The 261,208-nt window shown below is 41.6% G+C and overlaps 1 protein-coding gene across 1 annotated transcript; it reads right to left on the bottom strand.

The window, feature by feature from the left end:
* Positions 1 to 23,842: 23,842 nt before the first annotated feature.
* On the bottom strand, positions 23,843 to 179,983 carry ANKFN1 (ankyrin repeat and fibronectin type III domain containing 1). The gene is made up of 18 exons (XM_035026784.1): positions 179,876 to 179,983; positions 164,923 to 165,124; positions 162,010 to 162,220; positions 148,882 to 149,076; positions 147,001 to 147,114; positions 94,746 to 94,843; positions 92,062 to 92,152; positions 86,596 to 86,703; positions 78,263 to 78,362; positions 77,818 to 77,950; positions 77,227 to 77,343; positions 70,500 to 70,715; positions 61,231 to 61,397; positions 58,451 to 58,601; positions 56,751 to 56,919; positions 47,020 to 47,186; positions 39,970 to 40,183; positions 23,843 to 24,639 (listed from the first exon to the last, which is right to left on the bottom strand). The coding sequence occupies exons 2-18, from the start codon at positions 165,106 to 165,108 to the stop codon at positions 23,843 to 23,845; spliced, it is 3,234 nt and encodes a 1,077-aa protein (XP_034882675.1). The 5' UTR covers positions 165,109 to 165,124; positions 179,876 to 179,983.
* Positions 179,984 to 261,208: the final 81,225 nt, after the last annotated feature.

A 261,208-nucleotide genomic window follows, 5' to 3' on the forward strand; every position in this document is an offset into this window, starting at 1 on the left:
TTTCTTTCTTTCTTTCTTTCTTTCTTTCTTTCTTTCTTTCTTTCTTTTCTTTCTCCTTCCTTCCTTCCTTCTTTCCCTCTCTCTCTCTCTTTCTTTTTTCCCCTTTCCTTCTTTCTTTCTGACTTAACACAATTAAGAAACTTCTTAACTGAAGTATAGTTGACATATCATATTAGTTTCAGGTATAACAGACAGTGGTTTGACGATTCTATATATGTCCACCCCGATAAGTGTAGTCACCACACAACATGATTACAGTATCACTGACTCTATTTCCTAAGCTATATTTTTCATCCCTGTGACTTACGAATTCTACAATTGGAAGTATGGACCTTTTATTCTCTTCCTGACTTTTTTTTTTAAGAGGAGTTGTAGGTTCACAGCAAAATTGAGAGGAAGGTACAGAGATGCCCCAAATCCCCCTGCCCCCACACATATACATAGACTCCTTATTATCAGTACCCTCCAGGTAGTATTTTTATCCTCGTTTTCACAGATGAGGAAACTAAGGCACAAAGACGTTCAGTAACTTACCTAAAGTCACACTGTTGGTGGTCTGAACCCCAACATTCTGGTTCCCAGATCCACACTGCTAATCCCCACTTTGCATAAGATGCACTTAGCTGATGACACTGAGCCAGGTTATGTGGAACTGCGTGGGTCTCCCCAATGGACCTGCCATGGTGTTGTCTGGCTATTTGCATGCTGTCTGGTGATGCCCTGACAGATTGTAGGATCCTGGAGGATATTTCCACTTCAGGGTCCCTCAAGGGGCCTGCATGCTGTGCCTGGCACACAGAAGGGGCTCAAGAAATGCTTGTTGGCCTGAGAACAGGTAGGTGCTACATTGGGTGGTGCTGACTATAAGGGTGAAGTAGACATTCAGAGAAGATGGAGCGCCATGAGGGACAGAGAGGCTGCAGAAAGGTCTGTGGAAGAGAAAGGAAGCGAGGTAGACCTTGGAAATTTCAATAGAGAGAGGGCTGAAGAAAGGACACTCAGGGTGGGAAAACCACACAGGCAAAGCACAGAGGTGGGAAGGAGAATAGTGTGGCAGGTGCTCATAGGGAGAGCTGGTCAACTTGGTGCCTGGAGCCTGGAGCCCACCCTCTCCGCAGGTGCTCATAGGGAGAGCACCTGCTCTCCCTCATAGTGTGGCAGGTGCTCATAGGGAGAGCACTCGAACTTGGTACAGCTGGCCATCACCTGGGCTGGTGGATGTTGGAGGGGAGCATGAGCAAGGCAGTGTTTTCAGGAGCCCAGGGGGCCAGTATGGCCCAGTGGTTAAATGCTTGGAGTCTTGGGGTCAAAGCCTAATTCAGCCATCTCCCAGGTGTGGGACCTTGTGCCAGTCACTGGGCATAAGTACCTCTCCGGGTGCTGCAAGAATGAAATCAGATCACGTGTGCATAGTGCCTAATGTTGTCTTATAGTCAACGGTGTCAACTGCCATTATTTATCCAAAGCCTTGAAGCAGAGGATGGACTGGAGTGGAGACAGATTGAGCAAGGGGTGAGTTTGAAGGCCATGCCAATCACAACAGCAACAATAATAAATTCTGATATTTATGGAGTTTTGCTCTCAGGCTCCTCATCACAGAACCACCCCGGGAGGTGAGTGATTGTCCTGAGATTGCCCTCTGGCTTCCAGGCCAGTGGACTCTTCCCCACCACATCCTCCTGATGAGGTTTAGGATGTGAACGAGTTGGGATTTTACTGGTGGAAACATCCCCAGGTTATACATTGGGGGTGTCAAATAAGTGTCCTAACTTTCTGGAGGCCTCTTTCAATTCCAGTCTTTTGAGAAACACATAAGCCTGCCCACCCCCCGCCCCCTGAGAGATACTGCCAAGGCCACTTGCCCTTTCCCTACATAGAATGACCATCTTGTTTATTCTCATGAAATGAGAAACATTGTGCCATGCTTAACTTTCTGTAAGTTTCTTTTATATTTTGTTGTCATTTACAAACAAATTTTTAATTCCTTAATTTCTATGACTAGAAGGTAAGCTCCATGAGCTCAGGGGCTTTGTCTTATTCACCATTATATCCTCTTCACCTAGAATAGTGCCTGGCACATAGTAGGGACTCAAGAAACATTTGTTGAGTGAATGAATATACTTCTCCAGACTACACACATATCCCTGGGGATTCTGATTTTCTGACACAGACCCAGAAAATGGTAGCAAGTATTATTATTATCATCATAAACTTGCTCATTTCCCTGCAGCCTTCATTCAACAACTAGACTGTGCATTCTTTACACTCAGTGTCTTGGGGTCTTTAGGATCTTTATTTCTTCTGAATTTTGTAAGTGGCATTGCATGGAGTAGGTGCTCCGTCAATGCCAAGAGACTGACTTGTCGGTGTGGTGTTTGTGTGTGCATGCGTGTACGCACTCGTGGATGTATATGCGCAGGTGGACACGGGTGTGGTTTCCACACCAGCCCGCCTTCCGTGGAGCCAGAGGATGTTTGCTGAAGTTAGTCAGAGTGGCTGGGACTCAGGACTCTTGAGTTCTCTTCCTATGATTCATGGGCATTCTGGGGAAGTCTATGAAGCCCGTAAACTGTGGTGAAAGCTGGTATTTAAAAAAAGAGGATGACTTCGTTCCTCGTTCCCTTTTGTACATTTTTCCACTAGCACACAAGCTCTTCCAGGAAACTTTGGATCTTCGACCATCTTTATAACAAGTCATTTTATTATTATTTGTTCTTTTTTTTTTCATAAGTTGTCTACTAACTAGGTATTTGTTCATAATATTTCACTGATTCCTTGATTCATTCGTTGTTTTGACTCTCACATACTCTGTCCCTACTGTGTGCCAGGCGCTGACCAGCACTGCAGACGCAAGACACGCTTTTGCCCCTGAGTTGCTCTTGGGGTGGGGAGACCACCAAGGGCCCCGGAGCAGAGACCTGGTAGAGAGGTGTGTGAGGGTGGGGGAGGAGGAAGTTCAGGGGTTCAGGGAAGATTTCCAGAGGTGGAGCACTCTCTCAGTGAGAGCTTATAAGGTGCCAGGGATCATGCTAAGCACGTTGCAGACATTATCTCATTCACTCCTCACTGATTTATGAAGTAAGTGCTATAATCCCTGTTTTTGTGTGACCTTGGATGAATTACTTCACTTCTCTAAGACTCAATTTCCTCATCTGTAAAATGGGATTTGTAAAACCTCAGAGACTTGTGGTGGGGATTGCATGCTTAAAAACATATGTAAGGCACTAAGCAACATGCTAAGTTGGTGTTACTCAGTGGGCTCATAAATGTGACCTACTGCTACCATCACAACAAGGAGATGAAGTCTGGAGAGGGTGAATGACTTGCCCAGGTTCCCAGAGAGTATCAGAAGTAGGATTTGGATCCTACGCTCACGAGGACAGGCCATACCACCTTGTATACCTGCTTGGGAATTTGGAATGGTTTTGGGAAGTTTGTCCCAGATGGAAACATGTGTTATTGAAAGATTTTCAGCAGAGGGTGGCCAGTTCATAGTTCCTACTCTGTAACCCCATTACTTACCTGGTCAACCTCTAAAATGGACATGGTCCCACCACCTTCCTTGGTTTCCAAACATGGTAGCTCTTGTTCTAAAATCTCCCCTTTCTTATCAGTTATCGGGCGATTATCTAGAATGGAAACCATGAAGCCAACAGAGGACCGAGGAGTCTCACTATGGAGCTTCTGGGTGGCAAGTAACAAAAAGAAGTCATTCCTATAGGAGGAGTCAGGGAGGAAAAGAAAAGAGAAGAGGAGAAAAGAAAAAAAAAATCCATTTCTGGCTCTGGCCCTGCTGACTGAAATAATTTTCATCCTCTGTACAGAGTCACCACCCAGTTCTTCCTGGAACCACCTCCCGGGGCAGTTGTAAGGGGCCCTGATAAAGGTTTATGTAGTTTGCTTGCTTTCTCCAAGCCTTTGAAGACCAACAGAGGAGGTAATGTTTATGGGTGGTTGGTTAACCCTACAGCTCTCTGGGGTCTCCTTCTGTGACCCCTGGGCTGATTCTAGAGGCGGAAGGCAGCAGGCCATGGCTGCCCCATCTGGGGAACTGGCTGTCTAAAGGCCAGGGTTGGAGAGAATGTCAGACCCAGTAGTTCTGGAGGCTTTGCTTACCACAACAGCGTCATCACAGCAGAACGCCCCCACCATCTTCGGAATAGAACCAATTCATCCCACAGGGGAGTGAATTCTAGAAAATGAGCGTTAGGAGGAAAAAAGAGGTTGGGGGTGATGCTTGTAAGGTTGGGTTGAGCAAGACGTGAATAGATTTAGCTCTGAAATTGCTAATTCTGGTCAGGTGAAGGCAGACTTGTCCAGGGTTCTTTGGTGTGAGGGACGTTTAGGAGGGCAGGTATATATTTAAGAAGTAAATGAATCTCTGCTTTATTTTTTTAAACTCTAATATTTTCCTGGCACTGCTGGTTAGAATTACTTGTCTGGGTGTCCTGAACTCCATTTCTGAGCCCCAGCTGAAAACCGTGGTCAGCTGGCGGGAAGTAGACACCTTGGAGCTCTGAAATATTTGGTATGCCTTTCCGACCTTATTAAAAAACAAATCCGTTTTTTTTTTTTTTTTCACATGTTCCTCCACATCCTAGGGTAGCTACTGAAAGAACATTGGAAAAACATGTCTTTTTGGAGTTAGGTTGGTCAACAGTTCCGGGGAGGAGAGGGCTTCAGTTCTCCAGCTCCTACAGGAGACTCTGTGGACTTATAGCCCCAAGTCTGCCATTTCTGTTCAGGAGCCCAGGGACTAGCCGTAGGTCTCATTAGGTTCTTCTTCTGAGTAACAGTGGCATTCATTTGAGACGTGAAGCTCAGAAATGTTTATCCATGTATTAATTCCTTGGTTCATTTTTTTAGTCCGCGAAGTGGCCTCGAGGTCCTCAATCAATGTGCAAGTCATCTCTAAGACCTCAACTGACCCATGACATTCTATGAAGGGTGGTCGCCTCTCACTTTTTATGTCCAGAGAAACTGAGGCACTGTGAGATTGAATAATCGGACCACACAACATTTCTGACTCTTCTATTTCTCCGGGTTGCTTTCCCCAGAATCTAGAGTATGAGAATCAAACTTGGAAACCAGAAAGACCTGAGTTCCAATTACGTGTCTTCTACTTACCTCAGGTGAGGACTTGGGCAAGTTCACGCCTCAGTTTTTGTTCATCTGTGGAATGTAGAGCCAAGCAACAATAACAACATCGCCAGGGGCGTCGTGAGAATGACACCGGACAAGGTGTTCAGAGCCCTGTACGAACGGGTTCTCCTTGAGAAGATGAATACTGGCATTATTAGGACAAAGCTAAGCCTTTGCTTTGGTCCTGGAGCCTGAAAGGGGTGCTTCACGTTCACAGAGGGCTTAACCGGCCTTTCAAAGGTGTAGGTCCTGCCTGGGTTGCTGTGCCGGGCAGAGGTGGTCCTGAGAGCAGCCAGCTTCGGTTTCTCCACCAGGAGGTAGAAATATTTAACATAACAAGGTGACCTCATCAGGGGCATACCAGATGCTATCATCCATAAACAGCCATTTATTCAAGCCGAGCAGGCCCCACATGCCACAGGTACGCTGGGGAAAGAGAGATTGAATTGTTCAGGTCTGCAGGAGTGGAGGGTGAACAGAAAGGCAACACAACCCTTACTCATAACTTCCAATTGCTGCTATTTTTTTTTTTTTTGAAGCAGGCTAAACAGGTTTTCCATGGAAAGGTGTGGAACAGACCCAAAGCAGGACAATGACAAAATTTCCTTTTTCATAGAACCATCTTCCTCCTGCCAGTCACCAAACTCTCTCCCCATCTCAACCCACCCCGCCCCCCACCGCACAGTTCAGCACCCGTCGCTGCTTCGGCTTCCCATCCCTGAAAAAATGTGTAAGGCACAAATCAGGCCGACTCAACTGCATAAAGGCACTCTCTTCCCAAATGAGCAAAAATATTCCCACTTAAAAATGTATATAAAATGTTTATGAAATGAGGGAGGAGATTCAGAAGTTATTGTAGGAGCTCGCCAAAGGCATTGCCAAATATATGTTAGAGCACCTCTGATGGTTTTCTCCGGAATTGCCATCTAAAAATATGTAGACATGTCCTTGCTCCCTCCCGGGGAAAGCCCCCTCCTACCCACCGCCAAGCCCAGCTGCACGCACACACAAGAACCCACCTATATATACATGCACACTCTGACCAAGGACTCCAGCAAAACACGGAGCTGTTCTTTACAGGCCAGGAAGCTTGTTGTTTTAGTCTGTTGTTTTCATTTTGGTGCACCTGCACCCCTAGCCTAAGCCCCCCGCCACACTGCCCCTGCCTTGGCCAACAACACCGGGATGTGTGTTTCTGAATAAGCCATGCATTATTCGATTTGGTTTCCTCAGGAATTTGGTAGGAAAACTCTGGGTCCCAGTGAATTGGGCTTAATTGGATCCTTCAGGACTTGAGCGTGTTTCACCTGCCTTGTGTTTGTTCTCTGGGACTCCCTAGGCACCATCAGTCCCGTCCTCTCCTCCTTGCCCCCCAGAAGCTGCATGCATGGTGCTGCCGAGGTCTCTCTCCTTAGCGGGAACTGGGCAGTGAGCTGGGTATGTGGGTGGTAAGGACGGCCCGGGCTGCCCGACATTCTGGTGGCTAAAGGGTGGGCGGAGAGGGTGGGCTCCAGGCTCCAGATTGATGAAGAGCTATTCCATGTATTTGACGTCCAGCCGCTATGGAATTCTATTTGCAAATGCTAAGTGACCTAGTCAGTATGGTACAAATTATCAGTAGCAGCAGGGGGACTGTTGGTTGCTGCCACGGGGCTTTGAAGAGGTTATTGTGCTCTTGGTGCAATCCAGGACTGATGATGTCTGAAATCCAATTTCCATTTGGTGGATCTCTGAATCATGGCAGAGATGGCATTGTAAAAACAAAGCGATAGTTTCTTCCTGATGGGGACAAGCCAGTGGAGACCCAAATAAGGCCCAGAGGAAAATCATCCCCCAGTTGCCTGGACATAGTATGAAGGTGACCTTACTTTCTTAGCCCGAGAAGGGGAGTAAAGGTCAGGAAATCAACAGCGGCTGCCTGGAATATGAAGAATAAAGATGAGAAAGGAAGAATTTGTAACCATCACCTTTACAGTATCCCTGAGAGGTGGTGGTCCCTCTGGTCCCTCTGGTTCAACAGAAAACTCTGGTTCAACAGAAAACTCACTGCTTCAACTTCAGGTGGCACGTTCATTCCCTCTTAGACAATGGTGATAATTTGAATTTTTTTTCTGTTAAGATCAACTGTTAAGTTGATCTCCTTGCCAGATTGATATTTTGCTCGTTATATTAGTTATCTATTGCTGCATAACAAACTACTCCCAAATGTAGCAGCTTAAAGACAGCAGACATTTCTTATCTTACAGAGTTTTTGAGGGTCAGGAATTTGGGAAAGGCTTAGCTGGCTGTTTCTGGCTCAGAGTATTTCACGAAGTTGAAGTCAAGCCGGCAGGCAGGGCTGCAGTCCTCTGAGTTAACTGGGGGTTGGAAGGTTGACGTGCAAGATGGCTCCATCTCATGGCTATTGGTAGAAGGTCTTCGTTGCCGGCTGTTGCCAGGTAGACCTCTCCGTAGGGCTGCTTGCGTGTCCTCAGGGCATGGCAGCTGGCTTCCCCCACAGCAAGTGACCCGGGAGAAAGAGAGAGAGAGAGAGGCAGAACCCACAACGCATTTCATGACCCAGTCTCAGAAGTCACACATTGTCTCTTCTGCCTCATCCTAGTCAAAGTGGGTCTCTATGCCCAGCCCACATCCCAGGTGAAGGAGATTAGGCTCCACCTTTTAGAGGGAAGAGTAGAGAGAAGCATTTGCGGACATATTTAGAAACCACCAGACTCATAGTTCTTCTAAATGATACTGTAGAAAATCAGCTTATTTAATTATTACCGTAGTCCTCCAGATATTTGACTGCAGAGATATCTTAACCCCCACCCGCCGGACGCCAGCTAGATCTCCTCAATTCCTTTGACTATTCCGTCCACGACTTGGTATAGATCTTTCCATTATCCTTGTATAGTGTGCCAATGAAGCAGAAAAATGGCACCTCGGATTGGGCATAAGATTCAAAATACTAATACAGAAGACTATGTAATCCTTAGAGCTCATTAACCCATGCTTATGCAGTGCCTGGTGCGTAGTAGGTACTCCATTAATGTTTGCTATTGAAAGAATGAATAAGTAGACGACTAGATGGATAGACTTATTTCCATTCAAATACCCGGAGCCTGCATTAGTTTACCTTTCTTTGGTCTTTTTTTTTTTTTTAAGATTTATTTATTTATTTAAGAGAGAGAAAGAGAGAGGGCACAGGGAAGAGCAGAGGGAGAGGGAGAGAGAAAATCCTCAAGCCGACTCCCTGCTGAGTGTAGAGCCCAACACGGGGCTTGATCCCACCACCCTGAGACCGTGACCCAAGCGGAAATCAAGAGTGGGTCGCTCAACCGACTGAGCCACCAGGTGCCCCTGGTCTTTTTGTTTTTAAGCAGCTTTTTATACTTTTGCCTATTGAGCTTATTAAATAAAATGCCTAAGTCAACTCTTTTATGGTCCTTTACCCAGCTAAGATTCTCCCATTCTGTTCTTGGTTTTTTGACCTGGATGTGACACTTGAATCCCTATGAAATGACATCTGCTGGTCAAGGTCATTCTGAATCATGAGTCCATCACTTAGTTTGCTATGTCACCTGGATTTCTCTCTTCTAGATTTGTGGTGCAAAAATGTAATCTAGGTGTTGTACATACATGTAATTGATTAATTATTGCCCCATCAGGCTACCGAGTTATTTCATCTGTGTGTATCTGCTCTGCCACCAGGGCTCCTGATTTCCTGTCTCTCTCTCTCTCTCTCTCTCTCACTGAGCTCTGCATGCAATCAGCACTCCCCAAATGGCAAACCACCCATAACTAACTTGTTCTAACTGCACTTAAATCCAAGCCATCCTCCACAGATGTGGCTCTGTCTCTTGGTAAAGACCTTTAGAAAGGGAGATTCCACTGCTCCCACAGTTCCCCATTTCCAGAGGCCACCATCTGGAGGTTAGGGAGAAAAGAGTGGGGAGAATGATGTATTGGCAGAATAATTGGGGTGGAAAGGATTTATTCTTGGCCTTTTAATCAGGGACCAAAGTCTTTTTTGGGTACGAGTGGGTGGAGGGAGATGTGGGGGTGGGGAGGATGGGTCTCAACTGAAGTTGGAATATCCGGCAGAGGTGGCCATTTTGAAAATCAATGTAGAGTGTAGAGAGTGAGGTTGTTCCAAACAGATGTCGGTGTCTGGGGCCAGTGAAGAGAGTGCATTTGGATGAACTCAGAGACGTAAGGGGAGGGACTTGAGTTCTTTTTGTTCAAATCGGACTTGGCAAAATTCTGCTCTTAGTTTATTTTTTATCTTGATCTACTTTATTATTGTTTTAAATTGCAGAAATAATATGTGCTTTTTATCAAGTCAAATAATCCAGAAGTGTGCAAAAATGCTAATAATCTCCCCCTTCCCTATTCCAGCCCAAACTCTGAAGTTACAACCTGTGTTTGTTTCCATATTTATTTCTATGAGTATCTGTATAGTACGTGTATGCATTGATGGGATTAAAAAATCACTTATAGCAGGCGGGATCATAAAATACATTTTATCATTTCACCCTTTTTCCCCCTTTTACTTTTTTTTAATTAAAGATTTTATTTATTTATTTATTTATTTATTTATTTATTTATTTATTTATTTATTTGAGAGTGAGCGAGAGAGAAACAGCATGAGAGGGGAGAGGGTCAGAGGGAGAAACAGGCTCCCCAGTGAGCAGGGAGCCCAATGCGGAACTTGATCCCAGCACCCTGGGATCATGACCTGAGCTGAAGGCAGTCGCTTAACCAACTGAGCCACCCAGGTGCCCTCCCCTTTTACTTTCTTCCTTCCTTCTCAACCCACCATGGAGCCTTCCAGGTCAGTGTAAATGGCTCTTACTCATCCTTTATAATAGTGCTATAAATGCAGCATAATTTGTCCAACTGTCTATTCGTGGGTGCTCCGAGTGTTCCCAGGTAGTTTTGTCATAACTGGCAAGGCTGCAATAAAGCATTTTGTACACACACCCTTACCTACTGGTGCTTTTGTCTCCATTAGATAGATTTCCCAAAGTGGGATATTGGTTACTTGGTAGCATGTTTTACATTCTTTTGTGCTGGTTATTGGTATGATAAAAAATCAACTGTCCTCTCTCCCTTAAATCAACTCTCTAGTCCACTATTCTACTTTGTTTAAGCAGTAGCTGATTTCCCAAGGTGGCAAAGTGGCTGAAGTAAAACCCAGAAAATGTATCCATTCACTGTTCATATGGGGAGGTAGGGTGGGCTAATCTATAGGGACCCAGTTTTGAAGTTGGTCTATGTGTGTTGGTGAGTATGTGTGTAAATGTGTGTCTGTGTGTGTGAATTGACTCAGCTGAAATGCAAGGAGTAACCATGTTTAGGTATCATTCCATGTTAAATCAAATAAATTGATTGCACTGCTGAGGTGTGATATAGTATAGAGAGATAGGATTTAAAGTCAGAAGACCGGGGTCTGAATTTCCTGGTTCTCTACCAACTGACTATGTTCTTTTAGACTTGGTGTCTTTGGAAGAAAAATGGGCACCATCACAGTGCCCACCTTACAGTTTGTGAGAATTAAAAGAGAAATCACATTGTAAACCATACAGCTTTCCAAATGTGCTTTAAATTTAATGCAAGAAAAACACTTTAAAGGAAGATGCTGTTCTTTTTTAACAAAGAGCAAACAAACAGATACGCACAGTCAGAAAGAGACTACTAGGACCTTATGCTGGAGGGGTCTTCAGAAACCCAGGAGGGCAAATCCCAATGGCACCCATTAGAGAGGGGCTGGCTGGGTCGAGTGGAAGATTCCAGAGGCTTACAATCAAGGGTGTATTTTAAAACAGCCACACACAAAAATCTGCTCAAGAATTTTCTGCACTTGAGGACCCAAAGATTCCCTGACTGACGAGGATTACTTTCTTTCGGAGAGCTGTCTGGTTTTGGCATTGGGTGTAAAGATTCTTTCTGATAGACTGAAGCTGTTGGCTGCAGTCCTTTCCTGAGGAGCCCTTGGATACTTCTCAGGTGTTTTCTTCTTCCCTCAAGGCAACCTGCTCAGTAGTGTGCCTGGGACCGTCTCGGTTTTAAAGAGGGAAGTCCAGTGTCCTTAATCCTGGGCACAGTGGATAGGCTTGCTCCTTCCCAGATCACTTGCTCTGGGGGAAACCAGCTGCCATGCCCCTTGAGGGCACTCAAGCAACCCTATGGAGAGATATGGGGTGAGAAACTGAGGTTTCCTACGTCGTGACGGCTTCCCTCGAATGGCTAAAACTGTTGAAAGAAAAGAAGGTATGTCATGACCATGAAGGTTGCCCCCATGCCTTGCTTTCTGGGAATTCTTCTTCTTCTTCTTTTTTTTAACTTGAGTACAGTTGACATACAATATTACATCAGTTTCAGGTATACAACAGTGATCTGACAAGTTTATACATTATACATCGCCATACTCACCACAAGTGTAACGACCACCTGTCATGATACAATGCGTTACAATATCATGGACTATATATCTTTATGCTGTGCCTCTTATTCCCGTGACTTATTCATTCTACAGTTGTTATCTTCCACTCCCCTTCGCCCATTTTGCCAATCCCCCTAAGGGTTATTGATTCTTTCAGGCTGTGGTTCTCAAACTTTGCTATCATGGAATATTGCTGTTCTGTGAACTGGAAGGAGGAGTGTTTCCACTAGAATTGGATAACAGCTACTTTGTCCAGTTAGCAGAAAAGAACCAATTAAGATGGCAATAGAATTTTCTTAATTTTCAGACCTCCGTCCAAATCAAACTTATCTCTTATCTCTTATCACTTGGCTACAACTTTATGATTTTCTGATATATAATAAATTTATATTTTAAATGGTAATTTTATATATGGGTATCATAGGGATACATACTCTAAAGTGTTGTGACTCCCAGTGGACTTCGTGATGTAGAGTAAACTTTAGGGACATTTTTAAAGGGATTATCTTGATGGAATGTTATGTACAGACCCTTCAGAAAGTGGGGGTCACATGCCTCAGTTTTTCTAGGGATGCTCCTGGTTGGCCAATGTCCCAGAGTCTGTCCATTTAGTGCCTACCGTCACTATCAAAAGTGTTCTGGTTTGAGTGATAAATTACATTTCCACCCTAGTTCTGGGGGACCTGGTAGGAAGAAATTTATTTTGTTTTGTTTTTGACTAACATTTGCTAGATACATGCCAGGCATGGGTTTGACCACTTTCTACACATTTTTCTCATTTAACCCTTACGACCGTTAGTAGATGCTCTTAAGCAATAAAGAACCAAAGTCCCAGAAAGATGAATCTGCCCACGTTCACTAAGCTACTAGGTGACGGGGTCGGAATTAGAACCCATGCCTGGCAAACTCCACAGCCTGTGTGCTTAGCTGACATATACCCGTCTTCATCCTTCCTTGTTTGTGGCCTGAGATATTGGATTTGATTCCCAGCTGCCTAAAGTCCTCGAGAATTCCAAGGAAGTAGACACAACCTCAAGTGGCCAGTGGGGCTTCCTTCTGGGGAAACTGTGTTGCGTGGGTAGGAAAACGAGGTGTCATTGAGTATTGCAGATAACTCCAAGGGACGCCCTGTCCGTCCCGCATTAGTAGAGCCTCCTGTTTACAGGCATGCTGAGACTTTTTTTTTTTCCCCAATTAAAGTATAACAAATTTGCTAAGACTTTGTCCCACACAGCCCTGCCAGTCGGGCGTTTGGGGCGGGCGGGCGGCGGTGGTGGCTAAAATGAAGACGTGTGAGTGCGGCGGCCTGCGCTGGGGTGAGGAGAGAAAAGAGCAGATCTGTGGGCGTCCCAGCAGCCTGCTGTTCTCCCTCTGCTGTGGCCTGTTCTGGGACTGAGGGCCAAAGTAGCCTTGGAATTGCTTAGACCTGCCTCTGTGCCTTTAGCTGTCCGGGTAAAAACATCACCTCTCTGGAGGCCTGTGTTGGAGCACAAACCCACGTATTGTCTGGCCCCTGGCAGGCTGGTCGGTGGAGGGGACACTCTAAGAGCTCTATTTTAATCTTTTGGAACTGGGCCAGGGTAGGAATTCAGCTGCCAGCCCCAGGCTCCCCACCCCCATGCTCTCGCCCCAGCCCCCATACCGCGACCCCCTCCTCCTGGTTTCATTTGCTCTGACCTCCCATCATGAGAGGTGCTGGTGTTCTTTTTTTCCCTCCCTTTCTCTCTTTTAAACTACCAGGCTCTTTCATTGATTTGACCTCCCAAAGTGAGGCAGACCAGGGCTCCTCAGTGGGCTACTTGGGGCTCAGAGCTGGCACGAGGCCAACCCTTGAATCCTGAGATTTACCTCCAGATGTGTGTGCCTCTGTGCTTGTGCGAACTGGTGTGTTTGTGTTGTGTGTGTGTGTGGGGGGGGGGCGGATACGAGTGTGTTGGTGTGTCTATATGTGTTTTTTGTATCTCTAGGACTTTTCTCTCCATGTGAAGAAAATGTACGGCGTAGAAAAACCGAGGGGAGAAGAGGATGGAGGGGAGAGGAAAGGGTGGTCCAAGTCCATACACCTCCTCTTTTCCCTCTCCCGACAATATGCCCCTGGCTCTGAGCCAGATAATTTCAGTTGTCCCTCCAGCTGGGTCTTCTTGTCCCTCCCTTGAGTCACTTGGGTCTGATTCTTTGGATAGGAATGAGTCTTGTAGAGACACCACGTGGTAGAATAGGCACGGGACTCTGAATCCCAATCCCAGCTCTGCCACTTGCTGGTTGTGGGATATTGGGCGTGTTTCCCTTCCTTTGAGCCTCAGTTTCCCAATTTGTGCAACGTGGATGATAATGCTACCAACTTCCACAGAAAGTAGAAGATTATAAAGGCACTCAAAAGATGACCCGTAATGTTAACTCCTTTCCTGCCTACCTACCCTTAGCCAGGAACAAGCCCAAAAGGCAGCCGTGGGGCTTGGCCCCTGACCTCAGTGAAGAAGCCCCCAGCTGAGAAGGAGGAGCTGTGTTCTTCCTGAAAGGGCAGGAGGGGGCAGAGGGTGTGGACCTCTCTCTCCCACCCGGAATCTCCCATTTTCTCTCACCCCCATCCTTTCGGCCTCTGCCAGTGATGTACATTTTCCCCTCTGCACCGGCCTCCCAAACTGACTCATTACCTCGACAGGGTAGCAACTTCCAAAACAAAACTTTTTCAACCAAGGAAAATATAACTATGGGGAGGAAAACATTTCAGTATCAGGCCTCCTGGGACCCAAGGAAATGTACTGAATGTTTGTCAGGGAATGATGCTGCCCTGACTTCATGGACTTCACTGAGAGCACGGGGAGAACAATGCCTGGCACTTGGCTCCAGCCAGACCAACATGGCCCAAGGGAGGGCCAAGCTCAAGTTGCCCCAAACTCAAAAGAGTAGAATGTGTGTCCAATATTGTGCCTTGAAGCAGGCCCCACGGCAGTTTGATGAACATCCTACATAAAGGGAGACCCCATGCTCTGTCCTCTGCCAATCTCTCATCTTCCCTTCTACCCTCAAAGAGATGCCCTTTGCAGGCCTGCTGTCTGGCAAAAGGTCTGCTTGTTTCACTCTTGGATTCTGGGAAATGGCTAATGGAGTACATTCCATACTTAATAATAGTGCCCCCTGGAGTTGTGCAATGCTTTGGTCCCTTCTGGGCCACTCCAGGGAAGGGATCTTAGGGTAGTGATTGGGCAGGATCTAAGAGAACAGCTGGACAGTGGTGCTGATGCCAAGTCAGGGTGCCAGGGAAGGGCCAAGAGATAATCCAGACCCCATCCACTGTGATTCCACAATGGCCTGGACAGCCAAGGGCACAGGAAGTGAAATAGATGGGACTGTTTTCTGAGAGAGACTGGGGTCAGAGTGAGGCAGAAGGAGGAATTGTTGGGGGGTGATGGTATCGGGAAGGGATGCTGAGCACAGATCCCTCAGTTACTTTCTCTCTCCACTTTCCTTTGGCTACGGTGGACTCCACACCACCCACCTGCCACGACCCACCCTCCCCAATGACCAGTGATAGCACAAAACACATCACAGAACAGAAATGCTCTGAGAAGAATCTCTACTCATCCCTGATAGGTACTCAGTGTGACTATTTTAGATTCATGGAATTTCAAAGCTGGAAAAGATCCTATTCATTCGATAGATGTCTTCATTTGTAAGTTCCGAGAGGAAAAGTGTCTTGCTTGTGGTCACGGAGTACCTGACTTGGAGCTAGAACACGGGCCTCACAGGAAAGGGTCTCTGTGCTTTATTGTCATTATCTGTGATGTCCCTCGCATGTCTGTCTATGAAAGGGGTCTGTTCCAGAGAGAGAGAGACAGAGAGCAAGCGAGCAAGAGAGAGAGAGAGAGAGAGCAAGCGAGCAAGAGAGAGAGAGCGCTTCCACTGGCCAATCTGGGCATTGTTTTTCCTTTACCATAGCTCTTAAGTCAATGGCATATGGCATCCTGGAACGTCAGGAGTCCGGGGCCCTAGAGCTCACTTTACTGAGCCTCAAGCCTCTTATTTGTAAAACAGAGATAAAAGTGCTTGCTCTGATCACTTCACAGGGCTGTTTGTCAAGCTCAAACAGGATGGTGCTTGGGAAAGTGTTTTATAAACATATAGAACATTGCAGTTATCAAAAGCTTGATGGGGAAAATGGTGTATGCACAAGTTGGCTTTATTGGGCACAGGGACCAGACTTTTGAAGGTTTTCTGGGTCCAGAAACCTCAGCAGGTGCGGCTGGGATAGGGTATGTGCACGTCAGTCTCCTCACTGCTCGGTCACCGGGCGCGCTACGGCGACACTTGGGTAAGTGCTGGCTGGAACAGTCTGGAAGTGCATGCTGCACCACACGTAAAGAGTGGGTTTTGCCCCAGGCCCTTCACTTCCTTCTGCTTGGGGGCTGACCTCAGTCAGAGCGTTCTGGAGATGGTGTGGGGGGCGGCTGGTGGATCTTCTCACGAAGTACTAAAGAAATACTTCTGAGGCACCCTGAACGGACAAACTGAGCTTTATCTGAGCCATTTCAGAGAGGAGCCTCAGGCTGGCAGGCAGTTGGAAAGTCCTTCGAGTCCATGTCTTTACGGAGCAATTAAGCAATGTGTGGGAATTAACATGACTTTAAGTGACATCTTCCTCAGTTTATCACCCTTTCACGGGTGTTTGTGCCAGGAGCTATGAAATGTGTGGAGGACCTGATGGCCGAAAAAGGGAGGCTGTTGCCTTTGACTTAGAGCATCTGATCTAGGGGAGCGTATGCCTGGTGCCTAACTTCCTCTCGTCTGTATCTAATACCAGCATCAGTCCCTTCTGTGGCCTATAACTTAATGCAGTAACTGCCAGAACTACGACAGAATGAGAAGCATTATTATTGCTGTTATTATTATTGACAGAACAAGGAGCATCATGCAAATGTGAGAATACCACAGGCTACTTGAAGAGGAAATGCATTTTCACAGTCAAGAAATTATTATGAAGATCTCACTTACTTGACAGATAATATTGGTTAAGAGAATTTCCTTAGGAGTTTGGTTTTTTTTTTTTCTCCTGTCACTGTAAATTGATAAGAAACTCCTGGTTTAAACTTGCTTACTTCCCTAGCATACTTTTAAAAATTATTATTAGAGAGAAGGAGGAGTTATTTCTCATTGGCAGATGGAAATACTGGGTGGCTTATCAAAAGGCAGATCATTTGGTGAAGGCACACTTCTTACCCAGCAGCTTGAATCGGAAAGGCCTCCCCCTTCTGTCCCTCCCCCAGTACCTCCCCAGGAGTGTTCATAGAAGAAAGAGGATATTAAAGAGCAATGTCATCTGTTTGGTTTGAAAAAGAAGGTAAACTTTTATTCAAAGACAGAATTAGGAAAAGAAAGTAATGGTTTGCTTAGAAAGATGACAATTTACATAGGGAAAACAGCACATTTGGCCAGGACAACAAAACAGCCCTCTGAGGCTGTCAGGAAAGCCGACCACAAACATGCCAATAAAGAATTGAATTTGTGTGTGTGTGTGTGTGCATGCGCACGCACACACACGCGTTGCGTGTGTGCTTAAAAGAATTTTGTAAAACAGCCTAAGACAAAAACATGGTCTAAAGCAGCGTATTTCCTGTCCTTGGGTATTCGGGAGAACCTTTGTGCAGGTTCCAGAGATAGATGTAATCTCTTTGTAGTGTTCTCAAAAACAGAAGAAATCTCAAATCTCAACTAGAGGGAGTAGGGGTAAGGGAGGAGCTTTGTGAGTGTGGAAATAAAGGGATAGAGAAATAGGACAGCACATGCAGAAATGCACTGAAGACATTTAAACATGCATGCAGTGGAGGAAGGAGCAAGGTTAAGGTGTCCAAGCTCCTGGGTGCAACTTGGTGAGAATATTTGCCATGGTGGCCCACTGCTGTATTTTCAATACGTGGCAACAACTAATTATGCAAGAGAAATAACGCAATTGATCCATCAAGGGCCAACTGGTCAGATATTTCTGATAATTGTTAAAACAATGTCCCGAATAATAACTCTTCCAAAGTTTCAGTGAGAAGATTTTAAAAGCTCAGGCTGAAAAATGTGCGTCTTCACTGAGACTTGGAAAAACCAGCAGGTAAGCCAATTGCCGACAATTCTATTCGTTTATTATTTAATTGACATTTCTCCACACTGAAGACAGAGGGCTTGGAAACTGTCCTTGAAATAGCAAAAGATCTTATGACGAATCAAAAATATTTTTCACTTCTTCTCCCATGAACTATATTTCAACAACATCAGATTAGATATAAAGTACATTAGTATTCTTTAATGCTTATGAAATAAAGTCATTTCCTCTGCTAGCTAAGATTTCTTCTGTTGACAGTTTTTCTTCCAAATACAATTAGGCAGGTAGGAAATTATCAAAAATACTTGCCATTAGAAAAATTATCTTAATTCTTAACTCCTGACCTCTTCTTATAAACTGGGAGGTTGAAGAGGCATGCGTTTTACCAGTATTGTTTATGATTGAGTGTACTGGCTATTTACAATATCCATTTAAAATGTTCAAATAGTTTGCAAAAGTACATACTACAAAATATTATTGTTTCAAGAGTGGAGGTCACATTTAATACACCATACATGATTCATCTGTACATTTACAGAGGTTTAAAGCACACAAAATTGTGCAGATAATGTACCGAAGTCTAAACTTTTACATACACTCAGTTGCATACATAGCAACAAGATATAGTTTTGAACAAATAACCAATAATCAGCCAAATCACTATATACACATCAGGCAGGAAGCAATTAAACACTGCCTAATAGAATGTCACTTAAATTACTTTTTCTATGAAACATCTCTCTCCCACTACACACACACACACACACACACTTCTTTAATTCTTTTTCCATCACAAATGTTAAACTGATGCTTGTGGGCGCCTGGGTGGCTCAGATGGTTAAGCGTCTGCCTTCGGTTCAGGTCATGATCCCGGGGTCCTGGGATCGAGCCCCACATTGGGCTCCTGGCTCAGCAGGGAGCCTGCTTCTCCCTCTCCCTCTGCCTCTCTCCCTGCTCATGCTCTCTCTCTCTCTCTCTCTCTGTATCTCTGTGTCTAATGAATAAATAAAATCTTAAAAAAACCCCACAAAACCTGATGCTTGTGACCACATACATGGGATATCCCCGAACATCCAATTGGTCACAGGGCAAGAAGCAATACAGCAACTCAGACTGACTTAACCCAACAATTTGCCAGACTTGGTTTTTATAAATCAGCTACTGGATAGTGGTTACTGTGAAAGCATATTCAGACTTTCACATCATGGACTGAAGGAAGAGGACCAAAGAGCATTAACTAATAGCTTGATAACATTTGCCACTAAGTTAAATATTGGCAAAAAAAAAAAAAAAGGATGTTATCTGGAGGGGAAGGACCCTAGGGTAATACTTAAAACAACCACAACAAACCTCCTTCTTTTATCAAAATAGAATTATTTTCATCGTCTATCTATCTGGTTGTTAAACAAAACCAACTGTCTTTTTGAATGACCATTTTACAAATTCATTAATAATGGAAGTAGAAGAAAAAACTGAAAACAACAAATACAACCCACTGGGTACAGATGTGGTGGAAAAACCAGAGACCCGAAATATGGCAAAATCAGTGCTTCATAAACAGTCAATGGATTTTTCTAAAAATACTTTTTGCTAATGGCAAAGTTCAACACCTCAGAAAAACTCTGAATTAGGATCTTAGAATAAGTTTCCAAGCTGTGCAACATAGTTTCAAATACACTACCCTTGTTGTTTGTAAGGCCGCATTGAAGTTGAGCTTAACAGTCGTAAGCCATGTGTTTGAACATCTTATGAGAGGTGACCAGCAAAGAAACAAGTTTTTCCCTTGTTCCCTCTACTACCTGTGAAGAGGTTATCATTGCTTTCCAAATAGCTCCCTTACATTTTTCCTTCAAGGTATGACCAGGAAAAAAAAAAGTTCAGGTTTGCGTCACTGAATCATCTGGGAAAATATTTCGACTTTATAAAGTGACTTGCAACTCTCTGAGAGTGTTGTCTTGTTAACCTGTAACTATCCTCTCTAACTGGTATGCTATAATTCAATAAACAAATACACCAAGAGATGGACACTTTCTGCTCTGGTTCTGCTACATACAAACTTGAGAGTACTGTAGGGTAATGCGATCATCTTTCCAACAGTATCAATTTTAAGAAGCCAGTGACTTCTGTGTGCTGTTGACAGAACTAGGGAACTTAAATCCACGAGAGACCCCTTAACAGCTTGAGTTGATAGTTCTCCAAGAGAAAGGGAGTACATCTTGGGTAGAGCATGAAGAACAAGGGGGAGGCCAAGGAGTTAGGATTTTCTGGTATGCCTCTTTGTCTAAAATTGCTGTCTTCAAGGGAAGAGCTGAGCGCTCACCAGAGTGCACCTTTGTGTGGCAGGATAACAATGAATGAGAGGCCAGTCCTCTTTCCCACTTGTCTGGCACGATCTCTTGGCAAGGATAAGGTAGGTGTTTGCCAGGTGGCTCCCAGACAAGGTCTTTTTAGGAGAGTACAACAAGGCATCAGTCATTGCTTTTCATAAAGTGCTTTGGGATCCTTCAGGAATGGGGGCTGGAGGAATATTATTACTAACCGGCTTCAACTTTCAAACCAAATGGAACCATTTTATCCAGTGTAATTATTGCTTTGAGCATTAGTGAATGTTCTTAAAATGGACTGGGTCTCATCTTTGAGTACCCACTTCTTAAAATACCCATTCCCTAGAGTAAATGTTTTTAATTACTGTCTCCCAGTTCCTCTCCAATTAAGAGAATGTGACAGCTTTGTAAATGGTTGCCAAGCGTATACATTGGTGACTTGTGTTTTCTAGGCTGTCTTTCTTTATGAACAGCCGGCAAGAGTGAAGTCAATGATGTCTAGTCCAACATGCCCTATGGCAGCCTGGCTGAGGAGACAGGCTTTTGCGTCTTCTGAAACATCAATGAGGAGATGTACAGTGATGATGGCTACACTCTGTGAGCTCCTTCTGGCCCAGGAATGTGTTTCATTCTTGATTCTTTTGTTTTTCCATGGGACTTAGAATAGAGACAGACATATGGGAGGGCTTTGGTCATTGATTTTTGAGGGTTTTCACAAATGATGAGAGCTGGATAATACAATTGAGAGTTAAGTATGGTAGAAAAATTAGGGGACAGGAGAGTTTCCTCCAGAGGCTCCCAGACTGGACTTAAAAAGAAAGAAAGAAAAAAAAAAAGACAAAAGTCCATCATATCCCAAACAAAACAAAACAAAACCATCAAGATAAAATAAAACAAACAAGCAAACAAACAAAAAAATCCTCAGAAGTTGTAAAGTCTCCGTAAGGAGAGGCCTGGACATACAAATAAAGGATTGTGAATTAGAGAACATAATTGTCTCTCACAGGAATCTATTAATTTAAACAAGGCTCACACAGGTGGAGGGTACCTACTTGAACAAATGGCTAATTACTGAGGACATAACATCCACTTCTATATAGGAATATTGCTAGGAAAATGCATTTTCAAGTTGACTCATTGTGCCCATTGAAATCGAATGTGCAGTATTCATTTCATGGGTGTGCATCTCTTTTCCTCATAGAAGGTGAAAAAAATAACCTGTGTTCTCAATATCAATTAGTGGGTTTGGGTTTAATGCAATTTTACTTCATGAGTCATTATTTGGTCCAATGTGCCAGGACTTACTGATCAAATGAGGGGCCAGAAGGGTGGGTCAGTCTCTGCTTTTGCTGCCTGTTGAATGCCTCCCATCTAATTCACAGTCGCAAGCTTCCTTCCATGATCAGAAATGTCATGATCAGAGAATCACTTGGTTTCTTAGTTTCTGACGATTCCAGCTTTCAACATATATGATCTGTCCCATAATTAGAAATAAGCAGAAACTGAGTGCAGATGACTCTCTCATTTTTGTTATTAAAGGGGAGTCATATGGGGCGCCTGGGTGGCTCAGTTGGTTAAGCGACTGCCTTCGGCTCAGGTCATGATCCTGGAGTCCCGGGATCGAGTCCCGCATCGGGCTCCCTGCTCGTCAGGGAGTCTGCTTCTCCCTCTGACCCTCCTCCCTCTCATGCTCTATCTCATTCTCTCTCTCAAATAAATAAATAAAATCTTTAAAAAAAAATAAAGGGGAGTCATATGGTGTGTAATTTTAAATGACATTTCTCTCAAATTTGCTTTTTAATTAACTTAGCTTAGATTTCGATTATGTGAAATTTGTATTTCCTGGCAACAAGGAGCTCTGTGATAATGGAAATCTGTTAGGTAAAGGTTGAGAAAAGGAGTTGAATTTGGAATTAAAAGATAATCTGCAAACTAGGTAAGTAGCCTATAGGTAATTAAAATTTGACTATCGGTATGTACTGATTCCCAATGGGCCAGCCTACTGTAAAGGGAATGGTTCTGGGTTCTGACCCTAACTCTGAGACTAAACCAGCTCTGCGACCTTGAGCAAGTCACTTAACCTCTCTCGACTTTCATTGTCTCATCTGTAAACACAAGGACTTAGATTAATTTTATGGTCCTTTCTAGTTCTAACACTCCATATACATAGAATTCACTCAGAACAGAAGAAAACTGCATCCTTGCAGTCATGGAAAAGGAGCCACAGTGATTCTGCTCAAGATTCTTTTTGTGTGTATATGTGTGTGTGTGTTGGGGGGGGGGTTCACTGAGTATAAAATCTCTTAAAAAAATAAAGATTGAGCTCTGGGCCTTAGTTTTCTAATGACCATAGGCCATGGGCCAAATCTGTACCTTTCCGCCAGGGTAATTATTTATGTTTAAATCAAATGTTTTAAAAATGGAAGGGATCGGAATAACATTGTGAACAGGGGACTTTGTATGAACTCCCATGAGGAGGAATGGTAGAACTGTGAGGACAGGGGTAGGGCCCATAAAGAGCAATATTTAACCAAAATGCCTGTGAAGCAGAAAAGGACCATTTAGAGTATCAGTAAACTGAATGAATCTTGGCTCCAGGAAATGAGAGAAGACTCAGGCCTTTTTTGAATATGCAGTGTGTGATTTCTCTTTGATTTGCGTCTCTCGTTTGTGAGAAGGGCAGGTGGGAGGCATTGAGACCAAAGCATGAATTTCAGGTGTCTCAAAGCATAGCCTTGGAGCCATTGACAGGGACTTCTAAGGAAAGATTTTCCCTGAGGCCCATGGTTCAGCTGATCTCAGGGCAAAAACTGGATTTGGAAGGGGTAAATTGACAAGCGGAAGCCAGCAACCCAAGTCCTGGACAATCTGTCCCGTGACCTGTGATGTAAAGGTGAGTAGATGTGCCAGCGTGGCTGCAGAGACTCCATCAACTGCAGGGCCATCTCTGAAGGGCACTTTCTTGTTCAATGACATTCCAACACCTAAGAGTCTGAGCAGATCCACTATCGTTTTACTTACTTATCTTAGGATTGTAGAAGAAATGCATTTTTGCTCATCGCTCTCTTCCCCCTTCTTGTCTTGTTTCTAACCTAGGTTTTCATTTAATTCAGCTATGTCCCTGCACCCGGAATAATATAAGGCCCACTTCCATGCTTGAATGGGAGCTGAGTGTGTAGAATGGGCTGCTTTGTGCCCTATTTTACCTTTGCAAGACAAAGCTAGAAGCAAAGCATCCTCTACTTTTGCTTCTGGTGGTTACCACACAGCACTAAATGAATATATCAGTGCTGATGGATAAATTTGATTTGGTGACCAGTTGAGAACCCTGTACTTTGGAATGACTTGGTTTAGCTGACTGGGAACCTAGAACAAGTCCACGTGACCTTGTGCCCTCAAGATACAACCTGGGCTTCTTTCCCTTAAACTCTTATAAAGGTTTGCAATGGAAGGAAAAACAATGCTCATCTTATTTTCATCTGTAAAACTCCTCCCCATCAATCACAAATTCATGAAAAAGCCCCAAACCCGGAGGTCAGATTACAGAGCCAGCTGCAGAACTGAGGGTGGCTCTTTAGGTAGCCCTGCCTCAGGCACGGGTGCCCCCCAGCAGGTCGGCACGTTTACACCGTTGTGTCTAGGACTCCATGTTGACACAAAAGCTCTTCTTCTATGCCCTGAAATGGGAACAACACTGGCAACTCTCACCTCCACCCAACTCTTTTCTAGAAAAGAGGGCCTTGAACCTGTAACTTTTGGAGTTTTAACATTCAAACCACTTGAAAAGGGATGGGGACGCAGTGGGGGCGGGCTGGAGGGTGATGGAAAATGCAGGGACGTGCGGAGAAACAGGAACTCTCCCTAAAGCATGCTGCTGAGTATTTCTGACACCGGAGGGGTGGTCGGACCCTCGGGGCGCATCCCCGGGCCCGTGGGGCTGGGCAGGCCAGAGTGGCCTCCGGGGGGCGGGCTCGAGGCAGCCCAGGGCTTTGCGTCCGCCAGGGCCGCGGAGTAGGGCTCCACGTAGATGCGGCGTACCGCAGGCCGCGGGTCCTGGAGGCAGCTCTTCGCCTCCTCGGGGAGGCTCGTGGTGTGGGCTAGAACCAGGCTCCGGGGCCCATCGGGGGCTGGGCCCAGCCGCTCCGTCTCCGCGGGCTCCTGGGCCAGGCCGCAGGCCCGGGAGGGGTGCTGCGTGTAAACGCCCTCAGACAGCGACAGCGACTGCGTCTGGCTGCGCATGCGCAGCCAGCGGTGGTGGCGGCTGAAGCCGCCGTAGTGCTGGTGCTTGGCTGGCTTCCGCTTTCCCAGGAAGCCCAGCGGCGGCCACGCGCCCGGCGCCATCTTGGCGTGGTTCTTGGACGCGAAGCCGGTGAGTGTCAGGCTGTGGAGGACCTCGGCGCACGAGTGGTCAGGATCGGGCCCCGGGACTCGGCCCCGGGGGTCCTGGCCCGGCCCCAGAGGACTCTTCATGTCATGCACCTGCAGGACGTCGGGGGCGCTGCCACTTAGGCCACTGAGCGCTTGCTGGGCGATGTCGTGTGATGACAGGTACACCAGATCCAGGTCTCGGGGGCTCAGAGCATCACTGGAGTCATAGTCGCTGTCGGTGGGAAGGAAGACTTCCGAGCAGCCTTCTTCATCAGAGCAGGGCTGTGAATCTGCAAAGCCAGGGACCCGGGTTAGAAAAGAGAGAAACTCCAAAAAGTTGAAAATAGAGCTACCATATGATCCAGCAATTGCACTACTGGGTATTTACCCCAAAGATACAAAAGTAGGGATCCGAAGGGGTATGTGCACCCCGATGTTTATAGCAGCAATGTCCACAATAGCCAAACTGTGGAAAGAGCCAAGATGTCCATCGACAGATGAATGGATAAAGAAGAGGTGGTATATATGTACAATGGAATATTATGCAGCCATCAAAAGGAATGAGATCTTGCCATTTGCAACGACGTGGATGGAACTGGAGGGTATTATGTTGAGTGAAATAAGTCAACCAGAGAAAGACATGTATCATATGACCTCACTGATATGAGGAATTCTTAATCTAAGGAAACAAACTGAGGGTTGCTGGAGTGGGGGTGGGGTGGGAGGGATGGGGTGACTGGGTGATAGACACTGGGGAGGGTATGTGCTCTGGTAAGCGCTGTGAATTGTGCAAGACTGTTGAATCTCAAATCTGTACCTCTGAAACAAATAATGCAATATATGTTAAGAAAAAAAAAAGAAGAAGGTAGCAGGAGGGGAAGAATGAAGGGGGGGAAATCGGAGGGTAGACGAACCATGAGCGACGATGGACTCTGAAAAACAAACAGGGTTCTAGAGGGGAGGGAGGTGGGAGGATGGGTCAGCCTGGTGATGGGTATTGAGGAGGGCACGTTCTGCATGGAGCACTGGGTGTTATGCACAAACAATGAATCATGGAACACTTCATCTAAAACTAATGATGTAATGTATGGGGATTAACATAAGAATAAAAAAATTAAAAAAAAAAAAAGAAAAGAGAGAAACTCTTAGCTGGGGCCTGCTTCATGGAGGTAAGATCCGTGTGGTTGAGCTCTCCCCACCCTTCTGCCTAGAAGGGCCCTGTGCTTCATTTGACGGTCTCTGTACCTCTTGACGGTAGTCATTGTTTTTGAACAAGGGGCCCCATGTTTTGGTTTTGCACAGGGTCCTGTAAATTATGTAGTGGGCCCTGTGCTTAGCTTAAGGGAAAGGAAGGAGAGGGACTTAGACAGGTCCAACCTGGACAATGGCAGAGGGGAATGTGTCCTCATTCCCCATGTGCACTTTTATTATTGGCTGGGCATGTGTAGAGAGGATGAAACAGGAAAGAAAGCTGAATGTTATTCATTTATTCATTTCCTATCCTTATTTCAGAGATGATTTTTGCATTCAGTAAAGTAGCAAGAACTTAAAAGTGGGAGGGAAGAAGAGGTGTCACTATGGGGACTGAAGTCAGGTTAACTGGGTTTCAGAGCCTAGCTATCCTCCACCTACTTGTTCTGTGATCTTGGGAGAGTTACTTAAGTTCTTTGAGCTTTAGTTTTCTTATCTGTAAACTGGGGATGATAGTAGAACTTCTTACCTAGGATGACTGTAAAATAGAAATTGATTATGTTTATAAACATTTACCCCAGTTGTCAGGTGTTTAAAAAGAAAAAAAAAAAAGCAAAAGTAAGGCCAAAGAAAAAACAAAAACAGAAGTAAGATGAGAGGCAAAAATAAGCCTCAAAGTGCATATTATAGTGACCATAAATGAGCCACAAGTTTAGTTCTATAGATATTTGTCATTTAATGCACTAGTTGTTTATCTTTTTCTCCCTCTCAGTCAGGTTGTGCATTTTCGTGGGTCAAGGACTGTCTTAAAAATCCTTTGAATTTCCCACAGAACTCAGCCCAAGGTAGGTACTTGGTAAATATATGCTAATTTTGAAAGCATGTATTTATTTGAAAACATGCAAGTGCTCTTAAAAATTGCTGGGGGCGCCTGGGTGGCACAGTCGTTTAAGAGGTCGACTCTTGGTTTCAACTGAGGCCGTGATACTGGGTTTGTGAGATGGAGCCCAGTGTAGGAGTCCGTGCTCAGCACTAAGTTTGCTCCAGAGTCTCTCTCCCTCTGCCCCTCCGGCTCATGCTCTCTCTCTCACTTTCTCAAATAAATGAAATAAATAAAAAAGAAAATGAAAAATTGCTAATCTACAAATCAGGCAATCTCAATTAAAAAAAAAATCTCTGTAGGATTTTTAAGTGGAATTTAGTAAACTTATGTTTAAAGTCATCTGGAAGAGAAAATTTATGAGAACAGCCAACTTTTTTTTTTAAAGATACAATAGGGAGGAGCCTGATTTACCAGATATCAAAAAATACTACAGTTTTTTAAAAAAGATTTTATTTATTTATTTGACAGAGAGGTGGGGAGAGAGAGAACAAGCAGGGGGAGTGGCAGAGGGAGAGGGAGAAGCAGGCTCTTCACTAAGCAGGGAGCCCAGTGTGGGGCTTAATCCCAGGACCCTGAGACTATAACCTGAGCGGAAGGCAGATGCTTAAGCGAGTGAGCTACCCGGGCGCCTCCAAAAAATACTACGGAGATTTGATAACTAAAACTTTATAGTATTGGTGTACAAATGGACAGATGGATCTGTAGAACAGAAAAGTCAAGTCTACAAATAGTGGTAATTCTGTGTGATAACATATGGTAAAGATAACATTTCAAAATAGGGGAGTGAATAGATTATTCAGGATATGGTGTTGGGACAATTGGTTATCCCTTTAGCAAAATAATTAGAGAAAATCCTACCTCATGGTAGGATTATTATTTATCTTTATATAAATATTGTGTAGCTTAAATGTGACAGGCAAGCCCTACAAGTAACAGAAGACAATGTGTTTGTAATTTTAGGGTGGCACAGTCTTTGTAAGCAAGACAAAATCCTAGAAGTCAGAGAAGTGACAAATTTGACTGCATCACAGTTTAATACTTTGTAAACCAAATGATACTATAAACAAAATAAAAAGGTAAGTGATAGATTGGAAGAAAACAGTAATACTATGTACAACAAAAGATTAATAACCAGAATATATAAATAACTTCTATAAATCCATAAGAAGACAAGCTAAATGGGCAGATGATAATCAGTTTTTCAAAGAATAATTAATACAAATGGCCAATAAACATAATAAAGATGTTCAGCTTAGACAGACTACAGTTACTTATTAGGTGGTGATTAGGGAAATGCAAGTTGAAACAACAAGACATGTTTTTGCCCATCAGAATGGCTAAAAATAAAAAGAGTGATAATCTCATGTGTTGGTGATGTGTGGGGAATCAGGGACACTCATAGAATGAAGCTGGGAATATAAACTCGCACAGCTCTTCAGATAGTGTTTTGGTAGACTATATTAAAAATGCACATATCATTTGTCCCAGCAAGTCCTTTTATAGATATCGGTGTTTGAGAAATTGTCACTCTGTGTACATGGAAGCATTTACAAGTTGTTTACCACAGTGTGATTTATAATAGCGAAAATGAGAAAGAATCTTGTGGCTGAGACTGTGTGAAAGGAAGACTTAGAGGCACCAAATTATTAAGAAAAGAAAAATCACTGGAGAAAAGAAAAAATAGCTTACTTGTGAAGTTCTGCAAGGGAGTCCAAATTCAGGACTGGCTTGCTGATTGAAAAATACAACAGGTATTTAAAGTAAAAACCCACAGGATTACAAGGTCATAGTTACATCGTTCATGGTGGAAAATCAGACATGATTATCATAAGAATATTGTAGACTTCAGCGAAAATTTTTGTTTTGTTAGGGAGTTAGTAATTTATACAAACAGGATTAAGGTTTCTTCTATTTTAGGAAGTAGAACCAGATGTAATCTTTTTTTTTTTTGCTTGTTTGTTTATTTCAGGGTCAGGGCGTGAAGTGCTTCTTTTCTTAATCTTTTTCCTGACTATGGAAGGTGATGTGTGCGCTTTCATTGGCAGGGCAAGATTTCAGGTTTGTTCTCTCACTGCTGGCTGCTACCCAGTATTTATTATCTGTTTTTGGTTACAAATCTTAAATTTTCTTTGAGACAGCAATGCACTCCTGTAAAGGATTTTTTCAGCTTCCCTTGCAGCTAGATATGGCCATATAACTAAGTTCTGGCCAATGAGTTAGAACTGAAAGTACTATATGAAACTTCTGGAAGGCTACATAAGGGGAGCTGGCTTATCTTGGAGGCAGGCCACTTTGTTTTTTTCTCTTCCCTTTCAGTTGCCTTTAACAAGATGTGTTGGCTAGGCACATGAGGCAACCTTGGAAAAAAAGCCATATGCTAGGGTGTTGGAGCTGAAAAATGGAGCATGGAGTCTGAGGACCATGGAGTCCACATACCAACAATGAATTGTCTGCCTCTGGGCCGCTTTCACACGAGAGAAGGTATCTTGTGTTCATGACACTCTTATTTGGGTTTTCTGTGACATGGATGCAAACTTAATCCTAACTCATGCACATCGAATGTCTATTATTAGGAGGATGGCTTAAAAATTTGGGCACATCTGTGTTATGGAATATTGTCCAGCAGCTACAAAGAATGAGATCAACCCATATATTGTTCTTTAAATAATGTTTACTGAAAAGGACTGCCTTTTCTACTTTTCTGAGGTCTACTCTTCTATTGAAGGTTTCCCCCAAACCCAGCCTTCTTTAAGAAACATTCCCCAACTATCCCAGAAAAAATTTCTCACTTGTCTGCATTTCTCTAACACTTCTTGCTTCTATTATCCTTTGGCACTTAGCCTGTATAGACTTACATTATTAGTTGTCTTTTTTAATGCAAATATAACATCCTGGATTCCTGGTTAGATCAGAGCCCTCTTAGGGCAAATATATTTAATTCATCCATTCATTCAACAGTGCAGATTCTGTTTTGCTTGAGCTCCTGCTCCTAACGAAGCACTGTACTTGATGCCCAAGTAAATATAAAATTAATAAGAAATGATCTGTCTCCAGGGAGTTTACTGTTCTAATGGAACGATAGGGCATGTGTGCATCTATGAGACTAGAAGAACAGACATTTTGTAAGAGGGGTTTAGCAAATATGATGCAGGTTTATAGGAAAGAGATCACATTTCATTGGGGCAGAATTGATAAGATACTCTATCATCTCTTACTTATTTATTCCCTCATTCATCTCTATTCTCTAAGTTATTTTATTTCTTCATCCACTTTCAAAAACTGTTTTAGGCAGCTATTAATAATTGATATAAATGATATAAATAAATGATAAGAGGATTAGAAATTAAATAAAGGTTAAATAAATAAATAAAGGTTAAATAAAGAAGAAACAGTACAAGTAGTCCTATTTGACTGTAATATGGGAACAGGAAAGGAATTTTGGGAAAATGAGGCTACAAAAGTAAGATGCCAGCGATTGCACTCTAAATTTAAAGAATTTATCCTAGGAAAATTAAGGCTATTTTCATACAGGACTTGTGCATGAAGGTTCATAGCAATTTTATTAGTATTAGCCACAAACCAGAAGCTACCCAAATGTCCTTCAGTGGATGAATTGTTAAACAAACTGTGTTATATCCATACTATGGAGTACTACTTATCAATAAAAATAAAGAATTCCATTTATGTAACATTCATGACATAATTACAGAGATGAAGAATAGATAGTAGTAGCAAGGGTAGAGATGGGCAGGATGAGTAAGGCAATAAAGGGGGAACAGAGGGAGTTTTGTGGTGATGGTACAGTTGAGTATTTTGGTAATGGTGGTGATTACCCAAGGCTACACATATGATACAACTGCATAGAGCTATACAAGTGAGTCTGAGTGCTTGTGTGCATGTGCATGCACACGCATACACACATGCACACACAAGTGTATACATAACTAGTGAAATCTGGATAAGCTCTGTGGATTGTACCAGCTTCTCAGCTGTGATATTGTATAAGAGCTGTGTAAGTTGTTGACGTTGGGGAGGTTGGGGGAAGGGTACATGGGAATTCCTGTACATTTCTTTGCAACCTACTGTTTCTCTAATTATTTCAAAATAAATGTTTGTTAAAAAGGGAATTTAATTTTTTAAAAGGTAGGGCAGAGCCAGAAGAGAGTAGTGAATCCTGGATAAAGAGTTTGTACCTAATTTTGTACCCAATGGGTAGCTACTGAAGAATTTTGAAAAAGTAATTGACGAGTTGAGAGCTGTGATTTAGGATAATTCTGTAGCAGGTAGGATGTAAGATGAACTGGATGAGGAGGAAACAGACAGCAGGGAGGCCAACCAGGAGGTTGAGGTCCAGGCTGTGTTTCTTTTAAATATTTATCTTTTTCAGGTTGTAGGGCTGTGCAAGAGCCGTGGTTATGTGGAGGAAAATAGAAATCCGGGAAAGTTACTCATTCAAAGATGTTTACTAAGCACCTGTTTTGTGCTAGGCAGATAGGGTATCTGCTTTTAAGCAGCTCATAGAGAGTGGATTAAAATAAATTAAGTCAAAAAATAAAAAAGATTAATTTCAGATAGTGCAAAGTTCTATGAAGAAAATGAAACTGGGTTTCAGGTAGAGAGTGACTTGGGACGAAGGTTCTTTTGCTAATGTAGCCAGGGGAGGAATCCCTGTAGAGAAGCGAGTCTAGGTGAGACTTTGAGGATCAGAAGGAACCAGCTATGTGAAAGTTTGAGGGAAGAGTGTCCCAGACAACTTGGAGAAGTGAGTGTCAAGCCCTGAAGTGACTAGCGGGTTTCAGGGCTTAGTGTCTGAATGGTGGTATCTGCATTAAACTGGAGGGGTTAAATGCAGCAGGGTTAAGCAGTGGATTGGGGCTGGATTGGGCAGTGGAAGAGGTGGTAAATTTAATTTGGGACAGACTGAGCTTGAGAGGTTGGCCAAGATATCCTGGAGGAGATGGAATGAGAGCCTGGTGGGTTGCAAGGCTGAGGGAAGATATTTGTGGGTAGAGAAGAAGGCACTACCGGAGATGGAACTGTTGAAGATCTAAGAGGGGTAGGCTGATGGACGTAACAAGAAGGGGTGATCACTTGTGAGCACCAGTGCTGGCATTGGTTTTTAGTGAAAAAGATCAGAAGGGCATGAGGTAGGGAAGAAGATAGATATCAAGAGATTTTCATGTTTGAAGAAGAGAATTGGATAAAGGCTTGGGCTGAAGGACTTGAATAATCTTAAAACAAGTTTTAGACAGCACTTTTCCTCATCTTTTGTGAGAAAAACTGGGCAGTGCAAGTAGCAGGGTCTCAGAACTATGGGTTGTTTTTGATGATGGCAGCAACAGGTGTCAATGTGATGAGGAAGAGAGGTTAACTGAAGATTTGAAATTGGGCTGGAAGTAAGATCCAAAGAATTGACTTTAGTTGAGCTTCTCTATCTGATCAGTGTTGTCTATTCAGCTGTCCACATGCACTCGTGTCCATGCTAGTAATAACAATACCTGGCATTTTCTTAGTGCTTACTGTGGGCTAGCCATTATGCTAAGTAGTCTAGGTCCTTTATCCTATTTAATGCTTAAAACAATTCCCATTGTGCAGATAAGAGTATTAAATCTTAGGCTTATTAAATTTTCTAATTCATACATAGCTGATAAGTAGCAGGATAGGAGCTCACATGCAGATTTGTCTCGCCCCAAAGACCTGCCATACTGCTATTCACTTTAGCATTTTCATGGCTTTCCATGGAAGGTTCCTGAGGGCTGGGACCTAGTTCATCTAATCTACTTTGTGTGGGACCCACACAGAGTTGTATTAATTAAACACTTAGTAAGCGCTTTTTTTTTTTTTTTTTAAGTTCATCTATTTTTATTTTTTTTTAATTTTTCTTTTCTTTTTTTTTTATTCTTATGTTAATCCCCATACATTTAGTAAGCACTTCTTGATGTTGCTGCTGCTAGAGAAACAGGTTAGGTTTTGTATTCGTTTCCTATGGCTGCTACAGCAAACCACCACATACTGGGGGGCCTAAAACTATAGAAATGTATTCTCTCACGGCTCTGGAAGCCAGAAGCCTGAAATCGAGGTCTCAGTAGGGCTGCACTCCCTCTGGAGACTCTGGGGAAGAGTACTTTCTTGCCACTTCCAGCTTCTGGTGGCTGTTGGCATTGCCGCTATCTGCTTCTGTCTTCACATGGACTCTTCTGTCTCTGATAAGGACACTTGTCATTGGATTTAGGGGTCACCCTGATAATCCAGGATGATCTCGTCATAAGATCCTTAATTACGTCTGCAAATAAGGTCACATTCACAGGTTATGGGGACTAGGACACGGACATATCATTTTAGGGTCGCCATTCAATCCACTAGAAGTCTGATAGTAAAAATGACTGTAACTACAAGCAACTGCTGAGGAGTTTGTGGCACTTTCTTCCTCTTTCCAGCCCACAGTCAGGTCAAGCACTCTGCAAGAGCAGTTTGCACTTGGACCTCTCAGCATACAAATAGTGAGCATTTATTGTTTTCAGGGGCCTAGGGAGTATATGAAGGTGTGCCCCATGTCTGACCTTCTGATTTTCAATGGGGAATCACATTTTAAGACTCCCAGGAAGTACCTGTGCTGATTTCCCCAGATACATTTAGTTGCTTAGTTCTCTTGCCTCTTACGGCATTTTATTTATATCTCTGTTATTGCATTTATTGAGGTTTATTACAAGCTATTCATTTGCATGTTCATCTCCATTATTGAACCATGAACTCCAGAGGGCATGCACTATGTCTTGTTTATCTCTGTCTAGTAAATGTTGAAGAAGTCAGTCAGAGAAGGAATCGATCAGTGAAGGAGTCAAGCAAAGGGGCATGCAGAATCTTCTGTTTCCCAGATCATCTAATCTGAACATGGATAGTAGACCATAAGGACCTCCTAACAAGACTGCGACTTAATCATCATTGTGTTATTAGCCTCTTGTGCTGTTTCTCTGGTGCATACAAAGCTCTCAGTAAAGTATGTTGAATTGATTGAAACTAAAACAAATACTGAAATCTGGGAGCGTAAAGAGTTGTGAGATTTGATTGCCTCTTAAAAACAATACTGAGAGCAGCCTGGAAGGAGCTAATTTCCTTAATCTGCCATAGAAATTCCTGAAAACAATCACCTAAATCATTTTGCTTTATATTTGGTGATGCTTGACTTAAGAATCAGCCTAATTGTAGGCGAAAGAACAACTGTCTTAAAATCAAATAAACCTGGGCTGAAGTCCTCTCTTGCTTCTTACTGTGTATATGATCTTGAGCAAATCACTTTGCACCTCTGAACCTTTCTTCCTCTATGGCATGTAGGTAATTAAGATGCCTGTCTCCATAGGTGCTGTGGTGATTAAATCAGGTTGTTAGAAATACTTCAAGTGCCATTCTACCCTTAAATATTTAGAGAGTAACTAGAAAATGTACTGCGAGGTGACTCATTAAAATACAAACCAGTAATCAGATAAACTTCAAGATTTTGCTGTGAGAATACTGTTGATAAGAAAGGAGAATAATCATCTCTTGCATGGCGTCTTGTGCTGGTGATGATCTAGTTCAGTCTGTATTTCCCAGCCTAGATTTAACAGTGAATTAGTAAATGATATACCTTCTTTACCATAACTCCTAAGAGCAAGGGAGGTAGGAGATAAATTAAAAGAAGAGCTGGTTATAACTGTCATAACCCAAGGACAGGCAAATGGGCGTGGGTATGGAGGGGTAAATATTATCTTGTAGGTTCATGGACCCACAGTTGGGAAACACTGTTCTAGTGGGAACCTAAATATTTGACTTCCATGGTGGTTGTATTATTTATTATGAGACTTAGTGGAACCTATTGCTTAGAGTGGGATACCCCTCCCAGAACAAGCTGGGAAAATCTCCAGGATGCCAGCCAGGGCACTGAGGAGTTTCCAGGGACTGAGGCCGCTGCCACTCCCTCCCTTCCTGGAAAAGAATGCGAAGTGCAGCTTCCATCCCCAGATCCAGGCCATATGCTCCATTAAGCATGGTGGCACCTTGCCTAGTTGTTATTTTAATAAACCTGGTTGTGCTCCTCAATTTCCCTTAGAAGGCCCACTGGGCAGGCTAGCAGTGGTAGAGCCTTGCGTTTCCCCTCTGACTGACCCAGGAGCTGTTTGATGAAAGTTCTGCCCATAGTATTAGTGCTGGCTTAGGAAGCTTGGCTTTCTTGCTATTGTAATGGGTGTTGCAACTCCTGGTCTCTGTGGATCAGGCCAACAACAGCTGAGTAGAGTTGATGTGGATTTTGAGGGCGTTATGTGGAGGTGACATTTCAGAAAAGAATAATTGATTTAAAGCTATTGATTTTCTCTTAAAGGCAGGGGGCATGGCAGGACAGAAAGACAGTAATAATAAGCAGTATTTGCCCTAAAAAAATCTATCTTCACCTTTTTAATGTACCACTGTCCAAATTTGTATTTTTTGTGTGCTTCACTCTATTTCCAGTGTGTTTAAGTAGAATTTAAATAATTTTTAAATGAAGAATTAAATCTCTCATCAGGCCTTGGGTAGAACCTCAGGGGTTTGTTCACCTTCTGATTTCCCAAGAGAAATAACATCTTCAGATTCCTGTTGATTTTTTTTTTTTTTTGAACTGTTTATTTTATACTATAGTGTTTTTAACATCATCTGGGAAGAGGTTACCAGGAAGATTTACATTTGGAAGATCAGGATAATATTCAGATGCATCTGAAGGAAACAAGCCCCCCCCCCGCCCCCCCGTTGCCTCACCCATGCGTCACTAGGAGAAATAGCAGTATCGGAAAACAAAATTGCTGCTGCCTGTGACCACTATCCCCACAGAAAAGGAGTGGGAGAGAAAATACCCATGCGATGGACCAAATCGTTCCACCCCAAGCCTTGAGTTGCCTTTTCTAGGAGCCAACTTTCCCCCTTGGGTCCTTGGGAGATGCTTAATTTTAATTGACTCAGAGGAGTTCTACTTTGTGTTTGAAAATCACACGGAAATGGGAAGTTAAGTTAAAGAGTTCCATTCCTCCTCCCCTGCCCCTCAACACATGTAGACCCACACAGACAAATCCAAGGTACTCAACAGCCTTAAAACAGAATCTTGGGCTGGCAGTTTTGTGATAGGCTCCTCAGAAGTTAGGTGAACCCTACCCACACAGAATGGAATTGTATTGCAAACTCTGCTCTATGAGCAACTCACTAGGGATGTTCCTCTAAACTGTTTTTTTTTCCTCTTCATAAATGGTTTCCAAATAAAAGTGGCCACACTAGTGCAGAGGAGAGAGTATGCAGGAGCAGATTTCATTGCTCTGAAATGCTTTTGCTTTTGTGAGGGGGTCAGACCACTAAATGTTTCTACCCAGTTTCCCTGTCACTGGGTTCCGTTTTTCATTTGCTTCCCTAACCGTCTTTGTGTTTCACAGCCCATGGAATCTTGGCTTCAGAGAAATAAATGGACCCAAGAGAGAGTTATATTTTAAGGAACAGAATGATGATTGCTCACATTTAGATTAATAATAAAATCTAAACGTAACTGGCCAGATCCTCTCAGTAGAGAGTGTGTGTAACCCATCATCTGGCCAGTATGAGAGTCTGGCACTTCTGTGGCACAGGAGAGGCCACCCTCATACAGCCAAGGGGACCTCCTTAGGACCCTGTGGCCAAGAGAACATTAAATGCTGGGAAAGTTCTGCGAGCAGAGAGGGCAGTTAAGGGCTACGAAGGTGGAAGGAGAATTGAAGAGTTGGTTGTAGACTTATGTAAATTGCGGAACAACAGAGGGAATATCTATCCCGCCTTTAAAAAAAATGCCCTTTCAACCCTAGACCTCTCTAGCTACTGCCCTCCCTCATTCTTCTCTTTCACCGCCAAGATTCTGAAGAGTGTATCCTTACCGGTTCCCTTCCTTTACCTCCCATTTACTCCCTGATCTACTTCTGTTTGGTTTCTATCTCCTTCCCCTCACAAACTGCTATCATCCAGATTACAAATGACTTCCTTGTTGAAAAGAAAACAAACAAAAAACCCAATAGAAACTTTTCAGTTTTATTTAACTTCTCACCATCATTTGACCTGCTTTAATTTCTGTGACACTATTCTCTTGTTTTTTATCTTCTCCTTCTGATTGTTGTTTCTTGGTCTAAGAAGTCTTGCTGTCCATTCCACAGGGATCTTTCCAGACTCTCCTCTCCTTACTCTAACTTCTCTCTCTAGGGAATCCCAAGCATATTTGTAGCTATATCATTCATACATCAGTAATTCTTAAATCCATATTATTAGTCCAGTTTTGTTTCCTGAGCTCCAGACCCCATAATCCTTTTTCTCTCTTGAGTGTTTCTTTTTGTGTGGAATGTCCTAAACTAATTTAAATTCAACATGCCCAACCACCCAAGCTTGTTTCTCCTCTGGTCTAACCTTTTTTTGGTAAATGGCATCATGATATTCAAAGACACTTAAGCCAGAAAACTTGGTATCCCTCTGTTACTAGCTTCGTAGTTGATCTCCCTGCTTCCAATATTGTCCCACGGTGGTCTCTTCATACAACAGCCAGATTTGATTTTAAAGAGTAATTCAGATCATACCAGTCCTTGCTTAAAAGTTTCCAATAGCTTTCCATCACAAGTAGAATAAAATCCAAACTACTTACCTTGGCCCTGCCTGATCTAGCCCCTGCCTTTCTCTCTACCCTCTCTCTCACCACTGGCCCCTTTATTCGCTCTGCTCCAGTGACTTTGGCTTTCTTTTCATCCCTCACCCACTTCAGGGCCTATTGCTGTTTTATTGCCTGGAATATTCCAACTCCAGATCTTTGCATTACTGGCTCCTTTTTCTGTGGTTGGTTCAAATGTAACCTTCACAGATAGGTCTCTGCTCATCATCCTAGTGAATTCAGCATTCTCCCCGCTCATCTTGATTCCTGTTTTATAATATACGTTGGAATTTTCACTATATGAAATTATCTTGTTTATGTTTTCATTGTTACTTTTTCTAGAATGTAAGCTCTATGGAAGTGGAAATTTTGTTTTATCACTATATCCCTGTTACTTCAAGGAGTACCTGGAACACAGTGGATAACCAATAAATATATATATATATTTTAATGAAAAGAGAAAAAGGCTGAACAGTGTCTTTGGATCCTGAGTTCAACCAGACTGCTTACAGTTCCCTGAACTACAATGCAGTTGCACACTTTGCTTCCTTTGCCTATAATACTCTCCCCTTTCCTCTTTTTTTGGCTCAACTCCTGCTTATTCTTTAGTACTTTGTCACCCCCTCCAGGAAGCTCTCTTTGATCTCACGAACCTATGGTTAAACATCCAGAAGACTCCATTAGCACCATATACATATCCTCATCGTAGCACATATGTAATTACCATGACATTTTGTGTCATGGCAGGGATGGTATTTTATTCGAATGCCCAGCTCAGTGGGAATCTACAAAAATACACTTGAGAAATTCTACTCAAAGGATTCTTTAAAAAAAGTGTTTGGTAGGTCATAGAATAGTAATGTAAATTAGCTGTCTCTCAAGTTCTTCCATTTGCCAAGTGTTGGTTTTTAGACATTGAGGTTTGTAAAATATAGGAGCATATATAAACTTACTTACAGAAAAGGTTCATATCTCCACTACAGTTTTCTTTTCTTTTTTTAAAAGATTTTATTTACTTATTTGAGAGAGAGAGAAAGAGAGAGCATGAGTGGGGGTGAGGGTAGGGGAGCGGGTGATGGGCAGAGGGAGAGGGAGAAGCAGGCTAGCAGGCTCCAGGGAGCCTGTTGCGAGGCCCCATCCCAGGACTCCGAGATTATGACCTGAGCCAAAGGCAGACATTTAACTGACTGAGCCACCCAGGCGCCACCCACTAAAGTTTTCTATAAGAGTAATAACACTAAATATGATACCTACAATTTATTGTCCATTATATGCCATGTATCTCTGACATACACTGTCTTAACCACAAGTAACTTTTAAAGGTGTAGATATTAATTTTATTTTCTGTACATGGAAGCTGAGACTCAAATGTAGTAAGCTGTTCAAGCTCATATGAGTAGTAAAAGAGAGCTGTGATTTTTTTTTGTTTTTTGTTTTTTTGTGGGTTTTGTTTTGTTTTGTTTTTCACTATAGGAAACAAACTGAGGGTTGCTGGAGGGGAGGTGGGTGTGGGTGTGGGCTAACTAGGTGATGGGCATTAAGGAGGGTATGTGATATGACGAGCACTGGGTGTTATATGCAACTGATGAATTATTGAACACTGCATCTGAAACTAATGATGTACTATATGTTGGCTAACTGAATTTAAATAATAGTAATAACAAAAACAAAAGCTGTGATTTGAATCCAGGTCTCTGATTTCTTAGTCCGACATCTTTCTGCTACACCATGCTGCCCCCTATGGGACAAGCCCATATTTCAGAGCTGTTTATTAAAAATATTAATTATTATTAATGTAAAGCCTACAGAATTGGAGCTCTTACAAGCTATAGAATCAAGAAAGATGCTTTGAATGCCGTTAATTTAATTGGCTAGAAAATGGCACTAGTCTCAACGTGTCCTTGGCAAGAGCATTATATTGCCTTTGAGTAGTATGCTTTCTCTCTGTTTCTAAGCCAAAAAGTCCTTTGTAGAAATCTGTGTTAACCGAGCCATGTTTTTGTTCTTAGCACTTCCATGTAAACTCAAACTCAATTCCCAAGAGTAGAGGTGATGTGCTGGGCATCTCCACAGCTTATCTGTAAGTTGTCTCCTGCTTGTTATATCCATGATGAGGCCAACCTACTCATTTAGCCTCAGGGTCAGGATGCTAGTTTATCCAAGGTTTTTTTTTAAAGATTTTTATTTATTTAACACAGAGAGAGCACAAGTAGGCAGAGCAGCAGACAGAGGGAGAGGGAGAAGCAGGCTCTCCGCCGAGCAGGGAGCCCGATGCGGGGCTCGATCCCAGGACCCTGGGATCATGACCTGAGCCAAAGGCAGCCGCTTAACGACTGAGCCACCCAGGCGCCCCTATCCAAGGTTTCTTGCTTTCCCATTTTTCACCCCAGGACAGTGGTGCTATGTTGGGTGAGAAGTTTGCCCTGAATTCGTACCCAGGCTAGGATCTGCTTTCTGCCTCTTTCCTGTTAGTCTGCCTCTTTCCTGTCAGTCTCTATTTACTAGAGACTGGGCCTGTTCTCCTTCCTTACTTGGTTTTGGTCAGATTCCCTTGGCTTACTTGGCCCTCGCTTGGCACTCCATCAGTCCCCATTCTGCATTTCTGAAGCCCCCTCATTGCTCTCTGTCCTTTTGTATCTTGGAAACTCAGGCTAGAACTGGACTAAAGATTCTCCAATCCTAGATGGAGTTGATCTCAGGTTATTGCTCTAATTTCCTGTCCCTCTGCTGTTCTGATTTTATTCCCTCTATGCTTTTAGACTCTTACCATTATGCATTATTTCCTCTTGCTTGCTGTGAACAGTGCCTCAGCATAGAAGAGCTTCATCAGTGGAGACAGGACCAAGAATCTGGTGACTGAAACATAGATCTTTAGATCTTATTGCTTACCACTCACTGCCTTTCTTCTGTGCATCTCTGGGGATGGGGATGGGGATGGAAGACAGTCTATATGTGATGATGTAGAGTTGATCTTCTTGAGGTTCTGCTCATCTGAAGGGTCTATCAGCTTTGTGATGGGTAAGCCACAAACTGGTTGTTTGTATCTTGCATACTGTAGAGCATCCATGATCCATCTCATTTCACGCCAAACTTCATCTATTTGCTTTGGAATGAAATGATAAAAGACTTTAAGTTTATCAAACAGGTATTGAAAATGGTTAAGTTTACCTGAGAGTCCAAGATGATACATTTTCCACTGTACTGGTTTTGAGTAAAATATTTTCAACATAAGCTTGCTAAGCCAGAAAATACCTCTTCTTATAATCTCTTGTGCCTTGTGTATTTTTACCTGAGAGGCTATATCATTTAGTGCAAATAGTGGAAGACCTGAATTCCAGCTGCCCCCCCACCCTTTTAGCTCTGTAATAACCTTTGGCATGTCACTTGGCCTCTTTGAGCCTCAGTTTGTGAATGTGGACAAAACCCTCCCCTTTTATACCTCACAGGCCTCCTATGATGATTGGGTGAAATGCTGAATTTGACAGTGCTTTGTAAAACTGCAGGGTACATTTCTCACGCATATGAAGTGTAACTGATTCTCAGCATAAAATGAAATATTCCTCATTAGGATATTGTGAGGCAGAGATATGATAAAGTCTAAATTTCAGAATACTTGAAGAAAGAAATGTAACTTTAGTTCTTCTATGTGAACTTGAAAAGCAAAGCATTACTGGAATATTTTGCTAAGCAGAGATTCTTGGACCTATTTTAATAGAAAAGAGATAACTTTATATATTAAAGTTTTTACTTTCTTACATATAAAATAAGTGCTTCTAAAGTACAAAATAGCTTAATAGCTTATTCCTAAGTAATTAAAATAACCTTAAATATTTAGGGTACCTCATTCTATATTGTTATCATTTTGGTTTCTGGGTTACCGAAGTGATTTTAACAATATTTTCATTATAAAGTGCAATAGTCATTTCTCTGAAGTGTATTAGTGTAAAAGTCACTCATATTTTTGTGTCTACCTCTGTGGATGACAGATATTCTCCCAGATCTTACTAGATACTGGCCATTAACTTGCTGGTTTTTCTGACTCTCCAAGGAGGGGCTGTTAGTTATACTGTATTTTTTTTCATGGGACCCTGGAGCTTGTGATAGGCTTTGCATCTAATTTCACTTGGCGGCTTCAGCAAGCCATTAACTTCTTTGGGACCATTTTACTCAACTGTAAAAAGAGGAGGTTGGATTAGATGATGTCTAAGGTTCCTTTCAGTTCTGACACTTTATGATTTATATTTGAAGAACATTTGGAAAGTTGGTGGCATTCAGCTTCCAGGTAGAAGGTGTCCATTGTATGAATACTGCAAGGTTAAAGTCTGATTATAGAAGTTTTAAAGATAAAGGACTGCCCAGTGTTCTATTTTGTTTTCAAAACACCTTCTTTGGGCCTTAATCTGTACTTAATAGTAGTCTTTAAAGAATGGTCACAAACAAACACAGAGTAGAGTCTGAAACTGTGACAGTCTGCCATGTTCGGAGTGACACGCAAGCTAGAGTGAACTAGTGTGGTCAAGAGCCATTTTCCATTGCTTTCTAGTTCTGGATTTGGCAGAGTATTCAGGGCTGGTAATAAAAGCATCTGATTGAGCTTTAGCCTTTATTAGACAGTGAGTTGGGCAGGACATTCAACAGTGGGCAGGTTGTGAGGATGCACTGAGTACTGTAGAGGGAGAAATCTGAAGTTCAGGGGGTAAAGCCAAAGTGGGAATCCCAGAGGAGACTCAGGCAAGTTTTTTTGATGGGATGCTCTCTCAGCTGGCTTTTACTGGTCCTACCTCATGTAGCACTCTGGTCTCAAAGTTATTTTAAAGGCACTACATGACTGTGGACAGCTTTTAGAGTGCTTTCCAAGGACAGGGATTGTGCTTTTCTTTCTTGCGCTCTTGCCTGTGCCAAGAGTAGCTACTCAGTAATGATTGCTTAGCGAATGAATGGATGGATGGATGGTTACCTAATTCTTTCGATCTCTACCCTCCCACAGAGTTATTGTGAGTATTAATGTGAGTAGCTGAGTGCACTATATAAACAAACATTGTTATAAAGTTTTCAGTTGTTACAGTGAAATCATGATTATTGTATGAGGCTGAATGTGGCCTCCCCAGATATGTCCATGTCCTAATTGCTGGAACTTGTGAATATTTTTTTTAAGGATGTTTATTTATTTAGTTATTTAAGAGAGAGTAAGAGCAAGAGAGCTCACAGAGGGAGAGGGAGAAGCAGACTCGCCGCTGAGCAGGGAGAGCCTGAGGCGGGGCTCGATCCCAGGGCCCCGAGATCATGACCCGAGCCACGTGCAGACGCTTAAGTGATTGAGCCCCCCGGGTGCCCTGGAACTTGTGAATATTGCCGTATATGATAAATGAGTAAATATTACCTTGTCTGGCAAAAGATGTGATTAAGTTAAGGATTTTGAGAAGGAAGTTTATCTTGGATTATTTGGGTGGACCCTAATTCAATAACAGATGTCCTCATAAAGACATTCTTATAAGAGAGGCAGAGGGAGACCGGCAGACAGAAGAGAAGGCAGTGTGACCACAGAGGCAGAGATCGAAGTGATGTGGCCACAAGTCAAGGAATGCCAGCAGCCACCAGAAACTGGCAGAAGCAGAGAGCAGATTTTCCCCTGGAGCCTCCAGAGGGAGTATGGCCTGACCAATACTTGATTGCAGATTTTCAGTCCCCAGAACTGTGAAAGAATACATTTCTTGTTGTTTTAAGTCACCCAGTTTGTGGTAATTTGTTTCAGCAGCCCTAAGAAACCAATACAATTGTTAATAATAATCTACTTAATTCTCTTTGGATAAGATTATTTCAGCCTTACTGCTGAGGATGGACAGTGAGATTTAGTGTATACATTTTAAAATTATGTGTATAAACAATGTTTACTTCTTATTTTTTCTCTGTGATGAAGTGAAGAAGTATTAGCTGAATAAAAGTTTAAAACATTTGTACAGGGAGGCCTGTGGACTGAGTTTAACAGACTTAGCTAAAGGGATGCCCGGGGGGTTCAGTCAGTTAAGCAGCTGCCTTTGGCTCGGGCCATGATCCCAGGGTCCTGGGATTGAGTCCCACGTTGGGCTCCTTGATCAGCAGGGAGCCTGCTTCTCCCTCTCTCTCCCTCTGCTTGTGCTCTCTGTCAAATAAATGAAATCTTTAAAAAAAAACAAAAACAAAACCAAAACAGACTTAGCTAAGTAGCCCTAAAAAAAGTACAATTTTCACCCATTTTACCTTATACTGTTGATCTAAAAATAACTGACAACATAATCCCCCTGATTTTAAGGTCCAAATTCAGCTTCTAAAGACTTGCTGACACGTTTTTAAAAAGAAAGACCATGAACTCCCTAGGTCTGTTGGTTGAAAGTTCTGTATCCATTTCTCACCCTGCCCTTTAAAATTTTTGGTTTTCATCCCATAAATTACACTCTTTCTCTGTACTCAGGCAAGATAATATTTTTATTAAAATGTAAAGGTGATTGGTTTTCTCACAGCACAGTTACAAGGTGCTTGAGGGGATGATAGATTGGCTATATTTAATGAGCTGTGTTTCTATTACAGCTTAGGAGCATTTGAAGCATTACAGTATATAAATTATAGCCTAATTGCCCTTTAGGCTTTAGCAGCTCAAAATATGCCAAGCTCCAAGTCTCTACACTTTGACATTTCTGCTGTGTGTGCTGTCTATAAAACCTGTATACCTTATCTATGATTTTCTACACCTCCCCTGGTCCAGGCCCTCCCTTATTCTGGCTGCACTCCTTGGCTTCTTTTCCTCACTGTATTTACATAGACTCCCTTGCTCTTTACAATGTTTGGTTTGTGTAGTGACTTCAACACTGTCTTAGATCTGGAATCATACAAATGCTCTCACGGCTGGCGGTTGCCTCTGCAGGTTATGGTGTGTGGTGGGCTGAGCTGTGAATGCCAAGGGGTGAGTGGCTGCAGCTGGTTTTCATTCTGAGTGAGAGAGAGATTGAGAAGCCCAACACAGATAAGGGGAGAAATGATATTGCATTATCTCTAGTCAGTGAAGTTATTTATCCATGTTGGATGGAGCAAAGCAGTCCACTGAAGGCTGTGGGTACAGGGAGATGGTCAGGGTTTACCCAGCTAAGAAGTGATTTTTTGAACCCTTTGGGAATTGGCTTTTATCCAAGTCTATGTGTACCTGGCTGGCTGGAAGGAGAGTATGTAGAAGGGGCTCTCAAGTTACCTGCTTTGGGAGACCAGAGCAGGCTGGAACTTTGAGGAATTGCTGGGCTGGCTTGCCTTTATCCAGCCCACTTAATGGTGTGATGAAAGGGAAGAGAGAAAAAGGCAGTGGAGCCCTAGGCTAGGTAAAAAAGAAGGGAGGGGGCAAGGAGTAAGAATGGGAGTAAGGGAGTAAGAATGGAGCCAGGAACTCCTGAGGGGTATGAGACTGAAAAAGACTGAAGAAAGTCAGCTTTCTCACTGGATGGCCATACTGGATTCAGGGGAAGGCCTAAGTGGAATAAAGCAGAAACAGAACCTAAGGCATGGTTAGAGAAGTGCTTCTCTAAAAATTATTTATGGATGTTAAAGATGTCATGAAATATTAGAGCCACCCAGGTCCTTCAAAGTCATCTAGTCCAAACCTTTCATTTTATATATGAGAAAATTGGGGCCCTGGAGGTCAAATGAATTGTCCATTACTCCAAGGTCTGTCAATAGAACTCAGGACTAAAAATGTATGCTGATTGATTTCTCATCATTGTTCTCTTTCTAATGCTCCAACTGCCCATTATATTGGGTACAAAAGATAAGCCAGTCTTTCATATTCTCTTGCCTCATTTTTCCCTTTCCCACCCCTTCCCCATATCGACGTTCCACTTTTACCAGAAATGAAATAAGTGCCGTGAATGTCTGAATTTTTAAATACCACATTCTCAGGTCAAGAGAGCAATTAATTTCTTAAGAGGTTTATTTCTTTAGTCTGAGAGATCATCTAAGATGTCTCATTTACAGAGTGGGAGAAGTAGGGTAAGATTTGTTTGCTCACTACTTTGCAGGTATATTATAATATCTTCTTCCTGAGTACTAAGTAAATTCCATATCTTATATATCCATGTTTCAGAGCGTTTTTCCTCCTTATTAATGAATGAATAAATGAATACATAATTTACTGCATATTTACTATGTGCAGGCAGTTGTTGAATTCTCAGTAACACTATGAGCTAGTAGTACTATTACCTTCCCTATTTTACAGGTTAGGAGGTTGGGATTTATTTTATTTTTATTTTTTTTAAAGATTTTATTTATTTGTCAGAGAGAGAGAGAGCACAAGGAGGGGGAGCGGCAGGCTCCCCATTGAGCAAGGAGCCCAACGCAGGACTCAATTGCAGGATGCCGGGATGCCTGAGCCGAAGGCAGACGCTTAACTGACTGAGCCACCCAGGCATCCCAGGAGGTTGGGATTAAGAGAAATTTATATGCTCAAAGCTCAAAGCATTCCTTGCCTAGATGATTGTAATAGCTTCATCTTTGATTTCCCTGCTTTTGGTCTTCTCTTTAAATCCAGGAATGATATGCAAATTATCTAGTGAATGTAGCCAATGAGAATGAGTGCTTACTATAAACAACCAGTATGGCCATACCACTGCAAAGGACTATCCCCCAGCTTGAATCTATGCGAAATAGCTATGAGGGGCTATAACTTACTTTCTTTAAGACTTTGGCCAGGTCCCTATTGCCTACAGAATAAAGTACAAATTTCTTACCATAGCCTTTAATAAAGCCCTTGTGATCTGATCTCATTGCTACTTTCATTCTTGCCTGCTTTCTCACTACCTTCACTTAATTTATGCCCCAACCAATCTTGACTACTCATCATTCCCCAAATACGGACTGTTTTTCTGCTCTTTCTGCCTTATCTGTTTATACTTTTTCTTTGAATGCCCCCCAATCTATTTTTCCTTACTATATAGTCTAATTTATCCCTCTGTGCCGAGCTTGGATATCAGTTACATCCTCTATGGCAACTTTTCTTATACCCACATATGTAAGTAAATTTTTACTCCTTTGTGTTGACACAAATTTTTTTTTTTTGGGGGGGTACTTCTCTTTTGGCACCTAACTCATTTTACAAATAGTATTTATACACATTTCTTGTCTATCCTACTGGATTTTAAACTCTTTATGGTCAGGGACTGTATCTAATTCAACTTTGTACGTCTCTTTCAGTGCCTGACATCTGGGTATTCAACAAATGTTTACCAAATTGAAGTGAATATATACCATAGTGATATTTATCATGGGCTATTGCTGTTATATTCATTTTGTGAGTTGGGTAATACAGGCAGAAAGATCATAAGATTTGTCCAAGGGACTGAGAGGCAATTTCAGATGATATCCAAATTGTCTTGATGACTAGTCAGTGCCCCTGTCACAAGAATCTGAGGTGCCATCTTAAGGCTTTTCTAGATAAGACCATAGATAGGGAACACATTTTCCAGCCCCTGTAGCCACACATTAAAATGTCAGCTCTGCCAGAAAGGAGTCTAAAACATGAGGACTCTTAAGTCCAACTGGATTTGGGTTAACATAACTCTGGGATATTGAGTTAATTAATACAACTTTTCTTTCTGTTAGAATTATCAGTGGGCTACCAGGTAATAATAGATTACTAGTTCTTCTGGCAGGGATTTTTCTCTCCAATATGGGAAGCCACTGCTACCTACCATAGTGACTGATACAAGTCTTAGTAATGCTGTGATTTATATGTAGCTTTTTCTTAAGCCTTTGTTTAAAAACTCATGTCTTCCTGACCTCCACATTTTAACCAAATCAACAGGCTACTTGCATGCTGTGGTATTTCAGTAAACCCAGATTGCTTTTCTTTCTCATGCTTGTTTCTCATCCCCTCCACTCTATCCCTTCTTCCTTCATTCTACCTCAGAAGAAACAAACTATTACCTGAATGTAATCTAAAACTTGCTGGTGTCTTTGTTTGGCAGCTGCAACCTCGCTGTCTGAGATCGCTTCCCTCAGGGACTGTTGGGTATTCAGAGAATCCAGCTCCACCACAGCAGAAAGGCGGCAATACAGACTAATAAATTTCTCCCTGTAGCTGCAAAAATGAACTGGAAAATGGACAAGCAAAATAAAACATGTTAAGATCTGGTATCAAAATAGAGAAATTCATACCTCAGAGAAAACAAGTTGAATGAAAACATGATTTATTAATCCTATCAGTGGAAAATATTAAGCCATAAATAAATTATAAATGTGCTCTTTAGGGGCCAGTTGTCTGGCTTTAGTCAGACAGTATTCCCTTTTAAGGTTTACCAAGTCCTGGTAAGGTATGGGGAAGTGGGCTTGGCTCAAGCTGCAGTTATGTTCAGCTCCTAAAGTTGAGGCTGTGTGTGTGTGTGTATATATATATATATATATATATATAGTGAGAAAAAAAAATATATGTATATATATATATATATATAGTGAGAAAATAAGTTTGCTTATCACTTTAAGAAAAAAGTCAAGTAGCAGTTTGAAACCTAGTTTTGGTTTCCATGTCTGATTTCCAGTGTGTATCTTACGTGCTTCTTTTCAAGGCCAGAAATCCCAGAAGATACAAGACATACTTTTCTCGGGATGTCTTTTGTCTGGCTGGAAAACTTCCCTCAGGACCTGGTAGGATGGGTTTTGATCCTTGTCCTGCCTCTCTGCTCCTCAGCTGCTCTGGAAGGATGATGGAGCTGATACCTCAACGGACCATTTTTGTCTTTGGCAGACTTGGCCTTCCTCTCTCAAAAGATAATGGGCCGGAGGCCAGAGGGAATAGTCTAACCTTCTTCTGTGTCATGGAGGACGGAGAGAGGAGTGTGGGACTCAGCCTCATGCAGGTACTCAGAGGTGATCAGATTTTCTGTACTTCTCTATCTGGCTCTGATCACTTAGCTAAAACATCAGATTCCAGTGGGATGAGGAAAGCATCCTGAATCGGACTAGTGTAGTACCAGTCTCTTCCTGGCCATTGTTAAATTTGCAGACTCACTTTCCAGGAACCTCATTTACTCTGTGTGTCTCTAACTATATCAGTGTGTTCCATGCTTTGGAAACAGGGCTCTTGTAACTCCACAAGTCTGTGGAAACATTTTTATTCTGGCCTCTTTAGTGAAGAATTCTAGGAAGAATATCTAATTACTGCCCTCAGGCCTCTTTGCTGTTGATTCCTGAGACCCAGAAACGGCTATTTAGGGAAGCTAAAACCACACTGCCTCAAAATGGGGCATCTTGTTATCTCTACACCTCAGTGAGGATGCCCTACTTCTGTGCATATTGAGAGATTTCTGGGCACCCTACAAGTCCCGTCTTAACCACTGCCTACTTCCTTGCTTCATTTTCTCTTAGCTAAGATGAATCTGTGGTGTGGGTAAGGGTAACCTCCATTTGTGTTTCCTCATATGGAAATGGAAGAGAAGAATGGGGTGAGGGCTTCTGTGGCTCATCCTTATTTCAGTTGTGCATCATTTCAAGGAGATGTTTCTCAATTCTAGGATTGATTTTTCTCTCTGGTGTCAGATCTATCCTTCCACTTCCTCTACTCTAGCACTTCTTTGCCTGACACACAGAAGAACTGATTTCATGTAGCCTCTCAGTAAACAACAACTATGGAGCTCCTCCCAAACCATCTACTTTGCATGCTATTTCCCTGCTTAAAGACCTCTACAGAGCTCCTTCTTGACTTCAGGACAAAGTCAAACCTCTTATCACCAGAAGGAAAGTGTCTTGTGAATTTGAATATATCTTAAATCATGCAACCACCCTTCACCCTCCACTCAAATTAATTCTAAGCTTTGGTCAGGCTGAACTTACTACAAGTCCTGTTACACTTCCATGCTTTTACACATGCCTTTTTCTAGTCCTCAAACACCCGTGTCTACCAGTATCTTTAGGTCATACCATTTTCTTCAGGTGAGCTGCTTCTGATACTCGAAGTTTCAGTCTCAGTGCCTCCTTCTCAGCAAATCTTCACTCACACCTCTTCCTCTGCAGCCCAGTCACTTTTGCTCTTTTGTGCTCTTAGAGCACTTGTTTCTAAATGTATCAAGACACTTACCCTGCTTTACCGGAATTATGTGTTTACTTGACTGCCTTGGTATTAGGTTGTGATTTCTCTGAGGGCAGAACCATGTCTATTTTTATTTCCTAAAAACCTGGAACATTATAGCTTCTCAATTAATGTTTATTGAACATCTCAATTAATGAAAAAAAATGCATGCCCTGGTCTGAAGAGGCCAGACCCTTCCTCCAAAGTCTCCTCTTTCCCTCCATCCTCTCTTTTCTCTCTGTGCTCTTGGTTTTCCTGTTTTGAAAGGTGTATTTCAGGTCTGTGATATTTACTGGCAGCTCTACAGGAAAGAGTCACCATTACTTTGTAGCTTACTCTTGACCCTTGTAACTCCCTGAATGTGTCTTTATGCCTTTCAAGGAGGGATTATATCCTGTTAGCACTTGACAGATGTCCTCTCTTTGCTGGAGAGTGAGGAGAGTGAAGTGTCTCATAGTCTGCCTTTCCAAACCAAGTTGGGGGGGTGGGGAAGAAAAGAAAGAAAAAAATCAGCTTTTTCCCTTCTTTCTAAAATATGAAGATAGGGAGATTAGGAAGAGGCACTAAAGAATTTCTTTAAAAGAAACACTATCATTCCCATCTGAATTCTAAAACGCCAGGGTGTCCACAACTTTCTCTTGTTGTGTCTCCTTGTGGTAGACGCCTTGGATCAGTGGGTGGTCTCAGAGCGCCCACACTCCCCCCCCCCTTGCCACTCACCACAGTGAGCTATAAGGACCTTTCAACTACAACGCTTCACTTTCCCGCGCTAGTGGTTTTTATCCAGAGCCTTTAATGTTACTTTAACAAATGTTACTTTAACATAGTCTTTTGTGGTTTAGCAATGATACATTTGGTAGCCATCACAGAGGAGGGGAGGACAGACTGGAAGCTTCTAATTTTTTTTTCTAATGTGAATCACATGCATTTAACAGACAAAATGGTATAAGGGTACAACAATGCATTATCTGGACCATATGATTTGTTAGTAATTTTACACAAAGGCTAATTTTCTGCGGTATTTTTTCTCCCTCTCTTTTCTATAGGAGATAGTGACAGACTAAAATGCATTTGACACCAACACTAGAAGTTGGATTAGGAGTAGAGTAGAAAGTATTTGGGTTTAGGTATCAGACAGAATTGGGTTTGAATCCTAGTTCTGCCAGTTACTACCTGTGTGGCACTGGGCATATAACCTCTGGGAGACTCAATTTTCCCACATCTAAGATGGATAGTAATGCCTACTTAGGATTAAAACGTATCATATATATACGTGCCCAGCACAGCATGTGGCATATACCAGAAACAAAATGAAAAACTTTTTCACACCTTTACCCTAACCCCTCAGAAAGAATGAGGCATTCAGAGTTAGAAAATTGGAACAGGGTTGAGATTAGAATATTCTTCCTAAGGTCTTTACATTAATAAAATCCTAATCAGTCTGGGTCATGGAGCCTAGTTTGGCAGCTAAAAATATCAATAAGATTACCCCCTGTGGTCAGTTTAGTTCCAGGATTCTTTGCCAATGTGTCAGAAGGAACCTGGGCACAAGATGCCCCTCTAAAGATTCCTGGTAGTGAATGAGTTGACAGTTGGAATTCAGAAGTGGTATCCTAAATCATGAAAAATGGGCCTTAGGAATGAGGGTTGAGACTGTGCCATTTCTTGTAAGCCTGTGGCCTGGATTCCATTAGGCTCAATGCCTGGATATCCCACAGGCACCTCAAAACTCATCATTTGTCAAACTGAACTCATCATTTCTCGCCTCCCCCCAAACCTGTTCTTTCCCTCATCTTTCCTATTTTGGTAGATGGCAACATTATCCATCTCAGCACCCTATTCAGACTCCCTGGCTCCTCCATCTTGCTCTTCAACCACATTAAATCAGTCACAAAGTTCTATTGATTTTTAACTCCTCAGTTCCTCTTGCTTCTACTTTCTCTTCTACACCCCTACTGTGGCAGTCTTGGTTCCAGTTCTTATCACTGCCACCTGGACCACTCTCTCAGCTGTCTCATTGCGTCTAGTCTCAGCAACCCCCACTTTGGCTCTCCTGCAGTCCATCTTCCATAGAGCTGCTAAAACCCACTAAGACCATATTATTCCTTTTAAACAAATCTTTTCATGACTCCCCATTGCCTACATGATAAAGTCTAGCCTCTTTAGGATGGCATAGGTAGCCCTTTGTGATTCTGACCTTTTTAATTTTTAGTTTCATCTCCTATCACTCTTCTCAGATGCCATAAGCATCTGTCACAATGAGCTACTAGGAGTGTATTTAATTGGGCTGCATTTCCTCAGGTCTCCTAGCTTTTGTGCATGATGCTCCTTCTGCTTAAAATGATTTTCCTTTTTAGCTCTGCCTTTTCTTTCCTTTTCTGAATGTTTCTTTCTAATTCAAGATCTAGCTCAAATATTTTCTCTTTAAGGAAGAATTAGATGTCTTTCCTTTGAAATTCAGCAGCCTACCTATTACAGCAGGGCTTTCATTATATTGGGACTTTTGGTATAGATTTCTCTATCTTCTACTGGATTCTAGGCTTCTGGTGGGCATATTATGTCTTATTAACATCTGTATGTCCAGCCCCAGGACAGTACTTGGCATACAGTGGCAACTCAGCAAATGTTTGTTGAATGAAATATGCAGCCAAGCACTTAAGTATGAAATATATACCAGGCTTCAAACTGTTTTAAAAAAATACCCCAGTTTTATAATCTCTCTAGTCCAATCAGTATGAATCATAGAACCAAGGAAATCAATAAAATCAACTTCTTATCATAGGCCCGCTGTCAATTGTGACTCCCCATAGGATCAGGAAGGGCAACCTCTCCAGTGCAAGCTAGGCAAATCCTCAAGAGGCCACATCACTGGACAGAGTTTCTAAAGGCTCATGGTACTGCTTTTCTTTTTGTTCCTGGGAACAGTTTAAATAGTGACCCTTGTTGGTTCCCAGGCATGTGCTTGATTACTACGGCAGTGGAGTGCTATCCTGCTCCTATCCAAAGGATGGGTTAGGGGGAGTGTCAGCCCTCAGGCTGTGGAGGGGGCATGGGTTTGAAATGTACCACTTTACCTCAGCTCAACCCTGCTCACGGAGATCTCCCATCTATATGACAGTCCTCCTTTCCCCTACAGTAATCCGGTGAGGGAATAGCCTATGGGTTTGCCCCAGCCAACTCTTTACTCCAGGAGACAGAAGGCTAAGCTCCTTTATCGTTTTGTCCTTGCTGGATCTATGAAGTGCTGGAATAGGCACAGATGCAGTTTTCCGTAGCTGGTTAGCAAGTTATTTATGATCACAGGCCACTGGCAGGAACGTGGTCAGTTTGCCAAATCTCAAATCATTTCACTGGGACAGGGATGACTTGTACAAGTCAAACTGAAATAATAGTGTAAATTTTTATAATTGACATGTTCCCATAATTTGCACCTTTTCAGGTATCATTAAAATTCCTGTGTTCTTATCATTTTCTGAGTTCTGATTGAATTTCCAGTAATGTTCTCTTTCTCAGAAATGCTTAGTATATCTGTTGACCTTTTACTATGGACCTATCTATGGAAGGCAGAAGTCCCTACTTACAAAACAAACAAGTAAAAATTGCTTAGGATCTTTCTTGAGGGGCTTAGACCCATTATAGTAAGTCCTTTGAAGTTCCTATAGAAATTGTTATTAAATGCTTCGTGGGCTGAAGTCTAATGGAAGAAGTATGGTAATCAGTACACTAATCTACTTCTTGGAAAGCTCTGATAAGGTAGAGTCTGTCATGATTCTTCCTAAGGCCCAGCAATCTTAAAAATTGTTGCTGGTGGTGCTGAAGTATAATAATTATGCTAGAGTGTACTAATTTCCTGCTACTGGCAACATTTCCTCCTGATCTCTAGAAAAGACTAACAAAATTGTGTATGTCGGTGGAACCATGCCCAATCAGGTGATCTTTTCTGGAAACTTACATGGTTCTCATTAATCAGTTGCATCACCTATAATATGATAATGAAGGAGGACTAGGAGAATATGAAGGTATATGTTATTCTAGGAAAAAACATCTTAAAGTCAGGAACTATTGAGACCCAGGCTTTGATCTATGGCTTGGCTTTCATAGATGAAGGATAATATCTGATAGTCTTATATAGCTTTTAGTATTAAGAAGAGGTAAGACAGGTCAAAGAGACAGGCACTGTTGGGTTCTATTACTATAACTACATACCTATTTTGTAAGTTCCTAAAATGTCATTTTCTCTGTGTTCTAGGCAGTATTACTTCAAGTGTGGACCATGGATTGATAGCACAGTATCAGCTGAGAGCTTGTTAGAAAAGCAAATTCAATCCCAGACCTACTGACTCTGCATCTCTGGGGTGGGGCTCCAGGATTCTCTTTTAGCATGCTCGCCAAGTGATTCTTAATGCACATTAAAGTTTGGGAAGCAGTGTTTTAGGGCATCATATCCTAAAGTGTGTTTTCTTAGTAAGTGCCACACCAAAAATGCTTCCACTGATGGTCAAATGAATTTAGAAAATGCTGGGTTAAACAAAGTTAAGCTTTTTAGTTTTTATTTTTTTCATGGGGGGTACCAGATTTTGTAGACCTTCTAATATGTTACTCTACTGCTCAAAATTCTCTATTGGACTCCCAACACGCTTAAAGTAGAATCCAAAGTCCTTATCACAGCCTCTGAGGCCCTGCATGATTCCTATCTTTGTTGCTCTTGCTTACTACACTTCACCTACACTGATTTTTTTAGCCAAGCACACTCTTGCTTTAAAGCCTTTGCACTTGTTATTCCCAATGCAGGGAAATCTCAGGTCTCTGCTTACATGTTTTTTCTTTAGAGAGACATCCCAGGTCATCCTATACAAAATTGTAGCTCCTGTCACTTCACTCCAGTCCCTTACCCTAATTTATTTTTCATCACAGCGCTCACTACTGTCTGACATTTACAGTATTCTTTGTTGATTGGTTTGCTGTTTGTCTCCCTCACGAGAATGTAAGCTTCATGGATCTGTTCACTGCAGATCCTTTAGTACCTGGACTAGTGCCCAACACAGTGTAGGTTACTTAATAAATATTTATTGAATTAATGAACAAATGAGTGGAGAGAGGAAATTGAAGAATAGAGAGTAACAATAGTAGGACAAAGTACGGCTGCCCAGGAAAAGTGTGTTAGCCTCCCGGAAAGCAGGATAGAGAGGACACTTGCAGGGATTGTCCTCCAGGGTCTTAGGAGTCATACACTATTATGAATGATCCCAAATCTTTGATTGTTACCATGAAGACCACTGAGATATGGGAAAATGAACGTCATGTATTTTTGTCTGTAATCATGGAACAGTAATGACCATTTCACACAGAATGGACTCCCAGTTAGCTCTCCAATGAAGTATTTTCCTTAGTTCTTTTCCCTATCAATTATCTATCCCTGGGAAATCATTCACGTTCATGGCTTCAGCCGTTATTAATAGACACTGGCCAAATTTCTGTGTTTACTACCCAGCCTTCTCTCCTGTATTTCTACTGTCAAATGGACATGTCTACTTGGATGTTGAATTTGCACCTTCAGATTCAAGATAGAGCTAAAAGCATCATCTTCTTCCCTAAGCCATATTCCTCTCTGATTTTCTTACTTTTGGTAATGGCAGCAATATCCTCACAGTCTTTGAGGCTTAAAACTATGGGAGTACTGTAGAAGTCTCTAGACTTCACCTTTTCTTATTCAAACAGTTGCTCAATCTTGTATATTACTCCCAATGTTTCTTATATCTGTATTTGTTTCCTTTTTGGGGGTTTTGTTTCTGTCCTAATACTGGACTATTATAAACACCCCTGAACAATCCCCCCAGCCGTGCTCTCAATCCATCTGAAACAGATTCCTCAGCCTGATTCTTAAGATACTGCCCAGTATGGCCACGACTTGTCCAGACCTCTTTATGTCCAGTGTTTCCTCACATCCTTTCTCTGATCTAGCCAAACTGGACCATTTATTCTTTTTCCAACTCTTTCTGAGATCTTTTGTTCCATGTCTTCACTCATTCTTCTCCCACTGACAAGAAAGCTTTTCTCATTGTCCATGTTTATTAGTATCCTGTCCATTCTTTAACACCGACATCAAATACCCTCTCCTCCAAGGTGGCTTTCTGATACTTTCTTTGAGAAAAAATGTGTTTTATTTTTTCGATATCACTTATGATTTTGGCATATCCTACCTCATTTAATAATAATTTGTATCCTTATTTTACTGCTACCACTGTACTGAAAGCCCCTTGCAGACAGGGCCTTTGTCTTACTCATCTCTGAATCTCCACAGTAGGTATCTAATATATATTTATTGACTTGAAATGAAATACCATGACCCAAACTATATTTTGTAATAGCAATGCAGTCATATCATGGACTAATAATGTTCTTTGGATGGAGAACTCACTGGATGGGGATATTCACATCCAGGCCTCTTGGGAGTGGTATGCCAGTGTTATTAATCATTTGACACAGAAAAGGTGCAGAAAGGTTAAGTGATTGTCACCTTCACACAATAGAGGACCCAGAACTCTCAAGTCCTAGTCTGCAAGTCTGATTCAGGCTTCTCTTAATAACTCTTCCTCCTCTGGAAAATAATAATTGCTATTGTTCAGTTTTTTCGGCATCTGAACTGCTCGGAGCGAGGGAAACTGAAAGGCTTAATCTATTTATCCTCAAGGGATAAATTCAGATTCAGATGCCCAGGTCTCAAAATGGCAGTTGCCTTTTCTGCTTCTAAATCTGGTGTCTGGGGAGCAATCTTAAGAGAGTCTGCCTCCATTCCACCCATCCAGCACTCAACCTCCCACAAATCTTAAAATTCATTTGAACTGATGGAAGTCCTGCTAATTGCCTCTTATTGGCCTGTTATAAGATGAAGCATGGGGAAGAGACAAAGCCTCCCTATTCACATTCTCAGTGGGCAGCAGGGGTCTCTGCAAAAATAGAGGAACTGGGGCCTAGGCTATTCAGTTTTGAAAGTCAGGACAAGATCTTCCACCATTCAGAATCCCACATTATAATCCCACATTATAATCACAATATTGCATCCTGGGAGACCCTGTCAGTTTTCTCAAATGGTCTGCTAGAAATTTAGCCTGTTTAATATTACAGTCTATTTAATAAATCAATACTACTCATTGACTTTTTTTCCCTCCAGAGTGATACACACTTAACGTTTTAATTTCACTATTTTTTTTTTTCCCCATTTGGAGGTGAGAGAGAGAGTGAGAGAGAGAAAGAGAGAGAAGGGGCAGTGCTTTTCATGAAAATACTAGTTCTTGTATTCATGTTTTAAGAAAGCAAAGGGAAGGCAAGTACTGCAGCCTGATAACTGAACACTCTGTTTAGAATTCCCTCCTCTCCACTGGACCTTAGCTAAGTTTCAATAATTATTGCTCAGGCACATAGTCTTGGAGCTTTGCTTTCTCTCAGACTTGTACACAGTTCTAGGAAGGGTTGTTGCCAAAGCCATCATGTGATTTATTGACCCTCCACTGGGACAAGGGGGAACAGATATAACTTTGTGATTTTATTATAAGGAGGCTGGGTTAATATTTCTAGGTGAAACAAGCTACTATACCAAGTTCAAACATCTGAAGAGGGAGGTTAAGAAACCCTGAGTGTGGGGTGTAAGGATTATTCTGTCCTGGGGCTGTACAGACGTCGTCTGAGGCAGGGAGCAGGAGAAGAAAGGACACATTGTGACCCATTTCCAACACCTCCTGTGTGTAGAGGCGGAAGTTCCTTGCCTGCAGAGGGACACGCGCGGAGGAAAAATAGGAGAGTTACAACATGGCACTTACATAAACAACACCAAACTGGCATAAAACATCTAACAAAATTACACGACTTCAAGCTTGGAATTTTTATACAACATAAATATTAGGGTTCAGCCCATTTAATAATGCTATATAAAATCAAGATTTAAGGCAGTAATGTTCCATATAAACTCTGAAAACAACATTTATGCTTCTTATAAAAGCAGAAAATGATTGCATTCTGTGGGTTTTTCAAAATGATGAATATAATTACATGAAGCAACAAAAATGGATTGAATTAAAAATCTACTAGTTTCAATTTAAGTTGGTTAAGGGGGAAAAATGTAGTTTCTGGCCAAGGACTGAAAAAATTTTACAAGTATCCAAAAAAAAAAATGTTGTATGCACTCTTAGGCAGTTAGGCAGCCCTCTCCCAACATGTGTATGTAGCCCAAGAGTCACCAGTGAAATATGAGCTTCTTCAAACCTGCTCAGCTCAAGAAACCCTTTAATAGTATCTACTGTCACAAGTAGAGCTGGTGTGTTTTTTTCTCCTCCTGAGTACATGGCCACCCCTGGAATAATCCAGTTGCTCCCCTAGTTGCCTTTATGGCATCTTGTGCAATTTGTTCTTCATCAGTGTTGGCTGTTTTGGACTAACCTTGCCGTGCTGACTTATAATCCAAGCAGTACCCCAATGGAAGAACACTCTTGGAGTCTCTCATCTATGTCCCTGTGTCCATGAGTCACGGGCCAATTCTGGGTGATAGGCTTCCTGTTTTATAGGCTAAACTTGGTTGATTCTGTGTGTGTGTGTGTGCGTGTGCGTGTGTGCCTGCACACATACGTGTGTGCTGGGTATGGGGAAATGGTGAACTAGGCCAAAAAGAAAAAAAAGAGAAAAGAATTCAGCCTAATGCTACATCATGTTAACTTACTAGACAGAGCCTAATAAACTTTTACTATTCTCTTCTGTGCCAACAGTTTTTCCTGAAGTTGCTTATTAGTAGAGGTTGGATTTGCACATTTTGATTTAGATAAGACAATAACTTTGACGGTAAATTCTCTATCTGTGAAAAGATAGCGTGGCATAACCTTGGCATTGCTATAGGTTATAGTACCACTAGTCTGCTCTTCTTAGATAAAACATTTGTATGTCTAACTAAATGTGTACTTATCATTTATTCTCCTTGGGACTTGTGCTATCCTGAAGTTGAGACTTGGTGTCTTTTCAAGGTGGGCTGGCCAGTGATTTTTCCTTGCTTGGCCAGACCACAGTAAAGCCGGGTCCAGGAGCTGTGGAAGAGGTCAATATGCAGGAGATAGAGAAAAGGGGCAGAAGTGCAGTCTGTGTCCACTTGTAGGCGTCAAATTCAAAGTGTGCAGCATGTGCAAAGTGGTATTTAAATCAATGAAAATGAACTCATATATCTATTTTTTTTTTTTTTTACCTCTTAAGTTTTATACACAATGCAGTTTCCATTAGCCATAAAAAGAAGATAAAAATGGTAAAGACTAGTACCTGGTGTAGAGGTATATTGATCTGCTTAAGGAGAGCTTTCACTGCCATCTGGAGCTCGTAGAAGAACAATTGCATGGGGCAGTCAGAAGTATGATCCACACTTTCCATAGATTCAGAGCCAGAAAGCTTTTGGACCCATTCCCACTCCTCTCTGTATGTTGAGTCAAGTTAAAATTAGAAATATAACAAAAGTTCAGAACACAGCTCAGAACATTTTTAATGTATATGTCCAGAACCTGGATAACCAATTTTTGGTGGTTAAAACTCAATACAATTCATGAAATTTGAACTTTTTGCCACCCAAATGGAGTTTAAAATGAGCTTTTGCTAATTTAAACTTAGTTCACCTACCAAACCACATATACCTCAGAACAGCAGGTCTAATTTGTATCAGTTAGTTTCTGAGATTGGAGCTTTGAAATATTTGGTAATAATTTCCTGACTATCTTCATTTTTCTTTCCCTGAAGATCCTCTGTAAATTCTAAGACCCTACATTTTACCACAGGGGCATCTGCTGGTTAATTCAGCAGTTGGGTAACCACAGGACTCTGGTCCAACTCAGGCAACAAACCACATGGCACATTTCAACCCTGGCCTGTTGTAATCATGGGGACTATTTTGGCTTCTTACCCCTTCCAAGAGCTTGAGGAGAATCACGAACAGGAACACCAGACAATTCCAATAAAAGGAACCAGGGGACACACATCACTGTTTCTATCCTCCTTTCAAACCAGTCATCTGTGTTTTTATTCTGCGTGCTTTGTAATCCTTCCTAATGAACTTTTCCAAATGTCATGCAGAAGGGAGGAGAAAAGAATGATGGTGGAGAAAACACATCTGGTTTGTCCCCCAAAGGCCGCTTTTCAAAAGGAGCTTGAAAAGATCAAGGTAAATGCCTCCTGGGAACATTGTTTCCACAGGTATGCTAGCGCAAGTCTCTAAACACATTCATTTGGCCCAGTTTTTCCTTTCTCTAACTCTACAGGGAGCAGCAATATGCTCTCAGGAGCAGGCTAGAGAGGGAAGGAAAGCCCTCCTCTCTGGGCACGGAAAGAGAGGAGGTGCTAACATATGTTCCCACCAGTGTGAAAACCCTCTGAGGGCTCTCCCCAGTGGGCTATACCAGCCTGGTGCGTCAGAAAATGAAATTGATTGTGACATGAGCTTTTCATCAGAAAACAATCTCTTTTAACCAAGTACCCTCTTAGAAAAGTTTTTGTGTTCAAGACACCTGTTTCCTTTCAATTCCCACACTGGAAAACACTGTGGAAAATCTACCCTATTGTCCCACTAAGAGAAACAAAATAAAAATTAAATCCTACTTCAATCTGGTATGCGGTTGGCTTCACAAATAATTGAAATCTTTGAGAACCTGCTTGAGAGTTATTTCTTTTCTCCCATCACTGATATTGAACTAAACGAGGGGGTTCTGACTAGCACAAGCTTTCACAAAACCTAACGGAGCACATTGCTAAAATAGCATCTGTAATAGAATTAGAGAATAAATTACCAGTAGGAATACCATGAAACATCTACCACTAACTAAGAAGTTTAGTCTATAAGGATGAGGGAGATGGAACTGGCAAGAGTGAAGGCTACTGGAATCTTTTGTAAAAATGAAACCTGGATCCTTGTCAAGGGGAAATTAGTTGGCATAACCACTAAAAGATAGTGTCTAAACCTTTAAGACACAAATCTAGAAAATGGATGAAAGTAACCATTGCTGAGTCAACCCACAAATGAGCCATGTAACCTCTTGGAAAGGATTGATAAGATAACCAAAGTTCCCGTAGAAGTGACCACCAGATGGCAGACTTAAGGCCTGGGTGTAGTTGATTGGTGAAAAATGAGAATATGGCAGCTAGTGAGTTCTTTGAAGAGTCCATCATCATTTCCTTTGTTGTCATCAAATAGTATTTAATAAACAATACACTATAGTTAATAAGCTCTTGCCACTTTATGGACCAAATTTTAAATGACCAAATTAGAATTCTTTTTGGTTAAGCAAATCCATAGGTATAACTAAAATCTGGGGATCTAATTTGTACTCTGAAGCCTCATGAAGTCTGGAGAGTTCTTTTTCTTATCTATTCTGTCCTTTTTTTCAGGTTGAGCACAATTCAGTTCATTATAGTAGGCTTTCAGAGGCCTGCTAGAGGGCTGGTTGTAAATCTGAGCCAGATTACCAAGATTGGGCAACTTTCCCAAAGCTAACAGGGTAATTCACCATAATGCCAAACCATAGTGCAGTTTCCAGAAGCACAGGCCTTGTTACTTTTTTTTTTTTTTAGAGAACTATAAAGAGTACAGGAAACATACAAAGTCCTCAGGCCAGAGGGTTAGGGGTGGGGAGAATGAGGATAGGGGGATTCTTTAAGGGGAAATCAATTGCTCTACCAGAACCCATTTCCACAAGTGATACTTTTTAAAAAAATGACTTACTAAGTTGTGAAGAAAAGATACTGGAAATAGAATGTTGAAAGAAAAGGGCATTTATTCATTAACCAGTTGAGTATCGGTGGTTGCACCATGAATACCACAGAGAGGAAAGTGAAAGGAGTGTGCCCCTCCTCCATGGGTTCATTCCTTCCACCAACGACCACCACAAACCCTCCTTATCCTGACATTAAAATGCAGCTAAGCCTCTGCCCCGGTGTGCTGGCACCTGGGGACATCTCACCACGGAAACTACACCATGTCAGTTTCCTTCTGACATATCAAACCCATCATTTGAGCCATTGTTTCATCAGAAGGAAAATCCGGACTTCTCACAACTTACTTGGAAATGTTATTATTTTCACGGATCTTCACGTGGCAGAGAATGTTGGGCAACTTTTGGGTAACTAGAACTTTGATCTGATCCACAGAGCTACACAGCTTTAGGTAACCCAGATACAATCCAGGAGAGAGACGCTGATGACTCCTTTTGTGATAAGAGAGAATATCCTGTAGGGTGAAGAACAAAACAACACATACAACACCTTGAAAAGGTAATCTGAAAACCTTTTCTTTTCTTAGGTGCACTGTGTCATAAATTAAAGGAGCTGTCGCTAAGCAATTAGGTGAGAAGCCTTGGATACTACCATGAATGCTGGGGACATGTTGGCTTACCTTTAGGAGAATTATCATCCAAGTCAACTAATCAGTCATTAATATAGCCTGCATGCATCCTATTTCCCTCAGTTTTTGGATCCGGGGTAGGTATGTGGGTGTGACTGGGAATGGGAAACTAGAAAACTAGAATTTATAATTTCTGTCCTTGCAGGGCTTATTGTTTAGCTGCAGGGAAACAAATTTGCAAGTGTAAAAGCTGACAAAGCAGTATAGGAAGCCTCATTATTTCAGAATAGTTGGTACCTAGGAAAGGTCTTATTATTAAATGACATCATGACTTGGTTGATTCTTTATCCTGAAAAATGAAATAAAAAGTAATAGCAGATTTATTTATATCATTAACACTTAAGTTGTAGTTATTCATTAATTCTGAGGATGAAGAAAGAAGTATTGATTCCTTTTTTTTTTTTTTTTGGCTTAGTTTTCTTAGACTAAATTGTATGATAGTTGAAATGCTATTCCTCACATTTAACTTTCACAACATGATCATGAAGAGGATATTTTTGCAAGAGTATTTGAAATCTTCATATTTTTTCCCTGGCTTTTAAAAAATGTTGATATTCAGGTCATTCTCATAAGGTTCTTATTCATTTTGTGTTCTTCAATTGTTAACTGGCCTACCGTTGCTAGATTCTTTTTTTTTTTTTTTAAAGATTTTTTATTTATTTATTTGAGAGAGAATGAGAGAGAGCACATGAGAGGGGGGAGGGTCAGAGGGAGAAGCAGACTCCCTGCCGAGCAGGGAACCCGATGTGGGACTCGATCCCGGGACTCCAGGATCATGACCCGAGCCGAAGGCAGTCGCTTAACCAACTGAGCCACCCAGGTGCCCGCCGTTGCTAGATTCTTAATTGTCAGTAGCTTTGCCTGTGATTTGATTAGGTCTCCACATCATCTTCATCAGCTTCACGAAATTCTGTATCTTTTATAAGATTTTAAAATTTGTCTTGTAATAGATTTGCCTTGAATTTGCGTTGTATTTTCACATCATAATATTCCATGGGCAGCACAGACTGAATGAAGTTGTTGGTGCAACAGGAAGTGCCAGTCTAGTTAAGCACAGAGGGATGTTTGAGTGGAGTCTTGTTTTATATGTGGTCAGCTCTCTAGTTGTGACTTTTGCTTCCCTATATAACTGCAGGAACTCAGACAGTGAATACTTAGAAATATGTATCAGTAGGTAAGATGTTTTTAAACCTTTGGGCAGTGGGAGAATTGGAAACACAGAGTTAGGAGTGATGAACCAAGGAAGAATTCCTGTAGGCCAGAGTGTAGCCTGGTTTTCCAAGGGAGTGAAAAGAAGAAACCAACCCTACCATGAAATGCAGGGAAAATTAAAAGGAAGAGAAAATCAAACATTTAAACTTGTACAGAGTTCTATATGGAACAGAGAGGTATGAAGCCTTCCTTGACCTGTATACTCTGAAGGAGTGATCCCTCCTTTATAGAATTCACCATCTGCAACATCTAACATATACTGTTGTGAATTATCTCCTCTGTCCCACCCTTTCTCAAACATAGTGAGTTCCAAGCACTACAAGAGACACTGAGGTTTCGGGTGAATGTGATGTGATCCTTACTTTTGAAGAGGTTGAGAAAGATGAATAAATAAATGACCACAATATTCTGAAATCTGTTTTATAATAGAGGCAATGGAGGCATACAGAGGAAAGAATACTTATTATTTTTCCTCTTTTATGTTCTTTTCTTGAACCAGACTATGAAATTAGTGGCAGTATTATGTTTTCTATTGCTTTGTGTCCTTAGTACCCAGTGCTATTTCTGTTTATAATAGATACACAATATGTGGAAGTCAGGACAGGTCCCTAAGCCAGAACATAGGAGAATAGCAGAAGAGGGACAACATAAGAATGGTCACAGTTGGGAGGAAGGCATAACTAGCAGGTACAGAAAAGCAAAGGCTAAGTAACTTTTATGATACTTGGCAAAGAAAAAAAAAAGACTAGAAAAATTGGATTTTGTGATCAAGAAGGAAGGAATTTTTATTAATGTCAGGAGATGGATAAAGCAGAACTTTTTGATGTCTTCTATTTTATCTCTTTAGAAAAGATCACAGGTAAATAGTTGACTGGGGGAAGTTTAGTCAAAGTGAAATTTTGAGAAATGAACAGGTAATAAGAGAGAAAAGAATGAGAGAAGGAAATGGGTGAAGTTAATGAGAGAAGGGGAAATGGAAGTATTCAGATCAACAGAATTGGATGATATGCACCCTCGGGATACTTGCTGTACAAGCAGATGTGGCCACAAACCCACAGGTCATTATTTTTGAAAAGTGATGGGGAACTGGAAAAGTCTCTAGAGACTAGAAAAGGGCAAAGATACCTATCTTTGAAACAGGAAGGGGAGAAACACAGGATGACCCTGGTAATTAAAGACCGCCAACTTATTGATCTTTGGGCAAAGTGAGAAAGAACCATCAAATAATCAATTTGCAGTTACCAAGAAATCCTGAGACACTAAATAGGAGTCAACATGGTTTTGTGGAGGGCAAAACAGACAGACAACAAAAGGGCAGAATCCATAGACCATGGAGGAGTCTCCAGTGTAATCTGTTTCACTAGATAATCTGGGAAAAGTAGAATCTTGACCACATTTAATAAGCTGTCTATCTGGGTTGAGGATTTGTGGATGATGGAGATGGTGTGGGAACAGCAGACATGTTGAGTGATGGCCCAGTAGGGACTCGTCCTGAGGGCCTGTGTCTTTAGCTTATTTATTGATGTTCCAGACAAAGAAATGAAGAACATGAGTATCAAAATTGCAGGTCCCAAATCTGTTGTGGTTTTGATTTTCTAGAAAATAGTAATAAAACTCTGAATGATCCTATGCACTGGAAAAATAAGCCTATCATAATTAGAGTTGAAACTTAATAAAAAAATGTGTTTGTAAAGACCCAAACCCAGGAGTACAAACACAGGATGGGTATAAGAGAAAAATAGTGGGGGTTAGAATAACCACAAATAGAATGAGTTAGGAACACACTGTGGTTACGTAAAAACCCACACCATTCTTAGATGGAGTAATTTACTCTTTCATTTTTTAAAAAAGACTGAGCATCTGCCTGTGTTTTCCTGCCTTTACTAATGTTTTTGGAGCCTGAGAATTGTATGGGAAAAGAAACTGTCCCATTCACATAATCTGAGGTAACTAGGAAGGCCTCCTAAACCAAATCCAATGCCTGTGGGCCTATCTATTGCCTGATTTGACTTCTAATCTGTTTTTCTAGCCTTTATCTCCATTACAGTCCTTTTGTCTCTTATCTCCAGCCAAAAAGGATTGCTTTTTCCTTCCTCAGACGTGTCCTAATCTCTGTTCTTTGGTTCTTTGTTAGTTCATGAATTCACTCACTCTACAACTTTTCTTGGGCACCTACTATGAATCAGGTGTTGTGCTAGAATATTAATGACATCGATGAGACGTGATCCTCCCCTTCACGGAGCTCAGATTTCAGTGTGTGAGAGAGACATGTAGCCAAGTTTTTCTAACTCAGTGTGATAAGGGTTGTGTAAGGTCCATTGTGGACCCAAGGGAGGGTTAGATCTACTTTTCCACCTTATGCCTCATTTCTCTACCATGCCCTCTATTTAATTTAATTCTAATTTCTTCCTTCCTCCCTCCTTCACTTCCTTTCTCCCTTTCTCCCTTCCTCACTCTCTTACTCCCTCCCTCCTACTCTTCTCCTTCCCTCTCTCCTCCTTTCTCCCTACCCTCTCTCTTTCTCTCTCTCTTTTTTTCTCCACCTGGTGAACTTAATTTACCCTTCATGGCTCAGCCAAATGTCACCTCTTCTACAACACCTTCCCTGATATTTCCAGGGAGAATTAATAGCTGCTTTGTCTGTGTGCCCATAGTACACTGTTTGTACTGCTATCAGGCTCTGGTTTAATTCTGCCTTGTATTACCTTGATTTGTTTACAAGTCTGTCTCCCTCCCTTGACTGAACTCCTTGAGAGCAGGGACCTTGACTTATTCATTTGTTTTTCCTATAGCACCTAGAAGAGTTCCTGGCACCTAGTTGGTGCTGAAAAAATGTTTATTAAATATGAAGTGAGAGGCCCAGAGGTAGTGGAGTCTGGGGCTGGGCCTCTGGGAGAGAATATGCTATGCTGGTGCAGGGACCAGGAAGGGTATATCCAACCGCTCTCCATTGATCAGGTATCCTAACAGCTTGTTAGAGGAATGATAGATGCTTTTCTAGTAACTACAGGGCTTTTGTTTTATTGCAGAGGGGATGGAAACTGAATTGTCTAGGGATAGCAAAGGTCATAAAATGGTGGCCCGGGTCTTTGAGGGCCCAAGATTATACGGACTACAAAAAATTACAATTTTTTAAAAAGATTTTATTTATTTATTTGAGAGAGAAAAAGTGAGCGAGAGAGAGAGAGCATGAGCTGGGGCAGGGGAGGAAGGAGAGGGAGAAGCAGACTCCCTGCTGAGCAGGGAGCCTGATGTGGCTTGACCCAGGGTCTGGAATCATGACCTGAGCCTAAAGCAGACACTTAACTGACTGAGTCATGCAGGCACCACAAGAATTTAAATTTTCTAAATTATTTTCTAACCCTTAAAAATAAAGAGATTTAATTCAAAACTCTAGATTTTCCAAAACTCTAGATTTAGCTGGAAAAATGTTGAAATGAAAACATTTCAACATTGGGACCACTTTCTTCCACTGCAGTTAGCTGAGGCTGAATGGGCTATTCTTTAGATGGGACAAGGGCCCTCTGGATTACTGTAGTCTCTGTTGCTTCTGCTTGCTTCTTTCTTTCTTTTTTTTTTTTTTAAATTGAAATATAATTCACATACTATAACATTCACCCTTTTAAGGTGTGAGATTCTGTGTTTTTTTCCTATGTTCACAAGCTTGTGTAACTATCAGCACTACCTAATTCCAGATCATTTTCATCACTCCACAAAGAAGCCTTGCATTCATTAGCTGTCATGCTCTAGTCCCTCCTCCATCATCTGCTTTCTGTCTCTGTGGATTTGCATATTCTGGATATTTCATATAAATGGAATTGTACAATATGTGGCATTTTGTGCCTGGCTTCTTTCACTTAACATAATGTTCTCAACGTTAACGTTCATACACTTTGCAGCATGGATTAGTACTTCACTCATTTTTATGGCTGAATAATATTCCATTTATGGATATACCACTTTTGTTCATCCATTCATTAATTGTTGGACATTTGGTTGTTCCACCACTCTTTGGCTACTTGAATATTCTGCTCTGAACATTGCTAAACAAGTTTTTGTGTGAACCCAGTTGTTCCTCATGTCCAGCTCGACTGGCTCATTTTCATTCCTCTTCCTGATTCCTATAGTTTTTGATTCCCATGTTGGGGGCTGCTTGGAGGTAGAAAGAGCAAGAATGTGCTGGAAAAAAGAAACAGCAACAGAAAAGGGCTGAAGAGATAGTAGGCCCTGGGTATAGCAGGGATAAGTAGATACAGGGTGATAAGGAATGCCTAAGGAGGAGGAGAAGAAGAACAAGGCTTGGAGGGGACAGAAGGCAGGCCTCACAGGCTTCTCTAAGATGATACTTTTTTTTTCAAGGATTCAGAGAAAAGGAGGGAGAGGGCGTGTAAAGCAGCTTGGCAGAATGGGAAGGGGACCTGGCTAGGAGTCAGAAGATTTGGGTCCTAGTTTCTCCTCTTTTGCTTTTTGGCTTATATGACCTTGACGAGTTATTTCCCTGAAATCCGTAGCTTCATCTGTGAATGGGACACAGTAAAACTGCCCACTCAATCTCGCTGGGTTTTCACGAAGATCAAATGATACTATAGATGTGACAAAGTGTTATAAACTTGAAAATATAGTACGAATGTGAAAGATTAATCTTCAAAGAAGAGTTCACCTGTGAAGTTTCCAGTTATTAAGGTGACCCTGGAGATCAATGTCTGAGTAACTCAGCACCTGAGAGGGGCCTCCCTATTGGAAATACTCTCATTGCCAATTAGTTTGCTCAGAGGGACTCTAATTTGTTCATGATAACTCTCTTCTCCTTCCCAGACAAGTGTGGGAAGGATTTCTTTCTTTCTTTTTTTTTTCTTAAAGGATTTCTTCCTTCTAGATATGAGAAAGGCCTGTAATGAAGGTCTGGGACTTGAGAGGATCAGGAATTTGAGAGGGTTAGACCCTGGAACTTCCTTGGGGCCCTAGAGATTAGTAGATTAGTTATGGATACAGATTTTGTTAGAGCCCTTACCTGTTTTGAAAACCCCATTGCAGATTGTACAATTTTTATACAACTTTTCCTTAGTTCTTATGGAAAGATAGAGGGAGTGGTACGATGCCCCAAGGGATGACTGAGCCAGTTCCAGGGTCTGTGGGAGGGTCGGGAGGGGAGGAGATGGCCTAGGTATGCTCTGAGGAGGGCCAAGCATTGTTTGGATTTTTCTGAGTGGAGAAATAATAACAATCACTAACATTTATTGAGTGCTCACTTGGTGCTACTCTTCTAATGCTTTATGTAGTCACTCATTTAATCTTCATTAGAACCCTATGAAGTAGAGTTTCTTGCAGAGGAGGAAATATGAGAGATCAGAAATTAAGTTGCCCTAGTCATATAATTAGACAAGGTGGAGTCAGGAATCATAACCAGACAGCCAGATTCCGAAGTGGTGCCTCAGTATGTGTTGTGATATGACAGGAAGAAGCCTAAGCTTCCCATCTGAAGGTCTGGTGGTTATCACTCTACTGACCACGAGAGAAGAGAGTGGTTTGTAGCCCAGATTTGTGGGAAGTTACCCAGCCTGCTTTGGGCAAACACCAAAACTTGTGACTACTTCCATGTTGAGTTGGTGGGGCCAACTCCTGACATAATTAAAGTCCAGGCGTGACTGGATACCAGCCCCAGTAGTTTTATTCCCCATTTCCTCTCCAGTTTAAGATCTGTATGGAAGGAGGGGAGAGAGAAGAAGTAGGAGGAGGAGAAGGAGAGTGGGGGTGGATGGGAGTGACATCAAGCAGAAGTGTGCCAGTCAGAGGGGGTAAATTTTCCACTTGAATCTGGGTGGAAACCTGATCTTGCCTCTATTTTTGGTCTCCTTCTCTAACAACCTTTTGCCAGATTGGAATTTTTCTGCACCTGTAACACATTTTTAATGTAATAAGTCTAGGAGAAACCAGGTATTATATCATGCTGGGGCCTGTGCTGTGTTTCTAGGAGCAAAGGTAGCCCAGACCCCAGTTTATCCCTATAAGGGATTAGCGTATTAGTCACCCTGTAAAAGCTCAGTTTATTATGATTTTTTAAATGTTTCTTTTAGCACTTGCTTATAAAGGGTGAAGAGGGGAGCCACGAATGTGTCTGTGTTCCCTGCCCTCACCTCCTACACACACACACACACACACACACACACACACATTCGCCCTCTATCCATTTCATAGGAACCCAAATTCCATAAAATCAAAGCCAGACGTATTGGCTTTGACCAATTAGCTTACCTTTGCTACACTGGACTCCATTCTGGTTTGGGCTAGTGCAAGGAATGGAAAGGTGAGATTATTGTATCAATCACTCCTCGGTGGAGGAAATGAAAATAAGATAGTGGGATGATGGGCTGGTGGCTTAGCTTTTTAGGGTGATCACGAAGGGCTACAGGCACCAAGGGTGGGGTTTGGCTTGTTTATGTGGGACAGAGCCCTTTCTTTCCCATTACTCTGGGCTGGCCGTCTTGCACATATATGCCATTGGTTGCCCAGAGCTCAATCAGGGTAGTGTATCTGCCAGCTTTACCACCTAACTGGAGAGTACTATAGAACTCATCCCCATGACTGGGTTTAAAAAAAGAAAAAGAAAAAGCAAGCAAGCAAGCAAGCAAGCAAGCAAGAAAGAAAGAAACAAGAAAGAAAGAAAGCAAAAAAGCAAGAAAGCAAGAAAGCAAGAAAAGAAAAGAAAAGAGAAACAGTGTGACCGCCTGTGTTCACATAAGAACATGTGAGGGGTGTGGTGGTGTGGAGAGAGCCCTGGACTCGAGCAGAAGATGTGCTTTGTATCCTGATTTTGCCAGCCAGCCTGAGTCTTGATCTAAGCTGCCCAAATTTTGAATTTTGGTGGCTATTCCATTCCCAGGCGAGTCTTTCATCCTGTATCTGTAGTCCCTCATGACTGCAATCGTAACTCCTGCCCGGGAATGTGATGTGACATGGCAGAAAGATGCCTGAGTCCAGTCAGAAGATCTGAGTTTAGGTTTCAGCCCTGCCATTTTCTAGCTGTGTGCCCAGGGGCAAATTCAAGTTTTGTGGGGACTGAAGTGAATACAATTTTTGGTGCCTTCTTTAAGGAGAAGAATACAAAATTCTTAGGATCCCTGCCAGGGCATTGGAAGGGGCTTGTACAGGTCAAGAGCTGAATGTGCTGGAGCTTCGTTAGCTTCACTAACTCTGCCTCTCTGTGTGTCCATATGCCATATAATTTCTTCGAGCCTCAGTCATTTCATTCCTAAACTGGACTTAATCATGCCTGTCTGACCCAGGGGAGCATTAGAAGGAACAAATGAGTAAATAAGTGTTAAGAGTGTTTTTGTTCAGAGTGTTTTACACACACAGAGTCCAGAAATGTGTTATTATTATTATAGTCTCTTCAGGTATTGGTTTAATGTTTTGATTATACTACCTATAGACCCCTACTCAAATATTTGTCTAAAAGTTTCTCATTGGTTCTTTGGTCAGGGGTCTTTTCAGAGTGCTCACCACTTGTATCGATTGATGAATTCCAGATCTGGAGAGTGGTAAGTAAAAACTAAGCTTCTGAATCTTCCCTGTGTGCGCAATACAAGCAATAACTCTGGGCCCTCTCCACTCCATCACTGCATTTGTAAATGGCTCTTGGTATATGTCACTAGAATCTCAATAAGTGTGTTTGGAACTTTAAATATGCAGTATTAGAAAATTGAAAAGACTACATACCTGGATGGTGATCAGTAATATGTCTAAGGCTGTTGGCTCCTCGGGTGTTGACAAAGACTTCCTCTGGCTTTGCAGCTTTGAGATCTGCATCCATTTGCCATTAAAAAATGAATAGAGCATCTCCACTTCTCTGATGGTGACTATGAGGATGTTTCCATGCCGGTCTTTAATGGGCTCATAGTAAACTCTTCCCAAGTTGTGTGTTCCAAGTAAATTCTAGAAACAAATAGATTTCTGGTAGCTGGGATGATATTGTGCAAACAAAGCAACATAACTGCAACAAAAGACACTGCATAATTAACTGATATTTCTGAAAAGTTTTTTTTTTTTTTAAAGCAAACTTAAACCTAGAATATGTGGCACCACAGAAATGTACTTAACAGAAGCTCAAAGAAAATCTCTTCACCATAAGCCTGCAAAGATTATAGCAAGAGGCACAAAAATTATGTTTTTTTAAGCAAATTCAATATCTGTAAATATCTCTTACCCACATAGACACACCAGCACATAGACCTCAGTTACCAGCACTTGAAGAGAATCCCAGATGTTTTAAAGAAAAATGCCTGATATTTCAAGTATGCCACTTGTGGAGTTTTCAAGAGATCTACAGTAAGCTGGTATGAAGTGGGGTTGTTTAAAATGAAGAAGTGAATTGACAATGTAGCACATTGTACAGGTCCCCAAATGACTGCACATTCCTTTCAAGATACTTTAATTGGGAGATTGGCCTGGTTTGACTTATCTGAATTTCAGGGGTTTCTATTTATTTAAAATTATGTTAAAATTGTTTGTGAGCTAGGTCAACTGAGGCAGACAATACTTTTAGTAAGGTAGGAAGAGAAAGATGCCACATCAAATGTGGAGGGGTCCAGGCAGATGTTACTAAAATAAACAGAGTGTTAAAAATACTCAGGGTTTGAAGATTTTTAACCTAGAACACTGGATGAATAGGATAAAACACCCTTTTACTTTGAATATCTGTGATTTTTCAAAAATATAAATAAATCATCTCAGAGCTCCCAGCTGCCATTGGTGAGCTCAGATAAATGTTGATGACCGTTGGCAGGAGAGCGGAAAGTAGAACCAGAACTTGGAAAAGTGACACGGATGACCTAAAAATGAATGAGCCAGCTGGTCCGTATCTACAGCTGTGAAAACACGGGAATATTCCTTCCAGGTAGAGACTGTGTCTTATATCTTTTATTTGTCCTCATTAGAACTGGACACATAAGTAAGAAATTTCATAAATAATTATTGACATATAAACATTTGGTGGGATCATTATTTTTTTAAAATAACCTAATCATTCAGTCAGATTATTCTTTTCAGTAACTGACTTCTAAATCTAGAGAAGTTAATTGGGTAAGGCTTTTCATCCAGCCCTCTGTAGTAATACAGTTTATAGAAAGGTAGTTTGCTGCCAAGTAATACTGGTAAATAAACTGGTAAACTGGCTATCAAAAAAAAAAGAGGGCCTGATTTATAACATAGGCCAATTTCTGTGGTGTAAATGCTCCCACTAATGCTAGCCAATTTAAAGCTACCAAGCCACCAAGAGTTTGACAGCAGGCCTTCAGAATTCCTGAATATTTAACAGTTGGCTCTCCTGAGCCACAGTAAGTTGGTTCCAGCATGCCACCGCTGCTAAGCCTTTAGTTACACTGGCGCTGAGTTCCAGGGCGGCTCCTGTTCATTCACTCTTAGACTTCTGAAGAAGTTTTTACCCTCTCTGGCCCCGAGTTTCATCATCTAAAATTAAGGGTCAGCCCTTACGCTAATCCTTACCTTACAGAGTGTTTGGGGGATTAAATGAAACAGTGCCTGAGAAAGTATTTTGTAATTCTCAAGCTTCAGACAAGTAGGGTATGGGCTTTCTTTATGTTCTAATTGGAATCCCACCCTGGCTTATACTTACTCTTTTTCAGGACTCCCCCTAGGTTTCATCCTTTCTGGGAGGACTTTCTCAACTCTCAGAATTGACCATCCCTTCTTTTGTCCCCTGTTGTTTCCTGTACACACTTGTATTTTAGTATGACTCTGGCTTTCCTGCAGATTGATGTACATGTCATGAGCTCATGTTTCATTTCTGTGTCTCTGGGTTACTTGCACAGTGCCTGACACATATTAATAGCCCAATAAGTCTTTGTTGACTGAATTAACATTTTATCATTAGGACACTGGAAAATATGATTTATTTTGGACCAAAACTCGTGGGGAGACATTGAATGTGGTGGTCACTGCATTTAAGCAGAATTATCATCAGCATTGGATATGCTGACCAACAGTTTGAATTAGAAAGCACTAAAAGTATTCCTGAAATTCTTTATTGACATCAAATTGCGTTGGAGAACTAGCTCTGGGGAGAGCCCAATTTCAAAGCAGAATATCCTTGTGAAAATAAACTACAACCATGTTGCAAGAGGGCAAATTTGGGATTCTTTAGGACCTAAAGGAAAACCAAACCACCTTAATACCTTTCATGCTATGCGATCAAGATTGGGAGATCTGGAAACCCTGAGAATCCTACAAGTTAAACAGGAATAAAAGCCACCTGATGGCTCACAGGAATGCATCTCGGTTATAATCAGAACAAATCACAGGACTATCAGTAAGCCTTAGACAGATAAGCACACTATTTAGAGACCTTTATTCAGCTTGGGGTGACATGAAAAGTTGAAGGAAATCCAGAGTAAAGATATGAAGGCCTGGAAAAGGAGAGTAAAATTATGGGGAAACCTTTATCCCCCTTCTTGAAAAATGAAAAAGACATGTGATTTGTGTATTACCTGGCGTTTACTCACTAGCACTAATTTCTAAAAGTCATGAAAGAGGAAAATTTAATGTAACCCAATCTACAGTGTCAGATGATTATTGTATTTTGAGGGTATTTCGGATACCCCTCAATATAAGAGCAATGTATGCTTCTGCCTCTTGGGGACTCTCACTTTCCTAAGGGTGGGAAAAACAGTGTGGGGTCTTGGCCACTCATGGGTTTTCTCATCTTACTATTTTTTTCCCCCTCCAAATGCTGGCAGATAATTGTCTTTCCTCCTGCTTAGGTCATATTAATCAATTAATTCATACTTTACCTTCTTTCAAATAAAATCTAAGACCACTCCTCCTAAATCAGCTCCCAATGATGCAGAATAGACTACTTTTACTTTTTAAGCTATAATGTGGGTAATTTCTCCTATTTAAAATTTTTGTCTGCTTTTTGTAAATGAATGCATAATAAGATGATGAAGCATTGGAAAAAATGTAGACTTTAGAGTCATATAGATCTGGATTTGTATCCAGACTCTGCTACTTCCTATTAGTGCAACTTTGGGCAAGTTATATAACCTTTTCTAGGCCTCAGTTCTATCATCTGTTAAATGAATATCAATAATACTACTTTCTCATTAGGGTGTGGTGGAGGTTAAGTGAGATACAGTTTGTAAAGCACTTATCACAGTGTCTGGCATGTATTCTGTGAAATAAACGAAAGTTGTTGTTTTGTAATTATTATTTATTATTATGTATTAAAGGACCTCACTACAGAGCTGAAATTGGGATATAAGGCACCTGGTGCACAGTGACTGGTATGCACTGTGTGAAGGTAAGTCAGTGTGCGATGGAAATAGGAGGAGAAAGATGGTGACGGTGGGGATAAAATGTCTGAGCTACTCTTGAAAGAGCACAAGCCAGGGCATGACATGGTCAGAATCTTTTATTGGCTACTCTGGCAGAAGTGTGGAGAAAGGATTGGAGAGTATATTGGAATATATATATTCTAGTATATATGATACTGGAAGCAGGAGCATGACTTTGGAGGCTTTTGATGTAACTGGAATAATCAGGCAGTGGTAGTGATGCTGGAAAGGGGAGGACAGCACAGTGAAATATACCAGAGGTAAGTCCACAGGATTTATGTATGGCTGATGCCAATCAAGCTATTTAAGAATGCATTTTTACTTTCCTCTTAACATCATAAAAAATGTTAGATTAGCAAAGAGACCTAAAATATTAAGTAGCAATTTCCCCAAATTCAGTTTTATTCCTCTTGTGAAATATGTTTTGTGTGCCTGTCACACTCCCTTCCCGCTGCCTAAAAATCAAAGGTGGCATCACTATTTTTAGACATTTTCATCCTAAAGATCAGCAAATGGTTTGGGCAATAGGTCCTACAAAACAAAACAAAACAAAATGACAAAGATTCCTGTTATTTAAGCAGGCAAACAGAAATGTGAAGTAGAGAGGTAATGTATAGCAGTGCTCTGGCCTTTTGGGTACTGTAAAGGGTAACTATTTACTGAGTACTCTGAGGCGCTGGTCACCATGCAGGGCTGGTGAACTATCCAGGTGGTGACTATGGCATGAGTTATAGTATTTCTGTTGATCCTTTTTTTTTTTTTTTTTAAAGATTTTATTTATTTATTTGATGGAGAGAGACACAGCGAGAGAGGGAACACAAGCAGGGGGAGTGGGAGAGGGAGAAGCAGGCTCCCCGCAGAGCAGGGAGCCCGATGTGGGACTCGATCCCAGGACTCTGGGATCATGACCTGAGCCGAAGGCAGTCGCTCAACCGACCGAGCCACCCAGGCGCCCTTTTTTTTTTTTTTTTTAATAGAGTACTCCCAGGTGTGATCTTTGGGGTACAGAGGTTGGACAGACAAATACATTCATTTATTCAACCAATACTATTGTAATAGGAGCAATGAAAGAGAAAGTGGGGTCAATGCCAGGAGGCTTTGCAACTTGGTGGTGGGAAAAGAATTCCCATTTATTTTCTTAATGAATTATACAGTGAAATCATCACCTGATATAGGGTTGTAGAGTGTGGGGAAGGGGTAGGGGTGCAAGAGAAGGGAGAAGGTTTTAAATAGTTGCCTTACAGTTTGGGAAAGTAAAATTAGTAGAGAAATGGCATGTGATCACTAGGTAACTTATATGTGAGAATTGTAGCCATGAATTTAACAAAGAAACAGTCAGCCCCTTTTTTGGTGACTTTTATGCACTAGTCTGCAAGTACTCCAGTGTAGACATGTTGGATTCATTCAGGCTTGGATTTTTTCCAAGTAAATATGGGTGGGGGGAGACAGTGGCCAGAAATTTAGAATATTTTCAAGGGAGTGATTAGGATGGGCCAAGGAATCTAAGCTGGGCAAAAGAAGGAAATGACATCAGAAGAGGGTTGATAAATTATGAGAAGTGGTGGGGTTGATATATTGGGGGGCCAGGGAGTAGTCGAGTAGGGGCACACTGACCATCATGGCTTCTCTTTAGCTCCTCAGTATCTAGCTGTGCTGGCTGTGATAGCCAGACTCTTCTCATATTACTGATACGAGATGAATGTGTTCTAGGAATAAAGAGCCCCATTGGAAATTCTAAGCTTGTTCAGTCTGTGATCCAAACATGTCTAGGCTGTATGATGGGTTAATGAAGAGTCCACTAAGGTGTCTGAGTCTCCTGAGAAAGAAGTAAGGTACCAAGGAGCCTTCTGGGAATGAATATTATCCTAAGGAAAGAGCAGTTTGCGGTACAGTGGCTTGTTCCAACTCAAGCTGATCAGTGATGAAAGGAAAGGGCACTTTGAATTCAGTACAGTCATCATGGCCTAGCTCCAAGAACTTTTCCTTGAGTTGAAGAAGATTTTGTAGTCAAGAGTGAGTTGAAATAGCATGTTTGCTAAAATCTCTGAGGCCACTGAGCACACAGGCAGTAAGCTGTTCATGCAATGGAGTGTAGCACAGGAGGAGTAAGAGTTGCCTTTCAGAATCAGAATAGCAACACAATAATTGTTACTATTTCAGGTGGCTGAACTGTTATTGTGTGGGTCAAGAAATGAAGTTCCTATAATTGCCGGTGGGGGTGGAGCCACAGAAATATTTTTTTGTTGTTATGATCCTATTTTTATGCCTTGGCTGGTATGGCCTGGCCAAACACAGCTACATAGATTCCTGTTATGTGTATTTCTGGGGTTTGTGTAACTGACAGCTTTGTAGGTAAATACCCATTGCTGATAAAGGCTCAGTGCTCTCTTACAGACTCCACAAATTCAGGTAATACCAGAACACAATGAAAGGAAACCCAGAAGAACTTGGTTAAAATTCAGTGTCATTTTTAGGAGGGGCTTTGTAACCTATAAATATTCTTGTAGGGCTTGGGGACCTGATCTGATTAGGTTAATAATATGGAAGGACGAATAAATTCAGGATTAAAGGTAAGCTTCTAAGAATTTTTTCTTTCTTTCTTTCTAAGCAAAAATGTATGCAAACTCCTGTGCTTTAACAAAAGATCAAGCCAAGAAACTCTTCAAAATGTCTGCTGGTCTCTTTTTCCATCTCTATACAGTAGTTAGATGCATAGGATGCCAGAGCAGCAAGGTTTGTCCTGTGATTGAGCCAAACTCCTCTTATTTTGCAAGTGATGAAACTGAGGCCCAGAAAGGAGAAATGAGTTGACTGATTAATATCAAATCCAGAACTCAAGTCTCACCTCTTGTTTAGGGGGTCACTCCCAGACTCTTGAAGAGAGACCCTTGTTCCTTGTCCAGGAAATTGCCAAAGGCACAGTTTCCCTACATGAACAGATGTGCAGCTCAGACTGCGTAAGAAGCCTTTATATGCTTAAGGATCTAAAAGAGAAAGGAGCCTGTCCTTTTCCTTTCCAGGTGGGCTTGGTAACTGAACTGACCAAGCTTTTCTAAGATTTCCTTGGGAATCTGGGTTGAAACCTGGCCCCTCACCTGTAGCTGGGCCGTTGCTGCAAGCATCTTCTGCCGAGTTTGCAGCACCGTGGATGAGGACATGGAGATAGGTACGCTTTGTCTCAACCACCTTATATCTTCCCACATACAAGACAGCTGCAAAAGAAGTCACGAGGTCATATCATCATCCAAGCCAGTACATGATTTAGGTTGTGGCATCAAAGCAAAAAGCAGGGAAAAGGAAACCTGACCCCTGATGTTTGTTCTCCAGTCCATTTTCAGATACATGCAAAACAACTTTTTGATCTCTGTCCAATTGGAAAAAGATCTGAATGTTAATGAAATAGTCAGATCCACATTTTAGTCTTTGCCAAATGATCCCATAACTCAGAATAGTGGAGACACGGTCTGACAGAATGTGAGCTTCTTTGCTTTGAAAATGTAGCGTAGATGCTACTTTCACATTTTTTTATGGCACAGGGCATATCAGGGCTGAAAGAAGACCTTTGAGAGAATTTACTCCCACCCCAATACTTTGATCACTGGAGACTCCTCAACAAAGGTTTCAGAGATTTATGCACAGAAGCATTGGTGCAAACTGGGGAAAAATGAAGTCAGAACTCAGTATACCTTTGTGAACCACAGAAAATCTTGTGTAATGGAACTGGTGTGAGAGTCATCAATTTCAGCAATCGGTATTTGATCTTCATTGGTGACTAACATATTGTCTTTGTAATAAAATATAACGGCTAAGTAGAGTCCCCTAAAAAGAAAAAGCAAAATAAAGAAGTGTCTTCAAGTGTCTCTTCTACCAAGCTTGAATCATGGAAAAACATATTTTTGGTCATGATAAAAGATCATTTAAAATATACCTATGATCATAGTGCTGCTCAGTATCACATGTTCACAGGCTAGAACTCAGCGAAATTATTACCTTGCCCTAATTCTCAGGAGAAAAGTGAATTTCATGCTCTTTTAATAACAGAGGAAATTTCTATCATGTTGCTACTAAGAATCCAAACCAGCTGATTCCTGAGAAATTAAGACTTCCTGGAAAAACTGCAATAGGACCCACCGTTTTAAGGTCTTCACAAACTTATTTGAGGAATGGAATAGGTGTTTCAGGCTCCTTGAGACTGACTGCTTGCGGCCTGTGGTTTGTAATTTTGAAGTTTCTGAAACACAGAAAAAAATACACTGTAAATTCCATTGGCAATGCAACACTCCCAGTACCTTCTTCCCACCTCCCTGCCTTCCTCTTCCCTGTTCCCTTGGTGTCACTTATCCTCAGTTTCATGTAGGGATTCAGCTCATTCATTCCTACAAAAAGCTCTTATATCTTGAGTTGCCAGTGGTTACCTCAATTAATGATCAGCTCCTCCAAAATGCTGGAGATGAGTAACATTTATAACTCCAGGGGAAACCACTTAGGCATTTTGTTTATATTTTCCAGATGAGTGATTTATTATAATGTGGGATAAAAAGAAATGGAATCAAATCTTTGCCTTCCTCCCACTGCATTTAATATTCATACATTTCTCAATGTTGGCAAAGCTCTTCTTGTTAGTCTATATATTCCATTAATTTTTTTTCATTATACAATTAATATAGGCACATTACAGAAAGTCTGGAGAACAGATAAAAAGAACAAAACTCCACCCACTTCAGTACAACCACGGCTAGCATTCTGGGGCAATTTTTTCCAGTGTATATGTTGGCTTACAAAAATAGTTGTAGGCATTGGTATGATTGTCATCATTATTATTCCGAAGAAGAAACAGATTGAGAGGTTAGAATGGATTGCTCAAGACTGAAAAGCCAGTACCCAGAAAAACCGAGACATTAATTTACTGAACAAATATTTTTCTGTACACTATAATGCACTATGGCTATATTGATGAGCAAATCATCCATTGCTTCTGTTTATCTCTGTTTACAACCTGGAGCTTTCACTGATAAAACTTGCAGACGTCCCCAGATAATCTTTACAAACAGTACTCCATGGAGCTGAGCTAAATGATCACTGATTTCAGTTCTCATAGTCTGTGTCATGAAGGGAAGCTGAGGTTGTTGGGGTCATCACCAGACTTCGGACAGATGTGTCACTGGGGTGGGAACATGGTCTACATCATTGCTGTTAGGCATGGAAAGCTGGGCGGATAGCCTGTGGCTGAGGCCCAGTGTGCTTCTCCTTATGATCCTATAGGAGCAGTTGGGAATGAGCTGACTGACACAAGCATTCATGCCAGCTTCAGGCTAGTGCTGGTAATGGTTGTTCCTGGCAGAACAAAGCAAAAACATTTTTTTCTGACTTGAACATGAATTTGGCTGGTCACACTGTGCTTGAAAATGATGCTGCTGGGACTTCCGGTTAAAGGCAACATATTGAACATATTCATTACATGCTACTCTCTCCCTGAATCTCACTAAAACCAGAGTAAAGAGATTTAAAAAAGGAAACTACATAAATCTATAAAGACAAAGAGATGGGAAAGGGAACAAAAGCAAGTGAACGTTGGTAGCTGGAAAGCAGATGGACAGATGGATTTAGCAGACTTGAGAAAGATGAATCCTAAGCCAGCAGTGAAGAAGGCTGAGAAGTAACCCGATTCACCCCTTGGGCACCACAACTGCTGGAAGTGGGGGATGACTGTGGAGCTAAAATCAGAGGGATTTGTTGAAGTCTGTTTAAAAAGCAGTCAGACTTCTAGATTTCCTCCTATAACCTGCATAGATGGACAAATACCCCTTCCCCACTCTAGAAAAAAAGCTAGTGGCTTATTCTCTGAAAAATATAAAAACGGGTTTCTAGAGTGGGAGACATGGAGTACAGTTAAAAATGAGGGTGGGAGAGTAGTACTGTACCCAAAACAGGTGGATGAAATGAAAGTTTCCATACAGATTATTTCCCCATCAGACTCTCAGAACACTGGTACTCAAACTTACACCCTCCAGGAAGGACACTGGCAGAAACATTCTGGAGACTCTGACCAGACTAAGAGAATTCACTCAAAAGCTCCTGACAGTGCTTTCATTGGTCTCTGAAAGAAAAGGCCATGCCAGATCACCCTATAGTGAAGCCTATAGATAAAAAGCCCTATCCATGTGCTCAGAGCTCCCCAACAGCTACTGAGCTCTCTTTTCTTAAATCTCGGTGAACATCCAAGGATCACCAGGCAGATGTGAAAAACATCTAACAGGAAAGACAGAGGCCAAAACCAAATAAACAAAAGAGCAATTTAGAGGAGAGAGAATGCTGAGAGAAGAACCTATAAAATGAAACGAAGCCTATCATTAATAGCCTGAGAGAGAAACAAAGGCACTGCATCCTTGTGAAAAGGATAGGAGTTTTTAAGAGAAACATTCAGAGAATAAAAGAAAGCACTGGAAATTAAAAAATATACTATCAAAAACTGAAACACCCAATAGAAGGCTTAGAAAATAAGGTTGCAGAAATTCCTGAGAAAGAGAATAAGGGCATGGGGATGGAAAGCAGAAGAGAAAAAGAAAAATTAATGGGCTAACCTAGGAGGTTCAACATCAGGCTATGAGTCCTAGTAGGAGGGAGCAGAGGAAAAAAGAGGGGGAGAAATAATTAACTTTTAAGAATATATCCCATAATTGAAGGGTGTAGCTTCCCATATTGACAGGGTTTGCCAGGTGCCCAGCACAACAGACAACAGTACAATGCACACGAAGGCGTAGTGCATTTTTAATATTATTCAGTATATTAAGAGGATGAGGGTTAGGAATTATAATGTGCATGTAAGAGGCGGGGAGGGGAAAAAGGGAAATCATCCTTCCTTAGTGAGGTGATGCCTCAAATTAAAAAAAAATCAAGAATTAGCAATATAAACATGTTATTCAGAGACATGAGAATATCAAAGCAGTTTTTAGAGTACCGAAGTTAAAAAAAAAACAACCCAACTTAAAAACCTGCCGGAGAAGAAGAAAAAAAGGTATCCTACAAAACCTCTGGAATCAGAATGAAACATCAGACTTCTCAGTACTGAAAGCTAGAAAAGGACAAAGCAGCACCTTCAAAACCTGACAGAAAATTATTTCAACCTAGAATTCTGTACTTAACTGAAACCTTAAATAAGTGGTAAGTAGAATAAATGCATTTTTAGACATTCAGTGTATCCAAAAGTTAGCTCCCAAGAATCCTCTCAGGAAATTACTAGAGTAAGGACTCCACCAAAATGAAGAACTAACCAAGAAAAAGTAAGACATGGGATACCAAAAGAAGCGATCCAAGATTGGAGGGTGGCCAGAAGAGTCCTCAATATGGTGGTTGAAAGGAGATCCTACGGGGCCAGCTGCGCGCCAGACACAGGCAGCCAGCAACCAGTCTAGGTTGGAGTGGGTCAGAGGGCTCGGAGAGGTTTCTTTAAGAAGAAGCAATTGAAACAGTACTAATATATTCGATTGGATTGAGAGAAAATTGACATAACTGGAGGATAGCTTGGGGATTAATTAGCTATAACCACATAGAAAAACAAACAAGCATACAATAAAAGATAACTGTTAAGTACAGGGAGAACAACAAGTTGTCCAGGAAGGGAAAATAATCGTAGAATTAAGTGATCAGTATAATGTAAGCAATAAATACTGATCTTACTAAAATTACAATACAAATATATTAGGAGGACAAAGGGTAGGAATTGTAATCCGTAAGTAAGGGGGGAGGGGAAAAAAGAGAAATCAGCTTTTCTTAGGTAATGCCTCGTTAAAAAAAAAATCAAAGATTAGCAATATAAACATGTTATTTAGAGATATGAAGAAAATATCAAAATAACTGGCTAAAAGAATTGAGCCTTTGGGGAATAAAAAATGGAGAATGGGAGGAATTTCTTTCTTTAAATAATAAAGCTCTTAAGTGCTTTACTTATTTAAAGTCATTCAGTCCTGGGGCCTGGGAGGCTCAGATGGTTAAGTGTCTGCCTCCGGCTGGGGTCATGATCCCAGAGTCCTGCGATCGAGTCCTGCATCGGGCTCCCTGCTCAGCGGGGAGCCTGCTTCTCTCTCTGCCTCTCTCTCTCTGTCTCTTATGAATAAATAAAAAAAATCTTTTAAAAAAAAAAGTCATTCAGTCCTTAAAAAATGGCTGACAAGTATAGATAATTCTTTTTTTTTTTTTAAATAAGATTTTATTTATTTGAGAGAGAGAGCACAAGCAGGAGGGAGAGGAAGAGGGAATCTGAAGCAGACTCTGCACTGAGCACAAAGTCCGATGCGGGGCTTGATCCCATGACTGCAAGATCATGACCTGCGCCAAAACCAAGAGTTAGAAGCTTAACGGACTGAGCCACCCAGGTGCCCCAAGTATAGATAATTCTTATCTGCATTTTACAGGTGAGCAAACTGAGTTATAGAGAGGGTAGGTAAGTGCTCAAGGTCACACAGCTAGTAAATGTCCAGTCTGAATTTGAACCCAGCTAATCCGTGATCTTAGCTGCTTACACTAAGATCCCTCTCACATTATAATCATACATCATGTAAATTAAAATGAAGATTAAACTGAAAAAACAAAAAGAAAACTGAGAACTACTACTACTGGTTGGGAAAGGGGCCTGTGCAAATATTAAATATTCCGGGTCTCCTCCATTCTGGGCACATGAAAGAATTTGACTTCTTGGAACGCTGTCGTTGGGTGTAGCCATGTGGCCAGTTCTGGCCAATGAGTTTTGAATGTAAGTGACACACATAAAGTCCTGTCCATATGAGACATTCAGGAGTTTTTCCTTCTCCCGTGGGTGCTGGTAAAATTTCTAGAGAAAGGATGATGACAACACAGGACAGCCCTCAGCTGACCAGTGGTAGACATATAGCTTGTGGGAGAAGTAAATATTTGGGGGGTCATTTGGTTACTGCAGCATGATATAGCTCATCTTTAACTGTTTCAGGGTCTGTACTGACACACTGAGCCATTGATACAGTGGCTTCTATTCTGGCTTCTGTCTCTGCGTCGCTCAGGGCTCTGGAACAATGGTCGGTTTTCTGGGCTCCAAATGCAGTAATTCTTTAGCTTTCAAGTGCTTGGCACACAGGGAGTTTATTTTATCCATATTGATATGTGTAGCACCTGACACATAGTAGGCTGTGTTTCAGTTGATGTTTGCGAGCTGAGAAATTGGATGATAACTGAAATTCACTCTCACAGGGCACTGCTATGGTGAATACAACTGGCTTCTTTATGACTCATCATGTATGTCGGGGCATAAACCGTGTGAGCAATAAAGGCTGCTCAACATCTCCAGTGAATTTGCATCCCAGTACTGAACATGCAGATTAACTGTGGTCACTTCTTTAGCCAAAATACAGAAATTAATGTGGGTTTTGGTATCTCCCATGTAGGGCTTTGGTATTAGGAGGGTTGTTTTGTTATTACTTCTGCATTTGGAATACACTGTGTATTTACTGAGCATTCCAGGCTCATTACAATGCAGTCAGTGATTACACTTTAATTCTAGGATGTATCAGTAAAGTGCCAAGGAGAAAGAGAGGCTCTATTCTTCATCTGGAAGAGCAATGGAAGGAAAATAAACTGGAGTTTGTGAAGTGCCTACACTATTAATGCATTATCTAATTTAATCCTCCTAACAATCCTGAAAGATAGATACTATTATCTTGATTTTTTCTGATGGGGAAGCTATGGCTCAGAGAGGTCAAATGCTTTTCTCAGGGATACACAGCTAGAAAGTAGTAGAATTGGGATTTGAAATAATTCTTTTTCCTAATTGTAAGATTTGTATATGCACTCAACCACACAGATCTCAACATACTTGAGTATTTTATTTTACTTTATGTTTCAAGTTTTATTTAAATTCTGGTTAGTTAACATATAGTGTAATATTGGTTTCAGGAGTAGAATTCAGTGATTCTTCACTTACATACAACACCAAGTGCTCCACTCCGCACAAGTGCCTTCCTTTATACCCATCCCCCATCTAGCCCATCTCCCCACCCACCTCCCTCCAGCAACCCTCAGTTTGTTCTCTGTAGGTTAGAGTCTGTTTTCTGGTTTGCCTCCCTCTTGTAGTTGAGTATTTCAAATAACAATTTTGTAGTTTTTCTGTATGTAATACCTAATTATCCTTGGTTTATCATTTGAGACAGAGTAATGTTAAATTATCTTGAAAATCATTCCATTTTTTTTTTGGTATGAGGTCATTTCCTTTAACTTGGCATATTATAGGTCAGCATTTCCCAAAGTCTTTGCCTTGGAACACTAACTCTGTGAAAAAAGTTTTACAATGACTTTACAAATAAGTTTGGAAAATGCTTGTTTAACCAAATTCAAAATGTCTCTTTATTAGAGTCTTTAATATTGTAATGCCAATTTTACATTTCCAGGAAAGGGATATATAATGCAACATTTTCCAAACTTACTGACCAGAGACCCTTTTTCAGCTGAGCATCTTAAAAATAAAAAAAAACCACTTCAGGTACTGTTTAAGTGTCCAGAGGACATTTAAATATAAAAAATATTTTTCCTTTTTGGGAAGTTCTACTTATGCCTTACTTAAATTTTTCCTGACATTGTGTGTATATTTACATCCCTGTGGGGGAATAGCATATACATTGATAAAAGTTGAGTGGAAACTATTGAAATAATTGGGCTGTCTAGATAATTGTTTCTTCTCCCCTCTTTTTTTTTAAAGATATTATTTATTTATTTGATAGAGAGACAGCGAGAGCAGGAACACAAGCAGGGGGAGTGGGAGAGGGAGAAGTACTCCTCCCGCCTAGCAGGGAGCCCAATGTGGGGCTCGATCCCAGGACCCTGGGATCATGACATGAGCCGAAGGACAGATGCTTAACAACTGAGCCACCCAGGCACCCCTAGATAATTGTTTCTTGATTATTAGATAGTAACCTAATAGTAATGGGGAGAGCATTTAAATCCTCAGATAATATGAAAACCCCTCATTCTCCTGAGTAGTTTTAGTTTTCCCCCTCTGGCAAAGACCAAACACGAAGTGGCTTATGAATTGCAAGGAATCATCTACTCAGTTGCTTTATTACCTTTCCCTGGCATATAAGAACCAATGGGCAGGGGAATGATGGAGAGGCAGCGGAGAGAAAGGAGCCTAGATAATGCCTGGCCTGCTTAAATGAGCCCCGATAACAGAGAACTGAGTATACTTTGGTCAGTGTGGAATCGTTAAGGCCATGGTATGGGTAAAGTTTTCCTACAGATCTGGGAATGAAACCCACTTGGGTTTCCTTCTCAGCTTCTTCCATGCACATTTATATTTTCTAATGAACTACTCATTAAAAGAATATTATTTTCTTGCAAACACTTGTCCTCATTTCTAGCTATGGCCAACACTTCTGAAGAGCTCTGTTGTTACAGATATACAGTAGGGACCAACTGTTTGCTAAGACCAAGTATGATTTTTTATGTCTAATTCAAACTCAGCTAGTGTCTCTTAGTTTCAACCGTGATTTCTTACCTAGCCGGCCCAGCAGTGCCCTGAATCTAGAGAGTGTAATGCAGTTGGGATCTGATGGGTGAAGGAGCATGGAAAATGAAAACTTTATGGAGGCTTTAATTCTCCAAATAAAACTAAGTGCCTGTTCCACGAATCATTACACAGATCAGAAACCTGACCCTGTCCCATTTGAAGAGCCCAGATAGAAGAGAAGTTTTTAAAAGCCTCTCAGAGATTTTCTGGGTATAGTTGGCTAGGTCTAGGGATGTGTGTGCTCTCCTTTCTCCTAAGCAGTAGTACAGGGGAAGATTAAAATTCAGGGTGAGATCAACATCTAGTGCCCAGTCCCGATGTTCAGGGTGGGACACAAAAATGAGGTGTAGCAGGAAGACTGCACTTAGAGACAGAAAACCTAGGTCAAAATCCTGATTCTGTATTTTCCTGGCATTGTGACCTTGGTCAAGTCATTTAGCCTTAGTGGTTATTGCCAAAATGAGGATGAAAAAGAGACAGTGGATGTGAAATCACGTTGCCATCTTTATTGCAAATATACATGAAGATTTCTTGTTGCTGTTAAAATCGGCTAAACTTCCTCAGGGATGCTCATGGAATTTTCCTTGGGGCTGAAAAGTTCGAGGGTGAATATCCCAAAGACCCAGCACACTGAGTTTTGTGAAGGGACAATTCAAAGGGAAGGGAACTAAGGGCAGCTGCTTTTTTTTCTTGAGCTTTTTTTTCAAACCTTTTCTGTGGAGAGTGGGTGAGAGAGAAAGAGAGCAAGGGAGTGAAGAGAGGGAAGTCTCTTCTGAAGGGTTAAAGCAAGATAGTGCTGTAAAGTGATTCCAGATGTACAAATATTAATATCTCTCTCCCTGATGAATGAGAAGGTATGACCCAGTTAGGAAACTGCTAACATTACCGGCGCCACCGAGACCTCAGTCAGTGGCCCAGCACAGATTTTGATCCTTACCCCGGCAGCTATAATGCTGATGAAGGGCTTGGACCTGCTGCAGCAGACCTTCCAAAATGTCACTCTGTCCCCTGTGTCTGGGCTCTCTGTCGTCATAGTCTTTCCAGTCTATTGAACAAAAGAAACAGACACAATGAAATTTTAACATGGGGCAGGCCTCTCTCCTGAGGCCTAGCCTCAGGAGCTGGGTTCTGCTCACACCCCCTGGGTCTGGATCAACACCCAGCACTTGCACAGCTTGGGGCTGCCATTGTTCAGGGCCCTGTGCAAAACAGCAATTGTGGTTGGCTTTTTGTGTTGGGCAGTTTTAGGGCAAGAGAAAGTGGTAACTGAAGGCCAAAAGAAAACAGGGACTCTGGGAGTCCAAATTCCACCCCCCAGCTCCTTACCCTCGTTTTCAGCATCCCGGGTCCTAATCAGCCTCCCCTGCCACCTCTCCACGCAGCACCCCAAATCGCAACTGGATTTCCACAGTAGGAAAGAAAGGGGTGGGAATGTGCAGACTAGATGAAATGCACAGTCCCAATGCTTTTATTGTAGGTTTCACACTTTTGGCCAAATTGACATTTCTTTCCAAGGAAAGAGCCCATGTCAGATGCCAAGAAATGGAAATCTACATTTTGCTCTAATGAATGTCTGCTTTGGTTAGCTGGCGCAGCAAGCCCTGCACATACTCGGAGCCACCAACCACCCTGTCTGCTCAGTCTCTAAATATACAGTATTAGCTTACATGGCAAATTTAAATTGCAATACCCACTGAGATTTTTCTCCCCCTTTTATTTTCATTCCATTTGGCTATAATGATATCAAGAGTAATAACCCGTATGGGACTAATGTCAAGATGGTAATTCTGCTGTCTCCAACTCTGGTTTTTTTTTTTCAGCAGGTCTGTCACTTCATAGTCCATCCCTTCTTCTATCTGCCCCCAGCCCAGTTTTACTCTCTGAACCTTTTAAAAGCAATAACTTAAAGCACTTCTTAATTGAAATGCTTTCTTTAAAAATGCTAGTCACTATCTTCTAGTAAAGCCCGTTAGTTCATGAGTGTATCTGAGGCTTAAATTCTAACTGAACCAGTTTCAAATTCCCCTCCCCCCAGATTTATTTTAAAATATGGAGTGTCCCTTGTTCAGAACCTTAGGCAGATGTCCTGATGGTTAAAGTTAGGTTTTAAAAACATCACTCATTGACCCATCCACGACCTAACAGTCCAGCACAGTTAGAAAGAACACAGGTTCTGGAGTCAGATAAAACTGGGTGTGAATGCTGGCTCTTTGGGCTCCTGGCTCAGTGTCTGTAAGGCACTAAACTTAACACTGACAGGGCCTCTACTCTGTAATGTGAAAAATGAACGTAGTATCTAGCTTGCAGGATTTTTTGTGAGAATGAAATGAGAGGTTTATTTGGTATCCGGCGCAATGCCTGTTACATGGCATGATGTAAATCATAACTTAAAAAAAGAAGGGAATTCCTTGATGAAGAGTGAACTCCCTGAGTAGTGAGTATGGAAACATCGTTTCTAACCCTGTCAGGTGATTCCCTTTGAAGAAGGAGGCCTCAGATTTTTGAATCCTTCCTCCTTCCTACGCTCCCCCCCGCCCCCAGGTACCTGTCTCCATTTTACCTCTTAGAAGACTGAGGCCCAGAGAGAACCATTCCAGTTGTATGTTACTCAGCTTGTCTGGGGCAGAGCCAGGACCATAATGTAGTCTCATGGCCCTCCATATAGTGCTCGTTTCCTTATACCGTTTGTTTTGTTTTGTTTCTTTTGGGAAGGAGGGTCAGAGCTTGGTTGGAGTTTGTGTGGTGTGGCTTAGTTGTGGTCAACTCTGGAGACAGGGAATTGGCATAGGTGCCTTCTGTAGACTGTTGCTTGTGGGCAGAAACCGTGACTTAAATTTCTCTTTGCCTCAGGTTTCTTCTCTGTAAAGTGAGTTTTTGAAAATTTTAAAAGGTTGTTTGAGGTTTAAAAAAATAATGTAAGTAAAGCACATTCTGGGCACATCAGGGACACTCATTAAATGTTGGTGAAGCATTGTGAATAGAAGGATGGTGTTCAGGTAGCCTGGGCTAGGAAGGGTGCTTTTACTGGGAAATTTGGAAATGTCTGAGGAATCAAACTCCAAGTGATCCTCATTCTCATCTGTAGTGTCCCTGGTATTTGGGCACAGTGATCATAAATGCTGCTATCATGGATTCCCAAAGGCCATTATGAGTTTGTTCCCTCAGTTGGGTGAATGCGTCTTTAGTGCTCATGATAAGAGGAGTAAGTTACTTACTTGCTTGAGTAAGACTTCTGGGTGGTTGAGTTATTATGTGGCCCTGCACATGCTAATATATTCTAATGAGTGTTAATACTGCCATCAACGCAAGGGGAGATGAAATGGAGCTGGCTCTTTGAGCTGAGCCCTATTACATCAGAGGCAAGCTCAAGCTGATGACTTTATGATACATTTCAAAATTGCTAATGCTAAATTGCAGCCCAAGTGAGCAGTGGACATGATGCCAAGGTTTTTGGAAAGAATGAGTTTTTCTCATAGATGTTTGGAAGGTTCTGACGACTACATAAAATAGGAGACTTTAGGGATGAGGGAGAAAATTGAAAATATATTAAGAAATCAGGAACCTGACAGGAATAAACTTAGTGTGGTAGGAAAAGAGCAGATTGTGCCACATAATACAGTTCACTGTTCTGGTAATGAGACACTTCAACTGCAACACAATGCAGAGCTTACATTCAGGGGCGATATCAGGGCTTTCCTGATCGTAACTCAGACAAGCCTGTCTGGGTCCTTTTCTCTTATTATGTACCATACCATATAACATAAGTCTATAAAAACACATTAAGGCCTTTTGTAAAAATATAAAAAAAAGGTTTTATAGCTTACTGGAACATATTACCAAATTTCCAATTACTCTGTCATGTTAGAATACATTGTCCTCTAGTAAATATCTGAATACTGATATATGTTGCATCACAATGTCATACTCTGTTTATAAATAGAGCTGGAGTGTTTTTATATTGCTCTTTTCCAAGTGATATGGCATGTCTGCAGCAACTATAACGACATGTTTGGACTTTAGTTCTTTGCCAGATACCCCTACTAGTCAAATGGGCCATGTTAGAAAGGTTGGCAGTTGCTATGTTAATTAGCAAGTAATAAGTGACTCTTCCCAGTCCTAGAAGACTGTTCTTGTCATTCTGGAGAAAGCCCTTTCAAATAGGCTGTGAGGGAGAGTGTCTGATTAGAATTTGAAGTTTGTAGAACATCTGATGCTTATAAGTAATGCATCCATATGCAGATCAGAATTTGCATTCGGAGTGGGAAGTTTTCCCTTGTCCCACCTTCAGGTCAGCTGACACTATCATTTTCTTTTTTTCTTTTCTGTCCCTTCTATCCTTCATCAACAATATATACTTTTTTTTCTCCCTAGAATGAGATGGTTTCCCTTAGTATCTTAATCTTGCAATATTATTAGTTTGTGTTTCTGATGTCTTTAATAAAAAAGATGTCCAAGTAAGACTGGAATAATTAAATCATCAAATGCCCATGGGACTCAGGGGCCTTAGAGATCTCTGGTGTCTGTGGTCCAGAGCCCTGTATCACCTGGTGTAGCTATGTGAATCCACCAGAAACGGCAGTCGGGAAGGGTTGGCTGGCTGGCTCTTAGTCTGCTTGTCTGCCTGATAGCAGAGCACTAGTTCCCACAGCATAGGAGACATGGCATGGGCTTGATCGGTGTAGGCTTGAATCCTGGCTCAGCCACATGCAAGAGTTGTGACCTTGGGCAAGGCAACATCCTCTCTAAATCCCAATTTCTTTATTAATAGAGGAGGACAGCATAGTGGATAAGGACAAGGGCCATAGGATTTGGGCCTGACTTCAGTGCTTGCTGATTTTGTGATGTTGGGCTCTATGTATTCATGTGCCTCTATGTGAATAGTTCCCTTACCAGTAAAATGGAACTACTAATAAAAACCACCCCAATGGGTCTGTTATGAAGATTAAATGAGTTGATCCACATAAAGTTCTTAGACTAATGCCCAGCATTATAGTAAGTCTTATGTTGGCTCTGATGTTCAGAGTGATGCAGATGATGAAGATGACGGTGCTTATCCACAAGACAGGAACAGTGATGAGGGACTCATGTGAGGATTCCGTGAGACACTGATGAAAGCCCATAATGTGCCACCTGATTCATGGTTGATTCTAGGTAAAGGGTTGTTATAAAACATGACACATAAATATATAAAAAAAAAAAACAACTAAAGAGCCTACAATCCTATAACCCAAATATCCACTGTCAAATGTTGACAGTTATGTGCAGACAGGCCTACCTAATAATAATCAAACTCACAGCTTAAATATGTGAAAAAAAATTGCATTTTGTTTTTACATAAAACTTATAAAGAATTTCTTCCACACAGTGAATTTTTTTAAACACCATTTTAGTGGTTTCATTTTGTTCTATAATGTGTATATGTATATATCATACTTTATTTAACCATTGAAATAATATTGGATATTTGTTCTCTCTATACATGGTATTTCACTATATTGATAACACTGCTACAGTGTGCATATTTGTTCATAACTGTTTGTTCTGCCTTTGTTTCCTTAGGTTAGATTCCTAGATAAATAATTATGGAGTAAAAAGAAATGACTGTTCTTATTATGGCAAATTGTGTCCCACAAAGATTGCACTCTTACAAGAAGTATATGATACCATTTTGAACTATCATCTTCCTGAAGGTTTTTAAAACAATGAAAACAAATTTAGAGCTATTATGCAGAAAAATCTATCATATGGTGTATCTAGAGATGTTTCTTCTGGTTAATTAAATTTCCTGGTTAATAGAGAGATACCAAATATACCAGACATAAATTATTAATCACATAATTAGAAGAGGCTTTTGCTGGGGTTTTCAGCCATCACTACAAATGTTATATTTGTAGCAGAGTGTAGCGGAGTGCCTGTTAGTAAGAAAGCGTTTTCTTCTGACAGAATGTCAGATAAATAAGATTTGCTATATCCCATTCCCTTATCAATTTGATGTGGGTGAGGGGGTGAGGAGGAGAGAAGAGAGCTAGAATGGGCCGCTACTCCTGCTGTGTCATTCACAACCTCCCCACAAAAGCCTTGGGAAAGGTAGGATTGGACTCATTCTACAGATGGAGAGAGTTTAAGGAACTTTTGTAGGCCACACAGCTAAGAAAAGGTATCCTGGGTATCAGATTCGGTCTTGCTGGTTCCAAATTCCCTCTCTTTTCATCCCACTGAGTTGCCTCCCAGGGGAACATTTCTGCAGAGGAATCATTCATTATGTGGCCCAGATGCTATTCTGAGGAGGTCTTGTTAGTCCCAAGCAGTGGGGAGAAGGAATGGCAATGGTATCCTGAGGGTGGATGGAGGGGGAGGTTGGAGCCTGTGGCCAGGCTTGAGAGGGTTCACAGCCACCACCTACTAGAAGGCGAGGCACATGCCGGTACCGTGGTCTGAGCAGGTCCCCATCCTTTCATGTTATAAGCCGAGACTTGAACAAAATACTGTTGGCCCTGAAAAGTATCGAAATAGAGAGAATGTATGCATTAGGAATTGTACTGAATTACTTTTACTCTAGAAGCAGGTTCCTATGTCTGATTAACTCATTGATCCATTGGGAAATCCACTAGCCAGGCTTTAGCTTTCTAGCTTTTCTTATTACATTTATGTGTAGTAATACACATCTTTGGGGTGACTTTAGTTTCTATGAGCTTTCTTTTTTCAAAATTGGAATGTCATAATTACCTTTTTTCCTCTACCTGAGTTATACACTAATTATTAAAAGTCACACACAGTTCTGCAAGGTTTACCCAAATCAGCAATTCCTCACCTTTCTCCTTATTTTCCCCTCCCTGGAGGCAGTCACCATCACTTTTATTAGCTGATCGACTTGCTTTTAAAATTAACAAGTTACAATGGACATCTTTTCAGTTTAGTACATCACAGATCTGGTTCATTTTTTTAGTGGCTGCATAGTACTTCACCGTGGGCAAATAACTGTCATTTATTTAACCAGTCTCCCCCACTGCTGAACATTAAGATTGTTTCCACATTTTACACCACAATAAATAATGCTGCAGTGAGGGGCGCCTGGGTGGCTCAGATGGTTGAGCGTCTGCCTTCGGCTCAGGTCATGGTCCCGGGGTCCTGGGATCGAGCCCCATGTCGGGCTCCTGTCTCAGCAGGGAGCCTGCTTCTCCCTCTCCCTCTGCCTCTGCTCATGCTCTCTCTCTCTCTCTGTATCTCTGTGTCTCAAATGAATTAAAAAAAAAATCTTTAAAATAAAAAAAATAATGCTGCAATGAGTATCTCTGCTCAGCTATTAAAACTTTTAAATTAATTCTTCGATTTCACTTCAGTTTTAAAACCATCTTTAAAACAATGGCTTATATTCTTTAATGTCTTCTGACACCAAAAATTTAGGAGTTGTTTTTGTTTATGTATAATCTTTTCAAATGTTCTGTATAGTTTCCTATTTTTGCTTTGCTTTGACAAGTTATTTTTTTCCCCCCAGCGAACCCAAAGAGGCATTTTTGAAGCAAGCATTTGATAAAACATTGCTTGTGAGAATTATAAAATAGCGTTTGAAGTAAAAAACAAAACCAAAAAACAAAAAAAGCCCACCGCATCTTTGTAGGGCCTTTGCTAGAAATTTTAATAATGTTGGCCTTACCATATTATAAAGTTAATTTTTTTTAACATTAAAGACAGGTTTCTAGGTACTTCAGGGTTATGGCGATTCTGCAGAAGGGTCAGTCTCCTTCTAGGCTTTTATGTGATTAGGATAGTGTCTGAATTGCTCTCATTGGACGACCAAGTGGAAAAACTTAATCCCTATAAAAATTAGTTGAAATATTAGAGAAATTCTCTGTGGAGAGTTTTCCATTTTTATCACGTGATATCACTTTTTCTTTTAAGCAAAGGAAATTCCCTGGGGTTCTCTTCTGGCCCTCTTCCATCATGTGAGCTATAGGGTTGGGAATCAGTCTTCTGCGATAGCATCTCTGGGGGCCACCCACTCAGGGGTTTGTTTGCTCTGGTAATCCACAGTTTTGGCCCTGGTATAGACGTGTGATTAGGACTAAAAGTCAAGATTCTGTGGTGGTGACCCAACCACCAAGAATTCTATTAGAATAAGCTGGTTCAAACTTGAAGAGATGCAACCAAATGCAGCTTTTTAATGCTGGGTTTCAGGTTTACACTTTATAGATAACTGTTTTAACGGACTAATCTTTTAGGAGAACGGCAACAAAAACAAAATTCTCCCTCTCTCTCTTGCATAAAAGGTCTAAGATATTAATGATTTGAATTGGAGCAAAAAAAAAAAACAGGTTTTACTTAAGTATACTTTAAAAAATTTTTCATTAAAAATGACTTTGATGATTGTTTTGTTGCATTTTAATTATTTGAGGAGATACAGGGTTTGTTCCAGTACAAACTGATTTGCTAGCTGTTTTTATTTTTTGCATTGCATATGCTCATATGGCTTAGAGTTCTATAAATAATTAATGTTTGAGTTTAGATTGGTTAAACAAATAAGCACAGTTTGTTCCAGTTTTTCATTCACAGTTTAAATTGGTTCAGGTTACTGAGAAATGTAGTGCCACCATATATAGTTTCTTTTCTGTGAAAGCAGATTTAGACAGATTTTTTTTTTTTTAATCAAGGGAAAAGGATTTCTCTCAGGAAATTGTATGACTCCAATAGATGACTGATCTCAACTGAGGCTATGGGGGTGAGGGTTAGAGGAGGCTGTTATTTTTACCATCAGACAGGGAGTCAAAATTGGATCTCTCAGAGCCTTTGATCCCCCCTGAAGATTAGACTGTGATCCAGAAAGCAGCAGCTTTCAAGGCTTGCATGAGGCCAGTCTTTTTCTGATCTCTGTAGAACATGGCAGCTTACAAAGTGGTTCATGCTGTCTGCTCACTCCTTTGTGGGGTTCAGATTATGGATACCAGACCTATCACACTTAACGAGTGGCAGTTGTTGCCAGAGGACTGGGTGTTGGCAGTTGCTTCCAGAGTAGGCATTTGCTACCCAAATCCCAGTACAAACATCATGGGCAGGGGAATGGGAAGCCTAATGGGAGGATTTGGCATTTACCGTTGTAAGTCCTGTGATTGTGCATCTCAGGGTCTGCAGGTTTTCCATGATGATTTCTCCAACCAAAGGACAAAAGTCTTTAGACATGCTCCATTCCACTGCAAGGAGAGAAAGAAGGAGACAGTATGAAATTTACTCATATATCAAGAAGCATCACAGAAACTCTAGCAAAAGTGTCTCTCAAAAACGGTAAGTTTACCCTCCTTTCCCTGTATTGGCACATCTCACAATCTTCCTTAGGGTAACAAGTCAGTTTCTAAGTTCACAATTATTTTTTAAAACTAGAGAGGAAAATAAGTAATCATTGAACAGTGATTAATATACCTTAGATATACATATGTGTATGTATCTGTGTACTTATGGATATAGACACACACATGCTCAGGCACGTTATATGTAACAGTTCATTGTATGTAGAAGGTAAGTTATTAATTGCATGGGAGAAGCGAAGGGTACACTAGGACATTCCCTTCTGTTAGCTGCCCAAGTCTGGTTTGGGCTTTACCATGCTACTGAAAGTGCTATTTCAAGGTCCCAGGGACGTTCTCTTTCCAAATAAAGAAGTTTCCTTTCATTTCTTTCTGTGTCATTGGACACCTTCTTCTTCTGGAAGCATTCTCTTCTTGTAGTGTCCCACATGCTGCCCCCCAGGCTCTCCTCCTCCTCCCTGGTCTTGTCTTCCAAGCTTTTTATTCGCTTCTCTTCAGCCTCAGGATTTGGGGTTTGTGTCAGTGCTCCCCCCACACCTGACATCCCTAAAGTGAGTGTTCATTCACAGTTCAACCTAACACCCAAATTCTAACGCCCCATTTTACTGTGAGGCCATGTTCTTTCATAACATTTTCCCTTGGTTGAAAAAATTGTGGTCAGGAAAGATAAATTGTGCCTCATCAGTATGGAGTGTCTTAAGTGACAGTTTACCCATGGCAGAGTTTAGGGCAATCTGATTGAAGCAGGAGCTTAGGCACATAGAAGACAAGGCCTGCACATCTAACCCTCATGACGACAAGCTATAGGTTTTAAGATTTAAGTTATGTTCCCTATGACACTTCAGTACTTCAAAATTAAGCCGAACCATCCCTGAGGCCTGCTGCTTCTCTGGAGTCACACATCCCTCTGATGTGGGTGCTGCCCCTCGGCCCCTCCTCTGTATGTTCCTAGGAATCTAGCTTGTTCTCCTCATTCTATAGAAATTGCTTTCCTAAAGTGCCTGGTGCTCTGATGGTCTGCAACAGCCTCTTCCTGGGAAAGCCAGCCACTCTGGCCTCCCTGATGTTTTAAAGCCTTCTTTCCCCTCAGTTTTGGTTGCACCCTTTCTTCCTTTCTCCTGACCCCTTTTCCTGGGCTCTCCCTGGTTCCTCTGAAATTTCCTTCTCCCTTTGCTGTGATGTTCTTGGGGGTTTGGTTTTGGCTCTTTTCTCGCTTCATATGCTTGTCCCAGGCAGTGACCTTATTCACACTTCTGGCGCCAGCGATGGCTCTCAAAACTGGAATTCTAGGTCCAGCCTCTCTCAGGACTCTGACTTCCTCCGGCAGATCTGCACGTGAGCGTCCGCTAGTACCTTCTCTTTGCCAAAATAGGTGTCTCCTCTTGTTTTCTCAGTTTCAGCTCATGGCATTGCCATATACTTAATCACCCAACCGCAAATCTCAGAGCATCCTTGCCTCCTCTTTTTCCCCAATTCTTCATGATCAGTTGATCACTAAACCCAGTAGGTTCTGCTTTAAAATGTCTCCCAGAAGTTTCTCTCTCCCCCTCACACTGAACTTATTCTAGGGCAGGACTTTATAATCATGTGCATCCATCTGCAATTGATTTTTTTTTTTTTTTGCAAGGAGGTATAGGCTTAATTGATTAACTGATCAACTCTCCTAATTGATTTTTCTGTTCATCTTCTTATCCTTATACACAATCTGCTCTTACCAGCCTGAGTTATATTTAAAAAATGTAGATCTCATTATTTCATTTCTCTGCTTAAAGTCTTTTCATAGTGTCCAGTTGCTTTCAAAATAAAATGAAATGTTGGGGCCCTGGGTGCCTCAGTGGGTTAAGCATCTGCCTTTGGCTCAGGTCGTGATCTCAGGGTCCTGGGATCGAGCCCTGCGTCGCGCTCCCTGCTCAGCAGGGAGTCTGTGCCTCTCTCTCTCCCTCTGCCCCTCCCGCCTGCTCATTCTCTCTCTCTCTCTCTCTCAAATAAATAAATATCTTTAAAAAAATTTAAAAACCCAAAATAAAATAAAATGAAAAGTTAACAAGGCATTCAAGGACCTTCATAATCTGGTCCCAGCTTTACTCTACTATCTTCATCTCCTACCATGTCTCACAGCAAAGTCCTTGCTCTGTAAGTCCCTGTTACCTGGTTATTCTGTGTACTTTTCTGCCTCTATGTCTTTTGCTGATCTTCCAACTGCTGCTTGTGAAACTCTGCTAATCCATTAAGATCTAGCAAAGTTAACTCTAAATTCCACAGGAATAATTAAATACACCTGTTTCTGTGCTCCCAAAGCCCTTAATTCATATGAAAATAAGATTTATTACACATATATTATGCTTTATTATATGTATCTCTTTCTCTTGTTAGATTGTGACAAATTTGAGAATAGGTGAAATACCTTTCCCTTCTTCTCTAGTACATGGATTTGTGTGCTTGGTGCATAGAATGTGCTTCCTAAATATTTTATATACAATTTGATTATATGCATGGATACACACACATACACACATGCCTAGAGTACACTGGTTTTTCCAACAGGGAGAGATATTTTTCTTCCTGTGAATCTTCTTCTCCAGTCCCTTGCCCTTTGAAGCTCTCAGGCATGTTGTAAAATGTAATTAGAATCAAATGATTAAGATTATATGTTAAATCTCAAATTAGGCCTACACTTCCTTACAAATATATATTCTAAAAGACTTAATATATATATTAATGTGTATCTATGTATGCATTTTTTTCCATAATATTTTATTATGCTTATGAGCTACTAGCTCTGAAGAAGCCACAACTCTCAAAGTCAACTTGGACTTAATTTGCATATATCTAGCTAAAGAAAAAAAAGGAAATCATTGAAGACATTATCACAAACAAAACAAAATGAAAATCAGTAGCAAATCTGCAAGTATATCTAGAAAAAGCAAGGAATACAGGAAAATTCTGGAAACAGAAATATCCCTGGTTGCCCCTGAGACATGCATCATTGACTGATGTGGAGGAGCTCCAAGCAGAAGGGTGAGAGTCACGGTTTTCTGATTCCAGGCTAAGGATTCGGGGCTAACTTCCTAAAAGAAGAGCTAGGGATTCATGGGATTACCTCCAAGGGATTAATGACAAGTTCCTCGAAGATACAGTCTTTAAAATTTAAAAGAAATGATTTATTTTTGAGTAACAACTGTTCATGTTCTATTGAAATATGTTTTTACAAAACATGTTTCAGGTGGAAAAGAGGACCTGTCTTCTTGAAAAACAAAACAAAAAACAAACAGAAATAGCTTTGTAAGGAGATACGGTTCTGCTTTGGAAGTTAATAGAAAGTTTTAAGCATTTAGTCTAATTAGATCTCATAACATGAAAGAAGATTCACATGGAAGGAAAAAAATCCTCCTTGTTGGAATGGACAATCTGTTCCGGGGCAACCAACAATCTTTTTCTTCTATGTACTTCATCGGGTTGGTGGACTCTTTCTTGACATGAAGAAAGGAGCTTCTGGTCATTTAAAAAATGAGGGAGGGAAACAGAGTGAGCAGGAATCACTTTGAGAGCCCACTGGGAATTCTAAGAAGGCAACTTAGCATGGTCTCTCTGGAAAGTTATGTGTAGGTAGTTTAAAGACTTAATATTAAAGCCATGAGAAAATCACTTATAAGCCTGCTCTAAATCCCTGAAGGACTGGAGCCATGTATATGAAGTTTAAAACTGTATAAGACTTATAATTTTAAGATAAAGATCAGGGCAACTGTTTCTACTTAGGTCTGGGAAATCGAAGTAGGGTTTAATCATGCAATGGCTCATAGCAGTTGAACATTAGCAAGAAAGGTACCAGACAAAACGTAGGTGTTAGTATTTCTTAGAATTTGGCTCTGGCTCAAGCTGTGATTCACTATATTTATATCAAATAACTATGAATATTTTAAATATGACACTTTATTATTTTAACAAATATTTCATTTTTATCTAAGCTTTAGCAAGTAGAGTCATTTGGGAAGGAAAGTTCTAGCTGAACACCTCTATTTACTGGATGGTAGCTATAAAAACCACATGCTGAAAGCTTAAGAAGAGCTCCTGAAGGTCTAGCCTTGTCACCTGAAGTCTATAAGGTAAGGAGAAAAGTCACAGAATCAGTGCAAGAGTAGAAAATTCAGGACTGAAGTGTTAGGATGCATAAGCAGGACAAAGTCTACAGTGCAGGTACATTTCCAGCCTCACGGTATGAGCTCTGTGAATAATATGCCTTGCTTTGGCCAGAAACTCTCTTAAGTTTTCAGGCTAGTTTCTTGAACGGTAAAGACCCTGCAGAAATAAAGGCACAAAGAGATAACATTACAGGGGCACCTGGGTGGCTCAGTCAAGCGTCCGACTCTTGATTTCAGCTCAGGTCATGATCTCAGGGTCCTGGGATCGAGCCCCGTGTCGGGCTCCCACGCTGAGCGTGGAGCCTGATTAAGATTCTCTCTCTCCCTTTCCCTCTGCCCCTCCCCACTCATGCTCTCTCTATTTTTTTTTTATTTTTTTAAAGATTTTATTTATTTATTTGAGAGAGAGAATGAGATAGAGTATGAGAGGGGGGAGGGTCAGAGGGAGAAGCAGATGCCCCGCTGAGCAGGGAGCCTGATGTGGGACTCGATCCAGGGACTCCAGGATCATGACCTGAGCCGAAGGCAGTCGCTTAACCAACTGAGCCACCCAGGTGCCCATGCTCTCTCTCTTTAAATAAATAAAATCCTTAAAAAAGAGAGAGAACATTGCATCAGTGTCTAATTAGTTTCTACTTAATTGATAAAAAACATCGAAAACCTGCTGTTACCCAGGTTCTCCCTCAAAGCCCAGAGCTGCTTTATCCTGTGCACACGTCAGGAGAAGCATACTGTAAGAGGTATACTCTTGCTTCTTGCCCACACCCCGCTCAAACCCTCCGCTTTTAACCTATGTCACTTGACCTCAGACCCATCATTTTTGCTGTTTTTTCTCTTTTGGTATGCTCTCCTCTTCCCCCAAATTATCTTCCCCTTCATTCAAACAGGAGTGGTTCCAAGTCCCTTCCTTTCCACAGCTTTCCCTGGCTTTCCAAGGGAAGCTCTTTTGTCAGTTTTCCCATAGCGACTTCAATACATCTCTCACACTGCACTTGCTTTATTGTTTTGTATTCATTTTCTAAGAGATCTGCCTCCTCTGTCTTCTGTAAGCTTTTTGGGATCAGGGAGCATGTTGCATTAATACCAGTTTACGAAGCACCTGTCTTGGCATGTAGCACAGCATGGGGGGGGGTGCTCAGTAACTGGTGCGTGAACTGATTACTTGATTCTTGACTTTGGAATGCTTCACGTCTAAGGTAGACAGAAATTTGACCCTGGTACATAAAGAATAAGAAAACAGTGTCAGAATAGAAAAAAAGACAACCAGAAAGAGAACAGAAGTTGCTTGAGCTGCCCAGTAAGTGGTTGAGATGGAGATTAATTCCTGGTCTCCAGATTCCCAGCGTCCCAGACTCTTCACTTGTCCATACTGCCGCTCAGGAACCAAAAAATAAAAGTTTATTTCCTGTTCCCTATCAGCACTTCAATGGAACCAAAACGGCATTCTTACTGGCCACACTCACCCCGGCGCCTTAGCTAATGAACGGAATTTGGCTAGACTGCCCAGCCCAGCACCAGAGCATTATGAAAGCCTCCCCGATCCATCTAATTGTGTAGTTTCTAACCTCTGAGGCCAACCATAGCACAAGAGGAAGAAAGAGGGAGTGAGGGACGTGCCGAGAAACCCAGAAAGAGATCAAATACAGTCATTTCTAGAGATGAGAAGATGTGTCTTGCCGAAGCTTGAACCCGCTCAACACTTGTGGGTTTTAAATTGGGAACTGACGTGAAAACTCTGGATCTGGGAATTCTGTTTAGCTCTGGCAAAATACGAGGTTGGAGCTGCTTGCATTTTTTATTTTAAATTCCCTTGGTAGTCCTAGGAGCAGGGGCATGCATTACTTTCAAACAAGAATCTTTATTGTTTGCATAGCACACAGTCTTCCAGTTAATTAGAAAAACATTTTTTTTCCCCCAAATTAAATTTCCCTAGAAAAACAATGATTTAAATTAAGGGCAAAAGGCTTTTTTTTTTTTTTTTTTTGACACTAGTAAAGCCTTCCTGCACCCACTACTTCTAGAAGATTAAAAGCAAAGTTGGAATCAGAGAGCTTATATTCATATATTTATGGTCAGATTTTGTAACCACAAAAATAACACATCCCTATACGTTGTGTACTGTCATAGTTTTGCCTGCTGAATGACAGTGATGCACAGATACTGACCAGAAGCAGAGCTGTCTAAAATTCAGGGTTTTGAAAAGTACATAAGTACTACACGTAACCATGGTCTGATCTATTTGCATTTTTATTTCCCTCCTATTATGGCTTGTATCTAAATTTATTCTTTCTCTTGATCCCCTTGGCTTTCTAAATGAAAGGTGTTATCATTTATATGATTCTTACTATTATTAATAGTTTTTAACTCTTTCCAAGCCTAGCGTGAAATGTTTGTTGAATGAATCCCACTTTTCCAGGGGCCCAGGTGCTGCCAGCCCTCACCTTTTCTCGGAGCTTCACCTCTCATTTACTTCTCTGGACACTTAACCCCGGGCGCCTCCAAACAAACAAAACTGCCTTCAGTAATTTCTGCAGTTTTGGGCTCAGAAAGTCTGAATCATTGGCACCATTAGGATTACTGGAAGCAGAAGTAACCCCCAAGCCCCAGGTCATGTAGAAATCACTTTTCTCTTTACATTTATAGGATATCTTTCCTTGGTAGATTCACCTCCTGGTTTTCCTAGAATGTTAAACTAAGAGTTGGGAAGGTCACGGATTTATCACAGAGTGCAAAATTCACTCATCATGGCACATTGAAGACGAGGTAGTGTGATAGGGTGGCTTTGAGAGGTGGCACAGATAGGGAGACGGAGCATGTCAGGGCTTGGCCCTCAACCATGTTTGAATGGGATAAATGCAGCAGGATGCTGGGGTTGACCCAGATAGCTTGCAAGAACGGACTGTTAAAATTTCAGGAATTTTGCAAGCTAGTGTTTAAGCACAGCCATCATGAGAAATTAAATTATATGAATTCAAAGTTAAATTATATTAAAGACAGTAAATATTTAAAACTCATTGCTCCCTATTTCACTGCATTTTGCTATTATTTATGCTCTCAAGGTTATTGATATCTGTGGTATCTGAATAGTGGAAATAATACATAATGGTGCACCAGTGCACATCTCTTCCCAGTCATTTCAGTGACATTACATTGGTAGCTTGAAATTGGCCAAGGTTGGAATATTTACACCATAAAAATCAGAAATCAGGTCTTGATTTTTTTTTTTTTTAATTTTGTGAACTGTGTAGGTCAGGTATTGGCAAATTATAGTTCCATGAGCTAAATCCAGCCTAAGTCTGGTTTTGTGTGGCCCAGGAACTGAGGATGGTTTTAGTTTTTACATTTCTAAAGGACTGTGAAACACACACAGAAGAATATGTGACAGAGACCATATGTGACCCACAAAGCCTAATATATTTCCTCTCTGGCCCTTAACAGGAGAAATGTGCTCATCACTGGTCCAGACTTAAGAAAGTGATCAAGAAAATGTCAATAATGCAGGTTGAAAGTTTCTCTGGCTGTTTCATTGTGAATAGCACAAAAAAACCTGAGGAAATATTCTTCCAGTACTCAAAAATTATTACTTGATTAGACAAAGCAGTTGCTTTATGCCATTCATGAATGAGTGGAGTTCCACCATTAGCCTTTGTTGTTTCTCCTTGTTTTACTTTCTTAAAGTAAATGAAAACATCCACCAGCACTTAAATGGCAACTATACTCACCCATTAACTGCAGCTACAGGTTAGCTTACAGATTCAAGAGTTTGATAAAAATAAACGAAAGCATTTTGGGTGAATCAACAGGTTGTAAGAAACTTAGAAAAAAGAGCATTGTGTATTTTATTATGATTTGAAAATTGTGTGCTACATATCCTCTCAGTAAAAGTTGTAATAGTCTTAGGTGTAAGTATACACACATGCACACCCACGCGCATGCACACACACCCCCACCCCCCACCGAGAGCCAGTTGTTAAACATTTACCATCATACCGCTGAATGCGTGCTAAGTGATTGCTCAGAAAGACTCTAAGGCTGGATGTATCCTGACCAGCAGGATATAGTGTCGGGGCACCAGATGTCTTAGGCATAATTTAGGTAACATTCTGTTACCAGGAGGCAAGAATGAGGTACAAAACCCCTTAAGGAGGCAGGAGTGGCACAGCGAGGGGCTCTGGGGCAGAAGTTCAGTTACCACGCAGTCACCATCTGGGAGGCCTGCCTGGTGGCCAGGCCCCAGGCCATGGGCAGTGCAGGTGCCCAGGCTTCCTGCATCAGTTCTTCCGGCCCAAGCCAGTGCTGGCCCACAAACTGGCACAGCACACAGCCAGTGGGGCGGGCATCCATGGCCTTGGCTGCAACCAGGATGGCAGAGTCAGGGGCTGCCCAGCAGAAACCTGCATGTTGACGGCAGGTAGAACAAGACAAACCAGTCCAGTACTTCCGATGGCGTGAAAGAGCTCCGTTCCTAAACCAGATTATCGGGGCTTCATTATTAGTATATTCTTTATTGTGTTTTATTATTATACATTAATACTATATTTTATTTTGTGATTCTCTGGGCTCTATGTATGGGTGCTTTTGAGACACTATAGACTGAAAATGGGCACACGGGTCATTAATTCAGAGACTTTTGACTCTTCCTTTCTCCCTGGAACACTGCCAAATCCTTGAGTTATAGGATGTCCAGATAGATTTCACTTGTTTGAGACTACTTTTTAATAGAAACTGTCCAGATAATAAATTTTTGTTCATTAAAGAAGTATAAGCTTTTTGGGGGGAGGAGCAAGATGGCGGAGGAGTAGGAGACCTAAATTTCGTCTGGTCCCAGGAACTCAGCTAGATAGGGATCAAACCATTCTGAACACCTACAAACTCAACAGGAGATCGAAGAAAAGAATAGCAACAACTCTCTGAACAGAAAAGCGACCACTTTCTGGAAGGTAGGATGTGCAGAGAAGTGAATCCCAGGTGATACTTGGGAGGATAGACGGTGGGGGGAGGGGCCTCCGTCGGCCGCTTCTGGCAAGTGATAGAACCACAGAGCACAAAATCGGAACTTTTAAAAGTCTGCTCCGCCGAGGGACGTCACTTTGGTGGCTAAGCGGGGGGTGGAACCCTCCGGGACAGTGTGGTCTCAGGACCCTCGGGGGTCACAGAAAGACCGGGGGTGCCTGAGTGTGGCAGCGCTCCCAGGTAACGGAGCAGGGAAGCCGGCTGCAGAGGCGGAGGCCAGGCGCGGGCTCTCAGCTCGGGGTGGCCATAAACCGTGATCCGCGGCCCAGTCGGGCCCGGCTCCTCCAGCAGGGACCCAACAAGCGGCAGATCCGGGGAGACTCACCTTCCTCCCCCGGGAGGAGCCGCGCGGGAGTGCACCGCAGGGATCTGCTGGGTTTGGAGACTCCACCCGGGGTCGGGTGCCGGAGATAGAGGCGCGCGGTCGCAGGCCCGGTGAGCACGGAGTGCGGCCGGAGACCGGAGACGGGAGTGACTGACGGCTTTTCTCTGGGGGCTCACTGAGGAGCGGGGCCCCGAGTTCTTGGCTCCTCCGGGGCGGAGATTGGGAGGCCGCCATTTTCACTCTCCGCCTCCAAAGCTGTATGGAAAGCTCGCAGGGAACAAAAGCCCCGGAGAGCAAACCCGAGCAGATTACTTAGCCGGGAGGGGGCAAGGGCGGGGCAATTCCGCCTCCGGCAGAGACATTTGGAAACCACGGCAACAGGCCCCACCCCAGAAGATCAGCGAGAACAGCCAGCCAAGACCAAGTTTACCGATCAATGAGAATGGTGGAACTCTAGCGCTAGGGGAATACCGCACATAGAATCCATGGCTTTTTTACCATGATTCTTTAGTCTTTCAAAGTTAATTTTTTTAACTTACTTTTTCTTCCTTTTTAATTTTTCTTTTTCACTTTTTCAACCAACATCTTATCAATCCCTTTTTAAAAAAATCTTTCTTATTTTTCATTTTTAGAGTCATATTTTATCCCTTCATAGTAGGTTCCCTTATTTTTGGTATATATATATGAGTTGTTCTCTCTTTAAAATTTTGGGATACAGTTTCTTCTAACAGACCAAAATATACCCTAAATCTCTAGTGTATCACTTTGTTCTAGTCTCCTGCCTGATCACATTCTCGCCTGTTTTTGTTTTTTAATCCTCTTCTTTTTTTTCCCAACCAACTTCTTATCAATTCCTTTTATAAAATCTTTTATAATTTTCACCTTTACAGTCATATTCCATCTCTTCATAGTATTTACCCTTATTTTTGTACATATATGTTTTCCTTTAAAAATTTGGGAGGCACTTTCTTCTAACAGACCAACATATGCCCAAAATCTAGTGTGTGGCACTGACCTATGCATCAGCCTAATCATATTTGATAATATTCTGGTTTTTTGTTTGTTTTTATCTTTTTCTTTTTTTTCTTTCTTTCCCTTTCTTTTCCCCCGGTTTCAGGTCTCTTCTGATTTGTTTAATGTATATTTTTCTGGAGTCATTGTTACCATTAGCATTTTGTTCTCTCATTCATCTATTCTCCTCTGGACAAAATGATAAGATGGAAAAAATCACCTCAACAAAAGAACAAGAGGCAGTACCGGCTGCCAGGGACCTAATCAATATAGACATTAGTAAGATGTCGGAACTAGAGCTCAGAATGATGATTTTAAAGATACTAGCTGGGCTTGAAAAAAGCATGGAAGATATTAGAGAAACCCTTTCTGGAGAAATAAAAGAACTAAAATCTAACCAAGTCGAAATCAAAAAGGCTGTTAATGAGGTGCAATAAAAAATGGAGGCTCTAACTGCTAGGATAAATGAGGCAGAAGAGAGAATTAGTGATACAGACGACCAAATGATGGAAAATAAAGAAGCTGAGAAAAAGAGATATAAACAACTACTTGATCATGAGGGCAGAATTCGAGAGATAAGTGATACCATAAGACAAAACAATATTAGAATAATTGGGATCCCAGAAGAAGAAGAAAGAGAGAGAGGGGCAGAAGGTATATTGGAGCAAATTATAGCAGAGAACTTCCCTAATTTGGGAAGGAAACAGCCTTCAAAATCCAGGAGGCACAGAGAACCCCTCTCAAAACCAATAAAATAGGTCAACACCCCGACATCTAATAGTAAAATTTACGAGTCTCAGAGACAAAGAGAAAATCCTGAAAGCAGCTCTGGAGAAGAGATCTGTAACTTACAATGGTAGAAACATTAGTTTGGCAACAGACCTATCCACAGAGACCTGGCAGGCCAGAAAGGACTGGCATGATATACTCAGAGCACTAAATGAGAAAAATACGCAGCCAAGAATACTATATCCAGCTAGGCTGTCATTGAAAATAGAAGGAGAGATAAAAAGCTTCCAGACAAACAAAAACTAAAGGAATTTGCAAACAAAAACCAGCCCTACAAGAAATATTGAAAGGGGTCCTCTAAGCAAAGAGAGAGCCTAAAAGTAACATAGACCAGAAAGGAACACAGACAATATACAGTAACAGTCACTTTACAGAAAATGGCACTAAATTCCTATCTTTCAGTAGTTACCCTGAATGTAAATGGGCTAAATGCCCCAATCAAAAGACACAGGCTATCAGACTGGATTAAAAAACAAGACCCATCGATATGCTGTCTGCAAGAGACTCATTTTAGACCCAAAGACACCCCCAGATTGAAAGTGAGGGGGTGGAAAACCATTTACCATGCTAATGGACACCAAAAGAAAGCTGGGGTGGCAATCCTTATATCAGACAAATTAGATTTTAAACCAAAGACTGTAATAAGAGATGAGGAAGGACACTATACCTACTTAAAGGGTCTATCCAACAAGAAGATCTAACAATTGTAAATACCTATGCCCCTAACATGGGAGCAGCCAATTATATAAGGCAATTAATAACAAAAGCAAAGAAACACATTGACAATGATACAATAATGGTGGGGGACTTTAACACCCCCCTCACTGAAATGGACAGATCATCTAAGCAAAAGATCAACAAGGAAATAAAGACTGTAAATGACACACGGGACCAAATGGACTTCACAGATATATTCAGAACATTCCATCCCAAAGCAACAGAATACACATTCTTCTCTAGTGCCCATGGAACATTCTCCAGAATAGATCACATCCTAGGTCACAAATCAGGTCTCAACTGGTACCAAAAGATTGGGATCATTCCCTGCCTATTTTCAGACCACAATGCTTTGAAACTAGAACTCAATCACAAGAGGAAAGTTGGAAAGAACTCAAATACATGGAGGCTAAAGAGCATCCTACTAAAGAATGAATGGGTCAACCAGGAAATTAAAGAAGAATTAAAAAAATTCATGGAAACAAGTGAAATTGAAAACACAACTGTTCAAAATCTTTGGGATGCAGCAAAGGCAGTCCTAAGAGGAAAGTATATAGCAATACAAGCCTTTCTCAAGAGACAAGAGAGTTCTCAAATACACAACCTAACCCTACACTGAAAGGAGCTAGAGAGAGAACAGCAAATAAAGCCTAAACCCAGCAGGAGAAGACAAATAATAAAGATCAGAGCAGAAATCAATGAAATAGAAACCAAAAGAACAGTAGAACAGATCAACGAAACTAGGAGCTGGTTCTTTGAAAGAATTAGTAAGATTGATAAACCCCTGGCCAGACTTATCAGAAAGAAAAATGACCCAAATAAATAAAATCATGAATGAAGGAGGAGAGATCACAACCAACACTAAAGAAATACAACCAATTATAAGAACATATTATGAGCAACTCTATGCCAGCAAATTAGATAACCTGGAAGAAATGGAGGCATTCCTAGAGATGTAGCAACTACCAAAACTGAACCAGGAAGAAATAGAAAACCTGAACAAACCTATAACCACTAAGGAAATTGAAGCAGTCATCAAAAATCTCCCAACAAACAAAAGCCCAGGGCCAGATGGCTTCCCAGGGGAATTCTACCAAACATTTCAAGAAGAATTAATACCTATTCTTCTGAAACTGTTCCAAAAAATAGAAATGGAAGGAAAACTTCCAAACTCGTTTTATGAAGCCACCATTACCTTGATCCCCAAACCAGACAAAGACCCCATCCAAAAGGAGAATTACAGACCAATATCCCTGATGAACATGGATGCAAAAATTCTCACCAAAATACTAGCCAATAGGATCCAACAGTGGATTAAAAGGATTATTCACCACGACCAAGTGGGATTTATCCCTGGGCTGCAAGATTGGTTCAACATCTGCAAATCAATCAATGTGATACAATACATTAATAAAAGAAAGAACAAGAACCATATGATCCACTCAATACATGCTTAGAAAAAGCATCTGACAAAGTACAGCATCCTTTCTTGATCAAAACTCTTCAGAGTATAGGGATAGAAGGTACATACCTCAAAATCATAAAAGCCATCTATGAAAAACCTACAGCGAATATCATTCTCAATGGGGAAAAACAGAGCTTTCCCCCTAAGGTCAGGAACGCGGCAGGGATGTCCACTATCACCACTGCTATTCAACATAGTACTAGAAGTCCTAGCCACAGCAAACAGACAAGAAGAAGAAATCAAAGGCATCCAAATCAGCAAAGAAGAAGTGAAACTCTCACTCTTTGCAGATGATATGATACTTTATGTGGAAAACCCCAAAGACTCCACCCCAAAACTGCTAGAACTCATACAGGAATTCAGTAAAGTGGCAGGATATAAAATCAATGCACAGAAATCAGTGGCATTCCTATACACCAACAACAAGACAGAAGAAAGAGAAATTAAGGAGTCGATCCCATTTACAATTGCACCCAAAACCATAAGATACCTAGGAATAAATCTAACCAAAGAGGCAAAGAATCTGTACTCAGAAAACTATAAAATACTCATGAAAGAAATTGAGGAAGACACAAAGAAATGGAAAAGCGACCATGCTCATGGATTGGAAGAACAAATATTGTGAAGATGTCAGTGCTACCTAGAGCAATCTACATATTCAATGCAATACCTATCAAAATACCATCAACTTTTTTCAAAGAAATGGAACAAATAATCCTAAAATTTGTATGGAACCAGAAAAGACCCCGAATAGCCAGAGGAATGTTGAAAAAGAAAAGCAAAGCTGGCGGCATCACAATTCCGGACTTCCAGCTCTATTACAAAGCTGTCATCATCAGGACAGTATGGTACTGGCACAAAAACAGACACATAGATCAGTGGAACAGAATAGAGAGCCCAGAAATGGACCCTCAACTCTATGGTCAACTAATCTTCGACAAAGCAGGAAAGAATGTCCAATGGAAAAAAGACAGTCTCTTCAACAAATGGTGTTGGGAAAATAGGACAGCCACATGCAGAAGAATGAAACTGGACCATTTCCTTACACCAGACACACAAATAGACTCCAAATGGTTGAAAGACCTCAATGTGAGACAGGAGTCAGTCAAAATCCTAAAGGAGAACACAGGCGGCAACATCTTTGATCTCAGCTGCAGCAGCTTCTTCCTAGAAACATCGCCAAAGGCAAGGGAAGCAAGGGCAAAAATGAACTATTGGGACTTCATCAAGATAAAAAGCTTTTGCACAGCAAAAGAAACAGTCCACAAAACCAAAAGACAACCGACAGAGTAGAAGAGATTTGCAAATGACATATCAGATAAAGGGCTAGTATCCAAAATCTATAAAGAACTTATCAAACTCAACACCCAAAGAAGAAATGATCCAATCAAGAAATGGGCAGAAGACATGAACAGACATTTTTCCAAAGAAGACATCCAAATGGCCAACAGACACATGAAAAAGTGCTCAACATCGCTCAGCATAGGGAAATCCAAATCAAAACCTCAATGAGATACCACCTCATACCAGTCAGAATGGCTCAAATTAAGTCAGTAAATGACAGATGTTGGTGGGGATATGGAGAAAGGGGAACCCTCCTACACTGTTGGTGGGAATGCAAACTGGTGCAGCCACTCTGGAAAACAGTATGGAGGTTCCTCAAAAAGTTGAAAATAGAGCTACGATATGACCCAGGAATTTCACTACTGGGTATTTACCCCAAAGATACAAATGTAGGGATCCGAAGGGGTACATGCACCCCGATGTTTATAGCAGCAATGTCCACAATAGCCAAACTGTGGAAAGAGCCAAGATGTCCATCGACAGATGATTGGATAAAGAAGAGGTGGTATATATGTACAATGGAATATTATGCAGCCATCAAAAGGAATGAGATTTTGCCATTTGCAATGACGTGCTTGGAACTGGAGGGTATTATGTTGAGTGAAATAAGTCAATCAGAGAAAGACATGTATCATATGACCTCACTGATATGAGGAATTCTTAACCTCAGGAAACAAACTGAGGGTTGCTGGAGTGGGGGGAGGGGTGGGAAGGATGGGGTGGCTGGGTGATAGGCACTGGGGAGGGTATGTGCTCTGGTGAGTGCTGTGAATTGTGCAAGACTGTTGAATCACAGATCTGTACCTCTGAAACAAATAATGCAATATATGTTAAGAAAAAAAAAGAAGATAGCAGAAGGGGAAGAATGAAGGGGAGGAAATCGAGGGGGAGAGGAACCATGAGAGACTATGGACTCTGAAAAACAAACAGGGTTCTAGAAGGGAGGGGGTGGGGGGATGGGTTAGCCTGGTGATGGGTATTAAAGAGCGCACATTCTGCATGGAGCACTGGGTGTTATACACAAACAATGAATCATGGAACACTACATCAAAAACTAATGATGTAATGTATGGTGATTAACATAATAAAATTTAAAAAAAGTAAAAGCTTTTTGAAGGCTGCAGTGGATACAGTTGAACAATAGCAGGGACTCAAATCCAAGTGACAGAGAGCTGAAGGCCAGGACTGTCGCCCCTCCAGCCTTCCACCGGGGAAGAGCCCTTCTCCTGGCTGAGCTTCCCGGGATGCTGAGATTGTTGTGTTGTTGTGCTCCCAGCAGAGAGATGCCCTTCTTGCCTGCAGGGAGAGCTCGGGCAAGCTACTTGATGTTTCTAAAGTGCAAGAGGGGAGGCATAGCATCAGCTGTCTGATTTAAGATAGGTGGCCAGTTCACAGCTTTCTGAATCCTTCTGGGCCCCCATGGAATTAAAATAACCAGCCACATGGGCAAAAGCAACCACATTCCAACTCTCCGGCCAGACGCGGAATCTTCCCCCAGAGGCTGGCACTCTTAGCTGTTTGGCTGTTCTTCCACTTTCTGGCTGCGCCCAGTTCACCATCCCATGGTCCTCCTTTCCCCCTTTAAGTGATTAAAACCCTTGAAGGCAGGACCCATGCCACCTGGATCTCTGGACACCCAGCCCCCTCTCTCTTGTACAAGCATGGAGTAGGAGCTCAGAGGGAGCAAGTGTGACTTCTGTGTGGATGCAGACAGGTTGGGGATAGTCTTTGTAGTTCCGTTTGGCTTCCTGTGAACTACAAAATCAGGACTCCTTCACCGGGCATTTAACCTAATTTCTGAGCCTTATTTCACATGACTCCCTGCATTTGTCCCGTGCTCCAAGAAAGGAAAACTAACACTTAATGAACATCTACCAGACTGTTTTAATTTCATCATTTCTTCCTTACAATAGTCCTCCGAGATGGACTAAGTCCCTTGTTCAGGCATTCTACCGATTTAACCAGTGGCAGAGTTGGGAATTAAAACCAGGTCTGTGTGAACCCCAAACTCACCTACAGCTTCCACTTGCATCTGGGATCAGACCCGTGCCCTCGCCTTGGCCAGCAAGGCCCTGGGGGACCTGAGCCTTTTCCATCTTCCAGCCTCGCCCCATCACTTGTTCGCTTCTCCCTGATTGTCGATTCTTCAAACACGTCAGGCTTCTTCCTCTTACGTAGACTGTTCATTTTGCCAGGAAGATTCTTCCTCCTTCTTTCCGACTTTGATTTCATGAATTATCCCTTCCTTTTCCCTCAGCAATCAATGTAAATGTCACTAAGCCTTCTCTGATCCCAAGGTAACATGAAGTCCCTGTTCTGTCTCGGACCACCAACGACTGTCCCTGTGGAGCACTATGAGGGCAATTATCTTTAACCCTGTGAGCTCCAGAAGGACACGAGCTGTGTATATACACAGCCGGCACGTGCTGCGGCACAGCGTAGGTCAGTACATACTCACCGAATCCATGTTAGGTTGTGGGCCAGCGAGGTGGCAGGGAGGCAAGTGACATGGTCCCTGGTCTCAAGGAGCTTACAGTCTAATAGGAGTTTACAGATGAAGACAGGAGATTTGGAGAGTTCGAGTCTGTCTCCTTCCCAGTCACCATGCAGACTCTCAGGAAACAAGTTGTCTTTCCAGCCTGATGTCTCTCCCATCTCCTCTTGTTAAAAACCTACCCAAGTGAGAGGCCCACGCTCCTTGCACAGGAGCTCACTCTCTCTGATTTCCAACAGTAACTGTATGTCATTCTTCCTGACATTAATACTCTCTATTTTATATTACAGTGACTTATGCACATGTGTTTTCAACTCTACCTGCACAATGTATTTCAGATTGGCCTCCTTTTCATTTCTTTTAACTTCATTACTGTCACTCTTGTCCACATCCCCATCGTTGCACATTGGTACTGTGACAGTTTCAGAGCTTAACTCATCTCTCTGCCTCTCTGCACACCCCTCACCAATCCACGGATACCACAACAGTCTCTTCAACGCATGAATCATATCACAGTACTCTCCGACATTCAAACCTCCTAAGTGCACTTGGAATAAAATCCTAACTCCTTAACGGAGTCTATACCCAGGAGTGGGCAGGTGGGACCTGCGGGCCAAATCCAGTCTACTGCCTGTTTTTGTATAGCCTGGGAGCTAAGAATGGTTTCTACACTGAGAAAAAAAAATCAAAATATTTTGTAACATGAAAATTATGTGAAATTCATGTCTCAGTGTCCATAAATGTTTATTGGAACACACCCCACTATCATTTGACATCTTTTCTCAACGGTGGAATTGAAGAGTTGCAGTCCAGACCAGTGGCCCACAAAGCCTAAAATGTTTCCTGACACTTTGTAGAAAGAGTTTACAGACCCCTAGTTCACAGAATCATGATTTGACTCCTGTCGACGTCTGTGAAATTCCCTGACCTGTTATTTTCCCCATTTTCCTTCATCCGCACTCTCTGCGTCTCTAACTTCCCAAGTTATTTCTACCAAGTTCATCCTGTGCCTCACTCTTATACATTATCCTCTGTTCTTTTGTTTTTAGCATTTATCATATTATCATAATCTGAAAGTATTTATTAGTTTACTTGCTTACCCAAGAAAATGTGAGCTACATGAGCTGGTCTGCTTTTCCTCACTGTATTCCCAGGGCCTACAAGACGATATGCTCATTGTAGGCATTCCAAAAATTGTGTGAAATGAGCATTTATCTTCCCTGTAAGTTTTTCAGGGAAGACACTGTGTCTGACTCATTTCTGCATCCCCCACAGTGGCCCACATTGTGCCTTGTATGGAGTAATAGTTCCCAGAATAGTTCTTGACTGAATAAAATGCTACTTTCTCTTCCTCGTGGGATGAAGTGAGAAAACACTTGCTGTCAGCAAGACCCCAAGAAACAATAAGACGTGTGCAGCGTCCTTTTCACTTCCTCCAAACTCCATTGTTCGAGAGCACATTTTAAGGAGGGGCTGTGGATTCCAGAGTATTCCTTAGGGAACTGTGGCTCTGGGTATGTCAAGTGTCCGGTAGAGGATGTTTTCCACTGATGCGGAGTAAGGCTAGGTGTTTTCGATGATGGGAAAGAACTATTGGCCAAGGGTGAGGTTGGCAGTTTTTCCTAAGAAAATTGCTCTAATTATTTTTTTAAAAAGGTAATAGGTTACCTTTTAAAATATAGCATGTATAAAATGTGACAAAAAATACAAGATAAAAGGGAAATCCTGAATTAAACAAAAACAGATAATGGTTTATAGGAAGCTTAATGCTTAGGGATCTTTAGAGGATCCTGGGAAGACGTCTATTAATATCTATTGGGGAACTGTGCTTCACTCCTAAATATTTTACTTAATCCTCATAACAATCCTGCATGGTAGGTAATATTTTTCTCATTGGACAGCTGAGGGAACTGAGACTCGAGCTTTTAAACAACTGGCTCAAGACCACACAGCTTGTCAGTGCAGAGTCTGGACTTGAACCTCTGTCTGTCTTGTCTACTTCCCAAGCGCATATGAGGAGAAAGGGATAAATGGACGGGCAGCCATGTGGAGGTCTTTTAAGTGAGAGAAAGCACCAACTGTGAAAAGCTTGCAGAAAGTATTTGCAATATTTGACTTCTACTGAGGGAACCTAAGGCAGGGGCTCCTGGTTGGCGCCTCTGTCTCTTTTCCCTAAGGGCCAGCGTTGTCTCTAATACTGTGGTTTCCTTGTTGTGGTTTTAAAAGGGAGAGAGAGTTGGGGGCAGTAACCATGGAGCAGAACAGGGGATTATACTGATGCTGGGGACTGTGAGTCTCATGAAGGTGTTCTGTATTTTCATGTCAGCTACATGGGGCTGTGGTGGCCAAGGTAAGTAATGATTAAAAAAAATAAATAAATAAACAGCAGTGTAAACAGTCTCAGAAGGCTCATATAAATTGCTGGCATATAATTTGAGCCTGGTTCATGTTCTGTAACTTCACCTGTGCCAAATCTTCCTCCCTCTCCCCTCTACGATAGCCTATCCTGGCCCTCCCCAGTCCTGCTTCGCTTCTGGCTAGAGACACTGGGGCCAAGGTGAGAGAGGATGGATGACCTGGGAACGAATCAGCTCCAGAGCAGGAGTGGTTCTCCAGGATCCAAAGGAATTTGTGGGAGAACAGAAACAAATAAGAATGGCCAAGACCACCTTGGGAGCAGTCAGCCACAGTCCTCCTCCCTTGGTCTCACCAAGGGGAATGTGCTGTTTGGGTGCTTCCTTTCTGTATTTGCTTTCACGTTCTACTGTAAATTACTCAACAAGGTGCCTGATTGATCCCAAAAAATCCAATCTTTAGATTTTTCCCATTGAGGCAAGCATAAGCCTTCCAGAGCTTCCCAGGGAGACAAAGAGGCCTGTCTTTCATTCCCAGACTCAGCTTCTGTTTCTGTGTGGACAACCAGAAACGCTGCTGTTGAGGGCACGAACCTCAGTATGCCCATTTGGGGATTCTTTACTTAGGGACCAGGAATTCCAAATGGGCTTCAGGGGGATCAAAGAAAACCCTTCATATTGTAAGCAACATAGATGTATTCCTCCCCCCACCCTGCCCAGATCCCTATGAAAGGCTACACATCACAATGCACAATGTATATCCTAGCTTGAGCTATTTAAAGGGCTTAATTACTTTTCTTGGGGGTAGTGCTATAGTTATCTTAATTTTGTTGCCTTTTGGTTCTACATTTCTACTTATATGGGACATATCTAGATTTTCAGCATTTACAAAACACATTTGAGTCAGTAATCCGGACCTAAAACATATACCGTTGAGTATTTTCCGGCTCATCTGTTTAATGGGCAGATTCTCCCGTGCCTTTTATCTTGGTCCATGGGAGCAACTGGCACACAGCGGATTCCTAATAAAGATGTCTTAAATGAATAAATGCAATAATTAATTTAATAAAGAAGACTCTTGTCACATTCACAATTACAAAGGAAAAATAAGAATGCTATTTTGCAAGAGGTCTCAGAAGAGGTCACCCACTGTGGGGAGGATGAAGGTAAGGAGCTCTTCAGATTTTGAAATGTCTTTTATCTATTCTAAGATAACAAGGTGGGGCAGGAAAGTCATTGGCAATATTTAAATCTTAGGAGTAAGGTACTGGCCCATAAACTGAGAAAAAGAATTATGCGGACTCACTGGAGTGAAATACACATAATAGGGTATTGACTTAGGTCTGACTAAGGGGCTCAGTATTGCATTTTCTATCTGTTGGCCCAGTGTGCAACACCAAGCTCATTGCTGACATATTTGGGATAAGAAGTCAAATCCAACTTTCCACCTAGTGCTGTTTGGTTGGATTGATTTGTCACACTTTGGCTGACTCCCTAGTAGGGACGAGATGATGTAAAGTGCTGGGGATGGGATTATGAATGAAGTCTGATCCTAGCCCTCAAGACAGTGGCAGTCCAGTGGAGGCAATGGACGAGTCATACGAGGTTCTCATGCAGCGTGCCGCGTGCTATGAGACAGGCAGGCTCAGGGAGGCGGCGCCCGCAGCAGGCTGGGGAGAGGCAGCTTTCTGGACAAGAGGGCTCCGGACAGACTCCTGAAGCGCGAGTAGGTCTGCCGAGGGAAGAGAGTGGTCAGAGGCGTTCCAGGGAGAGGTCACTGTGTGTACAAAGGCACAGAATCACGCTGTGGTTGGGGGCTTGCAGGGCAGTTATGGGGAACAGGAGAAGAGGTGAGGTGGGGTGGGAGTGTGACCTTAATCGGAGAAGAGATCTGACAAAGAGGCAAGAGCTCATCATGCTAACATATCTTGAAGGCATTTTGGAGCTATGATAGAAAGCATTTTAGAAAGATCCCTCTTGTAGCCTGTGGGAGAAAAGCTGGAGGGGGAAGGCTGCGGCCAGGAAGACCCGAAAGATTAGTGCCCTGACCCGTGGGGGATGGAATACCAGCTCAGGGTTGGCCTTATCTTCACTCTTTGTGAAGAGGAAGAAACTGCCTGACTTCCTGTTATCCACCAGGAGACAGCTTTTCCCATTCACTGAGGCATCTGTGAGCTAAATTTTTATGTAAACCCAAAGACTTGGCATCTCCAGCTCTTACAGGCAATCGTGAATACTGGAGGTCAACTACGTTTTTCTTTTTAACTAAGAGCTATTAACAACACTGTATATTTTTAAATTTCCAAATCAAATATCGTGGTCCTATCAAAATCCCTGCTCCCCCGGCAGGTGTATGTAACTGGTCTCAGCGTTAACTCAGGACTCCACAGCAAACAGGAATAAAAACACTGACCTCTCAGTGCTCACTGCATATTTATGAAGCTGTCACCATCTTACACATGCAAAACAGAGCTGGTTGGATTTGAGGTGAGCTGGAATCCCCCTTGACAGTAGTCTTTTGGGGGTAGGCTTTCATCTTTAAATACTTTCAAAACAACACTGGGTGGCAAGAGAGCAAAGAAATGTGGTTCCTGCCGGGGCTGCCGAACTGTTACATCCCCCACAAAAGTTGTCCCTTCCATCAGCCTTATTAGGGCCTGGAGCCAGCGCTCCTCTCTGCAAAAGCAGACCCACGCCCGGTGAGATGTTCGCTCACACTGTGGTTCCTCCGTGAGGAATTCAGGTGAGAGAAGCGGGAAGAAGGAAGCCGCGGAGGTCAGACCGTGGCTGGTGCTTGTCTACTTCTCATCCCGGGAAGAACATCTTAGAGTTTCACAGCATTTTCAGTTTGTGATACTTTCCTTCACATTTTTCTCATTTGATTCACCTTGTTCTGCATTTTTCTCATTTTAGAGGTGAGGTCACAGGCTCTGCGAGATGGAGTGCGCTGTCCGAGGCCACACGCTGGCCACGAACGGGAGGGGCAAGCTCTGAATCCGGGGCTGTGTGCCCTCCAAAGCCAGTGCCTCTTCCGCTCGCAGTTAACGATACCTCCGCAGGTGCTGAACTGTGAGGAAAACAGCCGCTGCCGAGAAGGAATCGTAGAAGTGCCCAGGTTTGTAAGGTTTGATTTTGAGAGAGTCTGACAGGCGAGCCTTCTGAGTCTTCAGTTAGCTCTCAGATGAAGGCACAGTTCCACAGAGCAGCTTTGTTCCACAATGAGGGCTGGGGCGTGGTGCCTTTGGCACCCCCAGTGCACCTACCCACTGCCCTGCAGGGCCCTGGAAAAACACGTAGCATTTAGAGTTTGAAGGGTCTTGATACTCCTTCAAGTGCAAATCTCTGGGACCAGTTCTTAAGCGGCTCAGGTTCTTCATTAATGGTAATCCTGCACTTCAGTGACATTTTCCACATGGGAGCCAACACTTTTCTAAGCATCTTTCAGGCTGGAAGGCGCCTGCTGGGCCACAGGGATGTTCCTTGCATCGGGACTCACAGCCCCTCAGGCAGATGGATAAAGATACAGGCGATTATAGTAGGACGCGGTGCTCCCCGCCACAGGCAAGGGGGCAAGGTGTTCAAGTTCTGAGGACCAACAAAATTGGGAGGGGGACAGGACAAGGGATGGTGACGTCTGGCCTGGGTTCCAAAGATTGAGTAGGATTTTGCCACATGGAGAAGGGCATTCCGGGGAGGGAGACTGAAGGTTGGAAGAGTGGGCATGGTAAGGTAAAGGGGGGATGGTCTGAAGCAGAGGGAAACGGCATGCGGGGCCGACGGATGGGCTGATGTGTGAAAATCCTCCAATGCAATGCTGAGAGTTGGTTTTTATCTCGTGGGAGCCAGTGAAGGCTCATGAACAAAAGAATGACATGATCAATTCATGTTTTAATCTGATGACCAGTGTTGATGTAAGGAGGGTCATGGGAGACATTTAAACCTCACTAGCTGTGCTTGTGAGTTCTTACTCTTATATTTCAAGTAAGGGAGCTGATTCTTAATGTGTTCTGGTGACTTCCTGATGGCTGGTAGGTGCAGGTATCACAACCCAGCTGTATAATTTCTGACTTCAGTTCCTACAGATAACCATGTGCCTGTGTGACACATGGCCCTAAACCTCATTGTTTTCTGTAGAGCCTATGGTTTATGATATCTGGGGTGGTCTGCCCAGCTCATTCACTACCAACATTGTACACAGTAACTTAGATTTCTTTTTTTTTTTTTTTAAAGATTTTATTTATTTACTTGAGAGAGAGAGAATGAGAGAGAGAGAACACATGAGAGGGGATAGGGTCAGAGGACGAAGCAGACTCCCCGCCGAGCAGGGAGCCCGATGCGGGACTCAATCCCGGGACCCCAGGATCATGACCTGAGCCGAAGGCAGTCGCTTAACCAACTGAACCACCCAGGCGCCCAACAGTAACTTAGATTTCTTGTGTAGGTCGGCCATCTCTGAGAACAGTGACCTTTCCACACAATTCTTCTTCTTTCTTTTCTTACTTCAACTCCGTCACCAAGATGAATCTCCCCAGAGGACTTGCTGGACAGTGTTGACACATGCTTGACTCACGTCCTCTGATGGCAGCTGTCCTGAGAGCAGACTCCCAGAGCCGTGCTGCATGAACCCACTGTCGCTTTCACCCCGCTAGGACGGGGCCAAGACAGCTGCAGTTCCAGACCCAGCACACGGGCTCTCCCGTCGCAGCAAACCTGGTGGAGGGCTCTGCTTTGAAGTTCACTTTGCAACATCAGACCTGCCACTGAGCTCCAGCAGTGAATGAAAGCAAAAGCCAGAGTTCAGGCAGAAGCTAAAAATAATTACACTGCTTTGGCTGACACTTGTATGGAATAGATTCTTCCATTTGTAACAGAAACTAAAAAAAACCTACTGGAGGTGGTCATGGCTGAAATCGTTTCTAGCATCTTAGGGGTCCCCACTCAATAATTTATTTCAAATCATTTTGAGTGGTAAGTTCTCACATCAAGGTGTTCATCAGCTTCACCTGTTTTATACATGTCCTTACCATTTTGTATTTCATTAAGCCTCAAAATAGAAAAGTAATAAGCACCTCAGGCTTCAGGGTTTTGATTTTTAAAATGAACAAAATAAAAAAGAGACAAACAAAAAACCAGACTCTTAACTACAGAGAACAAGCTGGCGGTGGTCAGGGGGGAGGTGGGTGGGGGATGGGGGAAGTAGGTGAAGGGGATCAAGAGCACACTTCTAGTGATGAGCACTGAGAAATGTATCAAATTGTTGAATCACTATATTGTACACCTGAAACTACTCTTACACTTTGCTAATTATACTTCAACTTAAAAAAAAAAAAGCATTTGCAGATGTTGGATACTGATTATTGAGTTACCTAAAAATTTTAGTCGCATACAAGGAGAAGAAGGAGTTGAAAATGTGTGTGTAGTCAGGGAGGAGGCTAAATGCTGCCTGGGACTGGAAATTGAGACATGTAAGTTTGTTTTAGTATTTACTGTATCAAAAAATCTGGCATAAAAGTGCACAACCCAATAATTCTACTGAAAACTAATTTGCAAGGAAAAGGCCAAGGAGACCCAATAAAATATTTAGTTGTTAGGAATATAAGTACCATATATTTGCTAGATGTAGTCTCACCATGCTGCAACAAAATTTTATTTTATTTTTAAAGATTATTTATTTTTAGAGAGAGAGTGTGCGGCGGGGGGGGGGGGGGGGGCGGGGCAGAGGGAGCTGACTTGGGGCTCCATCTCAGGACCCTGAGGCCATGACCTGAGCCAAAATCAAGAGTCGGCTGCTTAACTGACTCAGGTGCCCCCCCCAATTTACTTTTAAAATGTATAATTTATCCATAAATTATCTGACTAGTGTTAGGAGATAACTGACATAGGAATATGCATAAAAAAGATTTCATTTTCAGAAGACATTGGACATCTCTGACTTTTTTACGTGCACCCATCATTTCGCCCATTTAAAGAAGGATGAAAATACAGGTTTGAAAGTAGCAGATCTGATATCTTTCTTTTTAAAAAAACAAGTGGAATCACACATGGAAAAGATGTGAATACTACAAAAGGTTCTATTCCCTCGTAGCTTGCTTCCCACAGGCCACCACGGATACCCGCACTTGCCTCCCCTTCCAGCTGTTTTCCATAGAGACAAAATAGAGAACAGACTCTGACCTACCAGGAGGGCATTCTGTTTCCTCCTGGCTAAAATAAGAGAGTACCTGGCTAATTGGGTCGTTAAAAGACAGAATGATATGAAAAATACTTGACAGACTCTGGAAGGGTCTACAAATATTAACTGACCGTGGGGTCCTTAACCTGGGGTTCACGGACCTCTGCAAAATCTAAGGCTTAGCTGCAGAGTGTTTACAAAGACCCTGAAATTTAAACCTGTGTTTTTCCTGGGCAGGCAGAGCCACTGTGGCTACGAACTTTTCAAAGGGAGGATGATACCAAAGTGGTTGAGGACCAGCATTCTAGAGCCTGAGTGCCATTTTCTCGGGGCTGTGCCCTATTCATTGAACGCTCATCACATGAAAGAGAGGATGGAAATTGGGAAGTAGTACAGTTATCCTTCAGGCTTTCTTGTTCTGGGTCTCTCTCCTCTTTTGGCCTTCACCCAGAATAGGGTCTACGTGCTCCTACGGAGCCATCCCAGTCCTCTAAATCAGCCTACTCACTTGCACTGCGGTGCCAGCCTACCAAAATTGTTCTCCCATTATCAAAACTCTAAACCCGCTGTCACACGGGAAAGTTGAACTTCTGATTAAAAATTAAAGACACATCTCATGATAAATTACTTTGCATCGAAGTATGAGTGGTGGCGATGCCCTGAAACTCTTCATTTTCATTTATGCACTTTAGTTAATTATTTTTCCCCCAAAGCACTTTTGTGTTAAAGGAGGAAGTCAGAAGACAACATGGAATACTTATTTCTGCCAGAGCGAGTTCCCAAGCTCGTTTCCTTTGCTGCACACGTCTTCCTGCACGTGCTGCCCAGCCCCTGATGCAGCCAGGGTTAGGCGCAATTACCTGCACCTGGGTATAAGTTCACCTCTTCTGTGCTCAAGAAATGCAAGGGGGTGAGAGTAATATTGTATCAATAACCCTGAATTCCCTGTAACATTAGAAAAAGGATTTTTTTTTTTTTGTGCCAACTTCACTACTCCAGCTTCAGGATCCTAATCATTACTTCAACTATTTGCTCTCCACTTCCTGGCTGATAATCACAGCACTGATGCGAGGCTACTCACACGGGAGAGGCTGAATGTTCAGTTGGATGGGAGCTGGAGACACTTTCAGATGGCAGGTTTTTCTAGTGCTCCTCATATTCTATACTATTCACTCACTCCCTCGTTCATTTCCCGTGTACTCATTCAGCCAGTCAGCCATGTGTTCAGTCTAGACGCTGGAGGAAGATGGAAGGGCAGGCCGTGCAGAGGGAATGTGTGCAAGGGCAGGAGGCACGAGATGTATGACGAGTCCCAGGTAAGGTGAACTACTCTGTGGTGTCAGCCCTGGAGGGGCTGGAGGAGGACAACTGGTGGCAGATAAAGCCGGGAGGGAGGCTTGGGGCCAGCTTGTGAAAAGACTGCACGTTAAGGAGTATGGACCATGTGGTTATCACCATGTAAAGCTGGTCATGCTCAAAAGAATTCACGTAAATAGCAAAATCAGACTCTTGAATTTACGTTCCTTAAGATCACGGCCACCGTCCTGGAGAGGGAAGGCCAGTGGGCCGCTCCCATGCACTGCTGACTGGGGGTTGGCCAACTGTTGAGGTTGAGGTTCCTACCTGCCATGTTGCTTCCCACCATCCACCCCAGGCAGAAGTGCAGGGATCTGAGGGCTGAGGTGTGAACTAACCTCTAATGCTAGGAGAAGTAGCAAGGGTTGAAGAGCCCTCGGCATGTTATTCTAATCCCAGGGAGATCAGAGCTGAACAAGCTCCTCTTGCTGATAATTCTCAACTTCTGCAAACTCCAGAAACCTCACCATAACTCTACAGATTGCTCAGGTTGTGGGTTAGGCGCATTAACCCCTGAAGTCCCCTGGCTTCAGGTCTCTCTGGTGAGTTTTACTTGGGGAGTATATGCTATCAGGGACATAATAGTGAGCTGGGAGCAGGGATCTTGGATTTTCATCTTGGCTCTGTGACCTTGAGCAAGTCCCTTTACCTTTCTGGGACTCAGTTTCATCAGTTCTAAAAGAATAGGCTGGGCCAGATGATCTCGGCTTTCCTTGGTTGTTAAATTCCAAAACCCTGGGGTTTTCTTTTATTATTTATTATTACATATTGCCTGTGGCTCATAGTGTTTTACAATTTTGTTCTTGCTTTTTAGATCTCACCATATCACCATTTTAAGTAAAAACTCTTTTCTAAAAGTGATTTTATATATTTTCATTTTTATGCATTTTATTTTTTATTTTATTTTTTATCACTCTGTTTTACTATTAATGTTTTAAAACAAATGGTCATCTCTTAAGACCATTTTTTAAAAATCCCAATGCTTTTGTTAACTTTCGCTGGATTTTGATTTTCCAGAAATCGATCAGACAACATGAGCAAAAGATCCATAAAACCAAACCTTTATCCCCTGATCTCAAAGACCCTCAAACCAACACAAACACATTCTTTATCTTCGTTAATTCCTTATCAAATACCAAAGAATTTACCACCACAGTGTCAAACAGATTTAACTGTTTCAACACGGAAGAATAAAATGACCAGAAAAGAAGGTAGGTTTAAAAGGATACTGCTAGAATCATGGAACACTACATCAAAAACTAATGATGTACTGTATGGTGACTAACATAACATAATAAAATAAAGTTAAAAAAATAAAAAGAAACCATTTAATAATGACCAAATAAATTCACTCGGAAATTCTGGGGAAGTTTTAGCACACTATTTCTGTTAAGTAGCTAGAGCTATCCAAATGAAAACAACTGAAACAGAGTTTGAAAGAAATTAAGAAGTCCCTCTTCCCGACTAACAAAGTGAACAGAACCGACTCTGATTCACAGAAACCGTCAGCAGGGAAGATGAAGCCTCCACGAGTGCTCTTCCTCCTGCAGGGACAAAACCATGTTAAGATCTAACTCCTTGGAGAAAGAGAAGAATATAGACTTTGGAGAGTTCTAGTAGGTTCCCAGTAATAACAAGAAGATGTTATTCTTGGGGCAAAGAAAATGGGAAGTCTGTCATTTGGGGCTTCTCCCCTGCTTATTGTACTGTCCATTCTTGTTTTTAAATTATATATTATTTAAGTAACTGTGGGCTCCATTTTATGACTCTGAAAACAGCAGAAACACTGTCTTCCTATTTTAGGAAGAAACTGAGGCCAGAGGGGTTAAGTACTTGCTCAAGTTCATGCAGCTAACAAGTAGAGGAACACGGAAAAAAATTCAAATCAATGAGGAAGGGAATTGAGATTGCTTGCGTTTCAAAAATAGCACCTGTTCTTCCCTTGTTATAAAACTCAGGTTTTAGGAAAAAATAGGCATAATAAGAGTATTAATGTCATGATTTTGTTAACTGGGGACAACCTGGCTTAAGGAGGAGGAACGGGGGTCATGGAAGCTTATGTGAGTTTCATTTAAAGAGATGCTGATGAACTTGTGTAAGGCTCTCATCATGGAGCAGTCAGTGATCAGGATTTATTCAGATGCCACGAGGAAAAAGCTTTTAAGTATATGAGACTTTAAAATGAATTCTAAGCGAAACAAATGAGCAAAAGAAAAAAAGAGACAGACAAACCAAGAAACAGACTCAACTCCAGAGAACACACTGATGGTTGCCAGAGGGGAGGTGGGTGGGGGGATGGGGGAGATAGGAGATGGGGATGAAGGAGGGCACTTGTCAGGATGAGCACTGGGCGATGTATGGAAGCGCTGAATCACTATATTGTACACCCGAAACTAATATAACACTGTATGTTAACTACGCTGGAATTAAAAAAAAATTTTTTTTAAATAAATTCTTCCCATGGAAACCTCTAAAATTTTCAGCATTTCCCAAAGTAGTTTTATAATCATTACTAATGGAAATCATCCCATTTATGGGCTTTTTGCATAAATTTGAAGAAGATATTTGTTTTTAAAATAAGGAACATAACACTAACAGAGACAAAAATAAAATGAAAAACTTGCTAGTGATCACTAATACTAACAAATTCAATCGTTTATCTTTTCTTTTCCCTTCCATACTTAAGTCTATGATGCACTTTACATCAATTTTTATATAAGGTTTGAAACTTTGGGTAAAGGTTTTGTTTTGTTTTGCCTCTAGATATCCAATTGCTGCAACACTGTTTGTTGAAAAGGTTATCTGTTGGCAACTGGATTGCTTTTGTCAAAAGTCAGTTGGGCATATTTGTGTGGCTCAAATTCTGGGGTCTCTTCTGTTCTACTGGCCTTGGTGTCTGTCCTGTCACCAATGCCACATAGCCTTGATGACCGCAGCTCTGCAATAAAGTCTTGGCATTGGGCAGACCAATTCCCCCTGCCCCCCGCCACTGTATTCTGCTTTTTTAGAATTATTGTAGCTATTTTAGTTCCTCTGCCTTTCAATATACACTTAAAAAAGCCTTGTCTAGGTCTACAGAAAAAAATCTCCCTCACACTTTGATAGGTTAGTTTGCAGAGCATAGCATTCTGGGCTGACAATTCTCTTCTTTCAGTGCTTGGAAAATAGTGTTCCACTTCTGGCTGAACTCCACGGTTTCTGATGAGAAATCTGCTATCATTTGAATTGTTTTTCTCCTGCGGGTCAGGTGTTTTCTCTTGTTGCACTCCAGATTCTTTTTTCTCTGTCTTTCGTTTTTAGAAATTTGACTATTTTGTGTCTTGATGTGGATTTCTTTTGATTGATCCTGTTTGGGGTTTGCTCAGCTCTTGGAATCTGTAGGTTTCCGTCATTTGCCAAAATTGGGAAGTTTTCCGCCATCATTTCTTTAAGTTCTTTTCCAGCACTACCCTTTTTCTCCTCTCATTCTGTTTCTCCTATGACACAAATGTTAGATCTTTTGTTATCATCCCTCTGGTCCTTAATGCTCCATTTATCTATCTATCTATCTATCTATCTATCTATCTATCTATCTATCTATCTATCTATCATCTATCTATCTATCTATCTATCATCATCATCATCATCTATATTTATTTATTTATTTATTTATTTATTTGTTTGTTTGTTTGTTTGTTTGTTTTCAGTCTGCTTTCTCTCTGTGTTTCACACTGCGTAATTTCTGCTGTTCTATCTTCCAGCTCACTGATTTTCTCCCACCTTCCCCTCATGCCGCTGTTGGGCATATTCACCGAGACTTGGTGTTTCAGTGCCCCTGTTTTTTGGTTGTACCATTTGCATTTAGTTTTTCTTTATGCTTTCCATTTCCTTGCTACGACTTTCCATTACTTTGCTTAGGCGTTTTCTTTGTGTGTTCCAAGTGTATACGTATGTAACTGCCTGCTGAAACATTTTTTATCATGGTTATAGACTGTGTCAGAAAATTCTAACATCTCTGTTCTCTTGTTGTCAGCCTCTGTTGATTGTCTTCTTTCACCCAGTTTGAGACCCTCCTGGTTCTTGCTCTTGTGAATGATTTTCAATTGAAAGCTGGACATTTTCATATTTTATGAGACCCAGGCTGTCTTTTAAAATGTCTGTTTGAGCTGGCTTTTCAGAAAAATCACTCCAGTGTTTTTAGCTGTATTTAGCAGGGAGAATAGGGAAAGTTGTATCTCCTCTATCTTAAAAATTCTAGTTGTCTCTGAGTGAGATTTTAAGATTATTGCAATCTAGCTGTTTCCTTAGAACTCATAGGATGGAGACACAAATTCTAAGATATGGACTTAAAAAAAAATCTTAACACCATTTACCTTTTTGTGTTTCTAAGCAACATGATCTCATGACTTCCTCCCATCCCCCAGCTATTAGTCATTTTTCATTCCTGTGGTCAAACCCAGTCTGAAAGGGGAGGAGAAACTTCTGTTTTTATATCAATTTAACCATCTCCACAGAATCCACTATGCTGATCGTTCAGGGGCTGGTTACCTTTGTAACCAGGAAGGATGCCAATACCAAAGACTACTTCAAAACTTAGTTCCCTCTTTATTTTTTACCTGGCATAAATATTTTTGAAGTAGGTAACAGAAATGAAACGTTTTGCTAATCCAGTAATCTAGCCTTGGTATCTCTGATCCTCTCTTCTCTTGCTTTTTCACAAGATCTGTCAGTTGAATATAGTTTTGGAGATAAAGAATCTGATTGTTGTCTTCCTCCACCACTAGGATAATATGAGAGAGTATTCCTGATGGGTCCACATAAAAGCTTCTATCATTTTCACAGGTGCCTTTATCCTAATCCACTAGCAATTTACATCTCTGCTAATGCATAATAGGAACCCAGGCTTAACCAGATGCCTCAAAGAAGAGAAATGGAGAGAATATAGATAACAAATATATGTGCTTAGGAAGATAAAACTCTTAGAAAAACGCCTACAATAATTTTCAGAAAGACACCCAGAATGTTGTGATGGGCCAACCAATATATGGAATTTAAATATGTAGCTTTTTACGCTTAATAAAATGCTCTTCTAGAAAGTTCATATTGAAAATAGTAGCTGTCACTGCAATCACTGAGGAAAGCATCTAGACGTTTTGCTGAACTCTGGCTCTGAGATTATTCCAGCCTAAATTATATCTGATAAAGGCACAGGGCATCAAAATGGTCTACAGTTACTGTAGCCAATAATTCTTTGTAAAAGTATTATACATTATTTCCTATCTTACCTTTAGTTCTCTGATACTTCAGCAGTTCTGAGCTGGGAGAGATTGGATTCCCATTAATTCGAGTCTATGGTTTAGAAGCCACCATCAAATACAGAGAATCTATTGATCGTAAGTAAGCTCTGACCCGTGACTATAGAATAATAAAAGCCTGAATATGTTTTAATATAAATGGAGGTTTAGTATGATGTTATAGGTATGCCTTTTGGAAGAATATGTATCCTGGCTTCATCCCTTATGAGCTTGGGCAACTTCTTAATTTTCCTCATCTAAACAGTGAAGTGGATAGATCCTGCCTCCTAAGATTGTTGAGAGCATTAAATGAGATAATGCATACAACACATACAGTAGCTTGGCCATGTAAGAGCTCAGTAAATATTTCCGACGGTTATTCTGCTACACTTTTTTAAAAAATTTTTTTATTGTTATGTTAATCACCATACATTACATCATTAGTTTTTGATGTAGTGTTCCATGATTCATTGTTTGTGCATAACACCCAGTGTTCCGTGCAGAATGTGCCCTCTTTAATACCCATCACCAGGCTAACCCATCCTCCTACCCCGCTCCCCTCTAGAACCCTCAGTTTGTTTTTCAGAGTCCATCATCTCTCATGGTTTGTCTCCCCCTCCGATTCCCCCCCTTCATTCTTCCCCTCCTGCTATCTTCTTTTTTTTTTTTCTTAACATATATTGCATTATTTGTTTCAGAGGTACAGATCTGTGATTCAACAGTCTTGCACAATTCACAGCACTCACCATAGCACATACCCTCCCCAATGTCTATCACCCAGCCACCCCATCCCTCCCACCCCCCACCACTCCAGCAACCCTCAGTTTGTTTCCTGAGATTAAGAATTCCTCATATCAGTGAGGTCATATGATACATGTCTTTCTCTGATTGACTTATTTCGCTCAGCATAACACCCTCCAGTTCCATCCACGTCGTTGCAAATGGCAAGATCTCATTCCTTTTGATGGCTGCATAATATTCCATTGTGTATATATATATACCACATCTTCTTTATCCATTCATCTGTCGATGGACATCTTGGCTCTTTCCACAGTTTGGCTATTGTGGACATTTATTCTGCTACACTTCTACTACGTTTCTCACAGAAACCAATCTAAGAACAGCACTTTGTTTAAAATGCCATGTTTGGTAGACTGTTTTTTACCAGATACAAATTCTCTTTACCCTAACAGAATAATTAAACCTGTTCCAGATTTCATGCCCATGACCAGGTTTGAAGGCAGATACTTTTAGACACTTTTAACCCATCAAATGTTTATTTTTGGAAGCCCTGAGCTAGGGAATCTTCCACATTTCCTCCCCCTTTTTGCCCTTGCCATGTTTATTTGGTCTTATGCCAGAAACTTCTTGGGGGTAATTCAAATTAGCATCCATTACAGATCAATCTAGAAAAGGTTGGTTACTTATTGTCAGGCAGATACATGAATCTTGGCAGTTTCAGAAACCAGAGCTAAAGTGATCTTATAAAGTTCTAGTTAAATCAACATGGGGATGTGCTAGTCTCATGATGACTTTCATGAACTTACCTCTGAAATGCTAAGTATTTTATCACTCAGAACCTCATTCTAACTCTATAACTTATACTAAAGATCACACTGTACCTTAGCCTTGTTAAGTCTTATAAAAGCCCTTGGCCAAAAGCAATAAAATTTGACCTGACCTAATCCTGGAGTCGCAATGGATAATGTGTGTATTTTTCATTCAATAATTTAATGTGGAAATTAACTGCATGTGTCACATATTCCCCATCTTAAAGAGAGAGCTTTTCTGGTTCTAATGTTACACAAAAAATTAAATATGTAAACACTCTTGTCATATAAGACTCCTCACTTTCCTGATAGCTTAAATAAGCACTACAAAAGACTTCTTTGGAGAAATTTGTTATTTCATAGAATTTGGGAGCCTGCTGCATGAAATTCACCCACTATGGTCACAGAAATAATGGCAAAAGATATTTTTTTCTGCTTCCGCTTTGGCTTACTGCATTATTCTCTATTTGTCAATACAGGAAAAACACTGTGGACCTTGACAGAAAAATTTTGTTCCCTTTCTCTCTGAGGTGTACTCTTGAGCTTTTCTACCCCCACACATGGGATACAGAATGTCTCTCAACCTGGCCTGTGTCTGTAAGTCCATTTCTAGGCCGCTTCTGTCTGACAGGACTCTTTCCTTTGCTTGTTCTTCTCTTGACCCACTCTGTTTCCCCCTGTATGCCATGTGATTTATTTTTTTTTCTTTTGGTCCTTTTATTAAATTTAATGTTTTGAATAGGTCCACATGGTTCAAAATCAAAAGGTATAGTTGGTAATACAGCAATAAGTCACCTTCAGCCCCCGCTACCATCTTCCAGTTCCCAGATTTGCTCTTCCCCCCCCCCCCCCGCCACAGGCATCCACTGTTCTTGGTGTCTTATGTATCTTTCCAGGTTTCTTTATTTACACGCAACCAAATATGAATATAGACCCCCCCCCCACACACCATTTTATGTAACAGGAATCATATTATATGTACTCTTCCAAACTTTTTTTTTAGAACTTAATTTATCTTGGAGATCTTTCCATATAAATACATAATGAATTCCACATTCTGTCCTATAGCTTCTGTATATGGATGCGTGTGACAATTTAACTAGTCCTCTATTGATAGATTTTCTGTATTTTACTCTTATAAACTGCATGTGATGCAATTTACTCTTACAAACAATGCTGATATAAATAACCTTTTGCATATTTCATTTTATAAACCCCTAAGCATAACTGTATGATAAATATTCCTAATAAGGATGACTGGGTCAAAGGTAATTTGCATTTGTGATTTTGATAGATATTGCCAAACTGCTCTCCATAAGGGTCCTAAAAATGTATTCTATCAGCATTCTATGAAAGTGACAGTTTTCTCGACTTGAATCCACAGAGTGTGTATTAAAACTTTTGAATTTTTGCCCTTCTGAAAGGTGAAAATAGATGCCTCAGGTTCGTTTTAAATTGCATTTCTTTTATAATAGGAGAATTTGAACTTTTTTTTTTTTAAAGATTTTATTTATTTATTTGACAGAGAGAGACAATAGCGAGAGAGGGAACACAAGCAGGGGGCGTGGGAGAGGGAGAAGCAGGCCTCCCGCCGAGCAGGGAGCCCGATGCGGGGCTCGATCCCAGGACCCTGGGATCATGACCTGAGCCGAAGGCAGACGCTTAACGACTGAGCCACCCAGGCGCCCATAGCACACTGTAATTTACAAGGCACTTTCACTTACACTACCTCATTTGTTTTGATCCTTATGACGTCACATGGGGCAGCTGAGACTAGTACTTCTGTCCTATTTCAAACCTGAAGCCCAGAAGAGATGGTTTGCCCAAGATCACCAACAAAACTAGTAAGTGGCAGAGTGATGACTTGCCTCTTCTGTCTTTGCCAATCCATGGTTCCACTTCTCAGAATATCTAAGATATTCTCTGAGTATCTCTCCCCCAGAGAGCTTGTTCGTTCCCAGAGATTCTCTCTGTGTTACTGAGCTCTAAGTCCTATGCAGGACCTTCAGCTTCATCTAACTTTCTTTGGATTGAGGAAGAGACAAAATCATGAACTCACAGAATGCTAGAGCAGAAGGAGAGCTGAGAGACCATAGACTAACCTCGTCATTTTATGAAAGAAAAAAAAGTAAAAAAAGGAAACCGAAGCTCAGAGAAGTTATGACCTTTGTGCCCAAGATCATACAGTTCCTAAGAAGTCAGGGCTAGGCCAGAACTCAAAGATAGTTCTTTTCACATGGTTTAATAATGAAGAGGGAGGAAGGAAATGTTGTATGTACTTTTCAAACTAATCATCTCCATATTTATTAAGTTTATTATTAGGTACCTTCAGGGCCAGAAATGAGAGGTATGAATGAATGAATGATCATGTACCATGTGCCAGGCATTGTGCTAGTCATTGGGTTTATGATGGTGAACCAAATAGGCATGGTCCCTGCCTTCATGAAGAATAGTCTAGAAGAGAAACATATCAAGCAAATAATATATGGATAAAAATGTAATTACAAACTGGGGAAAAGACTATAAGGGAAACTTACATGGTGCTCTGAAAGAATACAACAGGAAGACCTAATTTTTTTTTTAAAGATTTTATTTATTTATCTGAGAGAGAGAATGAGATAGAGAGCATGAAAGGGGGGAGGGTCAGAAGGAGAAGCAGACTCCCTGCTGAGCAGGGAGCCCGATGCGGGACTCGATCCCGGGACTCCAGGATCATGACCTGAGCTGAAGGCAGTCGCTTAACCAACTGAGCCACCCAGGCGCCCAGGAAGACCTAATTATTTAGACTTCAGAGTCTGGGAAACCTCGCACTACTCTCCCTACCCCAACTCCAGCCTGCCATGTGGTCCCTGCAGCGTCTCCAAGATGTGTGAAAATCACTGATCCTGTCCTAGTCCCTCATTTGTTCAGAGGACAGAACTGAGGTTCACAGAGGAGATGGGACTTACCCAAAAAGGTCACCTAGCTAGTTAGAGCAGAGCCAGAGGACAAAGACCTCCTGACTTTCTGTCTAGGGCTCCTTCCACTGTATAAAAGCCCTCTGAATGCAGACCCATGCTCTGCTACCAGAGTTTGCAGTGATACGACTCTTCACAAGTCACAGGCTCCCAGAAGACAGGAGCCTTGACTTAGTTTATACCATGCTATCATCAGCACCCTGCACGGAGCAGACAAATCAAGAATTTTGACAAACACTTGCCAATGAATCTAGGTATTTTCTAGAAAATAGTTTTTCTTATTTTCCTTGAGTGGTTCATCAGTTATTGTACTGAAGAAATGAGCTGAACTGCCCTAAACTGAGTACACATTTTTAGAATTTAGAGTACTTTGTAGGATAGCCTAAATCCTTTTTTTGTCAATGGGCAACTTTTCTTTGGAGGTGAAAAGTTTGACCTAAGTTCTCTTGATAAATGGTTTGTCTCCACCAGTGTGTCATCCTTAACACACACCTCATTAGCAGTAGACGTGGTTGGCCCAGGTCAGAAATGGCGGCACCCGTGGTGGGGAGGGCTCAGCCTGCACGTGGAAGGCCCTCACCTACTTTGTAGCACTCCCCTGTGTGGGCGTGAGCGTCCTGAATGTCCTCCTGAAGTCACATCACAGACCGCACGAGAGATCCAAGAGACCCGAGTTTGTCACCTACCCCCATCTCCACATCAGGTCCACGCCCTTTCCCTGGGGAGATGGGAATCATACTCTCTTCCATAACTCTCACTGAACCCACTTCCAACCAGCTATGAAGATGAATAAAGAGAACCTGGACCACTACCCAGTTGGGACCACAGCACTGGTTTGGACCATGACTCTGCACACGGACCAGAAGAGAATATGGGACCTTAAGCTCACCTTCCTTACTTGTATCAAAGGATGACCAGTATACTGACCTTCCATCCCTTTGCTTATGACAAGAGATGGCTTAAATAACTTAGATTGGTCCATGAAAAAAAAGAAGTAGAAGTGGTTGATTAGAATAGAAGAGATAGAACCCCATGTATCTGGATTTGGTTACTGTGTATGCAGTACTTCCTGGGTGTTACAAGCTCACAGCTCATGGACGTTTCCCCATTTAAAACCCAGGGCAGTGGGATTAGGTAGGGGTGATGGGTCTTCAGCTTGCTTGAATGCCATTTAGGGTACCTCGACTCCTTGACTTATTATGCTTCCCCTCACTTAATTTTCTTTTTCTTTTTTGGGCAGATGAGTGGAGTGATAGAATTGGAGAATTTTGATACTACTTTCCATGCCCACATTTAGCTATTTACAACTATGTGACTTAAAATGATAGAACAGTCAAGACTGGCTTTACAATGGGGGAAAACTGAGTAGAATTCTCCTTGAAAGAAGCATTCTAGAATGCAGGAAATGCTCTAAATACAGAGATGTTCATGGCAGGAGCATTTTTTTTTTAATTTTTTATTGTTATGTTAATCCCCATACATTACATCATTAGTTTTAGATGTAGTGTTCCATAATTCATTCTTTGGGTATAACACCCAGTGCTCCATGCAGAATGTGCCCTCTTTAATACCCATCACCAGGCTAACCCTTCCCCCCCCTCCCCTCTAGAACCCTCAGTTTGTTTTTCAGAGTCCATCATCTCTCATGGTTCGTCTACCCCTCCGATTTCCTCCCCTTTATTCTTTCCCTCCTGCTATCTTCTTCTTCTTTTTTTTTTCTTAACATATATTGCATTATTTGTTTCAGAGGTACAGATCTGAGATGCAACAGTCTTGCACAATTCACAGCGCTTACCAGAGCACATACCCTCCCCAGTGTCTATCACCCAGTCAGCCCATTCCTCCCACCCCACCCCCACTCCAGCAACCCTCAGTTTGTTTCCTGAGATTAAGAATTCCTCATATCAGTCAGGTCATATGATACATGTCTTTCTCTGATTGACTTATTTCGCTCAGCATAACACCCTCCAGTTCCACCCATGTCGTTGCAAATGGCAAGATCTCATTCCTTTTGATGGCTGCATAATATTCCATTGTATATATATACCACATCTTCTTTATCCAATCATCTGTCGATGGACATCTTGGCTCTTTCCACAGTTTGGCTATTGTGGACATTGCTGCTATAAACATCGGGGTGCACATACCCTTTCTGATCCCTACTTTTGTATCTTTGGGGTAAATACCCAGTAGTGCAATTGCTGGATCGTATGGAAGCTCTATTTTCAACTTTTTGAGGAACCTCCATACTGTTTTCCAGAGTGGCTGCACCAGCTTGCATTCCCACCAACAGTGTAGGAGGGTTCCCCTTTCTGGCAGGAGCATTTGTAACAGTGAAACAACTGGGAGCAACTTAAACAGCCAATGATCAAAAAAGAATAAAATGCATACTGATGTCTTCCATGCAATATGAGTGGACTGAAGCAATGCTTCAAAGCAAAGGTCATAACGTGGGGATGTGAAGTGGAAGAGAAGGCAGGAGTGGGGGCTCTGGGCTGATGACTAAGGTTAAATTGGACTCTTGCATGGCTGTAGGACCTCAGCAAGTTCCTCTGTTTGCCTTACGTCCCTCAGTCGTGAGGAGGGGATAAATTATACCTATTCTGTAGGGCTGTGTGAGGTTTAGAAGAAGCAATGCTTGTAAAGCCTTGACCCAATGCCTGGCATGGGGTATGGGCTTGACAGATGTTCACCATTATTATTAAATATATGGTCTCAACTTATGATGCGGTCAAAAAATACCAAAAGTTCCTTCAAAGACTAGATTTCTTTGGGCTATAGGATTGAGGATGAGTGATTTATTTCTTCATTTATAAATTCTGTCCTTTGCAATATTCTGTAATTATTATACTGCTCTTTTCTTTTGTCCCCCACCCGCTTTTCACCAGAAAAAAACTGACCCTTACTGACCTGTTGTGTCTCCAGGAGGCTGATCCCTATGGACTGCATCACCCAGGGTCCCTTGCCCTCGGGCTTCTAGTTGGGTTCAGCCGGTGCCTGGGTCTGGCAATGGGTATGTCCTTTCACACAGCCACTCCTGACTGGTGCTCCCACCCAGCTTCTACCCCTCTCCCTTCAAGTGTAGGGGTGATAAGAGCTTCCCATTGTAGCTGGTCCTGGGGGCCTTGCTATCCCTTGTCCATTCATGAACCCTGCTCACCTCTCTGTAAATAATCCCTTCATTAAAATTTCTTCAAAATTCGAGCTGAGTATGCTTCTGTTTCTGCTGGGACTCTAGCTGATATAAGGAGTATACATTATTTTTATAATTGGGAAAATTTTACTTAAGAAGCACAAAGGACCACCCCTGCCTCCCACCTCCCAAAAGGGAGCACTCCTCATGGAGTGGAGAGGCCCCTCAGCTTCCAGACTTGAGGGTGATTATTTTTGTTTCATTTTTGAGCCCTCACATGAAATTAGGCTTCAGGCTAGAACACCTATTTCTTAGAAAAACACACTTTCTCCTGGAGAGAAATTCTAGAAAGCAGTTGCGGGCTATTGACAAACTATAATGCTGCAAAGGGATCTGGCCAAAAAGGAATCAAGAGGAAAATCTCCAAGGGGAGAAGGTGGCCCGGAAGTGGCTCATCACCTGCCGTGCCAGCTGTGTGCCCAGTTGGACAGTCGTGGACAGATTTGTGCCTTGAGTGGAGACCTGCCTCTGTCTGTGGCCACTGGAAACTCACCAGCCCCTGTGGCGTCTGGGCTCAGCAACTGCCAGGCTGCCAGGGGGTAAGTGATACAGTTTGTTCAGTCCGGGGGTGGGGATGGCGGTGCGAGGTGGTGATGGGGCTGGGCGGGGGGGGGCTTGGCATGTCACCACGCACTGCTTCGCTCTTAAATCTCGATTGGCAGGCTGACTTTCCCCAGGAGGAAGCGTGGGGAGGAATCTCACAGTTCCAAGGCAATGAAGAGCTGCCTGGTGGGCCTCCCTCTCCGCCAAGAGGCTTTGTGGTTCCGAAGTTCCGGAGGGCTGCGTGAGGGGGAGGCGGAGAAATCAGCCACTCCACTCAGTACGCGTGTGGTCACCTTTGCAGAAACTTCCCAGCGGCAAGTGTGTTGAAGACAGCGAGCTCAGGGGAGCCGGCAGGGGACAGAAGCATGAACCTGAAGGTGGGGGACAGGGGTGGGTCCAAGAAGAGAACTGTGGATGACTTATAAAGGAAAGGGTTGAGAGGTGAGGCTCAGTAAAAGGCAGTGTTGGACAAAGTCAGTTAGAAACTCCAGCCTCAATACTCTGGACCTGATTCTCTTTATACTATGAAATGAATTCTTATGTTGGTGAGCCTTCTTTTCCCCACTAACCTCTAAGCCCCATAAATAGGTGGACTACGTTTATCGTGTTCATTGTGACTCAAAATGAATTCACTGAATACTTAACTATATATATATTATATGTATGTATATATACATATACATATACACACATACATATATATGTATACACATGTATATATACACATATATATATGTATGTATATGCTAAGCCCTGTGCCAAGTTCTAGGAATACAGAGATGAACAAAACATCCCTGCTCACAGGAGGTTTACAGACTGATGGGAGGGACCCACATTAAAAATATGACCACATATTTACCGCCTAGCCACACAGTAGAATGACCTAGCAGCTCTTGAAAAGTATCTATGCTTGAGTCCCTATCCTGCAAAGACTCAGATTTGACTGGTCTTGGAAGGGGCCCTGGCATGGATCCTAAGGTGATGCTAATGGTCAGCTTCATTTGAGAATTCTAAATATGCTCTAAATATGCTCATGGTTCCATGAAACATTATTCCCATGAAACATCCAATGACGGTCAGGTGAAGTTTGGAAAATAATGTACTAGATATATTAGAAACTCTAAAAAGTTATATAATAAAGAAACTTTACAGACTCTAGAAGTTCTATAATAAAGAAATATATTTAAACTAAAAAATATACCAAAAAAATAGATGTTTGTATAATTTGGGAACATTATTTGGAAAGGCATGGTAGAACTTATTAGGCATGATTTACATTAAATATTTAGAAATGCTCTCTGAAGAAATGACTTTATAATAGAGACCTGAACAATCAATGATACAAGGTCAGGGAATGGGAGGGGCAGTGTTCTAGACAGAGGGATTGCCATGTGCAAATGTCCTGTGGTGGGGTAAATGCTTTTAGAACAGAAAGGTGGTCAATGCTACTGCAATACAGAAGGTGAGGGGAAAAAAAAGACCAAGATTTCCGCCTTCAAGGAATTCATACCTTAGGGAAAAACTCACATATTCCAAAAACTCCAATTACTCTATGATCTATGATTTTCCAAATACAACAGAAGAAGAAGAAATCACTGTCAGGAATAATCTTTCACCAGCTGATAAAAAAACCCAGTTTCATGTTTGTCCCTAGGGAACTTACATAATTTTCTGAAACAGCAGAAATGCTGTCATAAGTATGTTGGCTTAGGGTAATATTAGTATTAGGTCATGTTTACTGAGCATTCAGGCTGGGTTAAGAGGGAGAAGTGATCTGGAGATTGAATCAAGATGCCAAACTGACACACATGCCTGCCTACCCTACCATTTTTCTCTCCAAATCCTTTAAAAGAAAAACAAGGTACAGTGTTTAAAAATATATCCATTAGCTAGAAAACAAAAAAGTGAGCCATATATACCCATTTCGCTCCTCATTTCCTCCTTAATCCCTAGCAGCCACTAATCTGTTCTCTATTTTTATAATTTTATTTTTTCAAGAGTGTTATATGAGTGGAACAATATGCTATGTAGTCTTTATGGATTGGCATTTTCACTCAGCATAATTCTAGAGAGATTCATCCAGGCTGTTGGGTATATCGATAATGTGTTCCTCTTCATTGCTAAGTATTATTCCATGGCATGAATCTATCATGATTGGTTTAGCCATTCACCAAATTGGAGGTCACCTGATTTGTTTCCAGTTTTTGGTTATTACAGATAAAGCTGCTATAAACAGTGAACAGGTTTTTATATGAACATACGTTTTCATTTTTCTGGGATAAATGCCTACTAGTTGGTAGGATGTATGGTACTTGTATGGGTTCTTTTTTAAAGAAACTGCTAAACTGTTTTTTGGAGTGCCTGTATCATTTTACATTCCCACCAGCAATGTTTGAGCAGTCCAATGTCTCTGCATCCTTGTCATTTGGTATTGTAAGTATTTTCAAATTTTTTGCTACTCTGATAGGCATGTAGCAAAATTTCATTGTGTGTGTGTGTTTTAAAGATTTATTTATTCTAGAGACAGAGAGGGAGAGAGGAGAGAGCATGTGTGAGAGAGTGGGGAGGGGCAGAGGGAGAGGGAGAGACAGAATCTCAAGCAGACTCCCCTTTGAGCAAGGAGCCTGACTCAGGGCTCCATCCCACAACCTGAGCCAAAACCAAGAGTCAGAGGCTTAACTGACTGAGCCACCCAGGTGCCCCTTTCATTGTGGTCTTAATTTGCATTTCCTTAATGCAAACCCAATGAGTTATTATTATATAGTGGAACGTGAATAGCTAGTAGTTGAGGAGGGAAAACAGGTACTACTCTGAAAGGATTATTTGAAACAAATTTTGAATATGATAATGGCAAAGTAGGGTAGGAAAGAGAAAAGAGGCAATTAGAGATTTGAGGAAAATATATAGGTAAGGAAATATAATCACAGTACACTATTTGACATTGCAATGTCAAAACTTACACACTCAGTGTGGGCCACACATAGTGACTTCCTCCCAAAGAATACAGGATGGAAGGGGTTAAAGCATAAATTTACAGTGGAGAAGCCAGACAAACACCACCTCAGCCAGGTGAACAAGGTCAGCATCAACAGTGATGAGTCATATTGGGAGCATGTACTCTTGATATGATGGCATGAAAATGGCTAAAACTACCTCTGTGGTCTTCTGCCACCAAACCCATATCCCCAGTCTAATCATGAAGAAGAATATCAGTCACATCCAAAAGAGGGACACTCTACAAAAGAGCTGCACAGTCTTCCTCAAAATTGTCAAGGTCATCAAAAAACAAGGAAAGTCTGAGAAACTGTCAGCCAGAAGAGCTCAAGGAGATATGATAACTAAACGTCATATGGGGTCTTGGATGGGGTCCTGGGACAAAAATAGACATCAGGGTCACTTGGGTGGCTCAGTCGGTTGAACAGCCAACTCTTTTTTTATTTTTTAAAGATTTTATTTATTTATTTGAGAGAGAGAGAATGAGAGACAGAGAGCATGAGAAGGAGGAAGGTCAGAGGGAGAAGCAGACTCCCTGCCGAGCAGGGAGCCCGATGCGGGACTCGATCCCGGGACTCCAGGATCATGACCTGAGCCGAAGGCAGTCGCTTAACCAACTGAGCCACCCAGGCGCCCGAACAGCCAACTCTTGATCTGGGCTCAGGTCATGATCTCAGGGGCCCCATGAGATTGAGCCCCATGCTGGGCTCCGTGGTCAGTGCGTAGAGTCTGCATCGGATGGATTCTCTCTTTTCCTCTCCCTCTGCCCCTCCTCCCGTTCATATGCTCTCTCTCTCGTTCTTTCTCTCAAATAAATAAAATCGTAAAAAAAAGAGAGAGACATCAGGTGGAAACTAAGGTTATCTGAATAAAGTCAGGATTTTAGTTAAAACAACAACAACAACCAAAAACGTCCACACTCATAATAGTATAAACATTGTTGACTTAACTAAAAATGGAAATATAATTAAGTGGAGAGAATAAGGAACTGCAGGTGAGTGTGGTATTATGAGAGTTAAATTCTTTTCTGTTATCGTTATAACTGCATACGTAAGACCTGCAATTTCTACATCAAGAAAGAGCCATGGAAGCATATTAATGAAAGTAGACAGGGAATTATAAGAACTGGAGGAATTAGAACTGCTGGCTCTGAAGAGAAGGGGGAGAAGAATTTTTTTTTATTATAAGCCTTTTAGTACAAATTTGTTTTTTAATCCCATTCTTAGATAACTTTGGACAAAAATAAAAAATAAAAAGTGTTATATAAAAAGAGACAAACTTGCAGTTTGAGTAAATCAGTTTAACTATATACTCTTTATAAATGTTTCTCAAACGTCATGGGAAGGATGAAAATAGGAAGACAGAAAGGCAGCAGGCAAATGAAAACCTAGAAAGCACTGTTAATTACAGACAAAATAGAAGCTGAAGCAAAGAGCATTAAGCAAGACAAATAAAGCAGCTTCTCAGAGATCAAAGATCAAAGGGACAAACACTTTAGAAAAAGACAGGGATTTAAACAACACACACATTCACACTTTATACCCAGTGGAGTTTACACATTCTTTTCAAACACCAACGATGGTACATATTTAGCTACAAATAAGAGTTTTAAAATAGCTCAACAGTGTACTGAACATATTAAAACATTTTCTTAGTATGATAAAATTAGAAATTAACCTTAAAAATATAGCAAAAAAAAATATGGCCACTTAAAAGTTTAAAATGGCTTGCCAAAAAACCCTGCTTAAAGTGGAAATGATAAAGTATTTATAAATAAATGATGATTATAGCATCTCACTTTAAACTTTTTGGATGTGGACAAAGTAGTGGTCAGGGGAAAATTTATAGCCTTAAATATATGGACTAGAAAACAAGAAAAATAAAGGAACAGTAAGTTAAGTTGTCAAACTAAAAAAAAAAAAAAAAAAAAAAACGAAAACAAAAACAAAAAACTGGGAAAGAAAGAATAAAGTAAACCAACAGAAAGTAGCAGGAATTGGCAAAGCTAAAGCCAGAAATTAATAAAATAGAAGATAAACAAGAAATAGGTTTCATGAATGAAAAGTTAATTCTTCAAACAAACCAATAAAATAGACAAATGTTGTTCAATAATTCTGAAAGACTTTTGAAATACTAAAGGGACCATGATCACAGTGGAGATTTAAAAATTATGTTCAACGCTATATCATTCATCATAATCCACATGGAACTTCCTTAATTGGTAAAGGTAACCTACCAGAAGCCTATCCTAGACGTCACACTTAATGGTAAAATATTAGATGCAAGTGGACAAAAGCAGGTAAGAGAGAAGGATATCTACTGTCCCACTTACTATACACAGTGTCCTGGGAACTAGAAACCGCACTGACTCTAGTTAATGAAGTGAGATCTGAGAAAGAATAAAAAGTACTAGAAGGGAAGGACAAAATGATCCTTACTTAAAGATGGTGTGAAAAAAAATCGTAAGATGCAAGACAATCTACTAAAGAAAAAAAACCCCTCACCATTACTAAGAGAGTTCAGCAAAGCAACCAACGAAAGATTTCTTTTGAACTAGCACTTGCTCTTCTATTGTCCCACAAATAGCCAATTAGAGAATAAATCTTGAAAAGAGAATCATTCATAATAGCCATAAAACCTGTTAAATAGACTCCCCCCACCCCATGAAACTTAACAGTAAGTGTAGAAGACCCATATAAGAGAATTATGAAACTTTCCTGAATACATAAAATTCAACTTGATTAGGAAGACCGGTCTTGGATGGAAAGGCTCTCTCCAAATTAATTTAGGAATATGATGCTACCCCAGTACAATTTTGAAAATTAAACTTGACAAACCAATTCTAAAATTCATTTGGAAGAGAACATGTGTGCAAACAACTGTGACATTTTGAAAAAGATTACCATGGGGAGGGACTTGCCCTACCAGATGTTAAAATATACTATAAAGTTACTGTATGGTGTGAAAATTAATAAAAGGGAACACCATTTAAAATGGATTGGGGAGGCCAGAAGGGGGAGCCCTTACACCCTACCACTCATTGTCAATGACCCAACAGGAAGAGATGTACCTTCAAAGTCCATAGTACTTTACCTACTACTTTATTACCCAAGCAGGAAGAAAGGTTTTTCTCTTGCCCCAGCAACAGCACAGCCAATCAGAGACCTCACAACTCAACCAGTGAAAAACCACTATGCTTCCAACTCCTACTTTACTCCAATAGAGTTTGTTTTATAACAGCCCCACCCAACTGCCCCCTTTCCTCTTTGAAGGGTGTTCTTCTCCTTTGTTCCCTAGACTTGTTGTAGCTTGCTTATCCCGACTTGCAAGAGTTGCAACTCTCTACGGTTGCTAAATAAACCTTTTTTTTTTTTTTTTTCTGGTGAAATGACTGAGGGTTTTTTGTTTGCTGTTTTTTTGATGGTTTTATTTTTAAGGTTAACAATGGCTATAGACAGGTGAGTGAGACAAAGAAAGGGACTGCATAAACTTTTCCATTTCTAGTTAATCCCAGAAGAAAATATTGGCCCAAGTAAAACAGAGACACATACAAGGATTGCAGTATTATATAATAGGAAAAAAAATGGAAACAACCTATGTCTATCAGTGGAAGAATGATTAGATAAATTATAGCACCTCTAGCTAGGGAATAGGAATACTGTACAGTGATTAAAAAGAATGAAGATCCAAACACACTGACATAGAAAGATATTTGATATATATGATACATTGCTGAATTAAAAATAAATCTAGGGGTGCCTGGGTGGCTCAGTCGGTTAAGTGTCTGCCTTTGGCTTGGGTGGTGATCTCAGGGTTCTGGGATCGAGCTCTGCATGGGGCTCTCCACTCAGTGTGGAGTCTGCTTCTCTCTCTCACTCTCCCTCTGTGCTCTCGCTCTCTTTTTCAAATAAATAAATAAAATCTTAAAATAAATCTGGTTGTAGGATTAGACAGTGTGATTATTTTTAGCACACAAACAAACCTATACATCTATGTGCTTATATATGTGGGTACGTGCATCAAGAAAGGATTTGTAAGGACATACATGGAACTCATAACAGATTAGTTCTGTGACAGGGATGGGACATTGGGGGAAGGGTAAATCTTTTACTTTGTCTTTTATATAACCTGTACTGTATTGTTTGAGGGTTAAAAACTTTCCTAAATGAAGAAAATGCAAAAAGGCTATTCTTTACAACATACTGTATTGGAGAAGAGTTTTAAGGTGGTTCACAAGATGGTGCAAGACTCAACTGGCTAGATCCTGACAGCTCAGCAACCAGGGGAGGAATCGAAAACTGGCCTATAAAGCCTGTGGCAGCTTAGAAGAAAAAACTTGAGTAGTGTTGCCATTCTCTTGCTCTCACTGGACGTGCTGCTTTTCCTCATCATACATTTAGTTGCTGAACTTATTTCCATATTTTTACTTGCATGCAAAAAATGTGAACCCACTGAGTTTCCTGTCCCTTGGACATAACATCTTCTGCCTCTCCTCATTGCTTCTCATCTGTAAACTTTTGGCCTCAACCCTGCCCAAACAGGCTAACTAAAATGATAAATCCTTTTGTTTTTTGAAATTGAATCACTTCAATCTAGTGATGAGGGTAGCTACCTCATGCTTAGGATCAGACTAATTCTTCAATTAATTAAACATGGAAAAGAATTATAGTCTCTAATGCAATGTACTTTTCTCTAATTACAAGGTATAGGAGGGAAAAATAATAGAAGGGGTAAAAATAATATAAATACTAAGCAGTGTGCACCCAAGCCCCACGAAGTCAGGTTTTTCTTAAGTCTTGTGAAAAGATGGCCCAAATGATTAAGTCATGGTCAAGTTCACACTGTTATTACAAATTGTCGACCCCAAGGATTTTCATGGACAAATGGTGGACTCTCCCTCCTAGAAGCTGCAGTGCCCCTGGACATCTCTCTGGAATTCTTCGGCCTCCTTTCTTTCTGGGAAAGAAGTTGGAGGTGGTGGTTAGCAGAAGTACCACCTGGTCTTTGCAGGAGCAGATACACTACCAGCCCCTGGCAATCTCTGCAAGGAGAAATGCTTTTCAATTTTTTTTTTTTCTTTTAGAGAATGCCATCAAATGAAGAGCAGTTAAATATTTTGCTATTACAAGCCTTTGTAGGAAGGAATTAGGGTGGTGGCTTCTAATCTGTTAGAGAACAAGGTGAGAAGAGATGGGGAAGGGCACCACCCAAACCAGCATACTGCCCACACCCACTGGGGCAGCTACTGGAGCATCTCTTCATTGGCAAACCCCGAAGGGTGACCATGTCGAGCCCTGCTTTTAAAATAAAGATAGAAAGGAATTCATCCTGTGGATGGAAAACAGATGCTGCACTTCATCCGTTAGAGGATACTTTCTCCTTTCAATTTCCAACCCGGCAAAGAGCAACAAAATCACTTTTGAAAATGTTCTCTGCCCTGGGACTGCAGAGAAATGACATATCCTCTGCCGGAGCTGCAGACAGGTTACCCAAGGCGGGGCGGGGGGGTGGGGGTGGGGGCTGCGGAATGAAGTTCTGGCAAGTGTCCAAAGCATCAAAGCATTTGAAACAACTCTAGTTTGGCTCTGTAAGCCATGGAAATTGGTGAGATGGGACCAAAAGACGCCAGGGCTCTTTGAATCCAAGGAAGAAACATCTAGAAACAGTCACTCTCTTAGCCCCATTTTCCTGCATTTAGGGAAGATGCAGGCAGAAAACTCCAGTGGGTCTTACTCAAAACTGTTTCTGGGTTTTAAACTGAAACTGATGCCTTTAATGTCCAAGTTGTGATCGCAACTGGCCTGGCGCATGGCCCCTGGGCCTGAAAGAGGGCTTATAAAGAGATGCTCTTAAAAAGATTTCTGGATATCAACAAACTCTTAAAAAAATCAGAACATGTTGATGAGTTGAGTGTACACACGTGAGGAACGGAAGGATTCAGATTTTCTTTGAAACACAGGCTTCGGTATGAAGGGGGAAGAACATCCAGTTGTCAAACAGGCTTGAGGTCTTATGAACCCAGAAATTCTGGAGAGCAGTTTGAGATGTTTTCCAAACCCTAAATACTGTAGGGTTAAGCCTTCCCTCTAGCCAATTAGATAGCTGACATTTCATTCTGTGGATTTCTCGATTGTTTCTTCTTTTTTAAAGCAAACAAAATAATTAGCCTTGTTTCAGGGTAATTTTGCTAATATTTCCATGATTAAATAATTACTTCAACTCTGAATTAAAAACTGTCCTGCTGTCTCTGGGTACAGTAGGCAGTCAGCTGTTTTAATAACCCCCGAGGGTGGTCACGTTAAGGACTCAATTTATGACCTTATAGATTAACACAAGGAAACCTACTCCATAATGCAACAGACAATTCTATTTATAATGTTTAATTAATCCCCTCCAGTCACTAACAGAACCCACTTGTGGCTTTCGTTTCAACCCCACCCAAACGCAAATCTCCTGAGATGAGACGTGTTAATATGTGAATGCTGATAGAATTTGCTGGCATGATGGTTGAGTATTAAATAGCTGACAGTCTGGATAAATTAGCTCCCGATAGCTCACTAATCAAATGTAAGAAGAAAATGTCGAGTTTGGCAGCACTGATGAAACCCTTCATCACAACCCTGAGCTGGAGAGAGGTAGAGAGAGAGGAAAATGTCCAAGTCTGACACTGCCTGAAAACACTAGCTCTGAATTTCAGGACGTCTTGGCAGAGCAGACAACCAAGAGAAAGTATCAGAACTGTATTGAAGGATGGCTGTGGGAGGCCAACCTGGTGGCTCCATTTGTCTTTTGTCCTTAGTACCCTCAGGCTGCCTTCTCTTTGATACAGAAAACCCAAAGTGGTAACCAACTCTAGGCTGCCTTACCTAAGGTGGTACAAACAGAGTGGAGTTACCTGGAAAACTCCAAGCACCTCAGAAAACTACAGGGTGTGGGCAGAGTAATTTTTGCAGACCTAGAAGATTCTCCCGGGGAATAGGCCCTGGGAAGGAGGCAGGAGGCTCATACACTACATGGACATAGGACTTCTGCCTTGTGGACTGGCATCTTGGAATATATGCATGGAGGACTTTATCAGGTTTTAGGACTGTTCAGGCTACTTCCATATGTCCTCCTGAGTCAGGAAAATCGATTTCGCTCTTTTTTGTCCACCCCATTTGAGAATCCACATAATGTGATAGTTCTGGCTCTGCTTGGTGTCTTTAGGCAAATTCCTTAACCTCAGTGCCTTAGTCCTCTCGTCCACAAAGTGGAAATCCTCACAGCGCCCACTTCTAGGGTGGTTGTGAAGATTGCACGGAGTTAGTACAGAGGATGGCTTGACCTGGTGCCCGGCATACAGTAGGCGCTCCGTAGCCTTGGCTGTTCTCAGCACAGCGTCACTCTGCTGTCTGTCTCCTCTGCCGCATTGGCTGTCATGGTTTCTCCTGGCTAGCTGCCGGACTTACTTCCCTATTCCTGGCCCACATCTCTTCCGGTACCTCATACACAGTCTTGCCAGCCAAATCTTTCACCGTCTACCTCTGATCCTGTCCTGCCTTATTCAGTGTTCTGCAGAACTCATCAAACAATGTCGAAACTCCTTAATTTTGAATTCAAGGCTTGGTGGGCCCCTGCCTCCTGCCCTCATTTCTCTCTCTGCTCTTACATTTCACTGTGCCTTCTCATGAACCCTCACCTCCGCTGGAGCCACGGTTCCCTCGCTCTCTTCTGCCTGTCCTAGCGTGTTCTTGCTTCACAGGTATAAACTGTGCCCACCGTTCTCTCCACTTGGACGTTACTTCTCCCCAGCATCTTCTGGTCCAAATCCTAGCCATCCTTGAAAGCCAAGTGCCACCTGCACCTTGGGGCTTTTCTGATCTATCATGTTACCTCCCTCTTTCTTTTCTGACCCCCAATGTCCTTTATCTGTTTTTTGTTTTTTTTTTTAAATCCTTAACCCTAGTTACCTGCTATTACAGGTATCAGTTCATATGCCCTGCTACTTAGTATGTGTGATATCCCACTCTCTGAGCAACTTGGATCAAGGCTGATTCTTCCATGTGCCCTACTTAGTCCTGTCCTCAACCCTATGCTATGCACAAAACAGGCCCTTTCCAACAAGAAGTTGGGAGTTAATAATATTTCAGAGGGGCTTGGAATAATGACAGCCTGGCCCTGTGGTCCATCCTTTCAGTGACTTATTAACTTTTGCTCTGTACATGAGTGCCTATGGAAATATTTCAACTCAAAAAGTACATGGGATAGAAAAAATCCTATCAGCAGGAAAAACAAACATACAAAATGCACAGCTGATCCCCAAACAATGGATTGTTTTTTAAGAAGCAGCAATGAAACAAAAACCTGGAGTCTGGTACCTTTGTATCTGGTTACTACTGCTGCGTTGACACTAAGAGGCTCCTGAAAGCTGACGGTGAGCGCGGTGCTGCTGGTCACCATGAGGCAGGCGCTGGCTGGCACCTCAGGGGCTCCTGGGACAGAAGGAAAAACGTAAGGATCTTAACATCGCAAATCCTTTTTAGACAATGTTCCTGCCTCTTCAAAGGATACCCTGAAACACACACTATGGAAACATTTGTTTGTAGAGCCTTATAGCTTTTGCTTTTGAACATTTTCATTAGAAGTCTCAATGGTCTTTATTTGTTGCCATCGTGGTCTTATTTGAGCATCAGAACATCTTCTGAAGGGGTAAATAATACCAGTTAGGCCTTCCCAAAGTATCCTGGAAACACAACAGGAGATTGGCCTGGACCAACCGAGAGCAGGCCAGAAAGTGTTAGCTGGAAACGGCTGTTGACAGAGGCTGTTACATTTCATAAAGTACTTCCATGGAAATCATTTCATTGGAGCCTTTTTGCAACCCTGTGGGGTAGAAAAGGCAAGTAGAGCATGTGCCCAGTTAGGATGAGGAACCTGCCGTCCAAAGAGGCCACACTACTTGTTCAAGGACACAGCAAAGACACACAGCTAGGACGAAGGCCTGTGGCTTCGGATGCCTGATTCGGGGCTCTTCCCAGGATAGAATGCCGACCTGCCTTCTCTCATGCTGCCTCCTATTAGATCAAGTAACGTTTTCTGAGAGAATTCACGGACCAATGCCATGCCCATTAACCTCGGGTTTTAAAGGACTCCTGATAGTTCTAGGTGTTCCTTAACACCCAGAAGGTGTTTTGTGATTTAGAAAATTACCCCCCAAATGGCAGTACATCTAAAACTATGACTGCTTCTAGTAGTAATCTGTCCTAAATGAGGCACAATTGCAAATGCATTTATTAAAACAATTGCCAAATATCTCTTTTTTTAAAAAAAAAACAACAACCCATGTATCAGCATTGCTGAAGAGATTGTTAATTTTGAAAGCAAACTTTCATTAATGTTGCTTAAGCTGTTTGCTTTAAGAGAAAGGATTAGGCTTAGATTCAATCCTTAGTATACAGAACTGCTTCAGAGAACAAGATTTTCACTGCCTTTGGTCTTTATCTATAGCACAAAGCAGAGGCAGATATTTCCAAACTAATGAACTGATCTTTCCCTTATATTTAAATTCTCAAGTCCAATTTTTTAAAGTGTTGTTTAAATAAGATCTACTTTTGGAACAAGATTTTAATATTTCCCAAGTTTGAAATTGATACTTTTTTATATCAGGGACCTTCCAGTGCTAATGAGCATTATCCAGAAACAAGGCTTTTCTTAAAACTAACAAAAAAGAATCGATGAAGAGAATGGAAGTGCAGACAAAGCATAATTCAGGGGCTGACTGATTATCCTCTGTGGCCTGTATTAACCAAAGGTCGGTTTATATAAGCTCTCTATAAAAAAATGCAGTAGAGTTGAAAACAACTTAAACTTGTGTTGGAGGCAGAAACTGGACAAATAGGCAAACAAATATTTTCCACCTCCCCATCCCAAAATATAGCCACTTAGGGTATCAGACCATCCAGGTTATTAGGCATTAGGGCGTATCGGGTGGAAAGTGCTAGATGAGTGTGACACGGTGGAGAGAGGCCAGCAGCACTGAAGCCTCATGGCTGTGGTCAGAGAACCTATCGGGAGCCAGAAAATCAAGCAAGACAAAAGATCCTTTTACAGCTGCCCAGAGCCCTCACTCCAAATAGGCTGACAACGGCCATCCATGACCCTGGAGCAGAGTTGAAAAAAAAAATCAGTAAAAGAAGGCCTGGCTGTCTCCAACCAATCTGGCTTCTAGTTACATGCAGAAGTCCTCTGCTTATACTCACTGGCGTGCTCGAAGCCGGTCCTCATGCGTCTGTAGAGCCGACACCTCCACTCCCACGCTTTCAGCTGTTTCTCTTTCTCTGTGTTGTCCAGACTGGGTCCTTCGTTCTCCACCTGGGCAGACAGTTCACTCACCCTCTGCTGGGCTTCCTGCACCAGTGTGGCGAGGTGCATTGCTCGGCTTTCCAGGCTGACAACTGCAGGGAAAGACATGGGTGACTCCTTTCTCTTTCTGGGGAAACGCTGCTTCGAGGGCATGGGAGTTAAGAGTTGACTCTGGGGTTTAAAAAATGCCCCAGGGTAAGTGGGATCTATGTTCCTTATTAACTGACTTATCCTGACAAGGTCTAAGTGGTGACATTGACAACTAGCTTAAATGGTAAGTCCATCAATTTAAGATACTTTTCATTGCTCTGGGGCCCTTTTGTCATATGCACCCCAAATAGCTGCCTAGCACAGTTCATTAGAATTCCACCATCAAGTACCCATGAGGACCACTTCTCACCCAGATTGCACACAGTTGTTTCCATGATCTTTACAAAGACAAACACTTAGGGCCAAAAGCTCTGTAGGGCTAGGAAGGTCGTAGGAAAAGGCATCCACGAGGCAAGCTGCATTCCGTTAAAGTTGTTTGGTCCTTTTTTTTTTTTTTTTGGTAGAATCTGATTCGAATGTTCTGCTCTTATCACATTCTGCCAGCTCACAGACATTTCTGTACATACGTCTTAGTGGCGTAATTCTGTTATAATTAACCAATTTATTTATTGCTGACGAAGTGTCCCACTCCCACTGCCACAGTTACGCTAGTGAGTTCTGATGACTGGGTGTGATCAGACTATGATCTATCAATTCCATCTCTGATCATGATCTCAAGGAAGGAATGAATGGTCTCTGGAGATGCCCATTCTCAACAACAGCAAGTTCAACTACTCCTCTTGCTGACAGAGATTATATAGTTTGATATTTCTGTTTTACTCCATACTTGGCATCTCCACGAAATTCACATCGTGCTGGTTCATCTGACCCCGCCCTTGTGGGAGTGAACGTTCGTGACAGTGACAGAATGCTTCACATTCGTGTGTCAGGTTGGGAAGCTGCTTCTTGGAGTTTCCTCATGGCTCCTATACATTGGAGGGCTGCCTCGGTGGGCCCTCGGTCACTTGGGAGGAGCCCTCCCTGGTTAGTGGTAAGGGGGCAACAGCCTCAGCACGGGCGTGTGGAAGGGAACCATGCAAAGAACAGCACAGATCAGAACCAAGCTCCGCTGCTCTGTCACCAACGTGTGGTTGATACTCTGTGTGACCAAACCAGTATTCCCCCGGGGGTGGGAAAAAAATCCAAACATTTCATTCTTCTAATTAAGGGGGGAAAATATTACGAAGATAAGTGAAAATTTGTTAGGTGCATTCTGAAATGGAAATTAGGTGGTTATATATTCATATTCTCTGTGTTCATAGGCATGTTTGCATTAATTACAGGAAATGAATACTAATTTATTATTGCCCCTGCTCACCATCAGTCTCAATTTATTTACAGATGAGGTCAATGAAAAATTAGTCGAGTCTTTTTTCTTTCTTTTTCTTTCTTTTTTTCTTTCTTTTTCAAGTTGCTGTTTAGAACACTCAGGACTGTGTTTTGCTGCAGGTTTCTCATGGCTAATGAGTGTTGCTCTAGCAGTCAATCATGTCCTCTGAATACCGTCACACTTTTTTTAAAGCCTCAGGCATGAGCCATGACAGAAAAATAAACAAATAAATATAAAGCTAAAAAACTCTTTCACTGAGCAGCTACACTATGCAGAATCCCCCGGGAAGGCTAAAGGAGGCCAGAATAAATGATAATATAAGTGCTGTGGACGTAGGGAAGCAATGATGGCGTATGAACGCGGAGGCTCTGGAGAAAAAAAATACACATACACAAACGCGGGCGCATACTCCAGTGGAAAAATTGGCAATATTAGTAGCCTCAAGGTGCAATTTCCTGGAGCAGTGAGATTGACAAGTCAGTACTAAATGCTGTTAATTTAACTAACTTCAGATTAATGGTAGAGTCTGCTATGACTGAAGGCCTCAAACACAGTCTCATTATAGCCTTGCTGGGAAGGTCCTAAATATAGGCATTGACAGTTGAAAACAAATTCGTATACATTTGTGTATTTTTAGACATAGGTTAGGCGTCAGGGTTTGTGTCACAGTTCTCAGGTTGATTAATTGACCCAGTAACTGCACCCTCTACCCACGACCCCCCTCCTTCTCCCACTCCAAATTATAGAGAAAATGGGGGAATTGTCCTTGCTAAGTCATTCAGTGAGCTTTTTATTGTAAGCCTGATGTTTGAGTTGCATGCATGCGTCAACACTTGGGTGATAGACATATGATTTATAAAAATAAATTTTTCTAATACTATGAAATCCCCCCTATTAATTTTTATATCCACAACAGTTATTACTGGTGTGAATTCCAGGTGGCATTTCAGATGGACAGCTTCTCCTGAGCTATGCTTGGCTCCCCCTGAAATTTTTCCTGCTTTCCTTAGCACAACGTGCTTTGTTTCTACACTTTCCCTTTCCTCCGAGGCTGGGGCCTTAATGCTGTTTGTGTTGTAGTGGTGAAGGGATTCTACATCTTTAAGGTAAAGCATGTTGCCTCTTCAGAGGCTAAGGGGAAACCTATTCAATTTTATAGCCAGGTGAATCTTCCAAGATCACCAAGATCCTTGTGCTTCTCAAACTGGGATGCCTAAACACCAACATAATATGCTGGTGGGCGGGGGGAGGTGCAGTGGGCATCTCTGGAACCACAGAATGAATATGGGCATCTTCCTGGGGCATCAGTTTCTCCATACAGATTTTGGTGAAAGCATATTATTTAGAAATCAAAACAAACACTTCCGGTGGAGAATGGAAAAATTTCCCCAAAATTGAAAGCTTAAAAAAAAAAAAAAAGAGGAACTTTATAGAAATCTGCCCCCCCCCCTTTTTTTTCCAGGCTAAGTCCCCAGGTACCCCTGAGAACACACTCACTTGCCTCTGTTGCTAGAGGTAATTCCATGGACAAGTAGAAGAAACACTAACTGAGCCAGTGGTTTCCAACCATTTCACCCAGCAAAACGTTTATTATTTTTTTTTCCTATGGATTTTTTAATAGCTTATTAAAACACTCTCTTTTGAAAGATTTTCTTTATCGACTACCAAATCAGCTGACTTACAAAGTAATCATTTTTCTCCCTATTATTAATGACCTATATAACTGCCAAGAGTCGCATCTGTTCAGTATGAGATAATCAACCTAGCAAAGTGGGTTAATATATTTTAAGCAGAAGCAATACGATGATTATATTAGACTGTTTCATTTTATCTTGAGTGATGGTGGGAAGTTTAGGCTTTTTGACACCTTGCACACTATTCTGAGAGCCCCCTTCCTATTTTTGCCACCGCAGAATGAGAACATTTTAACCCCCTTATTTTTATTTTTTTAACTCACCTGTTATAAAGCTGAAGAAACCAAGACCCAAGTAGGGGAGATTATTATCCAAGATTTTCTTAAAAACCTTAAAGAACCCAAGGAACTTCCTCTAAACCAAATGGAATGCAAATTAACCCCGTATTTATGTATTGCAATTTTCTAATTGCTATCGATTTGGCCCGAGGCTGATGAGCTCATTTTGGGTGGCTGGTTGGACAGAGAAACTAGAAAGGCTATGTCTATCATATGATTGGTTCTCCTGCCCATCCACTTCTCTTTCTCTTGGTTCCCTTCCCCTTTTACTTCCACACTCGGGATATTTTCCTCTTGAGTGCACAATTTCCGATCTGTTTGCAAGGTCTGGTCTTTTCTCTCTTACTGCAGTTGGCTCCTTCTCCAGCCAAGCAACTATCCCTCTGAGCAGCCATGGCCAGCACAATAGAGGGTCTGTGAGTGTGTGGTGAGCCGGCCGGCTGGGGCAAGACCACTCGACTGCTCCTGAAATAGGCCCCATGCTATTGTGGTGTTTAATTATCAACAGCATTTCTACCACCCAGTGTCTGAGTGGGTATTTGTTCTAAAACCTGCCCAGCTAATTAACTACGAGGTGGGGGCGGGGGTGGGGCGGGAACTTGGTGTTCAAAGAATACAATTACGGTTACTGTTTAAATCCTGAGATAAATAATGATCGGACTGAGTGTTTTTTCCTCACCATCAGACTCTAACCTATGGAGCGCCTACTACGTACTATTTCTTAATTTCGCCTTGCCCTGCAACTGGTGAGTTTGGGCCTGGTTGATAATTGCTTAGAGATTGAAAATGTCGTAATGAGGGTAAAATGTAAACTAATTTTAATTCTTAACTGAAAGTTTTAGGGAATAATTCATTTGATTTGCTTGGAAAAAATGAATACATTTGCCTATTACTAATGATATGGCATTTTGCAACTCAGCAACAACTTTTCTATTGTTACTAGCATTTTTCTTTTCTTTTTTGTTTTAAATTTATTGATGAGAAAAGAAGGTACAAGACAATTCTTTAGTCTGAATGTCTGAAGGAGCCTTAGAACCAGCCTTAGATGATTCTTCTTATAACACCCTTGGCCCTATACGATTTCCTCTAGGAGGGGAACTTGCTGCTCACCAAGGCAGCCCTATCCATTCTCACTTTCAGTTTTAATTTAAAAGAGTTTAATTTAATTTTAAAAAGTTTCCTCATCCTAAGCTGAAATCTGCTCTCGTCTTATTTCCAAACTGGAGGTAAAGTGGTAAAAGGGCTTTAGGTTATCAATCTAGATCAAGCACTGCCCGTTACGAATGTGTGATTCTCACCAGTTACGCTGCCATCTTGAACCCAATTGTCTCATCTGAAAAGTAGCACAGTAAGCTGTCTCATAAGCTGCGATAAGTTATTGGTAATCTTTACACAGATGGCTCTCAATAGTGGGGTTTGGTATTATTATTACACTCACTGGTCATAGTTTTTAGAGGCACACAAAAATAAATCAAATACTTGTTTTATAAAATAGCTCTATGTCCTTCCATTAAAAAAACCCAAAAACCAAAAACCAAAAACCAAAAAAAAAAACCTTCTTGCCCCCAGGTAAAAATCTTCTGTCCCAACTACCAGTCAGAAATATATTATATACTAAGTGGTGTCAGTTTCAACCCTATCTGTTATTTCAGAGAAGAAAAAAAGGTCACTTAGGTATAAACCTTGAATTGTAAGCCAGTGTCCTCTGGGCAACCAAGAATAGCTGTTAATAAAATTCATCTTTGCTGATCATAAGGGACAACCTTCTCACAGCCTCACAACTGCCTTGTTTTCAGGTAGGAACATCAAAAGAAATACTGTAGAGGAGTCCAAAAATTAAATGTTTTTTCATTCAAAAACTCTCATACCAGAAAAGCTCAAAACCTCCGTTTCAATTTACCTGTCCTGAAGGGTTCCGGAGTCAGAATTCACTCTGGCTCCCTCAGGTCTCAACCTGTTGTCTTAATTTCAGGTTTCCCCAAGGACTTTGAGAATGTAGCTCCAAAAAGTTTTAGAGATTTAGAGATTAAATGTTTCATTTTAATTACTGTGGTGTTTTCTCCTCCTAGAGCTCATTACGCCCTGGACATGGGGCTCTGGAATGTTCTTCCCTGCTACTTTCCAACAGAATGTGGATTCACAAAGTCCATATTATATAGTTTAAGTTGTAATTGTGGTTCTTTAAGAAGCCAGAGCCAATGACACAGAGAGAGACTTCCATCCTAAGTTTCCCGAACTCCAAAGGGCCAATGGACATTTCTAAAACAAGCTTGTATGCAAAACCCTTGAGGAAATTATTTAGAGAATCCAAAGCAGATCACCAAATGATGTCATGGCTTAAGTATGAAAGAAGATAATCCTATCTTCTGCCAATACCTTCGCTGCTGTCTAATAGAAATACAGTGTAAGCCACATTGTTTAAAATTTCCTAGCAGTGACATTAAAAAAGAAAAAAAAGTACTGAGGGTTGCTGGAGGGAGGTGGGTGGGGGATGGGCTAAATGGGTGATGGGTATTAAGGAAGGTGCTTGTTGTGTTGAGCACTGGTTGTTATTTGCAAGTGATGAATCACTATATTCTACTCCTGAAACCAACATTACACTATATGTTAACTAACTAGAATTTAAATAAAAATTTGAAAAAAAAATAAAATGAAAAAGTGAAAAGAAAAAAGTGGTATTAACTTTAATAATCTATCTTAGTTAACTCTGCAGATCCAAAATATTATCCTCTCAACATGTAATCAATGTAAAATTATTGAGATAGTATATATATTATATATAAAATAAATATATAAAAATAAATATATGTAATATATATAATACACTAAAATATATTTTATTGTACTTAAGCCTTGAAAATTCAGGGTCGTTTTACATTAAGGACACATTTTAATTTGGACTAGATGCATTTCAAATACTCAGTTGTCGCATGTGGCTGGTGGCTCCTGTGTTGGACAGTGCAGTTTTAGAACATAAAATCCCACAAATGTTAAAAAGTGCTTGATTTGGGCAGTGTTTTAAAAATGCAAACAGATGGGTAAAATATTTAAATTCCTTACCAGAAACTCTTGGATTGTTTTATATTGTTTTTGATATTTATATTGACTAACAATTTTTTGACCATTTACAGTGTGCCAGGGAAATAGTTTAAAGCTGTTATTATTACATTTAATCCTCAACTCCAGGAGAGCCCCCGATGATCTCTGTCTCACAGTAGTCACACCCGACCACACTGTGCCGGAGTTGGCCTGTGTGATCAACAACATTCGGCAGGAAATGAGAATATATCCTTCCTGAGATTAGGTGATAAAAGACACTGTTGCTTCTACCTTGGTCTCTCTCTCAGATCATTTGCCCTGGCGGGAGCTAACGGTCACATCAGGGAGCAGCCCTCTGGAGAGGCCCACGCAGGAAGTAATGGAAGTCTCTTGCCAACAGTCACTCTGAGTAAGGTTGAAGTGGATCCCCTAGCTCAGTCAAGCCTGGAGGTGATAGCAGCAGTTATGTTGGGGGAACTTAGGGATGGGGGCCTAGATTGTGAGCGTGTGCATGGCACAAGGATGGTTTGGGTGGGTTGTCAAAGGTATCTTTTAACTTTATCTATAATGTTTTCATTTTTTACAAGGAGAATATATTCTGTGTTGCATGAATATTTAAAAATTAAAAACAAGAAAATGAAAGGACAATTAACTCTTGAGGAGCAGGTGAGTAGACCTTAGGCCGTGGCCACCTGATGTCTAAATAATTGTTTGGAAATATAAAAAAAGACCAATCATTCCCTTCAAAAGAAATAATATATTCATACCCTTCAAAAGAAGTAGCCTTGGGATTCATTCAATTCAACACATTTTTTATTGAGTGCCTACTGTTTGCTGGGGATACTGTAATGAATGAGACAGACAGGTTCTGCTCTGTGGAGCTTACATTCTAATGCAGGAGAGATGGAAAATAAACAAATAAAATGAAAAATATATACTGATAAGTACTATATAGAACATTAAAATAAAGTGATGTGATTAGAAAGTGACTTTGGACTTGATGGCCAGAGAAAGCCTCACCTGAAGATGTGACATTTAAGTGGAAATGTTAGGAAGGAGCTGGCCAGGGAATGATCATGACTGAAAGCCTCTGAGCACTCCCTGCACAGGGACTAGCTGGGACAGAGGCCCTCTGAGAAGAGAGTGAGTGCAGCGTGTTCATGGGATGGGAGGGAAGCTGGTGGGGCTGGTGTACCATGCATGAGGGGTGAGCAGTGTGAGATGAGGCTCGAGGAGCAGGTCTGTAAGTCCGGGTGAGTGAGGATCTGTACACCTATTTTAATGAAGCAAACAAAAATACCTGGGGACTCATTCTAGAGACCGGCCCAAAGCTTGTTCTTTACATATTCTTAACGGTTGCAAATCTTTGTCCTTTGAGGGTGGATTTGATTTCAGGAAACCTCTCTAAATCATTTGAAGCCAAGTCTGGTGAACACGGAGGGTGATGACGCTGGGCAATGCTGTTTTGGAACAAAAATCAGGTGTGACTCTAAGCAGCGAGTCAGATTTTCTCATAAACTGGCTCTGAGGACAAATCCAAAAGTGTTTAGAGCAATGGCAGCTCTGTTGGAGCAAGTGTGGGGTCTCCCATGAGGACCATGTTAAAGGATAACATTTGTTTGGATTGTAGACTTTCTGGGGTGTTTGTTTATATAAAGCCAGGCTCATTAGTTTATAGTCACACCTCTTAGACGTGCCCTGAACCGGTCCCAGCACCAACACGATCCTTCGACTACTGCAGAAACTAGTGGTGCATCCTGACAAGTCGGCCAAGATTCTAACACTGGTGTCTGCACCACACTCGCATGACAGCCACTCGGCAAGTAACTGCACACAACTAAGGCTGGGCGACATCTCCTAGTTCCAGAGGCAATGTCCGAGAGAAAGTGAGCGAGTTCACAGAGAAACACAGGGAGGGTCTGCAGAGAAGGGAGAACAAGGCTGTAGAAAGGGCAGAGAGACTAAAGATGAGGAGCATTCCATCATTCTTACTGGTCCACATTATTCAACAGTATAAAGCTGAAAACAGTCAGGCTCCATTTACAACCAAATTCTACAACAGTACCTGGAAAATAGCAACGTGACAATAGCAAGAGGTACTCCCAGGTATAAATTACTGAAAGACTTACAGGTATTTCCCACACATTGTGTATACACTATGCATGTAACTCATATGTGTGTCTATGTGCCTGAATCCAATGCCTGTAATTCCCAGCAGCCTAACACAGGGGCATTCAAAATTTCACCTGAAAATGTCTGAGCACCTACTATGTGTCAGGTACTGGGCTCGAAAGACAGACAAAATCCATATGAGTGACCCCATCTGCACATGGTAGGTATCCAAAAAGAACTCATTTCTTTATAATTACTGTTTATAGACCCTAGATGATCCCAAATAAATAGCAGCCACAGAGAGGCAAGGAGCTCACTGATGACTCAGCACATTCCTCCTGGAGACCACTGAACTGGGATTGGAGAGTGGGGGCAGGACATGAGTTAGTCAGAATAAGGGAAGGGCCTATGACTGGGGACTTTCACTAAGGGAGATAAGTCTTTCTCAGATAGCATTTGTCCCATTGAGCAGGAGTCACGGCAACTGGGATACTGACTGGCTGGAACCATCAAATGCAGAGCCCCTGGGTGTCCCTACATTAGCTGTCCCAGCTCCAGTCCTTTCAGAGTCTCTGCCAGTTTCCTGAGCTCAGCACACCAGTCCGAGTGGAAGTACTTGGGATTCTACTTTCATAATAGCTGATACTATCTTCTAGAAGGAATGAGTATTATTTTGCTGCTTGCCTAAAGGTGGGAAGAACAGAAAAAAGTCACTGAATAAACACAGTAGATGGATCTAATAAGCAGGTGGGGTTCTGCATATATTTAACCTTGGGGCGGTATGCAAGTTCCGGTGGCCACTTCTGGAACTTTCCCTATGAGTAAGGAAAGAGTACCTGGTTGAGTTTCAAGCCATGTTTGTAAGGAACACCTCGATATAGCATTGTGATTCAGGGGCTAAAGCCTGGAAGACATGCCTGACCAATGGTTTAGAGTTAAGTCCCTAAACTCATCTGTGTCTTTGTGATTCCTGCAATGAACCGTGGTGGATCACAGAGGACTTGCTTCTGAGTTGTGCTGGGATTCTTGGTTGGCAGCGTGAAAAGAGTATGGGGCTGGTTTTCAGAAGGGAACACCCAGGGGAAAGGAAGACAGAAAATTCACCCTATTAGAAACTCTGCTCGTTGCTTTGAAAAACTTGACTGGCATGAGAAGAGGAAGCAACGGAGAGTCAGGGAAGGGAAGAATGAGGTGTGACAGTGAGCGTGCTAACGCTTTTACACAAATACCAAAGCATTACAGAGGATCTGGGTTCAAGTCATAGTTCACCACTTCCTGGCTTTGTAGTGTTGGGTGAGTTATCTGACTTTCCTTATTCCGGTTTCTTCATTGAGCAGAATGAGGTAAGGGACTCCCATTTTACAGGCCAGTTGTGAGGACCAAATGAGGTGATGCAAGCAAAAGGATTTTCACAATGTGTCAAACGCTCTTTGGACTTAAGGCCTCACTGTTATTTTTCTTCTCTTATATCCTGCCTCTGCAACTTTTGGGGAACGATTTGCAGCAGGTGTTTGCTTATCTGGTTCTGGCTGGTGGACCACGGTTTTTCTCCTGGGCTGGCTCACACTCACGCACAGAAGCAATTCTCTTCCTTTTGTACTTGATATATAAAGTGAATTAAAAATCCCTGAAAACAGATTGTGCTTTTCTATCGTGCCTCTCTCTAACAGGCATGGCACCTTAGTGTATAGAAGAGAACAAAGACACACACCAGAGGATTTTAGCAAATGGCACAAAGGGAAAGATGCAAGGGCCCAGCGGCCACAGCCCTCTGTACTGATTATTTGGAAAGGCAGTAAGTTTGCAGAGAAGGATCCCAGGCATGGGTGTCCCACAGACCTGGGTTTGAGTCCTTGACATCCCTATTCACTTGCCAGATGTGTGACCTTTGGTTAGTCACTTAACCTCTCAGAATCTGTGCTACTGTAAAAATCAGAGATAATGCTTCACAGTTACTCAATCACTATTCCTTTGCCACCTTTACACATGTGGGAGTCTATACAGGGTACGATCTCCTTGACTTCTTGGGTGGCCAAGGTGACTTAGGTGTCATATTTCCCGGAGGCTAAAACCTGGGTTTATCTCTCATCTTCCTTTACAACTTTGTCATGATGATTGTGGTTATCATGCCAGAGGGAATGAGAAAAACCAGGGACCTTTTGAATGAATTTGCTTTTGGTTTAACTAGATTATTTAGGACGCAGGTTCTTTTATGGAGATTTAATTATGCACAAGGGGACTTGGGGAGATTGGGAGTCTCACTGGTTTCATGGAAAATGCAGAGTTCTTTGTAGCGTCTCAGGTAAGTGGGACTAATGTTTCATCCAGCCCAGTGCAGGCAACATCTGGATGAATGGTTTCCTTGTTCCTATAGAATGGGGCTCAGTCTGCATTCTCTGTGTTCAGACCCTCTGATTCTCTCCCCACCCCTCTCTCGCTGGATCTTTGGGGCAGACATTATTGCAATGTAAGTTGGAAGGTAGCAAAGACTTTTCGGTTTCTTCCATCTCTATTTGCCCACCCCTCCGAGCCTCCCATTCCATTAGAAAGAAGCGGCACTTTGACGATGGAGCTCTTACTGCAAAGCCCCAACCCTACTGAACCCAAATCCTCACTCTGACATGAATGTGGTGAGCTCAGCATTTTTAAAATAAAGAGTTTCCTGATACAAGGATCTGCCTCTGTACCTAGTCTTTGGGTGGTGGGGGTTTATGAAATTTAGGAGCAGAGATGTGGCCTCTAATTATATATTTGCTTGCTTCTCTTTCAGCCTCCTGGGTCTCACCACTTGGAAGTAAGTGAATCAGTATTAGTGAAAGTAGCAGTTTGATGAGTTTACTTTTTTCTTTTAGGAAACATAAAAACTGTGGCTCAGAGCCATTGTGGTCATTGGGTCAGAGAGTTTGTACCAAGGGGAATGCGAGTGCCTACCTCAGAATGTTGCCGTGAGGTTTCAAGGAGTCAATGCATGTAAAGTGCTCAGAATAGTGCCTGGCATTAGCTGAGGGCTCCACAGCTTTGTCCTGTCCGCTCCTGGGCTGGCTCTGCCATCGGCCCCAGAGCAGCTCCCCTGGGCAAAGTACTATGAGCTCTACTTTAGAATACATCCAGAAAGAAGCCAGTCCCAACAGACCATACATTATATGATTCCACTTACATGAAATGTCCTGAATGGGCAATCTATAGGAAGAGGAAGTAGATTAGTGTCTGCCTGCTGGGAAGAGTGCGGGGGTGGTTGGGGAGTGAGAGGGTATGAGTAATGAAAATGGTCTAAAAAGGACTGTGGTCATGGTTGCACATGGTGTGTATACCAAAAACCACTGAACTGTACACATGAAATGGATGAGTTACATGCACGTGAATTATCTCTCAATGAAGCTGTTCCAAAATACATCCAGAATTCCACCCCTGCTCACCATCAATGTCACTACCGTGCCAGTCCAAGCGTCTGTCTCCTGGCCTCCTAACTGGCCTTCCCAGTTCCACAGTGGCCCCACCACTGTCTATTTGCCATGGAGCACAGTAGCGATCTTTTAAAATGTAAAGCAGAATATGTCATCCATCGGTTTCAGCGGCTCTGCTGTCTCTCCGTCCCATTTACGATCAAAGTGAGCATCCTGTCACGGGTGTGAGAGCCGGAATGATCTTCCTTGGTGATCACTCTCCTCCTGGCTGATGTGCTGTGGCCATCAAACATGCAATCTCGTTCCTGCCTGCCTCCACACCTTTCTATTGCCGTTAACTCTGCCTAGGGTTTGACCCCGTATCTCCTCATGGCTCATTCCCTGATCTCACGTAGGACCAGGCTCAAATGTTACTACATCAGGGAAGCTTTTCTTGCCCCACCTATTTAGAATAGTCCCCACTCCATCAATCTCTAGCCACTCACTTTATTTTCTTCATAGCATTCACCATTATTTGAGTTTATAATTTAATTAATCTATTTACTTGCTTATTGGAAGTTTCCTCCACTAGTGTCTAAATTCTATGATAACAGGGATTTTATCTTGCTCACCATGGCATTCCTTGCTCACCATGGTATCCATGGCTCACCATGGCATACCTAGAACAGTGCCCTGTCCTCAGTGTTTGTTGAATGAATGAGTGATTGAATGAAGTCACCATATTGCCTATGGACACAAGACACTAACACACACATACTTAAACTTTTTCTACGTTCCTATTCTATAGCCTCACTTGGTGTGTTTCACATATTTTAAAACTTAGGTTATATTCTTAGGAGGAAGTTCTTTCCAGGTTCCTGTTCAATTCCACTCAGTGTATTCTGTTTAGAATGTAACCTGATGCCTAGACTGGTTAAACACTGTCACTATTTGCGTGAAAGTCCATGAAAACACGTAAAGGCACTCAGAGCCTGTCTTCGTCAACTGTTCTGCTCTAAATGTCAGCAATGGCTATTTCGGTGGCATGAAGCTGGGTCAAGTCTTAACAGTACATGGTTTTCTTCCCAGGTTTACTTACAGTGTGGACTTTCTCGGGCCCCTGTCCTCAGAAGAATCCTGGCGATGGGCACATTGTTGGTCATGATGGCGATATCTAGAGGCGTCAGCCCCTCGCTGTTAGGTGTGTTGAGATCTAGTTCTTCCAGTGTGTACTGATACAGGAGGATCTGCACGGCATCTATGTCCTGTTGTTCGACTGCTTCGAACATGGCTTCATTGCCCTGGAAGTTCTGGAGGGCAAGAACACAAGCAGGTGAGCACAGCTTGCCTTGTGGCTTAGCTGTTCTGATGTCAGTGACTGCTCCCCACTTATAACTGCAGTTGTTAACACAGCTGGACCTTCCCTCCATCTTTCTAATGGGCACCGAATGGATCTGTATATTTAGATGCACTTAAGACCATACAGTACAGCATGGCTGGTCTACAGAGAAGAGCAAACATCAGCTTTCCTCAAACCAGCCTTTTGTGCAGTACTGTCTGATAGGTCATTACGAGGTGTTCTATGGAGAATGTAGCGTGCAGTCATATGAATTTGGTGTACACTGGATTAAGCTGGGTTGTTGCATTATTTTACTGTAAGACCTCTCAGAGTCTTTAATAATTCTAACATGCAGTTATGCAGTTATGACTCTCCAACAGATGGGAAATATGACCTGTTTTAATATTTGTTCAGAGAACATGTTTTTGCTTTTTTTTTTTTATTGCATTTGTTTTAACTGCCCCTGGAAATAGTGTTCTATAGAGCACAGTTCAGGAAAATCTGCCATAGATAATGCAGCACAGGTCGCTGAAATGATGACTGGCTTGCAACTGAGAGCACGCTTTCCCCCCGACTCATCCCCTCCCCTCCCATCCCCATGTCCCTACTATCACTCAGACCCAGACCACTGTCATCCCTTGCCTGGACGACGGCAGGGACCTGCCTGTTGCTGGTCCTAGTGTCCTCCAGCCCGTGCTCCATACTGACACAAGAATAATACCACTAATGTCGATTATGTTACATACCCCTTCCTTCCTGCAACTCTCGAATAGCTCTCACTGCCTACAGGCCGGCTCCCCAGCTCCTACACTCCTCTGTACTAACCTCTGCACCTTCTCAGCCCAGAGCCCCAACCACTGAACACCTGGCAGTTCTGAGCCCTCAAGGGAAGGCCTCAAGAGGTGGTGTCCGGTGAGGGTTTCAGTGGCTGGGTAGCCAGCCAACTGTGCTGAGAGGGCCAAAAGCTGAATAATCATAGGATAAAAATCACCTATAGAAAAATAACAGCTAAGGACAATACAGTTACATTGAAAAGTTCTATCAGAGATTAATAGTAAACAAAGGAGAAAAGCTCTGGAATTCTCTCAAATATGTTATTTCTGCAGCTCATGGGAGAAGGGTAACAAATACACTATTTACACATCTATCCGGTATCTTCTCCAGGAATTGTTTGCTCTTTAAAAATGTTGAAATACCATTGGTCCTGACATAGCACAGGGCTCGCCTGATTAAACCGTGCAAGGTCTTCAGTGACCAAATATTTAGGTTGGCAGAGTTTATTTTTAGTATCACCAAAAATCAATTATCTCCATCGAAGGCTGCAGGTCAGCCTAACTGAGCACATGACACATGATTGAAATTTGAGGGAAATACAGCGCTATTATGCAAATACATGTTTTGACAATGGGGTCCCCAGGGGTAGAACTATTTTTGGTATGCAGCTCTCTTTGCTACAGGAGAGTCTGCTGAATGGAGAAGTGTTTTGTCTACAGTCTGCCAAACGGAAGAGCCTCTGCTGCTGAGGCCGTAACTCAGCAACCGAACCCTCCCAGAAGATGAGCTGGAAATGAGACAACAAATGAGAAAACAGAGAGAACAAAGTTAGCATGCTGCCCTGTCCACAGTTGTGTATTTGTCTGTGATTCTTAGTATGCCTAATTTCTCATGTGCCATATTTGCTCTCACTCTTGAGTCATTTCCTCCTCCATGCTTTTGTTGGCAAACCCTAGCATGCTTCTCTCTGGAAAGGCTTGCGCTCATTTCTGTGTTAAGCTCAAACAAGTGGTGCCATTACCCCCTGCAGAAATGCCCTTGCCAAGCATGGTAATATTATGCCCTCAGCTCTTACCAAGGGTCGGTATCAGAAACTACTCTATGACAATGTCCGTAACATCACCAATATTGACCTTCCTTCTCTATCACACAATTCACTGTGGCATCTTATAAAGGCCAGAGGACTCAGCAATAGGAAAACACTCATGCTTCTGGTAGACTTTCAGTTATCAGCTAATGGGATGCTATAACCAAGTGGACTTCCCTTTCTGCTTTGACTGACTAGGAGCTCAGAGAGAAATGTCATGGTAAGTTTTAGGTACTATATTTGCTTAGGATTTTCGTATATCTATTTCTCTTTCTATCCCCATTATTTTCTAGTTTTTTCACTCCTTCCTTCCTCCCTTCTTTTCTCGCTCACTCTCTCCCTCTATCTCTATCACTTTATTTCCCATTATATAACACATACACATTTTTTTTGCCTAGATTCTGTTTTGAATGCCTCTGGAAAAGCATATGGGCCATACATTATAAATAAGTAAATGAAATGTTCATTGTTCATTCAGTATCTGAATGAACACCGGAGCTCTCAAAAAGCCTATTTAATTCATGCTATTTGTCAAACTGCCATTTTGTTGTTGTTTCTTTGATACATTAGAGAAAGAAAAACTAAGAGAAAAGAAAGGCAAGAAATTAAAAAAAAGAAAGGGAAACTCTCACATTCACTCAAGTTTCAGCTCACAGCACAGACATGTGCAGGTCCTATCTTCCCGGACTCTCAGCACTTATAAAACTGCACATGCAGGTTCTGAAGTAAATGTGGAGCTTCTTAGAATCTCTTCAAACCCAAACACAACTGCACCAATCAAGCAGAGACAAGAATAAAAACAGTGTTATTACCACTGAGGTCTTTCTGAGGCTCAGCCGGTCTGTTCTTGCTCGAAAATAGGCCTCGTCAAATGAAGAGTGGCTCCCCTTCAGTTTCTCAGAGAGGTTTCTGTACAGGCGTTTGGCAGCATTGGGAGACGATGGAGCACTATGTTTCTTCGACTGAGAAAGATGTAGATTTTGCATTTGTTGGGTCATTTTCACACGGCAGTTCCTAAGAGGAGGAAAATCTGATGTTGTATCATATACACAAGACAATTATAAGTTGACAAAGAATTTTATCATCACCAGTAACCATCTGGAATCCTAATAAAATACTGTAGCTGGAAGGGATCTTGAAGAGATCCAGCTTTTTCATGTTATAGATGAGAAAGCTGAAACCCAGGGAGGGAAGCAGCTTGTTTATGGCCACATAACTAAGTGGGGGAAAGAATGAAAGGACAACATCCATTTACTATCTAAACATATACATTTACGTACAAACGTATATATGACATGAGCCTCTACTCAAGTCTTTCAGTCTCTATCCCACTGGGAGGAAGTATCTCAAATCTATAACCCAGGGGTTCTGTTCAGTTCCCCTTGGGTATATGTAATTGGGATCTTTCTACCTACCTCGTTTTAGATGCTGCCCTCTGTTGGGTGTGGTTGTTCCCTGCAGATACCCATTCTCTTGAGGTGTTCGACTATGCCTCTTGTCTGAGATTTGGTGAGCTACCTCAGTGCCCAAAAGTTTGGGGGATTTGTACCCATAGGTCCCTCCCTGCTCACCCCAGATACTGCAGACAGTGTCCTCCAGGGCACTCACTATTGGCATTCTCCATGCTGTACTTGACTGCTGTCCACAAATCTCTAAACAGGTCCTCACCAGTGTCATACTTGGAGTCAGTTTCCAGGAGATCAGCCATGCCATTTCAAAAGCCATCCACCATTAAGTTCGGTATTGCTACTGAAATATTGATGCTACCGAGGCTATGGCTGCCTGGCATGCATCTGTGCATTGGATGAGCAAATGCATAAATGAAATAACTGGCCGAGGCAGTTATGTGCCAAGTGTCTCCACCTCGGGGGAGCCTCCAGTAAACAGGACCAGGTCTCTCTGGAGCACGCTGTTGCCTTCCCACCACCTCCCCTCGAATCTCCAATGGAGTCTTCCATTTGTAATGCTGCCATTTCTATTTAGCTGTGGCCCTCACAGGTCATCTCCAGTCCTTGACTTTTCATAGTCTTATGGACCCCATTATACAATATCATGTAGAACCTCTTTTATTAACCCAACTCTTCACAGGATTGACTTCTATAGGGTAAATTGTAAGTTCTTTAGCCTCACATACAGGTGCGTGCCTCTCCAACCTCATCTCTTACTGTTCCTCTACGTTTTATGTTTCAGTCTTTCTGATTTCCTTAGGGTTTCCTAAATAGTTCAAACTCTTTCCTACCTCTGGGTGCTTGTTTGCACTACTTTTGCCTGTACTGGAATTCCATCTGTGCCTTCATCACCTAGGAAATGACTGATGATCCTTAAAGTCTATGCTCAAGTGCTCTCTGATAGCTGCAGGCAAATTTGTATTTACTCACTCACCTAGTATATGCCTCTTACAGAAAATATTTTATTGTTTTACAGCTGTTTGGCTTTCTGTCTCCTTGCTAGTCTGTATGCTTCTTAAGAACAAGGCCTGCCAAGTATTAATTTTTATACCTAAAATATGCCTGCCTCGAAGTACAAGAAATATAATACAGATTAGGCTATGAATTGCTTCTCTTCCAGCTACTGACTATGTGACCTTGGGTGAGTTACTTAACATATCTGAATCTTATTTTTCTCATTTGTAAAATAGGGATAATGCTAACATCACATTACAGTTATGAGGATTTGATGAGATAATGCATGTAGAGAGCTTAGAATACAGGAAAACTCATGGCAGCTATCATTTTTGTTACAGAAGATGTTCAATAAATACTTTAGAATAAATGAATGCTCATATGAGAGTCTATGACAAATAATATACTAAGGAACTACTCAGAAACCTCATTTTCTCCTCATGTTTCTGAACTGGGTTCCATATCTGTTGCGCCAACTAACTTGACTTACTTTCACTTTAACAAATGGAAAGCTATGCTCGTTACATTGTTGAATGTCTTTAGGAACCTTTTAAGTCTTGCCTGCAATCTCCTCCAACACAAATTACTTCTTAGTACCTTCCAAGGTCCTCAGACCTATTCGGTTTTAGTCAACTGTATCAGGCCCCACTCAGTCTTAGCTAAATGGTCATATGTACATTTGGGAGGATGATTTAAAGCACTAACTGTAGTGTGTATGTACATATGGGTGTGTTTTCATCTTTAATAATCTTTTAATTTACACAAAAGCAGAAATAGAGGGGGTAGGTGATTTGGTATCTTTCTCGTTCCATCTACAGATCTTTAACTTTGATTCAATAGCAATTACAGCATTTCCTCTATATCTTGCTGTTCCCACAAAAATTCCAGATTGATATGCAAGCTGGCTCACATGGAGATTGCCTTAACCTCTTTCTTTCTGCCTTCTGTCTTTAGCCTTTTCCTTCAGCGTTAATGCCCCAGTTCAAGCCATCTGTCTTGTCTACATCATTATCATTCCCAAAATAACTCTACATTCTTTTGTATCTCACACAGTACCCAGGAGTCCAGTAAATAAATTCTTGTCGATTGATCAAATTCCAGTTACTTGCCCTCTAACTGATGACACCTACCCACATGGCCCCTTTTGTCTTTGCTCATCTCCCATCTGTTCCCTTCAGTCAAAATAGGTTGACTTTCTCTGTCTCTTTGACTTCCTTCTCATACTGCCCCAGCTGTCCCTTCCTTCCTGGCCATCTTTCAGCATGTTTCTATTCTTCTAGATTTCATCTATCATTATATTTTCTCCCCCCCCCATATTTAAAATTTTGTCTGATGAAAGATATTGAGAAAGACACTCTGTATTATTTGTTCTCATAAACATGCACATCCCTCCCAACTGACTGTACTCTTAAATTTTTACCCTTTTAGAAAGGTGCAAGCCTTTGAGAAGTAGTGTAGTTTTGGCTCTGGAATTTGGCAGACCCAAGCCTGGATCATCATATTGTTAACTATAATCTATGTGACTCTAGGAACTTTATTTAAATTCTCAGAGTTCATTTCATCATATATAACAAGAGTTCTTACAGAGTTGTGAAGATTAAATGAATTAACAAATGAAAGCATGTATCCTGTTTAATGCTAACAGCCACTCAATAAATAGCAGCAATTGGTAAAATTACCTCAATCTTCTTCTCAAACCAGAGACACCAAAGTACATTGGTAATGATTCAAATAGTTTTCTTGTTTGTTTTAAACATTGTTTTAAGATATGACTTTATGTACTTATTATACTATTGAGTTTTATTTTGATAGAAAATATAAGTTTAGATGTTTTTATATGGATGTTTACAGTAACTTATAGTAAAACAGAAAGTTGAACTTCAAACTATTAGTGGAAAGATAGGAATAAGGATAACCCTAAAGAAAAATTAAAAAATAAAGAGACCATAATAAATAGAAATGTAAAATGAAGTAGTAAGGATAAGATTGAATATATATGTAAGCACAATATACCCAAATGGTTTAATTTCCTAATAAAAGACAAAACTTTCCAACTGAGATTTTTTTTTTTTTAAAGTAGGCTCCATGCCAAGCATGGAACCCAACATGGGGCTTGAACTCACAACCCTGAGATCAAGACTTGAGCTGAAATCAAGAGTCAGACACTTAACTGACTGAGCCACCTAGGTGCCCCTCTAACTGAGATTACAAGTGGTGCACCTAAATAAACATTTCACAGAAAGATTAAAAATAAAAGAGTAGTATGACAGTGGGAATGGCAAAGTAATGACCTCCCCAAATCCTCTCCTCCATAAAAGCAATAAGAACACTAGCAGGAATTGTCAAAATTAACTTTCTCAGAACTCTGGAAATTAAAGGTTTTGCAACAATCCAAGAAGTATTTATTTGAGAAAAGTGGCTGATTTGGTAAGAACAGTGAGCTTTGGGGCATTTTTAATCTGCTCAGTTCCTATCTTCTCCAGCTCTGTGGTAGCCTTGAAGACCATCAGTGTATATTCATGACAAAAAACAGGAGCTTGGCAGCCACTGGATGATGCAGAATGGTGACAGAGCTCCTTCAAAACCCCATTTTGATAGAATCATCGTTATTTGACCTGACTGGTGGTTCCCTGGAAGACCCCACTCACAAGATTTTTCTTTATTTGACCTGCCTCAGAGTTCACAAAGTGCAAATAACCTTTTCCTCTAAGGCATTTTGTCAAAAACAAACATCAGCAATTGTTTAATCATCACAGCTGCCTGAGGTGGTAGGTAAAAGTTGGGGCAAACATTAGACTAACTGAAAACCTTAAAAGGAAATGTTGGGGAATGAGATGTCCATAGAAGACTTTGAAAAGCTCTGACACATTGCCAGGGATCTAGTAGACCATATGTATGCCCAGGGCTGGGAACATTCTCATAAAATACCTGAAAAAGTCCTAAGCTCTTATCTCTGATGTTGAGGCTGTGTGCAAGCAGGAAGTGAAGGGTAAGGCAGGGCTATCAACTGCTGGTGAGTATGGAAAGTGTGCCCCAACATATGCACAGAGCCCTTCTGTAAAGACTGGAAGACTTATTGGCTTCCGGCATTTAAGGAAATTTTTGTTCAATCATTAGCTGATCACTAAGCTAACCAAGCAGAGACTTCAGTGGCCACTGAAGTGACAAAGAAGTGACAAAGAATACAGACTTCACAGATTTAATTCTGAAAAATCACTAAACAATAAACCCTAAGGAGGTGGGATAATCTGATTTCTAGAGTTGCCACATTATATTATTTAAGATGCCTAGATTTTAACAAGAAAAATATGAGACATGCACAAAACAAATAAAGAAAAATATGTCCGATTCACAGGAAATAAAGCAGTCAGTAAACACTGACCTGAAGAAAAGGACGCCATATTTAAAGAAATAAAGAATTGTGAGGGGGCGCCTGGGTGGCTCAGATGGTTAAGCATCTGCCTTCGGCTCAGGTCATGATCCCAGGGTCCTGGGATCAAGTCCCACGTCGGGCTCTCTGCTCAGCGGGGAGCCTGCTTCTCCCTCTGCCTCTGCCTCTCTCTCTCTCTCTCTCTCTGACTCTCATGAATAAATAAATTAAAAAAAAAACATTAAAAAAAAAAAAAAGAATTGTGAGAATGCAATCTCACCAAGTAAGAGAATACCAACAAAGAGGTAGAATTTATAAAACAAATCCAGCACCAAATAGATATTATGAAGTTGAAACATAACCAAAATGAAAAATTCACTAGAGGGGCTTAACATCAGATTTGAATAGGAAGAAGGAAGAATCAGCAAAGTTGAAGATAGGTCAATTGAGATTATCCAGTTTTAGGAGAAAAAGAGAAAAAAAAATGAAGAAAAATGAACAGTTTCATTACACACTACCAAGTGTACCAGTATACACATAATAGGAGCCTAAGAAGGAGAAGGAGTAAGGAGAGAGGGAATATTTGAAGAAATAATGGTCGTAAACTTCCCCAAATTGATGAGAAGCATTAACTTACACATCCAAGAAGCTCAACAAACACCAAACAGGATGCATTCAAAGAGATTCACACCCATATACATCATAATTAAACCACCAAAAGCTAAAAACAAAGGGAATATCTTGAAAACAAGACATAACCCGTTACCTACAAGGAATCCTCAGAAAGATTTACAGCTGATTTTTCGCCAGAAAACCATAGAGGCCAGAGGGAAGTGGGGTGACATATTCCAAATGCCAAAAGAAAGACTGTCAAATAAGAATTTCTCTATATAGCAAAACAACCCTTCAAAAATGAAGGTGATATTAAGATATTCATGGATAAACAAATACTAACAGAATTTGACAGCAGACCTTTCCTATAAGAAATATTAAAGGGAGGGACAACTGGGTGGGGCTCAGTCAGTTAAGCGTCCAATTCTTGATTTTAGCTCAGGTCATGATCTCAGGATTGTGAGATTGAGCCCCATGTTGGGCTCCCTGCTCAGTGGAGAGTCTGCTTTAGATTCTCTTTCTCCCTCTTCCTCTGCCCTCCCCACCTCTAAAAATAAATAAATACAACTTTTTAAAAAAGAGAAATATTAAAGGAAATCCTTCAGGCTGAAATCAAAGGGTACTAGACAGTGACTCAAATCCACACAAGGAAAGAAAGAGCATTGGTAAGTAAACTATGGAGGTAAACATAAAAGGTAATGTAAATATAAGACAATATAAGTCTATCTTTTCTTTATAGCTCTTTTATTCTCCTTTCTGATTTAAGACAGTGAACATGAAATTAAGAGAACAATTCTATTTAATATAGTATGACATTAAAAAGATTAAAATACTGAGTAATAAATTTAACAAAGGAAGTACAAAATGTATTAACCTTTCCTCAGTTACTGTTTTCATGTGCCATATGATTCCTGTTGGGAACTTTAATAACATACTGTGTAATCCCTAGAGCACCCAGAAAACTGTCTTGAAAACAGTAGCAACAGTATTCTCTGCATTTTTGTATTAAATTTAACTGGGGAAGAAAAAGAGACTCAACTGTTGAATGAAGTACCTGATGGGTAAAGTAGATACAGAATCCTAGGAGGAGAACTGGCTGGGAAATTGTTTTTGTTGTGTTAAGTCTGGGATATCACTCTTCAGAGGGCATTCCTTGTTAGCCACTTTTACTGAAACAAGTTGAGATCTATAGTTATATTTTATTCCATTCTTCAACCTCAAGATACTCATGGTGGTTTTAAGCACAGTATTAAAAATAGGGACTTTGGGGTGCCTGGGTGGCTCATTTGGTTGGGCAAGTAACTCTTGATTTTGGCTCAGGTCACGATCTCAAGGTCATGAGATGGAGCCCCAAATCAGGCTCCATACTCAGCAAGGAGTCTGCTTGAGATTCTGTCTCCCTCTCCATCTGCCCTTCCCACTTATGTTCCCTCTCTCTCAAATAAATAAATAAACCTTAAAAAAAAAAAAGGTAGGACTTTGGTATCAGGCTAATCTAACTTTGGGTTTGGTTCTTCTACCTATTAACTGCATGACATTGGGCAAATTATTTACCGTCCCTAAGCTTCAATTTCCTTATCATTACCAGTATTCCTTATCTCAACTATAAAAGTCATGTCTAAAAAGACTATTAGAGTTTTAAATGAGATAATACATATGAATTATTTAGCAAAGTGCCTGCCTGAAAGAAACAGATGTTCAAAAAATATTCATTTCAGGGTTACTGTTCTCAGGCATCTACTGCTTGTTGCTTTCTGACACTACAGACTAGGCTTCCTTTTCTAGAATGTCATACAAATGGAATAATCACTATGCACTCTTTTTTTTTTTTTAAGTCTGCCTTCTTTTTTTTTTTTTTTCTTAAAGATTTTATTTATTTATTTGAGAGAGACAATGAGAGAGAGAGAGCATGAGAGGGGGGAGGGTCAGAGGGAGAAGCAGACTCCCTGCTGAGCAGGGAGCCCGATGCGGGACTCGATCCCGGGACTCCAGGATCATGACCTGAGCCGAAGGCAGTCGCTTAATGACTGAGCCACCCAAGTGCCCTTAAGTCTGCCTTCTTTAACTCAGCTTAATTATCTTGAGATTCATCCACATTGTTATGTCTATCAGTAGTTCTTCACTTTTTATGCTGAGTAGTATTCTGCTGGATGGGTATACCACTATTAATCAATTTTAGGCATTATTTTAATTAGAAAAAACTCTTGGAGTTTCTCTAAGGAAATAAATGTATCTTTTCTTTTCTTCCTTCAGAGAGGCTTTAGGGGACCTGAGCTCCAAAGAGAAGGGCAAATAGATCTGTTGATTGAAGGTGGGCTGGTCTCTGCAACATAGCTACAGGACCAGAATTTAGGAGACAGGAAGAGACCCTGTATGGGAAACCTAGTCTCTAGTTTTATACTTTTTTTTTTCCATCCTAGTAGTTTCTTTTCTTCCACAATATTTAATAAAGGCCATGTTAAATGTTACAGCCTGCCAGACATTTAAGAAAAAAAAAATACCAATTCTACATAAAACTCTTCCAAAAATTTGGTTTCATTTTTGAGGCTAGCATTGCCCTGATACCAAAACCAGAAAACAGGCATTACAAGAAAAGAAAGCTATTGCTCAATGTGTCTCATGAAGAAGCAAAAAAGCTCAACATAATGTTAGCAAATAAAATCCAGCAATATAAATAAAGGATAATACATCACAATCAAGTAGGGCTTATTCTAGGAAAGCAGGGATGTTAGTATAACATTCAACCGCTCATCAATGTAGTTCACTTCATTAACAGAATAAAAGAAAAAAATCATATGAATAGATGCAGAAAAAGAAACATTTGACATTATTCAACATCCATTCATTAAAAAAAAAAAAAGCTTTCAGGAATATAAGGGAACTACCTCAACCTGATAAAGAGAATCTACAAAAATCTATAGACAACATTGTACTTAACAATTAAAGACCAAGTGCTTCCTCCTAGGATCAGAAACAAGGCATGGATGTCCATTCCTATCTCTTCTATCATACTGGGCATTCTAGCTATCGTAGCAAGGCAAGAAAAATAAGGCATAAACACTGCAAAGAAAGAAAGACAATCTTCATTTGCAGATGACATGAACATTTTGTAGAACAGTCTAATAAATCTACAAAAATCTACTCAGCAAAAAACAAAATGAGAGCAAAACTTGTATACTTGAAACAACATGACATTAATGAGTAAAGTTAAAGAAAACCTAAATAAACAGAGGTGTATACTTTCTTCATGGATCAGATCAGAAGAATTAATATTGTTAAGATGTCAATTCTTCCAAACTGAGCTCTAGATTCAATGCAGTCCCAATCTAGCAGGTTTTTTTGTTTGTTTGTTTGTTTTAAGAAATCAGGGGCATCTGGGTGGCTCAGTCGTTAAGTGTCTGCCTTCGGCTCAGGTCATGATCCCAGGGTCCTGGGATCGAGCCCCACATTGGGCTTCCTGCTCAGCGGGAAGCCTGCTTCTCCCTCTCTTGCTCCCCCTGCTTGTGTTCCCTCTCTCGCTGTGTCCCTCTCTGTCAAATAAATAAATAAAATCTTAAAAAAAAATTAAAAAGCTGATTCTGAAATATTTATAAAAATGGATAGGATCTAAAATAGCCAAAACAACTTTGAAAAAGAACAAAGTTGGAAGGCTTACACTATGTGATTTCAAGACTTGATATAAAGTCATGGTAATCAAGATCTGTGGTACTGGTATAAGGATAGCTCTCCAGATAAAGACTGTGGCATAAAGACAGAGATATAGATTTAATGAAACCAAATAGAGAGCCTAGAAATAGCATGCACATATATGATTGACTGATCTTTGACAAAGGTGTCAAGGTAATTCAATAGGGAAGAAGAAATTTTCCAACAACTAGCGCTGGAACAATGAGATATCCTTATGCAAAAACAAAACTTCAACCCCTACTTCATATCATATATAAAAAATTAACTTGAAATGAAATAGATTAGAGACCTAACTGCAAAAGCTCACACTGTAAAACGTCTAGAAAAAAACACAGGAGAAAATCTTTGTGAACTTGAATAAGACAGTGATTTCTTAGAAGAGGCACACAGAATACAAACCATAAAATAAATTGATGAATTACACTTTATGAAAATTAAAAACTTCTGCTCTTTATTACAGCCTGATCCCAGCTACAATTTTAATGCACCTGGAGCCAAGCTTTAAGGAAAGAGTGATAGCAGCCTGGAGAATCCAGGCAATATGGCAACAATAATCTTTGGAGAGTGGAGCCTCCCCAGATTTACTTTACAACCACCTGTTCCCTGGGTTCTGGCTGCTTGCTCTAGTAGAGCGCCTTGGCTGCCACCATTATCCTGTCTCCAAACACCAGCTGTGTCAAGTGAAGGGCGGGTTCTGGCATGGCCCCCACCATGCTTGCTGGGACAGTAGCTGCAGCAGCTCTGACCCAACCAGACCCATGGAGGGAGGCTCCAGCTTTACTCCTGGCTACCCTGAGGGACTGGGTCACACTATCTGGAAATGTGAAAAGTGGACCAAGGCAAGACAGGAGACCAGAAGTAGCCCTCAGATAATTTCTTCTCCATTCTTCCCTTATGGATTGTTTTGAGGGCTTCTTGGAAGCAATCACACACAAACAAACCACTAGATGTGTTTTCTTGTGAAGCCTTGGCTAGTTCAGTTACAAACCACCTATATTTGTGTTCCCTCCTTCCTCAACTCATTTCCCTTCTACCTTGATGGCTTGACTCTTGATGCCCTAAGATTGTGTCTCCCAATACCCAACAGAACATTCACAATTGGTTTTGCTTTCAAGGCTAAGACAAAATGTAATAATAGCCCTATAAGAAAGTTGGTACTGTTGTATCATCATTTTGCAAACAGGGAAACTGAGGCCCAGAGAGGTTAGGTAGCTTGTCTAAGATCCTAGAGCCAATAAAGGGAGGAGCCAGGATTGATTCTGACTCCAAAGTCCATGCTCTTAGCAATTCTGCTATTATTCTGCCCGAGGGTTCTTGGTCTGGCTGCCTGTCAGCTTCTTCCTAGACCTTGATTCTAAGGAGAAGATCTTGTCCTCGTTAAGAGTTCTGGCAGGTCCAGAGTCCCTGTTTCACAGGAGCTTGGTTGTGGGACTTTCTCATCATATTTGTACTGTGAAAAAAGATCTGAGCCAGTTTGGAGGAGGAGCAGTTGTAAGACAAAGCATATTAGAAACAGTAACTCTAGTCATTCTTGACAGCTGGGTAGACAGATACATTCAGCAAAGGGAACATTTCTGACTGGGACAAGATTGCTCTTCAGGCTGTGATGTGAACTAGGGACCTTCACACTTCAACCTGCCTGTCACTAGACAGAAAAGAAAGCGTGACCCTTCTCCTATTCCCCACCGGCTATTACCATGACAGGTATGTCTCTGATTGCTAAAGAGTGGCCGATTCTATTACACTGATAATATATAACAGGGTGGAAGCAACCTTTCAAGTCCTGTGCATTTAAAAAAAATATATTCAGTTGTTCAGTGATAAGTTTTGAAAAGTCAATGGTGACTTCACAGCAGGAAGAAGACTGATTTTTGAAGTTTAAAAGGATGTTTATAAGGAAGAAGGTGAAAAGACAATTAATTTTGATTCTATAGTTCAATAAACCCTTTGGGTGATCTACTTGGTAGCCTACGTATCCTCTGACAGACCCTGGGACTTCAGAGGTGAGTAAGACACCCTCATAGGGCGACCGGCTGTCTTGGTTTGCCTGGGACTAAGTGGGTTCCTAGGATACAGGACTTTCAGTGCTAAAACTGGGAAAATCCCAGGCAAACTGAAACAAGTTGATTACCCTACCTGTATCCCAGCAAGCTCACAGGATAATGAGGAAGATAGTTAAGCAAGCGTATGTATGTATGAAATAGTGTGATATGTAAAATTAGGAATAATGATAATGGCTTTTACTTCTATAGCACTTTCTGAGTCAGGCACTATTTAGAATAATGTCTTTATGTGCATCAGCTCTCTGAATCCCATAATAGCCTTGTGAAGTAAGGACTACTATTATCCCCACCTTATATAGTAAGGAATTGAGGTACTACTAAGGGGGCAGTTCTGGGATTCAAACGCAGGCAATTCGGATCTGAGAGCTTAGCCTCTCAACACTGCTCTCAAATGTTTAAGGCAAGAAGTAGCATAGAGGGGTGATACGAGGTGTCATGGGAAAAGAGGGTATGGGGGAACGAATTAGAGACGGTGATGACTGAGCAAGATTTTGAACAGTGAATGAGGAATCAACCAGCAGGAAGAAAGGGAAGGGGTTCCAGGCATAAGAGCTCAGGTTAGGACATGTCATAGTGTTGCTGGTCAGTTGATGTCCATAGGGGCCCTAATGGAATTCTTTAGGGCTCTGACAATTCCAAAGGATATTTCATCCATCACACTAGGACCTTGGGAAAGAAGCCTGGAGAGATAGCAGGGCCAGACCATCAAGGCTTTGCATATCATATTGAGGGACGATTTCAACCTGTTTACAACAGGGAAGCACTAGAGAAAGGCTAAGATTTGCATTTTTAGAAAATCACTGTGGTAGTATCCAGAGGGTGGTTTGAAGGGGACCAGTGACAGGGGACAACCAAGTATAATGCCCTTGAAAAAGTCCCCACAAGAGCTGGTGACTTCAACTCCAGCATGTGACAATGGGGATGGAGAGGGTTGGGTAGATTAAAAAGAGGAGGAAGCAAGATGGACCAAACTTGGTTAGTGATCAGATGGAGGGACCTAAGGAGTTAGGAAACCTGAGGATAGCTTTTATTAGCTCTGCTTCATTGACTAGGTGCTGAATGGTTCCACCAATAATTAAGAAAAGGGAGGGGGGATGCAGGAGGAAGAGTGGATCTAAAAGGGGAAAGATAGTGAGTTCAGCTTTCCACATGTGACTCTCAATGGCCTAGAGGAAATCTAGATGGTATCGTCTAATCCAAGCATCCTATAAAAAGAAGGAAACAGCTTGTCCTAAAGGCTACTTAGTTTTCTGATCAAGAGTGCAATGATAAAGGGGCACCTGGGTGGCTCAGTGGGTTGAGCGTCCAACTCTTGTTTTCTGCTCAGGGTGGTGAGATCAAGCCCCACATGGGGCTTTGCACCGAGTCTGCTTGAGATTCTCTTTTCCCAATCCCTCTGCCCCTTTCCCCCGCCCTCTGGCTAGCATGTGCACACTCTCTCTCAAATAAATAAATAAATCGTAAAAAAAAGGAGTGAAGTGATCATTACAAGAGAAGTTCTTAGAGACAGGTATGAAATAAATAGAAAGCAGAAGAATTAATATAGCATTAAGGCAACATCCTTTGGGTTTCCCCTGAGGAAGAAAATACTCAATACATTCATTTATGATAAGGTATGAGTGTCTTAATTTGTTATTCCTCCTAAGAATATTTGTTTTATAAAAGACAGCAATATTTAATTGAATCCCTGATGAAAGAATTTCAGGTACCTAATCCTAGAGATGGGATAATTCTTTTGGCCAATGAATCTTCTAGAATTCCTCAAATAAATCATAGTTCATTTACAGCTTCTAATTCCACATGCATGGGCATGGGGGTAATTTGAACATAAATTCTATACGTGGTTTCTACTGATCCTTGAACTAACTCCTTCAAAATGTTCGTATCAAAACATTTAAGATCCTCAGTATCTTGGCATCATGAGTACAGAAAGTCTATTACTGATCAGTATTGATAAAAATTATTTACGTGACCTATTTATTTGAAGTGGTTTTTTAAAATGCCATTTTTTCAGCTCTATTCTCCCCTTCTCATCCCCCGAGTGTGATCATGCTTCCTTCAGAGTGCCCTGTACCCCTCTGATGGGGAAGGTGTATATATCTCCTCATTCCCACATAAACCTTCATCCATAGGTTTCTGATGCATGGTCTCTGGATTAACGTGTGTGAACAATGATCTTGATTACCTATTGCATCTTTAACTGGAAAGTTTTAAGTAGTATCTCATGGGTAAATTAATTGAGCTTAGCATATCTTCTTTGAAACAATCAGGAAGGGGAAAAAATGGAAAAATGGAGATCCAGGGAGAGTAAGGGAATTTCCTAAAGACACACAGTCTGGGAATGAGCAAAAGTGCCCTGCTATCCTGACATCTCTAACCATTAGGCAATTCCATCTCCTTCCCTTTAGAATGCCATCATTTGTGAAATAGCCAAATGACATGGGAGAATGACCCTGCTCTTATGATTGAGTGGCCTGGGATCCTTTCTACTCTGCAAAACTTTGCCCATCTCTCAGATTTCCTAACTGGTTTTTATTTAGAGAAGCATGCTGTTTACTATTCTACCATCACCCATCTTTGTCAGCACCCAAGGCCACAACTTCATCTGAATGGCCAGTGATACACTGCAGACAGAGTGCGCCAAAGAGAGTAAACTCTGTATGACATCTATATGGATTCTGAACCAACAAGAAATGGATTGGTGCTGCCATAAAGCCTTGTAGTAGCCAGGCAAAGAAAAGATGAGGAGGATGTGATAATGGTAGTGGTGGTGGGAAAAGCAATAGTTTTCTCCCTTTACCTTTCCCCTCTGCAGAGACTGGCTTGAATCTTATTTGGGATGGGAAGAAATCAAGTGAGTACAGGGATTTTGTGTCCCAGCAGGGAAGCAAAGTCAAACTTGATTATCAATGGTACTTCTAGTGGCCTTGGGGGGGCCGAAGATCAGCACGGGTAACAAGACCGTTACAATATCCCACTTTGAACCTAGTATGCCCTACCAACCATACGTCTTCATAGAATAAAAAAAGGATGTAAGGCATATGGGTACAAAAGTCGTGGTGGATCAGGCAAGGGTCTGCATGCATGTTCACTGTGTGCCCTTGGCAGGTATCCTTGACATCACAGTCATGATGCTATTTATGGGCACGCTCACCCAGGATGGACAGAATGCTGGTATCCCACTCTGCATGTCCAGCTGGATTAAAGACAAGATGCCTGGGTTTATATTAAGAATTATCAGCATGATGGGATCCATCTTTACCTAATCCAACAGGTATTTTATAGGTACTCAGGAACCCGATTGGGAAATGATCTTATACAAGAAAAGAATATTCTATTTTTGATAGCTCTGGCTAATCAGTTAGGCAAGCACATAATGTCCTCAAGCTTGCCAAAACAAAATGCCTAATTATCAGCAATGGGGCTTCCCCACCCCCATTCTTGCCTCTCCACATGGACGTGTATGTGCTTGTGTGCATTCTTCATGGACTGCCTGCAGCTAACTTTGGAAGATGCAGATTTTTTTTTATATCATTTAAACCACAGCAACACACACACATTTTAAAAAATAATCAGTGAATTAAAAAGCCCCACATTCATATGAAGAAAGACAACAATAAATTTTACTTACCAGTTTAGATTGTTCGAGGCAGCAGAGGAACAAGTTGTTGGTAATTGTCCAGCGCTTTCATTCAATAAATCACACTGGCTTTGCTTTCTCCGGTGGCTCAGCCTCTGCGCAAAGCAAGCGAACCTCCTTCCTATTCTGTGTAAAGAATAAAATGCGAACAGGATCACTACAGGCAAGAGCTGAAGTCCATGATCACTAAGCTACTCTTCCTGCAAAATAAAAGCGCCAATGATGCACAGGGAGGAAAGGGGAGAGGGAGACAGCGTGGCTCGGAATCTAGGGGTATTCTCAGGACTGTAGCCCTGAGAAGGCTTGATTTCTCAGTCTCTTGTGCATGTAGTAAAAGGATGCCATGACTTCAGTGTATCTTTAGCCTATTGTATCTGTGAGGTCCATTAGGAATGGCACGCAGGGACAACAAGCTTCATGGCAAACAAGCCTGAATCAGAACCGGCTGTCACTCAAGGATGAGCAGAGGGGCAGCAGGGCAGCCGGTTCGCTTTGCACTCTATCAACTGCAGGCAAAGAAATATCGTCTGGCATCCAAGAGCCCATCCAGGAATCTGTGACTGCAAATGATCGATAGCTCTCCTGGGGCCAGACACCCCTTTACTCCCACAGCTCCCCGGGATGAGAAGCACACAGGTGGCCACCACATTCCCTCACCTAAGGCACCTGTGCAATCCTTTACAAGCTCCCAGCAAGAGCTAAGAAAGCTCCCAATCCAGTCAGGGCTGCTCAAGCATTGCTAGAGTTTTCATCTGAGCAGGTTCTGAGAAAGTAGTCAGCAGATCTGGGACTTAGGACACCAAGAGGCTCAGTCTTAGGAGGAAGATTCCAGTGCTCCTTTCATGCCGGCTACATATGCATGCACCTGGCTCCTTTCAGGACGTTATGCCTTACATGACTAATGAAACACACAGAATGAATTTCCTAGAAAGCCGCTTATTTAGGCATTTTTCATGTTTCTCTCTGAAATAAAATGGCAAATGACCTTCACAGGCTGCTTTTATGTTAAGGAGACATTGCTGATTGAGAGCACATATTAAACCCTGCGCCACTCCCCCCCACCCCCACACACACATACACACACACAGACGTCCCTAGCAACAGCATTAAGAATCTTTCTAAAGATCTCTTCAGATTCTCTCTCTGCCAAATGAAAGCTTAGCTGCTATGCTTTTGGACCCTTCTACTAGGCACTGACTCTGGTATGTTATTTATACCGAGAGCCAAATCAACTCCCAAATTTTGAATGCAACTCTGCAGCAAATCAGAAGAAAGTCTCTTGGTTATAAACAAGAGGGTGGAGTGTTAGTCTTTGACCTGGTAATTAATTAGAATCCTTGGAATGGCATCTTGTGTCCCTGAAAACCTGCCCCCCCTTCTAGAGACAGCATTTCACTCTGGTGGCTGACTCGTCCCAGACAAGTGTCTGCTCTGGAGTTGGGATCTGAGGCGAGACTCCGTGACTCATAAGACCTCCCAAAGGAGGGGCGCAGGTTAGCTTTTCACAGTTGTCTTACTTTTTCTTTTCTCGTTCAAAAGGCAAAATCTTTCTTTGGAATATTTTTTTTTCCCTCTCCTTCTTCCTAGACTTACCTGTCCTATGGAAGCATTGCTATGAATAATCTAATTTGGCAATATTCATGCTTGAGGTTCAGAAGGCTATTTTTTCATCAAGGATTAAGAAAGAGTCAGGCTACCCTTTTGCAGCTTAAGCCTAAACGATTGCCAGGTAAAACTTTACCCTTATCTCTAAACAAACTTTGACTTTAATGCAGATTTACTTAAATTCCGTCTCCTGGGGAAAGCCAGGTGAGGGAGTCATTCTACTAAGATTAGGGGCTGCCCCCCACGGGGTCATGATTCAATCTACTGTGCAAACCTAAGGGGATGGAGCCTTAGTAATAGCGACATCGCTTCCAGGAGCAAATGCCCAAGACTGAGTCATGTCCTGCATCTCCTGTCCATTGCATTCATTTATCCATTCATTCCTCAGTCTGCTCTTAACAAAAGTACTTAAGTTTATTAAGTCCTTAGTCCGTGTGTCATATTGTGCTAAATATTTTAATGTTACCAAAAAGCTTATCAATGAGAATTAGTAAAATTCTCTGTAATCTGGCTCTGCCTACCTCTGTAGCCTAATTTCTTGCCCCCTTCCTACTCACCCTCCATGTTGTAGCCTTTTTAAATGTCTTTCAGATACTTGGACATGCTATACCATCTCTCAACTTCAGAATTCTCCATATGATATTCTTCTACCCCAACACTCGGTCTTCTGTCTAACTCACGTACAGCACTAGAGTCTTGGCTTAAACATCATTTCTCCGTGATACTTTTCTGGCCCTTGGGCTGTTAGGCTCCCCCCTCTGCAGTCCTAGAGCACCTTCTATTCGCCCTTTGTGACATCCATCACATTTTGTTACACTTACTTGCTTTACATCAGCCATCTCTACTTTGCTATAAGAGTTTAAGTGTGAAGTTTTCTATTCACTGCTCTATTTCCAGTCTAGCAGAATTCCTGGCACATAGAAGGCATTCAGTAAATACTTAGTGAGTATTCTGTTCAAGTGCTTAGCATGTATTTGTTGAATGAATGACTAAATCATTTCAAAGAATAATAGGGGCCTGAGAATTGAAAGGAACCCTAAAGTTCACTTAGTACATCTAATTTTTCTTGCCAACTGGCCATCTAGTGAAGTCTCGCCTCCTCTGATTATTCCTTCTCAATCAGTCTCAGTCCAGAGTGATCACACACTTATTTTGTCCCCTGTCCCCCAGCACTTTTACAGCATATTCTTGCTTTTTGTTCTCTAGCTGTTTCCTAGACGTGGTCTCCTCTCTATGGACTGGTATTCTCCATAACGCCTAGCATAAGCCTGAAATTATTTGATGCTTGATTCATTCAATAGCAAATGTTTGAACAGAGAGTTAAATGATCAGTCTTGGGTACCTGGGTGGCTCAGTCAGTTAAGCGTCTGCCTTCAGCTCACATCATGATCCCAGGGTCCTGGGATGGAGCCCTGCATCAGGCTCCCTACTCAGCAGAGAGCCTGCTTCTTCCTTTCCTTCTGCTGCTGCGCTCTCTCTCTTTGTCATATAAATAAATAAAATCTTTAAAAGAAATAATTGGAGTCTCGCTTTAGGAAGATTACTCTGGAATTGGGGGAAGAATGGATTGCATCGGCCAGACCTAGAAAGGACTCTAATAATGACTGCAGCACAGAAATAGAATTTAAAAAACAGCTTTGCGCTTTCTTTCCCTCCGCCTCCCCCGCCCCGCCCTTCATATCAGAATACCCGTGTTCTCATCTGGAACACTGAGAATGTTTCCTCCACACTCAGCACTTCCCCTCCACCCAATCCACCCCCACAGTTAGCTCACTTGCTTACGTTATTTGTGAACATGTCTCACTGATTCAAGCTCCTTTGAAGACAGGGATTACATTTTAGTTAATTTGTATCTTCCTTCTCTAGCCCTTACACTGCCTGGCCTGGTGTCTCAAGATAGTTCAGTGCTCGATCAATATTCAGAAAGAAAAACACCTTATTTGTGCAAAGTGCTGGATAAAGCACTATGGTGAGGAAGGGAACAAAGATGAGGAGGTATCTTTTCAAAGATAAAAGGGCTCTCCTTAGTGAGAGAGAATTGTACTTCCTTCTGGGATGCTTCAGGAAGATTCACAGAAGTTTGCGGTTGCACTGCATCTGGCAGAATGAAGACCTCTAGAGGCTGAACAGAAGAGAAGGAAAGGGAGTCGATGCACAGAATTCCTAGAATGTTTAGGGAATGACAAGTAATCCAGCTGGCCGGAGTACACATGGAGGGGAACATCTAATGGAATTGGGGCTGCAGAAATAGGCTGGGATGGGACTGGGGTGTCCGTGGATGCGATCTTAGAGTCTGGACTCTTTCCTAGGGGTGACAGGGATTTGGGCAGGAGAATGGCAGCACCACGGATGAAGCTCCCTCCGTTCTAGCCATCGAGGCCCGTGAACTGAAGTGGGGAGAGCCGGGAAGCAGGCAGACGTGGATGGCCAGGGCCTGTGGCAACAGCAATCAGGAGCTGACCGTGGGGCACACTCTGGAGGAGGTCCTGTCAGCGGTGCTGCTGGAGAGTGAGGGGAGATGGGAGAGGGAGTAAGAAAGAAGCTGAAGATGCCTTTGAACGTTTTAACCTGCATGATGGCAGATGATGGCGACATCCATGGATGCCGGTGCGCAAACCCAGCGATAACGTAGGCGTTCACGGCATGGTCTGTGCATCTTTCAAAGGTAGAGCCAAGAGCAGGAGGCTGAGTCCTTGCAACCCCGTGGAAAGTGCCTGGACTGCTCTGAAGAATCCATTCAACAGCCACAGAAGAAGTCAGTTCAGGCTCTGGCGGAAGAAGTCAGTTCAGGCTCTGGCGGACCAACTACCCCTGGCAACACACGGGGCCATCTGCAGGAGAATGGGTGCAGAGTCTCCCCAGAAAGAGGACTTCCTGATGCCGGGCTTCCCATCTCAGAGTTGTGGAGCTTGGTGGAAGGAAATACAGCTGGGGATGAGGAGTCTGAGTCCTCGAGCTGCTTCTCAGTGGCTGAGTGATCTTGGGCAAGTTACTTTCTATCCACCAGGTCTCAGCTTTCCACTTGGCAAGTGAGGGAGGGGGCCAGTTAACTTCAAAGGTCCTTTTTAGTGTACTCTCCTCTGATTTGTGAAGTGCCACGTTGAGAATTTCAGGATACTTGTGAAACGAGGCCAAAGCCCACCAACATCAGAGGCTAGCAATGTCCACTCTCTCCCGCGAAATCATGCCCATATTTTGAGAACGTCCATATATCACCGAAAATGCAGGTCTGCCCTGCGGTTAGTTCCATGTGGTTACTTTGTAAGACGTAAATTTAAATTGATCACTGTTTGATGACCTTTTTCTAACAATTTTTCACTCTTTTTTTCAGCAAAGATTTTTTTTTTTTAAGGGTGCCTTTTCATCGGCGTCTCAAAATTAAATTATGGGAAGAAAGCAGCAGTCCCTTACTGTGGTCAGCAAAGAGTCTGGCCAGCCTACTTCCGCTCCCTAATCTCCTGACCTTCCTCAGGGTGCGGCTGGCTGCTCAGTAATGACTCTGATTCTTTTTTCAAAAATAAAATGTGCTACTTATCAAAAGCTGCTAAAAAGGAGACAAAAAAATAGGAAAAGAAAACTAACACCCCAGGGTGTATCTGAACATGCTTATTATGTGCGAAGTTGTTAGTAATGAATGTAAAACTCTTCCTCCTCCTCCCTCTCAGTTACTAAGCCCCAAAGAAAAAAGGAAACAGGGGTGGGGGAGGGCAGTGGCTATTCAGTCCAAAGCAGACCTTTTCAAAAGGTGCAGACTGTTCATGGGCATGCTATTTCTTGATTATTTTGTTTTAAGCACCAGCTGACCTTTCAGACTAAAAGTAAAGGTCCCAAAATATCCTGAGAAACTCTCTCTTGGGGTCCCCCCCGGCAGCCTAAGTCTTGGAGACTAGACTCATGACATTCAGAAAGACTCTTCAAAAAGAGATGGGCTGTGTGACTTCTGCTGTGATTTGATGACAGAGTGTTTATCTGAACTAATCATGTGAGCTTTTCCAGTGTTGCATTTTTGAGAAATGGGATTCTCTTAAGGAGGTTACAAACACTTCACTGAAAGCTTTCCAAGAACGGCTTCATGCCGCCTCTCAAGCAGCCTCTCGCCGGGCTGTAGCCCTGATGTGATAATCAGGGTCCGAGCTTCTGAAAAGTCTTCTTGTTCTGGCTGCCACCCTCCTTTCAATCATCATAAGAATTCTCAAACTATGAATCCCCTATTGTCTGTGTGAGCCCGGGATCCCCCACACCATGCCGAGGAAGGAATGTGAACCTCCTAGGTCTGGTCCTAAGCCTCAACCCTGTCCAGCAGGTCACAAAGCCCCATTTATACTCAGCTCCAAAGTTTTATCATAATTCTTTATCTGCTCAGCCCCATATATCCTCTCAGGCAGTCAGGAGATGTTTGGTAATGAAGCCCATTTATCCTCATTTTCTCAATTGGCACACTTAAAGTTCTAATATTTATGTTCACACTGTCCTAATTTTGAACGTCAAAGATACTATATGAGACAAGTAGCATTGCCAAAGGATAATTGAAACTCACAGAAGAGTTCACCAGAGTCTGATGCGTGACGTGCTTTGTCATATTACCAATCATTGCATCACCAATAGTTAATTTTAATAGCGCAGTGGAAACATAGTAACTACAAAAGCTGCCATTTACCCAACACCTCCCTCCTGTGTGGCGTGCAGCGACGTTACTGCGTTCTCACGCTCTGCGAAGAGGAGTATCCACTTTTTACCGGTGAGGAAACTAAGGCTCAGAGAGATTAATAAACTGATTTCTGTGCATTCAGGGGCTGAGCTGAGACTCAAACCCAGATCTCTGACTGCAAAGCTCATGGCATTTGTACCTCTCTCCTTTGCCTCTTCCCAGAAATACAATTTGTAAGTCGTTTTAAATTAGTATAACACAGCTATTTTTCATCACAAATACGTGAAGAATTCTGAACTCAGGGCTGTTAAAAGGTTTTGGCCATCTGTTTGATAAGTATTTGTACCATGTCAGGTCAGAGTAGGAATTTGTGGCATATGGTTCACCTATCAATAGGTGGCAGTATTCACCTAAATCTCTCCAAGAGGAATTAGCACAGGTCACTTCTCCTTACAACCATCCCCAAGGCCATCTACATTCTTTGATGCACTGGATTTTATCATAAAGAACAGCATTTACAATAATTGATCTGCTAACTGGATCTTCACCTTGCCTTTGGAGAGTGAGATCTGGACCATAGTGGGTTGTTTGGGAGGGCGAGGCGCCATCACAGAGACCTCGGGGCCCCTCTCCATTCACATTCATTTTGGCCATTTCTTTGGGGGAGGTCTTTCGTTTGCAACAGGAAGCCAAAGATGATTTGTGTGTCTTCACCTACTTTAAGAATGTTATGCAGAATTTTTGAATAATTTAAAAATGAAATTATTAATGCCCTAGGATTTGGTAATTCAGACGTTCATAATTCAGAGAACGTTTGCTCAGATCAGGATGATAAAGCAACTGGCAGACCTCATGGTTTCAACGTGGTTCAAAACCTATGTACATGTACACGCACCCAGCAAACCATATGAATCTTCACCAGGATGCATGAAAATTGGGTCTATAAAGTAAGTAAGTGCTCAATACGTAAGTCAAAGTGGTCAAGTTGATGAGTCAGAGTACCAAAGCATAAATGAGCTGGGTTTCAGGCAGACTCTTCTCTTCCTCCTATTCCTATGTATCCTCTTCTTCTTCCTTCTCTTTTTTTCTGTAAAGAAAATCTTTGTATCAAAAATATCTTAGTTAAAAGTATTAGCACAGAATCTGTCTCTATTTTCCAGCTGCTAATAATAGTCTTCCTGGTAGGATTTAGTTTTACAAAGTCAAGAAAACAAGTGTGGGGGTCGATAAAAGGATAAGCTTAGAGATTCTTAGGCCTATTTGTATGTTCACTTCCCCATATTCATTTGGGATACCTGGAACTGATTGTCATAAACGATGGCTGAGAAGCACTGAGAAATTAGATAGGATGAGGAGTCGTGACTCTCAGAAATTAAGAAGCTGACTCAAGTAAGAATCAGGAGACCAGATTCTCTCAAAAGAATACAGATTGGCTGCTGGATGAAGGTGGAAGGCTTGAGAGATGGCATCTTAACTTTCTCTTTCATGTTCCCAAATGGAATGAGTGTGTTTCTCTCCTCTCACTGTAGCATTTGTAATTAATGTTAGTGTGCTCTGCACAGTCTACCTTCGCTAGAATTACTTGGGGCCCCACTTCCCTTACTGGATTGAGATCTCCAGGAGAGCAGGACTCAGGCCTCCCTAACGTTTGAATTTGCCTCTTAGCTCAAGGACCTGGGCCCTGTGTATGGTAGATGATGTGCAACACATATAGGGTTAGTTGAACTGAATTGAAGAGAATTCAGATGAACACATTTTATACTTCTGTTCCTAGGTTTAAAGAAAAATCACAGCTCGGGTGTTGGAAACCATGCATGGGTCACATTTCTTGTCATCTGGTTCTTTCATTTTAAGACAGCAATGGTAAGTGACTGTAGGCATATCATGCCAAAGCCCCGGAACCATTAATTAACTAATTTTATATCCTTGGCAAGACCACCTTATTTTGTAGGATGCCCTGGCCACAAGAAGGTTAAATGCAGAGGTAGGCAAAAAAGCCGTTACAAGGGACGTTAAGTGACCCGTATCTAGTGGATCATTCTAATCACTAATGTTTCCTGCTTTTGTGGTTTAGAGACCCAACCTGCACCGAAAAGCCCAACACTACAATGCTGTTTCCTAACGGTAGCTATCATTGTTTCCCATATTAGGGCATAGCTAAGCACAAGGGGAGACATTCATCTTCAAAAGCTTACAAAATTACATTCAACCCATTAGGCATATCAAGAGCTATTGCTATGCTCGGGAAATGAATTACCAGCTGAATATCACAGGCATAATGAAGTTGTCAGCAGCAACAGTGCAGCCATAGATCGTCTGATTACGTGTGGACTGTGCTGGCCATTCAGGGACACACCAGGAAGGAAAGAGTTGTCATATTGTCCACCACATTCTCAGCCCTGTCCCCAGCCATGGTAATAAACCTGATATCCCTAGAAGCACATGGAAAACAACAATAACAGCAACAAACCACAAAGAACATCCTCTTATTCCTGGCATGGCTGGAGTCTCTCCCTCCCTGTGGCTCCAATCTGTCATCTTCTTTAGAAAAATGACCATGACAAGGAGTGTAAGTTTAGATTCTGGCCCTCCAAACAAACATTTCACAATGGGCTTCCTTAGCCTCTGTTAACCTCAAAATAAACAGCAGTCCAGCAAGAAAGCTTTAACTACGTGGGTGGGATTTACACCTCTCCTGTGAGTCAAAGACGGAGGCAGGCTGAGTTGTTCCTTTCTGCAGAAAGGTCTGCCTGAGCAGGCTGATAGGTAGTGTCTCTTGACATCAACTGGAATCTTCTCAGTGACTCTCCTGACTTTTTTTTTTTAAACCCCAAACCTGAAAAACCCACAGAAAAACAAAAACAAAAACAAAACAAAAGCCAAACAACGTGAAGCTTTCTCCTCTCATAATTGAGCAGGTTAAACTAGATGACTTTGAAGCAATGCCCAGCTCTAACATGCTCTGATACCAAGAGGCTACTATAGAACTTAGCACATAAAAGAGTATCTGCCACAAAGACAAAATGCTTTATTTCTACCCAGCGACTCTTGGTTTGTACTGGAAATAGGTTCTGATACTTCAGAACCAACAGACATGAACTTTCCCTACAGTGCAATGAAATCGGCTTTACGCAGGTATTATCAGGAATGCTCGCTTTAAAAATGAAAAAGAATGTAAATGTATCTCACTCATTAATAGAACCCTATATCTATTCAGATTTTCTTTGGATAAAACCAATAAGATGTTTCTGTTGGAGGGGCTGGTGTTCTTTACATGCTCACCATATTGCACAGGAGCATGCAATATGCTTGCTTTAAAAATGAAAAAGAATGTAAATGTATCTCACTCACTAAGAGAACCCTGTATCTATTCAGATTTTCTTTGGATAAAACCAACAAGATGTTTCTGTTGGACGGGTTGGTGCTCTTGACATACTCACCATATTGCACCGGAGCGTTGGATCCTCTGATTACCCAAGGTGGCCCCATGCAGTGGGGAGTGATTTGCATGAGTAATCTGGGTAGTTTTGGTGGTGAGGCAAACCATAGAGCAAATTCTCCTCTCTCCACCCTCATTTGTTTTTGTCTCCAGAGCACCAACCACAATGGGTTTCCATAAATTCATCCAGGGATACTTCTGCTTGGAGGTTAAGTCCAGGTTTAAGTTGGATTCTAGACCCTTAAGACCAAATTTCAGAGAGGGTCCCCTGACCCTTGGTTAACTGATAAATAAATCTCAAGAGGTCTTCCCTCTTTTCCAGGTTTTCTTTCTCCATTTACTGTGCAGCCCAAGAGTCCCTTAGATGACCCCTGTGTGCTTAGGATCCAGTCTCCTTCAACTGCTCACCTGCCCAGCCCCACAAGAAACACCTCACCCGTTTGACAAACGGTTTACGTCCGTGAATTCATGACACCAAATCTTAGAAGAGAAGAGAAAATTCTTTGTAATTAATCACAGTGAGAATTCAAAATGCTGAGGTAAAGAAGTGAGGACATTCATTGTATTTGCACCTTCAAACACGGGGATGAAGACCTACAGCCTGTGTGATAGGACCCAGCAGTTACAAAGGGAGTCTACACTGTCACTTAAAAACTGGACTGCAAATGCCACTTTACCCATTGGAATTACTCTCCGCTGAAAGGGAAAACTTCCCCTTTCTCCTGAAAATGCCAGATCAGGTTTGCCGTACAAATGTCAGGAGCATACGACCTAAAGCACACAACAGAGAAAAGGTATTTAATGAACTAGAGAAGAAAGAAAAACAGAGGAAGAAATAAAAGGAAAGTTAAAGAGGTTGTAATAGTATTTTTAAAGAAGGCTTTCGAGATTCATCTTGTTAACTTTTAGCCTCATCTCTCTTCTTCCTCCTTCCCTTGCAGACGTTGGCTCAGCCCCTTTATTTCTGGCCTAGTTCTCCTGTCTTCAGACTTCTGTCCCCACTTTCTTTTCTTCACTCTGTCCCAGAGTCTGAACCCCCATGACAGCAGACCTATGAGGGGTTGAATGGGGTGCTCTGGCCACTTTGTAAGATTGCTCCGCAGAGCTTTTTCAAGGACCACATATGCCAAGTACTCAAAGTAATTCTTCTATGGCATTGTCAGACCGACCGGATGCACCTCGCAGGAGAGCAAGGCATTGAATGGAATTAAAGGCTCAATGGCTTATTCACTTCATTCATTATTTGGGGGAAAATCCAAGACTCTGCTCAGAGAGGATTAAAAGGACTGTAACAGGCGCCTTCCATCAGGGCCGCCAATCTCGCTAGGTCAGCCTCCTTTTGGTTTGAAAGGAGGTCACAAAGTCTCACTTATTTCTTCATTCCTCCACATTCAAATTCAGTGTATCAAATACAACCAGAGCTAGTTATTCCTAAGTGATTTACCTGCAACATCAAGGAAAAGAAGGGATTTTCCATGACAGTCCAACTCCAAAATGCATTTCCTTCTCAAATTAAAACACACACACACACACACACACACACCCCACTACATATTCACCAACTTCTCTGGTTATATAAGTGAGAAAATCAAGTGCTTAGGAGCATTTACACTTCATCAGTCCAATATGAATTTAGTGCAATGTGGAATATGGACAGGAGAAATTGTGGCTATTTAAACTGATTAAATCAAAACCACATAGGCTGAAGAGAGTTACATGTAGCCTAGTGAAACACACTTGCCCCAGGACAAGAAGAGTTTATTTTGAGCTTGGCAGCACTGAGTAGTTGAGACGAGTAGATTCCTGCCTGAGATGGCATCAGGTGTCACACAAAGACCCCACGCTTACAGTGAAATGACTTTGAGTTCTGCCTGAAAAAGAATCACTGCCTCAAATCATTCCCTTCTTCCTTTCTCCACACCTATACCTTTTTCCGCCACACTTCTCTGTGCCACTTCCTTTCCTTCACCCTGTCCCAGAGCCTGAATCCCTTTTTAGGATCCTTTTTTAGTGAATCCCTTTTCTCTGGGATCCACTGTAGGGAAAAGTCTAGGATATTGGCAATGAAATGCCAATTAGGGTCAAGAGATGTGAATAAAAGGCTTGGGTTTGCTACTTGTTAGGAGTGAATCTGGCAGGTCACTTGACTTCTGAGTCTCAATTTTCTCATCTATACAATGGAATGAATAGTAGTCACTCTGCCAAAGGCCTGAGCACATGAAAAGGTGCTCAACTTGATTAGTCATCAGAGAATTGCAAAATAAAACCACAGTGAGATACCAATGTACGCGCCCTTGGAATGGCTACCATCAAAGGTTGGTGAGGATGTGGAACGACTGGAATGCATGGGAGTGTGAAATGGTATAAGAACTTTCGAGAACAGTTTGGCACTTTTTTAGAAAACTAAATATAATGTACCTTATGATTTAGCAATTCTTCCTTGGGTTTTACCCAAAAGCGAGGAAAAGAAATACCCACAAAAAGATTTGTAAGAATATTTATAGCAGCTTTGGTCAAAACAGCCAATCTGGAAATAGTTCAAATGTCATTAATAGGATAACAGATTAGCAAACTGTGGTGTAGCCAGTCTATGGAATATTACTAGACAATAAAAAGGAATGAACTATGGAGCCACATAACAAGGTGACTGAATGAATCTTAAAAACAACTGCCCCCCCCACCACATTATATTGAGCAAAAGAAGCCAGACACAATAAGATACTTACATGACGGCATTTCTATGAAGAAATTTGGCAAACTGATCACAATAGGGATAGAAATCAAAACAGTGGTGACCCAGGCCTGGGTGTGGGGATATCTGATTGGACAGTGGTAGAAGAAAACCACCAGGCATGTTGGAAATGTTCTATATTTGATTGAGGTGTTAGTTAGGTGGGTGTATTCAATTATTGAAACATATCTAGCCAAACTCTTAAAATCTTTTCATTTTATTGTATGTCAATTTAAAGAAGAAAATGTCTGCTCTAGCTACCTTACAGAGATGTTGGAAGATTGAACAAGAAACAAAGGCAAATGGAAAATGCCACGTAAATCTTCGTTGTTGCCGTCTGATCAATAAAAGCAAACTCAGACTAGGTTATGGGCGGGCATACGGAGACATACATCTGGAGGCCAAGTGCAGATCCCAGGATGCGAACCCAGGCTGCAGCCCAAGGACTAAGAGCCATCCTTTTCCTACCTCAAGGCCAGGGCTGCTCCTAGCCCCTGTGGTGCCTTTGTAAGAAATAAGAAGAGCAAACCTCTTCCTTTCCCCTCACTATGGCACACTGCCTAGGGAGGAGAGACTGGCGGAATATTAGCAACTTTTTACCCTTTGGGCCAGGCCTGTTTGGGCCAGGAGCAACCTGCAAAGCTCTACGTGAGGGCTCTCTTCAATCCGTACATCATGTTCTACCTGCTTGAAACATTTGTCTCTGTTTTCACAGGACTGGCTTTCTTTCATCCTTCAGATCTTGGTATAAATGCCATTTCCTCATGGAGGTAATATTCTGCCCTCATCCCCATGAATCTCTATCTCAACACCTGTTGTCCTAAAAGCACTAAGAATCTGCAATTAGTATTTCCTTACAGGGTCGCCATCAGTCTTTAGGACTGTGAGTTCCATAGGGCAGGGAGTCCGCCTCTTGTTCCACATGTTACCCCAAGGTATAGTATAGTGCCTAGCATACAGGAGGTGCTCTGCAAAGGTTTGCTGAGTGACAAAATGAGCTAGAAGTCTGGGGAACATGAAGTCGGAAGCTAGCAACTTTCCCAGGGAATGCTCAGGTAGCAAAGGCTGCACAACTAGAGACCAGCAGGGAAACAAAGGTCCGGGGAGGACCCTGGAAGGCCAGAGACCGGGCAGCCAGGGCAGCTGGGATTAGGAGCAAGATACCAAGAACATCAATGTGCAAAAAATACAGTATTTTGGTGTCAAAATCTTATCTAATACAATAAATAGTAACATTTTACTAATGTGATCTTGACTGGCCGTAAGATTTTTCTAGCTTGCTTCTCTGTAAATTCATTTTTTGGTTATCAGAATTTATAATTTTAGTAACCTCATTTTCAGTTGATACAACTGAAAGCAAATCAATTATTTAGTTACTCTTGGCAAATTCAAGATCATAGATACGTTTTGATAATTTTTAATTTTGGGAGAATCTTTCTGTTGATGTAATTACTACTGGACCTGTTAAGAGTATTTTATAAGTAATAATAATAATTAAATTTTTGATAACTTTGAAATATCCTTTTTAGTACACCTACAGTTGATGATTCTTGCAGAACAATTTTTCTGAAGATTAAACTCTTCATACAAGTTCATTTTGCATAAATCTAAATTCAATTTTGAATGTAAATATATAGAGTGGCCTTTTAATATTTCCTCTGACATTTCCTATAACTTGTGTAGGCTATATAAGGAACTAAAAGTGGGGCTATCATTACAGATATTAAAAGGGTAACAAGGAAATACGATGAATAATTCTACAAACATAAATTTGACACCTTAAATGAAGTAGACCCCTTTTCAAAAAAACACAGACTACCACAACTTAACCAATATGAAACAGATCACTTGAATTGTCTTTTAACTATTAAGGAAATTAAATTTATAATTTTAAAACATCCAAGAAAGAAATCTCCAGGCTCAGAGGGTTTCACTGGAGAATTCTACCAAATGTTTAAAGAAGAATTAATTTTACACAATCTCTTGCAGAACAGAAGGGGGAAGAACGCATCCCAATTCATCTTATGAAACTAATATTACCCTGATAACAAAACCAGACAAAGACAGTACCAAAAAATAAAACCACATAGCACAATTTCTCATAAATATTGGTGTAAAAATCATTAACCAAATATTAGCTATAGAATCCAACGATATATAAAAGAATTATATACCATGACCAAGTAGCATTTATTCAAGGCATGCAAGGCTAGTTCAATATTTTAAAATCAATCAATGTAATTCATCCTATTAACAGACTGAAGAATAAAAACCTCACCTGATCATATCAATTGGTACAGAAAAGTACTAGACAAAATTTGACACTCATTCATGATAATCATTCTCAGATACGTAGTAACAGAGGAGGCCCTCAGCTTGATAAAGAACATCTACCAAGAAATCTATATCTAACATAGTGAATGCTGAAAGACTGAATGCTTTCCCCCTAAGATCAGGGGTAAATCATGGATGTCAACTCTAACCACTCTTACTATTTATCACAGTACTGGGAGTTCTTATAGTATAGTAGAGCAAGGAAAGGAAGTAAAAGATATACACATACAAAAGGAAGAACTGGAACTGACCCTATTTGCAGACAAAATGATTTTCTACACAGAAAATACAAAGAAATCTACAAAAGACTCCTAGCACTAGTAAGTGAATTCAGTAAAGATACAGGATGCAAAATGAACGTACAAAACTTAATTGTATTTCTGTATACTAGCAATGATAGACAGTGAACTAAAAAAATGCAATACTATTTACAGTTTGCTCCAAAAACAAAATCTTAGGTGTAAGTCTAAAAAACATGTATAAGATTTGTATGCTGACCATAAAACATTGATTAAAAAAAAAATCAAAGATCTTAAGAATTGGAGAGGCATACTGCATCCATGGATTAGAAGATGCACCAGAGTAAAGATGTCAATTCTCCCCAAGTTGACAGCTAGTTTTAATACAATTCCTACTACCAAAATCCCAGCAAGATTTTTTATATAGAACAGATTTTTCTAAAATATAGGTGGGAGGCGAATACCTCCAATAATTCTGAAAAAGAAAACTAAGCTGGGAGGAACCAGTCTACTCAATTTCAAGACTCATCATACAGCTGCAGTGATTAAGACTGCATGGTATTAGCAGAGGGAGAAGCACACGGACCAATGGGACAGAACAGATAATTCAGAAATTAACCCAGACAAATACGCACAATGGGTTCCTTTGACAAAGGTGCAAAAGTAACCCAATGGAGGAAAGATAGCCTTTCAACAAGTTGTGCTGAAGCAATTAAACACCCATAGGCAAAACCAACCAACCAAATAAATAAATAATAAAAGAAACAACCTAAGCCACACACCTGATACAAACATGAATTCAAAATGGATCATGAACTTCAATGTAAAATGAAAAACTACAACACTTCTAGAAAACACACAGGAGACTGTCTTCAGGATCTAGGACTTGATGCCAAAAGCACATTCCATAGAATGAAAAATTAATAAACTGGGCTTCATCAAAATGAACTTTTGCTTCACGAAAGGATGAAAAGACAAGCTGCAGACGGGGGAAAGATATTTGCAAACTGCACGTCTGACAAAGAACCGGTATCTAGAACATATAAAGAATTCTCAAATGGGCAAGAGATAGAGACATTTTACCAAAGAGGATGTACAGGTGGCAAATATACCATAAGCACGTGAAATTATATTCACCATCATTAGCCATTACGGGCATGCAGATTAAAACCACAATGAGATGTCACTACAAACCTTTAAGAATGGCTAAAGTAAGAAAACAGTGACGACACTGAATGCTGGTGAGGATGCAGAGAAAGTGGATCACTACAGTCACTCTGGAAAACTGGCAATTTCTTAAAAAACTAAACATGCCACCGGCCTATGTTCTAGCAATTGCACTATGAGGCATTTATCTCAGAGAAATGAAGAAGAGTTTTGGCCCAGGTACATGAACGTTTATAGCAGCTTCATTCATAATAGCCTCAAACTGGGAACAAACTAGATATCCTTCAATGGATGAACGGTTAAACAAACATCCATAAAATGGAATACTACTCAGCAGAAATAAGGAACAGACTTTGGATACACACAACAACCTGGATAAATTTCCAGAGCATTTCTTGCTGAGTAAAAAAGTCAATCTTAAATGGCTACTACTGTATGATTCCATTTAACTGCAAAAATATCAAAATGGAGAAGAGATTAGTGGTTGTCAGGGTTAACGTTAAGGAGGGAGTAGTGTGGTTGTCAAAGGACAATAGAAAGGATCTTTGTGGTGACAGAAATGTTCTGTTTCTGGACTATATCAATATCAATAACTTGGTGTTGATATTGTCTTAAGATGCAAGATGTTATCATGGGGGGTGTGGGAAATGAGTAAAGGGCACATGGGATCGCCCTGTGTTATTTCTTACAAAGGCATTTGAACCTACAGTTATTTCAAAATTAGAAGTTTAATTAAAAAGCTGATCAACTGTGAAAATAGCCTGCTTCATTCGGTAGCCTGATATCTAACCTTTCAGACTGCTCCGCAGACACGAGCATGGAGGCGTGGTTCTGGGAACCCCACAGCTAGGTCTACCTGCATGGCAGCAATCTGGTGCAGAGCAGCAGAGAGATTTCGTTACCATCCAGTTCTCCAGTGGCCCGAGGGCATGCTGCCCGATTTACGGCTTACTCAGGATCTAGTGCAGGGCTTTTCACAAACATAAAAATCAGTCAGTAGCTCCTGAATGTAATATTGTAAAAAAGGACACTTTCAGAAATCTGCTAACTGTTTTGCCTCAGAGTTGGACTGTGTTGGTTGTTCCTCAAATCTAATGGAATTGTTTGCTCTCAAATTCCCTAGCAGTGAAATACAAGGGGAAGATAAAGTTACTTGTCTGAAAATTTGGTATCCAACTTACTCAGAAATCAAAGGAACTAGAAAGCGAAAGGAAGCCAAAGGAAGTGGCCTTGTATAGCAAACAGAGCATGGGTTGTGAATTCTTTCACCCAACAAATCCCTTCTTGAGACATTATCCTATGGCTCTCCATCTGCAAATGTGCAATTACATATAATTGTGCACACTTCATTGCAGTAGTGCTTCTGGTTGCCAAAAGTTGGAATAAAAATATTCAATAGATTTAAATATACAATAGCAATCTTTATAATGGAATATCATGCAACTCTTAAAAAGGATCTGGTAGATATGCATTATTGAAACAGAAAGATATTCAAGAAGAAATTTTAAAAGCAAGTTCTAGAACAGTCCTAGGCTGTGGGAGGATGTTAGATTTTTGACTCACACCCTTGCCTACAACTTCTCAATCGATCATATAAAACCTTTCGAGTCATCAGACCCCACCGACCCAATGAATTTCCAAGACTGGCCACTTCCTATCGTTTCCTATTCTCGTCCAAGGTCCAAAATAAAAGCAACATGCAGTTTCAATACCTTGGTTTGGTGTTGGCGTTCTATAGACATGCCCTCCTTTTACCCTTCATTCAGCCACCCAGAGCTGGAATTTCACTGTTCCACCTCTATCATAAGCTAGCTTAGCGTAGAGAGCGGTCCTTCAAAGCTCTGAATCTTCATCATCTAATGGGCTCAGCTGTTCTGCACCTATCCCCTTTTAAAAATGGCAGAGTCATCAGGGCATTCCTGGATGGGACTCCTTATTGGTAATTTTGTTTTGAGAGATGAGAGAAGTCCACATGAGAAAGCCTTGGCTTGGGCCATTACATTACCAAGTTCTAATGCCATATAGGGAAAGTGGGATGGGAGAAGTCAGCATTTTAGGGCGTTTTGAATTAAACTGAGCCATTACGGTGGATCTGTCCTCCACTATTACATGCCATGCATCGTGAGACTCTGTGATCCTTAATGTCCAGAAAGAGGCAATCCAATCCAGCTGCCAGAGAGGAGCCTGACCAGAGTTTAACTCCAGCTGATGGCAGGAGAGGTGGCATGGCTTAAAGCTGGATCTGAGGCTGGTCAAACGACCCTAGATAGTCCCTCTTACGGCGGAGGTGCAGCACCAGTGCATGGCACATTTCTGCCCGAGCTGTGGATATCTGGGGATTATATGAACCCTTTCCATGACAGCAAACTCAGTAACTCTGGAGGAATGCCATCCTAACAAAGCTTTGTGAAGACACTTCCTGTGGCTCTTAACACGTGCCGACTCCTGTTTTCTCTCTCTAGGGATGATGCGGAAAACTAGATTAGAAAACAATTACTGTGTTTTGGAATTAGTTGTTTCAATTCTTTCAGACTACTTGTGTGCACAAACTTCTGGTGCTGAACGCTGGGACCCAAATTCTAAGCAGCAGACCCCCCGATTCAGAAGTACATCTAGGAGAGAGACTCTCGGCCCGATGGGCAAACAATCAAGTATCTGAGGACTCTCTCACAACACACTGCCAATTATTAGCCATCTGCCTCTGAAAACTGATCTTTCTCTCGCCCTCAGAGCCTGCAGGATCAGCAAGGGAAGATGCCATTTTTGCAAACGCATAGCTCCTTGAGCTTGTGTCTGACCCATCAATACTGACCTTGAGACTTTCAGTTTGATTCATTTTCTTTTAAAAAACGCAATTTCCTGTGTCTAAGGAGGGGGGAAAGGTTAAAAAATATCATTATAAAGGCTCCAAAGATTTTTGGGACATCAAATTGCTCTGACAAACCATTTTTATGAGTTAAGTGTAAAGGAAACAGAAACATACGGATTAAATTTCCCTTAAAATACACATGGGCTTAAAAATTAAGGGGGAAAGAACGACTTGGCAATGTGGATTTCAGGCCTTGCCAAACCCCAACTCCTGAGAAATAACTTGAGATGCTTGACAAACCCAAAAAGCAGCTGGGTTTGCCCTATGCCCTCACTGAGCAACATCTAGAGTCCCATGTGATTGGAAGCTCTGTAACTGAAATATGCTAATTTACAAACTCATGCTCTGATTCTTTAAATTACCCAAAACAGTCCCTGTTTATAAAATTTCTCCCTAAAGGCCTAGTCCTCCTTGGGTTCTTCTTGTATCCAGGCAAAATCACAGATCAGCATTATAATTCCCATTTCATGGATGAAAACACAGAGCTCGATGGGGTTTAAACAAGATGGTTGGTGGCAGCTTTCTTAAGACAGAAAATTTACCCATCTACACCCCGCACCTGCCTTGAGAATAAAAGAGAATCATTGGTTCATTAAGTTCTATAATGGATTCACAGACAGATGGCAAGTATAAACTCCCCGTTGAGCACTGAGAATTCAGAGGGGTGTGTATGAATTTGTATAGTGTTCATGCACTCATACATTCAATAAACATATGCTTATGGAACATAAATGTACTTCTGGGATCACAACGGAGAACAGAAATAAAAGCAGCTAACATTTATTGGGGTTTACTATGTGCTTGATATTGTGATAGCCACTTCCCGAGTAGCGTCTCGGTTAATGCTCATTTGAACTTCCAGTGGTCAGTACTATGACTATCTCCATTTTACAGAGGAGGAGGGAGGCACAGTGGGATTTAGTAATTTACCTAAGATTGGCTAGAAAGGGCATATCTAGGATTTAAAGCCAAGACTGGTGTTAAAGACACTTGGATTCTGCCTTCAAGAACTCTGGAGTCTCCTGGGCAAGCTTAAGACATATTTGAATGTAAATATAATAAAGAGTGATAAATGTCCCAGAAACATTCAGGGCAAAGATTACTTTCTACTGAGATTAGGAAGGCTTTGTGTAGAAGGCAGTTTTTGCATAAGGTTTTAAAGGATGGGTAAGATAGGAATGCCAGGGGAGAGGTCAGAGTCACTCCTGCCTGGAGCACATCCGAGAGAGACAGGGATGGGAGAAAGAAGCCTTGGGAACGATGGAGGTACTGCAGAGATGCACGAAAATCACGCCAAATGCACCTCTGACTCTGGCAAGTGCAATCACAAACCATCAACCGAAACAAAAGAAAACAAGCCCTCCAAAATAAATTGCTCGGGCCATTTCATCTGCCATTGCCTAGGAACTGAGCCTAAGATGGGAGGAGGAGCCTGTCATTCCAGTTGGTTCTGATCTGAGAACCTCTTGTGATGTGAGCATCTCACAGTGCAGAGGGATTCTAGAGAGGAAAGGTGCACATTTTTGCATAACACAGACCCTAACCATCTTTGCTAGTACTGAGGTGATAAGCTAGTTCCGGGGCTGGAGCAGTAACAGTCTATGCTGGTGTTACTGAGATGGAGCAATTTTAACTCTACATGATATTTATTTATTTAATTTTTTTTTAAAAAAAGATTTTATTTATTTATTTGACAGAGCGAGAGAGCACAAGCGGGAAGAGCAGCAGAGGGAGAGGGAGAAGCAGGCTCTCGGCCAAGCAGGGAGCCCGATGTGGGACTCGATCCCAGGACCCTGGCAGACACCTAGCCATCGGAGCCACCCAGGCACCCCAACCTTATGTGATATTTATTTGCTGATTTTAGAACTTAAACCCCCTGTATAAATTGAAATCCACTGTATCTGCTTACTTTGTAAACTGTAAATGAACCCTTGAAATTAGCAGGGTCAAGCTGTTAAAAAAAATCAATCCTAACAAAATGTAAATTGTGCATACAAATATATGTAGAACCTAAAATTGTTACTAATACATGAAAATACATTAACCTCAAAATAGATATAAAAACCCCCAAATATTTGCTCACTTAGGACAAACCAAGCATAGAGACTTTTGACAGTTTGCAAAATGTTATTTAATATCAATAGCAGGGGCTTTAAGACTTAAGGGTGGGAAAGTCAGTAAACAAGCAGCAGGGCTGAGAAGATTTATCAGAGAAAATACAGGGAGGTTGATTCATCAGAATAAGAAATTGAAGAACAGTGAAGGTGCATGAAGAGTTAAAGTCTTCAAGAAAATGTGAATATGGTGTGAGTTGACATGATACATGTATGACAAATATCTGATAACCTCACTATATTTTTCTCCAAATGCAAATGCAAGACATGCTCATTGTAGAAAATGTAGAATATATTAAAAAAAACAACAGATAAATAGGGGAAAGCAAAAAGCATCCATAATCCGACCGCAGAGAAAAATCATTTTATCTCTTTCTGTATTTTCTTCCATGTGTGTATCTTTTACATATTCATGTGAATTCATGCTCTGTATCCGTGGTTCTCAAACTTTAACTTATCCCAGAGTCCTGCACTGCTGTGGGTTCCCTTCCGGAGTCTCTGGTTCAGCAGGTCTGACTGGGGCCCGGGAATGTGCATTTCAACCAAGGTTATAGGTGCTGCAGCTGCTTGTCTGGGGACCATACTCTGGGATCCACGGCTCCATGAGGTTTGGATCACTACATACTGCATCACGAGTATTACAGTTATTGGAAAATATCTTTTCTCAGGGCTGCATCATATTTTATTCCATGATTTGTTAACCATGCCCTGCTGTTGAACAGTTCCTCCCATACTCAATGACTGGAGGCTGTCATATTTTTAAGAAAACCATGCTAAGGGGAGTAAGATGCACCTCTAGCCTTGAGACTTAGAAAGCGAGCACATCTGAGGCTGGGAGATAAAAGGAAACATTTACACTCTTACGGTAACTTTGGATTTTAGAGGATCGTACTGCTCACACCACTGAAAGGAATGGTCCTCAGGAAATCGTTTTAGGTGTGCGGCGAAGACCTCAATAAGCCTTGGGAAGCTGTGTCTCTCACGAGGCAGTCATCACCGACTTCTGAGATGGGCCAAGTAGTTCTTTCAAAATGCGCACAAGGAGAGGAGAACCAAGACAGGAGTCTGCGAGATGGATGTCTGATAGGCAACCAGCTAAAAATCTAGTTCCAGAAGCCGCTTGATAAGCTCATGTTTCCAAAGAAACCTCTGACGGATGCTCTCGGTGAGCAGGCTCTGAGCATGAACAGCATCATAACGTGGAAGGCTCTGGCCCTGCTGCTTTTTTCTCATCTCAGCACTGAGCCAGAGAAACAGTTAAACCACCAGCAGCTCCCCAACAGTGGTTTCCGCCCTTAGCGACTGCCAGCCCCTGCAGGCTCACCACACACAGCCTCAGAGGTCTGGCTCCCGAACGCCTCTCTGCCCAGACGCCATAACAATGAGAAAGGAAAACTGCAGCCACCACAGGGCTGCAGAGGCCAATGATCCACTGCAGCCTCCACCCTGCCGGCAAATTCCCCTCACCCCACGTCTGCGCCTTGCTTCTCATCCCGGAACTTTCCCCAAACATCCACAGAAGTCGAGGTTCTCGTATTCATTCATCGTCTTGGTCTGTCCCTGAAGAAGAATTTTAAAGAGATCCAGTGAAGCTACATTTCATAGTGAGGACTCTCTGGGCACTTTGGTACTCTTCACTGTGGGTGAACCCAGTAAAATCATAGGAACAATGAGACCAAATGGTGCGTGAACAGTGATATCAGCCAAGCACGCTATAGATGTTGTATCATCTTTTTTTTGGGGGGGGGGGGGGCAGTAATGACTTAAATTTATTGAGTGTTTAATACGTGCTGGGCACACTATGTACTTTATATACATGTATGCATTTAATCATCACTAGATGTTGCATCATCTGACCTAATCTTCACATTGGCCCTAGGAGTTCAGCACTATTACTCTTCCCATTTTACCAACGAAGAAAGAAATGGAGGATCAGAGAAGTTAAACCACTTGCCCAATGTCACTCAGTGGACAAGGGGTGGAGGTGGACTTAAACCCAAATCTACTGGACTCCAAAGTCTGTGTTTTTTTTTTTTTTTAAGATTTTATTTATTTATTTGACAGAGACAGTGAGAGAGGAAACACAAGCAGGGGGAGAGGGAGAGGGAGAAGCAGGCTTCCTGCTGAGCAGGAAGCCTGAACTGGGGCTCGATCCCAGGACCCTGGGATCATGACCTGAGCAGAAGGCAGACGCTTAACTGACTGAGCCACCCAGGTGCCCCCAAAGTCCGTGTTCTTTATCACCACTCTAATCAGCTTCTTTTAGGGTCTCATATTGGTGTAAACTTCTCTTCATCAGATTCATAGAAATGCTAAAGAAGACCAAGCATTTCACTTTTTTAGAGAATCTTCAATGGTAGGGTAGATTCATAATAGCTAATTTTAAATCAGCCAAGAGCAAATCCCCTGATTTCCTGGGTTATTGGTTTACCACCCATGGTACTGACATCATAGGAAGCACATAGAGGTAGTTCACGAGGGACTCCGAGTTAACCACATCAATTAGCCAGAGGTTTCAATAAAAGTTTCTGTCCTATTAAAATAAACTAAATTTTTTAAATCCTTAATTTAGGTACTGATTTTATATGTGTGTGTGTGTGTGTGTGTGTATGGCAGTACTAAGTACTAATATATACACACATATATACATATATGTATACATAGAACTAAATATACAATATATGTGTATATATTATTAAATATATATGGCTGTATTACTAAATATACATTAAATATATAATATATATATTACTAAATATATATAGAGAGATTTCTTTATATCATGGTGGGACCCATGTTTCTTAATGGAACATACAGTGGTGGTTCTCAAACATTTGTGTGCACTGGAATGGAGGTTTGTTAAAACAGACCACTGGGCCCCCACCCCAGTTTCCAAGTCGGGAATTCTGGGTGGGGCCCAAGGGTCTGCATTCCTAACAAGTTCCCAGGTGATGCTGATCCTGCTGGTCTGGGAGCACCTCTGAATGCAGCTGGAGAAGAGGATCTGCCAAAGCTTTACCCTCCAGAGAAAGAGGCCTCTGCTGTGTTATTTTAAAGGGAATTCCATGCCACACTGCCTTCCTGCTGAAATGATGGATTGGTGATGTGACCGGAGAGATCATCACCTGGAGAACTGGGCCCATTTCAAACTGGGTCTTCCGGATCATGACACAGGGGGTTTCCCAAGGAACGGCTGTGGCACTTGAAGTCCCAGGAGTGATCGTTAACAGATAAAAGGCAGAGAGGGCCCCATGTTTTCTGATAGTCTCCTCTCCATCAATAACAGGAAAGGATATTGGCTTCTTTGTTACTTGATGTAATTTTAGAGATGGTTGCTTCGTCATTTTCTGCAGCCGTCCTAGGAATCGGACTTCACTCCTGTGGCTGGAAAGATTATATGCCCTTGCTAAAACTGTGACTGCTTTCCCAGATTCACCCATCAAAATGCCCTGTGAAAAATTACCCAGCCCCCTGATGGCTCAGGCTTGTGCAGTGTGCACTGCTTCCGGAAGTTTCTTAGCATATTGGGAGTACAGTGAGTTTAGAATCAGTGTTCCCTGAGTAATGTTTTCATCTAAATTAACGGGTTGAGCTCTGTGCCAGACTGGGGCTGTCCCTGAACGACACAGCCATGACGCAAGCAGGTCAGGCCCGTGTTCCAGTGTGCAATTCTTTGGGTCTTGCTTTGGGTCTTTGCTTTAGCAAAACAGCATCCACACTGCTGTCCTAGGCTCCATATTCTGTATTATCAAAGAATCAAATTCTCAAACTTCTACTATCTCTCCCTAGGATGGGGAAAGCCAGGCTAACTTCCAGCCTCACATTCTGAGAGCAGACCAGAGGCCAGAAAATGTCAGTCTGCTTTCTTCTTTGATAAGCTTCCTTGGCAAAGTATGATGACCTGAATTACGGTATGGCCTGCAGCCCTAGAGTCTTGAAGTTGGCTTCTGGCTTCCCCTGTCTCTAACCTCCCTTCAGGCAGTGGTGTCTGGCCCACAGTGCTATAGATCAATCCCTCGGTTTCCAGAGGCCATCAGGCATTCTCTTTATGATTACGGGTGCCACCAGAGGAAGGGAAACAGCCACAGATAACCCCAAACAGAGCGGACCCAGAAGCCAATTCTTCTGTTTGCTTTGGGAAGGCATTATTCGGTTTCTTTATATAGCTATTTTGCCTTTCGAGCTGATAACAAAACAAATTTTTGTTCCCTGAGTACATAAGGTCTCATGGTGGGGAAGAGGACCAGCAATTTGCTAATTAGAGAGGAAAACAAAGCCTGGAATTTAAGGAAAAGGCAACTGAATCCGCTTATAAAGGATGCTCCCCTTGCTGAGAGAACCTGCCGGGTAGCTAAACCACCAGAAGATGTTTCTGCCTGGAATGTTAAAAAGGGAGCTTGGGGGCTTCCAGTACAAAGGTCTTCAGACGGTTCCCTGGAGCCCTGGAGAGGGTTGGAGGCCCTGGGACTGCCAAGGGATGAATAAGGCCCAGCTCTTACCCTCAAGGAGTTCAAGGTCCAACAAATTCACTCATTCATCTGGCAAGTATTTACTGAACACTTGGAATGTGCCAGGGAGGCTGTTTTGGTAATGAAATCTCAGAGTAGGGAGAGACTCTAGATCAGGGATCAGAAGTCTTCTGGGAAGCAGCATCTTTTCTGTGCTGGCCCTGGCAGATCGTTGCCTGACCTCTGACCTCATCTTGGGCGGAGCTTATCCCACTTATCCCACTGCTCCACAGTCCCCTGGCTCAGAGGCTCACTCCGTGCTGTACTTAATTCGTCACCTGCCTTCTTAGATTTTACCCCGAATGAAACCAATGTCTACTTGGAAGACTGCTGTGGAACTCACTAACCCTGCCTGCCCACCTGCAGCCCACTTACCCCTCCCCCTAAGATAAGCACACACACAAATCCACCCACGCCAAGCCCCAAACGCTGCTGAGTTTGTGTCTGCATCTGTGCTCGGCAGAGCTGCCACTGTGTCTGTGTGAGACACTGAGTTAAAATGAGGGTAAAGAAGAAGATGAGGATGCATATGTTTGGGTCAGTGCCTTAACACTGCACCTGGCCTGCAGTCGGTCCTCAGCAAATATCTGTCAAGGGAATGATCAATGGAGGAACAAGTAGGTGAGGGATGAGAGTATGAATTACTACCTAGACTATCACTTTTTTCATGTTATGGGCTGTGTTTCATACCTCTTCCCATGCCCAGTACCTAAGACAGTGGTACTTGGCCCACCAGTCAGGTTCAGGAAGAAATAATTTATGAATAAACGGATGGATAGATGGAATTGAAAACCACTGGCAAATAAGTGGGAGTTTAATAAACGTCTGAGGGAACAAATGCACGCCCACGCATGCACAAATGAAGTACAAGCCAAGGAGCAACGCTTCCCTAGGGATGGTCATTCTGCTGCCACTGGAGGACATCACAGTCAGAGTGAGTAGGTGAGAAAAGTATGACCCTTTTTAATAGAGCTGTTGGTGCTTTCTCAGCATGAGAAGCTCTTTCCTACGGTTGACTCAGCAGCCCAGGCAGTGTGCCTTCATTCTGTGGTCTCTTCTAACACGCTAGGGTTAGCTAGGTGAGAATTTGTTTTGTTTTGTTTTTTAATCAAACTCTGCTTTGCTTAGAGATTCTACATTTCTTTGCTTTGCTTTCCAGTTGCTTAAGGGAATACAGACGTTAGCTAGAAATGGTTACAGATGCTGTCTGGTTTGGTGAACAGAGAAAACAAAGGTCTGGAGAAAATCAACAGCACATACTGAAGTCTGCACCCCTGTCCTTCCCAGGACCACCTAGAGACCCACTGCAAACACTTCTCCCAAAAAGGTCTCCTCCTGAATCTGGCACACTCTGGCAGAGCAAGTCTATCTCCCCCAGGCATGGTCCTTAGCTTCTCAGAGCCATACTCCATACAGATGAGACCACATATTGCTTTTCATCACATTACCTCTGTTCCCTGGAAGGTAGCCCTAAGATGGTACAGGATCAAGAGTACTGGAATTTGGTTTGTTTTTCCTCCTGTGATTATTAGATCCTCAGCCTCTGAGTCAGTTCAGCTGTACTCCCCAGGAAACCAAGTTTTACTTTGTCCTAGCAGGAATCTGACTCAGCCTCTGCCTCTTTGGAAGGCACTGTGATTTCCATGCCAGTGATGAAAAGGAAAACCAGGGAGGTAAAAATGATGCCCACTACTTAGCAATGTACGTTCTCGACAACATGCTCCTTCTGAGATGCCACCTGGTTGGCTCTCCTGCGTCCTACTGAAATGACGGAAAAAGTATTGGCAGCAGCTCTAAGGGAGATAAAGAATCTGTCACAAACTGTAGGAGAATTCCACATAGTTTAGTGGATTAAGTACCCTTCTCTTAAGCCAATTTACTGCTGGTTCTTTGTTAAATTAGGGTCATTTGCCAATTAATTTTCAAGGCAAGTATTTGGCACTAAACAGGTACTTCAGGGAAATAGGTGAATAGGCTAGCAAAGTTTAACAGCTGCCTCTGGACCAGGCATCAGAAGCTACAGCCCATCTTTGCTTCGAAAGAGCACTGGAGAACTTCTGGACAGTCCACGGGAAGAGGCAGAAGCATGCTGGGTGGCAAGGCTGTCGGCTGGCCCCACTATTAAGTTCCAAGCCCTGCAGCAAAGGATTATAGGCCAAGTTGGGCAAGAAGTGAAGGCTACCCAAGGCCACTGTAACAGGCAGCTGTCCAGTGTCCAGGTCAGCCCAGCTAGATGAAGCCAAGGTTCAGTTAGCTGGAATAACATCAGGCTTTTGGCTAAATGTGCTTTGGACTAGTACATATCTGGGCATCAGAAGGTCAGCTCTATCCAGTAGGATAGCCCATGTCCATTGACATGGTCTTGACCTGAACTGATCTGCCCTACTTGGACATTACTGGCAGGCACTCCCCAATCACAGGATTTTCCTCTGATGTTATGAGAGTGAGTACACTCAAAATAGAAGAATCCCATATGTTCAGTCAATTAACGAGTTAAAACATCCATCCAAGGCCCCTACAGGGGTAAAATCAGACAAGGAGTTTAGGAAGACCAAATGGATTCTGGAGAGACTTGGACATGTGACAAAAATACACACTGACCCTTGAGATGCTCCAGTGACATTCTTCTGGAGACATTTTGCCCCTCAGAAATTACCAACAGTCTCAATAGGGTTTTCTTGGTTCTGGTCACTTCTCAGGATGGGATGGTTTGAAATGACCCAGACTCTTTATTTGCAAACTGGAAACACTGCTTTTAGAGGTAGGGGCACAGTTCTGAAAGATGACCTTTCTTTGCCTCTCTAATTAGGTTGAAGGTATTTAAAATCCTTCTATTAAGTTGGTGTTCTCCAAGCATTATAGTAGACCTCAGAGCTTGGACACTGGAGACAGGCACTCATGAAAACTTGTCTTCATGTTATTACTTTTCACAGGAGGGAGGAAATGAGATCAGGCACTGTTCAGAGAGCAATTTTGATCAGATATTCCTCCAAACATCTGCAAATCAATAGAGACTGAGGTGAGAGAGGCTATCGGGGGACCCGGCACAGTAACCAATGAGACCAGCTACCATCTGCCTGAGCTGGGCTGCAGATAGACAATTTCATACTTTCGCTCTGAATTGCTGAGCTATCCTTATTTAGAGTCCCAGACAGACTCAACTTTCCCTTGTACCTTTCGAATACCTGGTTTGCATGTCTCCCCAAGTAGAGAGGGTGGTGTGGGGAGAGAGCTCTAGGTTTGGCTGCAACTCAAATGTGCCAATCGAACATAATTCCAAATTCTAAAAAGAGAAAGTAAAAAGTGCTATATCGAGGCATACATAAATTTGATCTAAACAGATACTGGTTGTATCTCTGGTGGCTCCTACATCAATATTCCTTCGGGCACTTCTGGCTTTTAAGAACCTTTTCAACTCTGTCATCTTGTAATTATCCACACAGCATCCAATTTCACAGATGGAGAAAATGAGTCCCGGAGAGGCAAAGAGATTTCTCCTGAGAGCTTTCAAGTGCCTGTTTCAATTGTGGGGCTAACAGGGACGTTGGTGCTATAATCCTACAGTGTTCATCATCCTGCCTAAAATCTTTGTTGAGGAAAGAGGGGAGAGAGATGTTGAAAGAGGGAAAGAAAGGCAGAAGGGAGGAGGGAATAGGGGAGGGAGAGGGAACGAGAAGGAGGAAATAAGCAGAAAAGGGACAAAGAGGAGAAAGGAAAACACCCACCCATCCCGAGGGACCGTGCAATGGGTGGGGAGTTTAGGTCCCAGACCCACAACTCACTAGCTGCATGATGGAACTGTCTGCCTCTCAGTCTTCTTGACTGTGAAATGGGACCAGCTACTTCTGCTGTGCCTTCCTCACAGGGTCTGCCTGCCCACAGGAGACCAAGCACACGAAGGAGCTTTGGAAAACAGAGTGCTGTTCAACTCCAAGGCAGCACGGTAGCAGAAAGTCAGTTACTCTGCTAGGGTATTCAGGGTTTTGGTTACCCTGGAGGTCACTTAAGACGTTTAAACTCCCCATTGCTACTGAGTGACAATGGGGCCAATGTAGGCTTCCTTCATAAACAGCGAGGATTCCAGGGTGAGCTGTCCCGAAGCGCGGGCTCCAGGTGCTAGAAGAAATGGAGCTGTCTCTGCTTTTCGATGCCAAGACATCAATACTTAAAGCCGCCACAGCGCAAGTTTGATGGGGAACCAGTGAGGCAGAGAAAGAACTCGATTGAGATACTCTGCCCTGTAGGTAGGCTTCCCACTGACACGAATGAGAACTGTACACAGTAAGGAGCTGACGACTGGCTCATAAATTCTAAGGATCCCCTGGGCTTTCTGATGAGCCAGTCTGCTGTCCTCTTGGCCCCAGAAGTAGAATTGGGGCCTCAAGGCCAGGCCCAAGTGATGGGATGGTAGGGACAGGAAAACTACTAATGAGCTCTAGCAAAATGCCTTTTTCTCCAGGTCTGTGAGGCATCTTCTAGGACTGTCCCCTGCCCCTATGGCGTAGATCTCAGGTACTATAAACACTGATGAATTTGGTCCTTTACTTTTCTCCCGTTAATGACAACTCCCCGGAGCCTCCACCAGCAGCATGCTGTCCTCTTGAAACCGTGAGAGCAAAAGGCAGGGCCTTTGAATGACTCAGGGTCCACCTTCACAGACATGGATATGGTACAGAGTTACATCGCAGCAGCACCCAAGGGTAATTTGCTGAAGGCCTCTGCACTGTGTTAACCCTGTGCTCAGCCACCCAAGGTTGGCCCTCCAAGGCCATCTGCCTGCTGTGTGCTCTGCATGACGAAGCAACTCTCCATGTCATCAGCAGCTTTTTGAGCTAGAGATTTCATTATTAGCCTGTATCCTGTTCTGTAATATTTGCATGGTAGCCCTCTGTAAGTTTTCTTCTTCCAATTGACGAAAAATCGTCTTGCAGGAGTGATTTGAGGATGGTCTCCCATCTACACTCAGATGTAGAGGATCTCCTGTCTGTGATGGCCAGGATTAGCACTTATTTCCCTGAGGGCAGGCTCTAAATAGGTTAAAAAAAAAAAATTAACTTCTCGGCTACTGTTTGGGCACCGAAGACCTGTGGGGCACTGTCCTAGGCTCTTTACAAACATCATTTAGTTCCATAGCAGGAACTAAATACAAGAGGTGGATCATATTGCCTTCATTCAAAGGATAAGAAGAGGGAAACTCTGAGCGGGTAAGCAATTTGTTCCAAGCCACCAACCTGTACAACCAGGACTCCAATTCAGGCTCATCTGGTGCAAAGCCCAGGCTCAGACCCCGGGGCTGTACTGCTTTCTCATTAGCAGACGTTAGTTGGTGGTGGAAAGAAATCTGATTCCACATCAGACTGACTATACTGAGACCCAGCTCTGTGACTTTGGGTAAATTATTTACCTGGCTGTGCTTCCCTTTTTGCTTGAAAAATGGGGAGTGTGAGCCCTGCCTTCTCTGCCTCATGGGGTTGTGAGGATCAGATGGAAAGTCTTGGGAAACCGTAACAAGCCTCACAAATATAAGGGATTTGAGTAGTATTCCTGATGAGAAAATTGTCACCCCGTATCATAATATCAAGGGACTTATCCTTAGAAATTTTTGATAGGCGTTAAGAAGGATGGTAACATTTTACCTATGGTTGGTGGGGTGCTTGGAAGAAGTCCCTGGTTACCTTCCTAAGTTAGGTATTCACTCTGTCTATCTTTCTATCATCTATCTGCCTGCCTACCTATCCATCCATCTATCCATCTATCCATCCATCCATCCTCTCCCATCCCAGATGATTTCCTTACAATGTGACTACATTTCTCCTGCTAAAATAGGGTGGGGTCTAATGTCCTTTGTCCTTGAATCTTGGCAGTGGGTTACAAACTCCTTGATGCCATGCAACCTGATGTTAAGTGAGCCTATGTCATAAAAAGGATCAGCTTCCACCTGGCTCAGGTACTTGTCCTTTAACCCTGCCGCCATGTGGGGAGGAAGTCCTGGTCCCATGAAGAGGCCATGTATGAGTGTTCCGGACAACAGACACAACTAGGCCTCAAATGACAGCCAGCATCAACGTGTGAATGAATGTGCCTCTGGATAATTTCAGCCCTCAACCTCTGAGTGTGCCAGCTGAGGCCCCAGACATGATGGAACAGAGACAAGCTGCCCCAAATACGTACATCTGAATTCTTGAACCATAGAAACCATGAGGGATAATAAATGATAATTATTGTTTTAAGTCACTAAGTTGTTAAGCAGGAAAAGATTTGGAAACATTAAAACCGGGTCACAGAGACCCCAAGATAACATCACAATTTTCTCTAAGGTTTATCTGGCTAGAGTAGCTTTCCATTCTGGAAGTTCAAGATCATGCGGGGAGGCAGGAGATGTTGTCTGGGCCAACCTGTGACTGTAGACCTAAGGGATGGCCCCAGGGCAGGTCACAGGAAGATAGCTAACCAAGCAGGCCCGGCACAGGTTGGCTAAGGGACTTTCCACACTGGAATGCTTTTGAAAATGAAAGGGGGTGGTGGGCGCCAGGGTGGCTCAGTCAGTTAAGCGGCTGCCTTGGGCTCAGATCATGATCCCAGGGTCCTGGGATCAAGTCCCATGTCAGGCTCCCTGCTCAGCAGGGAGTCTGCTTCTCTCTTTCCCTCTGCCCCCACCTTGTGCTCTCTCTCTCTCTCTCACTCTATCTCAAAAAAAAAAAAAAATGAAAGGGTGTGTTACTAAGAGTTATTCTGGTTCACCAGGTGCAGGTGGGGATGTCCTAGGTATACTGGACTTAGAGACTAATGTGACAGCAGCCAATCAGTAGGAGGTGATGAGGGTTGTGGTGGAGAACAGTGTGATGACCTGGATGGGGAAGTCTCTGTTTGCAACAGTTATATGGCAAGTCACAAGGCCAGGTGCAGAGGCAGGATTTGGATCCTAAGTGGGGAGAGAGAGGCACAGTTTACTTTTATTTTTATTTTTTTTTTTAAGATTTTATTTATTTGAGAGAGAGAGAGTGAGAGAGAGCACGTGTGCATGAGAGGGCATGCACATGAGGGATGAGGGCAGGGGGAGAAACAGACTCTCTGAACAGGGAGACCAACACGGGGCTCAATCCCAGGACCCTGAGATCATGACCTGAGCCTAAGGCTGATGCTTAACCGACTGAGCCACCCAGGCACCCCAAGGCTCAGTCTTAATGATGGAAAAGCTAAGAAGAAAAACACATCAGCATTGTAGTGTTCCAACTCTGAGACCTCTCTTAACCAAGAAGGTGAATTTTAACTATCCATTTTGTTTTGAGAAACTCCTTCATGGGAGATGGAATAAAGACAGAGAGGGGCGTACAGGAGTCGTCTGGGGTGTGTGTGCATACGTGTGGAGGGAGAAAAGGCAGGGAAATAAGGAAGGGGGGAGAAGGAAGTTCTGGAAGAAGGATGTTTTGAAGCAGACTTGGGCTGGGATGCTGGCCGCTTCTGACCAAAAGATCCTAAAGATTTCAGAGAGGGTGGGATGCCACCTCCAGCCCAGCAGCTCGCAGGAATAAGCCTTTAGCTGCCTGTCCAGTCTCTGCCTCATACTCTTTAAAGAATAGGAATTTTTTTGCAAGGGAAAGACCACACACAGTCCCCAACCACACCCCTGCTGTCACCCTAAATGACACTGGCATGGCTCAATTAAAATTCTGAGAGAAGGGAACAGATTATAAGGATATCATAGTTGCAGATTTCTCCATGAGATGACTTACTGAAGTAGTCACAGATTCCTTTCTATCAAAAAATAGTGCAATATTTTTATAGTCACAGAATAAACAGAATCCTGACTTGGGCTTCATATTTTACATAGCTCATTCCAGGTAATCTGGGTTCTTTCTGACATGCTTCTGACAATTATGGCAATTGTTCCTCTTTTGGGAAGTTGAGAAAATTTGCCTGCCTCTCTTCCCTCATCTCACTAAGCTTGTCTCAATGAACTAAACAAAGTCTCTCTTTAGGTTGCCTGGAAACTCCGTTTGTGTTGGAACCTCTGGAGCTTCTATACATTGGCATACCTCAACCCTGTTCTTTTACAGATTCGGACTCTCTAACCTTGGTTGTTGCCTGAGCATTCTGTGCCATTACAGAGAGAGGAGGCCTTCAAATTTCTGTGACCACGACTTCCACTAAGAAACACTCTAATACCTATTCTTCTGAAACTATTCCAAAAAATAGAAATGGAAGGAAAACTTCCAAACTCGTTTTATGAGGCCACCATTACCTCGATCGCCAAACCAGACAAAGACCCCATCAAAAAGGAGAATTACAGACCAATATCCTTGATGAACATGGATGCAAAAATTCTCACCAAATACTAGCCAACAGGATCCAATAGTAGATTAAAAGGATTATTCACCACGACCAAGTGGGATTTATCCCTGGGCTGCAAGGTTGGTTCAACATCTGCAAATCAATCAGTGATACAATACATTAACAAAAGAAAGAACAAGAACCATATGATCCACTCAATAGATGCAGAAAAAGCTTTTGACAAAGTATAGCATCCTTTCTTGATCAAAAGTCTTCAGAGTATAGGCACAGAGGGTCCATACCTCAATATCATAAAAGCCATCTATGAAAAACCCACAGCGAATATCATTCTCAATGGGGAAAAACTGAGAGCTTTCCCCCTAAGGTCAGGAACACGGCAGGGATGTCCACTATCACCACTGCTATTCAACATAGTATTAGAAGTCCTAGCCACAGCAAACAGACAACAAAAAGAAATCAAAGGCATCCATCGGCAAAGAAGAAGTCAAACTCTCACTCTTTGCAGATGATATGACACTTTATGCGGAAAATCCCAAAGACTCCACCCCAAAACTGCTAGAACTCATACAGGAATTCAATAAAGTGGCAGGATATAAAATCAATGCACAGAAATCAGTGGCATTTCTATACACCAACAACAAGACAGAAGAAAGAGAAATTAAGGAGTCGATCCCATTTACAACTGCACCCAAAACCATAAGATACCTAGGAATAAATCTAGCCAAAGAGGCAAAGAGTCTGTACTCAGAAAACTATAAAATACTCATGAAAGAAATTGAGGAAGACACAAAGAAATGGAAAAACGTTCCATGCTCATGGACTGGAAGAACAAATATTGTGAAGATGTCAGTGCTACCTAGAGCAATCTACACATTCAGTGCAATCCCTATCAAAATACCATCAACTTTTTTTCAAATAAATGGAACAAATAACCCTAAAATTTGTATGGAACCAGAAAAGACCCCAAATAGCCAAAGGAATGCTGAAAAAGAAAAGGAAAGCTGTGGCATCACAATTCCAGACTTCAAGCTCTATTACAAAGCTGTCATCATCAAGACAGTATAGTACTGGCACAAAAACAGACACATAGATCAATGGAACAGAATAGAGAGCCCAGAAATGGACCCTCAACTCTATGGTCAACTCATCTTTGACAAAGCAGGAAAGAATGTCCAATGGAAAAAAGACAGTCTCTTCAACAAATGGTGTTGGGAAAATTGGACAGCCACATGCAGAAGAATGAAACTGGACCATTTCCTTACACCACACACAAAAATAGACTCCAAATGGTTGAAAGACCTCAATGTGAGACAGGAGTCCATCCAAATCCTAAAGGAGAACACAGGCAGCAACCTCTTCGACCTCAGCCACAGCAACTTCTTCCTAGAAACATTGCCAAAGGCAAGGGAAGCAACGGCAAAAATGAACTGTTGGGACTTCATCAAGATAAAAAGCTTTTGCACAGCAAAAGAAACAGTCCACAAAACCAAAAAACAACCGACAGAATGGGAGAAGATATTTGCAAATGACATATCAGATAAAGGGCTAGTATCCAAAATCTATAAAGAACTTATCAAACTCAACACCCAAAGAACAAATGATCCAATCAAGAAATGGGGAGAAGACATGAACAGACATTTTTCCAAAGAAGACATCCAAATGGCCTACAGACACATGAAAAAGTGCTCAACATCGCTCGGCATCAGGGAAATCCAAATCAAAACTTCAATGAGATACCACCTCACACCAGTCAGAATGGCTAAAATTAACAAGTCAGGAAACGACAGATGTTGGCGGGGATGCGGAGAAAGGGGAACCCTCCTACACTGTTGGTGGGAATGCAAGCTGGTGCAGCCACTCTGGAAAACTGTATGGAGGTTCCTCAAAAAGTTGAAAATAGAGCTACCCTATGACCCAGCAATTGCACCACTGGGTATTTACCCCAAAGATAGAAATGTAGGGATCTGAAGGGGTATGTGCACCCCAATGTTTATAGCAGCAATGTCCACAATAGCCAAACTATGGAAAGAGCCAAGATGTCCATCGACAGATGAATGGATAAAGAAGAGGTGATATATATATATATCATCAAAAGGAATGAGATCTTGCCATTTGCAATGACGTGGATGGAACTGGAGGGTATTATGATGAGTGAAATAAGTCAAACAGAGAAAGACATGTATCATATGACCTCACTGATATGAGGAATTCCTAATCTCAGGAAACAAACAGCGTTGCTGGAGTGGTGGGGGGTGGGAGGGATGGGGTGGCTGGGTGATAGACACTGGGGAGGGTATGTGCTATGGTGAGTGCTGTGAATTGTGTAAGACTGTTGAATCACAGATCTGTACCTCTGAAACAAATAATACATTATATGTTAAAAAAAAAAGAAGATAACAGGAAGGGAAAAATGAAGGGGTGGAATCGGAGGGGGAGATGAAGCATGAGAGACTATGGACTCTGAGAAACAAACTGAGGGTTCTAGAGGGGAGGGGGGTGGAGGGATGGGTTAGCCTGGTGGTGATGGGTATTAGAGGGGGCATGTACTGACTGGAGCACTGGGTGTTATACACAAACAATGAATCATGGAGCACTATATCAGAAACTAATGATGTAATGTATGGTGATTAACATTAAAAAAAAAAACACTCTTTTTACATTGTGCCCTGGTAAACACATATACATTGCATCTATAAAACTGAAACAAAAATCCACAAAATGTAATCCTTCCAAAGCACCCTGCTTTTTATACTCTGCTAGTTTCCATCCATTTCCTTTCTAAGGTGTGTTTTCCTATGTTGAGCTATTTCATTAGATGCAGTGAAATTCGGATCAAGATAAATGGGAAATCATTAGCCCTGATTGGATTCCTCTGAGACTTAAGAAGATGGACAGTGTGTTTATTTGTAAAGAAAAAGGGAAAATAAAAAATCTTAGGAGTATTTTTGACATTTTACCTTCTAAGACAACTTTAAAAGGTGAATTATAATTGGACATTTTATAATACTTTTTTGTATTCTGGGGTAGGTATTTATAACATTTAAGTCCATTGCTAGAATTTCACAAATCAGCCTCTCTCTCATACACAAACACGGGCATGTCCATTCAAGCACTCCACACATGGACATGCACACAACATTTCCAGATCTCCCTGGGAACTTTTATCAAATATCAGAGTTTAGAGTGTTTAGTTTCCCAATCAGAAGTGTCTAAAAGTCCACTACTGGGTGAGGAAGCATAGAAACCATAACACAGTCACAGTAAAGTGTCACCAATCTTTTGATAGCTGTAAATAATTATTTCCTATTTTCCAAAGGGGTTGGATTGTGGTGGTTAAAATGAATAAGATCTAGTCATCGAATAAGGGAAGGAGTTCCCTGAAGAAGAAAAATCTTTATAAAAAGAAAGGGAAAAAGGAACAGAAATTCCACCTATGTGTTAGGTGCTCCCCTAACACTTCAAATATATTACTTCACTGAATTGTTACAATGTGCCCTGAGATCAGCATTCAGTCACTGAGCCGCATGGTCTACAAAATACATATGGCACCTACTCTATTTTAGGTACTGGGATTATTAGTGAGCAAAGCCCCCATTGAGCTTCTCCTCTACCAGTAGATGCCCCTTTATGCCAAGTATGTATTCTTTTGTGTGCCCCTTCCCCACTCATGCTCTCTCTCTCTAAAATAAAATAAATAAATACAATCTTTAAAAAAAAATAAATGCAATCATGCTGTATGTATTCTTTTGTGTCTGGCTTCAACATATTTTTGAGATTCATCCATGCTGATGTTTGTATGAGTAGTTTACTCTTTACTATTGCTGAGTATGAATATATACAATTTGTTTATCCAAGCATCCCACTGGTGGACATTTGGGTCATCTCCAGTTTGAGGTGGAATTGTTGGGTCATAGAGTAGATACATGTTTAACCTTATAGGCAATTGCCAAACAGTTTTCCAATGTAATTGTACCATTTTACCCTCCTATGGCCAATATATGTGAATTCCAGTTGATCCACATTTGGTGGATCAACATTTGGTGTTGTCAGTCTTTCAAATTTTAGTCATTCTAATGCATGCAAGGAGTTTTCATTTTGATTTCATTCTAAGTTCCATTTGCATCGCCTTGATGTCTAATGAGTTTGGATGTTTTTTCTACGTGCTTACTGGTCATTTTTATGTCTTTTGTAAAGTATTTATTCTATTCATGTATTTTGTCCATTTTTAAATTGGGGTTGTCTTTTTGTTATCGAATTTTGGGAGCTCTTTATATATTCTGAATACAAGTTCTACATAATGTGAATATTTTTTTCCCAGTCTCTGGCTTGCCTATTCACATTTTTTTAATGGAGTCTTCTGAAGTTTTAATTTATAATTTTTAAAAAGATTTATTGTTTTAGAGAGTGAGTGAGTGGGGGGAGGGGAAGAGGAAGAATCCTTAAGCAGACTCCCTGCTGAGTGCAGAGCCCAACAGTGGGGGGGGGGCCTCAATCCCAGGACCCTGAGATCATGACCTGAGCCAAAATCAACCATGACCTAAGCCACTCAACTGACTGAGCCACCCAGGTGCCCCTAATTTATCATTTAAAAAAATATTTTATCTATTTATTTGACAGAGAGAGAGAGAGAGAGAGAGCGTTTGTGCACAAGCAGGGGGAGCAGCAGAGGGAGGGGGAGAAGCAGGCTCTCCACTGAGCAGGGAGTCCAATATGGAGCTTGATCCCAGGACCCTGGGATCATGACCTGAGCTGAAGGCAGATGCTTAACTGACTGAGCCACCCAGGTGCCCCTAATTTATCATTTAAAAAATTTTATTTATTTATTTATTTGAGAGAGAGAGCGAGCGAGAGAGAAAGCACAAGCAGGGAGAGGGACAGAGGGAGAAGCATACTCCCCACTGAGCAGGGAGCCTGACATGGGACTTGATCCCAGGACCCTGGGATCATGACCTGAGCCGAAGGCAGATGCTTCACTGACTGAGCCCCCCCAGGTGCCCCCCCATTTATCATTTTTTTTAAGTCAAATGATCTATTGTCTTTATTCTTTTTTTTTCTATTTTCTTTTATTTTTTTATTATGTTCAGTTAGTCGGCATATAGTGCATCATTAGTTTTTGATATAGTGTTCAATGATTCATTAGTTGCATATAACACCCAGTGCTCATCATAACACGTGCCCTCCTTAATACCCATCACCCGGTTACCACATCCCCCCATCCCCCTCACTTTTGTAACCTTCAGTTTGTTTCCCAGTATCCAGGGTCTCTCATGGTTTGTCTCCCTCTCTGATTTCTTCCCGTTCAGTTTTCCCTCCCTTCCCTTGTGGTCCTCTGTGCTATTCCTTATGTTCCACATATGAATGAGATACCACCTTACACCAGTTAGAATGGCAAAAATTAACAACACAGGAAACAGTGTTGGCGAGGATGTAGAGGAAGGGGAACCTTCTTACACTGTTGGTGGGAATGCAAGCTGGTGCAGCCACTCTGGAAAACAGTATGGTGGTTCCTCAAGATGTTAAAAATAGAGCTACCCTATGACCCAGCAATTGCACTACTAGGTATTTACCCCAAAGATACAGAGATAGTGAAAAGAAGGGGCACATGCACCCCAATGTTCATAGCAGCAATGTCCACAATAGCCAAACTGTGGAAGGAGCCAAGATGCCCTTCAACAGATGAATGGATAAAGAAGAAATGGTTCATATATATAATGGAATATTACTCAGCCATCAGAAAGGATGAATACCCACCTTTTGTATTCACATGGATGGAACTGGAGGGGATTATGCTAAGTGAAATAAGTAGAGAAAGATAATTTATCATTTTTAATGCCAAGTATTTCTGGTGTCCTGTTCAACAGGAAGTCTTCACAAATATTTTATCTTATACTTTCTTTTAGAAGCTTTACACTGTAGTTTTAGCTTGTACATTTAGGTCTGTGATTCATATAAAATTTATTTTTATATTTGATGTAAGGTAGGGATTGAGATTCATTTCTTTTACAAATTATTATCTGGTTGTTGCAGTGTTATGCATTGAAAAGATTTTCCTTTCCTTTTTGGCACCTTTGTTGAAAATCAATTGATGCTGTAAGTGAGGGTCAAATGTTGCATCTTCTGTTCTGTTCCATTGATCTATTTGTCTATCCTCACACTAATACCACATGTTTGAATTACTGCAGTTTGACAATCTTGAGGCCCTCAACTATTCTTTCTTGCAAGATTGCCTTGACTATTTTAGATCCTTTGCATTTCCATAAAAATTTTACAATGTTTGCCAAGTTCCAAAAAAAAAGCCCACTGAGATTTTTATTATGATTTTATTGAAGCTATAGGTACGTTGTTAATAACTTGAGCCACATGATAGAGATGAGAAAACTAAAGCTCAGAGAGTTATGGAATTTAGAATACTAGAGCTGGAAAAGACAATGGATAAATCAGTGTTCTGTAGTGGTTCTTTACCCTTGCTACACACTGGAACCACCTGGGGATCTTTAAACCACACATATATGACTCCCACCCTTAAGTATTCTGATTTAATTGGTCTGGTGTGCAACCTGGCCATCAGGATTTTTAAAAGCTCTCCTGATGATTCTAATGTGCAGCAAAGTTTGGGAACCACCGGTTTAGTGCTCAAATTTATAGATGTGGAAATTGAGGCTCCGAAGTTATAAGTGAGTCGCCTCAATTTACAAAACTTACAAACTGACTCACTCTAAACCCACTGCTCTTCACACAACGTCATATGGATGTACAACAAAATTGATGTCAACCTTACAAAACACCCACCACCGCAGCTCCCAACCCAATGAAATAGCTGCTGCTTTCTTGCCAACAGAGAATGTTATCTAGCTCTTTGTGTCGTATGGAGCATTCTAAATATGAATTTAGAAATTCTAAATATGAATTTCCTCTGGGAAGTCATAAAGAGAAGGAACAGAGAGAGGGGGAAGATTGAAAGAAATAACTGAGGCATTAGGATCAGGTGTGTTATTCTACCCCTGGATACCAAGTCAATAGCTGTCTTCGTGTTGTCAAGGTTCAAGCTATAAAAACAAAAGACTATTTGCTGAAACACCATGAAGCCTGAAGTTCTTATGCTTCTTGGGTAAAAACACAGAATATCTGATAATATCACTAACTTCAATATTAGCAATTTCTATCAAAATTTCATTTAAAGAAAATTGCTGTTAAACATCACAGGGAAAAGAACATTGCTCAGCATGCACATTTATTTTCTCTCTCCCTGGGATTCAACATCCTTCTCTTTGGAAAGGAGAAATGACAGGACAATAGACAGAAAAACTGATGGTATGCAATGATTAGTTTTTTAACTTGTGGATATTAGAATCTGCAGTGCCACTCTCTCCAGCATAAGATTTGTTTTTAAGCTCCTGGAGGACAGAAGCCATGCTTGTCTTACTTGGTTTTCTCTCATTAGCACAGGGCATGATACGTAGACGGTGGTCAATGAGTGTTCCATGGGACTACTCTACCAAGGAAGAAAAACTAGGAGCCCCATTATGTCTCTACCCAAAGCCTACAGCTTTTACTGTAACAATCAGACACTGCTCATTTCAAAGCTTTAAAACAATCCATGCTCAATGGATCTTTCACCTTTAAGCTTCATATTGAACATCTTTCAAAATAAATGTCACAGTTCCACAATTATTCTCATTTCGAGGCAGTTTAAGACAAACAAAGGCGGTTCCAGTGTACCTAGTCGGGGAGGAGTTCTGGGCTCTTAGAAGTTGTTTATGATTATTTGTGTTTTGTCACAAGACATCTTTTAAGCTGTCTTTCAAGCTGCCTGTTGGTCATCAACTCTCAGAATTACTTTTGCCAATAAAGCACCCTATTCTCTAGTTTTTAAAGTAGAATGGGCTTAAAAAAAAATACTGGTGATGTGCCAAATGCACATTCAGAATCAGTCTGCATATTCCTGAAGTGATAGTAATTTTTCTAAACTGAAGCTGTATGTGGGGTCCGCCCTCAAAGCTGTCTGGTTTGGACTGGGCCCAAGGAAGAAAGAGGAGGCATGAGATCAGTGGCATTTTGAAGTTTACTTTGGGGACGGTGGAGGATAAAATGAGACTACAAACAGACATTTCTTTCTGTTATTTTTATCTCCCAGATTAGAGGAGAAAATCATGATGGAATAAACATGTACTTAATACCTAATTTGGGGATTTGGGAAAACTTAGATCCAAGGGGAAGACTGAGGGAAGGGGTAGCAGAGGGAGGGGGATGGGACAGCAGGGAAGGGAAGGTTCCCTGGAGGCTATCTCGTGAGGACCCAGATTGTATTCCACTGTGGTTACCTTTGAGAATGCTAGAGAGGTTGGCAAAGAAACATTTAGACAAGAAAAGGCTTTAGCATGAGATATAAGCTGCTTTGATCAATTTGATACTGCTGTGGATGGGTAATTCAAAGTGGCTTTTGTAGGGAGTTGCTTTTAAAAAGTCATTGATTGGTGATAAAGGACCAGTTGATCTCTCGATGTTTCCTTGATAAATGATTACTTTCTCAAGGGAGCAAGTTTTCAAACTTGCCTTATCAGACATGCTGACACGCCCAGTGGGTATCATCCCTTGCTCTTGTTGGCAGAGTGGTATACTGAAGAGTGTGTGGATGTCAGTGACAGCAACACCGTCGGCTCAGTTATTGGAAACTCTGCGGATCACATGACTCAGTGTTGTCTTCCATAAAAATTTACCGATAATGCTAGCTTTCAGGCTTTAATCGAATTGCTCTGTCACTTCCTTGGATCACTACCATTTGGGCTAAAAATACGATTCTATGACAGTGAGCCAGATTTCTAAAACTCAAACTCTGAAAGATTGCAAACTCAGTTCTAAAGCAGTGTAGGCTTTGGAGTTTGCAATATTTGGTTTTGATTCTGGTACTGTTACTTCCTATCATGAGACTAGACATAATTCTTTGAACTCCGATGTTACCCTCTGTGTAAAATGGAAATATGAATACTTAATTCTCAGGGTTACTGTGAGGATTGCATAAGGAAATGTACATGTAGCACCCAGGACAGTGCCTGGCACATAGTAGACTCTCAATACACAGGAGTTACTACTATTACTATTATATCATCATTATCATCATCATCATTACTCTACTACCTCAGGAGAACTCTGTAAGTCAGTAAATGAAAAAGAAATGGTCTTTTTAAAAAAGTTTATTTATTTTGAGAGAGAGAGCATGTGTGTACGTGTGTGAGTGGCAGCGGGGCAGAGGGAGAGAGAGGGAGAGAATCTTAAGCAGACTCCCTGCTGAACATGAAGCCTGATGCAGGGCTTGAGATCATGACCCTGAGATCATGGACCAGAGCTGAAATCAAGAGTCAGATGCCTAACCAACTGAGCCACACAGGTGCCCTGAAAAGAAATGGTCTTAAAAACAAAGGACGTACAAGACTGACAACTTATAGGTCAAATTTGTAAAATGTGGAATTGTAAATTATTTTTCATTACCAAAGTGTGTCTACAAAGTGCTTAGTTATCACTTAAGAATAAAATGAAAATTACTTTATATTAATATTCAAATAGGAATTTTATTACTGAATATTATATGACACTATGCAATTCAACATTGTATGACAATTGGGATTAAGTAAAAAAAAAATATGACCTTTTGATTTTTAGGAATAAAAAAAAATTCCTGGAATTGACTCCTGAATTCAGATTTGTTCCTGGAGAATTTCAAGAAGATAACTGACAGATGTTTATAAATAAATATTTAAACAAAAAGTGGACATAGCAAACAGCTACCAGTTGGTGGTCATTCCCTTATGCGGCAGTGAAGATTGACCTGGATGGCTCCTATATTCTAGATCATTTCTACAGCTGGAATTTCAGGAGTTCAGGTGTGATGGTTCATCTTATGTGTCAACTTGATTGGGCTAAGGAGTGACCAGATTGCTGGTAAAACATTATTTCTGGGTGTGTTTGTGAGCATGCTTCTGGAAGAGATTTAGCATTTGAAATAGTAGACTTGAGTAAGGAAGATCATCCTCACCAATGTGGGTGGGCATCATCCAATCTTTGAGGGTTTGAATAGAACAGAAAGCGGGAGGCAGGGTGAGTTTGCTCTCTGCTTTAGCTGGAACATTTATCTTCTCCTGCCCTAGGACACTGGCGCTCCTGGTTCTTGGGTCTTTGCACTCAGAATGGGACTTATTCCATTGGCTCCCCTGGTTCTCGGGCCTTCTGTTTTGGATTAAAACTACATCACCAGCTTTCCTGGGCTTCCTGCTTGAGGACAGCAGAGTGTGGGACTTCTCAGCCTCCAAAATCATGTGAGCCTATCCTCAAATATACCTCTTTCTATCTCTTTCTCTCCATCCCATTGGTTCTATTTCTCTGCAGAACCCTGACTAACACAAGGGCAACCCACAAACATTACTGCCATGGTGAATAGAGTGTACTTTTTTTGAGTAGCCGCCTTTCCCTCAAATAAACCTCGAAAGTGAACTTGCCACAATTGAAGAAAAATGGGAGTGAAGCTGGGGGCTCTGTCAGGAAAAAAAAAAAAAAAGGCTTCATCTAAAGCATGTAAACATAGCCTATGATATCAAAATATATAATGAATAAGAAAGAATTCAGAGGGGAGAGATAAGCTATTAAGAATAAGTGGAATAAAAATTTCATGAGTTAAGAAATAAGCATAAACTCCCCTTTGTAACATTCACCTCCTTGTTAATCAGCAAAATTCCAATCTGAAGAAGGAATGATCCTTGAAAGAATGATCATTCTTGGTTTAGTCATCTCCCTATCATGCATTACACTATGATGGATCTGAAATTGTAAGCAACCTTTCCTGAGGATGGGTAGTAATAGCACAGAAGGAGGTGGTGACAATGCCTTTCATGCTCCCAAATGGCCAATCACCAATGGGTACCAATGAAGAGCAGACATGTCTCTCAACAGCTTTGCACGCATGAGTGCACTTTATTCTCACAACCACCATATGAAGGTAGGGACTACTATTTACTCCATGTAAATATTCGCAAGGTACATTTTTCAGAGACAAGATTGAACCCATACCTGCCTGCCCTCCAAGTCCTGTAATATTAACTTGAGTTCATTAAACTAGAAGCTAGAATGAGTGGAAGTCTCCTTCTGTGGTTGGGTGAATAAATGCATTCAGCCTGAATGCATGCAAGTATGTGGAGACCCAGAGCTGACAGAGGAACCCAGGCAAACTGCCAGCCCCAAAGGGACTAGAATGAGGTTATGTTTACCTCAGAGATTTGGGGACTCTGTCAAGCTCTTCAGTGTTTGCTGTAAGGTCAGACAAATGGGAGATGGCGGTTGGATTGCTCTCGGCCTCATACTAGCTGTGTGATCTTGGAGCAGCCAAATAGACTCTCTGAGCCTCAGTTTCTTATCTGTGAAACTGTGGTTAGTAAGAGTCTGTGCCTATAGTAGAGTAACTTCAGCTGCTCAGTGTCTGTTGACACTTCTCCTGGTCAAAGAGTCCCCAGTTTTCTTTTTGGTGCTGCCTTCTACCCTGCTCAGAGCTCACGTGCTTTGGATGTTACTGTGTGTGAGTAAAATCTAGCCAATAAGATGTTGTATTACCATAGTCCTAGAAATGTGATCTGGTGAGAGTCAATGAAATACAATTAAGACTCTGGCCCAGGCTCTTGGGCAACCGTTCATTGCTGAGAATGTCGCAAACATAGAGGAAGTCAGAGTCAAAAAATAGAAGAAGTATCATTTGGGGCCCTGAATCAAGCTCTACCTGAACCCAAACTTGCCAGCGTTTTTCAGTTAAATGAGTCAGTTGTTTGGGGTATTACAGCTGAAAATGTCCTAACCATACTATACATTTGTTGTGAGGATAAAAGATGGTTTCACATAAACAATTAACAAGGTTTCTGATACATGTTAAATATACAATATTAGGTAGTTCAATTTTTCTGAGTTTAAGCTTATACTTTGGGAACTTAATTATTTTTATGCTTTTAGTTTTTTCCTTTATATATTTTTTGACTTCCTTCAGGTTTTAGTAACATTCTTTACTTAACAATCTAGTGTTACAGCTAACAAACATGAAATAATTCAGCCTAACACAGTAATCACATATGTAAATGAAAATAAGATTTGGTTATAGTATATAATTGTATACTATTTTTTTTTTAAAGATTTACTTATTTGAGAGAGAGAGAGAGAGAGAGAGAGAAAACGCACATGTGCCAATGGGGCAGGGGGAGGGGCAGAGGGGGAAAGACAGAATCTCAAGCAGACTCCCTGCTGAGTACAGAGCCCTTTGAGGGGGCAAGGGAGGCTTGATCTCATGAACCTGAGATCATGACCTAAGCTGAAATCAAGAGTCCGACGCCTAACTGACTGAGCCACCCAGGCACCCCTAATTGTACTGTATTCTTGAAATCAATTTAGCAATATTATAATAGTCCTTAAAAATGTCCACTGTTTTTGATCCAAAAATTCACTTCTGCCACTCACTCTTCTGAAAACTACATGAAGTTCAGACAAAGATTTATGTATCACAATATTTTAAATAATAGGAAAAATTGGAAGGAAAAGCCTAAATACTGAACAACAGAGGAAAGTGGACAAAGCAAACAGCAAACAGAGGAATGGCTCAGAAAAGTATGAGCCAGGCATAGAAATGAATATCGCATATCCTTTAAATAAATATATTTACAAAGAGTTGTTTATAACAAGGTGAATGAATACACTAGGCTACGCACACAAACTAAGAATTTAGTCATGTAAAATATTTTATGTATATTGTCTCATACATATGAGAAAAAATGAAGGAAAATCCCGAGGTATTTGTCAGAGATTCAGAGTGCCAGACTCGTGCACCATGTCCTGTAGGAGCTAGAATTTGCTATCTTTTGTGTCAAAGTGACGACTCTGGCTGTTAAGATACATTAACAGCTATATCTAGAAAAAATATTTGGGCTGTTAAATCAGGGGCCCAATCCAGGCATCATCTCTCAGTTTTCCCTGGCAGAGACTTAAAGGAAACAAACCAAAGAACATTTTCCCAGACAGTTGGAGTTAAGTGTGGAATCAGGATCCCTTCTGCATGGCATGACACTCAGCCCTGCTATTTCCCTCCCTCAGCCTCCAGTTAAAAATGTAATTGCTGGGTTGGTAGGTGGAAACATTCCCCAGGTCACCCCAGTCTGGGGAAGCACCTGTCCTAATAGTGTAACAAAACCATGTTTCTCTGGTTCATCATCGTAAGTCTTGTACCTCTGCTCCTCCATTTAACAACTACCACGTCTTGAATACGCTTTTCACATCAGATCCAGTGTTTGGTACTTTACACATTAACGTAACACAGGAGTCTCTGAGTTAGATGTTATTACCCTAGTTTTTCAAAAGAGGAAACAGGCGCAGGGAGGGTAAATACTTGCCCAAAGACACCTGGCCAGTGAATGTCTGGGGTGGGACGTGGGGGCTCTGCTTCCTCTGTTCTGGCTGCATCCGCATGAGCTTGGTCTCTACAGCATCATGCCTTCCAACGCTCCAGAGGTTTTGGGCCAGCAGTCATCTATCTTAGGCTCCACTGCCTTTCCTGGTCACTGTCACAGCATTTGCCCCAAGGGGCAGATGCCTGAAAGCAATGGATTGACGCCACCTTATCCAAGACAGAGGCAAGGCTCTTGTAGGTCAGCGTCCTCCTGCTGCTCAGGGACTGGGAGGCTTCTTGAGGTTATGTGTGACTCTGGGTTGAAATATTTGTTAAGGGCATTCTTTCATTCAACAGATAATTACTGAGATACTACCCTAGGTCAGGTAGTGTTCTAGACACTGGAGAGTCAGAGGTGAGTTAGGAAGAACGGTCTCTGGCCTGGAGCTTACACTCCGGCGGGGGTCAGTAGAACTAATCATACACACAAAGATGTAATTAAGACAGTTCTGGGTGGTGGTAAGTATGAAGGAAAAAATGAGACATGAGAGAGCAAGCTAAGGCAGAAGCACCACCACAGCAGGAGGGATGAGTGAAGAGAGGATGAAAAGAAGAAACAAATAATGAGACGGAACCGGTGGTACGACTACTGGAAGGAAGAAGCGCCCAGGCTGAGGGAATAGCAAATGCAAAGATCCTGAGGTTGAAATGAGCTTCACATGTTCAAGTCAGAGAACAGTAGCACTTTGGCTGGAGTGGAGGGAATGAGGACAGTCAGGGCTGAGGTTGGAGGAGCAGGTGAAGCCTGACCCTGAGGAATATTCTGGGTCTGGCAAGGAATTTGGATTTTATTCAAAGTGCTCCAGTAAGCCATTGGAAGTTTCTAAGTCAAAAAGGGGCGAGCTCTGATTTCTGTTTTAAATGTTTATTTTGGTTTCTCCAGAGTACAATCTGGGCTGTACAGGGTCAGGAGTGGGAACAGAGCCCCCAGCCAGGATGCTGTTGCAGCGGTCCAGGGAAGGGATGATGGTGGCTGGGACGGCCTTCTTGGTGAGCTGGACTCTCTCTCCCTGGGGTGACCATCTCCTTCTGAGTTAGCAATTTTGTAGTTTTTCCATCCTTGTATCTCTGGAGACTGGACAGGACAGGGAAAATCTACCCCAAGTCTGCAGCCCTGTCTGCTTCTTGCTGGTCCTCATGGCAACTACATGGGTCTGGCTCTGGGCAAATCACCCTGCCTCGCCCTGCCTCCAGCTTCTTTGGGTTCCCTTCGTAGAGCTCCACTGCCGTGGACCCTGGAGACTATGCTAGCCAGTGCTGTCCATCTTGATCTCTAAGCAGACAGGAACCTGCGTGCCCACAAGGCTCTTTGGGTGCCCTACTTTGTTTCATGTGCTCAACTCCGGCATGGTCCAGAAGCTAACCACAAGCTTCCAGTGGCTTATTAACAGGAGCGGAAAAAAGACTCTGAAAGATTTTTGGACACCAGATAGCTCTTCCTGAACAGAGCTTGATAAGTGTAAATGAATCAGAAACATGTGCATTGGATTTCTCTTAGCAGGCACTCTGGTTTAAAAATGAAAGGCAGGGTTTAGGGGGATGTGGGAAAGCATGGCTGACTTTGCAAGGACCTGAATGAGAACTTCACAGAATGGAGGGCCCCAAACATGGGGAGATTTCCCCCTGTTCTAATTTCTTTCATCCCACGCCGTGAGAGCTGCTTGATATATGTGGCATTCTGCCGCATGTTTCTTACAGACACTATACTCCTGGTATTCCTTGTCTCCTTGCCAAGGGCCTTATTATGCTGTGGGTTAAAACTATGCTTCACCAAAGCCCTTTTGACTTAAACATCTTAAGAAGTTCACAGACGTTGTTCTCGTGGGATCCAGGCTTTGGATGGCAAAAACTAACTCTTTTTCGTTGTGCCACAGCCTTGCATCAAAGAGAGAGGTCACTGTCTTGGCACCATTCAGAAACCCATACCAGCTCCATGACCTCAAGCAAAATGGTAGTTATAATCTCTCAACCTTAGCTTTCTCATCTGTGAAGTGGGGACAACACCTTATCTGCTTCCAAGAGCTGTTTGGGAGGGCTGCCTAAATTGCAGAGTGCATATCAATAAAACAGCTGGTTATAGTGAATACGCCAGAAGGTTGTGAAGGAGTTTAAAATGGTACATCCATTTTATCTGGAAGTGAATGTGGCAGAGGGGGCAGTGAAATAATCATGTGCTCCCTTATCTTTTATGCTAAGGGAGGGTCAGGATGTAATCTAAGCTGGAATGAGGTATTTAGGGATGGGTTCAAAAATACCATCTCTTCCTGCCCCTGTTTATGGCTGTCCATGCCTTAGAACCCTAGAATTTTAGAGCTTGGATAGCATCTTGCTAATCTGTTTATTTCATATGAAGAATCTGAAGTGCAAAGGGGGGAAATGACTGGCCCAAGGTCACATAATTACCTCACCGAAAATGCTATGATGCTAGTGGCTGAGAGAATAAGGTCCGTCTTAGCACTGAGAATGTCACAAGAAATGGGCTTCAGTTATTCGTAAAGCATTTTCTGAGCTTCTTGCATTTTTATTTTTAATATCTAGGGCTTAGTACAATTCTTAGTACAGAGGACTAGGTAGGAGAGGGAGGAACAGGAAATCAAAAGAAATCATGATTTCTGTCCTAGGGGAGCTTACAGTCCAGCTGGGGAGACCAGGTGTCTATGAAAAAAACTTGAAGCACTCCAAGTGAGAGCAAAGGGATGCAGTGTAAGTAACCGTAAGGAGAATGAAATGGGGGTTCTTTTTCTTAAGCAAAACACATTTTAAACGAAGTGCGATAATTCATGCCCCTAAAACAAGCAAGACCTATAATGTTGGTATGCATGCGGTAAACCTGCAGTTTTTCTCTGTTGTAAAGCCCTCCTGTGTAAATGGGCTCACGACTCAAGCTGGGCAGTCACTTCAGGGCAATACTCTGATTTCAGCCCTCGCTGCAGGGATGGACATGTGACCGTGTACAGGGGCCAGCCACAGCGCTTCCATGCTGTCTGGTATATGAATGAGAGGGGGTCTCTCTTCCTTTTGGATTGTTAGTCCACAACAGGCAAACTTGGGTGGTCAGTGACTTTCTTTCCCAACATGCAGAGAGATACTAAGAGTGATGTCAATGGGCAGTCCGGAGTAGAGCCAAGAGAAGGAGAAAGAAGCAGACATGGTGACTTAATTGAAGGCTCTAGATTCAGCCATGCTTTATGTCCACCCATGGACTTCCAGGTTCATGAGCCAATAAACTCTTTTTCTCCAAAAGGGTTCCTGTCACTTTTATTCAAATACATTTATTTTCTTTACTTCAGGACTTCTTAGCTTTAACTCTGCTAATATTCTTTGAGGACCCCCAAGAGGCAGTTGGAGTATATGATATTTCTTAACTTTTTGGTTCAAAGGACTCTTTGTGTTCTTTTGTTTGGAGGAGACTCTCATAAGTACATTTTTCGATAGGTCTTGGGTTAAAGTGTCCTTTCCCCAGAAGGATCGCTGCAAAGCAACATACTGTTTGAGGAAAGGAACATATTATTTTAACCTCTCTTCCTTCCACAAAGCATTGGAGATACAGAGGTAAGCAGAGTAGGGAATGCATGGCTAGGAGACTAAGAACAGGGTGTTGAAAAGAGGAGAGGAAAAGGAGAGTGTTGGACCAGCTCAGGAACCAGGACAACGGAAGTGATGACAACTGTGTGGAAGGCAAGGCTCTGAACTCCTTGAAACCGAGGCAGAAAGAAGAAGGAATCATGATGAATCCCTTTCCTAAATTAAGGAAACACTCCTCTAATACTCTTGAGTTTCATGGTTCTAATTACCTCCTAAATGAAAGCAAAATAGTTAATTGGGAGGGGCAAAGAATGTTTTTCTTTTTAGCACTGAAGCCTCAGAACAAATTGATCACATAGCTCCTTATACAGGGTGTATTGAATAACATAATGGCTGGTCTTCAACAGCAAATATGCCAAAGATGCAGAAACATCCCCCATTCGGCTGTTTCATCTATTAACATTCAATGAAAACCAAGGATAATCACAGTTTTTGTAGAAATATCTACAGTGAACCAAGGGCATGCAGTCTGACACATTACTTCAGTGATCTCAATTTGTACAGGATAGACAGGGCTTAGGGATATAGATAGAGCAGCTAACGAGTCAACCCAATGGAAATCACCAGTGTGCACAGAGTAGATTATTGGCTTAGTTAACTAGTGGAGAAAGCGGAGAATCGGGTTCTAAGTGGAAGGTATGTAGAGCAGGGCCATTTTGAAGATAGGCGGAGGAACCAGTAAGGAGAGGGAGAGAAGGGGAAGGCAGGATGGGAGTGCTTAGGTGGAAGGAGCACTCAGATTCATAATGATTCAGCAGGCAAGTGTCCTGGAGGCCACAGAATTAGATTCAAATGTGGGTTAAAATTCTCACAGAGTAGATGGCCTAAGGCAGTGCTGGTACAATAAGGCCTAGCTCTGAGGCCCCAAATCAGAAACTGAAGGAATACATAGTCCAAGGTTCAAAATGATTCTATTTCCAAATGGAAGAAAACTCCAACACTCAGATAACTAGTGTTATTTACAAATGACTCAAGCACAATTGAAAAATGTCAAGAAAATCAAATTTCACTGTTTACTGATATTAAAAGTTATACAGTCTGATTGGATTATTTGTTCTTTGTGTGTTGAGTTTGATAAGTTCTTTATAGATTTTAGATACTACCCCTTTATCTGATATGTCATTTGCGAATATCTTCTCCCATTTTGTTGGTTGTCTTTTGGTTTTTGGGCAGAAGACATGAACAGACACTTTTCCAAAAAAGACATCCAAATGGCCAACAGACACATAAAAAAGTGCTCATCATTGCTCGGCATCAGGGAAACCCAAATCAAAACCTCAATGAGATACCACCTCACACCAGTCAGAATGGCTAAAATTAACAAGTCAGGAAACGACAGGTGTTGGTGAGGATGCAGAGAAGGGGAACCTTCCTACACTGTTGGTAGGAATGAAAGCTGGTGCAGCCACTCTGGACAACAGTATGGAGGTTCCTCAAAAAGTTTAAAATAGAGCTACTGTACGACCCAGCAATTGCACTACTGGGTATTTACCCCAAAGATACAAATGTAGTGATCCGAAGGGGTATGTGCACCCCAATGTTTATAGCAGCAATGTCCACAATAGCCAAACTGTGGAAAGAGCCAAGATGTCCATCGACAGATGAATGGATAAAGAAGATGTGATATATATATATATTTTTTTTTAAAGATTTTATTTTATTCATTTGAGACACAGAGATAGAGAGAGAGAGAGCATGAGCAGTGGGAGAGGCAGAGGGAGAGGAAGAAGCAGACTCCCCGTTGAGTCAGGAGCCCGATGTGGGGCTTGATCCCAGAACCCTGGGATCATGACCTGAGCCGAAGGCAGACGCTTAACCATTTGAGCCACCCAGGCGCCCCGTGATATATATATATTTTATGGCTGCATAATATTCCATTGGATAACGAGAGGGGGTCTCTCGTTGTGTGTGTCTATCTATCTATATATATAGATAGACACACACACACACAATGGAATATTATGCAGCCATAAAAAACCCCACGAAATCTTGCCATTTGCAACAACGTGGATGGAACTAGAGCGTATTATGCTAAGTGAAATAAGTCAATCAGAGAAAGACAAGTATCATATGATCTCACTGATATGAGGAATTCTTAATCTCAGGAAACAAACTGAGGGTTGCTGGAGTGGTGGGGGGTGGGAGGGATGGGGTAGCTGGGTGATGGACATTGGGGAGGGTATGTGCTATGGTGAGTGCTGTGAATTGTGTAAGACTGATAAATCACAGACCTGTACCTCTGAAACAAATAATAGATTATATGTTAAAAAAAAAAAAAGGGAGATAGTAGGAAGGGAAAAATGAGGAGGGGGGAATCGGAGGGGGAGATGCACCATGAGAGACTATGGATTCTGAGAAACAAACTGAGGGTTCTAGAGGGGAGGGGGGTGGAGGGATGGGTTAGCCTGGTGATGGGTATTAAAGAGGGCATGTATTGAATGGAGCACTGGGTGTTACACGCAGACAATGAACCATGGAACACTACATCAGAAACTAATGATGTAATGTATGGTGATTAACATAACATAATAAAATAAAATAAAATAAAATAAAAAAGTTATACAGTCTGGTTGTTCCAGAGAAAAGCCAGTAACTTGACATTCCTCATGGTTGCGCCCATTTTTGTGTGTCCCTCCCTCATCACATACTCTGCCCTTCGACTGGTTACTTTTCATATACGGTCCTACACTTGGCCTCCAGGCCCTAAGTCAGGTTCCTAAATCCCTAGCCACAGCCTTAAAACTTCCCATTTTATTAAGTATTGCACCTTTTGCTCAAATCTTGGGTTTCTTCTCAAAATATCAGGGAATCTTTCATTCCCATAAAACCCATGAGCTACACCAACATTTATTATTATTATTTTTTAAAGATTTTATTTATTTATTTGACAGAGAGAGACACAGTGAAAGAGGGAACACAAGCAGAGGGAGTGGGAGATGGAGAAGCAGGCTTCCTGCTGAGCAGGGACCCCGATGCGGGGCTTGATCCCAGGACCCTGGGATCATTACCTGAGCCGAAGGCAGACGCTTAACCAACTGGGCCACCCAGGCGCCCCTATTATTTTAAAAAAAATAGTATTAGGGGCACCTGGGTGGCTCACTCAGTTTAGCTTCTGACTCTTGGTTTTGGCTCAGGTCATGATCGCAGGGTTATGGGACTGACCCCTGCACTGGGCTCCGTGCTCAGCAGGAAGTCTGCTTGGGATTCCCTCTCTCCCTCTGCCCCTCCACAGCTCTCTCTCTCTCTCAAATAAATCTTTTCTTAAAAAAAGTAATATTAAACTAGCATGGAACGGTAGATGCAGAGTAGAGAAAGAGACAATAGAAGCTGTGCCTACAGTTTGATGGGAAAATCATAGAAAAAGTCCTAGAAAGTATGCCATGAGAGGGTCACATGAGGACTAGAGGGAGGGTTCTGGGGAGGGCAATGCTGTTCACTCCCTGAGATGAAGTCTTTGTAGTGGGGAGAGGAGGGTACTGAGTAGGTTTCATGGGTCCCAAACAAGAGGAACCACAGAAAACAGAGTCTGAGTCATGGAAGGGAACTTTGAGGCCATCTCATTAACTACTCAGTGTAGTTACTTACAAATGAGAAAACTGAAGCCCAAGTGGACTGTCATTTCTCTAAGATCAGAGAGGTACAGGGCTAAGGTTAGGGCCTAAACCTTGAGACACCCACTTTGGAGTTCTACTGGCCACACTGTGCTGAGGGTTTCAAGTGTGGGAGAGAGCTGTCTTGCTATCCTGAGAATGGGTTGACTTCGAGGGGGCAGGAGTGCACAAGAGAGATTGGACACGCTTGGGAAATTTCCCCAATTATCAACAGAAAAAGAAGGGAGGAGTGTATATGTATACTGTAAAATTTATTTTTATTTATTTATTTATTTTAAAAGATTTATTTGACAGAGAGAGAAAAAGAGAGATTGAGCACATGAGTCGGAGGGGCAGAGGGAGCGGGAGAGAGAATCCCAAGCAGACTCCCTGCTGAGTGAAGAGCCAGACGCGGGTCGATCTCACGACCCTGAGATCCTGACCTGAGCCAAAACCAAAAGTCAGAAGCCCAACCAACTGAGCCACCCAGGTGCTCCTAAGACTGCAAACTTTTCAAAATTTACTTCCGATGACTTAATGCACTCCTGACAACCAGAGTTGCAGGAAAATACCAAGAATCCTCTAAGTTCGGGAAGTCTGAGAGGCAGAACATGCTCTAAAAAATGCCTGAGCCAGGCCAGGCAGGCATGCAGCCAGCAGACCCAGCTGCTCATATTTCAGGAAAAGGGCAGTGATATCGATGGAATCCTTCTGCAGAGGAAGAGAGGTTCCACACAGTGAGTAAGTTACGCAGTTCAGCGTCCTACAGACAACACAAATTCACTGTGGTCACTTGCCCTCACTCTGTGGCTTTCTCCTCATGGATTTGACCCACATTTACCAACCCTCTCACAGAGGAGATGCTCTTCTGTGAGCGCCCCAGCATCCTTCCATTGCTGTATAATTTGTGGCCGGCTCTTAGAGGATCCTGGGTCCCTCTCACCATCTTTAGTGAGACTCCAGTATTGCCTTGGCTGGACGGAGGGTGGGGGGAGTCCCCACACACCATTTCCCCTCCTCTCTTCCTTCTCCTCTTTGATCTTTTGACAAAGTGAAATGTCACACAATGGCAGCCTCAAAGGTCAGACTTTCATTGTTGGTTGGTCCCACCAAGGAGTCTTTAAGTTTAGAACCGTTGGAAGTCCTTCGGGGTGGAGGCTAAGGTACAACAGCAGGTATCAGAGGGACTGTGACAAATGATTATGGTGTCAAGAGAGACTGTTCAAATAAACAGTTGGATGCTTGGAAGTACAGCCTGAAGACCTCAGATCTTTCTCTCCCCTGTTTTTTTTCCCCCCAAAACAGAAGATTAAGTTTGCTGTGAACATGAGCTGATGAAAAGAATTCAAATAGTGCTTTGAATAGGACCCCAGTCAGACCCACAGGAGAGCTACAAATTGCTTTTGGAGACACCGGTCTCCCTTTACAGAAAGTTAGCATAAAGCCCACATATCTTCTTTCTATAAGGTACTAACTTGTAAATTAACCTTTAATGGTGTATAAATGATGTTCTGAAAGAACTGCTTATGCAGCTATATTTATGATCTAGAAAATTGCAAATATTTACAAGATTATAGGTGTTAATGGTCTGTCAAAAATGTTTGTATATTGTACATACATTAAATCCCGGTTTCAGACCACCCTGGTATAAAAGACCACCACTCTTTAGTCCCATATAGTGTTTCACTTTGATTCCATATATGCCAATCCCTATAATTAGCCTGTTCCCTAATATAGATCAAGTCCACTTTATAGGGAATTCTCCCAATAGTTTTCATTTAATTTAAATCCACTGCCTGGGCTGTCTATGTAAACTGTTTGGTAAATGGCCCAGGATGGCCAATCGATCTTATGTCAGCCCTTCGGAGGCTCCTGGGCAATGGCTGGTGAACCTGTCTGTCTTGTTTCTGAGTGGGCCCCACTGTGGGGCTTCAGTGCCTGGCTTTGATTGCTTTCCTGAAATAAAATTGAGTATATGTGCGCACTCCCATGACTCGGCCTCTCTGCTGAGGTTTGGTCATTTGAGCACTAACTGTATGTAAGCTACAGACATAATTCATTTCTTAGAGCAGCTTATTGTTACAGCAGCACCTTAACTCCGGTCTTTGACAACGGAAAAGAAGGCTGGGCAAAAGGGAACAATCTCCTTTTTCTTATAATGGCTAATCCCATGGTGGCTCCTTTCTCTGAACAATCTATGTTACTGTTCCATTGGCGGGCGGGTCGGGGGGTGTCAGGAAGAAAACAAAAAAGGTCGCAGGTTGTTTCAAAATGGTTCTTCCATCCTGGTTTGTGATCTCATTTGCACATTTTCATTAATGTCAAACTGTTTCCATGGCTGTCTCAAGATGATCGGTCTCCTGAGGCATCTGCCAGAGCTGTGTCTGCTTCATGGGAATCAGGAGATCAAGCTCATTTTCAAATGTTACAAAAAGAACTGCCTTCCCACCTACTCCGATAAAAACACGCAGGAGTATGTTTGCCCAAGTCCTGACGAGAAACGATTGAACTTTTGAATTTTTATACAGATCTTCAAATAATCACTCTCTCCCACTCCACTCCCCCACCCCACCCTCAAAAACAGAGCGGGGAAATAATAAAACCAAATTTCCCTTAAGCTCTTTAACGATTGCTGACGACACACACTTAATTTTCTTGAAAATAAAATAGGTGTTTGGGTGGCTGCGACAGACTGAAACCATTGCAGTCTCTGCAGAGGTCTTAAATGGGGCTGGCCGAATGACTTCAGGCCCCAAATGAGGAGCAGAATGCCTCCAAGCAAAGGGGAGAGGCTCGTGGCCGCTCTAAGAAATCAGAAACTCTGTTGGGAAGACAGTGGCCCCACCAGACCTCCTCAGCTTCTCTCTGAGATGATTCTCAGAGCTACCAAGTCTTTTGACCTGCCTAGTATTAGGAAAAGATGTATGAAAATAATAGTAGGATTCTTGGGAGGACTCAGATCTAGAGCTTTCCATTGGAGCTGTTTTGGAAATCTCTCCACCTTGAAATGCCTGTCAGACTCATTAGACTAATAATTCCCTATCTTGGATCCTGGTCCCTTGGTGACCCAAGCAGGGAGAGAAATGAGCTTCTTTGAGATATTCCCAACATGCTGGAAACACTCACTGGAGTTGTACAGCTAACTGGGTTCAGACGCAAGGGAGAACTAAAATATATTTATTTTAACTCAAATTCTATCAACTCAATATGTTTATGTTGGTTTTTTTTTTATGTTGGTTTTCTTACAATGGCAGTTTTTGTTTAATAACAAAAGGAGAAAATTATTTCTCAATAATTGTATCTGGTATATAGACCTTATTGTCCAAAATATGGAGGAAGATTACAAGTTCCCTGGAGGTGAAAAGTGGGGAACCACTGGTTTAGGGGGCCTCCGTGCAGGATATGGAGTACCAGGTCACTGCATGTTTTATTCAGGTGCTGAAAAGTAAACACAAAATGCAGATCCCAGTTAGGGACAGATTCCAATATCTGTCCAATTGTCTTTTATATTTATCTAGGAAAGCCAAATGTACTATTATCTGAACAGCCAAACGTACTGCATCCACATGCTCTCAAAAGAAGGGAATGAGTTTGCCTTCTCTCCTACTCAGGAAGTGATCCTCTTTAGGATGGAAGCTTACAACTAGGAAGTGATCCAGGCACCAGACAGGTGAGGTTGGATCCTGGCCATTCCCTAGTGTTGTTTAAGAGCGAGGGGCCTGGAAGAGTCACACAAACAGCCCTGCGTCCATTGCTCCTGGTGAGGTTGGCAAAGCCTGGGAGGGATTCATCAGTTGTTTCAAACTTTTTTTTTTTAAACATTATGGGTTTGGCAAAACCCCAGACATACTTTACCAAGCAATTTTTCCTTCATTTTTTAATCCCATGTGTATTTCAAATGCAATCCGTATGTTACTGATTCATTTACACTTAACTCATCAAAAATGCTGGTTGGGATGAATTAGCCGATGCCCAAGGAGAAGTATGGTCCCCTTTTAAAGAGGATGTTAGGAACCTACCCCCCACCCCACCCCCTGCATTTGCCAAATGTAGTTCAAAGTGAATCAGCACCCTAGCCCCACCTTACCACCACCACCAATTTTTAATAACATTAGAAAAGGCAATTCCAAGGAGCACTAAATTTGGGGAAATTTCTTCATTCCATTCTCCCTCATTTAAAAATCCTTGTGTATTTTAAGGGAAATCTAATCCATATGCTTCTGATTCATTTACACTTAAATCATTAAAATGTTGTTTTGAACGAGCCACTTGGTGAACAGAAATGAGTATGAACCTTCTCTTAAAATTATTTCTTCAAGCTCTTTTCTGCAAAACAGGAAGTCACATTGGGGAAGTTGAATACCTAAAAGTTAAAATTTGGTATGATAATTCTTAGGCCACCATGGTTTAGATGAATCTATTTTTGGCAATCCTCACACAAAACCCAGTGCAGTGCTCTGTTTGGATGGCAGATGTATGCTTATAATTGCACATAATCAGCTAAATTGCATCTGTGAGTAAGTTACTTCCTTTAAGTAATTTGAACGGTGTATGTGTGTGTGTGTAATACCAAATCTTTTGGATCCTTAAGTATACCTGGCAAGATGGCACTAAAAAAAGGAATCACAAGCCGAGAAAAAGGAGAGAATCAAACAGTTTATGTACTTGCCACAAGAATTAATTGGGAACACACAGGATACAGTCTTCCTTAACTAGTCTTAGTTGAGGTCTAGTTACGGTCATTGAAGCAGTGTCATGCTCATTTGACAAACTAGAGGGGCAAGTTGTTACTGTCTTTTTTTCTCTCTCACCTGTGATGTCAGTGGACTTCACTCTCTTTTTAAAACCTTGTTTTCCTTCCCTGAATCTCAATGGTATAAATTATACCTGGAATACTCACTCCAACCTTCTCACTTAACAGAGGAAGAAACAGAAGTCCAAGAGTTGGTGAGACAACTGGAACAAGGACAGAGAACATCTGACTCCCCAAGTCCCACTGTGGCCCGGTGGTCAAAAAATGAGGATCTGTGATGTGCATCAGAATACTGACTCCACCATTCAGCAGTGGGGGATTTTAGGCCTGTGCCTGAATTTGGCTGTATCTTCATTCTCACAGAAATGGGGATAATAATGGTAACTACACTACAGAGCTGTTGTGAAGCTTACAGAAGATACTTCACATTTAACAGTGTCTAGATTTAACAAGGACCCAACAAATCATGGCTGATGTTCTTTCTACTCTTCTGTGCAGTGACTCTGTATCTCTCAGACTTTGGAACTTTCATCAGGGCAAAGGAATGTGCCTACCATTTTATGAATAAAGAGACCAGTGGTAGCTGCGGTGGGCCAGATAATTTGTGTATGTTCTGAGGTCCTCTCTCTCCACCAGCCATTTATTACAAATTCTGGCCCATGGTGGGCAGGCTCCACGCTTTACACAGAAAGCACATGGGGTCCTTCCCAACATGGAACTCTGAACAAAACCCTCACACACTGTGGGAATGTGAAAGCAAATGGAGCAAATTTAGAGGGGGAAAAAATAGCATGACAGTAATCATTTATTAATGTTGTTATTATTTTCATGTCTACAGCCTAATACTATCTTTAAAATATATTTAAGCCACAGAAGGGCATTATCATTTCTAGCTTGGACCATGGGTCATGAAAGTTCCTCAAAGTTCACCTGTCAGGTAAAGCCATCTAAATCCCATTTGAACTGTGAGATGGGGGTTTCAGGGAAAATAAAAACACTGTATCATTTTTAATAAAGTCATCATGTCCAAGTGAACAGAGAGGCAAGAAAGAGTTAAATTTGTATGCTCTCCCGTGGCTCTTCTTACTCTGCTATATTCCTAGACTTTCAGAAGAGAACTTCAGTAGCAGCGTTTTCAGTGTTCTATAGAAGCTGGTGGTAGTGTCGAGATTTTTTCATAGCTTAGGTTCAGGAATCGTGGTGAGTTTTCCAGGGTGGCATTAGAAGAGGGACAGGACAAGCAGCTGATGAAGTGCTCTTGGAAGGGGTGGGGGTGTGTTGGGAGGCGAGAAGACAGGTAGGATAAACCATGCATGTTTCCCTTTGATTCCAAAGCCCTCTCCTGGAGCTCCAAATGCTGCTTGAGAAAACCTATGGCAACCTGTTTTCTAGGTCCAGGGTGACACATCCTTCAATATTAATTCCTTAAACTGTCCAAAGGAAACTGTGGCTGTGCCTGTTTCCACAGTGCCAAACATCTGGATGAAGGTTTTTGTTTTTTTTTTGCGGGGGGAGAGAGTCCCCTGGATAGTCCTCATGTCCTCATTTGCTTGTGGCCTAGAGGGTTGGTGACTGTGAGTAAATTGGCAAGGTTTCTCAAGAGGGCATCATCCTGGGAGAGAAGCTAAGAGTCTAAGTGGAGGGTTTTATACATTGTTGGAAAATGCTCCCACCATGTCATCTGGGTGTCTGCAGGTCCTGAGCTATGGGATTTACCCTCTTTTTCCAGAATCATGAGCAAGAGACAAACTTATTTAAGGGCCAGTGAATAAATTAGTTGGGTTGCACGTCACATTAATGTAGCCCTGGGGTTTGCAGTTCTGTCTGCAGCCAGAGCAGGGAACAAATGAATTCTGAAGGTCTTTATCAGCTCCAGGATTTGAGGGGCTCTGACCATTATTACAGCTTCCTAGTGTCAGCTGTCCTTAGCAAAGAAATGGCATCTCTGTGTCCAGAGCCACCACAATTATCATCATCCTCATCACTACCATCAGCAACATAAAGCTAGTGAGTACTTACAATACTCAGGCACCAAACCAAGGGCTAGAAGTTATTCAGTCTACAAGAGCCCTTTGAATAGCCCATCACAATCTCCTATTCATAAATCAGGAACCCAAGGTTTAAGTGAGTTGACCAAATCACCAAGGTAGCAAGAGGCATATCTAGGACTTGACCTCAAAGTCTACAATGTTGATCAGTATGTGGCTGGGTAATCTGGCCTAACTTGAATGAAGGAATGAGAGAACAAATGATTACAAAGGCACATTCTGACTTGACTCACTTTAGTGACTCTTGATAATCTTAGGAGATAATATTGGTTAGGCAAAAGAACTAGGTTTAGGATTGAATTCCTGATTCGTCATGTTCTACACGTGTGGTCTTAGGTAGCTCATTATGTCTTTGAGCTTAATTTTGTATCTGTAAAATAGGGATAATGTCAACCACAGTGTAAAGTTACTATTAAAGTTCTTATGTATAATATATAACATGCCTGTTCATAGTTGACCCTTGATACATGTTACATATTATTTTTAAACATTTACTATGTTTATATTAATTGATAATTGCATGTGGCCTAAAACTAACCATCAAGGAAAGCAAGCTATGGGCAGGTGGCAGTCAAGGGAAGCTGGCTGCATTTTTTGCTCTCTTACCTCCTACCATTTTACCCTTTCAGAATGTGCACTTCCCTCTCTTCTACTCTTCACTCTAAGTTCTCAGCCTCAAATAATTCTCCACCATGAAAAACCAAACCCCATGAATTCCAGCCTCCTTTCTTTTAAAAAATTTTTTTATTGTTATGTTAATCACCATACATTACATCATTAGTTTCTGATGTAGTGTTCCATGATTCATTGTTTGTACATAACACCCAGTGCTCCATGCAGAACGTGCCCTCCCCAATACCCATCACCAGGCTAACCTCCAGTCTCTTTTCATAAGGCGAGAAAACTATAGGAGGAAAGGCTTGCATCTGCCAAGAGAAAAATGCCCAGATTTTGAGAGACTAAAAGAAATACCACATTTTTCTTATTTTGTAATTTGCAAATAAGTATTTCCTTCTAAGCTCACAAATAATGATTAAAATCAATACTTCTCTGCTCCCCAATAAAATGGCCTGACTTGAGTCTTTGAAAAGGTTTTCATTAATCTTTTCTAAGCCCTACCAGGCTGTTCCCAGACTAACTCTGGCATTGGCAATTTACATAGCTGGACAATGAAGGAATTCAGGATGGAAAGAGCCACTCTGTGGGCAGGTCTCAGCTCATGACACATTCCTTCTTCAGGCAGAATTATCATCTACTAATTTTTTTCCACAGTGAATTTACAGTTCTTACATAAATTCCTATTATTAGAATATGGAGGCTTAACCAGTAATGAGACTCGATTGTCTTCAATGTCTAAAATTTAACAAGCTTGCGTAAAAGCTGTGTGATATACAACAGTCCAGTGAAAAGTTGACCCATTTACAAAGCATGATTAGGTTACACTTACCACACTGACCTTCTTGGTTTGTAAACAGACTACTTTTTCACTGGGGTAACATACAGATTAAGTTTCCATTAAAAATTAGCCACTTCTAAATATATATGATTAATTTTGACTTCTTTGGGGGACCAAGGAAACGGTGAAAATGTACTCTTTTCTTTTTACAAGTCCGAGTCTCACAAGGAGTATCCTCTTCCATGCTGTCTGAGCCTAAAGGGCACAGTGAGTGTCCTTCTCTGGGGTAAATGTCCGTGCCTGGTGGACCTCACTGGCCAAGCTGAATCCTACATCCCAGGAGTCTGGAGCTGTACTGTGACCCAAAAGCAGGAAGCTTGAGAAAAAGCTGGACTTAATTCCTACCATCTCTACCCTCTCTGTATCCAAAGGCATAAATGGTCTTTCTAGTATATTCTATAGCTCCAACCTCAAGGACTTCGGCAACACAAGCATCAGGTGTGACCAGCTATCTCCAGTGAAAATCATCAATGCAGGGTTGGCACAGAAGAGAATCATTGAATCAAATGGCCATGGTCAAAGGTAGGGTAGAACCCAGGAGTCACTTTCCCTGCTGCCTTTCTCCCCCTACTCACAGCCCCTCCTGGAAGTGTTCACTGCTTTTTGCTGTTTGCTCTTCTTCTCCCTGGCCCTCCCTGATAGTGGTCACTTCAGCCTTACTATTAATGGATTTTAGGTCTGGTGGCCAGAGGCAGCGTGTACAGAAAGTGGTAATGGAGCAGGGCCCTTTGTGTATAAGAGATGCCATATATTTGCAGCCAGAGCCACAGGATTGGGGACACCCTGCCCCCCACCAGAGCACAGGTCCCCAACTCCTTTATTGGTCTCCTTCCTCACTGCATCTTCTCCCCACTTCCTGCATACCCGGGATCCAGGGCTCATGCTCTCAGTGTACTCTTTTGATCTGTCTTATGTTTGTTCTACCCCAGAGGCTCTGAGATCAGTGGGTTGGGGTGCAGCCTGGACATGGGGTGTTTTCAAAGCTCCCCTGGCAGTTCTGATGAGCAACAGGGGTTGAAAAGCTCTGCTGTGGAGAGAAACAGATTGCACGCAGTCCAGAGGAAAGCAGATATCAGAGATGTAACTCAGGGAAAAGAACTGAGTCCCGGCTGTGGAGGAGTGTAGTCACTCACGCGAGCTAATAAACAGGCTTAACTCACTACCCTTAGCACACTGGTACACACAGACAATGTAGTGAGAGAACCTTTGGCTTAACTTTCTTTTTTTTTTTTTTAAGGTTTTATTTATTTGACAGAGAGAAAGACAGCCAGAGAGGGAACACAAGCAGGGGGAGTGGGAGAGGGAGAAGCAGGCTCCCCGCGGAGCAGGGAGCCAATGCGGGGCTCGATCCCAGGACTCCGGGATCACGACCCAAGCTGAAGGCAGACGCTTAACGACTGAGCCACCCAGGCGCCCTGGCTTAACTTTCATTTGATAAAAACACTAACTGTGGTTTGTTGTTGCTCACATAACACTGTCTCACAGCCTAACTTTAAAATTAGTGAGAACATTTATACCTTGCGTTCTCTCAGGTTCCAGAGTGCTTTAAATACTAATAAATTACTAATTACCTGAACTCATGATGGGGATGTGGCAGTGGTTCAGGTATCCCAATATGCTGAAAAACTGTTTTGTTTTGTTTTATTTCCCTGAACATCTTCTGGTACATGTTCTGGTGAAATGCTTTAATTTTCACAGAAGACTACTGGCTCAGCATTAGAAAAATCATCAGCAACAGTGAACATCTATTCTCCAAGTACTTGACAGAATATATGACCTTTATAACCTTGAATGTTCCACTGCTCAGTCCTTATTAAAAATTCAGTTTTAAGAAATAATATCCCATAGGGACTGCCCAGAAGATAGGAAGATAGCATGTAAATGCCCAGAATAGTCTGGGCACATAGTGAGAGCAGCCCAAGCAAGGCAAACATTTTGTTATTCCTCTAGGTGGTTTAAATATTATCCCAAGATAAAGCCAGACCCTCTGTGATCTGCATGCCTGGACTGCAGTGTTCTGGCCTCCTAACCAGATGCTTCCACTGTCCCGGGCATTGCATTCCTCCTAGCCTCTATGAAGAATGGCTCAAGAACCAACCTGCTGAAATTTACAATTGAATTGATAGAGGCAGGTGCATTTTCTGAGAACCTACAGGAGAAATTTCACTGAGGTCTCAAGGCCCTGAGAATCTAGGTTTTTAATATAAAGATTTTAATTTTTTAAGAATAGTTTTAGGTTTGGGGTGCCTAGGTGACACAGTCGGTTAAGCCTCCAACTCTTGGTTTCAGCTTAGATCATGATCACATTATAATCACCTGAAGTCCGTAGTTTACATTGAGGTTCATTCTTGGTGTTGTATATTCTATGGGTCTGGACAAATGTATAATGACATGTATCCATCATTATACTGTCATACAAAGTATTTTTTTCATACAAAGTATTTTTATTGCCCTAAATCCTCTGTACCTCAACAAGTGCTGAAACTCTTCCATTTTCACTAGCTCCTTACGACCACTGATCTTTTGACTATCTCCATAGTTTTGCCTTTTCCAGAATGTCATATAGTTGGAATCATAGAGTCTATAATCTTTTCAGATTTAGATTGTTTTTATCTGATGCCTACCATGAACTGCTGCTAGGAAGTTCAGCATTAATCAGTGACCCATTGTTGGTAACCATGCAGAACCTTACAGGAGCATTTAGTTTACTAGAGTAACCTCTTACTTCGCCTAATTTTTCTCACCTCCTCTTTCTCATTCCAGATTCCCTCAATTGTTATTTTTTATCTTATCACAGTATGTTTCAAATAAAAGAAAAAAAAAAAAACCTTTGAAGATGTGGGAGGAAAGTAAACAAGCCAAGTTAGCCTAGGAATACATTTAGATAATTCTTTTACAGATTTACTGCCCTAGTTTTTTCTTTAGTTAAAAGCATATAATATCAAGAGTTCCAGTCTTGGTTCCATCATTGGTTAGCTGTGTAATTTTAGAGAAGCCACTTTATCCTGCAGGCCTTTCTGTATATCTCCAGAGTGAAGAAGTGGAAATACATGGTTCCTAAAGTCCTGTACGGTGGTGGCAATGTTGGATGCATAAAAGAGTTCACACTGTCCCGCATCTGGCTCTCTGCTCAGCGGGGAGTCTGCTTCTCCCTCTGACTCTCCTCCCTCTCGTGCTCTCTGTCTCTCATTCTCTCTCTCTCTAATAAATAAATAAAATCTTTAAGGAAAAAAAAAAAGAGTTCACATTCTCTGAGCATACATGATCAACCCACAGAGGCACTACATGACGGATGGACGCCATCTTGTGAGCCTGTGCTCTGTGATTGTACCACAGAGCACAACATTCATAACTAAATACCTGCCAGCTAATTGCCTTGAGCCAACTTGGTACTTCGCTCATGGAGTTTAGAATCTAATGGATTACCCTGAAATTCATTCTCAATATTTCAAAGAGTAGGCAGGCATTAAGCATTTGTTGAGTCAGTAAACAGAGGATGAATCCATCAATCAATACATTCTTGAATGGCTTCTCAAATTTTGGATTTTTTTCCTTTTAGATATATTTTATTTCATTTATTAAAACAGCATCTATATATGTAAAGACTGCTACATGCATGTAAGAGTTATTATTTATTCAATAGATAATTCTTGATGTGCATATGGATTTCCAGTCCCCTTGCTATAACTTTGTCATGCATCCCCTTCTCAATCCCCAACCCCAGAAGTAGGTAAATACTTCCAAAGATTTATGATGATACTTTGGACAGAAATTTATTTCCAGTTATTTTTCCTAATTAGCACCTAAACATCTATTTATTTGTGTTATCATAATTAAAATTAAGTTGCTATGGAAATGTTATGGTGTAAAAAAAAAACTTATTTTTACTGATAGCAGTTTTTTGATAAATCATTCTTTTTTGTTTCTGAGAGAATGCTTCAGATTCTTTATTATATCTTCAAAGGGGTCCACAGCTCAACACAAAAAGATACAGACTACTGATTCAGAGACAGATTTGAGGGTTTTGTTTTTGTTTTTAAGATTTTATTTACTTGAGAGAGAGAGCAGAGCAGATGAGAGAGAGAGAGTGTGTCAGAGAGAGAGAGAGAGAGAGAGAGAGAAAGGGGGGGAGGGGCAGAGGGAGAGGGAGAAGCAGGCTCCCCGCTGAGCAGGGAGCCCAATGCGGGGCTCAATCCCAAGACCCTGGGATCATGACCTGAGCCAAAGGCAGACGCTTAACCGACTGAGACACCCAGGGGCCTGTCAGAGACAGATTTGTAACTCAATTCCAGCATCTGAACAGGACTTCCTGGCATTCGTTTTAGAAGCTACCCTCACCCTTTGCTTCATTTTTTTCTTTTTAGTCTCTTAATGCTCATATTCCAAGAACTTTTTGCATGGATTCACAAGATCTCTTCCTACAGAAGTTAAGAGTACTTGTTACTTTTTTTTTTTTCCTTTTAATTCTCCTGATGGAACATAGATTTTCATGTTCACGTTCAAGCTTCATCTGGGGTGGCAGTCAAAACAAATGAGATGAGGACAAGTGGGTGGTCTTTAGCATCAGAACAGTCAGTGGAAATGAAACTGCAGTTGTGAGATGGATGTCTCATCTGAAAACTTGGACCTCAGAGAGAAAAATCTTTGGGGCAGGAGATTTACACTCTCTGCTAATTGCGTTACAAAAGTCTTTCCTGAGATAAATGCAATTAAGTCAAATTCTGGCTTAACTACAATGAAAACTGCTCTAGAAACAGAAGCTTCATTTTTTAAAATTCACCACACACACTTTCATGAGATTCCATTTATTACTTACTCCCTGAGTCACAGATCATGCTTTTGGGAGCACCACTTCTAAGTTACAGCTGAAACATTATTTCACACCATTGCAGAGTTACCCAAAGGTCCCATGTTAAAGGAGACCAATGACAAAATACCGAGTAAACACAATTTGGCTTTCTTTAGGAAAAAAAATGACCAATCTTTTTTGTTTTATTAACAAGACTATCTGTTTTTATTAACATGATTGTATATGGCTCTTGTTTTAGTCAGCTTCAAGATTTTTTTGGAAAGAGGTGAAGTATAAATATGTTCAGTAAATGAAATAATCCACTGGGTTTAGCTTGCCCTCCCAACTTCCCTACATGGGAAATTTTGTTAAAACTCTTCAAAAGAAAAAAGGTTTGCTTTTTAAAGTAATAAGTTTTCAAGTAATTATCAATGATGGCTTTACTATCTTAGATACATGATCAGATGTAATTATCTATCATATTTAGAAGGGAAACCCTGGCTGCATACCCTATTCCCTAATCAACTGCTGGCTTGATGAAGCCAAATAACTTAACTCTTGAGGGTATACATTCTCCTTTCACTTGAAAAGAGCTGTGACACCTGGTGCACTGATCTAGTTTGTGTGGCATATCCCAACCAGATGCTTTAAGAAAAAAATACTTGTGGGCAGAATTGGTATTTCTTTATTTGAATAATAATGCCAAGCTCCCTAGATTAATGATATAAAAATTATGTTTCTATTTCTGGATAGAAACCTGTCAAATTAAAGAATGATGAATTTTCAGCCAGCACGCTGTCCCTATCCTATACCGTGCTCTTGGCAGTATTACTAATCAACCTTGCCATTCTTCCTTATGAGTTGGGACTCAGATGAAGACCATTTGAATGGCTGTTTCAACAGACTGTCCATCACCGTAAGATGAAACTTAATTGCCTTCCATTTTGAAGCAGGCAGAATACGCGAGAGGATGTACAAAATGTTGGCTGTAAATAGGTATATCACAACACTGCCTGGATTCTAAATACAGAGTAAAACTGGGTTTTCTGAACCCTAAATTCAGAAATGGAGGATCTTTGGGTCATGCTGTCTTTCCTGCTCTGTTTTTTAATGAGAAAATGGGCCTTCTGTTCTTGCGAAGTGCTGAGATTGGGGGTAGGGATTGTTGAGGGGATGCCAAGCAAGTGGAGCTCCAATGTCCTAACTTTGTTTCAACCACTGTATAAATATATACAATAAAACTATTTCACAGAAGCTTTTTTTTTTTTTCTCAGAAAAAATGCTAACGATGGTGTTGCACAAAATCCAGAAGCACTGGAAGCTGCCCCAGTGATTAAATCTCAAAAAGTGCTACGGGACTATTGGTTTTCCATATGAAAAAAAGTAAAATTCCTCTTCTAATTTATGAAAAGCCAACAGACCCACAGCACTTACTAAACAGTCTGCCCTTCTCCACTGATATCTCATGACCTCTTTTTTTATTGACCAGGGCCTTCCATAGTCTATTTTTGGGGGATATCTACCCTATTCTAGCATCTATTTGTCTATCCCTGTGACAATACATGCTACCTTTATGACTGCAACTTTATAAATTTAGCTAACCATTCATGACAAATTTGCCTAACATTTGTCCCTTTCTAGAACTGTCTTGACTATTCTGGGGCTTTTGTTCTTCTATACAGAGTTTAGAATCAATTTGTCAAGTTCTGTGAATAATTTTGTTGGTATTTTGATTGGATTTCCTTTGAATTTACAAATCAGAAGAGATTTACATTTTTATAACATTGAGACTTTCTGTACATGAACATTATAGATCTGGCTATTCATCAAACCTAATCTTATTTCTTCCAACAACTTTTGCTTGTGAAAATCTCAAAGGTTAAGATGATCTTAGCTATAGGTAAGTTACTTGCTTAATGATACTCTGAGTTATTCTAGAGAGACTGGAACATGACTTGGGAATTTTCAGCCCCATTCCCTGTCTCCCTGTATCCCCTGGTCCTTGTCTCCCTAGTGGGTTTAAGTTCCCATTGTCCACAGCTTTAGCTTGCTTGAAGGCACCTTTTTGCCTTCCCTTCTGTGACTCACTTCCTCACTCTGTTACTCATGTTTCCTGCAATTGCCTCCTAATAAACCACATGTACTTGCATCCTTGCCTCAGGGTCTGCTTCTGGGGAATCCTTGACAAGTATTAAGTAGATTTCCATGCCAAATGAAATAAAATCTAATTCTCAGAATCTAAAAGAAAAACAAAAAAACACCCCCCAAAAAACAACAAAAATCAAATCCCCCCAAAACTCCATCCATGGTAACCTCCTGCTAGGGTCATTTGGGGGAAGAGCATGAGCTTTGGGGTCTGATAGCTGCTTGAATTTCAGCTCCCTGACTTTTTTACTGTATGGCCTCAATAAGCCTCTGTCTTCCGGCTACATGAAAATAGAACTTAGGTTTCATAATATTGTTCCGATTATTAAGTGACATATTACATCTTAACATTCATTCAACAAATATTTATTTCTCCAGGCATAACTTATGCAAGGAGCATAGTTAAGTAGCTGGTGCAGACTGGGTGTACAGTTAATGGAAACTATGGTTATTGCTGTACCCTGACAAACTGAATGGCAAAACAAATCTTGAAGAACTTGTGACAAACAGAGATATGATAGTAGGGGCCTGAATCTTTCATAGGTGCGATACACCAGGGCTCCTCATGCTCTCCATCATGGGGTGAGCCACTGAAGGCAGACAGACCAAGGTTCAAATACCCAGTGTATTAGCTGAATGCCCTTTTAAACTTTCCTGGGTCTCTCTGCGATGGGGATCATGATGCATACCAAACCTAAAAAACTGTGATGCGGAACCAGTGAGATAATGGACATAAAGGTCAGGCCCTCGGCAATGGTATGTTTCTTTTCTTTTTCTTTTTTTTTTTAAGATTTATTTATTTATTTGAGAGAGAGAGAGACAGAGAGAGCACAAGCCAGGCGAGAGGCAGAGGGAGGGAGAAGCAGGCTCCCCGCTGAGCTGGGAGCCTGACATGGGGCTTGATCTCAAGACCTGGGATCATGACCCAAGCCAAAGGCAGATGCTCAACCATCTGAGCCACCCAGGCACCCCAACAGTATGTTTCTTAATCTCTCTTTCCGAAGATCTCCCAGTTGCTGCCTACAGACTAGATGGTATCACTTTCTCCTGACAGAACATGTCACATACAAAGGCATTCCCACAAGTCCAATCAGTGGACACTGTTCTGTCCAACTCCCCAGAATTAACAGCAGTTAAAACAGAATATTGTTTTTTATACATTTACTATAGGCAACAAATAGGACCCTGCTATCCATCATCTATAGAGTTTTCTAGAATGTAGCTCGAGACAAAACATACTGAGTCCAAGTTAGAAGGCAGGGAGGAATGTAATGACTCTATTCAGTCTTAGCGAGCATCCTTAAGAAGAGGACAATTAAGAGTGGTAAAAAGAGCATGGGTTTGGGAGTCCCATGGACTTAATTTTAATTCTAGTTCTGCCATTTTCCAGTTACATGTAACCTTGGGTAGAATACTTCCTATTTGACCTTCAGTTTCTTCTGTGAAATGCTGTCACAATCCCATTTTGCATTATTAACAGGATTAAATCAGGTAATTAGGAAAAAAACCCAATGTGTATAAAATGCCCAGTTGGTGCCTGGCACATAATAAAAGCTCAGTACGAGTAAATGGTAATAACTGTGATGTATAACTCTGAAATACTTACTTAGTGTTTTCTTACCTAAGGTTGCTGGTCTACCCTATGGAATATTTGTGGCAAACCTATGTCTTATTTCCAGTAACTGCTGTGCTGGACTTTTGTAAGTTTAACTTCCAAATGACCTGCATTTTTGTGTCTCATATATTAAAGCCCCTTAATGTCCTTTCCTGCAGCAAATTCAAACTTGCACCTCAGTTTGTCAGACACGTGACATTTTCTTTGTGTGGTACTGCTTGCCAAGTTTCGGCAGCAATGCCACAGTGGTATGCAAAGCAACATTTGTCAATTGTCCAAGTGGTTTATTGTATTTTCTCTCGTTCTTTAATAAACTTGAATGGAACATGGGAAAATGATAGATACGATTTTAGTGATAAGCATAGATTTAAGAAGGAAACCATTCTACATGCTGAAAGCAGCAGACCTTTAACTTTGGTTTGATGTTCTATTGAGTTAAGTTGATTAACCGTGCATTCTAAGGTGAAGAAAATTAAATAGAACTCTAGGGTGAGTAATTGATGCTTGAAGCTTGTACTTAAAAAGCAAGATTGAAGTAGGGATTTAAAATATCTTTTAAGTTCTCTGAATGGAAACTCCCTTATAAGATGCACAGCTATCCCTTAACGTTCATGTATTAGACTTTAGCATAATTTTTAGTGACAGACTGCCTACATTTCTAAAAAGTCTAATTGAAAATGGGAAGCTTTTTTGTTTCCTTATGAAATTGTAACAACTCACACGGTAACATTGATCATGTCAGCTAAATCAAAGTTCTGATTGGCAACTTCCCATTTTGATTCAAAAAAATTGCAAAATTTGGGTGCCTGGGTGGCTCAGTTGGTTAAGCGGCTGCCTTCAGCTCAGGTCATGATCCTGGAGTCCCAGGATCAAGTTCCACATCGGGCTCCCTGCTCAGTGGGGAGTCTGCTTCTCCCTCTGTCCCTCAACCTGCTCTCATGCTCTCTCTCTCAAATAAATCAATAAAATTAAAAAACTGCAGAATTTATTAATTAACTGTTTGGTAGGGTAAGTTCTTCAAAGCATGAGCTCTACTAGGGAATAAATACAAAAGGGGCTTGTAAAGAAAATAATAGGAAAAGGATGAAAACCAAATGGGTCCAACAAACACAGCTGTGCATTTTTGTGACCTGAGCTACAGAGATGGGTCAGAGGCTGACATATGTTATTATGTCTCTGTAGGGACTTGATCTCATTGAGATTGGTTTCTTGGAGAGGGAACAGATAAAGAGTCTCAGTTCAGTTCTCTGAAGCCTCTGTCTATGATGCTCTGAATATGGCAGGTTTGCTCCAAACACACAAATTAGGAAGCAAACCCCTATCTGGGCAGTCAGTCTATATCCCAAGTTATATTTCCAATGCAGTCTGGAATCACCTTGCAATCACTAGAGGCTTTTTCCCTCATCTGATTAGAGGAGGTGGTGGCAGTGTGGAATATAGAGAAAGAGCAACATTGATTATAGATGCCTCTTTTTGGCCAAGTAATATATTCTTCCGCAAAGAGATGCTATCTTGAAAGACAGGACCATTTTAACCTGAATCTGGGGAGGAGGCCCATCTGCTTTTTTCTCTCTGACCTTTTAGTAGGTTGATGCTGCCTGTCTTCTCTTTTAATAAATTGCAACACGGCTTGCCTATTAAAAGAATCCATAAAACATGACTTAGTGCTGTAGCAAAACTACAGAAACCAATTACTAGCACAGCTTCTGCAGGTTTGTGTTGAAATTTCAGAATAAGAGTAGGGTTCCCCAGTTTCCTAAGAGCAGTGCTTTTCTCTTGATAGTGTCCCCTAGCCCCCACTTCTATTTAGTCTTTATTTTAATAACATAATTAAAAGGAACTTGAATGTGTTCTCCTTTAAAACATCATAAGTAAAATGATCTCTTGTATACAGATAAATCAGTATTACTTTAAGGGTTTGGTATCAGCTTTAAATGTTACTGACAAAATTTAAGAATCACAATGGAGTCACAGGACATGAAGGATTTGGATTTTAAAGTCAACATGTAAAAGCTGCCAATTGTCAAAGTTACCAGTGAAAATTCATGAAATCACCCATAAACTACACTATGGGGCCATCTTTCAGTGAGTCAAGAGGGGTAGGCAACAGCACTGTTAGGCACCAGGTCAAGTTGTTATCTTGGGTTGAAATGCCAAGATGTTAAAAAAAAAAAAAAAAAGAAAGAAAGAAAGGAAGGAAGAAAGCATCTTGTAATACTAGAATCACTCTCCACTTGGTGGAACCTTTACTCTCTAAGACTTGTGCCTGGCAAAGTACCACTGAGTTTTCTGGAGGCTAGTCAACATTTCTCACAAAATTCAAGTGTTCTTGATCTTTTTCTTTGTGATAAATATTATAAATATTGCAGATTGCAAAAAAAAAAAAAAGGACCATTGAATGTTATAATTCAAATTGCAAATAGTGCCATTTGGAACTCTACCCAATCAGCAAGTGTTTGGTAACTCAAATATTCATATTATTAAAGCCTTTTTAAAAGCCATCCAAGCCTCACTCAAAAAAATAGAAAAATCCCGAATTCACCAACTAACTTTACACCTTAAAGAACTAGAGAAAGCAACAAATGATGCCTAAGCCATGGGTTAGAAGAGAAATAATTAAGATTAGAGCAGAGATCAATGAATTAGAATCCAGAAACACAGTAGATCAGATCAACAATACTAGAAGCTGGTTCTTTGAAAGAATTAATAAGATTGATAAATCCCTGGCCAGACTTATCCAAAAGAAAAGAGAAAGGAACCAAATTAATAAAATTATGAATGAAAGGGGAGAGATCACGACTAATACCAAGGAAATAGAAACAATTATTAGAAATTATTATCAACAACTATATGCCAATAAATTAAGCAACCTGGAAGAAATGGATGCCTTCCTGAAAAGCCTATAAACTACCAAGACTTAAACAGGAAGAAACTGAAAACCTGAATAGGCCAATGACCAGTACCGAGATTGAAGCAGTGATCAAAAACCTCCCAAAAAACAGGAGTCCAGGGCCTGATGGATTCCCTGGGGAATTCTACCAAACACTCAAAGAAGAAATAATACCTATTCTCCTGAAGCTATTTCAAAAAATAGAAACAGAAGGAAAGCTTCCAGACTCATTCTATGAGGCCAGCATTACCTTAATCCCCAAACCAGGCAAAGACCCCATCAAAAAGGAGACTTTCATGGGACGCCTGGGTGGCTCAGTCGGTTAAGCGTCTGCCTTCGGCTCAGGTCATGACCCCAGGGTCCTGGGATTGAGTCCCGCATCGGGCTCCCTGCTCCACAGGGAGCCTGCTTCTCCCTCTGCCTCTGTCTCTCTCTCTGTCTCTCATGAATAAATAAATAAAATCTTTAAAAAAAAAAAAAGGAGAATTTCAGACCAATATTCCTGATGAATATGGATTCCAAAATCCTCAACAAAATCCTAGCTAATAGGATCCAACAATACATTAAAAGGATCACCCACCACAACCAAGTGGGATTTATTCCCGGATGCAAGGGTGGTTCAACATTCGCAAATCAATCAATGTGATAGAACACATTAATAAGAGGAGGGAGAAGAACCATATGGTCCTTTCAATTGATGCAGAAAAAGAATTTGATGAAATACAGCATCCTTTCCTGATTAAAACTCTTCAGAGTATAGGGATAGAGGGAACATTCCTCAAGTTCATAAAATCCATCTATGAAAAACCCATAGCGAATATCATCCTCAATGGGGAAAAGCTGAAAGCCTTTCCCTTAAGATCAGGAACACGACATGGATCCCCATTCTTGCCACTATGGTTCAACATAGTACTAGAAGTCCTAGCAACAGCAATCAGACAACAAAAAGAAATAAAAAGTATTCAAATTGGCAAAGAAGAAGTCAAACTCTGTCTTCGCAGATGACATGATACTTTATGTGGAAAATCCAAAAGACTCCACCCTCAAATTACTAGAACTCATACAGCAATTCAGTAATGTGGCAGGATACAAAATCAATGCACAGAAATCAGTTGCCTTCATACACTAACAATGCAACTGTAGAAAGAGAAATTAGAGAAACGATTCCATTTACAATAGCACCAAAGACCATAAGATACCTTGGAATAAACCTAACCAAAGAGGTAAAGGATCTATACTCTAGGAACTACAGAACACTCATGAAAGAAATTGAAGAAGACATAAAAAGATGGAAAAACATTCCATGCTCATGGATCGGAAGAATAAACACTGTTAAAATGTCTATGCTGCCGAGAGCAATCTATACCTTCAACGCCATCCTGATCAAATTCCAATGACATTTTTCAAAGTGCTGGAACAAATAATCCTAAAATGAGTATGGAATCAGAAAAGACCCTGAATCGCCAAGGAAATGTTGAAAAAGAAAAACAAAGCTGGGGGCATCATGTTGCCTGATTTCAAGCTATATTACAAAGCTGTAATCACCAAGACACCAGTGTCACCAAGACACTGGCACAAAAACAGACATATAGACCAATGGAACAGAATAGAGAGCCCAGATATGGACCCTCCACTCTATGGTCAAATAATCTTTGACAAAGCAGGAAAAAATATGCAATGGAAAAAAGTCTCTTCAATAAATGGTGTTGGGAAATTGGACAGCTATATACAGAAGAATGAAACTCAACCATTCTCTAACACCATACACAAAGATAAACTCAAAATGGATGAGAGACCTCAATGTGAGACAGGAATCCATCAAAATCCAGAACATAGGTAGTAACCTCTTCGACATCGGCCACAACAACTTCTTTCAAGATACATATCCAAAGGCTAGTGAAACAAAAGCAAAAATGAACTTTCGGGACTTCATCAAGATAAAAAGCTTCTGCACAGCAAAGGAAACAGCCAACAAAACAAAGAGGCAACCCACAGAATGGGAGAAGATATTTGCAAATGACACTACAGACAAAGTGCTGATTTCCAAGATCTATAAAGAACTTTTCAAACTCAACACCCAAAAACCACATAATCAAGTCAAAAAATGGGCAGAAGACATGAACAGACACTTCTCCAAAGAATACATACACATGGCTAACAGACACATGAAAAAATGTTCAACATCATTAGCCATCAGGGAAATTCAAATCAATACCACATTGAGATACCACCTTGTACCAGTTAGAATGGCAAAAATTGACAGGGCAAGAAACAACAAATGTTGGAGAGGTTATGGAGAAAGGGGAACCCTCTTACACTGTTGGTGGGAATGCAAGTGGGTATAGCCACTTTGGAAAACAGCATGGAGGTGCCTCAAAAAATTAAAAATAGATCTACCCTATGACCCAGCAATTGCACTACTAGGTATTTACCCCAAAGATATAGATGTAGTTAAAAGAAGGGCCACATGCACCCCAATGTTCATAGCAGCAATGTCCACAATACCCAAACTATGGAAAAAGCTGAGATGCCCTTCAACAAACAAATGGATAAAGAAGATGTGGTCCATATATACAACGGACTATTACTCAGCCATCAGAAAGGACGAATACCCAACTTTTGCATCAACATGGATGGGACTGGAGGAGATTATGCTAAGTGAAATAAGTCAAGCAGAGAAGGTCAATTATCATATGGTTTCACTTATTTGTGGAACATAAGGAATAGCATGAAGGACATTAGGAGAAGGAAGGGAAAAATGAAGGGGGGGAATCGGAGGGCGAGACAAACCATGAGAGACTATGGACTCTGAGAAACAAACTGAGGGTTTTAGAGGGGAGGGGGGCTGGGGAATGGGTTAGCCCAGTGATGGGTATTAAGGAGGGCACGTATTGCATGGAGCACTGGGTGTTATATACAAAAACAATCAATCATGGAACACTACATCAAAAACTAATGATGTATTGTATGGTGACTAACATAAGATAATAAAATAAAATAAAATTTAAAAGAAAAAGAAAAAGAAAAACTGTAATTACGATGACTAAGGAAGTATACTGAAATTTTAATGGAACAAAAAGTTGGCTATTCGACTGATCCTTCTCTAAATAAAAAACCTTCCCCAAAGCAAAGCTGTGGTTTAAATGGTCTCTCTTAAATGGTCTCTCATACTGAGGAATAAGTTGGGACAAGCTTTGGAGGGCCAAGGTGGGGATCCTAGGAAGCTTGATCTCTTAACTAGCTCTCCCCTCACCCCAGTAATCATGTTAGAATCGCAGATATAACTATTCTGCTAAGGTCCTCTAGATCTAGTGATGCTTAGCCTGCTGCTGGCTGCATGTAGTCTGCCTGCATTCATGAAATGACTAGGCATCCAACTTCAAGTATACAAATCCAAAAAACATTAATGATGAGAGGTAACATCACTCACTCACCCAGCTTTCTCATGACCTGGTATTAAGAAAGCCTCTCAGAGCTGAGTAATTCCATTTTGCCCTTAGGCAGCTGGGCTCTGAAGGCTGAGATTCAGCAACAACTGTGATACAATAACTTTTGAGTAACTGAGATAGTTGGTTCTGGGCAAGTGACTTTGGGTACCAATCACATAGGGAAGGAGTCTAAGAAATCTTGAAGAAGATACCAATTCAGGAAAAATGATTGAAGGTGGTCTCTCCTCCATTTGGGCCAAATGTTGCAGAAGAAGCTATTCCTTTAGAGTTACTCTGCCCTATCTTCACCTTGATGCCTTCAGTGGAATATAAGATCCTAACACATAGGTATTGTCTGTCTTTATTCATGTATCATATCTTCACTTAGCATACCTAGCACACAGTCTGACAAATACTACATGCTTGAGTAACATTTTAAAAAATAATGTGTTGAGGCTTACAGGTTATGAGCAGAGAAGAAGAGCCAGTCATAGACAGAGTATTTTAAGTCACCACTCCCTTCTTGCCTCACTGCCACATTCTATGTGTGCCACTTAGAACTTCCCTCCAAGCAGCATCTCGTGCCCCCTTCCTGTTTCTGATCCCTGATAGTTCATAATGGTCTATGGCTGAACTCTGAGGCTAACTGGCTTCTCTGCCAGGGTACAATGAAGTTTCATTTAACTGGAAATGTATTCAAAGTCACAGAATTATAGAACATGATCATTATGTTTTAAATTTTAATATAAAACAACATTCTTCAAATACCCCCTAAAGTAACTGGAGGTTGAAAGTATAATTCCAGACTTAAGATGTATATGTGTATGTACAATTCTAATAAATGCAGCCCTTTAAACACTTTTCCTGAGTTGGTACTTATGGTGAGAAGGTGACTCATGACCATCCTAATCCCTTAACTATAATAATCAGCATATCTACCTGAGAGCTTCTTGAGCTATCTGTGGAGTTTTATGTAAGCTAGTCCCATTTCTGGCTTCCCTAACACACCACACCTTCTAGTATTTGGCTTCAGATCTCGATGTTGTCCCTATTTTGCCACTGTTGTGGTCCTTCTCACAAGGATAAGATTCTCTTTCTTTCCTGTCTTTGAGTGGTTGAATATCCAAATGGTGACATTAACTCATTGCGTGATCCTCTCTGATTTAGATTTTCTTATTGGCCCTTTGCCTCTTTGCTCAAGCTTTACTTCTTGTTTGCTTCATTCGCATTGCCACAAAGTATCTGGCTAAGACTTGGCCTCATTCCTTGGACATCTGGCATTCATGTCCTGTCCTAGCTCACAGACCTCTCAGCTTTGAATCTCTATCTTATAGTCTTTCTAATCACTTAGATCCTGTAAGATGGTCACTTTAATCTGCACCCATCTGATGCTGACACGGTAGCATTTGGGGAAAAAAAGATAAAATGGACAAGGTTCAACTAGTCACAATCCACCAAATGTAGATTAGGTCTAGCTGCAAAACTCCCAAAATGAGTTCATAATGATTATCAATTACATTAGCACTTTCCATCGTTTGGCTTCTCTCATTCAACATTATTTGTGAGATTTATTCATGTCATTACATGTAGCTGTAGGTTGTATATTCTCATTGATGTACAGGACTTCACTGGGTAAATATACCACAATGCATTTCTGTTGGATTTAACACACCAGGATGGAATCGCTAAATTACAGGGTATGCATCTGTCGATCTTTAGAAGACAATGCCAATTTTCCACAGTGGTTGTACCAAATGCCTCATGTCCCAGCAGTGTATGAGAAAGTCAGCTGTTCTACTTCCTCACCAGCCCTCAGTTTTTCCTGTCTCCTATTATAGCTACTTGCTGGATGTCAGCTTGTTATCTTTTATTTTAGTAAAATCTGGATTATATCCTAGAAGTTCCTTGGAGGTACTTTAAACTGGTATCTATTCCTGATCTGGGTAGCTAGCTTTTACAGTGTCTTAAAATATAGCATGGAGTCTCTCTCTTGGTCTGTCTCTCTCCTTTTAAAAGATAAGGTGCTTCATAAATCAGGAATAAAGTTACTTTAGCCATTAAAATTTAATTAACATGGAGACACAATAATGTGGTGACTTCTTTTGGAAATTAACTCTAATAAATAGTTTTATTCTAAGCCATTATCTAACTCTCAGATTTTAAGATTATACTGTACCAACAAATTGTTCTGTAACTTCTATAATGCCCACTGATGAAAAACAATTATAGCTAAACTTAAAACCTCTCTGTGGTCTTTGGTGCCTTGAAATCTGTTGTAACCCCACTGAGGATAAAGACCACTCAATCTTACATGCATAATGATCTCTGGTTCCATGTGTAAAATCATGAACATAAAAAAGAGAAATATAGAATATGTATCCACTATCTTCATTGGTCTTTCAAACCTATGAAAACATGATTAACCCACATGTAAAAATTGGAATAAAAATCAGTATGTAATCAATTGTTAAATAGGATGCTCTACTTATAAATGCTAAGAATTAGTATTCTTATTATACTGTATTGTAAATTTTTGTTTCCCACACTAGATAAAAGTTCCATGAAGATAGGGACATACCCATATCCCTTATTACTGTATTCTTAGTGCTAATATAGTGCCTAATATATTACAGCACCCAATAAATATTTATGAGATTAAATTGAAGGAATACAATACACAATTTAGAATAAGTAGCCAGGGAAATGTGATTCAGATTCAGGCAGGCAGAAAGGAAAAGAGGGACTTTTCCAGGCAGAGAGCATACATTAGCTTTACACTAGTGTTCCTTTTTACTACTATTATCCTTTGCACTTAAAAAAAAAAAATAATTATCTCAATTCATTCCCCCAGAAAACTATCTAAGTTTATGGGACTTGATTTAGTGAAGTAAATCAAAGTAAAAAGTAAAAAGATATAGCCTTGTTCACAAACAAAATCAGTAACTCTGTAGATAACAAAACAGAAAAATGAAGAAATAAGTAGAGGGTTCATGAAGTCCTCCAGCTGAGCTTCAGTCTGGAATCAGGATGAGGAAGGACTAGAATCAGGGAGGACTAGGAACTCAGTACCTGTAGTTTACTGGGGTTTACAAATGCTTGATGTCAAGTGGGAATTTGGAACTAGGCTCACTGCATGAAACCAGGAGGTAATGTGGGAGAATGATGTCAAAGGAGAAAGAAACAGGTTGATGTCACCTTTGCTTGGGACTACAGTAGTGGCCTAGGGAGTCTACAGAACACAGACTTGGCTTTATGAACAGTCACTGAGCCAAATTTCACTAGCTTAGGGGCTTGGATCTTGGATATCTCCAGTATCACCATGGGACAGGAACATAAACCCCTATTAAAGATTTATTTGGACTGGGGGTCCTGAGTGAGGGCTGAGTAGAGATAACAGCAAAACCTTTAGACAAGGAGGAGTGAGGAATGTAGGACGGAGGAAGGGAGAGAGAGGAAAGTCTCAAAGGAAGCAAGATATATGTAACACTTCCAAAGCACAAAGAAACCCAATGCTAGGTAAATATAAATAATATAATGGCAAAAAAAGAGAAGAAAAGAAAGAGAAAGAAAGAAAGAAAGAAAGAAAGAAAGAAAGAAAGAAAGAAAGAAAGAAA

The sequence above is a fragment of the Mirounga leonina genome, unplaced genomic scaffold (assembly GCF_011800145.1).
Source record: "Mirounga leonina isolate KUSES-001 unplaced genomic scaffold, KU_Mleo_1.0 Mir_200, whole genome shotgun sequence".
Taxonomy (NCBI): Eukaryota; Metazoa; Chordata; class Mammalia; order Carnivora; family Phocidae; genus Mirounga; species Mirounga leonina.

Bases quoted from the DNA above. Each gene is read 5' to 3' on its own strand.
- ANKFN1 (XM_035026784.1), bottom strand. From the start codon at position 165,108: ATGACCCAACAAATGCAAAATCTACATCTTTCTCAGTCGAAGAAACAT. The intron at 94,844-147,000 runs GTACCAGACTCC...CTCTCCTTGCAG, and splicing joins AGTAGTAACCAGATACAAAG to TGGAATGGAGCATGTCTAAA. The intron at 40,184-47,019 runs GTAATAGTTTGT...TTCATTCCAAAG, and splicing joins AAGTTTTAGATTACATTCAG to CAAATAGATGAAGTTTGGCG.